The sequence below is a fragment of the Myotis yumanensis genome, unplaced genomic scaffold (assembly GCF_028538775.1).
Source record: "Myotis yumanensis isolate MYYU_CA2020_CCGP unplaced genomic scaffold, mMyoYum1.0.hap1 SCAF_6, whole genome shotgun sequence".
Taxonomy (NCBI): Eukaryota; Metazoa; Chordata; class Mammalia; order Chiroptera; family Vespertilionidae; genus Myotis; species Myotis yumanensis.
In genome coordinates, this window is record NW_027223757.1 from 58,331,334 (window position 1) to 58,607,069 (window position 275,736).

General features: G+C 39.8%; 1 protein-coding gene, 1 non-coding gene and 2 pseudogenes across 3 annotated transcripts; 2 read left to right on the forward strand and 2 right to left on the reverse strand.

Annotated features, from left to right (window-relative positions):
- Positions 1 to 29,772: 29,772 nt before the first annotated feature.
- BCKDHB (branched chain keto acid dehydrogenase E1 subunit beta) lies at positions 29,773 to 234,740 on the reverse strand. Of its 2 annotated transcripts, none has more exons than XM_070418189.1 (10): positions 234,534 to 234,740; positions 217,463 to 217,540; positions 213,631 to 213,699; positions 182,228 to 182,361; positions 181,843 to 181,998; positions 179,555 to 179,663; positions 154,338 to 154,435; positions 151,558 to 151,668; positions 89,923 to 90,009; positions 29,773 to 29,921 (listed from the first exon to the last, which is right to left on the reverse strand). In XM_070418189.1, exons 1-10 carry the CDS (start codon positions 234,727 to 234,729, stop codon positions 29,781 to 29,783), a joined length of 1,179 nt encoding a protein of 392 aa, XP_070274290.1. In that variant the 5' UTR covers positions 234,730 to 234,740; the 3' UTR covers positions 29,773 to 29,780. The 2 variants fall into 2 exon arrangements, with proteins under 2 accessions (XP_070274290.1, XP_070274291.1); XM_070418190.1 differs by lacking the exon at positions 29,773 to 29,921 and adding an exon at positions 59,998 to 60,083.
- On the forward strand, positions 30,012 to 31,398 carry LOC139012367 (adenylosuccinate synthetase isozyme 2-like; annotated as a pseudogene).
- On the reverse strand, positions 136,017 to 136,123 carry LOC139013438 (U6 spliceosomal RNA). The gene has a single exon (XR_011472071.1). It is a non-coding gene; the product is annotated as a U6 spliceosomal RNA (small nuclear RNA).
- A 12,249-nt stretch (positions 234,741 to 246,989) lies between the features above and the next one.
- Positions 246,990 to 248,519, forward strand: LOC139012859 (serine/threonine-protein kinase WNK2 pseudogene; annotated as a pseudogene).
- Positions 248,520 to 275,736: the final 27,217 nt, after the last annotated feature.

A 275,736-nucleotide genomic window follows, 5' to 3' on the forward strand; every position in this document is an offset into this window, starting at 1 on the left:
AAACTGCAATGTAGCCCAATGCCTGGCACAAACCAGACACTCAATAAACATTATAAAAATTTAAAAAGGAAGTCATGAATAAATTAAAAAATTAAATTAATGCATATTTTAAACAGAGCTATGAATCAGGTCTGGGTTGTCTGTTTCCATAGCCTGATTCTTTCTCATTACTCTATACTGGCTCCTATATCTAAACAATAAAATGACAAATACAAGTTGAGAAATGACATGACAAATTTTAGTAGAATCAGACTGTGCCCAGCTGGAGAGTCCTGTTGCTAGCCATGAGAGCTACATATAAACCAGTGACTTTAAAATATTGGGTAACAGCACAGGACCATGATCCCTGAGAGAAGAGGAATGCATGAGGAAAACTCTACAAGTGTTCTAAGTTGTTGCCCAGAAGTTTCCAGACTGCAATGCAAAATAGGGAAACCCAAATAGAACCTCCCCAAGTTTGAGATTAGAGTTCAAAAAGGCCAAGATAGTTGGAATTTGTAGAAAAGAGTGCTGGAGAGGAAAGAGCTGCATAGCAGAAAGCTCCAAAGATCTATAGAAAAATCCCCTGGTTGAGTACACATCTGTGAATGTGAAAGAAAATATCCAAAGCCAGAAAAAGAAACACTGAAAAGTGTAGGCTGAACAAGTTGTAAAGCTCAAATAGAGCTGAGAATAGTTCAAACTCCCACCAGCTAGAGTAGAGAGATTTTGTAATACACAGGAAAATGAATAGAGTACCCAGACGGGTATTGCCTTAGTGGTGGAGCTAAATTAGCTTGAGAAAATAGGCTTCTCGGGATGGAAGTCTGAGAAGAATCAAACTGGTTTCAAAAACCATACATGTACACCAGAACGAACCAACCCTCTAGAAAACCCAACAAAATAATCACAATATCAAACATCCAATAAAAAATCACCAGCACACAAGAATCAGAAAAATATTTACCCCATAATCAAATAAAAATCAATCAACAAAAACAGACACATATATGACAGAGGTAATGAAATTACAAAGACTTTAAAAGAGTTACTATGAATACGATAAGTATGTTGTATGTATTCAAGAATTAGAGAAAAACATTAAAATGATAAGAGAAAAATGAAAGACATAAAAGAGAGTCAAATGTAAGTTTGTGAGATGAATACAGCAATGTTTAAAATTGAAAATAGATATTGGATATAATTAAAAATAGATTTTTTTTCAGGTGCACACAAAACATTTACAAAATATATATATTCCAGGCCATAAAAATCTCAATAAATTTCCTAAAAATAGATTTCTTACAAAGTATGTTCTCTTGCCACAAGATTGGTAAACTAGAAATTAAAAACAGAAGGATATTTGAAAACTCTCCCAAATTTTTGAAAATTTAAAAACATGCTTCTAGATAACCCAAGGGTCAAAGAAGACATTCCATGAAAAATTTAAAAACATTTTGAACTTAATGAAAATTAAAATACAACATACTAAATGGTAGGAGGCAGCTAAAGCAGTGTTTAGAGGAAACTTTATAGCTTTATATGAATATATTACAAAAGAAGTTCTCAAATCAGTCATCTGAGCTTGCCCCTTAATAAGCTAAAAGAGCAAATTAAACACAAATTAAACAGAAGAAAGCAAGTAATAAAGGTAAGACCAGAGGAAAACAGAAAAACAATAGAGAAAATAATTGAAACTAAACTAGTTTTTAGAAATGATTTTGTCCATCCAAGGAGGCAAAATGGATTCAACAGATGATAGGAAGCAGTATCAAATCATCTCCCTATACAAATATTATCGCTAATTACAGGAAAAAACCTCAGCTCCCAGAAGACAACATTTACTGTTCCTCCTTGTTACTAAAAAGCATTTTTTTCTTCCTGTTCTCCAGAAAGTCTGGTATAGATATAAGTAGCCCTTTATCTTGCCTGGTATCAAAGTGGGGTGATTATACATGTAGGAGCTGCATTTAGAATACTACTCTGCTAAAGTATAACCTGGGAGAAAAATACCAGCCCGTACCAGACCCATGTCTGCAGTAAGTCTTTGCCAAGAAGATCTGAAGTGAAACAGAAAGTAGGTTTGTTTTTCTTAGATAAAAGTTGAAGAAAACATTCCCCTCAGCCTCTAAGTGTGCAAATCCTCTTCCTTTGGAAGCCACTTGCCTGTCACACTTGTCTCATTTGATTTTCAAACCAAGAGAAAGAGGTTTCAACTCACAACACGATCCCCCTTCCCATTTACAGTACACAGTGCTGTGGACATTCTTAAATTTTACTGGAAGTTGACCACCCGAGATGGTAGGAGTAAGATCTTGCAGAAGATCATGTTAAAATGATTAGCTTTCTTGGGTTTCATTGTCATCACTGCCGTGGTATCTAAGTGTCCAAAGCTACCGGTGCTTTCTTGGGAATAAACTAACCTATCTTCGTGCATGCTATTTTAAGTCTTTCCACTTAATACTGCTTTTGAAATGACTTACATTTTCACGCCAGATGTAATCCCTTCTCTGACCGCACAGTGGTTTATTTTGAAAAGGCTGTAAAGAGCAAATTCTTTGAATCCATAATTTCTCAGTTGACATGACCAAGCTGTTACAATCTCAGTGACATGTGACAGTTGCATCTGTAACAAGTCATAACCGAAGGAAACTCTGGCAGCTCGGTGGTTGCACAATTTATATTCCACCATTGGAGGAATTAAGTATTTGGGTCTTGAATCCCAGTGTGGCCTGAGGAATGTTAGCAGTCTCTTTTTCCAGAGCTGCGGTGTGCACACAACCCAGTTAAGTCCTTACACCGGGCTTAGTCATGATCCACTGTATACTGGGAGAATGTTTTGTGTGTGGCAAATAAATGTAAACTCATCCTTGTTTGGCTTCTTCCAAGCTGTAATCCATTAAATTCTCGATCAGTGAGTTGTTCCACTTTTTTAGTTTGGGAAAAGTCTTTTTCAGACAGCGATGTTGGCCATTCTTCTTTGCATAAGTACGATTTAATTAGTCATAAAACACCACAGAGAGGCCCATCCAGGCTCACTCAGAGGCTTCAAAGCCAGGAAAACACAAGCTTTCCTTGAGCTTCTTTTCGTTCTCCACTCCAGAGCCCAGAGCCCCCCCATGTTAGGGACCCAAAAACGACATCAAGTCCTGAGTCCTCCAGACAACCTGAGAACTTCCCCTAAACACACCCGTTACTAAAAATCCTAATTGCTTCCAATAGACCAAGATGTTTACTGGACTTACTAGAAATAATGCTGGCCAAGAGGCTACCAAACAAAGATACCTCCTGTCCCAGGAAACTGGTAGAAGTCGCAATGGAATTTCCAGAACTAGCCTTCCATAGCAACCATCAGTCACAAGATCACTTAGTACTTAAAATATAGTGTTCTGGTAAATACAACCAAGATTTATAGCTAATATATCTCTGTTACTCACTTGATGGCTGTATATAAATCCCTATCTTTCAGGGTCTCACATCTTTAAGATCTCTCTGGCTCTCAAAGTCTATGGTTCTAATGATATAAATATTCAAGGAGTAGGTTAAGGAGAGAATTTAATTATTTTCTACTTATTTTATTTTTAAATCAGTAAAATTTCATAAAATTTTCCACTTTATTTTAAGTGTACATTTCAAGTATTAAATACATCTGCATTATTGTGCAACCATCACCATCATTCACCTCCAGAACTTTTTTCATCTTCCAAAACTAAAACTGTATTCATTATACATTAACCCTTCATTTTTCTCTGCTACAGTTTCTTGCAAACACCATTCTATTTTCTGTCTCTATGAATTTAACTACACATCTAAGCAAAATAATACAGCATTTGTCCTTTTTTGACCAGTGTATTTTAGCATAATGTCTTCAAGGTTCATTCATGTTGTAGTATGCGTCAGAAACTTCTTCCTCTTTTAAAGCTGAATAATATCCTATGTATATATAAATACCACATTTTGTTTATCACTTGTTGATGGAAACTTAGGTTGTAAGAAAAAAATTATTGATTACTTGCTATAGTGTTAATTTCCTTTCAGATTAGGTTCTTAACTACATGTCAAAATCACCTAGGAGTTTTTAAAACTACAGAGTCCTGGGTTTACCCCTAGAATTGCTAGATCAAAATTTCCAGAGTGAGGCCTAGGAATCTGTGTCTTAAGAAAACCAAGGGACTAGGTTCTCATAAAAAAGTAACTGCAGGGCTGTCCCTCCTACAACGGAATTTTGTGTGGGGTGATATGAATATGGATCTCTATAGCACACCCAATATACTCTCAGCCAGTTGTAGTTACAACTTAAACATGAAACAAGTCAAGAAGAAATACATGTGTGGAGGTGATAAGTGACTCATTCTTCTACCCAGAGGACAAATGCTGGAGTTGCAGCAAAAAACAGAAAAACCCTGGCAGCAGTACATGATGGAAGACTGGCTTTTACTTCACTTGTTTGGTTCATGGTATTAAGGGACCAAATCGTGGAGGTAAAATAGAATTGCACTTTGATACATCAAAGCAGCTCCATATGGATGCTGACCAGATAATGAAAACCTTCCAATAACTGAGGATTCTAGAAAGAGATTCCTCCATAAAAGTAAGTGTAGAGTTAGCATAGCCAAGGGGAAAAAAATCACACAGCCTGTCTTTTGACATTATACATTTTAATGCATGAGTAAGAGACAAAAATTAACATGGAACTGATAAATATGACAACACAGGAGAATAACAACATCATATGAAGACAGACAATAGAGAGAATTAGAAAAAGCTGGCCATTCTCAAAAAGGATGTCAAAGATATGACTTACAAAAGAGAGGCAAAAAACTAGCGTAATGAGCAAATACCAGATAGGCTCTGAATATTAGTTAAGATAATACTTACTGCTCTGGCAAATAAAGATCCCACATTTCAGTGGATCAAAAAATTAGTTTATTTCTCTAGAATGTGAAGTCCCTGGTTAGCAGATGGCTCTTCTCCAATTGGCAATTCAGGGAACCAGGATCTTGCAACCATGTGGCTCCATCATCTTCAACACATGCTTTTAAGGTTGCCATGGAATGGGAAATAGCATGGAAGATTGCATGTGGAAGCTTTTATGGGCCAGATCTGGAAGTGGTTTAGATTGGTTCTTCATATATTCCCTCAGCAAAATTTGATGATAGAAACATACCTAACTTCCAGAGGGGCTGATGAATGTTATCTAGTGGATGCCAGGAGAAAGGCAAAGCAGGTTAGGTGACTAGCTAGTCAGTCTCTAGCACTGTGACTACAAAAAGCCTATACAATGAAATGCACTTTTAAGAACCCAAGGGGGAGCGAGTACTCGGTGAGATAAGGAAAGATCATGCGGAAATAACAGGGAGCAAAAACAGAAATGAAACCCGGTTCAGGAAGAAAAGAGCAAAACAGAAATGGCAGGGTATGGAACAAGCTTATGAAGCTTTCCCAGAACACGAAGAAAAGGAAAAGGATTTAAAAATACTAAGAGAATATGATAGATATGTGAAGAGTAAAGAAGTGAGAGCAGAAATTTTAATCTGAAGATACTCCAAAAGAAGAAACCAGAACAAAGAATAGATAGAAGCAACAGAGACATAACTGAAGAAAATTTTTAACACAAGAGACCCAGATATGCATCTATGAATAACCAACCATGGCCAGGTAAATGAAATGAAGAGCTATGCATGCCAAACTCATTGCTTTTATGATGTGTAAATATCTTCCAATTGACTAAGATAGTAAAATCACAAGTTTATGAATGAGAAAACAGTGATATAAAAGTATTGGCAAATAAAATATGATTTTTCTAAATTATTCCAAATCTATATTCTTTACAAGTAAATACAGAAAAAATAATTTTCAAGGTAGAATATGTATAAAAAAACATAATTCTCTCTACATGAACCCCATATTAACCTATAACTTTTGAATTTTGAACCAAATTAGTGTACTACCCATCCAAAAATCATTAGAATTTTTTTAAAAAAGACAATAGAGATGAATATTTTGAAAAAAGGATGCTAACATCACAAAGACAAATTTTAAGTGAGTTAAATAATTAAATGTAATATTTGAAACTATGAAACACTTGAAAGTTATTGGTAAATTAACTAATTTTATTATGCATAAGGGTATAAATATAATCATTTGTAGAATGAAGTATTTATATATAATTTATATAATTGATTATATAAAAATATTAAGTTTTATATGCATTTAATACCAAATTGCAATTGAAAGCAAACTAGGAAAATGCTTATAAAGATTATGGAATAAAATGCTAATATTCTTATTATATGCCAGGAACTCATAATAAATCAGTGAGAGAAATATCCTACATTCTTTTAGAAGAGTTAATAAAATAAAGAAATAATAATTCATTAAAGAAAAAAATGAACAGGAACCTATGCTAAATAGTGGACCACATTTTAAATTTAAGATGTGCCTAAGTAAAAAGATGCCGTTTTCAACCTGTCAGGCTAATGTAGGTTATAAAATGGGCAATCTTATAAACTGTTGGTGAGATCATAAAGCAATTTTTCAGTATCTGTTAGCATATTTTAAAGGGCAAGCTCAGGTTGCTGTTTTTAAGTAATAAGCACTATGCATCATTAGTTTAAGCAACAGAAATTTTTTTTCTTATACGGCCAGAATTCAAAGATGTGGTAGACTCTCAGTTGGGTGCATTCAATATCACAAACACAATATTAAGAACCCGATTTCTTTTCATCTCTCCATTGTTTTGTTCCCAGTGCGTCAAAGAGAGCTGAGCCTTTCCAAACATAAGAGCCACAGGGAGAAAGGGGATTGTTCTTCAGTAGGAGCCAGAAAATAATCTTCCCAATAAATGGCACTGAGACAAACGGATAACCATATGTACCAGTAAGAGAGTGAAGTTGAACTCTTCACACCATATACAAAAATTAACTCAAAATGGATCAGACTTAAATGTAAGAACTAAAACTGTAAAACTCTTGGAAGAAAACATAGGAGTAAATCTTTGTGACCTTGGATTTGTCAAATGATTATTAGATATGATACCAAAAGCATGAGCAACAAAAGAAAATATAAACTGGACTTCAAAATTAAAAATTTTTGTGCTACATAGTACATAATTAAAAAGTGAAGAAAAATCCACAAAATGGGAGAAATCTAATTTGCAAATCATATATCTGATAAAGGAATTCTATATATCTAGAATATGAAGAACTCCTCCAAATCAATATTTTAAAAAAACAACCCAATTAAAAATGGACAAAGGATCTAAACAGACCTTTCTTTTTTTATACTTTTTATTTTGTTTTTTTAAATTTCTTTATTGATTGAGGTATTACATATGTGTCCTTATCCCCCCATTGTAGACCTTTCTTATTTCCCTCCACCACTCCACTACCATTAAGAAATAATTTCTTGCCCTAACCGGTTTGGCTCAGTGGATAGAGCGTCGGCCTGCGGACTGAAGGGTCCCAGGTTCGATTCTAGTCAAGGGCATGTACCTTGGTTGCAGGCACATCCCTAGTAGGGAGTGTGCAGGAGGCCGCTGATTGATGTTTCTCTCTCATCAATGTTTCTAACTCTCTATCCCTCTCCCTTCCTCTCTGTAAAAAATCAATAAAATGTATTTTTTTTAAAGAAATAATTTCTTATTCTATCAAGACAAGTTACTCTTTCAAGTTTTCCTAAGTTCCTCCATAATCACACCTCAACTCTTCAATATGCCACATTGCTCAGTCTTTAGAAATGTCATGTCCTTTCACAACTAAAGAAATGCAAAATGCCAATGTTCAAAACCCATTAGCTATTTTGTTTTTCACAGGTCCTCTGAGGATGTCTTCTTTGGTCCTCAGCAATTTCCAGAGTGACAATTTAAGCCTCACTTTCTCCTCCCCAGAGGGGTCTAGTTTCTGACCATTTCCTTTAAGAGAACTATATGCTATATTGAACTGGCCTCTAATTATTCATATACCTATGTTAGTAACCTCAAAAAAATCATTTTTTGAAAGTAGGAGTTAGTTATTCATCTTATTACATCTTATTCATCTTATTAAAAATTCAATCAATGTTTTTTGATTGATTGATATTTTGCTTTATTGGCTCTGAAGTTGAAGAATGAAATGTCACAGAACTGTTAAGATTGTTTAAGGGAATAGTTTAAAATTATCCAGGTTATCTCCAAATTAAGTATTACTGTAATGCGCTATAAATCAATATAGCATAGAACAGCCTAGAAGTGTTATTTAAAATTTTATTTTCAAATTTCACAAATAACTAGCACTTTAATTTCCCCCAGAACACAGATTTTGAGGCTGATCTTTGATTCTAAGCTGGCTTCTTCTTTCTTGTGCCTAACAGCTCTGTGGGCCACTTTTGGAAGCCACATGTTATTTTGGCATTTCTCTGGATTCACTATACAAGTAACACATTATTTCCAGTTCCTGGGCCATCTGAAATAAGTAAAAATTCTACCTTGTTGCAGGCAGTTAATGACTGGATGAGCCCCAGTCAGGCAAAAAGGCAGTCTGGTCTCTCCACACGCCAAACCTAAAGCAAAGATGGCTAGAAACAGGCTTGAAGAGCCCCCAAAAACAGGAACTGACTTGAACCTCACTTAACTATAAACCAAATACCATAATGAGGTTTGAAATAATTCAAACCCCCATCTTTATTAGTTCTGTTTGTCTTTTTCTGCTGTTGGTGGTGGTGCTTTTAGTACCCTTGAACCTTTCCTGGGTTCTAGTCTGAACTGAAAGTGCCAGAAAAACAACAAAAATACTGTGATTGTATTTATGGCCTAACCAGAGTGGGAAGCACTGGAAATATCAAGACACCATAATTAAAATCCATCCAATTGCAATTCTTTCAACAAAAAAGAATTCAAATAACAAGACCATAGCCAATGTGGCTTTGAAAGGGACTAAGTCTGAGGCCCACTGACAGAGTTTTAAAAAAGTACATATATATATATATAAATCTGGAAATAGAAAAGAAGAAATGAAACTGCTTATTTGGGAACAATTGAAAGGCAAAGGTGTGAGCATATGTAAGTGAAATCTCCTCAAATCCCAGTATCCATTTTGACTTTTAATATCAATGCCTTGCTTAGTGCTAAGTGAAAATGGATGGTTATATTTATATTAATTCCTTGCTTCTGTACAATGTCTTGAAGATATATTATAAGAATAATTTTTAAAGGAAAAGAAATAAAGATATGGGTCAAATACAACCAGAACAACCAACTTCTGAATGACTGAGACAGAATCTTACAAAATTGTAACTGGAGGTAGATTTTCAATACGAGTAATAAATCCGTATATATGGGCAACTACCGTGTTCTCAGCCTTGTACAGACTGCAGACCGAGTGACTGAGAATTTTGGCTCCAGTAACTGAACCAGGGAAGAACAGCTTTAAGAGGAAAATGACGGATTCTAGCTTAGACATGTTACATGTTGAGGTATATGCAGCAGGCACTTGGATAATCAGAGCCTGGGGAAAAGCTGGGAGCTGGAAACAGGTGTTGAGTGATCTGTAAGGTGAATATAGTCTAGAAAGAGAAGAAGATGATGACAGAACTACATATGGCACTTAATGGGTAGACAAGATGAAACAGAGAAACCAAAGAGTCCAGGGCCAGCTTCATGGGTGTGTGACCCGGACAGTCTTATTCCATGCTCAGTGGTCTCCAAGCCTCATGAAATGTTCTACTTCTATAGTCTAACATTCTCCATCATTTTATCTCTGAACCTGTGATTTGTAACTGAAGTTGGATAGGACACCGGACATGTGTATGAGCAGAGGAAATGTGTGCACCATGCGTGTCCAACAGGCCTTGCCTCCCTGCGCACAGGCAGTGTCTGTGATGTCTCCTGAGCACAGACTTCCAGAGCCCACGATGTGCGGGGCTCAGCAAGTCTCAAAGTGAGTGCAGGTAAGCGTGTTCCATCTTCAACTCAGTCGGGGGAGTGGGGACGCCTGAAAGTCCCGAAAGGCCACGATTTCTGCTCAAACCAGAATTTGCTGTTTTGAAAGAAATCAATGGCATTCTAAGAAACATAAAATGAAAAAAAAAAACAAAAACAAAAACAAAAAAAACAAAATCCACCCTCTTCTGTCCTTTCTTCCCAGGAAGGAGAACACTTATACTAAAAATGATGACACAGAAGGAAATTTAAAAAAAGGAGCAACCCACATTTCCTTTTCCTTTCAATCCTGCCTTTTCATCTGTGGCCCATGGTTGAGAGTGGTGGCAGGATGTGTGCATGGAATTTTAAAAGTTTGTTTTATGTAGTGATTCCACGATTCAGGTAAGAATAAGATACATATGTGTATAAGCCACAAAATACTGATTATGTCATTTCAGTAAGTTTACATATAAACTAAATGCTCTTAAATGTGCACTTAAAATTAGTATTGTACAATGTAAAGTTCACACTAATAATTTAAATTTTAATTTTTCTTTACTTAGAATGACATTAAATAGCAAATAGATAAACAGCATCACAGTGAAGAGAAACTGCAAGAGAAATGAAAAACCTTTATGTGAGTATCTAGTGGTACTTTTTCCTGCGTTTTGAACAAGGGAACCCACACTTTCATTTTGCAGTGGGCCGTACCTGAGAGCATCATTAGGTTGAAGTGAAACCAGGATAATCAGAGTCAGGAAGACAAAGAAGTGTTTAGGAGAGAGGATGTTCGGTATTTGCTCAAACACAGCCCTGGAGCATCCCTCTTACTGGCAGGTGGGGAGGAGACAAGGCTCCCCATGTCTGCCCTCCCTGCTGACATAGGCCAGGGCTCCAGGGAGATGGCTCATCTCTGACATCTGCCTTCCTCCCCTCCTGTGCCCAGGCTGGGGATTGAGAATAGACATTGAACATGGAGGTTAACCTGGTAACCTTTGAGAGAGGAATATGGGGAGATTCCCTAGACTGAAAGTTAGATTTAAAAGGATTAAGGAGCCAGCAAAGAGAACATCATTGCAGCAAAGATAAGTTATACTTCAGAAGCATATAGGAAATCTAGATGGATAAATGGATGAGGAGTGGGTGGATGGAGAAATGGAAGGATAGATAAACTGACTTATGTACCTTCCCTTTTACTCTTTATAGATTAGGCAATATATTATGAGCTGGGAAAATGGGAGATGTTGGTAATAAGATATACGAAAACCAAGAACAACACTGAAAATATTGTGTAAAACATGCTATGCAGAACAAAATATACTTTTAGGTCAATACAGCACTTGGGTTAGAAGTCAAAAATGTGTTTTCATATACAGGTAACTTTATTTATTTTTTTAAATGTTTTGTCTCACCATTAAAGGAAAAGATGCTATGTCTATGAACAGGATGCTAGGGGTATTCTAGACATTAGGCCCTATTTGGCACTTTTTCCCCATTGATAAGTATGGGTTATAGTATGCTAAACATCTAAACTCTCTCCTCATGTGTCGCATGATAGGCATTAGCCTGGTGTTGCCTAGAGATGGGAATTCAATCTGTGCCTTTGAAAGATGTTTCTCTCAATATGAAGCCAACTGCCCCACATGGGACTTGGCTCTACAACTTCTGCCTCATTAACATCTAATGAGTAGAGTTCAATGCCAAAAGGAGAAATTCCTGCTTTGATTATTCCAGATCCAAGGGTATGGCATTGATCTAGGGAACGAAAATGACTCGCAGAAAATTGAAACACACCCTTCACTTATAAAAACACAAACTGCATATCACATAAGTCTGCTTTGTGTGATTATACCTAAAAGACTAATACCAGTTGTAGTGAGATCGTTTGCCTTTCAAGTATTTCCAAAAGTGTCATATTCTAGCCTCCTGCTCAGAACGAATTCCTGGCCCCAAGTGTGCTTTCAACAGGTTCAAGGATTGTACAGGGAAAGCCAAAGTAGGAGCAAATCTATCTTTCTATGAATTGCCAACACTTGTTCCTGTTATCACAAGCCTGTTTTTACAGTGTGAACAAGTTTGGGTTTTAATCTCAGCTGAGAGACGCAGAGCTTGAGGTTCACTCACTTGGGTGTAAGAGGCTGTAACAAAGGATCTTCAAGAAAACATGAGGGAAAAGAGGCTCTTCTATCCTCTGAAACAAATTGGAAAATGCAGTTTACTTGTAGAATAATACTCGTTTGAAAATTAATTTGAACAATCAGAGAGCAGGGCTTTCCTCTCATTTCATGGCTCAGGACCTCCCCACCCCACATCAAGACAGGAACAGACCCAGATCTCCTGTCTTCCACTATCCATCAAATACCTGCTTCAGACTCAATAGCAATGCCTAAGCCAATCATCTGTGCATGCCTTCTAGGTGCCAGCAGTCCCTTTCAGAGCCCTGATCATTTGTGGTGTGTCTTGAGGATGCTAGCTAACTGTTCTTTCTTTCCTGGGGTAATTGCATGTTTGAGTTCAGAGAAAAAATACAAATAGCTAAGTGACAAACATTCTCTAAGTCCACATGATTCACACACACACGATATTAGAAAGGAAGAAGCTACAGAATCTCACTGGAGGACTATTGTTAGTCATTCCAAATTTTATAAGGAAGAAAGGGTGTTGTGGGCTGGTTGGAAGTATCTGTGAATTATTTGTAACTTTTACTCACTGCCTCAAATATCTGTGAGTCAGTGGCATAAATAACAGGGATTCTGTTGTCTTCAGTGGTAGCCCAGAGCTCACTATGAAATTGTAAGACTATAAATAAGCTTAGGGTTGTCCAGATGTTAGTCACCTACAAACCACTCCACAACGGCCATAGATTAACATACTCTCTGTACTCTTAATCTCTTCATATTTTTTATGTAGACTTTCTTGGACTTTTAGAGAGTCAAGTTTATCTATTTTAAAGAAAAACTTTAAAAGACTGATATACTTCTGCTTAACTGGATTGTATGTTCTGAGGAGTATGAACTTGATCCTATATTTCTTCTGTAATCTCCTTGGCCCACAGCCCTGGGCTATGCTTATAATAACACAGTTCGTTTGACAATGCTGAAAAATGAGGTCAGCTTTTCTAACTTCAAGGAATTCAGCACATGAATAATTTTTCTACACACAAAGCATAGAAAATTCAAAATATTAATTTCCATGTGTGATGGAAAGGGAATGAAAAAAAATTACATACAAGACTCATAGGACTTCAGAGTTGACATTCTGTACGATCTTTTATTTGAAGAGACAAGAAAATAAATGTCTCCTAAAGATAGGCTCTTGAGAAAACAGTTTCTTGTAATCAAAAACATATTAGCCCTTGGAATTGCATGGTAGACTCAGCCATTTTAGAAAGGCTCATGTCAATATTCTCAATCAAATTCTCACTGATGAAAAGGATAGAGAAGTGGAGAAGGTGGGTCAAAAGCAGAAATAAAAGCCACTGCTTGTGCCCAGATTTGAAGAGCATTCACTATTTTCTTTGCTAAAAATTTTCTGAGTGTCATCAAACTGAGAACTTGGGCCATCTTGTCTGGTTTTGGGTAGAGAGTAATTACCATCTGTACCCTACAAATGTGGGCAAGCTTGCACTGAAATAAACCATCCAAATCTATGACGAACATCAAAATTGTAGACATAAGGAGCAAAGCGGAAAATTGTAGTATGACAAAATAGCTACATTTAATTATGTAAAATTACATAGAATTTTCTTCTTCTTTAGAGGTGCTTTATTTAAACTTACAACAAAAGGCACGTCTCTGGTTAATGCAGCTTTTATTTCAAGTCAGGGAGCTGACAGAACATTTATTAAGTTTGAAATTCAAGCAGGTTGCAATTTTTAAGGTTTTAAGCCCTTTTTTTAGCAAATTCTTTAAATCTATAAAGTCAAAAAAAATAAAGCAAAACTGTGAGCCCAATGTGATCTCTTTTTTCACATCAAATCTTGCATGTGCCCTTCTCTGTACAGGCTTCTCTGGTCTCTTCCACAGTATAAATACCCACTTTAGGTTCCAGACTCTACTACAAACTTTCTCTTCTAGGGAGCATCCCAAGACACTGTTCTTCCACACAAAGCTTGGCAGGTCCTGCAACAGTCCTCAGTGGCCTTATCCCCGCTCAGCCTGAGAAGGTGCAATAGTGACCCAGCGCTATGTAGCACCAGGAGGGGCACTCTGGGTAGCTTGCTGGATTGCTGGAGGAACAAAAAATCAATGTCAACCTCTGATTCCACTGGGAAGTCATTAGGCATCATCATGCCCATTATGTTCCCTGACCTTTACAGCTCCTTTCCTAGGTAAGCATCCATGCATCTTCTTAAAAAACAAAACAAAACAAAAAACAAAAAAACAACAACCACAACAGTTCTATCCTGGCTATAAGAAATTGATTGAACCAGGGACTGGGGGCTAAAGAGTTAAAGAGTTCACTCTGCATTAAATAGTAAGATCAGATTCCTGACCTAGGGCAGGGGTGGGGAACGTCTGGCATATGGGCCACATAAGGCCCCCAAAATCATTTGGTCTGGCCCTGCCAAGGCATTAGGGGTGAGTTAATTGTTTGACCAAATATAACTGGTTAATTTTTAAGTTGATAATTTTGTATGGCCTAAGAATTATGTTATAAATATCCAAATGGTCCTTGGCAGTAAAAAGGTTCCCTGCCCCTGGCCTAAGGGATTGAAAAAAAGAAAGGAAATTACCACGGAAGGCATGAAGCAAGGTGGGGCTGACCACATGAGGAAGAAATAGGAAGTCCATTTCCTTGTGTGGCTTCAGAGCCCAGATAGGTCCCAGTTGCAGCCCATGCCTATCCTTGCAATGGATCAGTATTTCCTGGAGACAGCCTGGCACACACTTGGCGTATATAATGACACAATACATAAATGCTCGCTTTAAATATGTAACTCTCAGGACCACTGTTTCCACACAAAAAGTGACCTTCAGTCCTTAAACAGTTTCTCTCAGAATTTGCCTTCTCCTTCAGTCCCTTTTCAACCTATAACGCATGACATCTGTGTGCAAAGACAACATTTAGAGAATCAAAGAAATAGGAAGTTGCCAATCCTCTCTCTGCATGTGGCTTCTTAGCCTTCATGCCACAAAGGCTCCATGTCCCCAAACCATGCACCGATTCCTTTACCAGCTGCCAGTGTCTGAATGGACACTCCAGAAATGTGGCTGAAGCAGAGGAAAGTATCATTTCCTGTGGGGGTGGGTGCTCCTACTTGATCACAGGAAGAGCAGCACCAGGAAGGACTTCCTGAGAGAATACCCGACCCCCAGGTGCTCCTCTGCCGCACAAAATCCTCTAAAGGAGAACATGTCCATTCACCTTTCACCTGCTAAGCTCTGGATAAGATACCTTCGTTATGAAGAAATAACAACAACAATAACCAACTCCTTCTGAGAGAGGGGCCTGCCCCGCACGTGCTGGTAGAGATGCCGTCTTTCCCCGCCCTATCCCAGCTGTGGACCGAGGGGACACCTGACTCCAGCCAGGCCAATCAGTCCCCCTTCTAGAAACTGGAGTTAGCACAAACAAATACTGAGTCTGTTAATTATGAAAAGCCAAGCTAGAGCCAGGTAGAGGCTGCCGTTTTAAGGCAGCCGAGCATAAGGTGGTGAGTGCCTTGACAAGGTCAGCAGGGAGAAGAGAATGAAGCTGGCACACAGCACAGAGGAGGCACCAAAAGGCCGCAGGGAGAGGTGGAGAGAGAGATGTGGACATTCAAAAACAAAACAAAACACAAAAAAGGTGTATGATAACTTTCTAATTATTGTAAGTCCTAGAATTCCCCCTGGGATCCATCCCACCTGGCATAAGCACAGATCAATGAGTAGACCTCTGGTCCTTGCAACAAATGGACATGCACCAGTGGGTTTCCTACACGAGAAATAGTGTCATTAAAATAGCAATCTGTGTACACAAGGCTCCTAGTTTTAGTCATAGCTAATTCTAAATTCTAACATCACTTTACATTTATCAATGTATTTTCTTCCATTTAAATCATTATTCCTATAACAGAAACGCCATATATTGTACAATTATTCATTGAGCTGCTTCGTGCATGGCGATGAATAAGGCAGGATTCTCCCTGCTGCGGGTCAAAGGTGCAAACAATGCCAATGGCTTGTGTGGAGCCTGGAGCAGAGGCGCAGACGGGTGCTCCAGGGCTCCAGAGACAGTAACTTACTTAATTTTCACCTACTTCAAAGAGGTTGTGAAAATTGATACTTTGCAAAGACAATCACACAAGACAGGTAAACATTAGTTTAATTTCAGTAATTTGCACTTGATGCCTGAGGAGGTAAAGTGTTGTTCTCTGGGCACAGAACTGGCATTTCATGAAGTGGGTCTCTGCATGTCCCATCATGCCTCACCTGCTCCCATCGCCACTTTAACGGTTAAAAACCAGGCACAAGAGAAGTCTGGGTACTTGGTGAACTTGTCTGAGAACACAGCTTGCTGTAGAGCTAACAACTGGGCAGCATTCTTTTCACCCTGAGGTAGTATTCCCCTGATAGGTTTTCAAAGAAAGTGTACAGGCCTCGGGTTAAACCCACATATTGAACAACAAATAGGTTTATATCCTCTCCTTCTTGAGATGGCATTAAGATAATTTTTAAAAAGTGTTTTTAAAGTACAAACCCTAATGACAAAGGCAACAGAAGAGGGGACATGAACACATTGTTGGAGGAATGAGGTAATGAGAGAAAGGAGCTGTGCAGAGGAGGGAGCCTGGACCATGACAGGTAGGTCAACGGAGGAAGAACCATCTACGGGAAGAGGCTGACTGGCTGCGCCAAGACCCCCGGAGGGTCTCGGTGTGGCTCACAGCAGGCCTGAGGCCAGGGGAGGAAAACTGGGGACTCCCCCACCACTCCCATGAGGAGAACCAGGCATCTACATGTACGTAGAGGTTTAGTCCCTGAACAAGTTGAGGAGAACCTTTGGGATCAGAAAAACCTGGTGCAGAGCAATAGATGATGCACACGGTGGGAAATGGAATTTAATTTTACATCCAGTTCCCAAAATCCAAGCAGAACTTGCCACCTTGAGGTGTGAGATTAGAACATTTTTCTTGGCAAAAGCCCCTGAGGAGGTCCTTTCTGTGCTAACAATGCTGGAGCCTCCCCAAGTGGCAGCTTCCTGACTGGTCACCCAGAAACGAAGGGCACTGCCTGTCATGCCAGACACACAGACACATCCTGGGTTCTCCCGCTCAGCTTTTAAAAAAAATAAGGTACTGAGGTGATATTCATATAATATAAAATTAACCGTTCTAAAGTGAACAACTCAGTGGCACTTAGTACATTCACAATGTTGTACAACTACCACCTCTGTCTAGTTCCAAAACACTCCCATCACTCAAAGTCAGACCCCTTACCCATTAAGCACTTCCTTCCCCTACTTCCCTCCCCCAGGCCCTGGCAGCCACCAATCTGCATCTGTCTCCATGGATTTATCTGTTCTGGATACATCACATACATGGAACCATGTAATATGTGACTTTTTGTATCTCACTTAGTATGCTGTTTTGGAGGTTCGTCACGTTACTACATACGTATATCAGGACTTCATTTATTTTTATGGTTGAATAATATTCCACTGTATGTATAAACCACAATCCAAATCAGCTGTTGATATCTCAATCTTGGGGGGAAAATTGGCAATCATCTTATAAAAGACCAAAAAAAAAAAAACCCCAACAACACTAAAATAAACAGAAAAATGGAAACAATATAATTCAGAAAGCACAATCAAATTTCTAAAAAAGCCATAGCTCTAATATATATCCTGAGAGATTAAGAAAAACACACATGGAAGATGGCGGCATAGGTAAACACTGGAGACTGCCGCCGTGGACAACCACTTCAAAAATACAACTAAAAGTCGGAGCGGACATCAACCAGAACCACGGGAAGGCTGGCTGAGGAGAGTCTCTTCAACTAGAAGCAAAAACAACAGCATTCCAACGCTCAGCGGAGGCGCAGTGTGGAAAATTTAAAGGTACGGCAGTGCAGTGGTGAGGGTGCGCGCGCAAAGCGGGCTGGCGGCTGAGGGCGCGATTGTCGTTTTCAATCAGGAGCGAGTCTCAGACTCTGGGCTACAGATCCGGGCGAGTCTCTAGGGACCCAGACTCAAACGGGAGAAGCGGGACTGTCTGGCTACGGCCCCTCCGAGGTTTGCAGCGATTGCTGGGACAGAGAGGCAGAGCCCCTGGGGAAGGACTGAGAGCAGCCATAGCTGCTCCCTCCCCCCGCCCTGTTGAGCCCGCCCCGCCCAAACCCTGCGCACAGCCATTTGCCGATCGCCTCAGGCAAGGGCTGGACTAGCGCCTCCCCTGAGGACTGAAGTTTTCCCACAGCTGATTTCCACAGCCAGTCGGCCTGGTGGTCAAATCCCTCTAGTGTTAACTACAACAATTAAGGCTTGGCTAGAACAAGACTGCGCACAGAGACCACAAGGGGGTGCACCAAGAAAGCATAAAAGATGTGGAGACAAAAAAACATGACAGAAATGGAGGATATGGAGCTAAGAATCGCAATTTTGAGGGCTTGCCATAAATTTGTGCAGAGCCTCACGAAAACTAATGAGACCCTCGATGCTACGATAAAGAAATTAGAAAGTAAGCATACACGGACTGAAATAAAGAATATTATACCCAATAGCAGACCAGAGGAGCACAAGAATCAAACCAAAGATTCGACAAAAAACACCCAATTGGAAAAGCAAAATGAAAAAAGAATCCGAAAGTGTGAAGATAGTGTAAGGAGCCTCTGGGACAGCTTTAAGCAGACTAATATCAGAGTCATTGGAGTGCCAGAAGATGAGAGACAGCAAGATATTGAAAACCTATTTCAAGAAATAATGGCAGAAAACTTCCCCCACCTGGAGAAAGAAATGGACTTACAGGTCCAAGAAGCGCAGAGAACCCCAAACAAAAGGAATCCAAAGAGGACCACACCAAGACACATCATCATTAAAATGCCAAGAGCAAAAGACAAAGAGAAAATCTTAAAAGCAGCAAGAGAAAGAGGCTCAATTACCTACAAGGGAATACCCATACAACTGTCAGCTGATTTCTCAACAGAAACTTTGCAGGCCAGAAGGGAATGGCAAGAAATATTCAAAGTGCTGAATACCAAGAACCTACAACCAAGATTACTTTATCCAGCAAAGCTATCATTCAGAATTGAAGGTCAGATAAAGAGCTTCACAGATAAGGAAAAGCTAAAGGAGTTCATCACCGCCAAACCAGTATTATATGAAATGCTGAAAGGTATCCTTTAAGAAGAGGAAGAAGAAGAAAAAGGTAAAGATACAAATTATGAACAACAAATATGCATCTATCAACAAATGAATCTAAGAATCAAGTGAATAAATAACCTGATGTACAGAATGAACTGGTGACTATAATGAATCAGGGACATAGAAAGGGAATGGACTGACTATTCTTGGGGGAAAAGGGGTGTGGGAGATGCGGGAAGTGACTGGACAAAAATCATGCACCTATGGATGAACTCAGTGGGTGGGGAGTGAGGGTGGAGGGTGGGGTGGGAGCTGGAAGGAGGGGAGTTATGGGGGAAAAAAAAGAGGAACAAATGTAATAATCTGAACAATAAAGATTTATAAAAAAAAAAAAAAAAAGAAAAACACACATATATATTTACGTGTGTGTGCATATATACATACACATATATACTTAATGACAGCCTTAAATTAAGAAAAGGATGATGTGAGAAAAATACAAAGATTAAAAAAAAAAAGTTGGCCAAAATAAAAATAACATATAAAAGGTTAAGAGATTAGGTTAAGGAAATATTCCAAGAAGTCTGATGAAGGGACAAATTCTGAGAGAAATAGTAAGAGACAAGTGTGAAAAGAAAAGTATGCAATGTCTTAACTATCCTGAGACAAAAATGCTTCTTAGCCTAAAATTTTACACTCAGCCAAACTATTAGTCACGGGTGAGAGTACGGCCATTTTCTGACATGAGAGGGCTCAGAAAATAAGTGTCCCATGAAGGCCCTCCAAGTAATCTCCTGGAGGATGTGCTCCAACAACACGAAAGACGAAAGGGAAAAGCGTGGACCCAGGAAAGAGAGGGAGCTGGCAAACAGCACAAAGAGCAGCCGCCGGGCCTGGGCACAGGCTGAGAGCACAGCCAGCCCAGAGTTCTGCAGGAAGACTGAGGACACACAAAGCATCGCTGCAAATACAGGGCATAGATGCTCTGCCGTAACTTTTCTTAAAAGGTACCTACACTTTTCATTGGCTTAAAAAATAGTAAGCTTGCAGTTAAACAAGTATCTCCCTGGTGGCCTACTATGACATGGGGCTCCTTGTGCTGGTTATTCTCCATTCGCCCTCTAAATCCATGCTCCACTCTTCTTTGCCCTGCTCTGTCTCGGGAGAGGCTGACTTCTAGGGACTGCCTCACCAGGCTACCTTGGCCTATGGGCTTGAAATAGAGTTTGGTCAATGGGCCACCTCCTCTCCCTCCTCATGCTGGTCCAGCCACTCTTCTGTTTCTCTGTGGCCACACCTGTCAGGCAGTCCCGCCTCCATGGCCACGGCTGTCCCCAGGCTTACACCTCCCCACCCTTGCTCCTTCAGGTGAGGGGTGGCTATGCATTCTCACAGTTGCCAGTTCCTCGGTGCTCCACCCTTCCTTCCCAGTTCTCTACATCTGCCCAGACCTTTGTAAATTGTTGCTTTGTTAAACTCCATTCAGTTAAAACCTTTAAATGTGACATCTTACTATTACTTTCTGCTGTGACCCTAATAAGTGTATGTCTTAATAGGAAGAGTCAAACTTTTACAAAGGCATTAGTACAGTGCTGCAGAAGATGAATTATTTCTTTTTAATCTCCCCTTCTGAGATTATCTAACAAATCATCCAGTGTGTGTGTGTGGGAGAGAGAGAGAGAGAGAGAGAGAGAGAGGAGGGGGAAGAATGTATGGGGAAGAGTTTAAGAGGGAGAAAGAAAAAAAACATTTTATTTCGGGTTCTTGCAGATATACAAAAAGATTCTTTACTGTTGGTGCTTAGGGGCTGTTTTAAAGAATAGGCAGGTTACGCAATGCTTAACACTTGCTAACAGTTAAGTATATATTCAGTTTTTTATTACTTTGCAAAAAAAACATGCTAAGGAAGACAATCTTTTATTATAACATGTCCTCTCTCTAACAGTGCTATCATGGTCTCTATTCCTATACAAGAAAAATCATAAGTAATAATAAACAGAAAAATGGAAACAATATAATTCAGAAAGCACAAACTTCTAAAAAAGCCGTAGCTCTAATATATATGTAATTATAGACATATAATTTTGCATCCTGATTTTTCCACTTAAAAGTATATAATGAGCATGTTGCTAAATATTTTTATATAATCATTACTTGCAAATTCTGCACTGTATCTAATCATATGGATGTACCATTAATCACAAACCACAGCTGTTCCATTTTCTCTAGGCAATTTTCCCTTAATCTATATGAAAATGTTTACTGTGCGCACAAAATAACATCAAAAAACCTGACAGCCATGAGGTCTTTCTTTAGAAGAGTAAACCAAGTTAGGACTAACATGTGCTTGCTGGGAGATGAGCCTGGCCTGCAGGATCGATCGGCGGGAGCTGGCCAGTGGTCTGTGTGCTGAGAAAGAGAGGAGCCTGTGGAGAAGCCATCTCCAGGAAGGTGGAGCGGGGTCCCTGGCTCAGCCCCAGGCAGGGACAGAGGTTCTGAGTACAACTGGTTGTCACTGTGGCCTGTTTCACCAGATATCCAGGAGATGCCGGGGGCACACAGCCATACTATTTGGGGATCCACAAATCTTAATAGCAGATAAAGGTTTCCTGCTTCCAGGGAGGACACAGGTCACAGTCACCGCTCCAGGGGCCCAAACACAAACAGCATCAATGGCATCCACACCTACACCTAGTCCCTGTGGGAGCAGAGGGCGTCAGGGCAGGTGCCTTCCAGAGCTGCTGGCAGCAGACACATCTACAGGGAGCTGGAGCTGCAGCCAAGCACCTTGGACTCCCTGTGGCTATTTAAATGACTGTTCAAAAATAACCAATGGACACAGACAGTAAGGGGGGTGAGGGCATGTGCTGAGAGGTGGGAGGGCTGGGGAGAGGTCAATGGGGGGAAAAGGAGACATATGTAATACTTTAAACAATAAAGAATTTAAATCAAAAAAGAAGCAACCCTCCAGTAATTCCCCCAAATAATTAGGGAAACCCTGGGAGGCTGTCTAGCAATTGGGACAGGATTTTTTCCGAAAACACTACTTGTTACTATTAATGGAGCTTTTCATTTTTCCTCTGGGTGAGGGTAGTCTAGGCAAGATAAATTGTGTATCACAATGTTCGTTAGGTACACAGACATTCATATTGTTCTCTAACTTCTTTGAAACCTATATATAAAAGCCTAAGCGACCATTCGACCATTCAACCAGTCACTATGTTGCACCCTGACCACCAGGGGGCAGCTGCTCAATGCAGGAGCTGCCCCCTGGTGGTCAGTGTGACCCCACAGCAGGAGCGCCACTCAGCTGACCAATGGGTGCCAGACACCGGGCTCACGGCTGGCAAGGACAGCTGCGGCAGCACAAGCCTCTCCCGCAGACACTCCCCCTGCACGCCTCTCTCCCATCCGGACCGGACCGGGACCGGACCGGGATCGGGGGTGGCATCAGGACTGACTGGGCGTGAGACTGTGGCCGCTTCTTGGTCATGGGCACACCGGTAGCACCCTAGGATGGGTGCACGGAGACCACAGTGGAGCGGCAGCGAGCCTACCAAGCGGTGGCAGGCGCAGCAGGGCCAGGATGAGCGGTAGCAGTGCCCCGGCCCGGGCTCAGGCTCCTCCCTGGCCACCTGCCGCTTCACGCACTACTACGTCCCTCGGGGGATGTTGCACTGCCAGTTTCGGCCTGATCCCCACAGGCCATGCAGAGGGACCCCACCGGTGCATGAATCCATGCACTGACCCTAGTAGTTCACATAAAGGATAAAATAAGGGTGAAAGTAAATATATGCTTCAACAGAAGGAGGGTAAATATGGGGAATTTACACAAAGTATTCTCTAGACTGAAAACAGGCATATTAAACTTCTTTGAGAAAGAAACTCCCAAGGGCTGCTGTTAAGCTACATGGAGAAGTTTAACAACAGTTGTAAGGTCTTAGGACTTCAGTAAAGAACTTTATAGGAACAAGCCCCCAAGAGGCACCTGGCTTCTAAAAAACAGATACTGTGGAACTGTTTGTTTTTCTGCCCTAGGAGGAGGTTGCCAGCATTCAACGTTCAGGCAGAAAGTCTGAATTCATTTTTTTGATGGCTAAGACAGTTGACATTAACCCAATATCTGTAGCTAATCTGCATATCATAGATAAGAAAAAAAATCAAGCATAATATATAGAACAATCTCAAAAGTGAAGGGTTTTCCTTGAGTATATTAAAAACAGGTGGATTTCTTCTTTCAAATTGAATATATTCGTAAGCATTTAGAATAATTGAATTACGATGCTTTGGGTTGCGACAGAAATCCAACTTGAACTAAGAAAAAAGGTAGTTTATTGGAAGGATCCTGGGGGAAGTTCCTCAGAGAATGAAGTGGAGAATGAACAGATGAGGTTTCCCGTGGCAGACCTGGAGCTGGTTTGTGGTGACTGACTCCAGAGACTGGAACCGGGACTGACTCCGTCCTGCACGTAAGTTATCCTCTCTTTCCTCGGTGCACTGGGTCTGTTCTTTTCCAGAAAAAGATGGCCTTCCTTAGTAGGACAGGTGGCTATAGCTCTCTCCACAATAGCATTTTTTAAAATCTATTTGTTTGAAAAATCCTGAAGAAGGATTCTGATTGAGCCAATTTTGGTAAACTTCCATCAACCAGTCATTGTGGCCAAGGGGATAGAGTCCTACCTCTGGCCCAGTCTTAAGTCTGCACATTCTACCAATTGGGGAAGTAGCACAGATAGGGCCACTAGGAGGTTACTTTGAGCCAGGCTGGCTCTCCATTGGTGACTAAGAACAGAGATTAGGAGGATAATGAGAAATGACCACCAATTGCATCAGCCTCAAATTAACAGTTTTGAATAAGCATTCTTGCTGGGTTTGTCCATTTGCATATACATACATATTAACATACAATATTGTCATAGAGCCACTTTAAAAAATACATGGTTTTGAAATCTATTTGAAGAAAGAGGCCTAAAAACACAAAAACAATGCTCATCTCTTGGGAATCCTAGCCCTACATAAAGGGCTGTTTCTGTTCCTGATATCAATTAGTATCAAAGCACCACTTTAAATATCTACAAAGTGGGCACTATCTACTTGCTTTTCTGGTACAAGGTCTGAGTTAAGTACAGGCCTGCATTTCCTTTCACCAACACAGAGAAAGTCTCTGTGGACCAGGCACTGTACCAGGCTCTGCAGAATTCATAGCAGACAAACAGACCAAAACCCCCTGCCTTTGTGGAATCAGTAAAACATTGTGGATGAAGGAAAAACAATTTCAGGATAGTAATAAGTATGCAGATGATCCAAGTGATCAATGTGACATTTTAAACCTCATTATTCTAATTCTTTAAAGTCACCAAATCTTATGAAAACTCATAGTAAGTAAAATATTTAGAGTAGCCAAGTAAGCCTCAGAAAGAAAACGTAGGATTTTTAGCAAAACGAGACCTTAATAATTATTTCTTAAAATGATGTAATAAAATATCCTAATAATAAAGACCTCTGCTTACCAATACTTGCAGTAAATGTTTAGGTTTTGTTAAATAACTTCCTCCCCTCAAACAAAGGGACCTTAATGGTATTAGCTGATGCCATCATTGAGGCATCAGCTAATATCACATAAAAGCATAGCTCCATCCTCACAGGACACAGGCATCCTATATAATAAAAGACTAATATGCAAATTGACCAAACGGTGAAACAACCAATCACTATGATACGCACTGACCACCAGGGGCAGACGCTCAGCGCAGGAGCTGCCCCCTGGTGGTCAGTGCACTCCCACAGGGGGAGCGCCACTCAGCCAGAAGCCGGGCTCATGGCTGGGAGCGCAGCCTCCATGGCTGCACTAAGGACATCCGACTGATGGCTTAGGCCCGCTCCCCTTAGATAAGTGGGCATAAGTTGTCAGTTGGACATCCCCCAAGGGATCCCAAACTGCAAGAGGGCGCAGGCCAGGCCGAGGGATGCCCCCCCCCCCCCATGCATGGATTTCATGCACCAGACCTCTAGCTATAAAATAAAAGTTTTCATTTTTATAAAAACATTGAGCTTATAGTGTTTTCTCATTTGGAACTTTCTGCTTTTAACTTTTTCTTTCTTCTTGTGCTTCCTCATCTTTATTCTTACATTCTTATATTTTCAGTTTTTATTTTTACAAGATTTAAAATCAAAGTCTATGAATTTACCTCTGAGGAAAACCCTGGCAAAGGCACATCAGTGATCTTATGTTCTAAATATTCTGTAATTGTTTTACATTTCCTCCGTGGCTCCACAGTTATGAAGCTGGGTGTTTTTTTACTTCGAAGTAGTTGAAATATTTGTCATTAATTTGGGATGTGGTCAGAAAACATGCCTTGTAATACTCTTTGAGGAATTTACTGGGTTTTTGGGGGGAGGGGGTTTTGGTGCCTTAGTATATGATCATTTTTCCTTAACTGCTCATGTATACTTTAAAATGTAATTATTCTATGTGCATGGAGGCACAAAGTTTAAAATACATTTCTATTGACCCAACCCTATTACTTATGATTGTCCACTTTGTCTAGCAAAGTGAAAGTAGGATGACAAAGCCTTGTACAACTTTTCTGTACATATCTTCTGTATTCATAAGTTTTGTTTACATTTTACTATTACACATTTACAATATAAAGATTTTAACTACATCATATTCCTTTGCCAAATGTGGAACATTTGTTACATAAAAGTGTATATATGGAATTTAATGAAGAAACTGAACTACCAAATAATAGAGACAGACTCAGAGAGCAGGCTGACAGCTCTGGTGGGTGGGGGGTAATTGGGGGAAGTAGAAGGAGAGGTAGAGAGGTTGAGCAAAAAAGAAAAAAAAGAGAACTCATGGACACAGATAACAGTGTGGTGATTGAGGGGTGGAGGGGAGCCGGGGGGAGGGGGGGAGGTGGAGGAGGGCATATAGAGGATAAATGCTGAAGGAAAAAATAAAAATAAATAAATAAATTTTCAAAAAGTGTATTTAAGGTAATTATTTAGATGTATCATTTTATTTAATCTGTTTCCATTCTTACCTCTGATCCTTTCCAGCTGTGATTTCCTCATCCTTGTTCTAATTTTATTTCTCATTTTCCAGGCAAATATCTTTAAATACCATATTCATGGAGGTATCAGATATCAGGGTTTCAAAAACTTTGCCCACATATGAATATTTTCTATTTATTTCCAAACTAGGTGGGCTAACGAAGCATTTAAGTCTCCAAACTTCACATCTCTCTGGAAATTCCGACATGTCAGCCTTGGGGTCATGTTCCTGACCCCAAAGCATTTCTGCTGTAGGTAATGCTGTGTGACTAGGTTAACACCTATCAGTTGTATTCTCAGGTGACCTTGGAACAGGTAGAAGTTTGAGGACCAGTCTTGTAGAATGCAGTGTTGTTGACAAGACTGAGGCTACATCTTGGGTCTGCACCGGCCACCTGACTTTCTATTCCGAGGTCCCCGCTGGAGCCTGGGCCAGGGCCATGCCTGTGGCCAATGCTGGTCGGCACTGGGGTTGGCAGCCCCTCCAGAGCCACATGTGGTGGGGAGAGGGGGTTCTCTAAACAAACGGCAGCGCTGTTACTAGAAGGTGGGGCAGGGATGCCAGGCAGCCAGAGACCACACGTGTCCACCACAGGCAAGCTGATGGGAAAGGGATTTCACTAAACCGAATGGAATGTCTACGGGATTCTCACCAAGACTTTGTAGATTATGTGACTTAACCCTGAGGGACTGGATTGAGGTCATTTCTGGACCTTGTGCATTTCTTTTGCTAATATACACAGGTCTGTTTACTCCGCGTGGATATCTATCAGTTGTACAGAATGTGAATGTTATATTTTTTCCAAACAAAACTGGGTAACTTTGAGCTACAGAAGATTATATTCACTTATGTATCCACGTTGTCACAGGGAGCAGACTTATTACTCAGCCAAGCATGGGGGATTCTGGCTTTGGCGTTCGTTTAACATCTCTGATGTGTCTTCTCTTCAGATCTAATTAGCAGGTTAACGATTAGTCTGTATGGGGGCTAAAAAAAATATTAATACTTTTCCTCTCATCTTATAAGTTCTTCTGGCTGGGCTAATAATCAAATGAACAGAAACAGATTAACAGGAGAAAAATCAAAGTTTTAATACACATGCCTGGGAAATTCACATAGGCATGAAGATTCCATGAAGATTTCAAAGACAGTGAGGCAGCATTGGGTATAAAACATTTCTGGACAAAGGGGAAAAGGGAGGAACTGGGTCTTAGATTTCAGAAGTGACAAAGGGCAACCTGCAGGTAGCTGAGGAAGTGGGGAATATACATGGCAGAAAAATCCTTGCTAGGCAACTCAGAAACAATGGGACACAGGGGTATCCAGCTAACGGGCACCTGCCTGAAGCCTTCTTGTTTACCACATTAATTCCTGTTAGGCTACGGGAACATCCCAAGGTCTTTCTGAAGCAGGTTTCTCTGTCTGAATCTCTTAGGCAGGAGGAAGGAGAATGGAGGGTCAAAGGCTCCCTGAGTCTTATTTCTAATAAACAGCTTAAAATCAATTTCTCAAAAGAGCACTTTCACGGTAGCAGAATTTTGGTTCCCTTCATCTGCAACAAAAATTCTTTTTACTCATGAAAAAAAAGACACACAACCTGAAGACCAATCTGATTTTGCTTTATTGACTACTTTCCCCACACTCGATATTTACAGATGTAATAAGTGGAATTAAAAGACTATCATACGAACATTTAAAAAAGTCCATCCGAAACACTCTTAATGGAAATCAATTCATGTGTGTCAATACAATAACTAATTTATAATTTTCAGCCAATATCCATCATGCTTCATTTCATAAAAATTCTATTTTCAAGGAGAGATAAATCTGAGAAAATATAAAAAAATTCAGAAAAATATTTCCGTATCTAGTCACAATCTTCCAGTTTTTCTGTAAAAGAAATCAATGACAATTATAGACATATGGGCCACTGTGAATTAAATAAAATTTTTTCTTAATTGCATAACTACTTTCTCTAATGCCATATTTAACTTTTAGTATAGAAAAACCTATGCATCTTTTATCATATTTTCATAATAGGCTAATATCTCTTGTTGTTTAAAAGGAAATACATATCCAATTTTAAAACCATCACCTAATATTACCTTCAAATTAGCTACAAGGTATATGGCCACATGTTATTACCTTGACTCTCCATTATGATGGTCCATAGGATGGAATAAGATGGACAACAAAATGAGGAAGTCCCCTAACCAGTCCTCATGCTACTTGCTCTAGAAGAGGGGTCCTCAAACTTTTTAAACAGGGGGCCAGTTCACTGTCCCTCAGACCATTGGAGGGCCGGACTATAGTTTAAAAAAAAACTATGAACAAATTCCTATGCACACTGCACATATCTTATTTTGAAGTAAAAAAACAAAACGGGAACAAATACAATATTTGTATTTGCATGTGGCCATGGGCCGTAGTTTGAGGACCCCTGCTCTAGAAGCCAGCTGCTCTCACAGACATTAAGAGGACATCAGAAATAAAGCATTTACCTCTGCATGTCTGAGAGATGCCAGGGCCATGTGGACTAATGGACCTAACTTAACAGTATTCTCAGAATAGAACTCCAAACACTCTGGTGTGGAGATGAGTGGGGAAGAAGGAGGGCATCATTTTCTCTATCTGCACAAATGAAGGTTTCTCTCGCTGGTTCAGGAGAGCTAGCTGGCTTTACTACCCATTCAAAGAATGCAGGAATATAGTGTCTCTTATCTTTAAAAAGTATGGCTGTGTTATTACAGCATTTAATTCCTTCCTACGCATTTTTGAATAATTTCAAAATTGCCAAAGACAAAATAAATCAGTGTGTCAGTGACAGCAACTTCTATAGTATTAAAACTCTAAAAACTCACTTAGCAGTGTTTCATGGTATTCCTTGTTGCTAGACTAACACGCTGAAGGGGCATATAAGCACAACTTAGGACATCATAGTGAATAAATATCGTTTACTATCCACAATGTAAAAACATCCACTTGCCAAAAAAATCCTTGTAATGGTGGTTGTGCTGGATATTTTATTGTTGTTTTTTTAAAGTAAAAATTTACTTTGTACACAATTCATAGGTTTCCTACTCAACAAAGTTATTTTTTTCAAGTAATATAAAGGCAAATTTCAGAATGTTATGTATGAGTCATCACAGAGTCAAAACCACTAGAGTCCAAATTGATGGTGCTTAAAGGGCAATTTTAAAATAACAAAAATTTCTCCTACTGGTGAAGAGTTTAAATAGCTGATAAAAATATAATAGAAATGTGGGTAAAAATTGGAACACAGGGTGTATTTGCAATTAAACCATGGAAGAAAACACCCTCATCTAGTGACTATTCAATGTTAACAAAGGCAAGCATCTGTTTTAGAGAAATCAGACAATACACATGCTTAGTATGTCTCTATTAAATGCAAATATACTATGAATTTAATTTTTTTTAAGTCCACATTTTGTTCTGGAACTTGCCATTTACCAAAACACAACACAATGATGGCCATTGTTCCTTGGGCAACAGAACATGCTAGCTTTCTCAAACTGCAGGGCCGACTTACCCGTGTGGTCAATAATTGATCATCTTTCGAAGGGCATCATAGCATTTCCATTTGTCTGGGATGTAGAATGGCTCAAAAATGTGAGGAAAGGGTGTGTCATACCCACATACTCTGGATATAGGAGCCTCCAGGTTCAGGAAGCATTCTTCCTGCAGATATGAATACAGGTGGTTAACTTCAAGAAGGTATCTTTCGAGTTCCTTTTGCACTCGCTGCTGTCCGCCTCTCCCCGGGGCTCTCCTCGCGTCACTGGAGCCATGGCGTTGGCTGAGACCCACCCGGCAGCATCCTCCCTGCCCAATGGCGACTGCAGCCGCCCCCGGGTGCGGCCCGGAGGGAACCGGTTGACAGTGGTGCTCGGCGCACAGTGGGACGATGAAGGCAAAGGGAAGGTGGTGGATCTGCTGGCACAGGACGCGGACATCGTGTGCCGCTGCAGGGAGGAAATAATGCCAGCCACACAGTTGTTATAGATTCCGTGGAGTATGATTTTCATCTTTTACCCAGTGGAATAATTCATCTAAATGTTACTGCATTCATTGGAAATGGTGTGGTAATTCATCTACCGGGATTATTTGAGGAAGCAGAAAAAAATGTTAAAAAAGGAAAAGGTCTGGAAGGCTGGGAAAAAAGGCTTATCATATCTGACAGAGCTCATCATGTGTTTGATTTTCATCAAGCAGCTGATGGCATCCAGGAACAGCAGAGACAAGAACAAGCAGGAAAGAATTTGGGTCCCACAAAAAAGGGCATCGGCCCAGTTTATTCTTCCAAAGCTGCTCGGAGTGGACTCAGGATGTGCGATCTGGTTTCTGATTTCAATGGCTTCTCTGAGAGGTTCAAAGTTCTGGCAAACCAGTACAAATCTATATACCCCACTTTGGAAATAGACATCGAAGGTGAATTATAAAACTCAAGGGTTATATGGAAAGAATTTAACCAATGGTGGGAGACGGAGTGTATTTTCTATATGAGGCCCTACATGGACCACCAAAGAAAATCTTGGTAGAAGGTGCAAATGCAGCACTTCTAGATATTGATTTTGGAACTTACCCTTTTGTAACTTCCTCAAACTGTACAGTTGGAGGTGTTTGTACTGGATTGGGTATGACCCCTCAGAATGTTGGGGAAGTGTGTGGGGTTGTGAAAGCTTACACAACTAGAGTTGGTATCGGTGCCTTTCCTACAGAGCAAGACAACGAAATTGGAGAATTATTACAGACAAGGGGTGGAGAGTTTGGTGTGACTACTGGAAGGAAAAGAAGATGTGGCTGGTTGGATCTCGTTTTGCTTAAACATGCTCATATGATTAATGGATTTACTGCGTTGCCACTTACCAAATTGGATATTTTGGACACGTTTACAGAAATTAAAGTTGGAGTTGCTTACAAGTTAGATGGTGAAATTATACCTCATTTCCCAGCAAACCAAGAGATCTTAAATAAAGTTTAAGTACAATATAAGACTCTTCCAGGATGGAACACAGACATATCAAATGCAAGGACGTTTAAAGAACTGCCAGTTAACGCACAAAATTACGTTCGATTTATTGAAGATGAGCTTCAGATTCCAGTTAAATGGATTGGTGTAAGGAAGACCAGAGAGTCCATGATTCAATTTTTCTAAAGATTTCCAGTGACATAAGAAACACTCCTTGAGAAGCAGGGAAGGACTTTCTTAACTATGTCATTATGATCTACAAATTTCAAGAATAAAGACATTGACGTGAGATGTAAGCCCTATAGTTGTTTCCAGTCTTTAAGATGGATGGCTGGTGTGAAGGTAAGCTTTGGCATATTCCAGTGTCAACTTCCTTGGCTGGCACAACTGCTGAAATCATCTGTTGCTCCTGCTGCTCATGGTGCCACATTTTTTTTAATGTTTAGTAATAGTATAATCCATGTTGTTTGAAACCCAAAATAGGATGATTTTCAATATAGTTTGTCTTTATTATCGTCCTTGTGTGTTTCTAGGTTTTACCTCTATTAAATGGTAAGAACAATTAATGCAGTTTTGCACAAATATTTTTACATTCTGACCTTTCAGTTCTGTCATTGTAATCTTTGCTGTTAGAAAAAATGATAAGAGAGGAATTCTGTAAACTTTTGTAATGCTATGAATTCTGTTTAAATTGTGAACTGTTGATTTTCTGCTGAGACCATTGCGAATTCGAGCTTTGGCGAGGGGAGGGCGATATATTCACGGGTCCTTTAATTTGTACAGAACACAAAACTTATTTCTCTATATAAATTATTTAATACATTGAGCAAATGTTCAAAGAGATAAGGTGTTCGCTAATACAATATTCTTAATGTTAAAAAATAGTCATTAAAAGATCTATTGTAAAAAAAAAGAAGATATCTTTCTTTTTCTCACAGAAATGAAACATTCCAACTTAAAATACAATTACATCCAAGGGCATTAAAATAAGTCTATTGTAATGTGAAAATAGCAGGTTAAAAAAATAGCAGGTCACAAACAGCATGTTTGGCATGATCCCAGTTTTACTTAAAATGTTTTCATATATGTATATGCATTTTATGCCTACATATGTATCTACTGTTCAAGCCAAACCCGGACTGTACCAAACATGCTGTTCTACAAATACAAATGTAAGGCATGACAATCAATAATATGTTCACAGTAAACTCCGTGGCTTGAAATTAGTGATAGTATGCTTTCTTGTTTCCTGTATTTTTCAAGTTTTATAGACAATAAACATATTATCATAATAAATGTTTATAATTACTCTATGCAGCCACACTGAACTTCTACCAGTTACTTGACTATGTTCCAGTCTCTCACCACCAGGCTTCTGCAGATCCCTTGACTCTTGGCCACTGACCTCCCAGGACCATTGCTCTTTGGCTAACTAATGAGCAAACATTCTCAGGCATCACTTAAGGAGCTGTATCTTCTGGGAAGTCTTTCTGACACCCCGTCCCCCTTGCCCCCCACCCCACCAGGTCCTGTACCACCACCAACAAAGAAAGGACTTCTGCCTGGACTACAGCGCTGCACTCAGCACAGTCCACTGTAGCTGCCTAACTATCTGTCTCCTCTGAGACACCATGGACTCTGTGAGGCTAGCAACCTGGTGAAAAACTACAGAATCTCAACTACAGAAAAATCCTGTAGTAAATTATCTTCAGGGGGAAAAACATGTTATAACATGTTAAATTTGAAAACATAATTTTTAGAGCATTAAAAAAATCAAAAAAAGAGAGAGATGTGATTAAAATATTCTTAGGAATACATCAATTTTCTCATTCACAGCTATTACCTGAAATAAAACCTTTGTTTTTTTTATATACTTGGTTTCTACATTGCTTTGCTTCACGAAGGATTTGAGGAGATCCACATTTTCTTACGTATTTTACCAACTGTATTTTCACATTAAATTTGAGGGGAAATTTTTACATGAAAGAATCCTGGTGCTTGATGCATAATCCCTACCCGTTGTGCATATTTCTTCTAGTGACAAGTATATCAGAACAGAAAGGACACAGAAACAGGGCAAATTAGCTCCAAAGGGCACCAACAGGCCATTTATACACACCTCCCCCGCCTCCAATAAGCACTATGACTTACAGTATCCAACACCAAATAAGTGTTAGTTTCTCCTAGCAACAGGAAATCTCAGTATCAACTTGAGAACCTTACATACATATGATTTAAAGAGTCACCTAAGAAATTCCACTACTAATAAGCTTAAAAGAAATGACAGATTGAGTGGATTGTTTCTTGATTTCAACAAGTAATTTTAAAGGAATTTAAATTGTCAATTTGGGATTAACTCAGTTTTATTATGTTAGTTGACACACGCTGATTTTCCATCATACACGAACTATCCATGGACACTGCAAAATACAGAAAATCAAGGGACTACTCCTAGAAGCTGGCTTATAACAAAATAATCTGTATTTGTGAAAATCACTCCTTTTAGCAAAATGACTAAAATCATCAAACCAAATTTTTTTTCAAATAGCAATGCTTCTAATTCCTCAAGAATGAGAATCACTTTTTACAAGGGTGCATCTATGATTGCATGGGCATAGAAAAACGTCTGTAAGGTCACACTTCAACTATAAACAGTGGTTACCCTTTGATACTGGGAATGGCAGGAGGTGAGAAAGGACTCCACTTCGTACTTTGTAAGTATTATTGGAGATTTTATGACACGGTATTATTTTTGTAATTAAAAGGACTGAAATAAAGGGAAAGAGTAAAGTGATGAGTTAGCTTTTTATGTGAATAATAGTTCCTATTTTATGTAATTAACAAACACACACTTGTTATTTTATATACAGCACTTCCTTAATTTGAAAACAATTAACTGTAAATTATATAGAGTTAAATGATTATAACATACTATATAGAAGTATATAAAATACACTGTAAAAGTTATGGAAGATAATTCAAGGACTTAGAAGACTGTGATTAATTTTATAAGGCTATTCCCTGAACAAAAGTTTGAAATTTTAACACTTTGCTAACTAAAATGTATTAAAGAGATTTAAATGTTTCCTTCCATGGACTTCTGTTAAACTTCCTTTAAAGCAATTGGAAATAAGATGTTTGGTCAGCAGCTGTACACAGTTACTTCCCAATGAACTGGTTCATGGACAAATGATTTATGTGTGGGTAGTCTTTCTTTGTTCTGCATCAGTTTTTGTCTTCATACAGAAGCTGTACACACAGGAAAACACACACACTTACACACTCTTAGAAAAGTATTGGATCTCATTGGCAGATCTGTAGATAAATGTACCCGATTAATCCTCCACAAAGTATCTCTCTCTCTTATTATACACCTCAGTATGACACCGTAACTATAGAAACCAAGTGCTCTATATTTTCCAAACAATTCAGATTAATTGTTCTTCTTTTCCATTAATCATACTCTTCTTTGTATTCCATAACACATTCATATTTTAAAAACTGCATTTGATGATTTTTGATTCAGACATAGTAACCCATAGAAAACTAGGAAGAAATAATTACCTAACCTACCAGTTACTGTGAGGATTACAGGTAGTATCCAGCACAGGAGTTAAGATGGGAATTATCAGTTGCTGGGTTCTCTCCTGGGGGAGCTTGACATGGAAAACACTGACAGATGTGACGGCGAGGTTCCAAAGCAGATCATAGTGTAACATGTAACTAGGGGCAACAGAAGAGAACCCAGACAGGTGCCGAGAGGAACTTCTCTCCCGCCACTTGTGGTTCAAAGTTTCACCCTGAATCCAGTTACAAGGACTGAAAGTGAACCCTAAACCAGTTATGTAGTAACACCTACGTGTATTTTGTTGTGGTGTATGTGCATGTAAATGCACCCATATGAGGGTTTCTGTGGGATCACTCAGGATCACTCAGCACTTAATCCCATTTCCCCATTGAAGTTTGAAGTACATCAACCCTAAATTCTCCTGTCACCACGTCACAGGAGTTACATCACTGAAATCAGTCTCAGGCATTCCACACTGTGGCTTCAGTCACTCTCAACAAATCTTTTTGTTTTTATGGCAGGGCTGATAATATGATTGATACAGCATGGGATTTGGAATTCTGTCTGAAGGGAATCTATGCTCTGCTGTCATTTAACCTCTCCTAGCCTCGGATTACTCAACATCAAAATAGAAGTATTACACATTCTGCTATAGTATCTTCCTACTGTTTTGTAACACTATTGTTCCCTTGCCTGTTTGCTTCCCTAGATTGTGAAGTAGCCTATGAGAAGTACCTAGTTTCATGCTTGACACATCACAGTGGCTCAATAACTGTGAGGTGTTGGTTTTCCTTCTAAGATTTTCCAAGTTATAATAAACACAAAGTATCTGAAATGATAGAAGAAATCATCATTAAAGACAAGATTCTGGTACACAGAAGAATCAACGGTGAGAAATAATATCCCATATAAGCACAGAGCCTGAACAGCTACCATTTACTGGACACTTACTAAGCCTTTTAAAAATGTAAGGAAATACCAAAACTAAATGTAAGTGCTGTATGAGGAAGGAGGGTGGTAATCACTGAGAGGGAGTCTGTGGGGCTGCTCTCAGGCCCAGTGCTGCTCCCTGGTGGGAAGCAGGGACCTAGACACTAAATGCCAGTTCCTAAGACTATAGTCAAGAGCTATGGAAACGGTTTTAAAATTTCCTCTAAAAAACATCATTTCCAAGCAGTGCTACTATAGAAAAGTAGCCTCTCAGTAAGCTACTGGAAGGTTACAAGTAAAAGTAGATAAATGAATGTAATTAAGACATACATACTTCAAAAAAACTGGGTCAAGAATAAAGACCATATACTATCACTTGGTTTATTTTAAAAGCAATCATTTCACTTTTGTTTTTTAATTCAAGGCAATTCTAGACTCATATTTCTTTCTAAGGACAATTTTGGAATAATTTTTATTCAGGTCTTCAATGACATAAAGTTGCATATAGCCCACTGGGCAAGAATACATGCATATGATCTTAAGTTGAAGTTATGAAGTTTAAAGTGAGATAAAAAAATTTAGGTCTTTTTTAAGTGTTCCTATTTTCTTAGAGATGATATTGGCTAATGAAACCTTTCCCTGAAAAAATATTGAATAAAATTTCCTAAACATTTAATGGAAAAGCAGAAAAGCAGGACACTGTAATGAGAAACACATCACAAGTCAAAATAGACATGCACTGCCTATGGGATTATTGGATAAATCAGGATTTTATGTTCCTCCTTGGATCAATGAGAAACATCAGTCCACAACTTATTCTTAAAGTAATAACTCAAAAACTGATTTTTAAATTACTTTTCAAACAAAAAGACCCAGGTTATACCACATAATTGTTATTATGCTACCATAAACTATGAGAATATATTTTTGTTTCCAAGAGGGGGGTATGGGAGGGTAAATTAAGCTGTAAATGTAATGAGCATTGAACAAGATACATAAATTATAAAGTTATTTCTTCTCTAGCAGAAAACATTAAGAGCTTTTAATTACTTGTGAAAGTGCTGAATTTTAAAATTAAATTCCAATACCGCTTGGTCCTTGTCTATTATTATTAATAATAAAACAATAGAGGCTTTGCTTCTAAATGTAATTAGATGTCCAGATGTCATAATGAGCACTGAAAGAGGTAAACTCTAAAACTATGAAAAAAACGAATATACCAAAATGATGTATATTTGATAGCTTTAAAGTCCATGAACTTAGAAACTTATTTTTGATTATAAGTTGGTTAGTCCTAATTATTTATGTAAGGTTAGACTTCCCCCAGCTTCCAAATATTATCAGAGAATATTTGTTTTAAATTGGTTTTAAATCTGTCATGAAAACTTGCACATAGCCTAAACATGAGTTGTAGCAGATGAGAAAAAATGATTCTGGTGTCTTAAATCATACTTTCTCAGCAAAGGAGTCAAAGAAACCTGGAAAGGCACTATGTCAGCAATTCCAAACTACTTTCATTTACTGAATTAAATAAATATAATTTTATTAATGTAAAATATTTTTCATTTAAGCAAATGATTTAAATATTATGTATCATATTTTGAAAAAGCTTAAAACATATATTAGTTCATACTGATTTTCTCTAGAGCACAAATTTATGAAATTAATTCTTCAGACAACAGAGTCCCTAATCTACCCCCAAACTAACAGAATGCTCCCCCAAACATTAGAAATATGTTTATTTTATTTTTCTAATACCACTTACATGAGATACCTCCAGCAAACACTTGTTGACATGAGGTATCTCACTTTTAAAACACAAATGAACCTATATAACCAAATAAAACAGTATGTGACTAATGTAATTTTATCCAGATTTATAAAACACCTGAAACATTACAGTCAAATCCAACTATTTCAGCAAAACTGCCATGTAAAATCCTAATCTTGACTAAATTAAAAGCTGAGATCTCTATTACTCAACTTCACTGGAATGTATTTAATGCCTGCTGATTTCTTTAAAAAAAAAATTCCATTTTTTCCTCTTCAATGCAAATTATTGACAAATTGGGTACAATTGTTTTCTAAGTTTTTTTCCAGCTACTTAAAGAATGGAACTGAATTCTAAATAGGATTTTCATTTAAATTCCAATTCCATTTTTAAAATGGAAGCTTATTTTCTGAAGTTAGAAATACTATTTCTGATCTAAACAGGTTTCCCTGGATACAGTCTAGCTATCTAAAACAAAGTTGGAATATGATATTAAAATATGCGTAGAAATGATTTGTGGTTCAAATTCAATCGTCATGTCAGAAGACAAGCATGTTAATGTAGACTTATCTATGAATCTCGATACATTAACTTCAAATTGAAGTAGAACAAATTTCGGTATCAAAATTTAACATTAAAATCAGTAATTTACTATATAATATAGATTGCTTTCTTTTCAAAATGATAGTTTTATAAATTTCATTATTTTTAAAATCAGAAATAAATGAAAGCAAATGATAAGTTTCTAGATTTTATCTTACCTAAAATCACTTAAAAATAATAGTGTTCATTATGGTCTAGGGATGATAGTAAATGTTTTATAAATATTAATTCATTTTAATTTTCATAAAAACTAAACTAGCAATCACAAAGGTAAAACCAGCACCCCATCCAAACCACTATGGTTTTCCAGGTAAACCTATAAAAGCTTGGTTCTGCTTTCAAAGGTCCCCCTAGCTACAGCCCTGAGCTATGATCCAAAGCTGCCTCACCATTTTCACCTGAAGAGCACAGTGAGAAACGTGGCTAAAATAATAATTTCTTCATTAAATCTTTCTACAACACATTCTGTTTATTTGCTGCAATCAGTCTCCAAAAATGTTCTGAGGTTTTAAAAGTTCGAAGTCTAAAGTTTATATTTTTTTGAGATATACCATGTGCAAATCTTGACATTTAAAATGTACTGTGGCTCCACTGCTTTTGTTAAAACAATTTATATTCAATAGAGTAGAAAAAAAGGGCAATGCTCTCAAATTTCCACAGACCCTGAAGCTTCTTAACTTTTCAGTTCAAAGTCTTCCTATAGAAACAGCATGAACGGCAGCAAAGCTCGAAAGTGAAATTGCTTTCGAATGTGGATGCATAACGATAAACATAAGCGACTTGCAGCCTTGAGTCATCGCATGAACAAATCGCTCTCTGTAAGGTAGGATTTTTTCTTGGCTTGGCACCAGGAAATTCAAAATACTCCGGCAGAGCAACATTTGAGGATCCTACAAAGCATTCACTTTTTCTGTTTTTTTCCACAAAATTCTTCATTTAGCATTCCAACACCACTACATGGTGCTCGGAAGGCAGAAATGAATCCTGGCTAAAGCAACCTGACGATTCCTTTGTCTCATGACATGGAAAATATATTCTCTTAGAATTTGGGAACTGAACCTGCACTAAACGTTTCTGTTAGGATTTGTCAGTTTCCCAATTTTGCAACCTGTTTTTAAGTTTCAAGTCTAATTGCAAAACGAAACTACTAGAATCGTGATTTCCCCCTATCGGGCACCATCTTTCTACAAAGTTTGAGAAGCTGAATTTAAAACATAATGCTAAAAATTTTCTATTTTAAAAATGATATGTTTTTGTTATAATATAGAAGGCTTTTTTATTGCTTTTTCCTTCTATTTAAGTGTTTGATTTCTAATTTGTCTTTTAGTTTATGTTTAAAAGAATGCTTGTTAAATAAGGGAAGAAAAGGGGGGAAATCAACTTAATGCCAAAAGAGATGTGTCAATGTTTTTACTGAAATTAAACATTTTTTTAAAGTTAATCTTGGGTGTCATAGCAACACAATCTTTAAGCTTGATTTTGCTGAGTAAATAAATCATATTAAGTTATTTTTCAGCAGTTTAATTCGGTCACTGGATCACTGCAATTTTACTAGGAAAAGCACAGCAGAAATAAATGTCCTAGGCTACCATCAATAATTGGAGATGTGGTCAAAACCTGTTAATTGAATCCCAGTAGTAGTTGCACTTCCAAAGTTTAATAATGGAACAAATTAACAATGCAAACAAGTTTCTGGCAGCAACCTGATATGAGTAAGGAAAGGCTTGTAAATGCTCTCATTATTTATATGAGGATGGCGTTTGCTAACATAATGAATTTGACCTATTCATTAAATCTTGCAATTGTAATTACTGTCTGTATCAAATTAAAATAAAATGCAGAAGCCCAAGTAAAATTTCCTCTTTACTATATTTACATATCTATGTTTCTACCTGCAAAGGTGGTTAATATTTCTTAAAAAGAATTTGTTCAGATTGAATGTCAATACATTTGCATACATACATTTTCATATTAGAATTTCAAGAATGGAGAGATATTTCAGAATTAGGGGGTTAAATATAGACGCCTCCCTTTTAGCTCCCAATATTGGGTACACTGTGTGCTAATCAGAGGAATCCAAGTCTCCACGTATTGAATGCTGGGTATGGACAAATTTCTAATAAGTCTGATAAAACCACAGATACACTTGTGAGGGGTCGTTAGGGGCTGGGGCCTAGCTCTGGATATTTTATAGTTAAGTGTAAAAATATAATATTAGAACTGCCCAAAAGAACTATTTATTAATAAATTTAGATGAACTAAATTTATAGTTCATATAAAATGGCAATGTTCACATAATTTATTTAGATGGACCAGAGCAGTGACTTACTATTCTTTATCTACTTATTTGAATCTGAACTATATCAATTCAATCAACTCCCACAATTAGGAATCAGAGGCTAACACACAGCCCTGACTCTCTGAAAGAGATCGCAGAAGTTTCCCTGTATCATATATCACACACAATGATGTGCATAACATACATGGACACAAACAAGCAATTCTGTGTTTAATCAACACATTCTGGCGAATATCCACATGGCGGCCTATAGGAAAAGAAATGTTTGTTCATATGCCTATGGGTTCAGAAAAAGGAGTATGGACATGCATACAAGAGAACAGAAAAGCCAGATTCACTAAATAGTAACCAAGGAGATGCTCTTACTTAGTAATAAACGAGTGTAATTATTTGTATAGTCTCACTTAATCCTTTCAACAACTCTGTGGTGGCACAAGTGAGGTGCTGAGGCTGGCCAAGTTTAAGGTGCTCCCAGTTTTGTTGGTATTTAAACCAGCTCTCCTCTTTAATCTCTAGTGTACTGAGAAAGATTTAAGATGAAATAGTGGAGCAAAGAGTATTTCTTGGACACGTGGTAATATTTGTATCTAGCATTATCATTATATCTGTGAAAGAAAAACTGGTTGTACTGTCTGCTTATATTTGTCAAGTCCAATCAAAACTTTAAAAAACTTTAATAAAAAGCTTTAAAAACCTTTGCTACATCGCTGGTTAGGCTGTGTGCTGTGTAGGCTAGACTGGAAATAGCTTATAGGCTATAAAAAAATGAGGGGTGGGCTAAATTTGGGACATGGCCAGAATTTGCTAACCCTTGCCTTTCAATAATCTCATAAAAGTATGACTTACTAGTCTCCTTTTTCAGAAGGCATGGACTAGGAGAATTAAAGTGAAAGTAACACAGCTTTAAATATATTTCTAGAATTTTTTCTCTTATTTCACAAGAGCCATGGAGCTCTCCCTTTCTCTGCTGTGTAGGTTTCCAGGAGGCACGGGGGGGGGGGGGGGGGGGGGGGGGGAGCTAAACAGTTCAGTGCCTCTTTCTTGGGGTGGGGCAGAGCACAGATGGGTCTTTTAAATTAGAATTACAGTAGGTTAGGCTCGGATTTATGTTTGCTCCTTTTAGGTACCTGCTGGGAGAAGATGTGCAAATGAGGGGAAGGATGGACACGAGTGGACTTGTTTCTGTTTTGTTACTAGCAGCTTGCCGGAGTGCAGGGCGTGAGCTGTCACTTTGAGTCCTGAAGCAGTGAAGTCTCAGGAAAACTGGTTGTTCAACCTATTGTGCGCTGTAAATTTAAATAAAAGAATCAAAGTGCTCCACCAGGAAATTTAATTTGCTCCCTTTCATTTATTTCTTTATCTATGATAGAAACTACATGACCTTAGACAGCGATGTAATCTGTTAAGAATGTGACACCTTTTTGAAAGATTAAAAAAATATTTTAAATGAACATAGGTTACAAATTTTATCCTAACCTTAACTTAAATGGGAATATGAAACTCAATCCTCTCCTCACAGCATGTTCTTATAGCTATTCCTATAGTTAACTCACTTTGTAGAAATCTGAAACTACAGAAGAAAATTTCTGAAGTATTTCAATAAATGTCTTTTAAGAATAAAATTCTTTTTATACAGTTAAAACAACAGATAAGATATTGCAATTAAATTAATCTTAAATTAAAATGTACATTTAAGTGCGGTATGGATTCCTGTCTCAGACTGTGCTTGCCAGCTTCGATTAGTGGTTATTGGCACAGTCTCCACAGCTGAACTGGGGTGTTTATTAATAGCTGTGGGCTCTCACATTATAAGTGCAAAGCTAGTTACACACATAGAAGTGCGGTCGTGGCTGTGCGTACATGAGCCCATCCCCCTGGACGGAAACAGATGGGTCCCAGTTGTTTGGACAAGCATTTCAGTCATCCCTGGGAAAGTATTGCTTTTAAAAGCGTGATTTTAAAAAATATGTAATATATCTGGGTTACGATGCATTAGAATTTCATCATTTTCAATTCCCGGTTCCCTAAATGAGCATGCATATATTTGCCATACAAATCACCAACCCACAAGGATTTTCCTTGGGTTCCCACATATACTAATTATGTAGCAAATCTAATAAGTACATTTGATTCACTTCAGCAGTAGGTGCTTCGGTTACCTCAGAATTGCCAAAAGGGATCTAAAGTGTCTACTAGTATTCTCCCTCCAAAACAATCATGCTGTGCGCCAGACTGATACCGTTCAACACAGCTGCAGAGCAAATGTGCAGTCTCGGTCCTGTAAACACAGTATTCGCGCATCAAGCCACCTGCGAGTAATTTAAAGTTCAGAACTACCGATGGCAGGTTTCTGTTACTGTTGTACCATTATTGTACATGAGTATTCAGTCACTCAGCATGGCCTGCGCACATTTCTTTCATGCCACGACTTCCCTCCACCTCAGAACACTTGCTGAACTCTGAAACCCCAAATATTGATAAATACATTTGATAGGCATCTTTTTGGTTTTCAAGTCTATAGATCACATGAGAAAGAGCAAAGGTTGTTTGAGTGTTTGCGAACATATTTATGAAATAATTAACATGCAATATATTTAACCTCATTCTTGAAGAGAACCAAATAGATTGTGTTTATTATAAATGCTTTTCTTTTCATTACAGAAGGTGATTGTGCAAAACAAACCTATGGACAAATCTTAGCTACAGAAATTTAACTACTTTTATTTCAGTAAATCAATTTCCATGGAAGGAAATTCTTTTCAGAGGGGCTTTCCAAACAGGGTGGGTTGCCGGATGCTTAAGGCCATGACCGCATTCCCTCGGAGACTATTCGATTACTATGGCAACTCCCTTTCCCTATCAATAAGCAACAGCTCTGAGCACTAATATTCGGGGGGAGGTGACCTTTTCTGTGGCAATAACAATATGAACTAGTTTCAAGACTAAAACATACCACTTTTTGTGCAAAACAAACAATATCTTTGCTAACTGAATTATTTCACTAGAATCCAGCTTTATAACAAATGCAAAATTAGTGAAATCAGCCATTGTACTCCAGTTTCAAAACAAGACAAAATGTGTGATGCAAGGAATCTAAGAATGTTACAGCCAGAGTAGGCTATGTGTGTAGGTCCAGGCAGAAGAAGAAAATCTATCTCCAGGGAGCAAATGACACATAAGAAGCAAAACTGACAAGAAAACAACATATGCTTCCACGCAGCTCTTGGAGTTTCTTAAAAGAAACATTTTCAATGGTTATATCTCTTATCTGTGGTTGTTTCCAGATATCTAAGTATTACTGTGCAGAGTAATAAAGAAATTGATTACATTTATTAACTTAAATACATCCCCCCCCCATTTAGGATGGCTTTTTTGCCAGCTTTGTCTTCACTGGCTCAAGTATCAATAGGCAAATCTTTGAGTTGTGTCTTAAGTTAGGTGTGCAAAACCAACATTGCAAAGTGTCATGTACACTGATTTTCACAGTCCACTGTGTTAGGGGTACAATGCCTGACACAGAGTAGGCATCAGTAAGCAATTGCTGACCAAATAACTCCAGTTTTGACTTCTGTTCTGATTCACTCTGGGGCATTAATGAGCTGAGTCACTGATGAGGCAAAAAATCAGCAAGACAGAAAGTGGGGTGTGGAGATTTTTACTACTTAACAATTACTGCACACTGTCTTATTCATCTACCAGACTCCACACTGTTACCATTGTGATCACTTCCCTCCCCTAGTTAGAAGTTTTTCCTGGCTCCCCAAAGCTTATTCTTTATTTATCCCTACTTCCCTCAGAACCCAGTACAGACATGCACAGGCCTACCTCCATTGCAAAGCTTACTATTTTATAACATAAGCCTCTCTTCTCAAACTCTGTTTTCCTATGCCCTGCTATCTTCACAGGGTCCACTTTTCAAATTCAGCTCAAATGCCCTTTTCCAGGAAGCCTTCAGACCTTAATATTGATTTTTCAAAATTCACTTATTCAATCATTTGCCAATCAAATATTTCAGAGCCCACAATGTCCCTACCGCCACAGAGTTCTATATTATAGTGGGGGAAATACATATGAGGAAGTCGTAGAAAGAACATCCACAGAGGTTTGCAGGAGACATAACAGCGAGCTCTAAGTAGTACAGAGTTCTCAGGGAAGGGTTTCCTTGAGAGGGTGGCTTGGCCAGGAGTTAAAATAAGTAGAAACACATGGAGGCAGAAAAGAGCCTGGTGTGATCTAGAGGTGGAGAGAAAGTCCTTGGACCTCAGCACAGACAGGAGGGGAGAGAGGACGACAAGGAGCAATGAAAGGAAGGAGGGACAGCCAAGTGGCCAAATAGCCAACAGACCAGCCTGACAGGGACAAATGGTTTTCATATTTTATATATCCGTATGTTACAGAGCACATGCAAAAGTGCCTACTACGAATTACAAGATTCTTCGGGTGAATCAGGTTCATTTACAGGAAGTCCGATATCTCATTAGAGATGAATACCAGGGTTGCTGAGGATCTCAGTGAGACGAGAAACAACGTGGGGATGAGGGTACTAAGTTACCAAGATGAGTGGATCACTTTTTTGTGTAATTTAGAGGAAATTATCATTGCATTCAGTACAAAACGTTTTAAGGGTCAACACCGAAATGCCCACCTCTGAGGAAGTTAGAAAAATAAAAATTGGCGCTTTAAAATTGGAAGTAGTTTACTATAGTTTGTAATTAACTGGAATCCTTTCTTGGCTAGTGTTCAAATGTCTTTCCTCTTTCAGTAATCTATTTATTACCATATCCAGTGTCTTAATGATAATAACAATTTCCCATATACTCAGACTACTGATTTCCTCTTCTGATTTCTTATCTCTGCATCTGAGTTTTTTTATGATTATGTATTGTAAAGAAAAAGGCTCAAAATTGAGTAACCTAGCAACGTGCACAAATATCCTATTTTTATAAATGGTATCTATTGTTTCTTTGGTAAGGAGTAGGAATTCACTGCAGACAGACAGAAACAGATTTTCATATGCTTTATCTAGGGGCAGTAGAGAAAAACCTCTCTCTCCCCCACCCTCAATATAGCAAATTCTGAGCTAGTCCCATAATAATCTCGCCACCCAGCAACTCGGGGTGATTGTCAGGGTAATCTAAAAATGAAGGCAAAATATAACTAGAAAATGTTCTAGGTACCCAGTTATACAAAGTGCAAATATTTATATTTGCTTAGCATTTATTATAATACATTTATTATTTATAATTTAAACTTTGGATTGTTTGACAATTCTATCATATGGAATCATTCATTGAAATCTCTACGTACAGACTAATTACTTAGAAAGTTTAAGTAAATTCCATTTAGTTATCTTTTCATGCTGTGAAAAAAATGTTTCCTTTGTGAAATAAAGAATGACAAAACATCTCAATTTGTTTGGTTTTCAGGCTCATGCTATACAGGAAAGTGGAGGATGTGGGTCCTTGCCTGACTCTGTTACCAGCAGGGTAAGTGACAGGACAGCATGGCTCTAGCTTCCATTCAATCACCCTCACTGCCAATGTGTGCTCAGCAGCATGATAACAAAGGAAATCAAACTCCAGTTGCTGAAAAAGTAAATGCCTCCTGACTCCTGAGAGCAGAAGTCATCGGAGCATACAATGTCTGGCACAGCAGTAAGTCTGAGGTTGACCTGAAAACTTCCAGTTTTCACTTATCTTCATATTTCTCAAGCTGGTAGGAAGGCAAGGGTTTAATAATCATAGCCCTTCATACTGATAACAGAAGCCAGCAGATTTTGAACAAAAAGATTTTACCTCTGAATTCCTGGCAAAGCTTGAACTCGGGCGGCTGTCAGCTGATCAATTTGACACACAAATGAAAAAAAAAAAGACTAAATATAGATGATCACAGAACCAAAACAAAATAAACTCACAATAACAACACAAAAACAAAAAGAGAGCGAAACAAAGAAACAAAAGAAAGCCAAGGACCTTAAGAAGTCACAAAATGCTTTTTGTTTAAGGTTGATTATGAATAAACTCAGGGCCCGATGCACGAAATTCATGCGGGGGGGGGGGGGGGGGGGGGGTGGTCCCTCAGCCCAGCCTGCCCCCTCTCACATACTGGGAGCCCTCAGGGGATGTCCTAGTGACGGTTTAGGCCTGCTCCCTGCTCCCCTTGGGGAGCGGGCATAAGCCGCAGTCTGGCCTCCCTTTGTGGGAGGCGACCAGGCTGATCAGGGGAAGGCACCAGCCCCATCACCTCGCTGCTTGCAGCCACTGCCAGTCACCACAGCCAGCAAGGTTTTTTCATCAACACGGACTCCAGACCCTTCATGAAAAATGACAACTTTCTTTAGGCATTTTCAAGATGTGTCTTTCATAGGATATGACATTTCTTTATTACTTTTTTTATCCTCACCTGAGGATATGTTTCCATTGATTTTTAGAGAATGTGGAAGAGAAAGGGAAAGACAGAGAGAAACATCAAAGTGAGAGGAACACTTTGATTGGTTGCCTCCTGCATGAGCCCTGACCTGGGCCCTGGCCAGGGAGGAGCCTGCAACCTAGGTACATGCCCTTGGTCAGAATTGAACCCAGACCCTGCGGTGGGCAGGCCGAAGCATTATCCACTGAGCCAGACCGGCTAGGGCAGGATATGACATTTCTTAGCCCTCCAGCAGTGGACCTTCGTTTTTTTCGCCAGGAATGTGGTGAAAAACCCTAGATCACCTTTTTGGATTCTTATTACCCAAGTCACTAAGAATATTACCAGTGGCATACAGGGAGCTTAGCCAATGAGCTGTCAGAAAAGGTGTTTCCTCTGTAGTTCACACCAATCACCGGCTCAGCCCCTGCCCAGGCCTGATGCCTCGGCCAGAGGCATCGACCCCCAACACCCTCCAATCGCCGGATCGGCCCCTCGCCCAGGCCTGACGCCTCGGCCAGAGGTGTCAGGCCTGGGCAGGAGACCCCTAGACCCCTCCAATCGCTGGCTCCGCCCCCCACCCAGGCCTAACACCTCTGCCAAGGCTTTAGGCTTGGGAAGGAGACCCCCGCAGCTCTGATGGCGGCTCCGCCCCTGCCTAGGAGCCCCCTGGCTCAGCCCCTTCCTGCACTGCCCAGGGCCCACACGGGGCCTACCTTGGAGTGACCTGGGTGCCGATGATGTTCCCGGGACCCAGGCCGCTGGGCGCCTATGTATGCAAATTAACCACCATCTTTGTTGGGTTAATTTGCATGCTCTCCTGATTGGCTGGTGAGTGTATCAGAGGGATGGTCAATTTACATGTTTGTCTATTATTAGGTAAGATATTGAAAGGGGTAACTTCATAGTAATGAGATTAAAAAGTACATGAGACTTTCAATTAAGATGGACACATAGGTAAATACGGTACTTGCCTCTTCCCACATCAAATACTTGATCCTCCCACAATCACATCAACGTTACAACTCAACTGCAGAACCACCATCATTCAGAACTGCATGAAATCGAACTGAGTGGAAGTCCTATAACTACAGAATTAAAGAAACCACATAGAGACTAGAAGAAGGGGCAGAGACTTGGAAAGGGCTGGTCCCACACACGTGTCAAGGATTAAAATCAGGAGAGATCTTGGCTGTGAAGGTCCCCCCTGAGGAGCAAAGGGTATAAGCCCCACACTAGACCTCCAATTTCAGGTGTACCAACATTCACATTATGGTAGTGCCAGGAAGAGAAGTCCCCCTAACTTCTGGTTATAAAACCCAGTGGAGATTGTGTCTGAGTGAATTGGAGGACTGCTGGAGTCCCAAGCAGTTCCTCTTAAAGGGCCCTCACATAAACTTACCCAGATGCACTCCCTCTGAGCTCCAGCGCTAGGGCAGCAGCTCAAAAGTCACCATGGACATATGAGGAGGAACTGAAGTGCCTGGTATCAAGAAGAGAGCTGGAGGGGCAACTTTCTACCAGATATAAGTGCTAGCAGATGCCATTATTCCTTTTATAAGAACTTTGCCCCACATAGCCGGGGGGGATGGGGGGGAGTGGCATCATATCCAAGTCTCCATCAACCTGGCTCACACTGTTCACCCCTCCCTGGTGATTCCTTGAGACCACACCCCACCAACTTGCAAGCCCACCCAAGCTGTTTCCAGTGGCTTTTCTATGTGAATGGCCTATCTTGACTCATTCTTTAGACTTTTCTAAAATCCTATATAATAAAAGCCTAGTATGCAAATAGCCCGAATGACAGAATGACTGGTGGAATGACCAGCCGCTATGATGCGCACTGACTACCAGGGGGCAGACACTCGTAGAGGGAGGCGACTGGTGGCGGCAGTGAGGGACAGGGCCGGCAAGCAGGTGGCACCAGGCCAGCCAAGGTGGGTGCGAGCAGGGGCCCCAATCACCCCACCGGTCACCCCACAGATCGGCCCTGATCGCCCACCAGGCCTAGGGACCCTACCCATGCATGAATTTCGTGCACCAGGCCTCTAGTCTCAAATAAGCAACATCTGGCCTCAGCAAGCCCCATACCTCTTGCTAAGTGGTCCCAGGCCCTGCATTAGGAGCCACTGGCTTTGGCTGGCAGCTTGGTCTCACCTGGGCACCTCCAAGTCTAGCACAAGTAGCAGCATCTACAGATAGTTTTGTAGCTCATGCTGGGTGGTCCAGAGCAGAACACAAGCAGTGAACTTGGTCTGCACCTCCCAGGAGGCCCCAGAGCCAGCATACCCAGTGGAGCACAAACGACAGAATGACCGAACATTGAAGAAACAACCAACCAGCTCCACAAGTGACACACTCAAGGGGTGGACTCAGCAGGCACCAGTGCCCCGCTGAAGTAAGTCCTGCTCTTGGGATGGGACCCTGAACAGGTGAACCTCCAGAGTGGTCCATGGTTGCAGCACTCCTTGTAGCTGATTGACCTGGGGGTAAATTCCTCCCATCAAGGTGCCATCAGCAATCGAGACTCAACTACAACATGAAGGTGTACACAGCCCACATGAGAATGATGGTGGTGGTGGTGGGGCACCTGGAGTGCCCAGCTTGGGTGATCAGAAAGGCTATACCACTGGACCATACAGAACACTTATACAGAAGGCCACTCTACCAAGCCCAAGAGGCATAGTAGCTCCACCTAATGTAGAGAAATAAAAAGAAAGGTTGTCAAAATGAGGAGACAAAGAAATGTCCCAAATCAAAGAACAGAACAAAACTCCAGAAAAAAAGCTTAACAAAATGGAGACAAGAAATCTACTAGATGCAGAGTTCAAAACACTGGTTATAAGGATGATCAATGAACTTAATGAGAACTTTCAACAGCATAAAAAAAGACATGGAAATCATAAACAAGAACCAGTCCAAAATAAAAGATACACTAACTGAAATCAAGAATAATTTACAGGGAATCAACAGTAGAGCAGATGGACCTGAGAATCAAATTGGTAATTTGGAATATAAGAAAGCAAAAAACAGCAGAAAGAAAGAAGAATCCAAAAAAGTGAAGGTAGTGTAGGGAGCCTCAGGGACAATTTCAAGTGTACCAACATTCACATTACAGGGGTGCCAAAAGGTGACCAGAGAGAGCAAGAAATTGAAAACCTACTTTAAAAAAATAACAGAAAATTTTCCTAACACAGTGAAGGAAATAGACATACAAGTTCAGAAAGCACAGAGAGTCCCAAACAAGATGAACACCAAAAGACCCACACCAAGACACATCATCACAATTAAAATGCAAAAGGTTAAAGATAAAGAAAGAATCTTAAAAGAGCATGAGAAAAGCTGTTACCTAAAGGGGGCTCCCATAAGACTATCAGTTAATTTCTCAACAGAAACTGTTCAGGCCAGAAGGGAGTGGCAAGAAATATTCATGTCCCTGCAACCAAGATTGCTCTACTGAGCAAAGCTATCATTCAGAGTTGAAGGACAGATAAAGAGCTTTCCAGACAAGAAAAAGCTAAAGGAGTTCATCACCAGCAAACCAGTATGACACGAAATGTTAAGAAAAAGATAAAACATATGAACAATAAAATGGCAATAAATTGAATCTAAAAACAAAGTAAATGAACAAGCAGAACAGAAATAGACTCATAGATACAGAGAACATTTTAAAAGTTGGAAAAAAAGTATGAGAGCTTGCCATATTGGTGAAAATAATCGAATTACCATAAACAAAATGAGTGGGAAAAGACATCCTCAAAAGGAAGTGTCAAAATCACTATAATAGAGAGTGAAGGTGGGAAAATACTATTTCTTTTGTAATAAGAATCCAGAAAGTTTGACCCTTGAGGTTAAAAGGTAAAGGGAAGATCAGAACCTCTAGGAAATGGCAAGTTTTACAGATTTAGTAAAGCCAGCAAAGGACAGACTGGAAGAAAATATTTGTAAACTACATATCTGACATATCATGAATCATAACATATGTAAACAATTCTTAAAACTCAACAGTTAAAAAAAAGAAATGATCTCATTTAGAAAAGTAGGAAAAGACTGAAACAGACATTTCACCAAAGAGAGGATAGATGACAAATAAGTACATGAAAAGATGTTCAACCCCATTAGCTATTAGGGAAATGAACATTAAAACCACAATGAGATATTACTACAAACCTACTGGAACAGAAAAATAATGATAGTGACAACACCAAGCTCAGGGAAAAGCATGGTGATCTCACATATATCACTGGAGGGAATGTAATATGGTACTGCCATTGTGGAAAATAACTTGGCAGTTTCTTATAAAACTAAACATGCATACACATACCATATGACCCAGCGATTTTACACTCTTGGGCATTTATCCCACAGAAATAAAAACTTATATCTACACAAAAATGTGCAAAAATACAGCAGCTTTTCATAATAGCAAAAACTGAAGACAACTCAAATGTTCTTCAATGGGAGAATGTTAAAAAATTGTGATTTATTCATACCTACCATGAAAACCTAATTAGCCATACAAAAAGAACAAACTATTGACATATACACAACCTGGATGGAGTTGAAGGGCATTATGCTTTGTTAAAAAAAAGTCTCAAAAAATAACATATTGTATGATTCCATATATGTAAATACTCTTGAAATGACAGAACTATGGCGATGGAGGAAAGATTAATGGTGGCCAGTGGACTGAGGATGGGGGAGGGTGCAAATATAAAGGTATTGTGAGGAAACAGTTCTATATCTTGATTGTGGTGTTGACTATTCAAATCTGGACATAATAAAATTGCATAAAATTACACACACATACACACAAATATATAGGTTAAACAAATGGTGAAAAGTGTTGTAGTGTAGTTAATAGTACTGTACCAATGTCAAATTCCTGGTTTGACATTGTACTAGAGCAGTGGTCGGCAAACTGTGGCTCGCGAGCCACGTGCAGCTCATTGGCCCCTTGAGTGTGGCTCTTCCACAAAATACCGACTTCTGCACATGGGCCACGAAGTTTCAATCACACTGTACATGTGCGCCTGCACGTGGTATTTTGTGGAAGAGCCACACTCAAGGGGCCAAAGAGCCGCATGTGGCTCGCGAGCCACAGTTTGCCAACCATTGTACTAGAGTTATGTAAGATGTCACCATGGAGAGAAGCTGGGTAAAGGGTACACAGGACTGTAATTAATATTTCTGAAACTTCATGAGTGCTTATAATTATTTCAAAAAGTTTAAAAATTAAAAAAGAAAACAGGTTAAAAACATCTTGATATGCATCTTCTCATGGAATTGATGTGATAACCAGGCTCTAGTGCACAGTCTGTTAGGAGGCATCTCCATGGTTCTGGGCAAGTTCATTTAGTCTTTTGTATCTCAATTTTCCTCAGTTTATCTCACAGCCTTCTAAAAATTGGAAGTGTTAATTTGAGAGAAATCCAGTACATGCCTGGCACATTGTAAATATTAGTTTCCTTGTTTCTTAACCTACATTCACTATAGTGAAACAGACATGGCAACAGAGTGTCAAACAGGAGGTCAAAGACTCAAAATAAGGGTGTAAAAAGGCCAGATCTAAGGAGCACTACAGAGAGAACCTTAAAGAACACAGGATTTCTGGCTTTAGTAGGCGTTAGCACAGAGGTTCTGCACCAGTTACTTTGTGGTAGAAACTCTTTTTTTTCTGCAAAATTTATTCGCAAATTTATAAAAATTCCTTTAAAGATAGTATTAGATTTATAGAAAAATTATGAAAACAATAGAGTTCTCATATATCCTATGCCAGTTTCCACTGTTATTAACATCTCACATTAGTATGATACATTTATCAAATTCACAAGCCAATCCTATATAATAAAAGCCTAATATGCTAAGTGTCCGGTCATCTGGTTGTCTGTTCAACCAATGAAAGTGTAATATACTAATGATATGCTAAGGCCGCTCAACTGCTCACTATGATGTGCACTGACCACCAGGGGCAGACAGTGACCAGTGACCAGGTTAGCTTGCTGCTGAGGTCCAGCTGATCGGGACTGAGTGAAATGGGCCGGACACACCCTAGGGCCCTCCCTCGGTCCCTCCCTGGCTGGCCAACCTCCGTTGTCCCTCCCCGGCCCTGATCATGCACCAGTGGGGTCCCTCTGCCTGGCCTGCGCCCTCTCACTATCTGGGACCCCTTGGGGGATGTCGGAGAGCCTGTTTCGGGCCGATCCCGCAGGCCAGGCCAAGGGACGCCACTGGTGCACAAATTTGTGCACTGGGCCTCTAGTAATGATATAATATCACTAACTAAAGTCCATCTTTTATTCACATTTCTTCAGTTTTCCCCAATGTCCTCTTTCCTTTCCAGAACTGCCCTTCAGGATCACACATTACATTTAGTCATCCTGTTTCCTTAGGATCGCCTTGGCTGTGACAGTTGCTTAGACTTGCATTGTTTTGTATGACCCTGACAGTTAAGGAGTACTGGTCAGGTATTCTGTAGACTATCCCTCTTTTGGGATTTGTCTAATGATTCTCTCATGATTAGATTCAAGTTATAGGGTTTTTTTCCTCAAGTATTTTTAATCCCAAACTTTAATTCTAAATTGAAGAGAGGAGACTGAAGTCTAACAATTTAAACTTCCAGAAACTAACAAGTAGTTTTCTATTCACTATCCTGTTAAAAAACTGTTCTGTTTCTTCTTATGGACATAATTATCACCATTAAGCAGTTCAACTCAAACATGTATCAATTATGACTATACACAAAATAGTCCTAAGACTGGTAGGAGCTTTCTCTTAGTCTTCAAACATCTTATGGACAACCTCCTTTAATTCCATTTTGCAGGTGTATTTGACAGTCCTTTAAAGATCTGATTAGCATTTGTTCCATTTTCTAGACAAAGAGTTTGCAGACTCTTAAAATGATACACCCAGTAACCACATTTTTCCATAAAACAGTAACCAGAAAAAGGACAGCTATGCATTTGCCTGATGATTTCCAGAAATACAATGACAGAAGGCCAGATTCTGCCACAAGACCAATGTTGTCAAGTAATAGGGTTTTCACAAAAAGAATCAGTAAGACATGATGCAGATTGCTATATGTTCAGTGTTTAAGTGAATAAATGATTTTGTTATATCAAATTGTTATTTGATATATATCACATGTTCTAATCACCACAGAAAGATTATTTTTTTCTGAGATATCTGATGCTCAGCAAAATACTATCACTATAGTAGTTTCCATATGCCATTCAAAATGCCCCCATAAAACAGTATCAATAATTTGCATATGTAAAATAATTCATTATACATGTGTGGCATCTATCCATGTAGTGAGCAGTACTGGCTATCTATCCAGCACTCATTCCCATCTTCTCCCTTCTAATATATTTAGATTTCCCTTTAGGTATCCACTCTTCTTCCTCTGCCTCTCTTCCAAGTATTTTAAGAGAAGCCAACACTTTCCCCAGTTCAAAGGTGGGCCTCCATTGACTTAGCAAATTGCATATTCCATTCCCTTGCCTTTAGTTACTAGCTCAGGATATAGGACCTTTATGGTCTAATGAAAGTGAATCTAGAATTCTTTCTTAGAAATGCAAAAGCCATATGGCCACCATGACGGAAGCCAGCTCTTGAGATTAAGCATATGATACCCAGCCCCCTCCCACCTGACTTAAGACAGAAAAGGACAGGTGACCACAGGAAAGGAAGGAGGATGGAATGAGAAAGATGGCCAGAGAAGGGAGGGTGGTAGGGAATGGACAAGTGTATCAAAATCACAAGTAATCGTTTTGGAACTGCAGGCTCACTGATTCACGACCATAAAGGAGTGGCTGAGAATTACTGCTACATTTGCTAAATATATATATATATATATATATATATATATATATATATATATATATATATACACTAGAGGCCCAGTGCACAAAAATTTGTGCACTGGGGGGGGGGGGGGGGGTCCCTTAGCCCGGCCTGTGCCCTCTCTTAGTCTGGCACCCCTCGGGGGATGTCCACCTGCTGGCTTAGGCCCACTCCCCAGGGGATCGGGTCTAAGCTGACAGTCAGACATCCCTCTGGCAGCCCGGGAGCCCTCGGGGGATGTCCACTTGCCAGCAGGGAGCAGGCCTAAGCTGCAGTAGGTCATCCTTAGCGCTGTTGAGGAGGCGGGAGAGGCTCCGGCCACCACCACTGTGCTGGCAGCCGTCAGCCTGGCTTGTGGCTGAGCAGAGCTCCCCCTGTGGGAGCGCACTGACCACCAGGGGGCATCTCCTGCATTGAGCGTCTGGAACCCTGGTGGTCAGTGTATGTCATATGACCAGTCATTCCCAGTCATTCTGCTGTTAGGGTCAATTTGCATATTACCCTTTTATTATATAGTATGCTAATATGTTGTTACTGATATGAGTATGTTCTATCTCCTGCTATAGTTCCTTAAATTATCATCCCATCTCTCTTCTTTCCTTCACCATGAAAACATATCAAATGGCAGTCTATATTTCCCATCTCAGTCCCCTCACTCTACCTTCATGTTCCCTGATGATTCCAACCTTAATACACTCTTAGTATACCTTAGTAGGGCTCACACTTGACTGCATAGTAAAATCATGAAAGAGCTTTAAAAACTGATGCCTTGGTCCTATGCAAAGGCTCTGACTTAATTATTCGAGGGTATGGTCAAGACATCAGGTTTCTTTAAAGCCCTAAGAGGTTCTAATGTACAGCAGGGTTGAGAACCAGTGCACTGGGGTACAGCTGCTACAAATGACCTTTGAATCACTGAAGTCAATGCATTTTTTTTCAGCTATCTCTATCTTAGGCTGAATTGGTGGGGAAAATAGTCACCCAAAAGAAAAATCCATTAAAGAAGAGTTTGGGACAGGGCTATGCACTAGAATATAAAACCATTTTATAAACTCTTATTGAGAGGGATCGTACTGCAACATAATAAACATCAATTTGTATTTTGTGTTCACAACACAATACTTCAAAAGGCATTATTAGCAGAAAAAAAATTAAGAAGGTGGGCTTCTGTAACTAAAATAACACTAATAATATTGTTATAAATAGGTAGATTACACCTACTGAGCATACTGGGAGCCAGTACTCAGCATTTGAGTCGCATCATCTTCCTAATGTAATTTAAACATTATAAATTATCTTGTAGGAAACTGACAGTTCCTAAACCTAAATTAAACACATTCCCTCAGCGGGCAGTTGTATCCTCATGGCTTCACCACATACCCAATTGTGCAATATAACCAGAAGACTACAAACTTCTTTCAACAACTAGAGGCAACTCCAGGACCCTAAATAAGAGAAAAGACAGTTGTAATCAAGACATTTGTTACATATAATGATAGCATAAAAGTGATGAGTAATTCGAGACAGATCATGATGATAAATGGTGACAGTGATACATCACGATATTATTAAATGTTTTCTGTATGCTGCACACCATTCTAAAAGTTTAACATTATTAGCTCATTCAAAAGTCTGGGATCTGGGTACCACCAATGGAAAAATTGAGGCTAGAGAGATAAGAAATGTGTGCAAGATCACACTCTTAGTGGGGTGTCAGCCAGTATTTCTGATTCCTATTGGTTCCTTTTAAAAGCAAGGAGTGAGAAAGAGAAGAAAAATGCAGACTGTGACATGTAATTCTTTTCCACATAAAAAAATTCCACAAGCACAGCTCTTTCCATACCAACTGAGTGAAAGCAGACAAGTTCTCAGGTTAGTACATTCATGCACTAGGCTGCCTAGCCCCAGTGCCCCTTGGATAACTTTCCCTGAACACTCAAAGAGACCTGAGGGTTCTCTTTCCTGCACTCTCATTATCACACACACACACACATACATATATAAACACTAGAGGCCCGGTGCACAAAATTCATGCACAGGGGGTGGGGAGGGGTGCCCTCAGCTCAGCTTGCACCCTCTACAATCTGGGACCCCTCGAGGGATGTCCAACTGACGGTTTAGACCCAATCCTGGCCTGAACCGCCAGTTGTACATCCCTCTCACAATCCAGGACCACTGGCTCCTAACTGCTCACCTGCCTGCCTGCCTGATCATCCCTAACTGCCCCCCCCTGCTGGCCTGGTCACCCCCTACTGCCCCCCGGCCAGCCTAGTCACCTCCAACTGCCCCCCCCCCCCCCCGTGGCCTGGTCCCCCCATGCAGCCTGCTGTTCGGTCATTTGGTCGCCTCTCACTAAGCCCCTGCCGGCCTGGTCGCCCCACACAGCCTGCTTGGTCGTCCGTTCGGTTGTGAAGGTTGCTTAGGCTTTTGTTATTATAGATAGCAATGATCATACTGCATGTTTCACTCCCTATTAGACTGTTAGCTTCTTGAGAACAAGGGGCCATATCTTTTTTTCTGATTATCCTTACACCTTATACATTTAAATGATTAACTAATTAAATTTGTCTGGTTTTTGGAGCCCCAAACTGAACTGTACAGAGAAAAGCTTCAATGGAAAGGGATAGAGGGTGACAGGGTGGTGGATTACTGCCCACACAACCACAACTGATGGGATTCGACTGTCATTTCTACAAAGTACAGTGTATGCCCTGTCATGGGGATGAGGAAAGTTGCAGGAAGGACACTGGCCAGCTGACTGAGGACTCAGTGTGTCAAACATCTCAAAACAAATCCCAGAGTTGCTGGAGGAAAGTAGAGGGAGAGATAGCCAAAAACCCAGTCTTATTAAATGGAAGGGGAACAATCAGGTTGAGAAGCCCTGGTCTGGAGTGAGAGGCACTGGGTTGTGTGCCTTTAAAATGACTATATCCTGGGCCCATTGTAATGAGGAAGAGGGATGGGTGGTCTCCTCCAAACCCTCAGAATAATAGAAAAAATCTCCACTCAAAAAAGAGGAAATTGTGGTAGAAAGAATACTTGCCCTGAAAAATGCCTATGTCCTAATTCCCAGAAACTGTGAATATGTTACCTTTAACGGCAAAGAGACTTTGCAAAGATGATTAAGATTACAAACCTTAAAATGGGAAAATTACCCAGGATTATCCAGGTGGGCCCAATCTAATTACATGAACCTTTAATTTGGAAGCTCCCAACTGTGGTCAGTAAAGGAGGCAGAGAGATGCAGTAGTGCTGGTTTTGAAGATGAAGGAGGTGCCATGAACCAAGGAATGTAGGCTGCCTCTAGAACAGGGGTGGGCAAACTTTTTGACTCGAGGGCCACAATGGGTTCTTAAACTGGACCGGAGGGCCAGAACAAAAGCATGGATGGAGTGTTTGTGTGAACTAATATAAATTCAAAGTAAACATCATTACATAAAAGGGTACGGTCTTTTTTTTTTTTTTTTAGTTTTATTCATTTCAAACGGGCCGGATCGGGCCCGCAGGCCGTAGTTTGCCCACGGCTGCTCTAGAAGCTAGAAAAGGCCAGGAAGATTCCCTGGAGAGTCCTCCAAAAAGGATCTCAGCCCTGGGACACCTTAGTATTAGCCCAGTGAGACATGTCAGACTCCAGACCTACAGAACTGTCAAATAATGAGTCTGTGCTGTGTTAAGCCACCAAGTTTGTGGTAACTTACTGAGGCAGCAATAGAAAATTAATACAGGAAAATTCAAATTCTAGGTCAATTCTTCCCCCTGGAGGGTGGAGGAAAAAAAACTGAAGAGGCACACTGTGTGTGTGTGTGTATGTGTGTGTTAAAAGCCCAGGCCGAGAGAAAGGTCAGCTCAAGGAAAGCTGAACGGAATGAAAAGACAACTTTTTAAAGAATTAGAGCAAGTCGAGAGAGAATGCCTAACATAAAAGGTTGATATGGTAAATCTTGTTTATCTTTGGAGGAACGCTGTTCTAATTCTAAACCTCACCCCAAGATTCTCTTCTGGGAAGCCTAATTTGAGCTAACTTAGAATGTCTAAAAGCAAACAGAATAACAGACACACTGTTCTGTGCTCCTAAATGGTGTCTGCCCTAGATTGCAAGCCAAGGTCACGAGTAGCCTGTGCTTGAGATAGGGAGGCAGTCTACAAAGCATTCTGCAACAAAGCTCCCAGCTGGGCTGCAGAGAAATGATAGCTAGCCACTGAGGGGTTAATAAGATCACTTTCCTCTCATTTCTGCCAGTACTTCTAGGCAAAGAAAGCAGAAATCACAAGACAACAGTTAGTGATACGAAGCACTGTATTTTAAGAACTCGTTGTGGGAAGTATCTTGATTTCATAACTTTCTCATTAATTAAAGAGTAAGTTAAAGGAAGAATGGACATCATAAACACATTAGCTTATGTTGTTACCCAGCCTATGGTCATGAGGTATAAGCCTGGCTGTTGTTTGGGAAGAAGAGTGCTGATGGAAAAGAATTAGAATAGTGACCAGGCAATGTGGAAACAGAGACTGATGCAGGATGAAAGAACAAACAAACAACAAAAAACAGTTTGTGTTCGTTTCACTGAATATTTTGTCACATAATGGTACAGAAATAAAATTACATTTTTACATATAAACTACAGGCCCAGCGCGCACGAAATCATGCGCAGTTAGGGCCCTAGGCCTAGAGTGGTCTCCGTCACATGGCCTCTGCCGCCCTGTGACACTACGTGAAGCTCCCCACCCCAGGACGCTCCACGAACCCCGCAACTGCTCCGCGAGGCTATCCCCCCCCCCCCCCCCAGAAGCTTGCCGCTGGACGCTCTGCGAAACTCCCCCCTTCCCCCACCCCACGACTGCTCCGAGAAACTCCCCTCGAATGCTTCGTGAAACTCCACTCGCTGCCGCCCGGGTGACTGCTCCGCTAAGCTCACAGCCACCCGGCGAAGCAGCCTGCCACCACTGCTCAACAGTCCCCAGTCCCACCCTGCCGCCACCCGCCCCGTCATGGTGAGCAGGTCGGGGGCGTGGGAGGGGGGAACCGAGAGGTGCTCCATGCACTTCATGGTGACCAGTTGCCCATTCGGTCATGACAGTACCTAGCTCTTTATATATATTAGGATTAAATCATTATGATTTGAGGAAAATCTAGGACAAATATAGCTTATGTTCTTAAAATGACTGAACTCAATTAAAATATAGTTCATTGAGATTTGTAAATGTTTTAACATCTGTTTTATAATTCAGCTGTCAAACTAAATTATCCTAAACTTGAGACTGTACTGGCTAACCAAGCAGACCAGTTATTTTTACTGTTTCAGAATCTTGAAATTGCAGAACGTGAATAAAACCTTAGAAGTCACCGTAGTCCAACAACTTGCCTGATGGGAGTGATATCCTTAAAACACACTTTCATTTTTCATTTCATTTTTCCTGATAGAATCTTCTACAGACCAGTTTATGCTCTAGTGCATAAGAAAGAGAGAGAGAGAGAGAGAGAAAGAGAGAGAGAATATGACGTGGTCATTTACTGTGTACCTACTTTATGTCAGATGTTGTGATAGGTGCTTTAGATATTTTTAAATAATTTACTCTTTATATCATCCCAGTAAAATACTATGAGCTACATTTTATAAATCCGAAAAAAGGCCAAAATAGAGAATACTACTACTTCTTCTCTAACTAAAATAACTAAAAGTCAATGTTATAGAACAAGTAAATATTTTAAAATATATATTTTAATAAAGGTAATGAGGCTAAAAATGTATGAGACAAAAACAGATTAAATGCATTCTTGCTATTCAAATTTACTGTCAATAATCTATATTTGAATAGTAGACCAAAAGAAATATTTTTAAAAATAATAAAATAATAGTAAGATAAATAATAGCAGGTTCACATTAAATTATCTTAATTCGGATAAAATTATGAAAGTCGTGTTGGTATATATATGTATATATGTGAATGGCAAGCTAAATTATAAAATCTACCTTTTTTCATTTAATTTAAATAGTACTCTTTAACATTAATATGTTAATATAATAATAACAGTACAATATAAAGGTCTAACTTTGATAGCAACAAGTATATTTAAATATATTCCATATTAAAAATCAATGTTAGTGAAGTTTGCCCTTTCATTTCTGCTGAGGCTTGAAGTAGTGAATACATAAACTAAATGGTCAACAACAGAAGAATATTTAAACTACTGGCATATGATGGCCATTGAACACTATTTCTTGAACATAATTAAGATATGAGACATGCTCATGACATAATTAATGCTAAATGAAAAAAAGTAGGAAACAAAAACACACATACAAAGCATAATTGCAAAAGTGTAAAAATAAAATGATACACATATACACTTAGGTACCCAGGGACAAATATGATAACAGCCAATGCTTTATACACTTTATAGTTTTAGTGTAACCTTTTTTTTTTTAATTTGGTTCATCTTATTCTACTTCATATTTGATTTAATTTGTGTATTTCTTTTATTTTATTTCTATTAGATTGTAAGATTTTTAGGGGCCAGGGACCATCCCTTATTTGCAATTATAGAGACCTTTGCTGTATTGGCTCTCAAAAATTTTTGCTAGACTAAATTGAATGAAGTGTAAGGTAGTCTATGATTTTACGTTGGGAATAGTTTCTATATTTTTTAAGTTTTTTTTGTTTGAAGTCACATTTACAGTGTTATGTAGTCTAAAATATATATGGAGTATCTCTGCCTTGAGTAAATTTCATCTTTAAATGGATCTACATCCTAATTTTTAAAAATTCTACTCCATTGTAAAATGTGTGCTTTAGCCCTAGCCAGTTTGGCTCAGTGGGTAGAGCGCTGGCCTGCAGAACGAAGGGTCCCAGATTCGATTCTGGTCAAGGGCATATACCTGGGTTGTCGACTCCATCCCCAGTAGAGGATGTGCAAGAAACAGCCAATCAATGATTCTCTCTCATCATTGATGTTTTTCTCTCTCTCTCTCCCCCTCTCCCTTCCTCTCTGAAATCAATAAAAATATATTAAAGAAAAAGTGTGTGCTTCACATTGCTAAAAGAATGAGAACTAACAAACATCAGCTTGGACATTTAGATCATGTTCTATATGAAAATAAAATATGCTTAATGTGAATATAAATAATTTATAAATTTTCTAAACTATATATATTATAGTTTTGTTACCTTTTCAAGTATGATATTGTTCATTATAAGTATTTTTGTAGTAGTCATTTAATGGACACATTTGGAGACAAGTTTCATTTTACTGAAAATTTAAAAAAGGCATGCTCCTTTTGTGATGTGTGTGGGAAAAAATGTAATGGAAAGTCATTAGCACAGAACACTACAGAAAGGGTATAGGGACATTTAATATTAATATAGTCCAATTTTAGAATATGGACAAAAATAAACTATTTGCTGCATTCCTATTATGTATATGGCAATGCACTGGGCACTTTGCATAATATCTTATGTAATCCTTTATGTTAGATTGCTGTCCCCATTTCACAGATAAGGAAAATATTAATAAAGGAGAATAATTTTCCTAAGTAAATATAGCTATTACATACTAGAGTCTAACCTCAGTCTGTCTAATTAAATAAAGCCTTTTTCTCCAAGGCCATTACGCCTCTTGGGAAAGAAAAGTTGGTGGTGAAGACTAGTTGAAGGACTGAGAAGCCAGTTTCAGGACAAGCTGCTAGTTATGTAATTTTAAGGTTCTGCTTCAAGGGCAGAGATGTTTTTTCATGAAAAGACCTCAGATGGGTGGAGCTTGGCCTGATGAGAAATGCTTCTGGAAAATGACCTTCACCTCACTCAGTCTCACAGTAAACACCATTCAGAAATGTGTTGTGTTCACCTGTACCAGCCACTCACTCTGATTAGCAGGTGGACCTGGGGCCAGTCTCCAGAAGGAGAATCTCCAGTTGGCATGGAGCCAGCTCCCAGGAGGAAGCTGGGTCAGGACAAAGAGAAGGGTCAGGACAAAGAGAGCACTCATGCCTGCAATCAGTCCCCAGCGGCATGACTCCATGGGAAAATGCAAAGCTCTACTTCCATGTGAGAGCATGCTGTGTCATCACCTGATTTATTTGTTTCCGTAAGTTCCTGTATCATTTCTATTAATTAAACTATATTCTTTATCTGTGTCGGATGGTGTCTTTCCATCATCACATATAACCAATAACTTCCACAACCAATAACTTCTTCTTATGAATGGAATTCCAGTCATATCAGCCCTGCTGGTGTATCTGCTTACATGCTGAAGACACTTTTACTCAGTCTTCAGACCTCAGAGAAAGCCCCACATTCTTCATGAGTCTTCCAGACTTGATTTTCTTAGAATCAGGTGCCTTTTCTCCATGCTTATATTATAGTGTGCACAAATTCCCATTGTACTGGTGTCTCAGTAATCATGTTTTCATTGATAAATGTCTCTTTCCACTAGAATGATACTTTTGACGTGACAGTTCTTTAAACTCCAGCCCATAGTACAGTAGGTGCAGTGTTCGTTTGTTAACTAAACCTGCTATTTGTTGGTTTTATCACGTAAGATATATATTGGTACCAGCAATTTTAACGTTGAATTAAACCTAATACAAAGTATTTTCAAAAGATGACACAGGGATGAAAGCATTTTTAGAAAAAGAGTAACAGAAACAGTAATAGCTAATACTTCCTAAGTACTGTGTGTCCTAGTTTTACAAGTATTAATTCATTTGATCTTCACCATAACATTTTGCAGAATGTACTACCATTTCCCCTATTTTCCAGGTGAGAAAACTGAAGCAGAGGAAGATTAAATAACCAACCAGATCATACAGCAACTAAGAGGTGGAGCTGGGATTCGAATCCAGGCATTCTGCCTCTAGAGTAGTTTCTCTTACCTACTGCCAGTCATAGCTCTTCCTGTGCTAGTGATTTCTTTTCATTCCAGGGGTGGAGAACATCCGGGCCCGTGGGCCATATCATTTGGTCTGGCCTTGCCAAGGCAACTGCAGGCAGGACTCAAAGTTCAATAAATCTGGAAGCTTTTTTCATAGCAACATCATTTTTAAGTTGATAATTTTGTATGGCCCGCAAATGATGTTATAAATGTGTAAATGGCCCTTGGCAGATAAAAGGTTCCCCACCCCTGACAGCAGTTCTTTAAGACAGAAGGAATATACTAGGAGGACAAGTTGAACTGACTTGGTCTGGTACCCTGGGCTCTGCAGGTGAGTGAGCAGCAGGGCAGGTGTGATCAGCGCTGTGTGTCTGAGTGCTCTGTGATAAGCACTAAGACAGAGACATGGATGCCAGCATTATCTACACTGGGCTGCTCCTACTACACCAACATGTAACACATTATCCCTCATCTAATCCTTCCTGATTGGAGTATTTTGAGCTCTTACTCTTCCACATTTTAGAATCAGCTTGTCAAATTTCAAGAAAAAAAAGCCTGCTTGGACTTTGTTTAAAGTTGGACTGAATCTACAGATCAGTTAGACAACAACTTGCTATTGTAGTGAATTTCCCTATCTATGAACACAGTCTTTTTAAAATAATCATTTGTTTTTTTCATGATTTTAGGTTTTGTCATTTTTCCATAAAGGTCTCAAATTGGCCTACAGTTTTCTGTTCTTGAATTGGTCTATAGTTTTCTGTTCTTGAATTGTCTTTGTCTGGTTTTGAAGTTGTAATAACTTCATAAAATGAGATGGGCCAGGTTCTCTCTTCTGTTTTACATAAGCATTTGTATATAAAATATTTAACTCCAGAAAAATTTGCCTATAAAATAAATTGGACCCAATGCTTCTTTAAAAGAAAATAAAGTTACTGGTTTAATTTCTTTCATATGAAACCATATTTAGTTTGGTTCCATTTTTTACTTGTTCCCCTTTAATTATTATTCCAACTTAAAGAAGATGTTAATCAAATTGCGTGAAACAATACACTAAGTAAAGTTTGGTTGTGCCTATCTTAACTGAAATTAAGCATTAGATTTTCATATATGTCAATCAGAAATAAAATTATAAATCTATAAGGTATGTGTCTGATATGCTTTAGTGCCAGCATTTCCTTGAAATTCTTGAAGAGAAGTGGGGTAGAGGAAATAGACCTTCACCTAAGACACGTGCATTAAAAAATTTTACACAGCATCACTCATGACATCTCCAATTAACTCCCTCCCCGCTCCAAGTCTCACACTAGAGAATTGATCTATTACTTTAACCATTTGTACGCCCTAAGCGTCTATAGACACAAGCAGCAGATCTTTTTTAAGTAAATTCAAAATATTGTGGCAGTTAACCGATTAAAGACTCATTTAGAATCTTGGAAGACAAAAATTACAGCTTGCTATGTTTTCACAATAGCTTTCTTTAAAACCAAGATCAATTAAGCCAGTGGTCACAATGTGCTCACAAACTTCTAAAGCAACTAAGAAGTCCCCAGAATGATACTTAACAATGGCCTATAAAATAATTACATTTTAAAGGCATATGGGAGAAAAGTCAATGTCTAGAAGGCTGCCGGTAAGGAAAGCATTGTTGAGAGAGATCGTGAATAGGGAGAAAAGAGGAAGAACAGTAAAAAAAAGAATATATGACTGAGTCTCAAAAGCATTCACAGATGGTGTTAAACTTCATCCAATTTTTCTTGAGCTGGAGGTCATGTCCAATTTTCTCACTTTGACATCTTAGATGTTCCTTCAACCTCCATCATCATGGTGTAGGTTGAAAAGGTTAGCTGATAACCCTAAATCATCAGCCAAGGCAAACAACCTAATCTAAGAACCACTATTTCCACACTTTCTTCTCTTCACTTGCACAATTAATAGAAAATATAAATATGGTACAATAACAAGAGAATTAGGGCAATGGGAAGCTAAAAATAAAGCTGAGAATAAAAAGGACCTGACGCAAGGAGCCAACTAGCTTCTTCCATGCCTAGAAGGAAATTTATCACTTCAGGCTGTAACAAGATCTTTTCCTTGAGAATCAAGTTATAAGCTCTCCCTGGGCCCACAAATCACCAACCCCAATGAATACAGTGCCCCAAATAAAGTGAGATGCAATTTTACTAAAGGTTTTATGACACTTCAAGTCAATTCAACAACTAATTCAAATAAAATGATCACTACTAAAACCTAAAACCAGACACATAATAGAAATCAGTTAGTGACTAGAAACTACTTGGCACAGAATAGACAGTTTGCTTTCGAAATGTTATTGTTACCGGGGTACTTTTAACTGAGTTAACAAAAGTAAAAAAAAAAAAAAAAAAAAAATTCTATATTCCTTTCCAAAGTGTGATCATCACAATGAATCTTATCTGTCTGGTAGTAGCTTTTGTTCATGGTTGTTGATAATGTAAAAACAATTTTTTAAAAAGTAGTAGTCAATTAACTTGCTACGTATTTCATCTTTATATTTAATGTTGATTTTAAATGTCTGCTTTTTCATTCTTCCAGAGCAAAGTAAAATAAAATTTTAAAGGATATTAAAATATAGAAAAGATTCCTTCAGTTATGTTTCTATTTTTTAAGTGAAGATCTGATTATCTTATAAGATAAGGTTATTATCCAATGCTGGGAAATGGCATTACAAGTTGAACATCAAACTAAAGATCAAAACTTTCACTCCTAAAGCTCACAACATATAGACATGTCATCTAACAATTAGTTATCTATATTCTTTGAAAAACTGTAAACTAAGAACTTACTTGCCAAATATTTTTATGAATAATATAGAAGTTTACTGGTATTTAAAAACTTACATTACAGACCTTTAAAAATTATTCTAGTTCTTAGAGAACAAAACAATGATATCACAAATATGATATTACAAATTATGCCTACTTATGTTTTAAAAACTGGCCAAAACTTATGATAAATAAAATATGGCACAATTTGATAATTGTATAAAGCTTGTAAAATTATTTTGCTGCTTAAAAACAAAAATAACAAAAATAAATGATTATTCAACTAGGGTTATTTAAGTATTTGTTTTTCTATCAGTAAAACTTGTATTAGTCATGCATTAAAACAAACTAAAAATAAATTTTAAGACTAATTCCAATGGTCCCTAAATATTCCCACAAATATTTTTAAACGTTTTTATTGACTTTTCTTTAGGAGAGAAAAAGAAAGAAACATCAATGAGAGAAAAACATTGATTGGCTGCCTCCTACATGCCCCCTACTGGGGATTGAACCTGAAACCCAGGCATGTGCCCTTGTTGGGAATTGAACCAGTGACCGCTCGGTAATTTGGGACAATGCTCAACTAACTGAGCTACAGCAGCCAGAACTCTCGCAAATATTTAATAGAAGTGTCTTAAACTTATTAGAGATACTTTATCTGTTTTTCTATCACAGACAAATGTTAGGAGAACTTAGTCTGGAAACAGATGGCCAAGGTTCAAATCTGCTACCTACTAACTGTGTGATATTAATCAAATTGCTAAACTTTTCTGTGTCTGTTTCTCCATCTGTAAAATGAAGACGACAGTGGTTCCTATTTTATAGTATCATTCTGTTAATAGTTTTGTGTTAATAGTAAATATTTATGTTAATATGTAAATATGTAAATTAAATAACCCAGGTAAAGATATTAAAATGCTGTCTGGCATAATAAATGTTGGCTCTGTGTCCTTTACCATATTTCCACTTTTTATATTCCCTATTTTCCCTAAACAAAACCAGTAACAAATAGTTAAAAAATGAGCAAAAGAAAAAAAATAAAACACTTTAGAAAAAAATGTATCTCTTTCAAATTAATTACCTAACTTAGACTTCAATGGCCCAATATTAGTTGTAATTTAATTCCTTGATTACTTAGCTACAACATTTTTAAAACTTGAAATGTATACCATTTTTTAAAAATTATTGAAAAACTTGAACATTCTTAGAACACTCCTTTTGGATAGGCTGCTCCTATTAATAATTTCTGGGAGACACACCTAAATGGACCTGTTATTTGTGTAATAAAAAGCAGAGACAAAATAGAGACACAGCCTTAAGAAGCTAAAACATCTTTGTGATAATGAAAAAATTGGCCCATGGCACCTTTTTATAAATTGGTGCAATTTCCTAAATAAAGGCAAAGGAAGGGGTGATGGACATCAGGTTGACTTATTAACAAAAACATTAAAACAAAAGCCAATTAACATCATCAATTGATAAGAATAAAAGAAGATGAGCAAAATTACAGAATGAAAGATGTGGATGTTTGAAGAGTTTCTATTTCCATTAAATAAGGGAGTGAAAGAGGAAAGTAGCAGAAGGGGAGAGGAGAGAGACAGCACTCTTACTGTTCTCATTCTATGGTGGACTAGTTCTTTGAAAAAGAGATCTTGGTACAGGCAGCCTTGACTCTAGAGTCTTTTCGTAACTTGCTCTAGGCCTTGCTGATCCTTATGTAAAAGCTGGTGTCTGTTCCATGGTAGGTTTATGTGGCACACTCAGTGGTATGCAAGACATCAGAACAGAGGAAGTAGGAAGTTGGATTGGACAGTCTCTAAGGTTTTTTTTTTATTATTTCAAATGCTTTGCCCTAATTCTTAGTTCCTTTTGTCTCTCTATCATCTATTTTTATCAGACTTATTCAGTTATAACTCATAAGTGGACTTAGCCAGTTTTGAAAATGCTTTCTTTTCTCCATCTGTCTGCTAGATTTATTACAGTAGCATTACCTCAATACTACAGGATCTTGACATAGGATTATGTAAATCACACTAACTGAAGCCATAAGATACAGCAGAACTCCCCTCTGAGTTTAGGTAATATCATGTGGAGACTTTTTCCCTGAATGACTTGTATTTCCTCCTTTTAATAAAATAAAGAGCTATCCACATTTCTTGCCATGCACACTAGAAATTCTGCCCTTTTAAGAGTGCCATCATCCCATTTACACTAACACTGTGAATCTCAAACATAAACAGTGCTGCCACCTAACAGATGGTTTTTCTAAAAAAGACTGCTTCGTTCCATATGTTCCCATTACAATCTTTGTTTCACAGCATAGCTCACATTTCACTTTATTCCAGAATTTTGTTCCAGCACAACTTCATGTATTTTCCGTTATTCCTTTACACTGTCACTGAAAACAGTAAATCTACGCTATAGTTTAAAGCTAGACAAATGTAAAAGCACAATTAATGATAGAACTAGTTATTTTTTCAAGGTCTGACTAGCTAGAAAATCCAAATAGGTTTACACTGACATATAACAGACAGGCCTATGCTAGCTAGCTGTGCATACTGTAGGAAAAAATGCTTCTATTACCTGCTTGGCAACATATGGCTTTGCCAGAAAAGTCAGCATGTCAAACATTTAGTCCTCAACATGCTTCGTGATGATTACATCATGATTACAGAACTAAACATTTTGCAAAATAAAAAGGTGTATAATACGTTTTTGGCATTTACAAGAGATCATTTACATAACTCCTTAGAAAAATTCTAGGATTTGTTCTCAAAAATAAGTCCACTCTGTCTTTATGACAAGCTTCCTTTTCAGGCACTAGGTAATGGGAATTGTTCAAAATGGAAATAACTTTTCTTAACAGTTGGACAAATAAAGTGGGTCTAACTTCCTACTCCCTATAGATCATTTCTCCTTAGCCTGACATGGAAGCTGAAACTCTATGGTCACTTACTATACATATCTGAATATTTCTCCTTTAGATAAATGTATTCTAAGATGTCAGCTCTATTTGCATACATATGACCAAAAGCTTCATGAAAACCAATGCAAATATGAAATCACACTTAAAATATGATCGTACTCTACCTCTATGACAGCAAAAGGCAAAAGGAACCTTCACTAATAAATAAGGACTTTAGATTTGATCTATGAAATCGTTATCAGTTTTAAAATATTATAGACAGTAGAAAGACTTGGTCTCATAGTTGTAAAGAAAAAGGCTTCCAACAAACAAACTAGCTTTCACCTGATAGGCCCACCACCTACCCTTTCCAATATCTCAAGAGAAGCGTCTCCATTTCTACAACATGAAATTCTATCCTCTTGGAAAACATTACTTTAGAGGCTGTGTCCCCCACCAAAAAACAAATTATTAGCTGGTAGCAAGTGAGCCAAGCTTTGATTCTTAAATAACCTATTTTAATAGAGGTAACACAATGCTGATGTTAGAAACAACTCTGTTTCAGACCATTAACTAAATGCTTCTTCATTGATGGGCAAATAATATTATGTTCCAATTTTTAGTAACAAAGAAAGTAGTAAGAAAAGTCATACAAAATAAACTTTTCAAGTACCTAGCAAGTTTCTTCAAATAGCATAACATTTCAAAATGGGATTTCTTTTTTTCTTTTTTAGGACATTTGTTCTGAAAGAAAAAATGAAAATTGGACTTATTCTTAGGGGAAATTATTTAAAGCTGTTTTATGGACCCCACTTGCTTTGCGTCTTCATTTCAGATTTGGAGAACGTCTTTTAATTATGTGTCATAATAATCCCCCTCTTTTCAATTTTAGCAAATTATCCTCTAACAGCACCATTAAAACCACAGTTAGCTATGATATTCCTGAAAGCAATTAACAGCATAGCAGAAGTTCCATGTGTAACACCTTATACTATTATGCCATTTCAAAAAACCATCAGTAAAAAAGTTAATTATTTCGAGGGAAACACAAACACACACACTTCATATTGATAAATAATACACTTTAAAAATGCTTTTCAAATGGTATTAAGTAATTCTATAAAACTTTTGATCAACCATGTGAAAAAGGAAATATTTGCCTATATCTAACCTCATTCCTTTACCTTCTTCCAGTATTACAGGGCACTTCTAATTCTTGCCTACTAGAATGGAGAAGGCTTTCATAAACACAGACTACCTAGAATAATGCTTAGTTTGTCCACGGTGAGAAGAATTATAGTTTTGTTGCCAAGATCCACATGTTTGCTGATGCTAGCATAGAGAAAACTGTTAAGAAAGGTGAAGAAAAAGAGGGAAGAAAGTGAAGAAGGAAAGGAGGAAAAACATACCTTAGTTCTCTGAAGCTAAAAAGGTATCCAAGCTGCATGCTCACTAATAGGAGGACTTAGCTTCATCTATTGCTACTGTGGCTCCCATGACTCCATAAAAACACAGGTTAGTCAAGGTCCCAGTTTTGTAAAATATATGGGTTTTATTAAAATAAATACTGAATTTAATTTAGCTGCATACATAATAAAACATTCCATTATATCAAAAGACTATTTTATCAACAATTATATAGAGTACTTCATTATTTTATTGTACCTGAACTATGTTTTTGGAACTGCCACAGGAAAGCTGGTTTTAATAAACTATAGGATTGTGTCATGTTGGAATATTATTCACAAAATACATTCATTTTGGTCTGCTATGCATACTTAGATAGAACTCTATGCCCAGAAAAGTTCCTGGTTAAAAAAATAATGCATAAATTTATTGTCAGGGTGCAGAGGCAGGATATTCTTCAGTGAGGAGCTATAAAGGTAAGAGTAAGTTTTGATTGACCTGCTAATATAGAGCTAAATATTGGTATTTTAAAAGACTTTTGGAGTAAAGGAAAAAATGGTGCTAGAACTTATAAAAATACAAGCCATCGCAGGGAAAACAGATTCTGTCTGACCGGTTCAGAAAGCACCACAGGATACAAGCATGGTGAGTATTTTATACTATTCATATTCTAAGATACAAATGTAAAATCAATCCAAGAAAGAAATACAGAAATGTAGCAATGAAAAGGCAAACTAATACTTTCAATAGATAGGAAATAATCAGGACTTGTTTTAAACAATGACACAACTATAACTGTGGATGATATAAATGTGGATTTTAAAATGTTAGTCATCCCAAAGCCCTTCTTGAAACATAAATATGTACTTAGATGCTCTTAAAAGAATAGTCATGAATTATACTTTTCACCTAATAGTTTTGATACAAATAGATTCTTAGTGCCATCAACAATAGAACTATCTTAATAAATACTATATGATACTCTTAAGGATTGAAACAGAGAAGTCTCTTCAAATGGACCAAGAATTAAAAATAAAGTGCCTTCTTCAGAGCACCACTCCCCACGGCCAGGCTGCTACCCGGAGGGGCCTGTGGGAGCCAGGCAGCCTTCGACTCAGGTCTCACACTGTGGAAAGGAGAGCTAATTATACTCCCGGGCAGCGGTTCTCAACCTGTGGGTCGCTACCCCTTTGGGGGTCAAACGACCCTTTCGCAGAGACTGCCTAAATACATCCTGCATAGAATTTTGGGAATATATATATATATATATATATATATAGAGAGAGAGAGAGAGAGAGAGAGAGAGTAATCTCATTGTATAAAGGGTTCAGGTTTTGGATCTTCGAATCCCTTGAGCCAGCAGTGCTACTTTGAATAAAGGTTTCTTTTTTCCCCTGAATCTTCTGAGTACCCCTTGTGTGTTTTCCCGTCGCCTGGTAAATTCTGCCACAGATTGGCCACTTCATGGACACAGGCTCTTTCATTTACAATATTTTAAATAACTTATTATAGTTTGAAAAACTTTAAGACAAGGTTATACATTTTTTAAAAATATTTTGAAATATTTCACACCAAATAAGAGAATGAAATATTTTAAACCAATTATACTAATTTTCTTTCAGGATACAACCAGATGTTCAAGAACTATTACTCTGAGAGAAAACTACAACTCTTCAGGGACTAAAATACAATTTAAAGTTATCAAATTATAGAAACCACTAACTTTTTAAAGAAAATGGTATTTTCCTTCATAGAAACCATTTTACTCATTCATTCTATGAAACTTCATTGGCAACTATATAAGTGTCTATGTCTCACTAGAGAATTATGAGGAGGGAAAAAGCAATAAACACTTTGAAAGAAATAACATTTTGTCAATGAAAGGGCGAGGACTACGCCCTCCATCTTGCCCCAGGGTGAGGGCTATGCCCTCCATCTTACCCTGGATCCTCCATTTTTGGGCAGCCATGTGCACGGCAAGGCTTCTTCCCGGAAGCCCAAGCCTCTGCTAGCCACACCCAGGACTTCTTTAAACTAACCAATGACAATCAAGGGAAGTGCGCACCATAGATATGACCACATCCTGTGTAACAAGACACCGACTTGCACCTGGCCAATCGGCAGGGCCCACAGTCCTTTCTCCTCCTCTTACTCCAACCCCCCTATAAAACCCCTCTCCACACAGAGTTCTCTCTCTCTGCCACTTGGCTTGCCGTTGCGTTGGTGAGTGTGGTCGGGGAGCCGAGCTAGCTCAAATAAAGACTCTTTGCTTTTGCATCGGACTCGGCTGGCTCCCTGGTGGGCTTTTGGGGATCTTGAAATCTGGGCATAACAGTCAAAATGTAAAGGATAACAGCAAATAATATCATTAACTTCACAAAGAAAATAAATCTTTTTATTTTTGGTAAACAAATTGAAGTGGTGGTGTATAAAGGGCAGCAATGCAACCTATCTGTCTTTACGACTAGAAACATCTATATACAACATAAACCAGCAAGAATATCACTCTCTTTCCAAGAAATGGCTAATAACAGTGATGTTTGGGGAGCAAACAATTCATATAAATTGCTCAGTGCCTGCTTAGTGCAAGGCATGATTCTGGGCCCCAGGAATGTAGGGATGCACAAGTCACACATGGTGTTCAAACTCATGAAGCTTGCCTTCTATTGAGGGAAGAAGGACATTTCAAGGGCTTGAGGGCAGTTGGACAGAGTCATATTAGGGAGGAAGGCTCTGGGCAGAGGAGTTACTGTAGACGGGGCATCAAGGAGAGCCTTTCTGAGGAGGTGCTATTTCAAAACAGGTTAGTGGAGAATCCACATTCTCCTGCCTCCCTTGTGATGAAGGACCACATTTTCCTAACATAAGCTTTTAGTTGAGCACATTTCCTTTCAAACATCCCAGCAGAATTCATCTTTCCCATCCAACTGGCAGACCAGTCAGTCGTAAGATGGACAGGAGTGGTCTTGGGACATCACCAAAGGGACGTAACAAAATGCTAACCAGAGGTTACAAAGAAAGGGAGAAAAATAGGGGGATGGGGTGAGTTAGTATGAATGCACCTCTGAATTCAATGGGGACTATATGTGATTAGAAAAATACCAAGGATTGTGTGAGAGAAACTGGGGCACTTTATCATTACCCAGACACATGAAATGTGGACAATTTTCTTTCTGACTGGCTTATGTCCAGGAGATTTCAGAAAGAGTGATGGCCATCCATCATAAAGCTAATACCAAAAGGAGGAAGGGAAAATAAGAAGGGATCCAATGTTCATATCATTACATGCTAGTATTATTAGTCTCAGCATCACTGACCAATTAACAGAGGAAAATTAAATAATCTGACTATCCCATATAATGCTGCTTTCACTTTTACAATGAGGGCAATGAATCAAATATACCATGGGTATAGGAGGCAGCACTAACCTACAGAATAACAAGATCTAATCATGGGGTTTCACTGCTTTTAAAACTATACCACATCACAAATCTGAGTAACTAATATCACTATGAATGACAATTCACAAAGCTCAAATGTACATGATTAAGAATTCATGTCAAAACGAAATATAAAATTTTTAAATAAACTTTATGAACAAAATGGGCTTTCATTTTTAAAACAATTTAGAAAAAACTATAAGATTTGTCATGCCATGTGGAAAGACATCTAATTATAATAAAACTTTTAATTATTATGCTGTATGTTCACAGAAAATACAGAAATAATTAGAAAGAAAATATAAATCAATAGAAGTCTTATTTTTCTAGACATAGGAAAAAAACCTCTATGTATATGGTTTATCTCTTTTCAAAAAATTGGGCAAGTAAAATACCTGTAGACTTACATAGTGACTTTTTCATTTAATAGTATATATATCCAAATGTGTCCACTATTCTTTTAATGTTTTTAGTGAATTCACAACATTCATAATTGTTCAACTATATTCCTATTGCCAGTAATACTGTTTCAAATATTTTCTTATCAAATGAACGGCACTGAGAAAATGTCCTTATACATTCTTGTGTGCAATGCCAAAGTGACAATTGCTAGAATTCCTGAATCAGAGGAAGTCTTGATACACATTTCTAAACTGGTTTCCTGAAAAAAGGAATCAATTTCTACATTCACTCTGCACCACCTCAACACTACATGTAATTAAGTTTTAAGTAGTACCACTCTTATGGGTAACAAATGATACTGACACCTCAATTTTAAAATGTGCATTTTTAGTCTTAAGAAATGGCATTTGGTTTCATGTTTACTGGTCATTAATAGTTCTAAAATTAATCTGACTCTGACCTTTTAAATAAAGGAGCTATTAATTTCCTTATCAATATTTAAGGATGTTTAATATAGTTCACATATTAATCTTTTGTCATGTGTTCCAACAATTTCCCAGTTGTCATTCTCCTATTAATTGTGCTTGTTTTGACCACTCTAAAGTTTCATTTTGTGAAAATATATTAATCTTTGACAATATGACTGATCCTGTTGCTTTCTTTATTTTTTGCTCAAAAATTTTTACCTATCTCAACATCAGTTATTTCCTACATTTTCTTTTAGATTGGGGGGTTGGGTTTTCTTTTCTTTTTTTTCTCTTTTTCCCCAATTCATTTAGAGTTTATTAGGAGAATGGAAGGCAAAGGACAGATTTGAGAGATATTTAAAACTCAACTGCTAGATGGGCTGGAAGTAGAAGGGAAAGGGCTAGGAGAGAGAGAAATTAAGGAGGTTCCCAAAAGGGGTTCATACTGAGAGAATGGCATTCCATGCTGAGTAAATAGCATTAAGAGCAGGAGTCCTCAAACTACGGCCCGAGGGCCACATGAGGCCCGCCGAAAACATTTATCCGGCCCGCCGGGTGTTTTTGCCGCCACTGTGTGCATAGGAATTTGTTCATAGTTTTTTTTTAAACTATAGTCCAGCCCTCCAATGGTCTGAGGGACAGTGAACTGGCCCCCTGTTTAAAAAGTTTGAGGACCCCTGATTAAGAGATTGAACCCATTTCTAACTACTTTATTTCTTTCCTTTCCTTAAAACTCATATTTCTTGAAACAGTAGTCTATATTCATTACAAATTTTCACCATTCATTAACTCACCAGCCCAAATAAAATGTGGCTCCCAATCTGGCTACTCCTCTGCTTTCATCAAAGCCACCAATGTCTTCCAGTTGCCATGTACAAGGTACAACCATCAGTATTTAGTCGACAAACTCTGGAAGCACATAATATTGTTGCCTGTATACTCCATGGTAAAACTCTCCCTACTTGTCTTCTGTAATGGCTCCCTCCTCCTTCCTGCCTACTCTCTGCCACTCCATCTCACTCTTCTTCACAGTTCTCCTTTCTCTCTTTCTCTTAAATGTTGGTATACCTAGGAACTTCTTCAGAAACAAACTTCTAAAGACTATCCTTTTCTGTGTGACCATCCCCATCGCCATGGCCTCAGCCATCACAAGATGATTCATTCCATAATCTTTTCCTATACCTTAGGTTCTCTCATGAGCTGCACGTTTTCATCCTCATTTCAAATCCTACAAGTCTAAAATGAAGTCATCATCTTCCATAAAAGATATGCTTAAACCTATTTTCCAATTACATGTCCCAGCTCAGTGAAACTGCACCTTCACTCAAAAATCATCTAACCTAAAACCAAGGTAAGCCTTATCCTGCATTTCTGCCTGCCTCTGTCACTCATTTCAGTCCCTGCCCTACTGTACCTAATCAGTCAGCAAGCCTTCCAGATTCTCCCTCCTAGTTTAAAACTCACCTTTCTCTCCAACCCCACTCCCATGTCCTCAGTTTAGGAGACACTTAAGTCTCTAACCTAAACTACTCAAATAGTTTCTTAACTAATCTCTAGAACTTCCTGCCTCTCCCCTCCCAATACATCCTCAACTTAGTGCCAGAGTACTTCTAAGCTGTAAATCTTTCAGGTTTATTCTCCAGCTTAAAATCTTTTAATTACACCCTTTTGCCTTAAATGATAAATATTGTGACCATTGTTTTTTGATTTTCTACTACTTCCTATTTGGCAAGAACTTTATAAGCTGTATTTTAAATGCATTATATGGAAGAACTGGATTTATTTCTTTGTGAGCTGATTCTACTTCTTCCATACAAAAACAAATTCCTCAGTATCCTATATAATAAAAGGGTAATATGCAAATAGACAAAGAGCAGAACAACTGAACAACCAATCAAAGTGTAATATGCTAATGATAGGCTAAGGCTGCTCAACTGCTCACTATGACATGCACTGACCACCAGGGGGCAGATGCTCCAACCGGTAGGTTAGCTTGCTGCTGGGGTCTGGCCGATCGGGACTGAGCAAGACAGGCTGGACATGCCCTGGAGCCCTCCCACAGTCCCTCCCTGGCCCTGATCGTGCATGGGTGGGGTCCCTCAGCCTGGCCTGCACCCTCTCACAATCCAGAACCCCTCGGGGGATGTCGGAGAGCCAGTTTCTGCCCAATCCCGCAGCCCACTCCCCGTGGGAGGGCGCCAGATGCAGGGCTCATGGCTAGTGAGCACTGCTGCGGCAGCACGAGTCTCTCCAGATAGGACTTATTGGGCACGAGCCCGCAGCAGGCACAGTGGGGCCGGGATAAGCAGGAGCAGCAGGAAGGGGCTGCAGGCAGTATTGGACTGCTGGTTTCGGCCCAACCCCTACAGGCCACCCACAGGGACCCCACCCATGCACAAATTTGTGCACCGGGCCTCTAGTTACATATAAGATTCTTAGGATTTAATTTTTACCTACTTGTTGATCCTTACCTTGTGCTACAAGCTTCACGTGCTGCTCTTCAATTTTACCAAAACCTCTTTAAAGCCTAGAATAGCAAATATTTTTCTTGCCTTTTTATTCGTATTGTTCCTTCCACCTGGAATCCCTACCCACCTTCCATCCCCACCCACAGAATCATATTTATCCTCCAAGTGTTAACTCAGCTGTCACACCTGTGTTAGATGATTAAGTAATTTATAATTACCCAGACTTCTGAATATTTCTCCATCCTGGCATAAGATTGCTATCTGCTTACCACAGTATCTATTTCTTCTATTAAATTTTTAAGTATGTCAAAACAAGGACTATTTCTTGAGTGAAATGCCCAAATTTAAGCCTGTGCCCAAAATACTCAATAAAGGATGACTGAAAGAATAAGTGGGGGCAGCATACTGGAGTCATAAAAGCATGTGAGAAATAACACTGGAAACCTTAGTTTGGGCAGATGAGGATCTTAAAGGTTAACATAAACATCTATTTCTACAGCCAAAGAAGATTTATTGAAGGTTTTCAAACATAGAATGGACAAGATTTGATGTATGTGTCTTTTTATTTTATTTTTTCCCCCTTGATTTTTATTATTTTTTTTACATGCAATAAACATTAGGATTTCAAGAAAAACATTCTAAGTATAATAACGTTACATGCAATAAACATTAATATTTCAAAGAAAACTTTTAAATATAATAATGTTACATGCAATAAACATTAACAGTTCAAAAAATGATTTTAAATATAAGATTACATGCAATAAAATATTTCAAGAAAAAACATTTTAAATATAATATTACCAAAATTGTACTAACATAGTATATCACAAAAGTTGTAGGAAATATTAAAAATCTGCAAATAACAGGATTACTTCTATTATATTCTAAAATACTTTTATCCTCTGGCTCTATTTTGGTCCATCAATTTATGTTGCTCATTATATTCCACAAATGAGTGAGATCATCTTATATTTATCTTTCTCTGACCAGCTTATTTTGCTTAGCATAATGCACTCCACGTCCATTGCAAATGGTAAGAATTCTTTCTTTTTTACAGCAGTGTATTATTCCCTTGTATAGATGTACCACAGTTTTTTAATCCACTCACCTGCTGATGGACACTTAAACTGTTTCCAAGTCTTAGCTATTGTAAATTGTGCTGATACGAACATAGGGGAGCATATATCCTTTCTGATTGGTGTTTCTGATTTCTTCGGTCATCTCTCTTTATTTCTTGATGAGTCTGGCTAACAGTTTATCAATTTTGTTTATCTTTTCAAAGAACCAGCTCTTGGTTTCACTGTTTTGTTTTGTTTTGGTGGTTTTTTTTTTTAAGTCTCTATGTTATTTATTTCTGCTCTGATCTTCATTATTTCCTTCCTTCTATTTATTCTGGGCTCTTCTTATTCTCTTTCTAGTTCTTTAAGTTGTAGGGTTAAATAACTTATTGCTGATTTTTCTTGGTTTTTGACGTATGCCTGTAGTGCTATGAACTTCCCTCTCAGGACTGCTTTTGGCTTGCTGTGTCCCAGAGATTTTGGGTTGTTGTGTGTTCACTTTCATTTGTTTCCAGGAAGTTTCTGATTTCTTTCTTGATCTTGTTGGTAAACCATTCATTGTTTAATAACATACTATTTAGCCTCCATGCGTTTGAATGTTTTTGGGTGCTTTTACTGTAGTTGATTTCTAATTTCATTCCACTGTGATTTAGAAGATGCATTATATGATTTCAATCTTCTTGAACTTGTAGAGACTTGCTTTTTGTCCTAATACATGGTCTATCTTTGTGAATGATTCATGTGCACTTGAGAAGAATGTATATCCTGCTGCATTGGGTGAAATGTTCTATAAATGTTAATTAAATCCATCTGATCCAGTGTGTCCTTTAGAATCTCTTTTTCCTTGTTAAGTTTTTGTCTGGAAGATCTATCCAGTGAAGTCAGAGTGATGTTAAAGTCTCCTACTATGACTGTATTGTTGTTGATCTCTCTGTTAAAGTACTCTAAAAATTTTAAAAATATATTTAGTTGCTCCTATTTTGGGTGCATATATGCCTAACAGGGTTATATCCACTTCTTGGATCTATCCCTTTAGTATTATGTAGTGATCTTTGTTGTCTCTTGTGATGGCCATCATTTTAAAATCTATTTTGTCGAATATGAGTATTGCTACTCCAGTTTTTTTTTTCTTTTCCATTTGCATGGAAAAATTTTTTACAATCCTTCACTCATCCTGTGTGTGTCTTTTGTTTTGAAGTGGGTCTCTTGTAGACAGCATATATTTGGGTCATGTTTTTATATTCTGCTACCTTATACCTTTTAATTGGAGCATTTAGTCCATTTACATTTAGGGTTATTATTGAGAGGTACTTATTTATTGCCATTATATTTCTGCATGGCTTGGTTTCTCTCTCTGTTTCTTCTTCTCATTACAGCAATCCTTTTAGCATTTCTTGCAATGCTGGCTTGGTGGTGATGTACTCCTTTAGCTTTTTTTTGTCTGGGAAGATCTTTATTTGACCATCTATTTTGAATGCTAGCCTTGCTGGATATAGTAATCTTGTTCTCAGATCCTTGCTTTCCATTATCTTGAAACTCTACAGGCCATTTTCTTCAAGCATTGTAGAGATTCTGATGAGAAAATTGGTGTCAGCCTTATGGGAACTCCTTTGTAGGTAACAGTTTCTTTTCTCTTGCTGCCTTTAAGATTTTCTCTTTGCTTTTAATTTTTGGCATTTTAATTATGATGTGTCTGGGCGTGGGTCTACTTGGGTTCTTCTTGTTTGGCGTTCTCTGTGCCTCCTGAACTTGTGTGACTTTTTCCTTTACCAAGTTAGGAAAGTTTTCTGCCATTATTTCTTCAAATACCTTCTCTATGCCTTTCTCCCTTTCTCCCTCTTCAGGCACACCTGCTATTCCAATATTGTTACAATTCACATTGTCCCACCGCTCCCTTAAGCTGTCCTCCTGTTTTTTAATTGCTTTTACTTTCTGGTTTTCTGATTGATATTTTCAACATTGTCTTCTAATTCACTGATTCGATCCTCAGTCCGCCCCCCTAGTCTGCTGTGCATTCCTTTCAATGTGTTCTTTATTCGTGTTGTGTCATTCTTTATCTCAGACTATTCTTTATTCGTACTTACTATATCTTTCTTCATGCTGTTGTGAGCATCTTTACCATCATTACTCTGAACTCTGTTTCAGATAAATTTTTTTTAATTAAATCTTTATTGTTCAGAATATTACAGTTGTTCCTCTTTTTTCCCCCGTAGCTCCCCTCCACCCAGTTCCCCTCCCACCCTCCGCCCTCACACCCCCATCACTGTCCTCAGTCATAGGTGCACGATTTTTGTTCAGTCTCTTCCCGCATTCCCCATACCCCTTTTCCCCCCCAAGAATAGTCAGTCCACTCCCTTTCTATGCCCCTGATTCTATTATAATCACCAGTTTATTCTGATCATCAGATTATTTATTCACTTGATTTTTAGATTCACTTGTTGATGGATGTGTATTTGTTGTTCATAATTTGTATCTTTACTTTTTTCTTCTTCTTCCTCTTCTTAAAAGATACCTTTCAGCATTTCATATAATACTGGATTGGTGGTGATGAACCCCTTTAGCTTTTCCTTATCTGTGAAGCTTTTTATCTGACCTTCAATTCTGAATGATAGCTTTGCTGGATAAAGTAATCTTGGTTGTAGGTTCTTGCTATTCATCACTCTGAATATTTCTTGCCACTCCCTTCTGGCCTGCAAAGTTTCTGTTGAGAAATCAGCTGACAGTCGTATGGGTACTCCCTTGTAGGTAATTGAGCCTCTTTCTCTTGCTGCTTTTAAGATTCTCTCTTTGTCTTTTGCTCGTGGCATCTTAATTATGATGTGTCTTGGTGTGGTCCTCTTTGGATTCCTTTTGTTTGGGGTTCTCTGCGCTTCCTGGACTTGTAAGTCTATTTCTTTCACCAGGTAGGGGAAGTTTTCTGTCATTATTTCTTCAAATAGGTTTTCAATATCTTGCTCTCTCTCTTCTTCTGGCACCCCCATAATTCAGATGTTGGTACGCTTGAAGCTGTCCCAGAGGCTCCTCACACTATCTTCGTATTTTTGGATTCTTTTTTCATTTTGCTTCCGGTTGGGTGTTTTTTGCTTCTTCGTATTTCAAATCTTTGACTTGATTCTTGCGATCCTCTGGTCTGCTGTTGGAACTCTGTATAATATTCTTTATTTCAGTCAGTGTATGCTTAATTTCTAGTTGGTCCTTTATCACAACATCGAGGGTCTCACTAGATTTCTTGAGGGTCTCATTAAGTTTATTGGCGGTTTCTTGAAAATTCTTGAAGAACCTTAAAAGTGTGGTTTTGCACTCTATAGCCAGTAGTTTGCTTTCCTCCATTTCTGTCATTTGTGTCCTGTTTCTTTGTCTCAGCATTTTTTATGCTTCGCTGTGTCGATAGAGTGGCTTTCTGTGCTAAGTGTCCTATAGGGCCCAGTGGCTCAGCCTCCCAATTACCTGAGGTGGACACTCTTGGTGCAACCTCTTGTGGGCTTTGTGTACAGTCTTGTTGTAGTTAAATCTTGATTGTTGTAGGTAACACTGGGAGGAATTGACCTCCAGGCCAATTGGCTGTGAGAATCAGCTATGTCTACGGTGGGAGAACTTCTGTGCTGAAGACACCCTTATGGGGCAAGACTTGCTTCAGTGGGGCTTTGGTGCTCACTGAGTCTGCCCCCTGAGTGTGTCCTTTATGGATCTGAGGAGTTGTAACTGGATAGTCCCACTCTGACCACTGGGTACACTGGCTCCTGTCTCTAAGGAGGTGCTAATTTAGCCTCTGCCTGAGGCCACCCAGCAGAAGCCAGCTGTAAAGCAATGCAAGTTACTATGGGGCCTTGGGCCAGCTGCAGTTTGTTAAGTAATTTTCAGATTACAAAGGGCTGGGCCTTTCATATGCAAAAGCCTCCATGCACGGCTTGGGCGGGGCGGGTCCCATGGGATCAACAGGGCCGGCGGAGCGAGCAGTATGGCTGCTCTCAGAGGCCCCGGCAATCGCAGCGAGCGCCTCCGAGAGAAAGCCGCCCTTGAGTTCCGACGGATGCCAGACAGTCCCGTTTCTCCCGTATGAGTCTGGGTCCCCAGAGACTCGCCCGGAACTGGAGCTCAGAGCTTGAGACTCCCTCCCAATTGAAAAAGACAATCGTGTCCTCAGCCGCCAGCCCTCTCCGCATGCACCTCCACACCTTTGTATTTTACTGCCGCACCGCACCTCCTCCGAGTCTTGGTATGCTTTTCTATTTCCTTCTAGTTGTAGAATTTCCACTCAGCCAGCCTTCCTGTGGTTCTGGATGATGTCCGTTCCGTCTTTTAGTTGTATTTTTGAAGTTGTGCGAGGCAGCAATCTCCAGTGTTTACCTATGCTGCCATCTTGGTTTCTCCAGATAAATTTCTTATCTCTGCTTCATTTATCTCTTCTTCTGGAGGATTCTCTAGTTCTTTCATTTGGGGGTTTTTTCGTTTTCTCCTCATTTTGGCTTTCTGTTTGGGTTTGTGACTATGTATTAGATAGAACCTCTACACTTCTTAATCTCTAGTGCAGGACAGTGTTAAAAGCTATTTCTGACTAATTAGATCAGGCATAGTCTCAAAGCCTCCAGAGAGAGCCTCTGCCTACAGACTGATAGGATTCAGACTTCAATTGCCCCCCCCCCAGGCAACTGTCCTCAAGTGTGGTGAGAGTTTTTTCAATAGGGTGGGGCAGTTACTACTGCCTGGAGGCTAATTGTTATTTTTAATATCTTAAGTGTCTTCAGAGTAAGGTGTTTTCCAATAGGGTGTGCCCACTGTCTTCCCCCCAGGCAAGGCAGATGCCTATGTGGGAAAGATGTCCTCAGCTGCATGAGACAATGACTCAGCCCAGGAAACTTGGGGTGTCTGCCTTCTAAGCTCTATCGCCCAAGTCCCCAGTCCTGTCTTCTGCCCTCACAGCTCCAGTCCACTTCATCCTCCCCCTGCCATAACACAAGGTGGCTGGCTCCACAGGGAATTTTGTGCATTGGCCCTTTAAGAGGGTGCCTGAATTTTCAGCTGTTACTCCCTGGCAGACAGCACCCCACTGCTTTTCATAACTAGATGTTATGTGGGTACCCTCCTCTGTTTCGTGCTCTCTGCTGGGGAGCCCAGCTTGGGGATTAGATCACAGAGTTTTCAGTGGCAACCCCCCACAGCTGAGATATCTCTCCAGGACTTCAGTTGCTGTCTATGGGCCAGCCCTTTCACACCTCCGCTCCTCCTACCAGTTTATATGTGGTCTCCACTTTCGGTCCTAAGGTGTCAGGATTCTCTCCTGTGAGTTTTCTGTTGATTATTCAGGAAGCTTTTCTATATTTCAGTTTTAATACCAGTTTGTTCCTGGGAGCATGTCCATGCAGCATCCACTTACTCTGCCACCATTTTTAATCCTCTCTTGATGTGTGTTTTAAGAAAACAATGCATAGTAATGTGATAAGATCTGAGAGACAAAAGAAGACAATTTAAAAGGTCCAGAAAAAGTTGAGAAATAGAGCTGGTCTTGATATAAACTGATTTCTACAAACTGGCAGACAGGCAAACCATGTGCTGATATCTACCTTTTTTCACTGTTTCATGTGAAAATCCTTCCTTCCATATAAAATATTTTATCATACCAAATTTCTTATCACTGCCAAACTTAGCATGAACTTGGCATTTTGAATCTAACACTCAAGAGCAAATTTTGAAAGTTTCGAATTTAAACGTTTCAAGAATAGCCATGCAGATGATTGAGCTTTCCCAAGAAAAAATGGGGAGAATTAAAGGGCTGGTGGTAGAACCTTGGCATTTATACTAATGAACAAAGAAGAAAGAGACATGGTGTGGTCAGGGCAAGTAGGAAGACCAAGAGAGTATAATATGGGTTGAACTACAGTGATATCAGCAGCCCCATCCATGATGCATCCCTGAAAGATTTTAGTCTATAGTTCAGATCTAGGGCTACAAACCCCATTTGTTTAATGAACATTCAACAGGCTTTAGGGCAAAATGCCATTTTAAAGGCCAATCTATATCTGAACATTCTGTGTTAAACTGCTTTTCTAATGCTCTGGCTCTGTCTAAATAGATTTTAGTACAGAAGCATACTTCTCCTGATTATTATAGCTGTTGTTGTCGGCAAATGCTTGCCATCACTAGTTAAAAAAATTTAACGTTACAAAATTGTAGTAAATTATTCATCAAATTACTACTCTGATAGTTTTCTCTTGATGACTCTTACTTTACCAACAGAGTAATTTTAATTAAACATATTTCCACAATGGTAAAAACTCAAGACTACTTAGGACCTTTTCCCTCTTTTTCAAATTGATGTTTTTAAGAATGCTTGTAAATTTGGTGGTAATATTAAATTCACTAGATAAAATCCTTCTGTATAATCCTATCTAACATGAAAGAGTAAGAAAAGTACAATTCCTTTACTTGAAATTATGAAAATTTGCTTTTCACAATGATTTATATAGACCCTAAAAAATCTTTTCAAACTATTAGAATATTATTTCCTTTAAAAATATATGTTGGTGTGTATAATTTCTGCATTCTTATTCTATGAAAAGAGACCGCACAGAAAGGATGAAACAATGGTATGGAAACTTACCATCCTCTCCAAATGGACTCTTTATTGCTTCCATGTGTTTAAAAAAAAGAAAGAAGGAAACCTTTAAGCCAATCCCAATCCCTAAAATTTTTGGCATTCTTATTAAGCATTGAATCCAGAAAAAACAGTTTTTTATTATCATAGCCTATCAGAGTCAAAATTTATTTCATTATGAGAATGTGTTAGAAATTAAAAATAAAGGTTGGGTTCTATATGGCTTAAAGAGAGTATACTATTTAAAGCTTAAACCTGTTAAAATATCACAAATAACTTGGTCTCAACATTTAAAGAAATAATGCCTATTTTGAATATTGCATTCTAGAACATATAAATTTATTTGGAGGAATATTAAAATAGATGACATTAACACTTTTTTAGCACAATAAAGATTTTTATTTTTTACAGCCGTGGTTACATAAAGCTGAGGAATACAAACACCACATAAAATTGATTCAGATACTTTTCTGAAACAATGAAATATTTGCTCAAACTATACACCGAGGTCAGTGAATTGCCTAAACTCTTGTCTTTGCACTTTTCCACAGATCAGGGTGCACAATGGGAATGCATAACTCCCTAAAAGAAGCACATCTCCAAGTTTTGTGTGTGGGTCAAATGTAAGAAGGAAAAAGTTCCCTCACCCCAAAATGAGAACAGATGGGAATGTAAAATTAGGTGGGAAGAGACAGTGAAGCTTTGGATGACCGACCAAGAAATCTCCCCTTGAGGGGAGCCAAATATACCAGACCTCAGCTTATTCTGCTTCCAGTTGACTTCCAAATTAAATCTAGTAGGAATGTAAAGCAGTTTGTAGATTCAATGTATTAGCTTTGATTTTTGTAAGCACATATTTTATAAATAAACTACTGATAAATATAAATAAAAATATTTTTATACTCAATATAAAGTAATCTCCTGATCACTTGTGAGTTTAACATACCTTCAAACTTAGAATGTTAACAATAACATTTTTTAAAATAATAAATGGCTTTATGAAAAACAGGCAACAGGCATGAACAAACTTAAGATGTTGATACTGAGCTCCTTGTACTATGGAAATGACATCTGCTGTAAGTTGAAAAACTATGTAAATAAAATATAAATATATTTTCACTTTTCATATTTTATCTGTATAACAAAATAATCTTAATAGTAATGCCAGCAATATTTCCTATACCTACCAAAAAAGCCCCTTTACTTGATATCCAATTTTATATAGCATGACAATTTTTCTATCTAAAAATACCAACTATAGCATTAAAAGAATACCCCCGATAGTGCTGCATTCGCCTCCAATTTTTTAATTTTTAATATGGGTAATAATTTAGAATTTTAGAAAAACAAAAAATCATGCTATCAGATTTTAATGCATATAAAAATAGTTTTATTATTAATAATTATATTATTAAACTATGATAAAATATTATTTATACTTTATTTGATAATAAAATAATAACCATTAAAATATAATTTTAAGAGCAACTTTCTAAGATTAGTCTTGAGCTTTTAAAGAGGTACCAAATATCGTCTACAAAATAGTGTTTATCAAAATTATTTTGTATATGCTCACTTTCATATGGAATTTACATGAGCTGATACAAGGAGAATAATTCAGGCTTTTACTCAATAGTGCTCAAATTTATAGATCATTCTCATCCATAATTTCAAAGTCCTTTTCCAAGACAACAGTTAAAAGTTCTCTGTGTACCTTTTCCCTGCCATCCCAGAAAATTGGCTTTCAATTTCTTAACCTTGTTTTATCTTTTTTAACCTTACTAAGTATACACAACAAAAAGAAATATAGAAATGACTCGTTCCAAGACATGAAAGCAACTGCACCTTACACTCAAGTGATTTCAGTTTAAATCCAAGGCACTGGTAATTTGACACAGGCTTCACTTTTCATTAGGTTTGAGGACTTCCATGAAGAAGATGCTTAATATAGTACATTGCAATTAGTTGACTATGTTCATGAAATAATTACTGAAAAGTAGATTTTTCTTATTCAGAATACTCTAACTTATATGAAATCATTATTACCAAAAAAGAAGAAAATCTCTCAAATTATCTAGCTTTCCTTCTTTTGTTTTCTCCCTTATCAATACATTAAAGCCAACAGGCAAACTTTTGGGGATACTATGTTGATTATATTTTATTAAAATTCATTTTCCATACTTTCCATTTGTGCAAATAAAATTTGAATTAAGCAACAACTGTAAACATTTTCAAAATCATTTGCATATTAATAAATCAAATTCTAATTCCCCAAAATATCAAATGCAGATCTCCCTATAAATTTTACATTATTGTCTTAATTCATTTTCCTGTTATTTGGTTGAATGATTTTAAAAGGGAAAACAGAACATTTTATAATGAATCCAAAACTGCTATCTTCCCCTAGGACAGTGATGGCGAACCTTTTGAGCTTAGTGTGTCAGCATTTTGAAAAACCCTAACTTAACTCTGGTGCCGTGTCACATATAGAAATTTTTTGATATTTGCAACCATAGTAAAACAAAGACTTATATTTTTGGTATTTATTTTATATATTTAAATGCCATTTAACAAAGAAAAATCAACCAAAAAAATGAGTTTGCGTGTCACCTCTGACACGCGTGTCATAGGTTCGCCATCACTGCCCTAGGAGGTGGGGGCTTTGAATAAAGAATGCACATGCATACACATAATATTTACTCAATATTCCTGTCCAACTCCCAGAGCTTCCACTGTCCTTTTAAACCAGGTAAGTCACAAGTACTCTGGATGACAAACACTTAACTATAAAAGGAACATGGTTGACTTAGGTTGTCAGGATTACTCTAAAACAACAGATACCTGAGGATCTCAGGGCATATTCTCAGGAGTGTAAGAGTATTACAAAGTGTCTTTTTTTGTTTTGTCTTCATATTATGATCCTACATAATAAAAGGCTAATATGCAAATTGTCCCCTCCACCGGGAGTTCAACGGGAGCCCAACCAGGGGGCAGAGCCCCACACACATGCATGAATTTGTGCACCGGGCCTCTAGTATAAATATAATTACATTCTGGGTAATCTCTTTCATAACCTTTAGCACCTATCAATATCACATAATTTCAGGATCTGATCTTGATAGTGTTATGATCTTGTTGGTGTTAACTTTTTATACTGACTGTGTCTAATTCACAATACAGTGTTTCTCAAACTGGAATTCATACATGTATTCTTGGGGCCTCTGAAACATTTTTCTGTTAACACAAGTCCACATATTATTCAAGACAAAGAAACACTAAATGAGATAATCTTCCTAATTCCTTCCCAGTTTAAAGAATACATTTCATTCTATTGCAGCTTACTAATAATTTATGGAGATCAAATTTAAGAAGTGCACAGAGAAAGGTAACTTCACAGGAGGAGTTGTACATGTGCTTTTGTTTTCCTTTTATATTCAAATGCAAATGAATTTTTTGAGCTAAGAATAAGATGGCATTCAGATAACAAAATAAAAGGAGGCTGTCAGATAAAGATTCTATGAGCAACAGTCACTATCATTTCAAATGGATTAGTGGACCACATGTTAACTAGGAATCAGAAAATCCCAGTTTCTTTTTTCAGTTTGTCTCTAACTTGAAATAACATCTTGATGTTGAAATAATTCCTCCCTGCAATCTTCATTTTTTACAAAGTTAGAACAGTATGCTATTCAATTAATAATATGCACAATAAATACGGGGTACTTGTGTTATATGATAAGCAGTATGTTTCAAATTTTAATTTATATAATAATAGGAAAACAACAAATCTATAAAACTCAATTTTCTTAAGTTTGTTACTATCTATATAACATGTAAAAATAACACATCTTTTGTTTCTGAATGTACTTATGGATTATTTTGATCTAGCTTTAAAATTTATGTTTAAATTTGCTTCATCTAATTTAAAAATATTTAGAGTGTTGTCAATTAGAACTTAAAGATATTTCATTGGTAGAAATCATTATTTACTAGTTAAATGTTTAAAAATAAAAACTTATCATTTCTCATATATCACAATCTTATTAACAATCAAGTTAGTAAACCATATACTCTTAAAGAAATTCTCAATTTGTATGTATTAACAACAAAATCATCTTAACACCCATAAAGTAAATTAAAATGTTTGCAAACTGCAAAGATATTCTAAATTTAAAAGGCATATATTTTACATTTAAAATATAGTTATATAATTTTTAATTTTAAAAATGAGGAAAAATGAAACTCATTTAAATCATCTTATTCATATCTATGATACAAATGGAAATAAAAGTTTTAAATAAAAATTTTCCATAAGTAGCTAGAAAGTTTTCCTGATATACAGCATTTTAAATAAACATTTTTAAAAGAGAAATACATTTTTTAACCATTTCTAAAGCATTACCAATAACATAACAAAAAATTACTAATGTAATAAATTAAATTATTGATTTTGAAGTTATTTATTGAATTTACATTATTACATTTTGAGAGGTGCATTTTTTGTTAGGTGAAGGCAGGAGAATCTAAAATCAATTTTATAACAACACATTTCATAATAAGCTTAAGTTTTATCAAGAAGGAAATGTCACATTCAAATTTAAAGTTCTGATATCCTAGCAAACATAAGTGACATTAGTTTATTAAACTCATTTGAAACTTACTTCTTCCTATAAAGGAATTTTCAGCTTTTATTATTTTAAGATTTCTTTTCTAGATGATGTAATTAGACCATTACTAAGAGAGGGAGGTAGAGTCAAATGAAAAATGTGCATTTCCAAAAAGTGCATATTTTTATATATTGTGACATGGGATTTTTTTCTTGGAATAGACATGTGCAATTGCACAATGTTAAAATCAATGCCAAGAAGTTACTGTACCTGAACTGTAGAGCTGATCTCCGACGCAAAGCCGCCCGTCAAGGGAGCTTCGTGACTGATTAGCAGTCGCCCTGTTTTGATCACAGACTGAAAAAGAAAAAGAAAACCTAATGTTGAACAGAATACATATTTTCAAGTATATGACTGCAGTTTTGATTAAGTAATAAAATAAATTATTTAATTTCAATAAATAAAAAATTAGTAATTTAATTCTATGTCAAATAAGTTACAGCACAAATCTTTCAACAAGACAGTCATTTGATTTTTACCCTGCTAAAGAATTTTCAATATAGTTTATAATCCTACTACACAATAAAAATGAGATTTGTAATTCTATGTATGTCATCAAAAATGCATTTCATTATAAAATATTCTTGTTATAAACTGAATTACTGTATTTCAAATTTTTATATCTCAATCTTTTATTTTTCAAATTACATTAAGAATAAAAGTATTTTTAACACTTGTTGAGGTATATTTGCATATAAACAGCCTTAAGAAATACTGTTTTGGAGAGAACAAAAACACAAAAATATCATGTAAACTCTGTAGCAAAGTAAAAGTTCATGGAGAGCTAGAAAGAAGAAATCACTGCAGAAGTAAAAGGTTTACAACCCTCTTTGACCATGTGCATTAAAATCTGGTTAAGAACCTCAACTCCATTTTAACGTAGAAAATGTCACAAATAATAAAGATGTATTCTCAATACTGGCTCAGCGTGGTTGTTCACAGAATATGCATGACATACTCTGTGCAATAATAAATCAAAACGTATAGCTATGACATCATAGCAGAATAACAACTTTGTTGAAAGGTAAAAAATATTAAAGTCAACAGCTGGTTATTACTTAAAATATGTTGAACAATTACCATATTATCAAAGAGAAGTGGTAATTCCTCCTCTACATGTCTAATAATGGATCGCGTTCCTTAAATTCTACATTACTATTTTACAAATATGAAATAAAATCTCCCAAGCAAAAATATGCATATAAATCAATTCTTTTCCTTCATTCTAGGCAATTAGAGTTGAGAATTTTAAAAATATGCAGTAGTTTAAACCAGCAGATATTAAACTCCAAGATATAGCCAGTAGCCACAACAAAAATAAATTACTACTATATCTATTAAATAAATAGTGACTAAAGAACATAAAAATTTTATGAAAACCATCCCCACCCCCAATGAAATGCTAACCATGGAATATTGATGTTTGAATTTTTAGAACTGTGATTAATTATGCTATTTATGATGGTCACAAATTAATTTTTTTTCCATGGCCGAAACCGGTTTGGCTCAGTGGATAGAGCGTCAGCCTGTGGACTGAAGGGTCCCGGGTTCGACTCCGGTTAAAGGGCATGTACCTGGGTTGCGGGCACATCCCCAGTAGGGGGTGTGCAAGAGGCAGCTGATCGATGTTTCTCTCTCATCGATGTTTCTGGCTCTCTATCTCTCTCCCTTCCTCTCTGTGAAAAATCAATAAAATATATTTAAAAAAAAAAAAAAATTTTTTTTCCATGAGTTCTTTTTTTTTCTTTTTTACTCAATTCCTCCACCCCCCATCAACAGCCTCCCCACCAGAAATATCACAAATTAAACTTTAATACACCTGGTTAGACATATAAAGAAACAAAAATATTCCACAATTGCAAGAAAACAAATGTATTCTCAAAAAAATTCTCCAAAAGATGCCATGATCTAAAGAATTCTTAATTTTTAAAAAATGATTGGACAGGTTTTCTTTATAGCTCAAAAGCCCAGACCTCTGTCAATATAGCAGTATCTAAAGATAACAGCTAACCCCCTCCCCCCGCCCAGTTACGCAATGCATCTTAAATTTTTAAGAGGTAAGAATGAGAAACTTCCATAAACTGCTACTGATACCTTAAAACTCCATACAACAGAATTGGTACTCTGAACTGAGGCCTATCCAAGATCAAATGACAACCTTTAGAATGACCCCTGAAGGCCAATAAGCAACCTAGGCTTCCTATAGCCTGCACAGTGTAGTTGGGAAACTAAGCACGGATGTATCCAGGACAAAAGCTTTCAACCTTGGAGTTCATACAACATGATGTGCAAGCAGATGGAATCCAGAGACCCTGAGTGTCTTTCCACAGGAGAGGGCTAAATAAACTGAGATATATCAATATAGTCAAGTATTACACAGACATGAAAAAGACTGAGAAGACTGAGGATATAAAATGATGCCCATATGTATGACAAAATGAGAAAATTACAGGACAATACAATCTCACTTTTGTGAAAAACAACAGTGGGGAAACAAAAAACACAACCATATATACACTGAGCCACAGGTGTAAATAGTCTGGAAGGATTCATTCCAAACTATCAAAACTTCTTTCTCCTGAAAAAATGACAGTATAGGAATTGAAGGGAAGGGACTTTTGTTTTTTCACTTTATATAAAAAATATTTTTATATTACTAAAAGTATTTTCAATAAGTCTAAAATAAATACAAATAAAAGTAATGCATTTGAATATATTTTATATTGCAGTCATAATTTCCTCAGAAAAACATATAATGTTTTTCTTATTATTATAGGACTAGTTTAAGATACAAGAGAACCCAAACTTCCACAGCAAATAAGCACATTAAAACGCAGGGAATCAGCCTTCCCATGCCAGTGTCTTTATTATCTGCTGCAGGTCAGGATCATATCCAGCTCATCTCTTGACCCACAAGCTCTTGGATCCTAGACAAATGAGAAATAAGCTATTGATATTAGAGAAAGTGAAGTTCTTTAACACATATGTGTGTGTTATGTAAACATGTGTGTTCTTGAACAAGAGTTATGTACTGACAGTTAAAGAAGTAATTCCAGAAATTTCTTAAACATCAAGAGCTAGAAGGTAGACACAATGAAAAGTAATAATACTGTGAGTTTATGGAAGGTATTCAAACCCGTGAGAGACTGTGGCAAGGAGACAGGAGTCAGAAATAACGATCATAATCATAAACTGATTGTCACAGGAATTGCTATATGCTAGGCTTTGAGTTCAGCGCTTTACATTGATCACTTCATTTAATTTGGAAAGTACCTAAGTTTTATTTTTGCTTCTTAAAATCAACTCTGATATCTGAAAAGTATTAAAATATATAAAACAAATTACATCAAAATTCTGAAAAATGCCAAAATTTAAAAGTAACACTGATATTTCAAAGTCACACCCTCAAATATAATTAACATATATCATTAAAAGGTTGAGTCTATGAATACAGTTCAATGATTTTGTAAGGTATAATATAAATTCAACTTGGTATATGCTTTTTATCCTTCACAACTTTAATTTACTAAAATTTCTGAAGATGGCTCCCTTACGATTTTGGAAATCATGAACACTTTGAGGATATTATAATGAGATTGTACAAATCTACAAGTTTGAAGAGAGTGTTAGTCTTTCTATTTTCTGTGATTAAATAAGATGTTTTTATTAAACTATATATTTTTGTCAACTGTAATAAGCAATTAACTTTTATACACTGAGGCACAATGATATATAACTGCTAGGAAATTTTTTAAGTAAAATTTAGCATTTTGATGTACTTAAATTAGTTTCCCAACATTAAAAATTAATATTGTGCCTTTCAATGGAGATGGCTGTTAAGTTTTCTTAAAAATAATAACTACAGTATAGATATAAATATATATAATACTTTAAAATTGATTTTACTAATTTTAAAGTTTCAAGTTTACTTTTGAGATAAATATATATCACAACTTGAAAAAATTTTAAGATTTAAACAACTTTTCAATATGAAAGCTGAACTTATCAAAAACAGGAAAGATCACATAAGCCTGGATTTTCCAGTATCTGCTTCTTCAACTTCATGCCACTAAAACCTGCTCCAAGGACCCTGGCCTTGGGCAGACGGAGCACCAGTAAGTTAGAAGGGACAGAAGTACCAGGGAAAGCTGTGCCAATAAAAGATTGGACTGTGAATAATTGTTCTCCATGTCCTCTACCACAAAATAAAAGGTCTTTGTTCCTTAGAATATCTCAAGAAAAAGTGCCAAGAAAACTTAAAAAAGCAGTTCTAAAGGGCAAGCAGTGAAACAGACTGTGGGCTGCTAAGTCAGTCAGTACTGGTCTGCCCTGCATTTGTCCCAAGGAATCTCATTCTTTCTCACTATTTCAGTTAGTCACTCCCTTCTCCAGGGCAGCAACAGAATAACAAGAGGAGCTATCAAAATCTCGATTTCGCCAAGAAGAGACAGATCAGAATACCTGTTCTGATAAAACCCTAAAGATACTTTGGTTCCTGGTTGGGCCACTTCACGACTGTTTGCCACTGTTCATCTTCTACCTAGATGCCATTACTAATAGCTGTAACTTCAAGTTATCCAGGCAAGATATCTAGCATAATGCTCAAAATATGGTAGACATTCAAGAAACTTAGTTTAAAATCTCTTAAAATAATTAAACTATATTAAGCAAGTTCTTGTTTAACTTACGAAACTATTGCTTTCTTAGAAAAATCCACTTTAAAATAGTGCAAAAGTATGGGTCAGCACATCCCAGAACAATTTAAATATGAACGAAACTCAAAGTTGGGGATATTTTAATGCAGCTCTAACAATAAGATATCTGTGATAATAGCAGAGTTGCTAAGTTATACTCCATTAAAAAGATTGCACAGATTTTGGCTGTCTAAACATTGGAAATATGTTTTAGTTAATATAGCATTTAAAGATTTTAATATAATCCAACAAGGAAAACTGTTAAACTGTCATTCCAGGAGAAAGTAAAACAGACAGACAGACCATTAAGCCTGCATATGCCTGAAAGTGCAACAGTGACATTCAAAAAGCAAATATATAGATATATATTACTTATTGCTTACTCAAAATCTATAGCAAGACTTTTTCCCCTACAGAGCCATTCAGTCTGACTAACACCAAGTTTGGCCACCTTTTTTGACTGCTGTAAGTAGAAAACTAACACTTTGGATAGGCAATTTATAGCTCTTTTAACATTTTCTGCTAAATATAAAGCTAATGAAAAGAAAAAAAAATCACAACTGACCTTTTCCTCTTCCTTTTAAAATCAAATCTGCTTATAAATACATATTAGCAGAATAGTAAAATCATACACTTGTGTTTCATTAATCAAATAAACTAATTAATATTTATTTATATAACTTACAATCATTAAAGACCTGATTTAAATTAGCTTCAAATATCATTGCAAATGAATTAAGTTTTTGAAATGGTCTCTTGTTTAGAAACCAAATTCATTAGAAAAATTAACCAGAAAAACCTCACAATCAATCCCAGGCTAACAATTAACATATTAATATTTGCTTAGTAATCATTATTAACCAGCATGATCTTCACACATAATCAGACCACAAGCTGATATTCTACTGGAGAGATCGCAATGCTAAAAGAGAAAGAACAGTCATGAATTCCAGAGAAAGTTCGGAAATGTCCATTTTGGCAAGGATATTAGTGATGGAGTTATGAATGTTTTGGTATTGTAGGAAAGTGATGTAAATTGAGAAAACCTAAATCCTGAGAGCTTTATCACCGTGCGGAAAAAGTAGGTAAGGGAGCAAACAGAGCATAAAGAGAACTGAATAAAGTCAACAGAAGAATGAGCAAATAATATTGAAAAGGCATGAAATGTTTGGGGAAATTTCAGACATCCTCACTGATTCATTATTGCCTGAATTATTTGTATGATCAGAGCTGAAACACTTTTGCAAAAATTAAAAGTGGACATATTTCTGAATGCTACATCCAAACATGTCAGATAAACATGTTCTGTCAATCAACGTTACCTTTCCAGCTTGTTTCCTCACTGTCTCTCCACACTCCAGTCATGTTAGGCTGCTCTGTGAATGTGACCCATGCTCTCTCTACTCTGACTTCCTTCCCCAAATTGGTAGGCCTTCATTCCCTTCCTCAATACCCACTTCATACAACCCCTTCTCCAAGGTCCCCCCAACTAGCTGGGCTTAAACCCCATGGTAACTTTTTCCTTCTTTTCTTTCCATGATTCTAGCAGCCATTTCCTGATAGAATTTGAGGTAGGTGACAATGCAGAGATTCTATGAAACCTAAAGCCAGGGTACAAGAGCAAGAGTCAAGTACTAGGATGAAGGCAGCACTCACTGCTATACCTCTGGTTAGGAACACTACTAATTTACCTCATGGACATCCCTGTGGACATCTGTCTTATTAACCCTTTCAACTACACTCAAAATCATAAATCTGAAGACAGGAACTCTGTGTTATTTATATCTGTATCTACTGCAGAATATAGCATATGACAAATATACATTAAGTTGAGCAAATTATGCTCATTTTATTATTGTGGAGCAAATTTACATATTATCTAAAATAATAATAAAAGCATAATATTAGACCGGTCAGCCAAACAACATTCTAGACGAAGCCAGGGCTGCAAGGACTGAGGCAAGCCGCCGAGGCTGTGAGGGCCGAGCCCCTTGAACAAATTTTATGCATCAGGCCTCTAGTTAAAATATAAACAGTTTGAAAAAGTTCCTATGTATCTCCTGTTTCTTTGTTTTGCAGGGTATTCTTTTTCGTAGGGTATGTGTGCATATGTCTATACTGTCTCCTCTAGCAAACTCTAAATCATAAGCACAAATTCAGAAAGTATCAAGTATTTAGTAGCTAATCACAATACCTAATACATGGTTGTCAATGCTCAACAAATGTTCCGACCATTATTTTTTAGAAAGCATATAGTGATTAAAATGAATCACTGACAAGCCTCCAATTTTCTGATGTGTTAAAGCTCTTAAGAAGGATTAATCCTATCTAATAATAGACAAACAGGGTAATTAACCATACCTCTGACACGCTTCCCATTGGCTAACCAGGGAAATATGCAAATTAACTGTCAACCAAGATGGCGGCCGGCAGCCAGGCAGCTGAAGCGAACAGAAGGCTTGCTTGCTCCAGTGATGGAGGAAGCCAAGGTTCCCTGCCTGCCACTGCCGGCCTCTGAGCTGCACTCTAAGAAACAATGTGGCAATTATAGAAGCTAAACAAACCCCAGAAACCTGCTTTCAGCCAGCCGGCCTCAGAGCTGGAGCTGCAACAGTGTTTCAATTATAGAAGCCAAACAAACCCAGATACCTGCTTTCAGCAGCCGAGGTCTCAGAGCTGGAGCCGAGCCTCAGAGCTAAAGCCAGCTCTTAGCTCCAGTGACAGTTATAGAAGGTAAATAAACCCCAGAATTTAAAAAAAAAAGGAAAAAAGGAGAGGTTGGGAGCTTCAGTCACCTGCCAGCCTGAAAACGGCCCTCAGCCCCTTACCCAGACTGGCCAGGCACCCCAGTGGGGACCCCCACCCTGAAGGGGGTGTGACCAGCTGCAAACAGCCATCAGCCCCTCATCCAGGCTGGCCAGGCATCCAAGCGGGACCCCCACCCTGATCCGGGACACCATTCAGGGCAAACCAGCCGGCCCCCACACGTGCACCAGGCCTCTATCCTATATAGTAAAAGGGTAATATGCAAACTGACCCTAACAGCAGAAAGACTGGGAATGACTGGTCACTATGACACACACTGACCACCAGAGGGCAGGCGCTCAATGCAGGAGCTGCCCTCTGGTGGTCAGGGCACTCTCACATGGGAGGAGCTCTGCTCAGCCACAAGCCAGGCTGATGGCTGCCAGTACAGCGGTGGTGGTGGGAGCCTCTCCTGACTCCTCAGCAGCACTAAGGATGTCCGATTGCAGCTTAGGTCTGCTCCCCACTGGCAAGTGGACATCCCCCGAGGGCTGCCGGGCTGCCAGAGGGATGTCTGATTGCCATCTTAGGCTCAATCCCCCAGGGAGCGGGCCTAAGCCAGCAGGTGGTCATCCCCTGAGGGGTCCCCGACTAAGAGAGGGCACAGGCCGGGCTGAGGGACCCCCCCCCCCCCCGTGCACAAATTTTTGTGCACCGGGCCTCTAGTAATGCTATGAAAGACATTAAAAGGGAAGTCCTAAAAACTAAGCTCTAATCATTGTTCTAATTCTAATAGAGAACTATCCTGGACCAACTCTTTTCACCTACATTTCCTACTCTAGATTGTTTTTAGAATAAGGAGTTAACAGTACAAAACACATCTCCATTTTTATGTACATATTTAAGTGCATGATTGCAAGGCACAAACACACAGAAAATGCTCTTCCCTTCCTACTGAGCATGAAGTTTCCTTTCCTATTGACAAACGGTCACGTCTCTGTGATGATAAAGGTATTGAACTGGCCTGGTGGGCATTTATTAGATATGTAGTGAAACATGACATGGGTAAGTATATAAATAAATCTGTCTTAAAAGATTTTTTTCCACATCCCCCATTAGTTTAAACATCATGCAAAGCATAACCATTTCTAGGAGTCAATATAATTTTTTGATTGCCAAAACAATTTTTTAAGGATTGAAATAGCCACTTTAAGTTGTTTTTGTATTTTCATTCTTATTACCACTCTATCATTTTTCAGCAGCACTTAAAATATTATCATAGTACCTGTATTCAATTTCTGCTTCAACTTTATCAATTTGTCTTTTTGTGTTTGACTTATTTCACTTAGCACAATGTCTTTAAGGGTCATCCTTGTAGGATGTGTCAAAATGTCTCTCCTTAAGATAATGGCTATTTGAATCTTTGAAAAATTGTTTTGGCACATAAAAAATTATACTGGCTCCTAAAAGTGGTTATGCTTTGCATAATATTCCATTGTATGTATATACAACATCTTTTTTATCCATTCATCTCTTGAATAAGTGGATTACTTCTACCTTTTGGCTATTGTGAATAATGATGCTATGAACTTATTCGAATCTCTACTTTCACTTCTACTGGGTATATATTCAAAAGTGGAATTGCTGAACACTTGGCAATACTATGTTTAATTTTTTTCAGAAATAGCCATACAATTTCCACAGCAGTTGCACCATTTTGTATTCCCACCACCAATACCTCAGGGGTTCCAATTTCCCTATGGTCTCAGCAACACTCGTTATTCATTCTCTCATTCTCTCTCTCTCTCTCTCTCTCTCTCTCTCTCTCTCTCTTCCTCTTTAATAGTAGACAACCTACTAATGGGTGTGGGTTATATCTTGTGGTTTTGATTTGCATTTCTCTAATGATTACTGATGTGTAATCACTAATCATTTTTCAATCTTTTTCTTCTCAATTTTTAATCAGGCTCTTTGAATTTTGTTCTTATACAAAGAGTGTTTTAAGAGTGCTAATGCATCTAATTTCTTAAATTGATCTCCTTGCATATCAGAATATGATATTCCATATGGAAAAACATATAATCAAACTCAGTGGTTCACCATGTCCTTCTTCCTGCAAAAAGCTTCACATCTGGTTTCCTCACCATTCTCCTTTCCAAAAAAGACACAAGGAAATTTCTCCTCTCCTGAGAAATCTTCAGTGGTAAATCAGCTAGCCAGAATCACAAAGATAACTTATAAACAGCAATAGTAGTGGTAGTCCACTGCCCAAGGAAACAACTGAGTCTAGTTACATACTACAGAACCTTCTGAGCCCTGTATCTTTGTTCCACACATACTCTGCCAACAATTAGGACAGAATAATGACAACGAAAAAAGTTTGGAACACTGGCACAAACCAGAAAATCACCTTCACCATCTTGAGTATTATATGCTATTTCACAATTAATTTTTAATGTTATAGGGGACTCTTTCCCCCTCCCCACATAGGAGTCTATACTTGCTCTTCAATAAATTTCCATCTTTGCTATAATCTTATATAAATTCCAAAGGTCATTGGTTCATATCAAAACCAGTATCGTGAGCCACTCACATGTGCCAATATTGGGGAAACAAAGATGATTTAACTAAGGTCCTTAAAAGCTTCTAATATGGGTTCCCACATATCCTAGGGCAGTTGGTCGGGAAACTCATTAGTCAACTGAGCCAAATATCAACAGTACAATGACTGAAATTTCTTTTGAGAGCCAAATTTTTTAAACTTAAACTATATAGGTAGGTACATTATTATTAACTTAATTAGGGTACTCCTAAGCTGGCCTTTGCTAAAAACGTCCTCAATCTGATTGAGGTACGTTTGCTGAGGTCGACCCCTTCCAACTCTCCCATCCACACTCGTCTTGTATACTTGTTTCGTCTATCTCCTTTCATTCATCCTCTCTATATGTCCAAACCATCTCAACATGCCTTTCTCAATCCTCGACACTACATCTTCTTTCACTCACCTCCACAATGTTCCCTAAAATTAACTAACCACTGCACAATGAGACTGCTGACTGACCGGCTCACTCAACTCCTGCATGAATCACGCGCGCCTGCTTGCGCCGCATCTCCAGTCGCCTGACCGATCGACACCCCCCACTTCTAACACCACTTCTTCAAAATAGACTCGGCCCAGGCCAAAAACCCACTTCTGTGCATAGGCCACGAAGTTTCAATCGCACTGTACGTGCGCGCCTGCATGTGGTATTTTGTGGAAGAGCCACACTCAAGGGGCCAAAGAGCCGCATGTGGCTCCTGAGCCGTGGTTTGCCAACCACTGTCCTAGGGCAAAGCATATTCAAACAGAAGAAAAGTACTAGGTGTACCGGTTAATAATGGTGGATTTGTAATCAAAGAAAACATGATAATTTCAAGAGAAACATCAAAAGTGCTTTATTCAAAGTAATATCCATCTCTAGCTACACATTTCCCCCTTCTTTCAGGTAATTTGTGGATACCGTCCCAATAGAACTTTTGAGGCAAACCATTCAGAGACCCAATTTTCCACTTCTTCGTATGTTTTGAAGTGCTGCTCAGAAAGTGCGTGTGCCATCGATCAGAACAAGTGGTAATCCAAAGGAGCAAGGTCTGGTGAATATAGCGGGTGGGTTAGTACTTCCCAGGCAAGATCTTTTAACGTGTCTTTAACTGGTTTTGAAGTGTGTGATGGTGCGTCATCATGAAGCAAACTTACTTTGCTGTGTCTTCTGGCCCATTCTGGTCATTTTATGATCAAAGCGTGGTTGAAATTGATTATTTGTTGTCGGTAGCGATCAGTATTAACGGTTTCACCTGGTTTTAGAAGCTCATAATACACCACACCTTCCTGATCCCACCAAACGCAGAGCATTATCTTCTTTCCAAAGCGATTTGGCCTTGCAGTCGATGTTGATGGGTGACCTGGATCAACCCACGATTTTGTGCACTTGGGATTCTCAAAATAAATCCACTTTTCGTCGCCAGTCACAATTCGATGCAAAAAAGACTTTCTTTCATGCCGGTGAAGCAATGTTTTACTGATGACTTTTCAATTTTCCATTTGTCCTTCGTTCAGTCGATGTGGCACCCATTTTCCCTCCTTTAAAATCTTTCCCATTGTTTTTAAACAATCGGAAATTGTTTCCTGAATAATGTTTAATCTTTCTGCAAGTTGTTTTTGAGTTTGACATACATCTTCATCCAATAATGCTTCTAATTGTTGCTCTTCAAACTTTTTCAGTTAACCTGGACATTCTTTGTCTTTCACATTGAAATCATCACCTTTAAAGCATTTAAACCAGCATTCACAAATATCTTGAGATGGAGCATGTTCACCATAAGCTTCCCGAAGTATACAATAACTTTTTTTCAAAATAAAGTAACGAATTAAAACTTCCCGCAAATGCTCTCTTTTTGGCACGAAATTCGACATTTTTAAGCGTAAAAATATCTATGATGTTAACACCTTCAGCAAATTTGACATATGAAGTTTTGAAGCTTGCTGTCAATACAACAAAATAGCATACATATCAAATTGCATATATATCAGCATATGTGTAACTCCATCTAATGAAAAAAATCCGCATTATTAACTGGTACACCTAGTAGTTTAAAGATTGTTAAGGCAGAATACTAGAATTAAAAATTAAGTTTCTCTCTCTCTCTCTCTCTCTCTCTCCTCTAAAATTGATTTTTAGGAAAAGTATTGAAAAACAAAAAAGCCCTGGCCAGTGTAGCTCAGTTGGAATACTGTCTTATACATCAAAAGGTGGCGGGTTCAATTCCTGGTCAGGGCACATACTCAGGTTGTGGATCCAATCCCAAGTCAGGGCGCTTGCAGGAAGCAACTAATCAATGTTTCTCTCTTAAACTGGTGTTTCTCTTTCTCTCTTCCTCTCTTTTCCACCCTCCCTCCTTCTCTCCCTCTCTCTAAAATCAATTTTTTAAAGTATTTAAAAAATCAAGTTATAATAATTAAAAACAATGTTTTTTAGAATTTTAAATTTCAACTCCTGAGGTCTTTTCCAAATAACATTGAAAAATGAATTTTTCTTTTCATAAATAATTACTAATATTTTCTCCTTTACCAATCGTGAGTCTCCATTTGGCAAATTTTTCTCAAGTGTTGACAACAGAGGGAAATGCTATGTCTGGCCATCATAAGAGTTCTAAAGGGTAGAAACTGACATCATCCCCTGTGCTTCCAACATACTGTGTAATAAGAAAGTGACTTTAACCAAAAACCAAGATTGTCAGCAGTTACATTTTACACTGCTGTTTTAAGCACATATCAAGGGTACAATTTTGCCTAAAGCCAGCTGGTTGTCTACCAAGGTAATTCCTCTCTAAGGAATGATCAAAAGTATAAACACTGCTACACTGCGGAATCACCATGGATAAAAGCTTTTATTTTCTAAAGCCTCGTCCAATTCTGTTGGAGTAAATGGATTTTTAGTGCATTATGAAACAAAAAAATCCTGTGTAGTTCATAATACATGGGCAAAGCTTAAAATCTTTTGGTTCTTTTTGGGGTATGACTCAAAAAAGTGGTATAGTAAAACTCAAAAGATGTTTCTGTAAAAGTTACACATATGTTTTTGAGTATATATAACTAAGGTAGTATGAAGAGAAAGTACATAACTTTCTTGCTCTTATTAAAACCATGATGATGAGGAGAAATTATTATATGATAAATGGTTTCAAGGGAAGAATTCCTTTAGCATAAAGGAATTTGTCTACAAAACATTCATTGATTATTTGATAGAGGCGGTGAGGGGCAGAGACTAGATCTCAGGGTCAAGAATTACTGTATCAAATTCATTACCAATGGAATAATAGTGATGAGTTAAGATGCAATAGTAGTAGTTGAACAGAAATATATTCAATATTTAAAAATCAATTTATATTTATAGTTAAGCCCCTTCTTTGTTTTCAGGGAAAAACTCTGAAATATTCTTTCCTTATAAACAACATCTCAGCGCCCAAAGTAATGTGAATAGTAGAGGCAGTAACAAGTGGCACGTAATGTGAACAACCAGGGAACACAGTCTCTCATGTAGGTGGTCAAACTCCTATTCTTTTTTTTTTTTTAAATCTGTGAAAGCCAAGACATGTATTCAGACTAGATTCTACTCAAGACTTTGCAACATATACTTTAAGGAAACATCTTTCTGGCAAAACAATGCATTTTTTTCAAATGTCAAGATGTACTTTCTGCCATGTTATCTTTACCCACAAAATTATACACTGAATACACAGCTTTCCATTCTGGCCTTCCCAAACATTTTGCGGATATTTACCAATATAAACATCCATTTTGCTGAACAGTACATTTAGCAGAGCAGACCCAGTTTCAAAAGAAAGATATTTGAGCCATTTCTTCACCACGTGTTTCAAAACCCCAGAAAAACAAAAAGCTATCCAAGATCGCTTTAAGTTCCCAGTAGTCCTGTTGTACTAGTATGTTCCAAAATGACATCATAAGTGGAAATTACAGCATTTGAAATTTTAAATGTACAGGAAGAAAAGTAGCCTACTGCTCTTGAATTCTGGCTCGAAGGCAATGGGCAACACTGCATTCCTGAGGTCTTCACAGTGCCCTTCAAGTCCAACCAGGAGGCCTCCAATATGTTATACGCTAGTGAAAGTGAAAATCAGCTTGCCAATTATTTTTAGTCCTTCATAGGAGAAATATGGTACCAAATTTCTCTGTTTTATTTCGTTTCAGTCAAATAAGGAAAAGGAAAAAGTCTGTAGCCCTGCTGGCTTGGCTCAGCTGTTGAGCATCGACCTATGAACCAGGAGGTCATGGTTCCATTCCTAGTCGGGGTTGCGAGCTTCATCCCCAGTGGGGGGCCAGGTAGGAGGCATCCAATCAATGATTCTCTCTCATCATTGATGTTTCTATCTCTCTCTCACCTTCCTTTCCTCTCTGAAATCAATCATATCCTATATAATAAAAGCATAATATTCTAAGTGTCCGGTCGACAGATTGGCCGTTCAACCAATCAAAGCGTAATATGCTAATGATATGCTAAGGGCACTCAACCACTCGCTATGATGTGCACTGACCACCGGGGGCAGTCAACCAGTCGAACAGTCGCTATGACATACACTGACCACCAGGGGGAAGACACTCCGACCGGTAGGTTAGCTTGCTGCTGGGGTCCCTCCCCAGCTGGCCAACCTCCCACGTCTTTCCCTGGCCTCGTGCACTGGTGGGGTCCCTCTGCCTGGCCTGTGCCCTCTCACAATCTGGGACCCCTCGGGGGATGTTGGAGAGCCAGTTTCGGTCCAATCCTCCAGGCCAGGCCAAGGGACCCCACTGGTGCATGAATTCGTGCACCGGGCCTCTAGAGTGTGTGTGTGTGTGTGTGTGTGTATATGTATATATGTATATGTATGTATATATGTGTGTGTGTGTGTGTGTGTGTGTATATATACATACATATATCTGTGTATGTGTGTGTGTGTATATATATATATATATATATATATATATATGTGTCTATAAACAAATTAATGTGGAAAATATACATATTATAGAGCCAGAACATTAAGTGGGACATTTGGAATACATAATAAGAAATATTTAAAGGCAGAATTCAAATTTTTAAAATGTTCATTATTGTTACATATAATTAATTCCCTGATTTGTAGTTTTTACCATAAAAACAGAAATATATGTTGTTACACCACACAAGATAGTTATAGTTACATTATATATATTATCTGCATATACATACATATATGTGTATAATATCATACGTATAATGTGCATGCATGTGTATGTATATTTTGGGGGTGGGTATACAGGTGTGTGTGGACAGAGGGAAAGAGATATTAAAGACAAGAGAAACTAGAATTTTAAACCAAAAGCAGTCATTCAGCCCATTGGAAAAATTTAAGCTCTAAGACAGGAGGCACTTTGTTTTTTCACTTCTGTACTTTGGTGCCTCAGGACATAGTAGTGCTCAATAAACTCATTTGCTGAAGGGCTGAACATTAAGATTTTTTTCCTTTTTAAAAGAGTCTCATAAATACTTTAAAGGAACTATAACACTAATGGGCAAATTTATTCTTTTCCCCCAGCTTTATTCAAACACTAGAGGCCGTGTGCACAAATTTGGGCACAATGAAAGGAAATTAAATTAGAAGGTGGCTGGCAGGGTGGGACTGGGAGAGACAAGCCAGACACACCCTGGAGCCAACCTCCCGAGGTCCGTCCCTGGCCAGCTGCACCTGAGGTGGTGACGGGGCTCAAAGGGATTCTGCGGAATGAGCACGGTCCCTCTGGCAGGTGGGGTCCCTTGGCCTGGCCTATGGCGACTGGGCCAAAACCGGCAATCCGATATCCCCCGAGGGGTCCCAGAGTACGAGAGGGCACTCTGCAAAGTTACTGTCGCTCAGCAGCTCCTGCATTGAGCATCTGCCCTCTGGTGGTTAGTGCACGTCATAGCTACCGGCCGGTCAGCCGGTCAGCCGGTCGGCCAGTCACTTAAGCTTTTATATATATAGATAATTGACATATAACATTGGATAAGTTTAAGGCATGTAAGGTAATGATTTGATACATGTATATGTGGTGATGACCAGAACAACCGGTCGCTATGACATGCACTGTAGCTAGCCAACCAGCCCACGTGGGGTCGGAGCCAGCCGGCCAACTCCTGTGCCGCCTCCCCCCAGGCCGGCTGGCCCCCATCAGCCAGTCCCCATCAGCCCCAATCAGGGCAGGCTGGCCAGACCCTATCCGTGCACAAATTCATGCACTGGGCCTCTAGTATATCCATAAATAAGTAACCATCTAAGATGATAGATATATATTGCCCTAGTTTTATGCAAAGTACATAGATTTATTTTGACTTCAATTCATTTGATGCTTTTAAAAAATAATTTAAATTTTTGCTCACTTTCTATTCAGAAAATTTGCTGAAATAACTTATGACCAATAACCTTGTCAAAATACAATTTTACAATTGAGATTGACAGTGAGTGGTAAATTAAAGTACTCAATTTGCCACTTCATTTGACTTAAACAGAAATAAATCCCAGTGTTTTACTGAAGGAAATTTAGGAAATTTTATTTTAAAATGCCACTTTAGCATGGCCTTTGGACTTGGGCCGCCTGATCAACCCCTAGCTCTGTTGTTCACTTGTATGAACATGGGCAAGTTTCTTTACCTGAGCCTCATTTCTTTGTCTATAAAATGGATGGAGTGATAACACCTGCCTAGGAGTATTGTTGGAGTGTTTAAATGAAACAGTGCATGTCAAGTTTTTTAACATAATGCTTAGCACCACAGTGAGCATTCTACTGTAACTATCATAGCATAAAATTTAGTTTTTGTTCTGTGTCAATTCATATTCTCAAATAGTTTTGAAATATTTATATTATGTCTCCACTCACTTTTATTTAGCAGCAGAGTCCAATAAGTTAATAACTCAATCAAAATTCTGTGCACAGCTTATGTTGAAAATATTTTGTAGGTTAGATTTGAGGGTTAGTAACTCCCTATCATTACCTTAAAAAATTATACATGAGAACACAAACCATCTGTTGATGTTGGTTGCTACAAACAATATAAACAAATAGAAATACATAACAGAAAAATATGGTCTTTAAGACACTAAGAGTAGTTTTCCATGAGAATAGAGAATGTGAGTGATGCTTGAGAACTGAGGCCTGGAGTGAGAGTTGTCTCTTAATTGTACATAATCTCCTTGGTTTATACAATAAACATATGGCAGAAAGAAAAAAATCTAAACACAGAAAGGACACATGATTCACCTCCCTACAGCAACAGATTGCTTGGAAATTATGAGCATTTGGTTACAAATATTATCTTAATAGAATTTTGCATTAGTCATATATCTTGGTGACAGGCCGGGTGTTCTGGAGACATTTTAAATAAGTTTAAACTATCCCTTAACCTTGAATAGAACTCATTAATACATAATTAACTTGCAAAACATCAATTAAGCTATTTGTTCTATTTGCACACACTTACCTGAAACTGGCAGGATTATTTGTAAAAGACTCACAGTTACCATGGCTATATAAATATAGCAGATGAGTCTAACTCAAATTAGTTGATAGATATATTTTTAACAAAAGGAGAGCTAGGTTTTTAAATAGAAAAATAAAATAGAATTTCAGAGCCTAGAAAATGAAAGACCATCAATTTCAATAGTTTTGAATACAAGGACTCCACAAAGTTAAATGACTTAACCAACAATACTACTTAGTTCGTGGTGAAACCAAAACAATTCTTATAATTTCCTCCTACAACAGCGGTTCTCAACCTGTGGGTCACGACCCCTTTGCCGGTCAACGACCCTTTCACAGGAATCGCCTAAGACCATCCTGCATATCAGATATTTACATTACGATTCATAACAGTAGCAACATTACAGTTATGAAGTAGCAATGAAAATAATTTTATGGTTGGGGTCACAACATGAGGAACTGTATTTAAAGGGCCAGAAGGTTGAGAACCACTATCGTACAACAACCAGGAAACAATTCTTAAATAGTTATCACATAATTCCTGAGCAAATAAACAGCCTATACATTCACTATTTAAAACTAAAAAATGCTGCTACAACTACTGCTACACAACGATCACATGAAATCCTCACAACTCTAAGTGGGCTTCATGGACGAGGGATCAGGAGCAGAGAGGTTAAGTCACCCAAGTACACACAGGGAGCCAGCACTTACTCTTGGATAAGCGCACTCTACACACTGCACCACAGACTCTTGTGGGGTGAGACTCAGAGTTGTCATATTGTATTCACTCCATTTTCCCTGTACTGTACATGACTAGATGAACCCAAATCCAATTCGGCTTCAGATGATAAAATATGGTCCCAAAGTGATCTTGTCATTCCAATCAAATAGCCGTAGTAAGTATACAGAAAAGGTCTCACCATTCTCACTGTCCAGGTACCACTGTCCCTGTCTTCAAGATGAAAAGCAGTATAATGACTTCCAAATTCTGCAATTCTCTCCCTTCCCCCCTTTCCTCCCACTTCCATCAATCAAGTGCTGTGATCAGATTTTGAGGAGGTAGGTATGGGCCTCTGAATAAAGGCTGAACACATGTTGTAAAGGCTAGAATCCTCCCTCCGCCCCCACTTTCCTTCACTGGTAGAACAAGATTAAGATAGGGACTGTAAGTCAATAGCCACAATTTTATGACAGCTGATAAAGAAATGCTGTAAGATCTGTGAGGACAGTTGATGCCACCATGGTCTAAAGTTTTAACCCCAGCTCTCTCCCCAAATGGAGTGTCAAGGATAATAGGCTGTGAGGAAGGGGACCAGTGGTCAGAAACAGAGCCAAACAAACAAGATGCTAAAATACCCACTGAGGTTGCTTCCTGAGCCACTCTCTGCACTACTGTGAACTGTAACATGGAAGTAAGCGGGAGGTGTGAAGAAAGAAAAGCTTAAAAAAAGAAGACGAAATGCCGGCCCTTACAGAATTTACACTCTAATAAAATAATTAATAGCATCAGTTCAGAGCAAGTGCTTGCAATTAACGTACCTTATAAATGTTTCTGTAAACTTGAGTAATTCTAGGAGGAGTGTTTCAAGCTATAAGTTAATTCAGCTACCACGGCAGGTAATTTATTCAGTTACTTTCTTATATTCTTTTTCTTTGGAACTATAAAAAGTGTAAGTTTAAAAATATTAAGTACTAGTTCTTGTGTGTTTGTTTTTTTAAATTACTATAACGAAGTTCATGTTTTCTTAACTTGAACCCCACTCTCTTACCTGCATCCCTAAGAGTATTCTACGGTAACTCTTTTGGATGTTCTGCCTTAAATGTTTGACACGTAAGGAACTGAAAGCCATTCTTGTGAAATGGCTGCCACAGGCCATTTCGTTATTTGGAGTAAAGCACCCCCTTCATTCACATATGATACACACACAGGAAACAAGATTTAATTTGAAATTAGCAGTTATCTGTGCTTTTATGTGCAGATGTTTTTAACTATAAAATTACTTAATCAATCCTCCCAAATGAATAAGCTGCAGAAGCAAGTGTGTGTGTGTGTATATATATATACTATTTTGGAACAAAAAAGCTAACATGGCTTCTCCCAAAATGCTTTACATAAACAGAGAAGAACTTGCTCTGGTGGCATTATCTAGCCCATGGGACACTTAGCAATGTCCGCAGACAGTTTTGGCTGTCACAACTAGGGTGGGAGAGGTAGGGAATGGAATGCTATCACTATCTGGTAGAGAGCAGAGATGCTGTAAACAATCTTTAATGCACAGGACAGCTTTTACAACAAAGAATTATCTATATATATAAAAGGCTAAGTGTCTGACCATTTGACCTGTAGCTATGACATACACTGACCACCAGGGGGCAGACGCTCAATGCACAGGCATGGAAATACGGAACAGACTGATAAATCTCTGAAAAGGGGAAGAGAGGAGGGTGGGAAGAGATTAACCAAAGATCTTATATGTATACTGGCCTGCGGGGATCAGGCCAAGTCCGTGTACCAGACCTCCAACATCCCCCCAGGGATCCCGGATTGCGAGAGGGCGCAGGCCAGGCTGAAGGAGCCCACCGGTGCACCGGGTATCTAGTCTGAAATAAAATTCAAATAGTGCCCGGGTTGAGACACTCTACTCTAAGAGTGTCACTGATTGTTAAACTGTAGGTTCCAGAAAGCCTATCAAGGACACTCAGCAAATAAATACCTTGACATCACCATAACTATTTGAATGGTCCTCCCCCACCAGGATATCCTATCTAAAAAAAGAGAAACATGGTAATTAGCCATACCTCCGCTACCCTTCCCATTGGCTAATCAGGGAGATATGCAAATTAACTGCCAACCAAGATGGCGGCCGGCAGCCAGGCAGCTTGAAGCGAACAGGGAGGCTTGCTTGCTTCAGTGACAGAGGAAGCCAAGCTTCCCCGCCTGCCTTGCCGGCCTCTGAGCTGCAACTCTAAGAAACATTGTAACAAATATAGAAGCTAAACCAAACCCCAGAAACCTGCTTTAGTCAGCCAGGCTTCAGCCAGCAGGACTGCAACATTGGTTCAAATACAGAAGGTAAACAAAGGCCAGAACCCTGCTTTCAGCACCCGAGGCCTCAGAGCTAAAGTTGGCCCAGAATAAAAAAAGAAAAAAGAAAAAAAGGAGCAGTTGGGAGCTTCAGTCACCCGCCAGCCTGAAAACGGCCCTCAGCCCCTCAGCCAGACTGGCCAGGCACCCCAGTGGGGACCCCCACCCTGATCCAGGACATCCTTCAGGGCAAACCAGCCAGGCCCCACCCGTGCACCAGGCCTCTATTCTATATAGTAAAAGGGTAATATGCTTCCCGGGACCGGGATCAGCGGAGCAGCGAGGCTCCCAGCACCGGGATCAGTGTGACAGGGGGCAGTGCCCAAACCCCCTGATCGCCCTGCGGCTCTGTGTGTGACAGGGTGCGGCGCCCCAACCCCCTGATCAGCCCTGCTCTGTGCCTAATAGGGGGGAGCTCCCCAACCCCCTGATCGCCCTGCGGCTCTGTGTGTGACAGGGTGCAGCGCCCCAACCCCCTGATCGGCCCTGCTCTGTGGGTGATAGAGGGCGGCGCCCCAACACCCCCCCACAGGCCCTGCTCTGTGTGTGACGGGGTAGAGCCATAACCTCCCCATTGGCCCTGCCCTGAGTGTGACAGTGGCAGCGCCCCAACCCCCTGATTGGCCCTGCTCTATGGGTGATTGAGGGTGGTGCCCCAACCCCCTGATCCGCCCTGCTCTGTGTGTGACAGGGTACGGAGCCCCAACCCCCCTGATGGGCCCTGCTCTGTGCATGACAGGGGGCAATGCCCCAACCCCCTGATTGGCCTTGCTGTGCGTGACAGGGGGTGGCACCGCAACTTCCCTATCGACCCTGCCTTGAGTGTGACAGGGGGCAGTGCCCCAACCCCCCAATCGGCCCTGCTCTGAGCCCGACCAGGGGCTGCACCTAGGGATTGGGCCTGCCCTCTGCCACCCGGGAGCAGGCCTAAGCCAGCAGGTCATTATCTCCTGAGGGGTCCCAGACTGTGAGAGGGCACAGGCCGGGCTGAGGGACCCCCCTCTCCCCACCCCGAGTGCACAAATTTTTGTGCACCGGGCCTCTAGTCTGTTTATAAAAGAATAACCAAACTCCCCAAAAGGGAATTTATCTCTCTTTTCTTTCATTCACTCCCTTCTTTCAATCACAGTCTTTAAGTTAATGACTCTCAGATCTGCCACTGGGAGTCAGAGCTCCTCCCAGGTATCACATCCTGGACACTTCCTGCTTTCCCCATATCCAAAGCTAGCAGCAATCTCTCATCACCCCAACTCTACCCCATCTCCCCTCCTTCTCCACTCCACCTCTTGTATTCCCAACCTTGGTGAATGCACCACCATTGAATGGTACTCAAACAGGAAGCCTGTGTACTGTGGGCTCATCACCCTCCCCAGTACTATCATTGTATTGTGCACATAATTGGCACTTGATCCAAATGTTAAATGAGTAAATTTTTTTCAAACCAATACATAATTGATAAACCCAGAGAAGACTAGAGTTAAAAAACAGAACAACAACAAAAACATACAGCAAAGAATGTAGCGCAGTATAAAATAGCAGCACATTTGGAAATGTATCCATGCTAAAAAAAAAAAAAAGAAAGAAAAAAAATCACAGGCTCCAAAAGAGCCAAAGCCCCAGGACAGTGAAAAAGATGCTGAGAGCCAGAACCGGTTTGGCTCAGTGGATAGAGCGTAGGCCTGCGGACTCAAGGGTCCCAGGTTCGATTCCGGTCAAGGGCATGTACCTTGGTTGTGGGCACATTCCCAGTGCAGGGCGTGCAGGAGGCAGCTGATCAATGTTTCTCTCTCATCGATGTTTCTAACTCTCTATCCCTCTCCCTTCCTCTCTGTAGAAAATCAATAAAACATAGTAAAAGAAAAAAAAAAAGATGCTGAGATAGACAGATAATACTGACCAGCTAGGGTGCTGACTCTAAGAAAAGATTACTTTCTTTAAAAATCAACCTTTACAGGCAAGGCTATCTCAAAGTACTAAAAATAAAATATATATATATATATATATACACAGAATGCAATGGGGACAGTTAGTAAAAATTAGCAATAACAGCCTAACACTTGCATTGAGTTGAAGTTTGCAATGTTCACATATTTTATCTAATTTTATTCTTTAAAAAACTTTGAGGCAAGTAGGTCTTATAATTTCTGGGCAATGATACTAGTACTTGAAACCCCACTGATAAAACACTGGAGTATTTAATAGCAATTTAAGAAGAGCAGTAGATCATTCTGAATGTTAAGTAGCAGAAAGCATCAAAACCACCCTGACATGACCAGTGTTCAAGTGGTCCTCATCACCCCAGACTTCCACTAACACAGCCGTGAGCAGCAATCCACAATGGTGATTATCCAAGGAGCTGCTATTTCGGGAACTGAACAGGGGTCACTTCAAGAACCATTTCTAGTCATTTTGCATGTTTAACAATAGAATTTGGTCATCTGCTGACATCCTTCCATGGAGATTTCAAAAGTACAGACAGTCTACTTTATTGTTATAAGTGAGTCACTGTCTGTTTGAGATAAGATTCCGGAAGGTTTAATAAATGTAAAGATATCCAAGGGAATCAGAGAGGAGTCAGTATGTAAATTTTGACCAACAGTTTCCCCTCTATATCTAATTAACATCAGCGTACCTATAACACACCTGTGACAAACTAACAATTCTGTTTATAAATATGCAAGGATATCAGCCTGACTCGTTACCACAGTTAGGGCTGTGAATGACTGAGTACTCCTCTCCTGTGGTGTAGCATCTCAGGTTTAGGCAATACAATTCATAAACAGAATTTCTGAAATATTATTTGATTTCATTCCTACTGAGACAGCTTCTGCTTTAGCAGACAGGCAGATACAACCAAGAACAAAGACTTTGTTGTTCAGTTCTAACTTTCCAAATAAAAGTTAGAATTTTTAAAATTAGATCAGTAGAAGCAATTGTTTTAAAACCCACTTTCTCTATTGCAAGAGTTTGAGAGAGAGATGGTATGTTTTGATGTTCCAAAAGCATTTGGCTTGGAACATTTAGAATTGAGAGTTTATACGCAAGTTACTTAGATTATGGAAATCTATATAATAAAAGCCTAAGTGACTGTTACGGTAGAACGACCAGTCGCTATGATGTGCACTGACCACCAGGGGGCAGAAACTCAACACAGGAGCTGCCCCCTCATGGTCAGTGAGCTTCCACAAAGGGAGCATCGCTCAGCCAGAAGCTGGGCTCACGGCTGGCAAGTGCAGCGTCAGTGGCGGGAGCCTCTCCTGCCTCTGTGGCAGTGCTAAGGAGCAGCAAGCCAAGTGCTAAGGAGACAGCAGGCGGTAAGGAGTGACGGATCCCAAATTAAAGGACGGATGTCCAACTGCCAGCTTAGGCCTGATCTCTGGGGATACTGAGCCTAAGCCAGCAGTCGGACATCCCCCGAGGGATTCCAGACTGCAAGAGGATGCAGGCCAGGCTGAGTGACCCTCCCACACACTCCAGTGCACGAATTTCGTGCACGGGGCCTCTAGTAACACAATATGATATTAGAGCAGTTTTCCTGGCTCTGGGAAAAGAGACGAATGTCTGATTTGCTGGTAGAAAGAGGTAAGGACAAAAGTGTCTAACTAGAGTTTAGACATTGTCTGGTCCTTGAAGGGGTGCAGTGCGCACAAATGCACAGGCGCGAGTGTGTGTCTGGAGTGGAATGAACAGGAGACAGGGTAACAAATTTAAATAGACTGAGGGTAGCCACAAATATTAGGGGCTTGTGCCTGTTTCCTATCTAAACCCTCTGGGAGAACCATGTTGATGGGTCCTCTAGTCAGTGCTGGGTAGATACAACACAGCAGCAATGGTGGGGAAGTTTGTCAGGCAGGATAGGATTGAAAGCTCCAAGCCTCCCTGTCTTCCTGGCTCCAGTGGGGTGTCAAGGGATCCGAAATAGTCCCATGGCCCCTCTCAGGGCAGTCTGATAAAGCTTTTCTTGCAGTAGTGCAGGTAGGGGATGGGCTGAGCAGGGAGAACTATGGGGCCAGTCGATGGATCAGCAAGCAGTCAACATTTTATCTTACTTCCCAAAATCACAATAAGATGCTTTAGCTTTTGATACAGCAATAGGGGGTAACATGAAGGCAAAGGCCAAAGCCCAAGGAGGATGACATACACAGGAAAGACCAGGAGGCCCAGGAACAATGGATTACATGGATGCCTCCCTTCTCAAAAAGTTCCCCTAAACTGAGACCCCATCTGGAGTATGTTGTGGTGGTAGTGAGGGTAGGGATGGAGAAAGAATGAGCACAACAACCCTAAGAAGGACTATGAATTTTGAAGACTGTTACAGCTTGCATTTGACTGAATATTTACCTCTAAATGCTAACAAAATGGTAACTTAAAGTAGCAATATATAACCCTAGAGGCCTGGCGCACGAATTCGTGCGTACGTACGGTCCCTAGACCTGGCCTGTGATCAGGGCCATCTTCCCCAGCTGCCCGCAGCCGGCCCTGCCCCCCGCTGCCACCTATCCCCGGTTCCCTATTCGCCATCAGAGCCTGCAGCTGGGGGGAGGGACCAAGATGTCGGCCATTCCACCCGCTCTCTGGCCCTGCCCCCCACTCCAGTTCCCCATTTTCCATTGGGCGATCAGAGCCTGCCGGCCAGGGAAAGGGACCTAGAGGTGGTCAGTGCGCCTCATAGTGACTGGCCAACTGAGGCTTGCCTGCGCCTCAGGCCAGCCCTGGGCAGCTCGGGGGCTGAGGGGACTAGGGGACTCAGGAGGCAGGTGCGCGGAGCGACCAGGCCCAGTGGGCCCGGCCTTGCCGTGCATCTGCCGCCCCAGTGGGGCTGAGGGGACTGGGCACCGCCATCTTTGAGGGCATGGCAGTCAATTAGCATATTCCCTCCTTATTGGCTGTGGGCACCGCCATCTTTGAGGGCAGGGCAGTCAATTAGCATATTCCCTCCTTATTGGCTGTGGACGCTGCCATCTTTGCGATGGCATGAGGGTCAATTAGCATATTACCCTTTTATTATATAGGATGTTTCCTCAGTATGAGCAGAAAAGGAGGTTCTAGGTTCAGTTACAAAGAAATAAAGTCACATTTCTGCACATATTGCTTAACAATGTACAGTTTTCACAGTTTAGAGAATCCCAACTTATTTTAATGTCAAAATTATCTTAAAGCATGATTCCCACATGCTTTATACTTGACGAGATATACTCACCTCTTTTCCTCTTCATTCATTACAACTGACAAAGAAGGGCCATGACATCCAAGTGCTGTTCCTTTTTCATGGCATTCTTCTAACCCAACCCAGAAACCAATACTTTGTCCAGAGTATGAAGAACTCTACACTAAGGAAAAGTCATCTACCATTCCAATTATTCCAATTCTATTAGACTCAGCTAGACTCTGTAATTAATAGTACAAATAAAGAGGGAATCAAAAGGTAAAATTATCTCCATCATGCTGTTACCAAATATCTAAGTGGTGATCACATGCAGTGGTAGACACTGCAAGAAAGGAAGCTCAAAATGCCACAAACGAGTGTGTCCCAGCCTCCGGCTTCATCTACATTTTGTTTACTGGACTTTCTGGAGGAATCTTTTCTCCTTTCCTACAGAAAACGATTCTTGATTTTACTCCAGAAAACTATCTCACTAAAATTGTTATTTATTCCACCTCTATGTCACCACAGCAACCTTTTTTAAAATATATTTTTATTGATTTCAGAGAGGAAGGGAGATGGAGAGAGAGAGAAATATCAATGATGAGAGAGAATCATTGATCGGCTGCCTCCTGCATGCCTCACATTAGGGATCAAGCTGATAACCTGGGCATGTGCCCTGATTGGGAATCGAACCATGACCTCCTGGTTCATAGGTCAACCACTGACCCATACCGGTCAGGCCCCACACAACCTTTTGATAAACATTTTCTTGGCATCATCAGTAAAATACTGAAACTATTGGGTCACTTGACTATTTCTCCCACCAAGACAGTGTTAGCATCTTTAAACTGCCAGACTCTAATTGGTTGACCTTCTATGTTAATATGGCAGGCAAGCATGGTTCTAAGTACTTTACATACATTATAATTCAGTTCATCCTGAAAATAATCAGAGGATAAGGACTATTATCATCTTTATTTCAGAAATGAGAATATGAATACACAGAGAGATAGAATAATAGAACTGAGAATCAGACTTGGGCTGTTTGAGTCCAGAGTAGATGCTCAATAAAGTTTGTTAAATTAAATTGAACCCAAGCTATAAAAAATTTGATTCAGAAATTCAAAGTTCCTTTCTTCCAGATACTGCCTTTGGTCAGCACATTTAGTAGTCCATGAGAATCCAATTAAAGGAACACTGTATCTTTTGTTTAAATAATTTATCTGTTGTAGTACAGATGTCTTTCTTCCATTGCCATACTCTTTCACTTTTTCCAAGATATCATTATTTTCTTGAGCCAAAAATCATAATGTAATGACTTTTGTCAGCTTCCACAAGGCTAGCTTTTTGGTAGAGAAAAAACTAATTCTTTCCATGAGCTGTTAAAAGACATTATCTGTTACTATTAGAGTCGATGCACACACATAAAGTACAAACCACACAAACAAAAGGCCTGTTATCCATTTATCCCTCAGAACAAAGACAAATCTGTTCTCTATTTAGATAGTAACAAAACAAAAAGATTTATGCCTAATTCTTTTAATGGTAATTTTACCAGAGCTATTTTTTTTAATAATTATGTTGGAGCCCTTCAGGGTTTGATTTATGAGCAACCCCTTTTAGAATCGCTATGGGGTATTACCTCAAAAGGAAGCTTAATTTTCAAACCATGTTTTTGAAACCACTCATTGCCTTGCTATTTCTTATCATAACATATACCATTAGTTATGCTATTTCATGGTTCAAGATATAAAATTACACACATGCCAAAATAACCTCAAAACTTGGTCCTTCCCTCTCTACATCTCTCCAGTCTCCACTTTCATCTGTCATCCAACACCTCAGTCTTCCCCAAATATCCATACTGCACATGTGTTTCCCAATTAGTTTCTCCAACATAAAAACCCAGTAGTTTCTATCATTTGATCGACTCAGGTTGACAGAAGCACTCATCAGAAAATAGTGTTCTTTTTTCATAGACACTTTGCTTATTATAGTTAGAGCTTATGACTTCTCTCTGTCACAGTATACTGAAAAAACTGAGTTGTTCATTCTTATACAAATTTATCAAAATAGGCAAATATAAACATACTAGAGGCCTGGTGCACAAAAATTTGTGCACTTGGGGGGGTCCCTCAGCCCAGCCTGTGCCCTCTCACAGTCTGGGACCCCTTGGGGGATGACCCCTGCTGGCTTAGGCCTGCTCCCTGGGGGACTGGGCCTAAGCTGGCAGTCAGACATCCCTCTGGCAGTCCGGGAGCCCTCGGGAGATGTTCACTTGTCAGCAGGGAGCAGGCCTAAGCTGAAGTCGGACATCCTTAGCATTGCTGAGGAGGCGGGAGAGGCTCCCACCACCACCGCTGTACTGGCAGCCATCAGCCTGGCTTGTGGCTGAGCAGAGCTCCCCCTGTGGGAGCGCACTGACCACCAGGGGGCAGCTCCTGCATTAAGCATCTGCCCCTTGGTGGTCAGTGTGTGTCATAGTGACCAGTCATTCCCAGTCTTTCTGCTGTTAGGGTAAATTTGCATATTACCCTTTTATTATATAGGAGTGCCTGGCCAGCCTGGGTGAGGGGCTAATGGCTGTTTGCAGGCTGGCCACAGCCCCTTCAGTGTGGGGGTCCCCCTGGGGTGCCTGGTCAGTCTGGGTGAGTGGCTGATGGCAGTTTGCAGGCTGGCCAAGCTCTCCAGCAGGGACCCTCACCCCATGAGGGTATGGCCATCCTGGGTGAGGGGCTGATGGCTGTTTGCAGGCTGGCCACAGCCCCCAGCCACCCAAGCTCCCAGTGGAGGCTGGCTGGAAGCAGGTATCTGGGATTTATTTGTCTTTTATAATTGAAACTTTGTTGCCATGAGTGGAGGCCACAGCCAGCTCAGGGCAGGCGGGAAGCTTGGCTTCCTCCATCACCTGGGCAACCAAGCCTCCTGCTTGCTCCAGCTCTGTGGCTGCCAGTTGCCATCTTGGTTGGGTTAATTTGCATATAGTCGCTCTGATTGGCTAGTGGGCGTGGCTTGGGGCGTAGCGAAGGTATGGTCAATTAGCATCTTTGTCTTTTATTAGTGTAGATGCTTCATAATTCTATTTCCCTATACTTACAATGAGATCCATTTAAAGTAGGATTTTTAAAAATATAGATACTTGAGAACTTGTCTCACTAATTGCTATCTACTGACAGGCAATGCTTAATTTAGCCTGTTGTTATCCAGACATGAGGTTAAACTATTCTTTCTATGCACCCTGAATCTTCCCATATCAGATATATACAGATATACAGATTCCCCTCCTACCACCTCATCAATGAGCAAAGTCTGTCATGAACCACGGACTCCAAATCCTTATCTCTTCACAGGTGGGATACTCGTATCTTTGGGGTTATATCCACTGACATTCCAGCCTTCATGTTCATGCTGAAGATCAAAACATAATAACTTTTGCCTGGTAATCAGCAGGCTCAGTATCACTCTAATATTCCTGTACTTTTAGTTGGGAGTCAGTGCTCAGTCATGCTTCCTTTTGCTTTGTCTCTTTGTAGCTATATTTTATCCTGTTATCCAGTCCTTTAGTAACTAGAACCTGTCTAGTTAGTCTGGTATATGGTATATGGAGTATATGGTATGAGAGCCCTCATGTACCATGACTGAGTCCTTTTCCCTTAACCCCTGATCAAGAGATAGAACGCTCTGCCTGTTAAAGAGATGCCAATCTTAGGCCTGGCTGAGTATCTCAGTTGGTGTGAGCATCGTTGCACGATATGCCAACATTGTGGATTCAATCCCTGGTCAGAGCACCTACAAGAATCAACCAATGAATGCATAAATAAGTGGAACAACAAATCAGTGTTTTCTCTCTCAAATCAATAAAATTTTTAAAAGATGCCGATCTCTATCACCTGCCAAACCATTCTCTACTGACCCTTAGCTGAATACTCAAGACTCCAGATCTGTCTTTATCCCTGTATGACTTGGGTCTCTGGACACCTACCCAAATGGCATACTTTTTGTGTCCTCTTCCTTTTAGTATGAGACCTCATTACCAGTGGACTATCTCTGGACATCACACAGGTTCTTTTTTTAAAATATTTTTTATTGATTTTAGAGAGGAAGGAAGAGTGGGAGAGAGATAGGAACATCAATGATGAGAGAGAATCATTGATCAGCTGCCTCCTGCACACCCCATACTGGGGATCGAGCTCACCACCCAGGCATGTGCCCTTGGCTGAAATTGAACCTGGGACCCTTCAGTCTGCAGGCAGATGCTCTATCCACTGAGCCAAACCAGCTAGGGTACACAGGTTTTCAAGTCTACAATTACTATACCTTAGGTCTACTAGAGGTGCTACTTACCCCTTAGCCTAGTTAGTTGATCATCACCACACATCACTCATAGTATCTGTTTTCAGAAAAAGCAGTCTCATTCTGTATGCCTGGGTGACTAATAAGCAGTGAAACCAAGTACTGTACTGTCCAAACTCAGTTTTGAGAAGGGGTTATTATTTGAGAAGCTGGTAAGTGGAAAATGGAGAAACAAATGGACATCAGCAAGAATTAAAACCAGCTTGACAAAGAGTCCTAAGACCTGGTTTGACTCCTCCCCAGACTCCCATTTGATCACGCAATGCTATCTGGACCACTACTGAGCTAGCTCTCCTGAATTCCAGTTTTTAGCATCAAAGTTGACTGAACAAAATGTAATCCTCAAATGAACTTTCAATTATCGTTCTTGAACACTTGCTCTAACGCACCCAATCCCATTTAACAGGACCATCATCTAATTATCATTGTGTTCTCAAGCCTCTTTTCCTTCATGTTACCTCACTTGCCTCAGTCACCAAATTCTGGGACCTGCCTCACACAGCTATAAAACCAGGCTCTCTTCTCCATTCTTACTGATGCTATTTAGTTCAGTCCCTCAGTATGGTCTCCCCATTTTAGGAGCCTCTGCCTTCCCCTTTCATTACTAATCCCTTCAAACTCTATATAACTCAGTATTCAATGATAATGTTCCTCTGGACCAGTAACAGCAAAAGAAAACATAGTAGGAAAATACAGGTCCTATTCATCACAGTAATTAAACTTTTAAGGTATCTGTGAATAAATCTAACCAAACATGAGCAAGGAGTTTATGGGGAAATATGCAAAAGATTATTAGAGAACAAAGGAAGGCTTGAATAAATGAAGAGATAAAACATATTCATAGAAAGAAGGAATCATATTGCCAAAATGTCAGATTCCCAAAATTATCTACAAACTAAATGTAATTCCCATCAAAATGTCAATAAGTTGTGTGTATTCATGTGTGTGTGTGTGTATAACTTGACAAGTTAATCATCAAATTCCTTTAGAAAATACAAAGGACAAAAAATAGCCAAGAAAATATGCAAAGAAGAGCAAGGTGGGAAAATGTGTCTTACCAGATAATAGACTTTTTATAAGGCTATATTGTTAAGACAGTAAAGTATTCGTGAAAGACGTTTAAGAGATGCAAAGAAGCAAAACAAAGAGCCCATAAACAAACCCATGCATACATGAAATTTAGATACTAACAGAAGGTTTATCACAAATCCCTGAAAAAGAACAGACTATTCAAAAAATAGTGCAGGGTCAAGAATAAAACAGGGTTCCCATTGTAAAACCCACTAAAAATATCAGATGTGATTAAAGGTGATCAGAAACCTAAGCATGAAAGGTAAAACTTTAAAACTGTTCAAAGAAATATAAAAAAAATATATTTAAACTTGTGATAGGAAGGATGTGAGACATAAGAATCACAAACTATTAAAAAAAAGTTGAATGAATCTGACCACAACAAAATTTAAAACTTTTGTACATTAAAAAAAACCATTAAAAATTTGAAAATTCAAGCCACAGACTGAGAAAAGATACTTGTAATATACATAACTTCTAAAGATTTCTTATCAAGAAAATATTCAGTTTCATCAGGACAGGACATTTCACATGCTGCTGGTGAGTGTGTAAATGGTACCACCATATTGCAGAACAATTTGAAAATATCTATTAAAGTTGAAAACACAGATAAAATATGACCAAGAAGATTCATTTCCAGGCATCTATAAGAAAGAAATAGTGCAAATATGAACAAGGAAACACAAACAAAAATATTCCCTGAAACACTGTACATAATAGAGAAAACTAGAAGACAACTTAAATATCCATTAATGAGAGAACAGATAAATCAATTTTGAGATATGCAAACAATAAAACACTAGTATTACAATAAATTAGAAAAGGTATATACATATATGTGAGCAAATTACTCAAAAGTGTACTCGTACTGGATCATTCCCATTAGCTCTTATTTATCAACCACCTCTTTAAAATAAAGAAAACAACATTCTCTTGAGCCTATTTCTGCCATCCTATATACTATTTATCTTCACCTCCGCTTTGCCAAAAAAAACTCGACAATCTTCTACACTAGCAAGTTTCAATTCTTCTCCTTTTATTTCCCTTCAACACACTCCAGTCAGGTTTTCTCCCTAACATTTCACTAAAATTTTTTTCAAATTCACCAATGGTCTCAGTACTCATCTACAGATCCTATCAGCATCATTTGGCACAGCTGACCACATGCTCTTCCTCATTTGGCTCCCAGGATTTCGTACTGCCTGGTGTATCCTACCTCACTGATCACTCCTCAGTCTCCTCTGCTGGTGCCTTCTCTTGCCCCCTAAAGGCTGGAGGGTTCCAAGGCTGCCTCTTCTATCTGATCTCTATATACACTCAATCCCTTGGTGATTGTATCCAGTCTCATGGATTATACCACCTATATGCTGATGACTCTCATCTCAAATGTATATTCCCAGCTCAGAACTCTTTCCCAAACTTCAGACTCATATAAGACATATGAAACACAACACAGTCAAAACTCAGTTCCTCATCTTCCCTCCACAAAGCATATCCTTGCAATCATCTCATTTCAGTTGGCAGCAACTCCATCCTCCAATAGCTCTGGTCAAAAAATTTGAGTCATCCTTGACTCTTCTTTCCCAATCCCTACAGCCAATCTGTCAGTAAATTATTGTCTCTGCTTTAAAAACCACCCAGAATCTGACCACTTCTCTCACCACCTCTACTCTTACCCACCATGGTCCAAGCCACCATCATGTCTCTTCCAAGTTGTCACAACAATCTCCAAATTGATCTCGCTGACTCTGTCTAGTGTATTCCAACACAGCAACATGATCAAGCCTTTTGCAATATTTCACTTCACAACAGCCCGCCTTTCACTCAGAGTAGAAGCCAAAGGACTAACACTCCACTCTCCAACCTCACCGCTGACTACACTTGCTGTCACTATCAATGCTCCAGCCACATGAACTTCTTTGGCGTTTCCTACGTACACCAGGCACAATTCCGCCTTACAGCGCTTGCACTGACTTTTCCTCTGTGTGGAACATTCTCCCTCCAGGAGTGACATTCTGAGATGTACACTGCCTCTACACCCTGACATCAACATCCAGGACTGCAGATTCACCACAGAGGAACCAATTTCATTTCTCAAAGGTGGACCATAATTACCTGTTGTTTACTGAATAATTTAGAGATAATCTGAACACCCATTTAGTATTTTTTAAAAGAGTTTATAAAAACATACCAACCAAAACAGAACTTTAAAAAATACACTTAAGTTTTATAATATACTTCATCTCAATACAAAAAAGGTTTCTAGCATATGCTTTCCTTTCCCCCATTTTTCTGTCTGAATTATTCCTTCCTTTCCTTACAGCAATCTCCTCCAATTGATGGAGATGATCCGAACCTTTTCTCTTGATATAAACAATTATAGACAACATATTCCAAGAACTTTAGCTTACTAATTACCTGGATTTTCAATTTCTGATCTGTGCTAGGAAGCTGAAAGGTTTCATTGTGGTTAAGCATATGACTTTAGACTATGAAAGCCTTAAGTTCAAGTCCTAAGGAAGCCAATTTACTGGCTTATGGGAACATGGGCAAATTATTTACCCTCTCAGCTATACACGGGGGACAGACAATATAGGTTTCCCCACATATCCAAAAGAAGAGTGTTCCTATGAAAAACCTTTTGTAAGCTGAAATGGTGTAAAACAAAGAAGCATTTAGCATTAATTTATATGAAAAAGTTTTCATGTTCCCAAAACCAAAGTATAACCTACCAAATCATACCAAATACCCTTAATTACATTCAGTTTTACCCTAATACCTTTATGAGCTCTCTTAAGCTTTTCTGATACCTCAGTATACATCTTGCTAACAACTGCACAAAATAAATCGAGATAAAGCACAGATGCGCACAAATTTCAAAGCTATGGTGGGTGGATGCTGAGTATGGTCCCGGGGAAGAAGCTTGGTGGGACACCCTGGCAGCTCAAGGTGCATACTGCCCCTATTACAGTTCACTGAAAAACACTCTGAACATTATTTTGGCTTTTCACTTCTTGTCAAAATAAAAAAAGCCTCTTCAGATTTCTTTTGGTTAGCAAAAACAGGTACTAATTTTGTAAAAGCGAAGTGGCATAATGCAAACTTTTGAAAAGCAGGGAATACCTGTAATAACCTGTAATAGTACTTACCCTAGAGGGTGACTGTGAAGAGTAAATAAGGTAATAAATATAAGGCGCTTAACAAAATTCCTGACACATAATAAACACTAAGGAAATATAAGCAACAATTATCACTAAATTTCATGAATGATTTTTCATGAGCTTGATACTATGAATAACTTTGTGACAGGCACTATTTTCTACAACCACTGGGATTAATAAGCAAGGGTTCACTAGAACTCACCTACACAGATCTTTTCCAGGTGACATGGTGTATAATAAGAGTAAATTTAATAGAATATCTTCTGTCCCAAATTGTTAGAATCACTAAATTGCAGGGCAAGTTTAGAAGGAACTTTACACCTGGTCACCTAGTTCAATTATTCAATCAGCCAAATACTTGATTACCTTTAGTAACAGTCCCGTTTCCAGCTGATCCTGAGCATTCTGGTATGAAGAAACTCATTATTTCCTTAGGTAGCCCATCTGTGCAGAAGATTCCTACTTACCCTGGGCAAAAACCTATTGCTCTAAATCCTCTACTAAGCATTCCTAGATTTATCTGCCCAAACTATAAAGAAAAAAAATTAACTTTCCACCAACTAAAATCTTCAAATATTTGTAAAAACATTTCAATTCCCTTATATAACATTCTCAAAATGAAATATCTACAATGCTTTACACAATAACATGGCTTGAATTTTTTCAATTTTCTGTTGGTTTTCTCCAAAACCCATTCCAATGCATCATAATTCCTCTTAGAGTAAATGTATATATATAAAAATATATATTTTATTCCATGTTAAATGTTGACCTTAGAGAAACATAGATTTGGCTGCAAAATATTATATATTTTCCAAGAAATGTTAATGACGTCCATTACAAACTGCCAAATAGAGAATATGTCTTTTAATCTTTCTCTTTCTAGATACAAACTCACAAACATGCATGCAATACATACAGATAAATGAAACAGCACAGATTCTGGAGCTGGACTAACTGGGTTCAAAGCCTGGCTCAATTTTTATGTGAGCTGGGCCAGTTATTTAATCTCTCTATACCTCAGTATTTTCACTATAGCTCCCTAATGCTGATGTGGTAAGGAATAAATGTAAAATGCTTGAAACAGTCATACAGAAGAGCTTTAGCTTTTTCTTCCCATATAAATAACAGAGAGCCTTGGGCTATATATGGAAATAAGAAAGACCAGGAGACCTAAAATTACATTTACATTCATAGATGAAATTATTTTTCCAGCTAAACTGAGACCTATAGTTTAAATTAAGTTTAAGTAAATGTATATTCTGAACAGTGGACTCTGATTTTACACTTCAAATCAGTTCAACACTAACTGATCACCTAAACGTCTGTCACCTGTTCAAGTACAAATTTGTATAAAACAGCCCTTCTTCCAAATACTTCTTGGTTAAGCTGGAAATATGCATGTAAACAAATCACTATAATATGAATAATGCATTAGTTGCATGGATAAAGTGCTGTAGGAACACAGCAACACAGCATTAGAGATATAAGGCAATAATTCACAGCCTAATTTTTATTTAAAACAACATCTAAATGGCTGGAGAACGACTGTTTTGAACATTTTTAATAAACTAGTATTAATAAGTTAGTTTGACATTTCACATCCGAACTGGAATGGCTGCAAAACCAGCCATTCCACATGGAGCACAGGTTAGTTGTCTGGCTAAGCAGCACAGTCTGATCTTACTCTCAACTGGACACTGATACCAGGTTACATGGCTAAGCAAAGCCATTCCATCTGCATGGCATGGCTGACCAGTGGTTCCCAATGCCAGTGCTCATGGAAGCATCAACTCCCAACACAGAATCACAATTAGTTTTTTAGTTGCAAGCAATGCCTACTTTTCTCTGTTTACAGATCAAAGTAACTAGTTAGTCACCATCCTAAATATCCTATATAATAAGAGAGGAATATGCTAATTAGCCTTTACGCCCTGAGGCGTAATGACCAAGCACATCACTACCAGATCACAGATCAGCAGGAGGGTGGGCCAGCAAGGTACAAGCGGGCTGCAGAGAGCTACAGGAGGGGGCAGGGCAGCAAGCTATGAGAAGGGGGGGAGGGATGCGGGGGGGGGAGCTACAGGAGGGCGGCAGCGACCTACTGGCCCATGGATTCATGCGCAGGGCTACTAGTTATGATATTAAAATCTCTGGTTGTTGCAAGGGTATAAATAACCTTTGCTGCTCATGTTAGTGTGTTATCAGTGTGGTAACTTAATAAAAAAAATATGCTTTTGAAATTCAGTAACAATTATGATTCTAGTTATATTTACTTTTAATTAAGTGCCTCAATATTTAGGTACATATTATAGATAAGGGCTGTGCTAGATTCTAGAAAAGATTTTATTTTTTTTCTTCCTGAGGTATAGATTCCAGAAAAATAGTCATGTCACTGATTTGCAATTAAATACAAATTTTAGTTGAACTAAATTAATGTTTACTTTGCATTACTCTGCAAGGTTTAAGATTCCTTAAGTGCCTGAAAATAGTTCAATAGTTTTTTCCCCATTATAAATTTACTTTTCTATGATATTTGTTTGCTTTGATTAATGACTCTTATTGGTCTATACTCTCTGTAAAGGCAAAAGTCATGTTTATTCTGCTTACCACAATACCCCCATTGGCCAGGTGCCTAGAACATAGCAGATCCACAATATATATGTGTTGACTAAACAAATGAGTAATTCATATTATATACTCAAACTGTAATATCTTAGATTATAAAGTTAATAAAGAGTATGGAATGTCCACAATTAGTATCATCTTCCTTCCACTTCTTAAGGATTGTCAGTTATTTGGAACACAACTGACTGTAGAAGAAAATATTGAATATATTAAAGCCAAAAGATATTGTAATGTCCATATTCTAAAGCTCGCTCACATTGCTCTTACAAAAGTCCTCTCCCATCAGGCCTATGGGATTTCAATTTGTATACAATACCAACTCCAGGTCTCTCTTTCCTAATTAGAAGCAGAGATACAAAGAGAAAGAAAGAAATATAGTGAGAAAAAGATATTGCTTGACAACAAAGGAGAAAACAGACCAGTATAAAAAGCATTTTACCCACACATCACTGAATTCCTGCACTTTGACATTCAGAGTACTAGGCAGAAATCACAGTGTCAACACACAGCCTATTCAGGATGCTTTGTTTTAATTAAGCTGTCATATTCCTCTAATCTGCACCAGTTCCAAACCAGCTGCTAGGTACCTTGGGATTGTGGGGAAGATAAATTGGTGGCATTGTAGATAAAACACCAAAGACATAATCCATGAAAGAAATAATTGATAAGCTGAACTTCATTAATATTTAAAACTTCTGCTCTGCAGCATAGTGTATCAAGAGAATGAGAAGACAAGCCACAAATGGAGAAAATATTTACAAAAGATACGTCTGATAAAAAGACAGTTATACAAACAACTCTTAAAACTCAACAATAAGAAACAATCCAATTAAAAATGGGTCAAAGATCTTAACAGACATCAAAAAAGATATGCAAATGCCAAATAAGCATATAAAAGATGTTCCACATCATGTCATCGGAGAAATGCAAACTAAAACAACAATAAGATACCACTACATACCTGTTAGAGTGACCAAAATCCAGAAACTGGCAATTAATGCTTGTGAAGACTTGGAGCAACAAGAACTCTTTCATTCGTTGCTGGTAGGAATGCAAAATGGTACAGCCACTTTGGTAGATGGCAGTTTCTTACAAAACTAAACCTCCTTATACAATCCAACACTCATGCTCCTTGGAATTGACCTAAAGGAGCTGAAAACATGCCCACAAGAAAACCTGCACACAGAGGTTTATAGCAGCTTTATTCTTAATGCCAAAATGTCTTTGATTATGCAAATGTATAAACAAAGTGTGGCACATCCAGACAATGGAATATTTGGTGCTCAAAAGAAATGAGCTATCTAGCCATGAAAAGAGGTAATGCATAGTATTACGTGAAAGCAGCCAATCTAAAAAGTTTACATAATATATTATTCTAACTTTATGACACTGTGGAAAAGACAAAACTATAGAAATGGTAAAATAGGTAAAAGTTCAGTGTTTGCCAGTGGTTGTGGGAGTGGGGAGAAGGGATGAATAAACTGAGCACAGAGTATTTTTAGGGCAGTGAAAATACTCTAGGGCAGTGAAAAATACTCTAGGGCAGTGAAAATACCCTATATCAGCTATTTTCACTGGTATGTCACAAAAATTTTTTAAACATGCAATATTACTGTAAGGAGCATTCACCTCTTTTCCCATAGATTGTCAAATAAGAAAATGACAATAGCCAACAAAATACTAGCCCTCTGGTGTGAATGAATCAAAATACCTTTTTTCTGCCGCAGAATTTTAGTAATTAGTTTATGTGTGCCATGAGATGAAAAAGGTTGAAAATTGTTGCTCTATATAATACTATTACGATGGATATATAACATTATATATTTGTCCAAATCCACAGAATGTACAATACCAAGAGTGACTCTTACAGTAAACTATAGACTTTGGGTGCTGTAATGTATCAATGTAGTTCATCCTTGATTTAAAAATTCTCTGAAAAAAATTCTCTGAAAACATTCTGGTATTTTAACCTAGAACAAGAATTTATGGTTTAATGACCTTGAGTTTTAAAAAAGAGATCAATATTGAAAGGTGTAGAAGAAGGCAGTGACATATATAGTGTGTTTTTAGAATGTCGTGCATCAAAATGGTGATTTTTAAAAAGTATGCTTTTATTAATTTTAGAGAAAGAGAGGAAGGGAGAGAAACATTGATTCGATGCCTCCTGCACAGCCCCCAGTGGGGATCAAGCCCGTAACCTGGGCATATGCCCTGACCCAGAATCTAACTGGCAACCTCTCAGCACTTGGAACAAAACTCAGCCTCCTGAGCCACACTAGCCAGAGCAAAATGTTGATTTTTAAGTGTAGAAATTTAATAGTTCAGCACCATATAAAAATATTTCAAAGGATATTTGCCCTATCATTCTATAAAACTGAAACCATCATAAACCAGTTTCTAACCTATGGATAGTTTCTCGCCCTGACCAGTGTGGCTCAGTTGGTTGAGCATTGTCCTGTGCACCAAAAGGTCACTGGTTTGATTCCTATTCAGGGTACATGCCTGGTTGCTAGTTCAATCCCAGTCAGGGAGTGGACAGGAGGCAATTGATCTGTCCCTCTCCCTTCCTCTCACTCCAAAAAAAATTTTTTTTTTAAATTAAACCTATGGATATAATTTAAACTATTTATTTTTAACAACGGCATAAATTATCCGATTATTTCCTATTTATGGGCCATTCAGTTTGTTTCCAGTTATTCTCAACTACAACCACTACTACAATAGCTGTCCTTTCACAACAATCCTTGCCTACTCATGCTTTTATTTCTACAGGGCAATAAACTAACATTTAATGAGCACATATGTGTGCTAAGCACTATAATACGTTATTTGTATTATCTGATTTATTCCTGCCAGCTACAGCATGAGGTGGGTACTATAATTATCCTGTTTTACAGGAGAACACAGATGCTGTGATGTCGAGCATCTTTTCCTATAGCCACTGGCTATTTGGTTTCTCTTTTCAAGAACTGTCCTTTTTGTCTTTTTTTCTACTGTGACAACTGTAGAGGTACTTTGCATGTTATGGATATTAGGCCTTTTTCTTTACATATGTCACAAACTGCCATTTTTATTTCTTTGTTGTCAAATTTTGTCTATAAGTTATCAATTCTGTAACTTTGCCATAAACAAAATTTCACATATATTTAGTCAAATATCTTTTTTCTTTATAGATTCTATATTTTCTCTCTTGTTTAAAACTATATCCTCCAGTCTTAGATTTTACAATATTCTCTTATATTTTCTTATATTTTATTGTTTCATTTTTATATTTAAATCTTTATATGCCAAGAAATAATTTTTATGTATTAGGTAGGAATGTAATGTTATTTTTTCAGATTAATTATACTTTGTCAGCACCTGTTATTAAATAAGTTGAATTTTCCAAGTAATGTGAAATATCACCTTTGTTGCATATTGTGTTATCTTTTTCTGAGCACTATTTTAGTATCTGTATCATTAATTGGCAAACCAGTTTAAAAAATAAATCCATCATATCCATATAGTTGCTTTCATGCCGTAGAGGTCAAGGCAAGAGACCATGTGGCCCACAAAGTTGAAAATATTTACTTACTATCAGACCCGTTACAGAAAAAGTTTGCTAGCCCCTAGCCTATATGTTAATTGTGAACCAGAGATTTTTCACATGACTTTGAAGTAAATTTTAATTTGACTAATAGAAAATCCCTTTCACTGTTCTTTCTTGGTTATTTTTGGACATTCATTTATTCTTTACACAGTGAAAAAGTTTAAAACTCTAGTAGGGTTGAAATTGGTATTGTATCAAATGGTGTTTATGTGATATTGCTTTGCCATCCAAGAACACAGTATGTTCAAGTCTTGTTTTAAGGCCTTCCATAAGATTTTATTATTTCCTGCGTACATTCATTATCTTTCCTGTAAAATGTATTCCTAAGTAATATATAGTTTACTAGAGGCCCTGTGCATATGCACCAGTGGGGTCCCTTGGCCTGGCCTGCAGGGATCGGGCCAAAACCGGCTCACTGACATTCCCCGAGGGATCCTGGATTGCAAGAGGGCACAGGCCAGGCAGAGGGACCCCACTGGTGCACGAATCCCTGCACCAGGCCTCTAGTATGCATATAAGATCTTTGGTTAATCTCTTCCCACCCTACCCCCTACCCCCTACACCCTCCCCTCTGAGATTCATCAGTCTGTTCCATGTTTCCATGCCTGTGTGTTGAGCACCTGCCCCCTGGTGATCAGTGTGTGTCATAGCTACTGGGCGAACAGTCAAACAGTCACTTAGGCTTTTATATATATACATACATACATACACACACACACACACACACACACACACACACACACACTTGTTTGGATAATGAATAGTGTCTTTTGGTTATTTTCCATTCCTGGCTATTTATCAATAATATAGGAAAAACTATTAATTTTTAAAAATATTCATTATATATCATTTCCTTTTTCAACTAGAGGCCTGATGCATGAAATTCATGCAAGAGTAGGCCTTCCTTCCCCCAGCTGCTGGCACCAGCTTCCCTCTGGCACCCAGGACCCGGGCTTCCCTCTGGCCGCCGGCACCCGAGACCCGAGACCCGGGCTTCCCTCACAGAGGGAAGCCCCGCCCACCCGCTGCAGCCCATCAGTCAGTGGCCTGGGCCTCCTTCTTTGGGGCGATCGTGGAGCCCCCCAATTAACTGCCCCACCGGCTGGTGGCCTGGGCCTCCCTCTGCGGGGTGATCATAGGGCGATGGCTGGACCCCTGACCAATCGCATCGCACCCACCTTGGCTGGCCTGGCACCAGTGGGTGTCAGAGTGTGGTCCCAGATGGTCATCCGGATGGTCATTCCACTGTTCGGCCATTTGGTCAATTTGCATATTATGCTTTTATTATATAGGATTCTTTTATTCTCAACTGTTTACTTAGTCTCCTGAGTTTCACTGTACAAAGATGTCATCTAAATTACAAGTAATTATTTTTCTTTTCTACATTTACAACAATTTTTTTAAATTTTTCTAGTCTTATATCATTATTTAACACTCCAGAAAAAGTGTTGATAAATAATGGTGAGAGCAGACATCCCTATTTTGTTCCTGACCTGGCTGCTGGTTAATTCAACAAACTCATCTTCTACAACCACACCTACCTTGTTCCTGTTACTCCATCAGGCCATGCATATTCCTGCCTTAGGCCTTTTGCACATGCTATTATTATCTTCCTCACCAGATACAGGCACACCTTGTTTTATTGCTCTTCTTTTTATTGTGCTTAACGTATGTTGCATTTTTTTAATATAAAGTGAAGGCAAATCCCCCCACCAGCAGAAAGATTAAGACTTGCTTTCTTGTTGTGGTATGGAACCAAACTTGCAATATCTCCAATGTATACCTATATTTACACAGATTTCTTCTTTAAGTCAAATATCTTCTTAAAAAAAGCCACCTGAGAGGTCATCCCTGTGTAACACAGTACCTCCCTTTACCTCACTATCCCTTTAAACTTCATAATTTTTCATAAAACTTATTGTGACCTGATATAGATATAGTGATATACAGATTTGCTGATTGTCTCCCCAGTAGAGGATAAAATATTGTCTGTTCTGTTTGCTGCTATGCCCTCCATTTCTAGCATAGCTATACAGTGCTAGAAGACGCTCAATGAATACTTGTACAAGAAATAAACTGAATGAATAGATAATTTTAACGAGCCTTTAGCACATCCTACTTTGACATGATGTGTTCCATAGTATTTTAGTGAAGAGTCTTGACATAGGATTACTGGGCAGGTGCCAGGCTCGCCTGAGGAGTTCTCAGGCTCTGGGGCAGCTCTGAGGTCCAGGTACTCACACTAGGTCTCTCCACTGCTGGAATTTTGCCCTCCCATCATCCAGAGAGAAGAATAAAGTTCTGAAGCCTTAAGAGCCCAGGCTGGTCACTACCTGAGTCAGAAGAGCACCTGAATCTCTCACACATGCCTGTTCTGGCTTGGGTCTGATCTGAAGAGAAGTGAGGCATCAGAAGCTGGCTATGACAGATGTACAGCGCCCTACCCTAATGGTGCACAAAGAAAACACCATTTCAGGGCAAGTCTGTAAGGTGTTCCCTACTTAACCCCCCAAGTTCCTTCTTCTAGGAATTCTGAAGTTGCTGTTTTAGGTGGTTGAATGGGATTTCTGAAGCACAGGTTTAGATGCCACCTACCCAGAATTCCCTTAGGAACTGGATTTCACTCCACTGTATGTAAAATACTATTTAACTTACAAAATTCGATCAGTTACTAAGAATTCTGGGAAAATAAGCCACACCAAAGTGCACGACCTGCTTATATGTTTTTGAATACTGGAAACAAAGACTCTATACTAGCTCAAATAGACTAGTAGTTCACTAAAGTTTTTTTTTAAATATATTTTATTGATTTTTTTTTTTTACAGAGAGAAAGGGAGAGGGATAGAGAGTTAGAAACATCGATCAGCTGCCTCTTGCACGCCCCCCACTGGGGATGTGCCTGCAACCAAGGTACATGCCCTTGACCGGAATCGAACCTGGGACCCTTCAGTCCACAGGCCGACGCTCTATCCACTGAGCCAGACTGGTTAGGGCTCACTAAAGTTTTTAGGTTTTATCAATCAATGCATTTTCTAATTAATTCCAGAAATCATGAAAACAAAATTTAAATGTATATTTAAATCATATATTCTTACCTGAAAATGGGAAAGGAGTCTGCTTATTTCTAACGGGAGTGCTTTCTTATCCATCTAGGCATTTCCCAAATTTTCCTGTAGGAGGTCATTTTACATTATTCCTCTACTAGTACACATTACATCTGGCGAGGGAAAATGTCTTACTTTCATTATTTATTGTACATTCCTTGGGATGCTGTTGCTGTTTGTTCAGAGAGTGCCCCATGTCATTCCAAAGAGCAGAACCACCACATGTGGTGGTTGGAAAAGCAACCACTGTGTCATCCACAATCAGAGGAAAGACTATTTCCAACCCCTACAGTGGGTTTCTTCAACTGCTCACGAGAATAAAAAGCAAGGAAAGCTACAACGGGTCACAGACTTATTCTTATTAGATAGCATTTCTACCATTAGTAGAGTGATTTATAATTTTTAAAACCCTTCTCACATTATACTTCAGCTTGTTACCCCAAGTACAACACTTTTTAGGTTCATAAACGGAAGATTTACTTCAAGGAGTTTTATGGTCATACAACTAAAACAAGGTTGCATTAATAACTGCAGAATAGAGTTCAGGTTACTGAAGTTTATATGTTTACTGGGCACCCAAATATGAGAAGAGTATTAATGAGCTAATAGGATTTTAAAAACATAATAGAAATAGACTTCTAGGATACAAAAACTGACGTTAAATTTATGTAAACTGAACACAAACACTTTTCCAAGGATGAGCTTACTAGTATATCATCCACTGGTTTGTTTGTGTGTTTGTTTGTTTGTTTAAGCAAAATTAAATTAAAAAGTGAGAACACTAAAGAGATCAAATAATCCTGATGCAATTTAAAATTTTGGTTAACTAGATGACTTTGAAGGGTCCACATGACCATCCACAAGGAGACTTCATGAAGGGACTTGAAGGATTTAAGTGACTAAACACTGCTGTATCTTGTGAAGTTCTTTAATGTTATAATACAATTTACATGGACAACATAAATAACTACATTGCCTTTCCTAAGAAATTAAAATTATTTATACAAACGAAACCAAACTTACATCTTTCATTTCACATAGACAATCTGGGATACATATTAAACACATTTGGAGCATTTTGTTTAATTTATTCTAGAAACCTGAAAAGTCATCCTATCTATCGTAACTAATGTATCCAGATAAGTGTTAATTCACTCAAGAAACTCCTATTACCTTTTCTGTAATTGTTGTGACCTTTTGTTTAAGACTAAGGACTAAGAGAAAGTCTCAATTTTATAAAGTTAGGAAAGAAAACAGAGAAGAGGTTGACTCACTTGCCCAAGGTTATCCAGCAACCAGTGGAAAACCCAGGCCTGAGATCCCTCCCTCTCCATGCCACCAAGTTCTGTGTACTAACAGACCAGGCAGTTGGCCTTACAGCCTGGGGCTACAAAAGCCAGGACAGAGCACTTCCTGGTAGCAAAATAAGGAAGGAGTATATCAGGTTATCCTTACAAAAGGCTAAAAGCAGGCGCCTGCTATAGGAAAAAACCAACAGCTCCAGCTGGAAGCCTTTCTCAACCATTCTCCAACACAAGTTAAGTGAGCCAAGCAAATTCAACTTCTTACTGTATATTTCTGGTGAGTGACTTTAGGGAGACAATTGGTAAAATCAAGAAAAGTAAACTAGTTATGACTCATGCCTACACATACTTGTCAAAAGACCTAACATACCATCCATGTACACCAACCATCTTCATTTTGATTACGGGGCCAAAAAGAGATTTAAATTGACTCTACTTGTGTAGCCCTGGCTTGATAAGATGGCTAGCGGCTTTGGTCCAACAAGATGATACATGTTCTTTCTCAAGATTAATAGTCATGGAAGTTTCACCAAGCCTCCCTTTCCCAAGGGTGGAACTGTTACAGACCACAATTTACTTGAGAGATTTTGGTTTTTAACATCCTTTCCTTGTAACACAAGAACCCTCTCATTGAATGTCTTTATATGCAACATATTATTGGACTAAATATCTCAGAGCAGCCACACATTTTAAAAATTACTTCATGGAAAAAAATAAATCAGATTATACAGTGGAATGTTGTTATCACAGTCACTAAAGAACTATTTGTCCTAAAACAGACTCCACAAAAATTGTCACTACCATAGGATCTGACAAAATCTACCAGCTACACAGCCTGAATTTATAGTAAGGTCAATATATATTTCAATAACTTAATATTTGGATTAAGAGTAAATAATACTCCATTTACAAAAACATCATTGATAAATGGCTGAGATAATCTAATGAAGCATAGTTAACATTATCCTAGCAAAGGAAATAGCTAAGTAGGTGGTAATGGATAAAACAATGCTAGTAACAATATTAAGGTGTGTTTTTTAAAGTATGTAACAACCTAGTTGTTTTGCCCCAAATGTTGACTCTATAAAGAATAATTAAACAATGTGGGCAAATATGGAGAACACTAAAGTGCTGTATGTTGATATGAAAGAGAAATGTTGAAATTTTTGTGAACTAAAAGTATTGACAAAAGATACAGTGTTTCACAGATGCAAAATATCCTCACAAGTTCATTTGGTGGTTGGTCAAAGGACAAAAGTATTTAAATGTTCTTCTAAGAGAAGAATATTCACTCAAGTATTATTCCCAATATTATGCATTCTACTACACCCTATATTGAATCGTTGGTTGTTCCATAAAGGTGTTTCTTTTTCTGGTTTATTTATTTATTTTTTTATATGGAATGCTTCACGAATTTGTGTGTCATCCTTGTGCAGAAGCCATGCTAATCTTCTCTGTATCATTCCAATTTTAGTATATGTGCTGCCAAAGCAAGCACTAACGGTGTTTTGTTTTGTTTTTTAAACAGCAATTTATTTTGTAAGGACACCACACACCCAATACCCTTTCTATTAGTTTTTATCTAAAACATCCATGACATATACATATAGCATCAGCTTAACATATCCAATGACATGAAAACTCACTACCTTTTCAGGTATTCCAGAACTGAAACATAAACAGATCATCATCTTCTAGGTCATGACAGAGTCATCCCTGAGGAGAAAACAAGTCCTACTGAGCATCTGACTAACGGACAATATCTCAAGTATCATTTCAAGTTATTTGAAGTTAAAAGAGTCATTGGCCAATGAGAGTATGTCCAGAGAATATCAGTATGATGAGGAATTTGGAAAGCAAAAGATTTAGTAGCAGTTGAAAAGATTGAATGGAATATTTAGCCTAGAGATGAGAAGACTACAATGAAGCTTGGAAGGTATCCAAATATTTGAAGACAAGTTTGTAGAAGTAGATACAAACAGTCTTTTAAAAGAATCAGAATCAAAAGGTGGAAGTTACAGAAAAGCAAATGTCAGCTAAAACCTTTCTAACAACTAGAACTGCACAACATGAGAACTGGCTGCCTTATTTCAGAGGAAGGCTCTACTGGGAGCTTGATGACTGTCTGTCAGGGTGTTACAACACAGTGCACAGGGAGCCAAACTCGGGGACTTCCAAAGTCTGTTCACTTTTGATTACTTCTCTTTTTCCCTATAGGATCTTGAGCAAAACAACCAATTTCTCTGCCTCTCAAGTTGTAAAACTGTGGTAATACAGCAGCATTATAATTTTACTAGAGGCCCAGTGCATGAAATTCGCGCATGGCAGGGGGAGGGTCCCTCAGCCCGGCCTGCACCCTCTTGCAATCTGGGACAGCTGGCTCCTAACCACTCTGCCTGCCTGCCTGATGCCCCAACCACTTGCCTGACTGCCTGATCTCCCTTAACTGCTCACCTGCCTGCCTGATTGCCCCTAACTGACTATGCCTGCCTGATTGCCCCTAACCACTGCCTACCTGATCGCCCTTAACCACTTGTCTGCCTGCCTGATCACCCCTAACCGCCTCTGCCTGCCTGCCTGATAGCCCCTAACCACTTGTATGCCTGCCTGATTGTCCCTAATTGCTCGCCTGCCTGCCTGATCACCCCTAACCAATTCTGCCTCAGCCCCCACTGCTGTGGCTTCATCTGGAAGGATGTCCAAAATGACGTCCAGGAAGTCGTTCAGCTGCCCAGTCTAATTAGCACATTATGCTTTTATTATTATAAACTAGAGGCCCGGTGCATGAAAATTCATGCACTGGGGGAGAGGGGTCCCTCAGCCTGGTCTGCCCCCTCTCATAGTCCAGGAGCCCTCAGGGGATGTCCTGATTGCTTAGGCCCGCTCCCTGCAGCAATCAGGGGAAGGCATCATCCCCATCACCCCCTCCCTGCTGCTGCCACTGGCCTCCCTCTGCGGGAGGCGACCTGGCAATCAGGAAGGCGATGCCCCCATCACTCCTCTGCTGCTGCCACTGCCAGCCATGCAGCTGCCTGAGCCTTGGCCCTCGCAGCACTGCAGTTTGCCTGAGCCTCAGCCCAGCCCTCGTTGCCTGAGCCTCGGGCCCTGGGCAGGGGCAGGCCTTATCTGTGGCTTGCCTGAGCCTTGGGCCGGCCCTGGGCAGCGGCAGCCGCCATCCGTGGCTTACCTGAGGCTCAGGCAGCCGCTGCGGCTTTGTCTGGAAGGATGCAGCATCAAGTTCCCGCCCATCTGCACGTGCCTTGCCGAGCACTCAGCCCCACCCACACGCATGCGCCTGTCACACACGCAGCCTCCTGCCGATAGGTTGTTATGGTGTGATGGCATGATGACAATTAGCATATTCGCTCTTTATTATATAGGATTGTGGTATAAGAGAAGAGGAAAATACCTTAGAGAGATAATGAAGCATTAAGCAGCCCTATGCCTGTGGCAGTTAGCAACTGATCTGATTAAAACACATATGAAACAGAATGGTACTGAAGAGCTTTATAATGTACATAAAGGTCCCCTGAGCAGCACCCTAAGGGAACCACTGTAACCTGAAAGGAGGGTTGCAGGTTACATATTATTCTAACTCCCAAAGAGCAGCTTAGCCACAGGAAAATCTGGCTCTAATTCCTGTTTGTGAAATCTTTTCAACTGCCAATGTTTTCAGTCACATGGGAAGTGAGCATGTCAGGCTTCCTTCAAATTCCATTCTTCAAAAATAATCCTCTCTTCCATAGAGAAACTAATTAAAAACAAAAATCCATATTTCCAACCATTTCCCTTTTGGTCAGAAACACCAATGAGATACTAGACTCTCAGATAAAAGGCTACTTAGCAGATTAGTCAAAATGCACCCCACCCTTTGGCACCACCAGCCCAACCTGCCCTAGAAGAGTGTAACCACACTGGAAGACAACAAACACGTCTCAAGTGATTCACACCAAGAAGATTAATGGTCCCAAGCCCCAGGACAGGGACTTCATATTGTCACTATACAATATGCCACACCTCAACGTCTCAATCTACAAAAATGTAGGATTAATCTCTCCCCATTTTTTCCTCCTGCCAATCCACTTACAGTTTGGAAAATGTCAGAGGGAGTTCATGCAAAATAGTATCAGTTCCATGATTAAAAGAACTAAAGAATAATAAGAGCCAAGAGAAAAGGATCATTTTATTAGTTTCCAAATATGACATGTGAATCAGAAATTAATAGAAAAATGCCCTAACAAAAAATTGCTACATATTATTAATGTGAATATAACCAAAGGAAAATTAATGATTAGAAGCAAAGCACTGGTACCCTGCAGCTTTTAGAGAGAAACTCAGCAAGAACTCATTTATTTAGCACTATAGGGGCTGAGTTATTCAACATATTTGAGAGTTCACCCCACTCATACCTTTAAGCAATAATATTGTATTTCAAACACAGTATTCAGAACAGAAATTAATCTATTCATGATGACAGGTAGAATTTGGAGCACCAATTATAATACCACTAGAGGCCCAGTGCATGAAATTCATGCACGGGAGGAGGGTCTCAGCCTGGCCTGCACCCTCTCACAATCTGGGACCCCTGCCTAAATGATCACCCCTAATCACCTCTGCTTGCTTGCCTGATCACCCCTGAAAACTTGCCTGCCTGCCTGATCACCCCTAACTGCCTCTGCCTGCCTGCCTAATCACCTCTATCCACTCGCCTGCCTGCCTGCCTGATCGCCCCTAACCACTCACCTGCCTGCCTGATCATCCCTAACCACTTGCCTGACTGCCTGATTGTCCCTAACCCTTCTGCTTACCTGCTCGATCGTCCCTAACTGCTCACCTGCCTGCTCGATCACCCCTAACTGCTCACCTGCCTGCCTGATCACCCCTAACCATTCTGCCTGCCTGCCTAATCATCCCTAACCACTCGCCTGCCTGCCTGATCGCCCCTAACCACTCACCTGCCTGCCTGATTTGCCCCTAACTGCCCCTGCCTGCCTGCCTGATCGCCCCTAACCACTCACCTGCCTGCCTGATTGCCCCTAACTGCCCCTGCCTGCCTGATCATCCCTAACCACTTGCCTGACTGCCTGATCGTCCCTAACCCCTCTGCCTACCTGCCCGATCGTCCCTAACTGCTCGCCTGCCTGCCTGATCACCCCTAACTGCTCGCCTGCCTGCCTGATCACCCCTAACTGCCTCTGCCTCGGCCCCCGCCACCAAGGTTTCGTCAGGAAGGACGTCCGGAATGTCGTTCAGCTGTCCGGTCTAATTAGCATATTACGCTTTTATTATTTTTTTTAATATATTTTATTGATTTTTTACAGAGAGGAAGGGAGAGAGATAGAGAATCAGAAACATCGATGAGAGAGAAACATCAATCAGCTGCCTCCTGCACATCTCCCACTGGGGATGTGCCCGCAACCCAGGTACATGCCTTTGACTGGAATCGAACCTGAGACCTTTCAGTCCGCAGGCCGACGCTCTATCCACTGAGCCAAACCAGTTTCGGCTACGCTTTTATTATTATAGATGGGATCAAGGTAGATGTCTACCTTGTTTCTACATTAAATGGCTAAAAACTGCTGTGATTTTTTAAAAAAATATTCTTATGCACTTTTTATTGTTTTTCTTTTCTCATAGAGTGCCTTTTTCTCAGGCTATCAATATATCAGCTTTAGTCTTACCAATATCCTTATCTCTGTCAACATAACTTTTCCCCATCTTCTAATGTGTTGCTTCTAAATCTAATAATGTGAGATATGGCACTAAGAAAAGAAGTTTGTTAGAATTCTATGCAAAGCAAAAGTTGAAGAGATATGATTAAGGGCCTCGTAGACACTCCTACAGAATTTGTGTTTGTGTACTTTTATATGTGGGTTTTACAGCAACCACCTCAGCTACTAAGAATCCGATTCTACCTGCTTCAATACTCAGCCACAACCTGGAAAAAAAATGAGACTCTAAGAAGCCTAATCTCTGATAAGTGAAAAGTTCATATGTTACAGCACAAGAAATAATTTTTTTTTTCATATCCACTTATATGCCGCTACACATTCTAGTAGTTGTGAAGATACAGATACAAAAGGCAGGGTCTACTGAGAGAACTAGACCAGGACATTAAGGACAACATGAAGGGAAACCTGCTCTGAGCGAGCTGGGTGTAAAGCACCTGCCCTGCAAACACTGAGAAAACAATGCCAGTTTGGAATTGCAGATTTGGAAGGCAGGTCAGAGAACGCTTCCTGGAGGGAAATACTATAAACTGTTGAAAGACTACACAGATCTTGGGTCCATCCAGGAAGAAGGGGCAGAGGAGCCAGCATGTGCCAAGGAAGTGCAGTAACAAAGAACAGGGTGTTTTCTGGGAACCACAAACAATTTTGTATGGCTAGACTATCACATATGTGTGGAGAAAATGGCAGAAAATGATGAGATAGTAGACACGGGTCAGGTAATGGAGGACCAAATATATAACAATAAGATTTTACATTTTGTCTTGAGGGCAATCCAAAACCATCGGCAGAACTGAACTGTAAGTGTAGGAATTCAGTTCTTCCATTTATTAAACGTTACTTTGGCAAGAAAGAAAGGCTTAAAAGGAGCAAGAGGACACTATGTCCTAAGTAATCACTATGGCTTGAATAGGCAATGAGAATGGAAAGGAACAAATGGCTCAAGAGGTTCTGCAGGTGGTCCAGTGTAAATCAAAATGGGTTTAAACCTCTGGGTGAGGGGACATTGTAGATAGTAGCAACTATGGAAAGTTAAAAAGGCATATGCCAGAGGTGTTATAAAAAAAAAAAAAGCCATAAAACTTGGCTAATGGATGTCTGTTCTACTCACAAAATTGGATCAATAATTTACCATTTGGAAAAGAAGATAAAGCTAGCAAAAGAGCCCTAGCTGGTGTGGCTCAGTGGGGACTGCGGACTGAAAGGTCCGATGATCCATTCCAGGCAAGAGCACATGCCCAGGTTGAGAGCTCGATTCCCAGTGTGGGGCGTGCAGGAAGCGGCTGATCAATGATTCTCTCTCATCACTGATGTTTCTATCTCTCTCTCCCTCTCCCTTCCTCTCTGAAATCAATAAAAAACATTAAAAAAAAAAAAGCTAGCAAAAGAAAAGTTTAAAGACACAAGCCATTTTACCAGAAATGTGAAAGATAAATCCTGTATAAAAATACATGGTAAATGAATAACTTCTTATAATATCTGTATTATTTTATTACAGTATTTAATTTAATACTTATTATACTCCAAAATATAAAGGATCGTTTTCCTTTATTTCACACAACCTTTGATGTAGAAGGCACTATGTAGGCTATCCTCCCCAATCCTTCTCTTAATATCTCTGCCAGGTGATCATTACATTTCTCCCGTTAATGAGGGTCTCATGACCACAAGAGGCCACTTATTTCATTTTTTGACAATCCCAACAGATATAAAGTCCCTTTATGGATACATCTGATATACAATCTTTTCTCTCTTTGACATAAAATCTCTTCTCTACAACTCTACCAAGTTTTCCAAATACTATACTCAGGACTTTCACATCATGAATCTGTTTTGATATCTACAAGGCGATTCTTAAAGCACCTTTAAAAAATAAAAATAAATCAAGGAGTTAATTTCTTCTACATGAAACCAATAACCAGATGTTTTTGTCCTTGCAACAACCCATAGTCAGTCAGGTGGGCTTTATTTATCACATGCAGGTATCTCTCCAGTGATGGCTGTTTCACTAGGTGCTCATTCACTTCAGGGTAGAAGATCCATTATAACTACCCCTAAGTGACTTGTTTTTCTTGATTTACTGTCAAGAAGTAAGATTAATTTTGCTGCCCAAAAATGATTTACTGGGTCATCTAAAATTTGATTAACTCTACTGAGAGAATTTATTATTTGACAAAGCTGACTTTCCCTTCTTTTCCATCTCCAATTCTGAATTGTGGTTATTTGGCATAAGAAGTATAACAGGCATTCAGGCCATAAGTGCCAAATCCACTCACTCAAAAACACTACCTGTGCAGGAAATTCTGATACTTTTCTCAATAAGCCAGAAACCCATATAATGTACTTTCCATTTTCTACTTAATAATTCAATAAGTTCAAGATGGTGCTTAAGAAATATCCCATTCAATGTCTATTATCATCCTGTCATTTAACATTGTTCAGTGGTTCTCACCAAATAAGAATATAGACTAAGAGATAAAATTGGTCTTACTTGACGAATAAGATTACCAATTTAGAAATCTGAGAAAATCAACTAAAAAACTATTGAAATAGATGAGATTTTGGTAAAATAACAATACATAGATGGAAATATACAAATCATCATGCTTTCTATTAAAAAATAAAAATATGTAATAGAGAAGTTTTCCAACTCAAAATGATGGACTGAACATATATGCTTTGTTTCCCTTGCTTTCCCAAGACAGAAAATTACTACAAAAGGGAAAAAACCCAGAACAGCCAAAACATCTTAAGCTGGGGAGAGGCAGTGATTATTAGACAAAAGAGACTAAAATAGGTCTCCTGTGAATGTGTGATAAAAATGTAGACCAAACAGAGGAAGCTAAAGCCCAGGCACATGAGGAGTGGGAAAGGGGGTGCACAGGGGAAGAGCAAGCTGATCTCCCCAGAGACCCAAGATGGGCTCAGCAGCAGGTGTGGAAAGTAGGTATAAGAACTGGGAATGAAAATTAAATAAAGCAGCTGTACCAACTGTCCCACTGTCTCCAACGAAATATCTATCTAACCCTGATCTCAGAGACAATACAGGCAAAGAAACTAGTTGCTGATAAAACCATTCAAATGGCCTACAAAGATAGGCCTATTGTGGTCGGCAAACTCATTAGTCAACAGAGCCAAATATCAACAGTACAACGATTGAAATTTCTTTTGAGAGCCAAATTTTTTAAACTTAAATTATATAGGTAGGTACATTGTTATTAACTTAATTAGGGTACTCCTAAGGCTTAGGAAGAGCCACACTCAAGGAGCCAAAGAGCCGCATGTGGCTCGTGAGCCACAGTCTGCCGACCACGGGCCTATACCATGAGGACTGATATCAAAGAGGCAAGCCTAGCTCATTTGCACATCTAGAGGCAACCCCTCCTGCCTACAGACAGACCTCTCTCTCATTTACTCACCCTAAAGCAAAGTCTCACCCATGTGCACAGGTCTACTCAATTTTTTCCATAATGGAGATGCCTACTTTACTGTAAAACTGCACCAGTCAGCTATCCAGAATAATCATAAAAAAGAAAAACTATTACAAAAGAAATAAACTATTGAAGAAACAGTGGTAATTTATAGAACAGAACTTTTTAAAATTATTGTTCTTTTATTTTATAATATATATAAGAATAATTTATATTATATTCACATACCCAGAATAACTGAAGAGAACACAACATAAAACAAACAGCATGTTACAAAAAGAATTAAGCATAAGAAAATAACATTTGTTTGCTGAAATTAAAATATTCAGAATAAGAATTAAAAGATAAAATAGAGAAAATGTTCCAAACATTGCAAGAACACAATTGGACAACAACTAGCACAGAAAAGATGTGAAACAAAGAATCAATCTAGGTCTATTATTCAACTAATATGAGTGTGTTTTTCTAAATATACAAAAGGGAAAGGATATAGTTATTTTTAAATCAGTAATACATTCCTAGAGGAAAGTCACACCTGTGGCATTTCACCATAAAAGGACCAAAATAATCATAAAAATTTCCAGGAAAACAAACAAAAATCACCTACAAAAGAATGAGAACCACACTGATAACAAATTTTTTTACTCCATGAAGATAATGAAGCATTATCTTCAAAATCCTAAGTGAAAGTTACTGTGAAACTAGAATTCTATATCCAGCCAAATATTAATCAAGTGTGACTGCAAAATAAATACATGTTCTCCAAATAAAAGTGTTGAAAGCCTCCCTCGTCTATACACGTTTTACTTGAAGAAGTTATGTACATCCCTCATCAAAATAAGGGAGAAAACCATGAAAGAGAAAGTCATAGGACCCAGAAAATGTCTTTAAGAGTGAAATGGAGAAACATCCTTGAAGACTGTTGTGCAGCAGATTTAGAGAATGGTAGTCAAGACTGGAACAGGGAGGGTTCCTGGGGGCTCAAAAAGAAGATTCCAGGTCATACATAGTATTAATCTTCAAGATAATGTTAACGACTGGTTGTGTTTTTTTCAAGGAGAAAAGGAAAGGTTATTAAAAACTCTAGAGAATCCAAAAGAATGCCATGCCCAAGTATGAAGCATCTGAAATGTGGCAAGATATTATGGAACTGACACACTATAAGAAAAGGCAAACCATTTGATCTAGATGCCAAGAACATCTCCTTTAAGGGGCTTATGGGCTGACACATTTGGCTTGCAATAAAAAATAAATGAAATTTTATCCCCCCAGGCCATCTCAGTGGTGAAAAGTATTTATTTTATCATAATAATATCAAGAGTGTCATTGATTTTTAACTTTTAGGATCAACCTATAGAAAAAAAGCTGGAGGATTTAAATGTGGTTACAGAACAAAATTTATTGTTATCAGTCTTGGCATTGTAAAAATAAATAACAGAAAATAGGAATGGGCAGGGGAAACGGGAAAGGAAGTGAAGACAGGGGTAGAGGGCATTAATGTCACTTTCTTACACCGTGAAAGGTTGAGACATACTGAGAAAAGTTAACAGAACAAGATAATCGAGTTTTAAATAATTAAAAATCAAAAGGCAATCCATTAAAGGAAGCGAAATAACATAACTCAAAATTGGGGAAATGATGAAGGAAAGTAACAGGTAATGTAAGCACATTTTGATACTTCATTATCAAAGTGGGAAATAAATGATGTTCAAATCTGATAAATGAAGATATATGTACAATGATACACAAACAGGTATCACATATGTGCGCTGAGCCTTGTATTCCTGAATAACCCAAAATTTTTTAAACATATTCTCCACATTTTCATAGTTACCCTAATTATTAATCCCACTTTCTCAAGGTAGAATGTAAAAAACTATGTTTTCCAGTCTCAATCATAGCTGAAATAAAGATGTGACCTAGGCTTTGTCAATCAAACCTAATTCAGCACTGAGTCACATGAATGAATGGACTGGGCAAGGGAAGTCCATTTTTTGGCACAAGTATAAAATGTTTTAGGGTCAAAGGAAGCAGCAACTGACTTAATCATATTGGCGTATATGCAATTTGTTCCAGCACATTAGTGTTTCATGTAACTAAGAAACAATAAAAGACAAGGCATAACTGCAGAGCTGAGAGTCTCAGAGAAATTCAGTTCCATACACTATGCCTTTTGCCTCAGGCTGGCCCATCTGCTCCATTTCAAACGTGTTTATTACATGGTTCTCCCCAACTTTTATGCATTTTGCTCTTAACTCTATAACTCAGCAGGTTCAATCCTTCCTGACTCTAATTGCAAACCCTTACAAAGTTGTATAACTGGTCCTCCCAACCTATTTTTTCCATAAACCCTGTTTGTTTTAATGAGTATTTCTGTAGAATGAAGGACATTGCAGAAATGAATAAATTGTGTTATAGCCAAAATAGCTGTACCAAGTTTTACTTAAAGATACGGAAATAGCCATCAGAAGAACAAAATAGAGAAATTGTTAAAAGTGACCATGTTTAGGGAGTGAACCCCTTAGGGACAGGGATGAAAAATGTTGCTTTGCATTATAAGCTAAACTGAACATGCGTCGACATGTTTACTCTAATTTTTAAAATCTCTTCTACTGCCACACATAGAAAGGAAAAAATAGGAGGTGGAGAACTATAATAACAATAATACTATTAACAGTAACAACAAAAATACATAAAATATTTAAAAAATAAACTTAAGATGTGGAACAGCTATGAAAGAAACTATATAACATAATCAAAGCTGTAAAATAAAAAAGATAAATAGAAAGAAAACCAAGTTCATGGAAAAAGCAGCAACAGAAGTGGCAGGGAGTGTAAAAGTTTGCAAAGGCTGATTATCCATGACTGATAAAAGTGCTGAAATTTTGGAGTACATAAATTACAGAGGTAAAATGGTATACTTCCTAATTTCATTTTTCAAAAACCTTTGTAGACCACAGTTTCAATAAATGTTTAAGTTAAGTTAAAATAGCTAGATACCACAAAACCACAGTATTATAGAAAAGACAAGAAAATATTAACAGTTATAGCAAAAACACTACAATTTTGTAAGTGTAAGTATCATTTAATGAGAAAGTAAGTTACATGACCATCAAAGTGAAGAACAGGAAGTCAACAAATGTAGATTTCTTACTTTACACTGAAAATGTTAAACTAGGAACACAATGTACCTATAATCTTTTTCATCATGAAATGAGGTAATGATTTCTTTCTTTTCACTGCTGTTGCTAATAGCAAAAGCACAAGTTTAAACAAAAGGAAAATCTTGAGTGAAACTCAAATAATTTAAGTGTATAAGGGGGCACATCAAAAAGAATTAGGAACAGAAAAACATAATTATATAATTTAATCTTGCTTTCTCCAGTTCCATGTGGAAGAAAAAAGAGCCAAATGAAATGAAATATGAGAGTATAATTTACAAGGTGTGTACAGTATTTAGGAATATTATATATTTTTTTAAAATGTTATACAGGTGGGCAAATGTGAAAGTAAATTCCTGAAATGTTATAAAATATGTTGCAAGCTCAAATTTAGAAGCATATCATCAGCAAAATTCACAATAATTATTAAGGCATGAAGTTAATTAACTGCAAAATAACTATTCTAATATGAGGCCCTGTTGTACTATGAAAATATCAGGGTTCAAGAATTTAAGATGTGAGATTGAACTGCAGTTCTGCCACATAGCTGAGGGACGTAAGACAAGTTCCTAATCTTTATGAGACTCGGTTTTTCTCATCTCTAAAACAGGAGCAATAATTCTTAGCACACAAGGCAACTGAAATGATTAAACCAGAACACATACAATTGTGACAGAAAGCCCTACCCAAAATAAACATGAACATAAAAAGTAGTACCCTTCCCCATAAATACATTCCTATTGCCAATATCTTTTTTACTTTCAAGTTATTTTCAAATCACATCACAAATCAGTTATTAAAAATCACATCTGAAAATTATTTACAAATTGTGTGCAAACTCTGCTTGAGAAGCTGCATGCTTCTCAATAAAAGCAATAAAATAAACAAGCAAAGGTTCTGGAGTCCAGCAATCTGGGTGGAGCCAGCTCTGTAAGCTGTGAGGCCTGGAACAATTACTCTACTTTCTCTGAACCTCAGTTTTCTCACCTATAATAAATGACATGGATGTCTAATTCAAAGAACGGCTATGAACACTAAACGAGATATGCATAAAACATGTCATTTAACTTTTTTTATTTACCATACACTATGCTAAGCATTGTTACATAAAATATATTACACAAAATTAGATGAGAACCCATTATTTTAATCTCCTTCGAGGCATATCTAAAACATAAGTCATAGCAAAAATAGACCAGGTAGCAGGAGTGACACACTCAGCTCAGTGTATTTTCTTTTCTACAGGAATTATCAGTTTCTCCTTTAATTTCTTTCACTGAAAAAACAAATTACTATTACATATTATTTTTGAAATTGAATAAGATCATTCAATAAATATTTATGAGCATCTTCTACATATCAGACATCTTCATGATTTTTCAAGATACCGCAATAAAAATATACAAATGCCCTGCCCTCATGGAATTCAGAGGAACTGGCCAAAGGTCACCACACAGAGCAATAGTGTAGTAGTCACATCCCAAATACAGCGTCTGAGAATTTAAAACTTGTTCCAATTAGTACAATTAAATAGTGTGGTCATGACAAAAATCCTATGGGAACAATGACTTGGCAAAAGTGGAACCAGGTTCCTAGCTGTCAGCTTTCCTCATTTGGGGCAGGACAACTGTCTATCAGACAGGACGACACTGCTCTGTCTGTCTGCCTGCTGTCTCAGCAAAGTCAACCTGTATCCAAAACAACCCCAAACTAAAAGAGGCTTATTTTCATTACTCCTAAAAAAAATAAATAAATAACAAATAAAAGTGTTTTACTTTACCCCAGATATAATATTAAGTCTAAAAGGAATTTTGACTCATTTTTTTAAATAGGTTTTCATTATTAGAAGCTTATTATAATCATGAGTGAAGTACACAATTTTTAACATACAATTTAAAGTAATTCTACTTTTAGTTTACCATAAAACTATAAACTATTCTCAACAATTAAACACATGTTAAATCAGTAATTTCAAAACCAAATATACTTGTATAGTCAAAGAGACATAATTTTCACCTAGCCATATTCTTTGACTACATATTTGTACTAAAAGCTTATTTAGAGAAGGAGGACAGACAGCAGAGATTTCCAATTTGTTTTCAGTCCAATAGGTAATCAGTTATTCTGATATATACATTAAATAAAACATTTAGGTTATATTATAATATATGCTCTAGAACAAAAATACTTTCATACTACTTCAGAACTATAACATAAAAAATGCTTAATTTACAATGACACAGCCAGACCCCACTATGGAAAACTGGTGATATTAGCCTTGAAACTTGGCTTAAGAGAGGCCTCTAGTGGTTGTCTGTAGTTATTAACTCCCCTTCCCAACACCAACCTCCACCTTCTGATAAAGCTCTTGTTCTCATTCTTTCAGTCATTCTCCTCTCCCTCACCAATTAAAAACCTCAAGCAAAATAGCTAGTATTTTATCACTGAATGTATATAACTGGTGGCATTAAACCATATGGGTTTTCTAAAGGTAAATTCTCCAACTTTCCCATAAAACCAATTTAGAGAATACAGTAAAATACAGACCCTAAACATTACCTTCCTAGTGTTAGCAATCTTAATAAAAATGAAATCTATGGTAGTCTAAAAAAACACACACAAAAAAAAAACCATGAAAATAAAAAACACACTCAAAGTCTACAAATTAGAATCAAGACATAAAATATAACATGATATTTTTATGTTTACCTTCAGTGGTACTACGGATCTTCTAAACATGTTTTGCACTATTCACAAATACTTAACACTAACATTAGATGCAAATCCAAGTCTAAACTTGGTTCTCTCTATATAAATGATTACCCACATTCAGATGACTATGATATAACTCCTTTCCAGTTCCACTCCTACAATATCCCTTTCCTTTATTTTTGAAGGCCACTCAGCTTCCAGAACCACCACACACCCACCCCACCCTGCTAGCCTTAGGAACTGCCTTATTTTTATCCAGGGCCCCAGTGAAGTCTTTGGAAGCAAGAATGGAAACAGGCTGGGTGCAAGGGTAGAAGGATGTTAAATCTAGGAATGCTGAACCCTCACTCCCAACTATCTTCACTCCCTCATGCCACAGTGAATCACTCCCAGCCTTGACCCACACTGAGCTATTGCTGAGAACTTGTCCTGCTCCAGTGATAGCCTACCCCACAAATACTCTGAGGCAACGGATACCTCAATATGTAGCCAAAGAACCATTTGCATCTATGGGCACAGCATCTTTTGCAACATAACGTAGGTTTAAAAGAGAAAGAAGGGAAACAAGAGGACAAGGTGGAGAGAAGGGTGGAGGGAGTAGAGAGAAGATCCTTTCCATGACATTTCCTAACTTTGTTTAAAAATTGAAAAGAGAAAAAAAACACCTCCCAAGTACCTCAAAAGAAATAGATTACTCATTGGTAAGGAGCTTTGAGACAGTATCTTGTACCACAGATATTGAAACAGATAAAAATCCTGATAAGAACCACTACATAATAGTGACGGATGAAAAAGTCACAGGTCACTCCTGGGACCAACAAGAAGGCCAAAAGGAACAGGCCCAGGCTGACCTCTTCCAGCTCTAAATTCCATGACAATGGCCCACCTGCATTGCAGACAAGGAAATGAGAGGAGAAAGGTTCTGGAAAGCCCAAATTGTTATCTTAGGTTTGAAGGGTAAAGCCTTTGTTCTTGATTCATAAGAAAATATTACAGGCCCTCGTTGGCCAATGTAGGTGTCTCAGTTATAAAGGCTGGCCATCTAGATTCCATGCACAGCTGGCAAGAAGGTGACAGCAAGAACTAAGGTAAAATTTAAATTTAAAAATGCTTAAAACCACAAAAATTATGCACAGAAATGTACCAAAGAAGTAAATGTAAATGTCTTACTACAGTATAACAATCCATGTTCGGTTGGATAAAAATAAGGCAGTTCCTAAGGCTAGCAGGGTGGGGTGGGTGTGTGGTGGTTCTGGAAGCTGAGTGGCCTTCAAAAATAAAGGAAAGGGATATTGTAGGAGTGGAACTGGAAAGGAGTTATATCATAGTCATCTGAATGTGGGTAATCATTTATATAGAGAGAACCAAGAGGAAGCTTAGATAATAGAAAACTATAGATTAGAGCAGCCAGAATACCACAACATAACATTCAAACTGTGATCCATAGTATTAAGGCTATATAAAGAGTTAGTTTTTTTAAATAATCCATCTCCATTTCTTTTAGAGAAGAGACAAAAGACAATTTAGCCAAGCTATTTCTGACTATATTAACCTAGCTTATTAAATTATTACTAACCAGAAGTTAAAAACTCAGATGACCTTCCTGTGTTTATTTACTCCATTACTCACACAATTCAACCCAAGCTGGCCTTATGAAGGACACAGTTATACAGTATTTTCAAATCAACATAGAGAACTATTGGAAGAAAAACACCTAAGTGATTTGTTTTCTTGAGTGTTTGGCTTATTATATAGCATACATTTCTTTCATGGTATAAATTTTTAAAATTTAAAATCAGTCCAAAATGCTCACAATGCTCAAAATTTCAAAACAATTCTTTGCAAATATTCAACAAATTTTGCCCAAGATTTTAAGGAAATGACTTTCTATAGTCTCACCTTGCAAACTGTATCCACATCCCAAGGTAGTATAGTCCTCAGATCAATGACTTCACAAGACACTCCAAGCTTTTCTTGAGCCATGGAAGCTACCTCTCGGATCACATGAACCTGAAATAAGGAGAAAAATATGTAGAGAATGAATACAGAAATTCAGGCCTAAAACATTAGTTGAGTTCTGACATCATTAATAGAAGTACTATTTAAAGTCGGAGGAATTGCCGAAACCGATTTGGCTCAGTGGATAGAGCGTCGGCCTGCGGACTGAAAGGTCCCAGGTTCAATTCCGGTCAAGGGCATGTATCTTGGTTGCGGGCACATCCCCAGTGGGAGATGTGCAGGAGGCAGCTGATCGATGTTTCTAACTCTCTATCTCTCTCCCTTCCTCTCTGTAAAAAATCAATAAAATATATTTTAAAAAATAAAATAAAATAAAATAAATAAAGTCGGAGGAATTGATCTTCACGGAGAATTAATAAATTTGTTCTAGACATGTTGAACTTGATATTCCACCAAAATAATAAAGTACAAATGTCTAGAAAACAAGGGGAAAGAGGTTCCTAGAGAAAGTGAGAGAAGTCATTACTAGAGATACCAGTTCCAAAGACATCAGCCACAGAGGTCAAGTCACAGGAGTAAGTGGAGTTTCTAGGGAAAGCATTTAAAGGGAAGAGTCAAAAACAGAATCATGGAATCCTGCAGATGACCAACAACTAAAGGGAAAACAGATGAAAGGAGCTCAAAAACAACAACAAAACAAAACAAAGAAAGAAACAGAAGAAAACAAGGAGACTGTGTATTCCAGAAGCTAAATAAGAGAGTAGCAAGTGCCATATACCATAGAAATATGGGATAGAGTTAGATTTAACAATTCGAAGGTTAGTAATGTTAGCAGAAATAGTTTTAGTGATTTAGTGGGAACAGAATTCATAAGGTGCAAAATCATAAGGAAGTTAACAAGTAAAATACTTGGGGAGAAATTGTTCAAGATTAGTAATCAAAGAAAAGAGGAAGCTATACTAGTATTGAAAAGAAAAATAGGATGAAAAAATGTATTTTTTAGATAATGAAGAGATACACACCTTTTTAATAAAATGGACATGGAAAGAAGAAACTGAAGATGAGGAGAGAGAGGGACCAATTGATCTATCACAGTACTAAAAAAAAAAAAAGGAATATAATCTGAAACAGCTTTGGAGAAGTAGCTATGACAGATACCCCTCCCCCCCTTTAAAGACAAAGAAAACAGGAAAGGACTGAAAGAAGTGATAGGTGTAAAGGGAAAACAAGTAAGGGAAGTTACTATCTAATACATCCTAATTTCCCTATTTAAAAGGGAGGCAAGACCTGGCAGGTGTGGCTCAGTGGTTGAGCATCAAACCGTGAACCAGGAGATCATGGTTTGATTCCAGGTCAGAGCACATGCCCAGATTGGAGGCTCGATCCCCAGAAGAGGGCATGCAGGAGGCAGCCAATCAATGATTCTCTGTCATCATTGATGTTTCTATCCTTCTCTCTTTTTCCCTTCTCTCTGAAATCAATAAAAAATGTATTTTTTTTAAAAAGAGAGAGATAGAGAGAGAAGGACACATGTTGAGAGTGACAGGGATGTGGATAATAAGGGTTCCCACTGGAGGCAAGAAACCATGAGGACTGTAGCTATCAAAGCCAAAAATCAAATGAAGAAAGGAGGAGGTTGTGATACTACAAATGATTTGCATTATCTTCTTTATACTACCATATTAAAGTCTAAAACAAACTTTTTTCCTTTAACAGAAAAAAAGAAAAACTGAGCACTCCTATAAACCGTGATTAAGAAGTGTACGAGAGAGATGTCTATAACCAGAGAAAGAGCTCTGAGCTTAAATGCTTGGAGATAAAGCAATGAGACAACAAGCACTGGGGAAAGTGGGTACAGATTATGGTGAGGTTTACTGGAAAAGAGAACAATATGGAATTCTGAGGCTGGACCAGTCAAATGGTCCACATGGTCAGCAAAGTAACCATGATAAATGGCAGCAGATGAGATGAAAAAGAAAATAGTAAAGTGTAACAACAAGTAGTGAATAGGTAAAATGTACTTCAAAAGAAACAAGTGTTTTAATTAATACATTTTTATAAACTCAACCTATTTTTAATGGCTTCACAATCCTATGTAATAAAAGCCTAATATGCTAAGTGTCTGGTCATCCGTTCAACCAATCAAAGTGTAATATGCTAATGATATGCTAAGGCCGCTCAACCACTATGACATGCACTGACCACCAGTGGGCAGACAGTCAACTGGTCAACCAGTCGCTATGATGTGCACTGACCACCAGAGGGCAGATGTTCCGACCGGTAGGTTAGCTTGCTGCTGAGGTCTGGCTGATCAGGACTGAGCCAGACGGGCTGGACACACCTGGAGCCCTCCCGTGGTCCTTCTCCAGCTGGCCAACCTCCCCCGTCTCTCCCTGGCCGTTATCATGCTCCGGTGGAGTCCCTCTGCCTGGCATGAACCCTCTTGCAATCTAGGACCCCTCGGAAGAGCCGGTTTCGGCCCGATCCCGCAGGCCAGGTCAAGGGACCCCACTGGTGCATGAATTCATGCACCAGGCCTCTAGTATGCATATATATTTTAATGACTGAATAAGCACCTGACCTTCCATCAAAAATCAGTACCAGCAACAAGTCAAATTTGACATAAGGAAAGCATTGTTTTTAATTCTTCTTAGTATCAGGATTAAAAGTAAGCACTTCCAAGCACATGAACCTTACCAGTTGGTATAAATATTACTCACCTGAGTGCCCCAGGCAACTAGAGTAACATCACTCCCTTCCTGTATGACCTCGGCCTGGGACAGGGGGATGTTGTATGGTTCCACAGGAACTTGTTCCACTGAATATGAAACGGGGGAAAATGAAAGGTTAATTAGTTTCTCTTGTGTGACATTTGTACATGAAAGAATATAAGAAACTCATTGTGGCAAAGCTTTATTTATTCTTCCATAAATGTCAGGTTACTTATAACAGAAATGGCATTTACCATACAGCTTCATGATATGACTATACAGATGAAAAATACAATATAAATGTATGAAATATATCAGCTATCCTGGAACAGAAAAAGCACGTTAGGTAAAAACTAAGACAATAAAGTGTAGGCTTTACACAATAATAATGTATCAAACTGTAACACACTAATGTAAGATGTTAGTATCATGGAAAACTGGGTGTACTACCTTCATACTTTTTTTTATAAATCTAAAACTGTTCTGAACAATAAAGCTAAATTTTTTTTTAATATATCTGCTAAAACTTTATTGGGCTCAATTAAGTTCCCAAACACGTTTTCTATCAAGGAGCAAATTTATAAAAGTTTGGGGAAAGGGATAAAACCACATAGCAGGGCCCAATATTTTATTTTTACACTTTGCAATTATGAACACTTTGTCAACCTGACAACACCTTAATTTTCAAGACTGAATCCTGTGGTACTCAAAGAGAGAAACTGAATCAGCTCTACCAGGCCAAAATGAATAGCCACTGGCATCGCAGAGAAAACCATTTAATGATTTCTCTGCCCAACCAAGAACAAGCAATAGAGAGCTGACTAAATTCGTGAGGAAATCATAAGGCAAATTTCTTAAAATTAAATTAAGTAATAAGTTAACAGAATTACCCAATTATATTTGGAGGCCTTCCTGAATTCCTATGTGAGAGCATTACAGTGGAACTTGCGGGGGGGGGGGGGGGGGGGGGGGAGTGGAAAAAGCTCTCTTTTGTTCATTTTTCCCCATGGTTATATTATCACTGCTACATAAATTTTTTTTATTCAAGGAGCACTACAGAATAAAGTAAAAAGTTCTCTCTGCAACCCAGTTAGCCCTTCCAAATCCATTGTAAAAGTAATCAATGCCAACAATTTCCTGGATGTCTGCAGTGGACAGCTTTTTCTCTGTGGCATTCAGGTTTCTTAATCCTATTGCTACAATTTGGGAAATGCCCCATCTTATGAGGTAGGACCCTTTCTCCACGACAAAAGTGAAGTCCACGTATTCAGTTTCTCAGCTTCTCTTGTGGCTAGGGCACAAAACAGGCTCTGCCAATCAAATGCACCCATGCCAAACTCTGAACTGGAAACTGATAACACACAGGAACAGCAAGTGTCCAGAATCTATTCCAGAGTACTAGTAACAGTGGAGGCAGACCTGTTATCCAGGCTCAGAGGTATTCATGATTCAGACTGCAGTTCCATGCCCACTGACAATTGCTGGGGAATATTTGCAGAGCCAATTATGCAGTGGAATCAGGGGCATTGCTTCTAGATACATATACAGCCTCTAAGCCAGGTTCTCAGGCACATATAAAGACATATGTAATGTTTTTCTTTTCACAGAATCACATCATACATGCTGTTAAGAACTCTTCTACATGTTAAGAACCTTTCTATAATCTCCCTTTTTTCCCCACTTAGCAATATAACTTGAACATGTTTTCAGGTCAAAAATAAGGGTGTTTTTTGTTTTTTTATCATATTTATAAGTAAAAGCTATCCAATTCAATGGTGCTGTTATCAGTGATGTGGCAGAAAATTTTATTCCTTGTATTTTTGTATATTTTCAATCCAATGACATTTCTATAACCAATGCTAGAGAGAGACCATATTTTTTCAATCACCAATATCCTATATAATAAAAGGCTAATATGCAAATAGACCAAAAGGGGGAACAACCAAACAACCAGACAACCAGTCGCTATGATGTACACTGACCACCAGGGGACACGCAGAACATGTTAAGCATCGGCAGCAGGTGGCAGAGTGTGGAACATGGCGGGCGTTGGCTGCGGCAGGAAGGTGAAGCAGGTGAGCGAGGGCACCAGACCAAGGCAGGGCAACAGTCGCTGTCATCGGGATGAGCCTCTGGTGGTTACTAAAAATTCTTTGCTCCCGCGTATCGTGGTCCCGCCCAGCATTCACACCTGCTGCTGGTGCCAGCCCCGCTTGCACCCACAGCCAGCGCGGAGCTGCCACTCACACCCGCTGCCGGCACCTGGCAGCGGCCCCAAACACTAGGCACCATCAGCGGGTGCGTACGGTAGCTGCCAGGCCCAATAGCCCCTGAGGGCTTCTCCACCTCCCCCTGCTCCAGAGGGGTGATCAGGGCAGCAGCCGCCGCTCGCACCCGCTGACAGCACCAGCCCCACTCGCACCTGCTGCTGGCACTGGCCCCAATCACTCCACACTGTCAGCGGGTGCGAGCGGGGCCAGCACCATCAGCATGTGGGAGTGGTGGCAGTGGCGGCGGGAGTGGAGCTGCTGGCAGATAGGGGACCAGGGGCCGCGACAGGAAGGGTCAAGCAGAGGCGCGAAGGATGGGCCAAAACCTGCCCCTATGCCCACCGCAACCTCATGGCCCACAGTTCCTTTCAAAGTGCACGAATTCATGCACTAGGCCCCTAGTCTATATATATAAAAGCCTAAGTGAACGTTCGACTGGCCAACTGGTGGTCAGGGCGCTCCCACAGCAGGAGTGCCGCTCAGCTGACCGATGGGTGCCAGATGCCGGGCTCATGGCTGGCGAGCACCACTGTGGCGGCGCGAGCCTCTCCCACGAACACTCCCCCTGCACACCTCCCCCCACACCCCATCTAGATCAGGACTGGCATTGGGACTGACTGGGCGCAAGCCACTTGTCGGTCATGGGCGTACAAGTATCACCCAGGACAGGCATGCAGAGACTGTAGCAGAGCGGCAGCAAGCCTACCAAGTGGCAGCGGCAGGCGCAGTGGGGCCAGGATGAGCAGGAGCGGTAGGCGGCATTGGATTGCTGGTTTGGGCCCTATCCCCACAGGCCACGCCAAGGGACCCCGCTGGTGCACGAATCCGTGCACCGGGCCTCTAGTGTTTAAATAAAATAACAAAATGGTAAAACCTATAAAACTACTTTTGTAAGTAAACCTCAAAATAGATGACAGTTAAGCTAACCTATGTTAGAAAAGTATAAGCATTAAAGGCATATTTTAAAGTTTTTGTATAGCACACAAATTATGCTAAGTCAGATACTTCCACTCTCTACACCAGTGGTGGGCATCCCATAGCATGTAATTTTTTGTAAACAATGTTTTCTAATAAAACACAGCCATACACATTTATTTACATATTGTCTATGGCTGTTTGTCCTACAACAGCAGAGCTGAGCAGTTGCAAGAGATGGCATAGCCTGCAAGCCTAAAATATTACTGTCTATCCCTTTACAGGAAAGGTTTGCCAACCTCAATTCTAAGCAATGCTTTCAGAGGTTAATTCCAGCCTGTACTTCCAGTCCATACATTGACAGCTTAAATACCGTATTAGATGGATAGATAGACCGATGGCTATATGGATGGCTGGATAATGAATGCGTGGATGACTGGATGAATAGACAGACAAAAGAAGAGACAAACAGGAAGACAGATGTATTCAACTGTAGTATATTCTACATGGAGTTCTCAGTGGCTAAATCAAAGTGAGGGTCAAGAACAACACGATGACATTTGGCAAAGATGCCAAAGGTAGCACATAGGCTCTTTGACAACATCAAAGATGCCAAAGGTAGCATATAGGCTCTTTGACAACATCAAGTCTTTCCCAGCAGCAAGATCTGCATGTCAATAGACAAGGCTTGAAGCCAGTACACACTCTGTCTTACTGGTGAGTCAGTGGCCACCATTCAGGAGTTCCTGTCTTTCCTGCCTTATAAGTCAGTCGCCAGCTGGGGATTAGCAATCCCTGAAACACACAACTCTAAAGGCTGGCACACCGAAAAAGTTGTGTGTGCACCTCCTTTGGAAAGTTCCAATGATAGGCTGTTTCAAAGTATCAAATTACCCAAAATAGTAAGACCTCATTACTTTATCAATTAATTAAGGAACAAAATGGCAAGCAAAGTTTAATCCTCCATCAAGAAAATATCATGCAGAGAATTAGATTCAAGAAGAATCTTCTATAAAAAAAACAACCCAAAAATCTCTTAAATTTTGCATACATTTAATCCTGAGAGGAGAGAATTTTAATGTGTTCATTTATTTAAAACTTCACAAACAGGCAACCTAGAGAGCAAGCTATAATTCACAGGTACTTTTTAGTTACATTAATTTAAAAGATGTTCATTCTAAAAGAAAGTTATTATTTTAATTCAACCTTCTTGCATTCCTATCCTATGGCAATGTGCTTTTTGAAAGAGAGCAGGTAAGAGGAGTTAGAGCATAAAACTTCAGGAAGTGAGGAGCACCCCATACAATCATATTACAGACTCCTGTCTTCACAGCAGTGGTACAGAGACCTCTCCTTTTTACCACATACTGATTATATTTTGATCCATGAGCTAATGAGTGGTCCACAGAGAAATCCTTCAGCATCAAGTATATGTTGACAAAAATGTAACTTAGAAAATAAGAAATTGAGCACTGGCCAGGTAGCTCGGCTGATTAGAGCACCATCCCAATATACCAGTTGTAGGTTCTATCCCCAGTCAGGCTACACACAAAGAATCAACCAATGAATGCATAACTAAGCGGGACAACAAAATGATGTCTCTGTCTCTCTCTCTAATAAAAATTCTTTCCAAGGCCAAAATAAAAGAGATGCAATTTTTTGCTCAACTATCAGACAAGATAGCTTTCCACGTATTTTGTAAGTTCCATATATATGCTCCTTCTGTAACTGCAAATGCACTTATATTCATATTAGTTATATACTTATATACTCATGGCATTAGTTAGTTAATGCCTAGTCCCATTTTATTTACCATCCTCCTCCTTTTTCCTTCTATTTTCTTCTAAATTATTGTATTGCTTTTGACATCTTAAACACATTTTTAAAATAAGGGAGAGTGTATAAATATAAATACTATTATATACATTTATTCATTTAATAGTTATTGCATACCAATATATGCAGACATAATGCAAGATGCTAGACTATGAAATTGTAAGAGGCAGTCTCTGTCCTTGACAAACACACACTCAAGTGGGAGTAAACAGGATGGAAAGAGATGATCAGGAAACAAACAAGAACATGAGATATAGGAGTAAAGACACAGGGCTCTAGGAATACAGAGGGAAGCAACAACCTGGTTAAAAGGATCAAGGAGGCTTTGCCACCAAGGAGGGCACAAGCACTAGGGGTCTTAGAGATAAAGAGAAAATAAAAAAGGTATTCCATGTAGAAACAAAAGACGTATACAAAGACACGGCAGTGTGAAATTGTGTGTGTGTATGTGTGTGTGCACACATCTACAAACACATGTAAACACAGATTTGCATGATGTTTCAAGTAAAGCTCAATACTCCCAAGTTCCTAAAAAAAACTTTCCAATTCCTTCTGACTTCATGTATTAACAACTCATGTAGAAAGCATCTGCAAGAGAACAATTCCTTCTTAATGCTGTAAGTTCCCTTGTGAGGCACAATCTTACCATTACAGAGGTAATAGGGTCATTTTTCTGCCCTGGCACTAATCTACCATTAATGTTCATGAATGTGAAACTCGGTAGGGCTTTGTTCATGTTGCATTATACATGATGCGGTGATCAAACATAAATGTTCTTTTTAAAGAGAGTATATTTCTAAAATATACATTACTTCATGCTGCATGATTATGAACAGCACAGTCCAAGTCTCCATACCTGAGAAAGCCTATCTTACTCATCAGAATTTACAGTGCAATGGGAGAGCCCAGTCCTGTCTCTGCCTCTGTATCTCTGTATCTAATTAACTTCATGATCTCTGACAAAGCATTATATTGCTTTTGCGCCCCAGTATCTCACCTGTAAACAGTGAAAGCAGCATGTGTCTATCTGCCACACCATAGGAACAAAACGAGAACATATTAAGTTAACTGATGTAGATATCTTTCCATTCTTAGAAGTCCAGCTTCATAAGTTAAAATAATTCAATGGTACAGTCATTAAGACTCTAAAAGAAAGTTTTCATTCTAGAAACAATTATTCTGACTCCTATTACCATTTGCTGTATAAAACTAATATTTAACCTATATTAGTTGTTATTTTTCTGAATAATCTCCTTTCAGATTTGAGGTTATTAATCATGGTCATAACTTTTTTATAATTCTCACTTCTATACCAAAAATTACTTTTAACACTGATGTTTAAAAGTATACAAACAGCCCTAGCTGGTTTGGCTCAATGGATAGAGTGTTGGCGTGTGGACTCAAGAGTCCTGGGTTCAATTCTAGTCAAAGGCACATGCCTGGGTTGCGGGCTCAATCCCCAATTGGGTGTGTGTAGGTAGCATTCGATCAATGATTCTCTCTCATCATTGATGTTTCTATTCTCTCTCCCTCTCCCTTCCTCTCTGAAATCAATAAAAATATATGAAAAAAAGTATATAAACAAAAAAACTAAGTGCAATTTCTTCTAATAATTAATTTTAAATTATTCCTCAAATATAGCTGTACTCAATCCTCCCCTCATTTCTTTGCCTCAAATTACTAAAAATTCAAAGATTGACAGTATAGGCCTAGACAGTTTGGCTCATTGGACAGAGAGTCAGCCTGCAGACTGAAGAATCATGGGTTCGATTCTACTCAAGGGTACGTACCTCAGTGGAGGCTCAATACCTGGCCCTAGATTGGGCGAGTGCGAGAGGCAACCAATCGATGTGTCTTTCTCACATTGATGTTTCACTCTCTCTGTCTCTGTCCCTCCCTCCCACTCTCTCTAAAAATCAATGGAAAAATATCCTCAGGTGAGGGTTAAAAAAAAAGATTGACAGTCTATTTTAGAAAAATTGTATCAACATACTGTTAACAATATTATATATATATTTATCTATATCTGTCATTATAATAGTTACTAGAGGCCTGGTGCACAAAAATTTGTGCACTCAGGGCAGGGGGGTCCCTCAGCCTGACCTGTGCCCTCTCTCAGTCTGGGACCCCTCGGAGGATGTCCACCTGCTGGCTTAGGCCCACTCCCTGGGGGATCGGGCCTGTACTGGCAGCCGGCAGCCTGGCTTGTGGCTGAGCAGAGCTCCCCCTGTGGGAGTGCACTGACCACCAGGGGGCAGCTCCTGCATTGAGCGTCTGCCCCCTGGTGGTCAGTGTGTGTCATAGTGACCAGTCATTCCCAGTCTTTCTGCTGTTAGGGTCAGTTTGCATATTACCCTTTTATTATATAGGATAGAGGCCTTGTGCACGGGTGGGGGCGGCTGGTTTGCCCTGAAGGGTGTCCCGGATCAGGGTGGGGGTCCCACTGGGGTGCCTGGCCAGTCTGGGTGAGGGGCTGATGGCTGTTTGCAGGCTGGTCAAGCCCCCGCCCCCCAGTGGGGACCCTCACCCCATGGAGGTTTGGCCAGCCTGGGTGAGGGGCTGATGGCTGTTTTCAGGCTTCCCGCACCCCCTTCAGGGTGGGGGTCCCCACTGAGGTGCCTGGCCAGTCTGGGTGAGGGGCTGAGGGCCGTTTTCAGGCTGGCCAAGCCCCCCGGCGATGGAAGCTCCCAGCCTCTCCTTTTTTTCTTTTTTCTTTTTTATTCTGGGATTTATTTACCTTCTATAATTGAAACTTTGTTGCCTTCAGTGGAGCTCAGAGCCAGCTCCTGCTCACTCCAGCTCCGTGGCCACGGCCGGCTGAAAGCAGGTATCTGGGGTTTATTTATCTTCTATAATTGAAACTTTGTTGCTTTGAGTGGAGCTCAGAGCCGGCCAGGAAGCTTGGCTTCCTCCATCACTGGAGAAACCAAGCCTCCTGCTCGCTTCAGCTCTGTGGCTGCCAGCTGCCATCTTGTTTGGGTTAATTTGCATATAGTCACTCTGATTGGCTGGTGGGCGTGACTTAAGGCAGAGCAAAGGTATGGTCAATTTGCATGTTTGTCTTTTATTAGATTAGATCATACTGACATCACTGTCTAATTAGAAGATAAAATTAACTTTCAATAAATAAGAATAATTAAGTGTTAAACTTTGATACTACTTAGCTCATGGTAAATACTGGAAACAAGGGTAGACAGCATAATTAGATATATTAGGTCTAGACCTAGAACTCTGTTTATTAAATATAAGTCAATCAATCGTTAACTTTCAGACATCTAATTTTACACATCTTGAGGAAAAACATTAGGAACTGCCTGTAATCAAAAAGAAGACTGGCTTGACTTATGACACAATGCACACCTGAATATGCTAGACTATGTTGTAAATCTTAAATAATGTTTGTAAGAGTCCCTGATAGACTAAAAATACCCCACAATGGCCCTCCATCCTACCATAGACCAGCAACTTTTCCTCCTCTCTTTCCTGCTAAATCTGAATTGCACAAACAACAGATACTATTCTTCCCTCTTCTGAAAATCGACTATTCCTGAAGCTGGCTGAATGTTGACTGACCTTTCTTGCTAAAGCTCTATAAAATCCTTACTCCTCCATCTCTCCTGGATTAGAACACTCTTTTGAATCATGCTCAGAGCCTAACATTCTGAATAAAGATTCATGCTGAAGGGTGTGATTATTAAAAGAAATAACTAAAGATTTTTAAATAATAGAAACAGTTAAATACACTACTTATACTTACTGAGCATTTATTATGTATCAAGCACCAATTAAATATTTTATATATATAAACATATTTAATCAAATGATACTATGGAAAAAAATTTTATACGACTAAATTTGCAAATCAGGAAAAATATGATATTATACAAAGATATAAGTGACCAACATTTACTCAATAATAGGTTGTAGATCAACAACCAAAAAATATTAAAAAGAAAGTCAAAGATTTTTCCCAAAAGGCACCAGAACCAGGCAATTTTATAAGCAAAAAACTTATCAACAGATAATTCTTAGTTACCCAAACAGGTCTAGAGCATAGAAAAAATAAATTAGCCCAGTTCATTCTATAAGACTAGCATAGCTTGGCCCGTGTGGCTCAGAGATTAAACGTCAACCTATGATGGTTGATTCCCAGGTTTCGAGCTCGATCCCCAGTGGGAGGCAGCCAATCAATGATTCTCTCATCATTAATGTTTCTATCTTTCTCTCCCTTCTTCTCTGAAATCAATAAAAATATATTTAAAAAAACAAGCAAAAAGATAGCATAATTCTGGGTCTCATACCTAACCAGGATGGTGAAGAAAGGATAAACTATAGACCAATTGTATATATAAATACATATACATGTAAAGAGATAACCATAGTCCAATTTTATTTATGAACATAAATGTCCTTTTAAAAATCTTCTAATTGAATCCAGCAAAATGCTGAAAGAATAAAACATCATGATCAAGTAGAATTTACCCCAGGTATAAAAGAATTACTCATTATGATATTAGAAAATATGTTAATGAAATTCACCTCATCAAGAGATCAAAGAAGAAAAATCATATAATCATCTCACCAGATACCTAAAAACAATTTGATAAAATTCAACATCTTGGGAGAGGTGGGAGTAAAGAGTCTTCTACTAAGTTAAAAATAAAGATAATTTCCTTAACTTGATAAAAACTACTGATCAGGGTCCAAGTTAAGAAAAGATGAGATATTCCTAACAAAGGGAAAAAATTAAAATATCTCATCAACTCTTGGGGAAAAAATGAATTATAACTATCACTAGCTATAGAGGGTAAGAACATCTAAAATAATTAACTGAAATATTATTAGAGAATTGCATTAGATATCCAAGTGATTAACATACAAAATTAAAAGCTGTGGGTGGGAAGAGATCAACCAAAGAACTTGTATGCATATATGCATAACCCATAGACACAGACAAGAGGGTGGTGAAGGCCTGGGGAAGGGGTCAATGGGGGGAAAAAGGGGGCATATGTAATACTTTCAACAATAAAGATTTTAAAAAATAAAAAATAAATTTAAAGCTTTTCTGTAAACCAGTGATAACCATTTAGAAAACAGTAAGAAAAAATATCCTAAATAAATAGAAAAAAAAAAAACAATGAAACATCTAGTAATAACCTTAACAACAAATGTATCAAACCTAATGGAAATACCTACACAAGTTATTCATGGACATAAAGAAGTCTGAATAAATGGAGATAGCCATGATCTTGGAAATGAAGAATCATTACAGTGAAGATGAAAAATAGGGAGGAAAAAACTTTAAAAACTATGTTTGTGTGTCTGTGTATTTATATTTATATTTATATTTATATTTATATTTATATTTATATTTATACAAATAGGTTGAACGCTGTTCTCAATGACAACCAGTACATGGGCATAGATATAATTGTGACATTTTCAGAAGGCAGCATTAAATTGTTGGGATCTAGTTGTTTCAAGGTGGACTTCTATTAAACATACTAATGAAGAACTTTATGACAAAATTCAGGAAAAAAAATGTTTGCAAAATTCAACAACAGGCAAAATTCTGATATACAAGAAAATGAAAATGCAAGGCTTTTTATGCTTAGTATTCCCAAGTGGCATGTGTTACAAACATTTCCAGCTTTCCTTTTTAGCTTGTAGACTATAAATACTTACGTATTGGGTCTTGTCTCTGCCTAGTAACTGCGTCAATAATACCCTATCCTTCCAGTTTTTCACTAACTGCTATTTAGAGACTTGCAGTGTTTGGCTTCATCAATCATTTATTGTGCAGGGTTTAATCAAAGAACAGGAGGAAACAAGGATGGAATTAAAATATATAGGTTTATAGTTTTACTGTAAGAAACAGTGATCTATAATTTTCTCCTTCCACATGCCCAAATATATATATAAAAACATGGATATTTACTCCAACATAGTTTAGAATAGGCAGAATTTAGAAGCAATTCAAAATTCCATAATAGGGGAAAGGATAAATTATGGTACAGCCCTCAAAACTGTATGAGCTAAAAATTAGCTAAATCTTTGTGTACTGAATTAAAATATGTCCAAAATGAATCGGTAAGAAAAGCAAGTTACAAAACAGTGTTTACAGTATGATTTTATATAACTCAGTTTATATGTAAATGTGTTCTATACATTCACATACGTATATCAATGCAAATGCAGGGAACAGGTCTAGGGACAGGAGTAGAATAGAGAAAAGGAACTTTCACTTTTCATTTTACAGTTCTATGATACTTGAAGCTTTTACAAAGAGTGCATATGATTCATGACATTAAATTTTATTAAAAAATAAATCACTCTTTTCCATGTAGTATAAACTTAGTCATTGAAAATGCATCCAGTTAAATTAAGACAACGATCAAAAATAGACATCAGACTAATGCCCCTAATTAGTCTGAATGTGCATGTGAATAATATAAGGAATATGCCAGAAGCACACAAAAATTCTACTGTGTCATATTCCACAAATATTTCAGTCTATCAGGTCAATCACAGAAGATACATGAACAAATTCAAAGGCAATTCTGCACTTCAAGTTAATTGAAAACCTTCTGATTCTTCTTGCTACTAGATCAGGCCTTTTCATCACAAAATAGAACAATAATCTGCATCCCCTGCCTGTTTTAGGTTTACAATAAATGCCACTCAACAAGGTTAAGACGGAAGACAACATGTACAATGTAAACGTAGAAGTGAAAGGACTAGTATGAAAAAAACATAAACTGTAAAAAGTCTGTAATCAAATAAATGAAAACAAATAAATTGACAGTAATGACATGTTTAAAAATATAGGTAAAAGTCTGGTAGTATATACAACAAAAAGTCAATAGTAGCTAGGGGATAGATTTATGAGCTCTTTTTGTCTTCTTTTGTGCTTTGCAAGAGTTCAACAAGCATACATAAAAGACTGAAAAACAGCCATAATCTTTTAAACCTTCCTTGTATCCACAATCTTTGACAATGCGACTTGCCCATCCGTTGAAGTTGGGCTGACCTGTGACTTGCTTTGGCCAACACTCTATTAACAAGTGACGCGTGCTAGTTTCTAGCCTGTGCTTCAAGAACCTTGGATGCTGCTACTTGCCCCTGTGAAACCTCTGCTCCCACCATGTGAACAAGACCAAGCTAGCCTGCTGGAGGATTAGAGACAAGCAGGCTACAGTTTTACCAGCCACAGCCCCAGATATTTGAGACAGCCCAGCTGAGACCAACAAATCCAACCCACATGACCTGCAATTGATAACTGATCTATGAGGAGCCTAGATGAAATCTGAGCTGGCCAGCGGAGCTCAGCCTAAACTGCAGGCCTGCACGTGAGCTATATAAAAAAGTTGTTGCCAAAACCGGTTTGGCTCAGTGGATAGAGCGTCGGCCTGTGAACTGAAAGGTCCCAGGTTCGATTCCGGTCAAGGGCATGTACCTGGGTTGCGGGCACATCCCCAGTAGGAGATGTGCAGGAGGCAGCTGGTCGATGTTTCTCTCTCATCGATGTTTCTAACTCTCTATCTCTCTCCTTTCCTCTCTGTAAAAAATCAATAAAATATATTAAAAAAAAAAAAAGGTGTTTATTTAATCCAGTAAATGTTAGGGGTGGCTTGTTTAGCATCAATAGCTTGCTGATAGAATATGACTTTTACAAGAAAAATAAGTGTGTTTAAAAAACAAAAGGCATTGTTAATTTCTAATTATAACATTGTTTACTCCACAATATTAAAATGTCATATTTTCAGGTGTATATCTTTTTCTTTTCTTTATTTAAAATAACATTTTATTTTATTTTATTTCTTTTAATTAAATGTATTGGGGTGACATTGGTTAGTAAGATTATGTAGGTTTCAAGTGTACATTTCTATGATACATGACCTGTGTATATTGCATTGTGAGCCCACCACCCAAAGTCAAATCACCATATATTTGACCCCATTAACCCTTTACTACCCTTCAACCCCGTTCCCTCTGGTAACCACCATACTGCTGTGTCTATGAGTTTCAGTTTTTTCTTGTTTTTAATCATCATGTTGTCTTGTTAACATGTGTTTTGTGTGTGTGTGTGTGTGTGTGTGTGTTTCTTCTTTATTAAGGTATTACATATGTGTCCTTATCCCCCCACTGCTCACCCCACTTGTGCCCTCAACCCCTGGTGTCTGTGTCCATTGGTTAGGCTTATATGCATGCATACAAGTCCTTTGGTTGATCTCTCCCCCTTCCCCCACCCTCCCCTGCCTTCTCTCTGAGATTTGACAGTCTGATCGATGCTTCTCTGTCTCTGGATCTGTTTTTGTTCATCAGTTTATGTTGTTCATTATATTCCACAAATGAGTGAGGTCATATGTTTATCTTTCTCTGACTGACTTATTTCTCTTAGCATAATGCTCTCCAGGTCCATCCATGATGTTGCAAATGGTAGGAGTTCCTTCCTTTTTACAGCGGCGTAGTATTCCATTGTGTAGATGTACCACAGAAACATTAAATTATCTCAATAGTGCAATGGAACTACTTTATATTGAAGAATCCAAGTTCACATTTAGCAAACCTTTTCACTCCATCTATATATATAAAAGGTTAAGCGACTGTCCAATCAGAAGCTATGATGCGCAATGACCACCAGGGGGCAAACGCTCAACACAGGAGCTGCTGAGCTGCAGTGACTTGGCAGCGGCGGTTCTCAGGTGATGCACCTCGGAACCAAAGAGGAGGGAGCCTAATTCTGGGGTGCGTCACCCAAGAACCCCCTCTCGCAACCTGGGACCCCTCAGGGGATGTCAGAGAGCCAGTTTTGGCCAATCCCTGCAGACCAGGCCGAGGGACCCTACCTGCCAGAGGGACCCTGCTCACTCTTCAGACACCCTTTGAGCTGCAGCGCCGCCCCAGGTGCAGCCGACCGGGGAGGGACCATGGGAGGTTGGATCCAGGGCATGTCCAGCCCGTCTCACCCAGTCCCACTCTGCTGGCTACCTTATAATTAATTTCCTTTCAATGTGCACAAATCTATGCACCGGGGCACTAGTCCTACTAACAAGTTAAGCACCCAGCATGTTTTGTCTTCCAGACAGAAAGTATAGTGTCAGTCACCTGTGACTGACTGGGCACTTAATGTGTTAATAAAAGTGTATGTGGTTGTCATGCCCTCAAGCTGTGATGACCTCACACCACAATGAGCGATCCCCAGGAGGCTGTGTGCACAGTGGGCGCGAGTGGGTGGGTGGGGCTACGTGCGAGCGCTGGTGGGCTGGGACTTGACGTTGCATACACAGCACGGAGGCAGGGCCCACGGCTCTGCGCGGCGAAGCCTGGGGGGTCCCGCGGCTCCACGCAGTGCGGAGGTAGGACCCCCAGCTCCAGCCTACCTCTTTGGGGCAATCCATTGCAGGGCTCCTGCACTGTGAGAGGGCACAGACCAGGCTGGGGGACCCCCCGACAAGTACATGAATTTCATGCACCGGGCCTCTAGTATATAGATAAAAGAACTGGTGTGTGACAAGATTTGTTTTAATTACCTATCAAAGATTAATGATAGAACTAACTTAGCCCTGGAAAGAACAGTCACCTCAAGCACCAAAGGCATTAAGAAATTTCTCTGTGCCAGGTTGGATACTCAGTGCCTTTAAATCTACTCATTCATCCATTTCATCTTTAAATCAATTTGATGAGCTAAGTATTGTCATTGTCCTGGTGGTACAGGTGTGAAAACTAAAGCATAAAAAGGTTAAGTTGCTTGCCAAAGTCATCTAGCTAGTAACTAATAGAGCAGTCTTTCAAATTCAGGCAATCAGGATCCAGAACCTATGTTCTTAATCATGTTATTAGACTGAGGGCATAGGGATGAAGATGAGGAAAAGAGCTGACTGGCTACTTGATGTGTCCAAACATTATGAAAATAGATCATCTTAAGGAAATTAGGAACCATGTGAAATTAAGCAAATAAAAACAGAGAAAAATGCATTGTATTCAGAGAAAACAATTGCATACCAAAGGGGAGATGAAAAAATGCTTTATTTATTTATTTTGTTGTGAATCATACTGTTATTGTAACAGCAATGTAAACACTAAATAATGGTCTGAAAAATTTACACTGTACCTATATAAAGATATTAGAGAAAATTTGCATATGTTGAGACAAGGATAGCAGCTGCTGGGGAAAAGGTGAGACAAAATAACTAATAGGAAGATAAAATGTTATCAAGCAGTTTAAGCATATTATTTACAAATATGATAATAACTTACTAAAAGAATTGAAAAGGCTTGCCTATGAGGAAGAAGCATGCATTTGTTACAAGATATATTACTTGGCTGTTTAAAATCTGTAAAAGTATTATTTCAATTTAAAAACTAATTAAAAATATAACATAAACTAAATTCCCTCTCATTACTGGATCAAACAATTCTCATCATGAGTGTACCTACTATTAATGTACCAGCCTGCATAAAAATAATCAGCTTAATGATGCCAACCAAAACAAATTTAAATGTGAAATACTAATTCCTCGCTTTTGTGTATACTGCTATTGGGCAAAAATACCTTCAAAGTCATCTACAATTTATACATAATTAGTGTATCTGCTAATAAGAAAAAAGGAATCAGCATCATTATGACCTATTTTTGCCTGAAAGGATAATTTAAATTCTGGAAATAAAGCAGCAAGAGGCTTTTAGTCTTACTTTTTTTCTCTCTAGAATAACCATGGATAAAAACCATGGTTACTTCAATATCACAGGTGTCATCAATCATTCAATTAAATAACCAAAGAGTTCAAGACATGCAAGAACAGCTTCTCCACAAGATGCCGATATCTGATAATGTCTCACTGACTCACTCTTTTTGAATCATAACTATTTTGTACATTTTGACACTGTCTTCCTTATCTATCTTTACTAAGCATCCCGCTGCCATTTTTAAGTTTATTTGTATTTAAATGCCATAAACATAAATAATCCAGAAATATAAGCTATAGTCTGTATAAATTTAGAAGATAAATTTTATATCTATGATATATTCAAAATAAGTAGAAGAAAATAGCTGCATTACCTATTTTCACTTCATCTTTATAGTTTATAAAGTTAGTGGCTGAACTAAAAGAAGTTATTTCAATGTGTTGTAGACCAGACCTGTGAGTCACCACAGCACAGATGTTTGAATATAGAACACTATATGGAGACCAGGTCCAAAAATGAGAGAGTCAGAGAGGCCTGGAACAGCTGCAATGGGCAGTACTGCCCATTCACCAGTTTTATCCCTCTCCCCAAAATGCAGGAAGGCTACATTTCTCAGCTACCTTTGCTTCTAGATGGGGACATGTGACTAGGCCCCAAAAAGCAGCATGGAGCAGACATTCCCAAACCCCATCTGTGACTGCACTGGACTTGTGGCATGTATAGTTTTTATAACTCTCGAAGAAGCGAATTAATCCTATGCCTATACACTGTAATATAAGGGATATACTACCTTAATGAAGAGCTACTGGTAGTATATATTTTCATTCAATTAAAAAGTAAATCATTTTAATTGTGGGAGAATAGCACAGGTCTTGGCATGAAACTAGACCACTGGAAGAATTTGTTTCACTTATTCCCTCCACTCAATAAATGTTTAAATACGTTGCAACATATTGTAATGTTAGAAAGAGAGCAGCTTTGGGTCAGAACATATTCATTTAACCCCAACTCTATCACTTAGTTCTCTACGAGCAAGTTTCTTAAGCTCTCTGAACTTCAGTTTCAGGGTCCCACCACCTCATGGGGCTTTTGTGAAGATTAAATGGAACCATTTTCACCATACGTGCCCAATACCTGGGTTTGAAAATGGGCTTTGAGCAAGTTGCTTAACTTTCCTAATGCTCAGGTTCCTATGGCAGTGACAGAATTTTTCTGATGAGGTTGTTGTGAGAATTAATTGAAATAGTCTAATTGTCTACACAACATAGCACTGTGTCTAGTACATAAGTGTCCAAGCAGTGCTTAAAGATGAGGCAGATACACACATGGTTTATCTCAAGCCCCTCAACAATATTGTGAGTACCATTATGTACTAGTAAGTACTATCTACACTAATAAAAGAGAAACATGGTAATTGGCGTATGACCACTACCCTTTTCATTGGCTAATCAGTGAGTATATGCAAATTAACTGTCAGCCAAGATGGCGGACGGCAGCCAGGCACTGAAGCGAGCATGAGGCTTGCTTGCTGCGGACTCCAACGTTCCCCACCTCACTTGCTGGCCTCTCAGTTGCAACTCTAAGCAACTATGTACTATGTTGCAAATAAGAAGCTAAACAAAACCCAAGAAACCAGCCAGACTGAAACCCAGCCGGACCGAAACTTTGTATCCATGTTTTCAGCAGCGAGGCCTCAGAGCTAAAGCTGGCCCAGAATAAAAAAAAAAAAGAAAACAAGGAGCGGTTGGGAGCTCCAGTCACTCGCCACCCGGAAAACAGCCCTCAGCCCCTCACCCAGACTGGCCAGGCACCCCAGTGGGGACCCCCACCCTGACCCAGGACACCCTTCAGGGCAAACCAGCCAGCCCCTACCCATGCACCAGGCCTCTATCCTATATAGTAAAAGGGTAATATGCCTCCCAGCACCGGGATCAGCGGAGCAGCGAGGCTCCCGGCACCGGGATCAGCGTGACAGGGGACAGCGCCCAAACCCCCTGATCACACTGCGGCTCTGTGTGTGACAGGGGGCGGGGCCACAACCTCCCTATCCGCCCTGCTCTGTTTGTGACAGGGAAAGGCGCCCCAACCCCCTGATCAGCCCTGTTCTGTGCCTGATAGGGGGGAGCTCCCCAATCCCGATTGCCCTGGGACTCTGTGTTTGACAGGGTGCGGTGCCCCAACCCCCCCCCCCCCCCATGGGCCCTGCTCTGTGCCTGATAGGGGGGAGCTCCCCAATCCCCTGATCGGCCCTGCTCTGTGTGTGACAGGGTGCGGCGCCCCAACCCCACCCTCGCCCCCACGGGCCCTGCTCTGTGTGTGACATGGTAGAGCCATAACCTCTCCATCGGCCCTGCCCCAAGTATGACAGCAGTGGCGCCCCATCCCCCTGATCGGCCCTGCTCTGTGGGTGATAGAGGGTGGCGCCCCAACCCCCCTCCACGGGCCTTGCTCTATGTGTGACAGGGTAGAGCCATAACCTCCCCATTGGCCCTGCCCTGAGTGTAACAGGGTGCAGCACCCCAACCCCTTGATCCGCCCTGCTCTGTGCATGACAGGGGGCGGCGCCCCAACTCCCCAATCGGCCCTGGTCTGAGCCTGATCAGGAGTTGCACTTAGGGATTGGGCCTGCCCTCTGCCACCCGGGAGCAGGCCTAAGCCAGCAGGTCGTTAACTCCTGAGGGGTCCCAGACTGTGAGAGGGCACAGGCCGGGCTGGGGGACCCCTCTCCCCCCGCCCCCGAGTGCACAAATTTTTGTGCACCAGGCCTCTAGTCCTATATAATAAAAGGCTAATATGCAAGTAGACTGAACAGCAGAACAACTGAACACCTGGTCATTATGACGTGCACTGACCACCAGGGAGCGCACGGAACATGGCGGGTGTCGGCTGAGGCGGGATGGTGGAGCAGGTGAGTGAGGGGGAGGGGGCAGACCAAAGGGGGCAGCGCCAGTTGCTGTCATCAGGGCGAGCCTCTGGTGGTTACTGAAAATTCTTTGCTCCCATGCGCTGCAGTCCTGCCCAGCACTTGCACCTGCTGCCGGCCCCGCTCGTACCCACTGCTGGCACCAGAGCTGCCACTTGCAACCGGCGCCAGGCACAGGCCCCAATTGCCCCTGAGGGCTTCTCCACCTCCCTTGCTCCTGAGGGGCAATCGGGGCAGCAGCCACCACTTGCACCCACTGCTGGTGCCAGCTGTCAGAGGGTGTGAGCGGGACTGGCAACATCAGTGCGTGGGAGCAGCGGTGGTGGGATTGGGGCTGCCGGCAGATAGGGGACTGGGAGCAGTGGCGGGAGGGGCCGGGCGGAGGCACGGAGGATGGACCGAGACCCGTCCCTGTGCCCACCACAGCCTTTCAAGGTGCATGAATTTGTGCACTGGGCCCCTAGTTAAGTATAAATAGATGGAGCTCCGAATGCAGCTATTAGGACAAACGTAGCATTTATATTATGTTTATAAAAGACTGCCATTTATTGTGCTAGTCAAACTGGAGATATTTTCATCTTAAGAGAGAAGCATCTTTGCTCTAACCAAGATTATGTATTATATTAGTCAAGATTATTAAATTTAGTAAAGTCTACAGGGGACTGAAACTCAAAGGAACTTGAACCTAAAATGTGATTAATAAGTTTCCCCCAGAATCTTCCATTTATCAAAGGAAGATTAAAGGAATAAGAATAACAAGGAACTTTAAGAACTAATCTAATGAAATGGTGAAAATTTTCACTTTTGATTTCTATTTCTCTCCTTCCCTCCCATCTTCAATAAACATATCTGCTTGGCCTCACAATCTTCCACTAGCGACTCTCATTAAGTGACAGGGGACTTGGCTTCAGTCTCACATTATCCCAGGCAAACCACACATAGAAAGGACAGCTCTATGTACGGAATAAGAATAACAAGGAACTTTAAGAACTAATCTAATGAAATGGTGAAAATTTTCACTTTTGATTTCTATTTCTCTCCTTCCCTCCCATCTTCAATAAACATATCTGCTTGGCCTCACAATCTTCCACTAGCGACTCTCATTAAGTGACAGGGGACTTGGCTTCAGTCTCACATTATCCCAGGCAAACCACACATAGAAAGGACAGCTCTATGTACATGTATAAAATCCCAAAGAAGTCATAAAGCTGGGCTTGAGTCACATGTCCATTACATAACATCATACAGGATGACTAGCAGCCCCTTAAAGACCACATGGAGAGGGGTAAGAGTAGTGGCCATGGGAAAAATATGTCCTACAAGGAAAATAATGGACCAATAGATGCCAAAAGATGAACTAATGAGAGAAAGATGTGCACTACAACTATAAGCTAAAGCCTTGAATAACTATAATGGAATCAATGTTGAACAGTATTTACTGACATAAATTATATAGACATAGATAAAAAATATACATTAGAGGAAAATTCTTTGAGTTAGCAAGTTAACTTTTATGGATGCCTTATACTTTAGCTTCCTAAGGAACTCTTTATCTAATATCCTATTTACTTCAGGAATTATGTATAGAATCGACTCTAGACTTGGGAAAATCACATCTTACCTAATGATGCTGGAGAGAAAAGCAGTTAATAGTTGATACTTTCTTAAAATATTTCCTACTTTATCACTCTAGTCCTGATGAAGCAGAATGGCAAACATATGACAGAGAATTACTTTTCTGTCCACAAAATTCTGTTAATGAACATTAGAAAATGCACTCATCTCTGTTCCTTAAGTATATTTACTCACTCCCCTCCATACTCAACATCTTTCATATTTTCCTTCTCTAAACTATATTCTGGTCATTTCTTTGGCTTTATCTTCCAGTGTACTAATTCTCCCCTTATCTGTTTAAAATGTCTGGTTAAACTACCAGAGATTATGCCGAAACCGGTTTGGCTCAGTGGATAGAGCATCGGCCTGCGGACTGAAAGGTCCCAGGTTCGATTCCGGTCAAGGGCATGTACCTGGGTGGCGGGTACATCCCCAGTGGGAGATGTGCAGGAGGCAGCTGATCGATGTTTCTCTCTCATCAATGTTTCTAACTCTCTATCTCTCTCCCTTCCTCTCTGTAAAAAATTAATAAAATATATTTAAAAAATAAATAAATAAATAAAATAAACTACCAGAGATTATCTTTTCCTTTCACTTATATTTTTCTTTTAATAGACAGAAGAGTCCTGGTACTCTGACAACTGAGGAGCCACCGCCTCAGCCATGGACTGGCAATCTAGATATTTATGTAAGAGAAATAAAATGTCCATTTAATTTACAGCCTTATTATGGGGTAAGCCTAACTAATATATCTAATTGTTTTGGGATTGCCTAATTCATGAATATTTCTATATCATCCCACAAATAAAATGTAAGGGCTTATGTGCATCAATTTTATAAACATTGCCTTGAACTACTCAAAAGTTATCTTTACTTATACTCAACTACTTTCCATTTAGTTAACATTACTGAATAATTAACCTAACTGAGCTATTATGTAATGAACACCACTCCCAATTATTTTCACAAAGAATTATCAGCTTGGTATTTATAATATAATATAATATACATCTACATTTATTATTCTATGAGCCTTCACAATATGAACCCTTTTTTCAAAAATCTAAATGTAAACACCCGTATCTTTAGTCCCAAAGATTTTAACTATTTCCAAGTGTATGTTGGAAATTCAAGAAGAAAGACTGTAAGAAAAAAGTCCATTAAATGATTATTTACAGACTAGAGGCCTGGACCATGAGGGCGCAGACCAGGCTAGGGGGTCCCCTCAGCCCGGTCTGCACTCTCTCACAGTCCGAGAGCCCTTGGGGGATGTCCGGCTGACGGCCATCCTTAGCTGCCACAGAAGGGGGAGAAGCTCCCCGCAGCTGTGAGCCAAGAGCCCGGCTTCTGGCTGAGCGGCGCTCCCCCTTTGGGAGTACACTGACAACCAGGGAGCAGCTTCTGCATTGAGCGTCTGCCCCTGGTGGTCAGTGCACATCATAGCAACTGGTTGTTTCGCCATTCAGTCGATTTGCATATTACCCTTTTATTATATAGGATACCAAAAGTTCTCCTATTGCTACTACTTAGAAATCATCAAACTACTCTGGTCTTTGAAATTAAAGCACCTTCTTTTATAGATCCATTTGATTGTCAATACAGACATGTCTTCCATGAGGCACCTCAGATACCTGAATCACAATGCTCCATTTCTTTTCATATCATTCCAAACAAGTGGAAGTTTGGCATTTACTTCACTGTGAAGCAGACCTGAGAGATTAGCTCACACAGGTAAAGAAGAGCTGGCTGCATGTAGACAGCAATTGAAGAATCAATGTCAGACCAGTCAGAGCTCCCTTCCACCACAGCCTACCCCAATAAAAGCAAAAACCAGAATATGGTCAGCTGCAAGATACTGATTCAAACCAGAGGACAACTCAAAGAAAACCATGGGTTAAAAGCATCCCCACAGATTGGCCCTGATCGCTGGCCAGGTCTAGGGACCCTACCCAGCCACAAATTTCAGGCACCAGGTCTCTAGTCTATATATATAAAAGCCTAAGCGACTGTTCGATCATTTGACCATTCAACCGGTAGGTGTGATGCACACTGACCACCAGGAATAGACACTCGGACCAGTAGGTTACCTTGCTGCTGGGGTCCAGCCGATTAGGACTGGGCAAGATGGGCCAGACCCACCATGGAGCCCTCCCATGGTCCCTCCCCAGCCCTGATCATGCACCAGTAGGGTCCTTCAGCCTGGCTTGCACCCTCTCGCAATCCGGACTCCAGGCCTCTTGTAATAAAATAAAGTAAATGTAGATATAAGCAACTGACCTTAACCAGTGGTTCTCAAAATTTAGTATGAGTCAGAATCATCAGGAGAACTACTAAGATAGAGACAGCTGGGCCTCACTCTCAGAGTCTCTAATTCAGTAGGTCATGAAGGAAGACTGACGATTTGCATTTCTAATAAACTCTCAGGAATCTTATGCTGCTGGCCCTGGGATCAACTTTGATCACCACCTAGAGAACATTCATATGAAGACTTTGGTGGGTAACATTTTTTTTTCCTTTCTCTGCAGAGAAGCTCTCTAGTTGTGAAAAAACTAGAGCCTTTGTGGTCTCTACTGAGCCACTGGGGGTCAAGAAAACATTCAGAGTGAGTGTCCTTGAAATAGCACATAATCATGGGGAAACTTCTGAAAAACTTCTGATCCATGATCCTCATCAGAGATTTTCATAATCTCCCTCAGGACCAAACCTACAACAAATTTCTCAAGCTCATTCACTTAACTGGAATCTTATAGCATTAAACATTTCCCTAACCAATCCTGATTTCAAAATTTCAGCAAAGTGAATTACTTTTTCAAATGTTTCTTTTGCAGTTTCCATTTATGAAATACTGAAAACAAATCTTCATTAATTGATTAGCTATAACTGGTTGGCCTTACAAATATAATTCCCATAAAGGTATCCAAATTATTACAAATCAAATAGTTACTCTGTGTATACCATCAATTTCCTATTCACCTAAAGATTTTAAATTCTTACATTAATTATTTTTTATCCCATAATAGGATATTGATGATAATACAGTTTCTAAAAATTAGAGATTCAATTTAAAATATGTTTAACTTAAGACCAAGTTATGTTTAACTTAGAACTCTGATAAATTTCTAATGGAAGTATAAAATGGCACAATCACTTTGAAAAACTCTCTTAGACCAGTTCTTCAAAGCTAAATTTACATCTACCTTATGACACAATGACTCTATTCCTGGATGTTTATTACCCAAAAGAAATTGTAAAATGTTCACAAAAACATATGTACAGCCCTAGCCAGTTGATTCAGTGGATAGAGCATTGGCCCTATCCACTGAGGGTTCTGGATCTGATTCCAGTCAAAGGCACATACCTTGGTGGCAGGCTTGATCCCTGGCCCAGTAGGGGCAAGTGAGAGAGGTAACCAATCGATGTATCTATCTCACATCAACATTTCTGTCTCTCCCCCTCCTTTCCACTCTCTCTAAAAATCAATGGAAAAATATCCTCAGGTGAGGATTAACAAAACAAAACAAAAAAATCATATGTACAGGAATGTCCCTAGCTTAACTCAAGTTCTGAGGCAGGCTACACACACACACACACACACACACACACACACACTCACACTCACACAAAAAGTCCTTGTACAAAATAGTCAAAAACTAAGAAAGTATGATCTATTCATACTTAGCAATGAAAAAGGAATAAACTACTGATATAAGCACCAATATGAATGAATCTCAAAAGCATTAAGTTGAACAAAGGAAGTCAAACACAAAAGAACATATATAGCACTGTGTGATTTCATTTATATAAAGCCCCAAATGTGCAACAACCTATGGTAATAGCAAGCAGAAAGTGGCTAAGTTTGGGATAGGGATAATGGACTGGCAGGAAAGATGAATTAATTCATTATTTCTGAAATGATGGAAATACTCTATGTCAGTGGTTCTCAACCTTCCTAATGCTGCGACCTTTTAATACAGTTCCTCATGTTGTGGTGACCCTCAACCATAAAATTATTTTCGTTGCTACTTCATAACTGTAATTTTGCTACTGTTATGAATCGTAATGTAAATATCTGATATGCAGGATGTATTTTCATTGTTACAAGTTGAACATAATTAAAGCATAGTGATTAATCACAAAAACAATATGTAATTATATATGTGTTTTCCAATGGTCTTAGGCGACCCCTGTGAAAGGGTAGTTCGACCCCCAAAGGGGTCACAACCCACAGGTTGAGAACCGCTTCTCTATGTCATATTTTGCACAGTGATAACATTGATGTGTAAGATTGTCAAAAAATCTATCAAATTGAACACTTAATATCTATGCATTTTATTATATGTAAATCACAGTGCACTAGAACAAAATACTTTTAAGCTAAACTACTCAAAGAAAAGAATGATTTGCCGAAGCAATGTTTCCTGGACTCAAAATATACATTAAACAGAACAAATCATTTGATGTTAAAATTTCTAGTCACAGATGAGTGTTTACAGAATCATAATTTTAAGCTAAAAGGAGCATGACTGTACACCAGTTTTCCTTAGACAGTCATCCCAATGTAGTCCTGATGTCACAGCATTAATAGTGCCTCCTTCACCTTCAAAGTATTCTAATTTAGATTAACACCTATATAGACACTTCAGCTATAAGGGCATTTAATGTTATTTAGTATAATAAGCTCATTCACTTTTTCATTCAACCCACATTTACTAAGCAACTATGTAGATGACCATAGTCCCTATGTTCTCAAATAATTCACATTGCTTCTTTTTCCACAATCAAAATATAAAATGGCTAGATAGATTTCCCCTAAACTTAACATAAAATATACAACTGAGAAAAAACTAAATATGGAACAAATCAGAATTTTTCTACAAGGTAAGTATAAACCAAATTTACAAGGAAAAATAATTTTTTTGAACTGTAAGAAACAAAAAATATGAAGATATTCACAAATATAAAATAAAGAAAACCTTTACCTGCTGCCCTGTAAAGTATTTTAGGTTCAAAAAATATACAAGGATTTTTATCCTCTATGCATGACAAAAGAAGTCCCTTGGCCTGGAAAGGGCTTCTGGGTACAACCACCTGCAAAAACAGATTTTTTTAAAGACAATTTCAGTAAAAATGTATCCCAGCAAATTCATTATAAGAAGAGTTGACATTTAAATAACCAATTGTTACTAATTAAAAATAGAAATCTGGCATTTTTAGCCTAATTATAATTTTTAATAAAAATGTACATTCTGTCCCAAAATAGCCCACATGTTCAACATTTTTTAAATGCCCATCATATTCTGGTGATTAAAAATGCTCTTCTCCTAATGAGCTAAACTTGCATATACATAAAAAATAAAAGGATTCTACAAAAAGCATTCATCAAAACAAAAAAGTAAAGTTGTCAGTATCTTTCTGTATTTATCTATAAATAAATAAATATTTTCTACTAATACTCTACAGCTAATTCCAAAGGGTATGCAACTCTCTTCTCCAATTTTAAATATCAAAATCTCCTCTTCCATGAAAAACATGGTCTGCATTTCCTACAGGAAAGAGTAATCCACGGAACTTTACAATCAAGCACTATAACATTGTTAATGCAAAGCTAAAGAAATATGTGGATACTGCACACTTCCAGCTAACAGGAAAAGATTCCAGAACCTTCCTGGGAATGAGGTTGATAATGAAGAAAATGGTAATGACAGGAGGTAGCACAAGTGTTAACTGGGTCAAGAACACTATGTGGACTAATTCATCTACTGTTCACAGCAACTCGCCAAGGTAGCTATTATTATTTTCCCCAATTTAGAAATGCAGACTAAAGCTTAAAGAGAGGTCAAATAGCTTGCCCAAGGTTATATCGCTTGCTACACCAGGAATTCTCACCCAGTTCTAACTGATACACAGCTCAAGTTTGTACACCATTTTACCTCAAATCATAAACTTGCATCTAATTTTCAATGATTACTAAATAACTGCATAAAGACAAGAGTTACATAAAAAAAGTTACCATTAAAATAAACCTGAATTTATCACAAAGGCTTAAATAAGGTTCCTTGAAGCAAGGTATATTTGGCTTTCAAAAATCATTGTCATACCATTTTTATTGAAGGACACTATTCCATTTTCTGTAAACTAACTCCTGGACACAGTGCTTACCACAACACAATGTCTTTATCTTATGTTCCCACTTTATTTTTTCTTCTTCTGCTTTCTACATGTGTTTATTTTTAACATTTTGTACTATATGTACAATTTTCATTTGGGATTAAAGAAAGAGAAAGGGGGAGAGGGTAGAGAAAGTAGAGGATTGAGAGAAAAGATGTGTTCTTAAAAATACTGGGTAACGTCATAAACATTAAATGTGAATCAATGTTCAGCTCAAGCACAAAAATAACTATTTCCTCAACTGTGGCTTCTGTCCCAACTTACCACTTCCAGCTTACATCGAACAGTTATGCAACCTGTACTCTACTGAGAAAACTTTATGACTTTGCTTTAGGAGGAAAAAAAACAAATAAAAAAAACATAAACACATGTGCACAACCAGTTCATGTTATCAAAAAACAGACACACAGCCGTGGGTGAACATATCTATGAGTTTTTATAATGATTCTCAAGGAAGCTCTCTAGTAAATAGAACTAGAAAAGAAGATCATGTAAAAAATGAAAAGAAAATATGCAAAATGTTTTTATTAAAAGACCCAAGTTATTATAGAAATTGAAGACTGTTGTAGAAGACAAAGAAAGATGCTTCAACTTTCACTGTTAGAGCAAATATTACCTCCCCTGGAGTGAAAAGCACACCTGGGTAAGAGAGGCCTCTGTCAGTCTGTTTAAAAACATACAGACTAAAAGCAAAAGTCTATCCCTCTGACTAGGAATTAAAGAGTAGATTTATTAATTTACCCCAGAAAAAGATTTATTAATTTAAATGAAAAAGACCTATTAGAAGGAAACAGAGCTTTGAAACAGAGGAAGATAAACCAACTATGTTCTCAGTCTTATTCTTTGAAGCCTAAAATTAATATCGGGTACTATTAATATCAAGCCAGGTACTATTTCAAAAAGAATACTCTATAAATCTGAGCAATGGATTAATGAATATAAAAAACAAAACAAAACTATGCCCTCTTTTTAAAAGGTTTACATGAATTCCCAAAATCCTGTTTGCTTTCCTCTGATAAGCATTTTAGTTAATATTAATAGAATGAACCAAAATGAAAACCTCAACTGGAGATCAAATAAAGTACATAAATGAGTATACCTTAATTCCTGGGCAGTGGGCAAAAAAAGCTTCAGGACTCTGAGAATGGTAGAGAGCCCCATGGCCAACACAGCCCCAAGGGGAACGGATGGTGAGGCTTCCACAATTAAAAAGATCCCCAGAGCGATATCGATACTTGGCGGCTTCATTAACAATCTGAGAAGGGAGAAGAGAAGGGACATGTCACAGGGAGTCCTTCATTCCCATCCATTTTCTTCGACCTTTTATTAGATCTTTACATATATGCCATAACAACATACCTTGTAATGCACTAGCTCAAAGGTAGCACAAAGTTCTTAAGATAGGGAGGGTAGAGGCAAAACTTTAATACTTCATGGACTTAACCTTAGAAATGACCAATTATAGTAAACTGCAATCTTCCTACCTGATCAAAAGCTGGGTAAATATAATCTGCAAACTGAATTTCTGCAATGGCAGTAGCACCAGTGACTGCAATTCCAATCCCAAATCCAACAATTCCTTGTTCACACAATGGGGTATTAAAAACTCTATCTTTTCCTAAAATAAAAAAATAAAATCATTTTATTATGACAAATGAGAGTAATGTAATGCACAATACAACTGAAAAGTCAATGAGTTGGTAATGGTGAGATGGAGAAAAAAAGCAAAGGACAAGTGAAGGAAACAGAAAATAACTAGTATGATAGCTGTTTTAAATGCAAACATAGTAATTATATTAACTAAGTAATTGAAATGTTACAATTAAAAGACAGGGTGTCACACTGAAATTTAAAAAAAGCAAAATCCAACTACTTAAAATAAAACAAATAATAAAGATATCAGAAAGTTATAAATAAAAAGAAAAATATATATACAATAAAAAAAACACAAAGAAAATTGCTACATTAATAGGAGACAAAGTAGACTTTAAAGGAAAAGGCATTACCAGAGATAAAGAGGGAAAATTCATTCTTTAAAAGAGTTCAAGTCACAAGGAGGACATAATTCTAAATTTAAACTCTTATGACAACATGGGCTCCAAATAAATAAATAAACAAACAAGCAAACAGAACTGAAAAAAGAAATGGATAAATTCCCAAGATAGTGGGAAATTTTAACATACCAGTCTCAGTAACTAATAGATAAAGCATACCAAAATAAAAGTAAAAACTATATAAGATTTGAACACCATCAACAAACATGATTTAACTGATAAAGACACTCTACACCTAACAGAGAACACTGGTATTAATTAACCATATACTGGGTTATAAATCTAATCTCAACAAGTTTCAAAGAATTAAAGTAATATAGAATATATTCTCTGACCATTATGGAATTAAGCTAGAAATTATTAACAAAAAGATAATTAGAAAATCCTTATGTTAGACAAAGTTTTAAACATATGTCTAAGTATCTCATGACTCAAAGATTTAGTTATAATGAAAATGAGAAAGTATTTTGACCGGAATGATAATGAGAACTCTATGTATCCCAAGTTATTGAGGTTCCAGTTTCAATAATGGCAGAGTAAACCTCACACATCTAATGAGTAAAATATACAAACAACTACTTACAGGCACTGGAGAGGCAAAAAAAAAAAAAAAGGCCTAAACTTAAAGAGATTGGATCCTTAGAAGAACTGAATTGCAGTGGATGAGCATGACATATATAAGGCATATCCCTTGAGGTGATTCCCCAGTTTCTGAGACATGAGACAGCTAGAATTCAGACAGACAGTCTTATCGGCATGGGGTGTCAAAGAATGGAGTCTGGAACTGCTAGTGGCTGGAAATTGAGGCACTAGTCCCTAAAAGAAGGGCACTACACGAGGGCACCCCAAAATGTATGCATTAAATCTTCTTAAATCCTCGGTTGACCCCTGTGCCTACAAGAGACTCCAAAAGCACAGCAGGTAACTGGAAGCTCAAAGAGCTGAGCATAGATTTCAGCTATGCCCACTAAAAAGGAGGCAGAATTTGGAGTTTGAGATTCTTTCAAAGTAAAGGAGCTTGACAAACAAACACCTTAGGCTTTCCACTGAAACTAGAAGGTATAATGTTACTAGCATACACAACTCATTTCTCATCTGAAATTTTACCACCTCTCAAACCATATTAGCATTTCATAAAAAATTCCAATTTCAGGAACTTGGATGGATAGACACAAGCAATAGCCACAGTCTGAAAGTTTGGGAACAGATCTATGATTCATATTTCAGTTCCATAATACAGGGATACCAGTTCTTCTTGGCACATAGAATTAACTTTCAGCTCAATCAGTTCTTTTGAATATGAACCATAAATAGAGCAGGTGCTAGAAAATGCCAACTAGACACATCCTACAGTTTGCACTCTAAAAGCAGCTGCAAAAACTTAAAGCATGATTCTTACTCATCCCCGATCTGTGACTACCTTCTGACTGTGACCTCTATCCCTCATCAGTTCCCTATTTGACTGTGAGCTGCTTGATAATTTCTGAAAATTTATGATTCCATTGAATTAAGAACAATTCACTGGCAGAAAATGAACACAGATTCCAGCTGCCACCTGTAGGAATCCACACCTGTGGAATACCTGAACCATCTGAATCAGAGGAACAGTGTTATTATTTATTCCTTACTACTTCTGGTTCCCTGGATTCAGATATTTTTCATCTCAGTAAATATAGCCCGTTTTGCTCCTAGAAGGCAGAAAAGTTGAGTTTATCAGAATTCTTACTTCAAAAGATGCTTAATTTGAGGAAATAGCTTAACTCTCTTCATGTTTCTATGATCTAGAAAAAAAAAAAAAACCCTGCTTCAACATGAATTAAATGTTAAAAATCTGTTTCTATTTTCTCCCAAACAGGTAATGATTGAGGGAAGAGCACACATAAAATGTAAAATACTGATGACTTTCTGTGTTATAATGCAATTAACCTGATATAAAATTCATACACACAGTGTCCCAATGGGTAAATTAATAATACATACAGTGATTACACCATTAGCCAAGACAGCTGTGGGTTTAAGTGTCATCTCCACAAATTACTAACTCCTAAGGCTGAATTTCTATTTGTACCAGAAGAACCATAATACTGAAGACTAAAAATTCACACGTATTCAAACATTTACAAAGTACCTAATACTATATACACACTATTCTAGATGCAGAAGATACAGCAGGAAAATAATTCTATCCTTATGGAATTTATATTCCTATCAAGAAAAGGACAAAAACAAAATAAATGAGTAAAATATATAGTGTGTTAAATGATAACAAGTGCTATGGAGAATAGTAAAGTAGGAAGTAGGTGACTGGGGGAGCAGGTGGACCTACTATGATTTTAAATAGGATGATGGGGAAAGACCCACTGAGATGTGATATTTAAAGGAAGAGATGAAGGGTGAGGAAGTATACCATGCATACACACAAGGGAATATATGTTCCAGACAGGGGGATCAGCTAGTGCAAAGGTCCTGAGGTATAAGCATGTTTTAGCACATCAGGGGAAAGACAAAAAGTTCAGAATGGTCTGGAGTAAGAAATAGTGAGAGAAGACAAAGTTGAAGAGTTAATAGAAAGGTATGGGAAGATGGCACAGAGAGAGGGCCTTGTAAGTCACTGTAAACTTTAACTATGAGAATGAGTCAAGTAGGTAAGCTTGACAGGAAGCCAGTGAGCAAAATCATGGCATTCTCTGAAATGACATTTCAACAGGATCCCTCTGGCTGATATTTGGTGAATTGCCTATAAATAGGCAAGGATGGACACAGCAAAATTGATTACAGGATATCACAATAATCCCAGTAAGAATGATGAATCATAACAGCAGAAAAGGTATGAGGTTTTGGATATAGTCTAAAGATAGAGTCTAAAAGATTTCCTGATGAAATGGATGTGGAGTATGAGTCAGAGAAATGCTAAAGATGATTCAAAGGCTTTTGCCCTGAGCAGCTTGAAGAGAGTTGCCATTAACTAAAAAAGGGGAAACCACAAAGAAGCATGTTAAGATATCAGAAGTTCAGTTTTGGAGATATTATGTTTGAAATAGCTTCAGATATTAAGATAAAGCTATTAATTTGACTGTTGGATATATGAAAGTCTTACGCATAAAAATAGCATTAAAGAAAACACAGAACTAGATGAGATTACCAAGTAAATTTAATGAACACATAGAGAGAAAAAATTCAATGTTACAAAGGCAAGAGGTAAAAAATAAATCAGAAAAATTGAGAAGGAAAAAAAAAAAAGCCAAAGAGTTTGCATGAAAACTAGAAGAATGTGCTGGCCTAAAAGAAAGTGCTTCTAAGAGAGTGTAATCAACTTATGCTATATTCTACCAGAAGGTAAGATGAGGCTGAAAATGTTATAACTGGTGACCTCAACATAATAGTGTCTGCAAGTAGGAAGGAGGGAGAAAACAAAAGCCCATTTCAAGAGGGAATAGAAGAGAAATTGAAGACCATGAGTAATGGCAATTATTTGCAGAAATTTTGCTGTAAAGCGCGGGGGGTGGGGGGGGAGCAACAACCAGTAGAGAAGGGAAAATTGATGATTTTGAGAAAAAATAATGAAATAGAGAGAGAAAAAAAGGATGACTAGAAAGAACCATGTCTTTTAAAAGGTGACAAAAAAGGAAGGAGTCTAAGTGTGGAGATGTTGACAGGAACCCTTACTTTCATTCAAACAAGAATAAAGAATGCAAGCACTGATGCTGGAACATGTATATACTGCATACAGTGGTGAGAGCTGATCAAAGTTCTATTAGTTGCCTCTATGTTCTTAATAAAATATGAAATTAGAGTATTATCAAGAGTAAGAATAGAGAAGACAGTGCGAGAGGAAATAAAAGTATAAAAGAGAGAACAGCCCAGAACATGCAGCATGATGGTAGACAGCATGAGCCGGCCTTGGAGAATACTAGTCTTGAAATTAAAGTGATATCAGTTGACAAGATGACATGTGTTGCTCCAACAATGTTCAGCTCAGGGATTTAAGATTTAGACAGAGAGATAGACTGAATTAGAATTGGATTTTGCCAAGCAAATAATAACATGAAATATAAACTAGGTATAAAGGGAAGAGAGGCCATCAGGGGAGTAAGAAACTGTGACAGGTCAGTAGATTTCATGAATTTTAAGAATCAATATGGTCAAAGGATTGGTGGGATGGAGATACTAGAAGCAATTAGCTGGAGAGGTTTGAAATGGAGGTCAGAGTTGGGGATGCTTATAAGCAACTGCAGTTACTGGCAATGACAAAGTCAGGGGTATGACTACGAGTGAGAAGATGAGGTAGGATGGAGGACAAGAGAGAAGCCAGAAATAAAACACTGAGAAGCCAGAATATTGAGAAGACCATCCATGTGGGTACTGAAAGGAGTAGTAAAGACACTGCCAGTGAGCCAGCCTAGGAACAGAGGACTGGCCTGGGATCAACAGATGACAAGGAAGGATATTGTGGCAATTGTTGAAAAGCCCGACCATTAGGAACCAAAAGTTAAAAAAAATTACATGATTAATTGGAAAAGAAAGTATCATGGGGTAAATTGACCTTCCATTTAAATAAAGATTTCTAAATTAAAGAGAATATAGGGGCACTCCAAATTGTATCAATTGGGGGGTGGGGAGGGAAACTCAAAGTTATACCAGAAGGTATACAAAAGGGATAAAAATATGTTCTTTATATAAATCAAAAGGAAAAATTAAGTAGGGAATCCATGAGATAATGATCATGTAAAACTTACAGCTGGGTATGAAAAATTAATTACAGAATTAAAAAACCCTAGTACTACTGCAGAGCTGACCATCAGACCCCCAAATAGGGAAACCAAGTCTTGATTTAAGTGACTTACTCAAAGTCAACAGCCAGTAACTGACAGCCCTGGTACTCTAATCAAGGCTTGCTCCATTGTACTAGAGGAATTTCTTTCCTAAATTGGCTGTTGCAAACTACTCAACTCATAAGTGTTAAAATATATCAAATTAGACCTAAATTATCTGGCACCACAGCCAAAGATGAAAAAAAAAAATAGTTCTGAACATTTAATCTGAATATAGTAAGTCTTTATGGACAATTCCTAAAATCCCCTCAAATGACACATGGAGGAGACTGGCTAGTGCCCAAGGGATAGGGGTGGGGATGACTGGGTAAGAAGGTGAAGGAATCAGCTAAAAAACACATATGCATACCCCATGGACACAGACAATAGTTTGATGAAGGCCAAGGGAGGGGGAAGTCGCAGTGGGTGGTGGTGAGCAAATGGGGGGAGGAGGGGGAGAAGGGAACACCTGCAATAATGTCAACATTAACAATTTTTCATTAAAAAAACACTTAATCAAATAAGAAAGTTGGGCTAAATGTTCACAGAACATGGCCTAGTTACCAACACTTAAATAAAATAAAAAGCATCTCTAAAACATGATATAAAAAAATTGGACAATACTTGAGAATTTTTTAAAAGAACTTTTAAAAGGGCTGCTTCAAACATTGATTAAATAATTAATTGCATAGCAAGATAGCACTATCCTATCCTATCTAATAAAAGAGAAACATGCAAATTGACCATAACCCCGACACCCTTCCCACTGGCTAATCAGCAGGATATGCAAATTAACTGCCAACCAAGATGGCAGCCGGCAGCCTGGCAGCTGAAGCGAACAGGAGGCTTGCTTGCTCCAGTGAAGGAGGAAGCCAATGTTCCTGGCCTGCCGGCCTGCTCTAACCTACACTCTAAGAAACAATGTTTCAATTATAGAAGTTACACAAGCTCCAGAGACCTGCTTTCAGCCAGCTTCGGCCTCAGAGATTAGAGCTGCAGTGATGGCAACAGAGTTCAATTATAGAAGCCAAACAGACCCAGAAACCTTCTTTCAGCCCTCAGAGCTGGAGCCAGCTCTCAGCTCCAGTGACAGCTATAGAAGGTAAATAAATCCCAGAGTAAAAAAAAAGAAAAAAAGGAGAGGCTGAGAGCTTCAGTTGCCCTCCAGCCTGAAAACGGCTCTCAGGCCCTCACCCAGACTGGCCAGGCAACCCAGTGGGGACCCCCACCCTGAAGGGGGTGTGACCAGCTGCAAACAGCCATCAGCCCGCCATCCAGGCTGGCCAGGCACCCAAGCGGGACCCCCACCCTGATCCGGGAAACCCTTCAGGGCAAACCAGCTGGCCCCCACCCGTGCACCAGGCCTCTATCCTATACTACAGGCAGGGCGGGACAGCGAGAGCTACCATCCAGGCCCCATGTGCAGCCCTGGGCAGCGGGGCATAAGCCCCGCCCCCAGCAGGGACCCCTGTGTGCCACCTGAGCCCCCAGCCGGGACCCCCGTGCCACCTAAGCCCCGCACTGCTAAGCCCCGCCCCCAGCCGGGACCCTATGACTATTGGAGAGCAGGAAAGTGCCACTGGGCCCTGGGTCACTGTGGTGATCCGGCCATCGGTAAGTAGAAAAGTGTAGCCTGCAGGCAGCCCCCAGCTGCGCCTGATCCAGAAGCAGGAAAGCCTGGCCTGCGGGCAGCCCCAAACTTTCCCTGTTCCCCAGTTGCCATGGTGATCTGGGAGCAGGAAAGCAACCCCGGCCTGCGGGCAGTCCCCAGCTGCGTCTTCTCCCCAGTCGCCATGAGGATCCAGGAGCAGGAAAGCAAGCCTGGCCTGCGGGCAGCCCCAAGCTGGGTCTGATCTGGGAGCAGGAAAGCCTGGCCTGTGGGCAGCCCCCAGCTGGGCCTGATCCGGGAGCAGGAAAGCCCGGCCTGTGGGCAGCCCCCAGCGGGGCCTGCTCCCTAGTCGCCATGGGGATCCGGGGGCAGGAGAGCAAGCCCGGCCTGCGGGCAGCTCCAAGCTGGGCCTGCTCCCCAGTTGCCATGGAGACCTGGGAGCAGGAAAGCCCAGCCTGTGGGCAGCCCCCAGCTGGGCCTGCTCCCCGGTTGCCATGGCGATCTGGGAGCAGGAAAGCTCGGCTTGCAAGCAGCACCCCCATCCTGGCCATAGCTCAAGGGAGAGTACAACATGCAGTGGAGGCCAGGAACCTGAGAGATCAACACAGAGGGGCTCCTGCTCCAAGCCTCCATGGTGTGGCTGGGGGCAGGCCCCTAGCAGACACACACACACACACACACACACACACACACACACACATACACACACATAGTGCCTGCTCTGAGCCTCCAATGTGGCTGGGGGCAGACCCCCCAGTGGGGACACACACACACACACACACACACACGACGCCTGCTCCGAGCCTCTGCTGCCAGACTGTGGCCATCAGTAGGACATCCACTGAGGGCTCCCGGACTGTGAGAGGGGCAGGCTGGGCTGAGGGAACCCCACCCCCCAGTGCACGAATTTCGTGCACTGGGCCTCTAGTATATAATAAAAGTCTAATATGCTACGTGTCTGGTCATCCAGTCGGCCATTCAACCAATCAAAGCGTAATATGCTAATGATATGCTAAGGCCACTCAACTGCTTGCTCTGATATGCACTGACAACCAGGGGGCAGATGCTCCTACCGGTAGGTAAGCTTGCTGCTGGGGTCCGGCTGATCAGGATTGAGTGAGATGGGGTAGACATGCCCTGGAGCCCTCCTGTGGTGCCTCCCAAGTTGGCCAGCCTCCCATGTCCCTCCCCAGCCCCAATCGTGCACTGGTGGGGTCCCTCAGCCTGGCCTGTGCTCTCTTGCAATCCAGGACCCCTCAGAGGATGTCAGAGAGCTGGTTTCGGCCTGATCCCGCAGGCCAGGCCAAGGGACCCCCCATTAGTGCATGAATTCATGCACTGGGCCTCTAGTTGCTCTATATAAGTATATACATGTTCCTATTTCGAAAAGGTAGTATAAAACTGCCAAACCTGTGCATAAAACTAAGTTGTCACTGGTACTGAAGTGACATAGTTCTCACACTGTCCACTCTTATGGAAAAGGGGGTGAAAGAAAAAAGAAGCAATTAAATATATATGAGGTAAAATCCTCATATCAATTCGGATTCAAGTATCTCCAACTGACTATATCAATTTCACAGATCAGATGATCTTAATTATTATCAAGTTATTCAAAAAAATTTTAATTACATTCAACATTTCTTTCTTGCTATGCTCTTAAAGTTAGGCAAAAACTTTAAATAGATTTTTACTTTGTAATGAATTACAAAGAGATCTTGAAGGGTAAAATAAAAATTATTTTGGTACTAAAAGTAAGATCTTCTTTTGTTTGCCAAGAAATTCAATTACTACTAGCAAATACCACATTAGAGACTGCTAAAAATATGAAATATTGGAATGAAATTATTTTCATATGAACAAAGTACTCAATTTGTCACAACTTAGATGAGATCTTTAACGAATACATTATATCCTAAGAGGTAGAGCAAACTGAGGACATGATGAGAAAGATGCCTCAGATATATCTTCCTAAGCTCATTGGATAGATGTGGCAAAGGATATTATTGAACCTTCCCATTCCCTTTTGACACCATCAGAGGTTTTAATTCTGACCTACCAAAAATATAACTTGATATTATTTGTTTTCAACCAATGCAATAGTTATGTACTTGACCACCTACAAGGCACTGTAGTTGGATGCTACAAATGATATAAAGGTGAGATACCATTTAAACAACTTTAAACATTCAAACAACTTACATGATAAGGAGGTAAGTCAAATATAAATAACTATAACACAAGAAAGTGTCATAAAAATAAAAGGCAGTTAGAGAAGAGGAGATTATTTCAGGCTTGGAGGAATCCTGAAAAGTTTCATGGAAGAGAAGGCACTGGAATTGAGCACTAAAGAATGGGCAGAATTTTGACACTCCAGTTGTTTCCATGTCTTGGCTACCCTGAGTAATGCTATAATGATATAGGGGTGCATATATCTTTGCAAATAAATGTTTTCAAATTCTTCAGGTAGATACCAAGGAGAAGTTTGCAACATGGATGAATCTTGATAATATCACCTCAGTGAAATGTCAGACAAAGAAAGTTAAGAGCCACATGATTTCACTCATTATGGGATATAAAACTGAGAGGAACCAATGAAAAAATAAGAAAAAGAAACAAACAAAAACTCATAGACACAGACAATACTATGATGATTATCAGAGAGAAGAGGGTGGATGGGTTGTAATGAGTAATGGGGGTCAAATATGTGGTGATAGGAGAAGTCTGGACTTTGGGTGGTGGACACACAATGCAATGTATCACAGAATTATACACTTGAAACCTATATAATCTTATTAACCAACTAGAGGCCCCGGTGGGGTCCCTCTGGGTAGCCTGCAGGGATAGAGCCGAAACCCGCAATCCAACACCGCCTGCAACTCCTACCTGCCACTCCCACTCATCTGGGCCCACTGTGCCTGCAGTGGGCTCTCACCCAATTAGTCCCTATCGGGAGAGGCTCGAGCTGCAGCCATGATCCCTGCGTCTGGCACCCTCCCAAGTGGAGTGGCCTGCAGGATCAGGCTGAAACCAGCTCTCCGACATCCCCCAAGAGATCCCAGATTGCGAGAGGGCACAGGCCAGACCGAGGGACCCCACTGGTGCATGATCGGGGCCAGAGAGGGACATGGATGGCTGGCCAGCCGGGGAGGGACCGCGGGAGGGTTCCAGGGCAATTTCGGCCCATCTCTCTCAGTCCCGATCTGCCAGACCCCAGCAGCAAGCTAACCTACTGGATGGAGCGTTTGCCCCTGGTGGTCATTGCACATCATAGCGAGCGGTTGAGCAGCCTTAGCATATCATTAGCATATTACGCTTTGATTGGTTGCTCAGTTGTTCTGCCATTCGGTCTATTTGCATATTACCCTTTTATTATATAGGACAGGGGTGGGCAACCCCTGGCACGTGTGCCAAACATGGCACGCCAATAACTTTTGCTGGCACGTGAAACCCTCTCTTACAATTTTCCATTTACAATTTTTTGTGAACATTTGAATGACTTAAATGTTAAATTACAAGGAACTGGCAAGACACTTGATGTTATGTTTGGTTACATAAAGGCTTTTAAAAAGAAACTGGAAGTCTTTAAGAGGGATGTGGATGATGAGAGATTTAGATATTTCCCAAACCTTAAGAGGCACATCAAAGACCTCCCAAAAGATGACAGAACAGACAGTCAAAGCCTTCAAAAGCTGTTTTTAAACATCATCGAGTCAACTATTGAGCACTTCTTCTCAAGATTTGCGAAATTCAGAGAACTGGAAGAGACACCAAAATTCATGAAATTTCCAGACAGCATGAAACTGGAGGAACTAAACTTACAAATGTTTTCATGGATAGACATGACTGACTTTGAAATGCAGTTGATTGAATTTCAGAGTAGCTCAATTTGGAAGCAGAAATTTATTGACCTTAGAGTTGACTTGGAAAACATTGAAAAAAAGCGATTAGAGATAGCACCAGAGAGAAGTGTCGAAAACGAACTATTGAGGATTTGGAATGCCATTCCAGAAAATTTTTTTCTGTTTAAAAAACTGCAACAGCGTTACTCTCCATGTTTTCATCCACATACACTTGTGAATCTTTGTTCTCAGTGATGAATTTTGTTAAGTCTCATAATAGGAGTAGCCTGACGAATGAAAGTAGTAGCTCGTGCATATCTCCGAAGGTCACGAAATATAAACCTGATGTAAAATCTCTGTCATCAGTGATGCAGCAGCAAAAGTCCCACTGATAATATCAAACGGAGTCATAAAGTTTTCTGTCGGACTGTCAGTGTACATGTATACATTAAAAAATAAATGTATTTTTCATCATCATATACTGTGTTTTTGTCGCTCGAATGAATTTTATTATTTCTTCAAGGTTCTTCACATATGTACACCTTAAGAGATATCAAGTAGGCATAACATGTTCTCAAAAAATTAGGGTTGGCACGTGGAAGAATTTTGAGTCAGATATTTTGCTGGTTTTGGCACGCACTCACAAAAAGGTTGCCCACCCCTGATATAGGATGTCACCCCAATTAATTCAATTTTAAAAAGCAGAATGGGCAGACTTTTGAAAGGCACATGTGGAAATGGGAATAATAAATATGACCAAAGGCACAGAGGCAGGAAATGAAGTGCAAATTCAAGTTGGGAACTGAACCAAGGAAGCTGAAGCATAAAGGGATTAGAAACAAGTGGGATATAAAGGCAAGAAGGTCAGTGTCTATATGCAAGTTAGCATAGTGGTTAAAAGTCTGGGCTCTGGAGTCAGAACACCTGGATTTAAATGTAGTTCCTCCACTTTGGGTGTGTGGTCTTGGATCATGCTTCAGTTTTTACATTCACAAAATTAGGATAAAAATAACTAACCTGCTTACCAACCAGGATTGACCTGCGGCTGTCAAATAAGATAATGCATGTATAATTTTGTAAAGCATAAAGCATTATAGAAAGTAAAGAATTATTATCAGGATAGTGATAAGAAAAATAAAATGGAGAAAGGGTTTGAAAAACACTACAGAATTAAAGAGACTGAAGAGTTGTTAGCTGACAGGCACATGAAAGCAGAGAATGCCCTGAGGGTTGGCACTGAGAGGTACTGAGGCCCACATGTGGTCTTTGAGAATCCTATTGGCTGGAGAAGCCCACTCAGAGGGTGTACCCTGCCCACCCTCTCCCTCAGTCCACCTCAGCTAGAAGGTGTCAATGCCATTTTGACACTCTGCAAGAAGTTCTCTCTCCATCTGGGGTGAAGGGTGGTGTAGGAAAGGCAAATCAGTCATGGTGGCAGGATTGTGACAAGCAGATCTAAACTATGAATCAAAATCTTGTTCCAAATAGCAAGAATATTTAAGAGGCAGAGCAGGAAGCTAGCATGCACGTTTACACAAAGATCCTGAGGTTTACCACTGAGCAGAGCACAGCTATAAACTGGAGGCCCAGCCACTGCTAACCTGCAAGCGATATCCCCCAAGTGAGAATGAAGAGTTGATGACCTAGAGCAGCAGTTCTCAACCTGTGGGTCGCGACCCCTTTGGTGGTCGAACGACCCTTTCACAGGGGTCGCCTAAAACCATCCTGCATATTAGATATTTACATTACGATTCATAACAGTAGCAACATTACAGTTATGAAGTAGCAACGAAAATAATTTTATGGTTGGGTTACAACATGAGGAACTGTATTTAAAAGGCCAGAATGTTGAGAACCACTGACCTAGAGCAACTCCTAGCTTAAGGAGCAAATGCTTGAGGCCTGAAGATTGTACAGGCTAAGGGCTAAACATAGGGAGCCCAAACCTTTCCAATGTACTCCTTGGAAAGGAGGGTGATTTGATCCAAATAGACTACATTTCTATTCAAGCCATGGCTCTAACACTACTCCCCCGATCCCAAGGGTACCTGAACAAACCAATGCCTGGTCCCTGAACTATTTGCAGTGTGCTGTTCACCAGACACTTGAGTAAGGCCTTTATGACGTGATGATCCACAAAGGCATGATCCTGGCGGTACGGAACCAATTCAGCATTCCCAGAGCCCAGACATGTTCAAGAATTGCCCAGCACTGGCTTTGAGGAGGGCTATGGGCCCAGAGAAGACATTATAAGTAGTAATAAAAGCAACCACTACTGTTTTGACACTTGTACGCAAACTGAAATTTTATTTCTGAGCATGATCAATGTGATTTAAGGAAATAAAATTCCCACTTATGAAACCACCTTATCTAGAATGAAATGGAATTTAAACAAGTGTAATCTGAATGTTTGGGTCCCAGGGAACATGTACCATATAATGACTTAAGTTAGACTCTTCTTTAAGTGGCACTCGGAAATTAAAAAAAAAAAAAAAAAAAAAAAAAAAAAAAAAAAAAAAAAAAAAAAAAACCCAGAAACCCATTTCAATCAAATTGATATTTACTATGTCTTTTAAATAGAGAACCACAGTTTTCTCATGGAAGATGAACTCTTGGGCTCTTCTTTCATTAAAATCAAATTGACAAGGTTATTGACATGTCTGTAAAACTTTCTAGAGTGTAGATATCTATAAAACTAATTAAGAGATTAAAGTTGGAGTTTAGCCGAAACCGGTTTGGCTCAGTGGATAGAGCGTCGGCCTGCGGACTGAGAGGTCCCGGGTTCGATTCCGGTCAAGGGCATGTGCCTGGGTTGCGGGCACATCCCCGGTGGGGGATGTGCAGGAGGCAGCTGATCGGTGTTTCTCTCTCATCGATGTTTCTAACTCTCTCTATCTCTCTCCCTTCCTCTCTGTGAAAAATCAATAAAATATATAAAAAAAAAAAAAAAAAAAAAAAAAAAAAGTTGGAGTTTAGAGAAATGTACACTGAAAATGTAATTTTTTAAATAAATGTACACATGACTGATACTAAAAAATGATTCAAAAAATGAACACAAAAGTATTTCTGAATAAACCTGTAATGACTTCACTTTGCTTGAACATAACCAAAGCTGTTTTTCCAGAAAGTCAAAAGAAATATTTTCATCATCCTTTGTGATACCAGCTGGAATTTAAGGGCAAGCCTTCTAAATTCTTTTTTAATCTTCCTTCATTTATATGGAAATGAGATGTTTCCTAAATCATATCTGTACCAACTACCTACGTCAACACCAAAGCCCAAAGCACACAAATTCCTCCAGCTAATTCCTAACTATAAGTGAAAACAGCACGCTAACATCATCTAAAACCCATGTGCGTCATTCACCAAGGAGGACATTACCACGCTGTCAACTTAAATTAACCTGCCTCGCTTTATAAATAGCCTAAATTTCCCTATCTAAATAGGTTGTTGCCCTTTTCTCAGAAGCAAAGGAACAACATGACAAAGTATGAAAAATAAATGAGCTTTCCCCTTTGCAAACAGGAGAAAGTTGACATTAAACTAATCCTAAATCCAAATTGAAGAGCTATTAATAAAATAAAGCTCAAAAGAATAAAAAAACAATTTTGACCGAAAATAAACAACATTCACTAACTATCTGCTTTTTAAAATATCTATGAGTTTCACTGGTTTTTGAACAAATTCACGGCCCACGTAGAAGCAGAGCTAAACACAAATGCCATAAATCTGATCCTTAATATGGTCCCAAAAGTTACAGAGTCTAAATGTCCCAAGTTATTGATGCTCGGTCAAAAAGAAAACACGTTTTAAAAAAATTAGTTTTGAAAATTCAATTGTATCATTCTATGCCAAGTCTGAAATGTTTTATAATTTTTATAACTTATAGCACTATAAATTTTAGAGGAAGATGTTTCTTCCTCTAAAATCAATTATAACCAACTAATCCTACACATCACTTCTACAGTCTGACTACTGGCACTTTTCCAGTTCACACTCCAATTAGTAACCAAAAGCAAAATTGGAAAATACATCAACAGAATTTATCAAAAGGCAGAAAATAACTGCTACAGATCATTGATCTGACTAGTGAAGCCATTCATAACACCTAACTAATAACCATTGTGTGGGAAAACACAGTTGTCCACCATATTAATCTCAGGTAAAATATGTGTGAATCCATGTCTGTGTGTATATGTGCACTTGTACACACACATCATCTAAGTGGTGCTTAACAAGCTTGCCATAAACATCATAATATAATACTTCAGAATAAGGACAATATTCAGGCCACAATCAAATACAAAGAAGTTAAAAATAAAAAGATTTCTGACCCAGCTGGTGTGGCTCAATGGTTGAGCATCAACCTATGAACCAGGAGGTCAGGATTCAATTCCCGGTCAGGACACATGCCCAGATTGTGGGCTCGATCTCCAGTAGGAGGCATGCAGAAATCATTGATGTCTCTATCTCTCCCTCTCCCTGCCTCTCTGAAATCAATAAAAATATACATATATATCCAAAAAAAGATTTATAAACAATCAAATGATATATGACAAAGCTAATAGACTATACTTAGAAGAGGTCTCTTAAACACTCACAGCAGCATTAGAAAATTCCAATAGAAGTCATTCACTGATACACAATACTCTAACTGTGTCAGTTAAATGAATCATCACTTTATTTGCACTAAATCATGAGCACTAGCTTCCCATTCTTGCATTCATTCAACCAATTTCTGTGTTTGGGATTATTATGGGCATCATCGGAGATATGAAGATGAATTTTATATTTTAGTAAAATATGGGGACAAAATAAGTATAATGAGTTATAGATGTAGTGCCAGATGGAAACTGACAAGAACAATTGGGAGAAAAGAAAGGAAATTCTGAGAGGCAGAAGCTGTAAGGAAAGCAGAAGGGCAGGGAAGCTTTGGTGCAATTGCTGAGTAGTGTGGACTCAGTGCAGAAGATGGGGTTAAAAACTAAAGTCAGAAAGAAAAGTGAAAGCCAGTTCACTTAAGATCTCAAATGTTAAGCTAAGAAAACTGGACTTTACTATTAAGCATGGGAAAGGTTTTAAACAAGTAAGTATTGTGATAGGAGCTGTATTCTGGGAAAATTAATCTCACAGATATATATAATGTGAACTAGAGTCGGAAAGAGTGAGAATACTCTTATCACGAATACATAATCATTCAGGTCAAAAAACTGAGGGCATGAATTATGATAGTGACAATAGGACAGCAGTGAGAGAAACCACAAGGTCAGTCCAACAGAACTTGACAACTCTGAGGTTTTTAATGACTTCTCTTGAGCATTCATAAGCAGGATCAACAGGCAGACAAAGCTTGAAAGCCACTGTGCACAACAAAATGCAAGGAAAACGGTTGCTACATGGATGTAAAACTAATGCATATATGCAGAAGGATGAATTTCACTTGAAATAAACTGGATATAGAAACTTTTTAAAATGTCAGATCCAGCTGCCTCCTTAGCGCAGTAGGCAGCGCGTCAGTCTCATAAAATGTCATATCCATTTTTAAACAAATGATCGGGGAAAGCCAGAAAGTATCATGATGCATAACATGATGGAACCCTTTAGTCTGGTCCAATGCACATAGCCAGCTAAAATGAGCAATGGTACAGGGTATAATCTAGTGCTTCAAAGTAAAGAAATCCATATTTATATGCTACTATAGGATAATCAGATTCCCTCAAAGATTTAGTCATCTAATCTATTTCTGACCCCACTTATCTAAGAAAATTGCTTCTGTTTAGGTCAGCAAGTCACCAATGGCCTCCTAATTACATACCTATTTTTCAGTCTATCTTTCACTCAATATTTAACTCCTGACAATTGCCCTAGATCCTTTCCTCTCCATTTGTCTCAACTTCCAAAGAATCACAAGTCCTCCAAATTCTCCATGATTGACTCTCTATTGACCCTTTCCTGACTCCACCTTCCCTCCACTGCCATAGTTTAGATTCTCATAACCTTTCAGATAGATGCAATGGTTCTGAAACTGTGGTCCTTGGACCATCAGCAGCAACGACACCTGAAAACTTGCTAGAAGTAAAAGTTCTTGGGCCTCACCTCAGACCTACTAAATCAGAAACTCTGGGGATAGAGCCCAGCAATCTCTGATAGGGCAAGTCTTCCAGGTAATTCTGATGGGTGCTCAAGTTTAACAATTATCTCGATCCTGTGGTCAGAGTTATGTTCTAAGTCACCAATTTAATTATGTCATTCACCACCTTCTACAAGAGTATTCAAAATACTATACGTACTCATTTTAAACAGAAAAAAAATTAATACACTTCAAATGTTAAGCTATTTGTATTGTTACTTAAATTTGTACAAATGAAATTGTTTTTATAAAACTGGCAATAATTCCTTATATTTATCAAGCATATGTATCAGTATAATCATTTTTTTCCAAAGAGAACACAAATCCAACGCATTAGACAACTTTAATTAGAAATCAGGTTTTTCTGAAACTTAATCATAATGTCAGTTTTAATCAGAGAAAGATAGGGTCTTGGGCCTGGTTCTGGTATGAAACTTTAAAGAAGTTATTTATCTGCCTCACTTTCTACATCTGAAAAATGGGATAACAGAACCAATGTCACAGGACTGTGAGGGTTAGGTGAGGTTATACACATAAAGTTTCTAGAAGAGTGCTGGGCAAGTAGAAAGCACTACAAGAGTTTGCTGCTACTATTGTCATTACCATTATTATTGTCATTAATGTTATTATACTAATGTAGCAAATGCCTGTATATGTAAGCATAAGTACTGACTGCTAATTATCCCCCATTATTCATTCTCTCTTGTACAGTAACAGAACCCAAAAGTTTTAGCTGAGCACATATCCACACAAAATAAAGACTATATTTCCCAGCCATCCCCCCCACCCCCACCCTCACCCCCGCCCCTTACCTCTAGATGGGTTAATATCTGCCCTCTCCATGAAGAATTAACCTCAGGATTCTTTCAGACCAGTGGTCAGCAAACTGTGGCCCCTTGAGTGTGGCTTTTCCACAAAATAGCACGTGTGGGCGCGCACGTACAGTGTGATTGAAACTTCGTGGCCACATTCAAGGGGCCAAAGAGCCGCATGTGGCTCGCAAGCCGCAGTTTGCTGACCACTGTTCCAGACGATAGAAAAAAAGTTGGAGATCTGAGGGCTTCTTAAAAAGACTTTCAACCTATTCTCCTTAATCTGAAGCGAACCCTCTTCACAGCTATTCCCAGAGGTACTTGGTGTTGCCAAATCCTGAGCCTTTGGGTTATTCTGTGACATAAACCAGACTGGTTCTTGGCTGCCCCACTGCCCATTCCAGGTTCTGATTTTCCAAGCCTAAGCCCTTTGCCCTCCAACTTCCAGCACTTTGTTCATATTGTCGCCAGTCCCAGTCTCCCATCCTTGTGGATTTAGGACTTTACAAAAGAAGATCCCTGGACATTTTAGTGGAGAGTTTTTGGAGAAAAGTGTTCAATTGTTTCTTTTTCCGCAAGTCTCAGATGTCGTTTCCTATCAAAACTGTCAGCACACAATTTAGTTCACCCTCTGTCATTTAAATTCTGGCCTAAATAAAAGCAGCAAAGTTTTGGGCACTTCTTACATTGTTTTCATGTTATTTCATTCTTACACTTTTATTTTACTTACCATGCATGTAATTACTATACTTTGGCCTATCGAGTGTATTGGGATTTCCTTGAAGGCAGGGTCCACATCAATTTCTAGTAACTTCTAGAGCAATTCTCAAAACTTGGCTGTGTATTTGAATCACCTAGGGACATTTTAAAACTCCAACATCTAGCCATGCCCCAGACCAGTAACTTAGAACCTCTGAGGAGAGACCTAAGCATCTGTACTGCAACATGCAGGCAAGGGTGAGAAGCAGTGCTATGAAGTGAATCCTGGTGTCACTGGCTGGAGACCGATTTCAAACTCATCCCACCTATGTATACACACAACTGAAAAGCATCTTCCTCAGACAGCATCTCCACAAGCACCCACGCCTAGTAAGTTGGTCTCCGTAACCTGAAAAATAACCTGAGTAATCCCAGGACATATTAAAGAAGTGCCTTAACCCACGATCAAATTCAGGGACATTTTTTCTGCTTGTCAGATGACACTTTAATATTAATCACCTACTTCCTTGTGTCCACTGGTCAATGTGGCAATGGTTACAGTCAATGCCAGCCTTTCTCTATTGAGAGCACTTCAACCTATCACTGCCTTCATATTCATCATTACTTGCAGCAGTTGGCCTACAAGTCATATCACATGCTTGAATGGACCCGGGACTATTTTGAGTGGCAACCTTCCAGTTCTGCAGAAACTAAAAAATGACCCAAACAGAAAATGATGGAGTTGCCAAGCAGCAGAAACTCCAGAATATCTATCTATGTAGGAGGAACTTAGGAGAAGCATTCTAGTTGGAGATTAAAGTCAGATGGCTTGTCTTAATCTTACATTTTCATAGCAAGACCATTGTTTTGATTTAGAAATTCGTGTACTAGGCAGGGGGTTTCCCTCAGCTGGGCCTGCACCCTCTCACAGTCCGCAAACCCTCAGGGGATGTCCACCTGCCGGCTTAGGCCCGATCCCCAAGGGGATCGGGCCTAAGCCGGCAGGTGGACATCCCTCTTACAGTCCGGGATCCCTCACTCCTTACCCCTCCACTCGCTGCTCCTTAGCGGCAGGCTCCTTAGCGGCAGGCTCCTTACCACTCGGCTCACTGCTCCTTAGCGTTGCCACAGAGGTGGGAGAGGCTCCCACCACGGCTGCTACACTCACCAGCTTCTGGCTGAGCAGCACTCCTGCTGTAGGAGCGCACTGACCACCAGGGACAGCTCCTGCATTGAACGTCTGCCCCCTGGTGGTCAGTGCACGTCATAGCAACCGGTCATTCCGCTGTTCGGTCGATTGGCATATTAGGGTTTTATTATATAGGATTATGTACACATGAGGTGGTTTGGGGAATTAATGGAAATTAAAGTCATCTTGAGCACCTGATACCACAATGTTAGCAAAGGAAGGGTTCATAGATCCTTATGTTGTTGCACCATCCAAAAGGCCTCTTGATATCTCTCTCTCTCTCTCTCTCTCTGCCTATTCTCTAGAGGATAGACACTATACCACTTAAGGATGCATACACAGTGAAGGCAAGAAGAAGACAGGCAAGGAGAAACAGGAAAAAATTGTTAAAGACTCCACAAAAGAGACCCACAAGGGCAAAATAGTATCGTGTGGTCCAGAAGGGAGAAAATACATCAAATGCTAACTACTGGACTTAATCTTTTAGCAGTCCACCAGAAATTAGGGAGAAAAGGCTCAAGCTGTTGAACAAAACCCCAATAGAGACCAAATAGAAAATACTACCAGAAGGTACCTATGAAAATAAAACTTAGCAGGAAATCCTGATATGTTAGACTCTTCTCCCCTTGAAAGTCGTGGACCTATCTATAACTCTTACAAAGAACAATGTCTTTCCTCTGATCTTGTAATTCCTGGCAACACAGAGATTATTCTGAGAGAAATGGGTAGAGTGGAAATAAGTGCAGCAGTACTATACAGATACAAGAAAATTTAAACAGTGAAAGATAGTGCAGTAACTTGCCTATTGCTTCCTGAGTAAAATAAACATTGACAGCCAAGAATCACCTAGCCTAGGAAACACATTTTACTGAAATTGCACTTTAGTGAAATTTTTAGGTGAAATGGGTGCTAAAGCTGAGTGGTCAGCTGCCCCAGGCCTGAAGAAATAGCATGCTTTCAACAATAAAGATAATTTTTTTTAAAAAAATAAGAAAATAAAAAAATAGAAAGATAATAGCATAAATTAGATATGAGAGCAAATAAAGGTAATTTGGCAAGAACTGAATGAGGGAGACACTTCATGGAGACTATCTGGCTCAAATTCCACTTACAAGTATCTGAGAGAAATCAAGAGAGACTGGGTAGACTAGAGGCACACAATGGATCCTGGTTCCCCACCTGATTCACTTTCAATAGATTCTTGGGTGAATGAAGCCATTTAAGAGAACACAATTTGTGCAATAATTGTAATCCATGATATATAACTTTTCTCTTTTTATATAGCGTTAAACATTATGACCACGCTATAAACATAAAACCATATACACACAGAATAACTAAAAGCTAAATGGCTAAATGATCCATGGGCATAAAATCCACAGACTCTGTACTTAACAAAAGAAAAGGTGCCTTCGCCCAGCTGGTATAGGGTCACGGGTTTGATTCCCGTCAGGGTACATGCCCAGGTTGAGGGCTCGATCCCCTGTAGGGAGCATGCAAGAGCCAATCGATGTTTCTCTCTCATTGATGTTTCTATCTCTCTATCCCTCTCCCTTCCTCTCTCTCTAAAACCAATAAAAACAAATTTTAAAAAAAAAAAAAAAAAAGAAAAGAAAAGGTGCCTTCTTCAGCAAAGGATCCAGGTGACCTACTGGACTAAGGAATTTGTGAAAATGTTGTGGAACTTTTTAATGTCTATCCTATCACTGTTTAATTTAGATTTGAATAGATATATAATGGGTTTATGCCATTTAATATGTTCTTTCTTCCTTTAAGAATTAACATGTTCCTAAAGTGATGTAAAAGTTTCCTTTTGAGTTTTGAGGAACCTCCACTTTTTAAGAACGAAATGCTCAAATTCACCGTCAACAGGATCTTGATTAATTAAGAATGTAATACTGTGTTTGTGTGTTTCCTTTTGGCTTAGAAATAAGTATCTTTGTTTGTGCTGGACTCCAAGCTGGCAGACACGAGAAGGGAAAAAGAAGAGGGTTAAATGAACAGCCTGCCCAGAGACTGCGATGAGGAGAAATCCTTTATTACCAATGATGCTTGAGTGTCTGGGAGCCAAAACTACAGAAAAAGAATCTTTTGAGTAATTTAAGGTTGGCCAGATGCCACCACTTCTGGCTGATGGCCAGAGGACCTGGGGGGGGGGGGGGGGGGGGGGGGGGAATGGCAGGGTGCCACTGGAGAAGGTCACGCGCTTCATTGCTAAAGCTGCCTTTGGGTGTAGCTGCTCACTAAGAAACTGAAAACTTTTTGTCCAACAAACTTCCCAAGTGATTCCTTAGCACATGATATTTGCCAACCTTTACCTAACTCACCCCTCATCCCCTCTGCCAATCAAAACAACTGAGAACCTCATCAAAGCTAAACAGGGACAGAAAACAAAAGCACTGTGCTTCAATGCTCTAAGACTTTACATGGGTCTTGCTCAACAAATATCTGGCAAATGGCATGAATGCTGTCGTCCATGCAGGACTGTTTTTACTGGCTACTCCCAATTTGACTGGAAAAGTCATTTTTCCTGGTGAATTTAATTATTATGTGACTTTAAAACTGTATTGAAGGTGTTACCCAATGGAATTCCAAGTTAGAATTAAAGCACAGAATGTCTAGCTTGTAATAACCTATGCATTTAGATTTAAATCTCTTGCGACAGGTACGTGATTTCAGGTAAGTGACAACATCAGTTCAATACCTGAGCACAATGTCAACATAAAGCTACTAGTAAGCTGCCACAGACATCAGGCATGTAACTTCTAGAAGGAACAGCATCCTTAGCTGTAATTTAACGAACTGTGTGATGTTTCCACAAGATGAACAAAATAGGATGGGTGAATCCAGGGATTCAGATACTGAGCAATCTCAATTGTCTATATAAAAATTGTTATACTGATCTCCTTTCAGCCCTGATAATTTCTGGGATCTAAAAAGAAAAGCCTCTTAATTCAAAATTATATTTGAATCAAATAAGCAACTGTAAATACAGAAAAAGTATTTTTTAAAAAAGAAAGAAATCACTGGCTTCAATGTATAAAAATTATAAAATGAGCTGTCCAAAATACAGCTAAATATGTCTAATGCATTCTAAGTCAAGAAATACTAAATACTGAAGAAAAAAACACGTGTTTTTTCCTCTGTTAAAAGTGCCATTCTGGCCCTGGCCAGTGTGGCTCAGTTGGTTGGGTGTTCTTCCGTGCACCAAAGGTGGCTGGTTCGATCCCCCTGGTTCGGTCAGGCACATGCCCAGGTTGTAGGCTCGATCCCCCGTGGGGAGTGTGCAGATGGCAGCCAATCGATGTTTTGTTCTCACATCTATGTTTCTCTCTCCTTCCTCTCTTTCTCTTTCTCTCTCTCTCTCTCTCTCTCTCTCTCTCCCTTCCTCTCTTTCTAAATGTCAATTAAAAAATAATAATAAAGTACCAGTCTGAAAGAGAATTTTCGTATGATTCAGCACCGGATTTGGGAAGCTAACTTAGCATTATCATACCTAATAGTAAATGGACATATGATATATGTCACAATTGACAATGAAAATATAACACAAAAAGATCTTTTAGACTCTCTCTATATTTTCTTAATAAAATATAATTTTATTTTTCTAATTCTTAATTGTGATGTTTAAAAAGATAAACCAGTTTTATACTTTCTGACAATAATGATCTATAGTCCCATTTTCCCCAGTCCAGTAGTCCTAGCCTATCTCCTAAGCACCTGTGTACACATTTAATAATTCTAAAAGCCTGCCATTGTCGAATAAGGTTGAGAAAAACTGGCTTGAGGACATTACATTGATGCTTAAAATGTCAGGGAGATCGCCTGTGGACAGCTCTAACATTCATTGTTTAACCAACTAAGGAAAAAATATTGTCAAAGCAGCAGCTGCCACCCCAAAACAACTTAATACACTAATCAAAACACTTGTTCACAAAAGAATCACAGAAAGAGAATTTTTTACAACTTTAACATGGGTTACCAGCTTCTTTTCATTCCATGAATAATCAAAACCCTTGAGCTTTGTTTATTAAAATTCTTTATATATTCCTTATATAGCTAATTTTTTGTATAAATGAGTTGTTCACTTATAGATAAGAAGGAAAATCAATGTAGTTCAAAAAACTCAGAACTGTGCTGTAGGAAGCTTGAGCTCAGGATCTGGCTCACCCACTTGCCAGTGGGTGAACTGGTAATATTTCACCTCTCAGAACTTCAGTTTCCACATCCCACGGAGAGGGACTAGATCAAGGTTTCTCAACCGGACACTGTTGGCATTTTGGGTCATATAATTCTTTGGTGGGAGAGGGCTGCCCTGTGCATCATGGGTCAGTATTCCTGACCTGCACCCACTAGATGTCAATTGGCAAGCCCCAGTTATGACAACCAAAAACGTCTCTAGACATGGCCAGATGTCCCCAAGAGGGCAAAATCACCCCAGCTGAGATCCACAGGACTAGATATATCCTCAATATTCTCTCCTGTTCTGATATTCTACAAAATATAGTAAATATCTTTTTTTTCTTAAATGTTATTTGTTAAGCTACAATGTTTAGAGGAATTGAAATACAGTGACCACTTATACCAATTCTAATTTTAGTAGATTCTAAAATCTTTTTCTGGAATGAAAATTCACAAAAGGACATCAAAGCAATACACAAGGGAAACTAACATAGCTCATGCGGTGCATGTCAATGTTTTTATCCCATTTTCTAGGGTAACTCTTTCAACTGGATAAAAAAGAAGAGAGAAAAAGAAGGGCACATTAAACATGTTCTTTAATTCTACCACATGTGTACTTTTAGAAAACAAAGGGGCCTTGTACTATTAGGAGCAATTTAAAGTGCCTGACTTTGGGGAAGTAAAAAAACACTTAAAGCTACCAGCAATTCAATGATTCTCTCTCATCATTGATGTTTCTCTCTCTCTCTCTCCCTCTCTCTTCCTCTCTGAAATCAATAAAAATATATTTTTTTTAAAAGTGGTTATATTCATTTTCCCAAGTTGCTTTGAGAGCTCACAGCTGGTGTAAAGGAATGAATACAATAATGGAAACACCTCAGATCTCATAAAAAGTCAGATGTTTAGGCCTGGAGACTAATTCAGTAAGTCCTTTGCTGTTCATTTTCTCACCTAAGTCTCCTCCAATGAGTGGACCAAAATACAGCCTTAGGAATCACAGCCCAGTTGTGTTCATATCAGCACAGAATCCAATAATAAAAGTGTAATATGCAAATTGACCGAATGGTGGAAAGACCAGTTGGTAGGGGGCTGGCGAGCAGGCAGCGCAAGGCCAGCCAAGGTGCATGCCAGTGGACGGAAGGAGGGGAGGGCAATGAGGGGGAGAGAGGAAGGCAGCAGAGACCAGAATCAGCAGAGGGGTGATGGGGGAGGTGGGGTGATGGGGGGGTGGGGCCATGCCAGTAGGCACCATCCCTTGATCAGCAGCCCGGTCGCCTCCCGCAGAGGGAGGCCAGTGGTGGCAGCAGCAGCAGCAGCAGGGTGATGGGGGCAGTGCCTTCCCCTAATTGGCCTGGTTGCCTCCTGCAGAGGGAGGCCAGCGGCAGGGTGATGGGGGCGGTGCAGTCCCCTGATCGCCCGCCTGCCTGGTCACCTCCTGCAGAGGGAGGCTGGCTGTGGCAGGGCAGCAGCAGCGGGGTGATGGGGGGGGCACCATCCCCTGACCACCTGCCCGGTCGCCTCCTGCAGAGGAAGGCCAGACTGCGGCTTAGGCCATCAGTAGTACATCCCCTGAGGGCTCCCGGACAGTGAGAGGGCGCAGACAGGGCTAAGGGACAACCCCGCCCCCCCAAGTGCACGAAAATTCGTGCCTCCAGTGTGTAAAATAAAAACACACCCTGAACCTGACATACCAAAGTCTTATTTGACTAAAGCACACGCACGCTCTATCGAGGACAAATTTTGCATATGGCATGTGGAATCTGTCTCAAGCATAAATGAAAGAATGTGTGGTACTCAACATAAAAATCACACACACCCTAAAATCAACTACCTTTAATTGCCCTCTTCTACTCAATGCTTCCCTAGAATTCTCCAAATTCCAACTTTTGCTCCTGATCAAGGGATCTCCTTGCCTAAAGAGTTTAAAATTGCTATTTGGTATGGAATGTGTTGATGAAGTTATACTAGTCAATTTTAAGTCTTCAAAGCACTCCTATTATTTTGTTCTATCAAAGGACAAGGAAGGAGAAAAGCAGTTTAATAGTACTAAACCCACACTCACCTGGATTATCTGGAATACAATAGAATTCTATCTACCGCTTTTATAGCATTGTCCTTACTCATACAATTTCTTTTTATATTAAGTAGTATTCAGCTTTACAGTATTATGTCAGTAACCCCCAATACTTCAAATTCTCCCTCTTGATGGAATTTAAAACGCTTCTCCACAGTTCCAGAACATTGGTAAAATGCCAACACGGACAGTCTCATTTCAAAGTGTAGGCTGCCACCTATTGACTGACTGTGATTCGTTCCCACTCCACACTCCACCTTCCCCAGAGAGCTAGTCAATCCCTCATAAAACATTGTCTTTGCTGTCATTTAATGCTGTCTTTGTTATGTCATTTCATACAATGCATTCAATATATCAATATAATATTTTAATTAACTAACTTTGGGGAAAAACCACTAAGCAGACATGTTTCCATATAAATGAAAATTCCCACTCAAAAGGGCAGAGGAGTATTTTTAAAAGGCAAGTGATACTTTTTAATATGCAGAAAGCATTTTTAATAACTATTTCTCTTCTTAATTTTCTTTATTCTTCACTTCCGACACTGAAGCTCACCTCCTCTCATTAGAGACGGTAGTTGTGACTTAATCGTTCCTATTAATCAACCTGGAATCATAGTCCTAAAGCTGTTATGAAAATTCACAGCAGTTGTTGACAATAAAACTAAGAGAGCCATTCATTAGCTCAGCCCCTTGTCATATAAACATAAATCTGCTGTGCCCTCTAAAAGCAGTGGACTTAGTTTCTCCTTTTTTTAACCAATTTTTTAAGAAAAAGAATCAGACCAACAAAAAATCATTAAAGGAAGATAAACAAATCCCCTTTTTGAGGCCATAGGCCACTGTCTCAATATTCACCAACACTATGTTAAGAGCTAGGAATACACAAACAATTTAAATACCTGTTGCCTTTAAGAAATTGTCTGGTGCACAGATTTGGTGAAAAGACAATTACAACATAACTTGCAAGATGTAAAATCTGAGCAGTGATTAAGTAGTGTCTTGGTCTTCTTGAGGGTCAGAGGACCCATCTCAACATGAAATAGAATTTACCAGGTAATCAGATGAGAGAGAGGAATTCAAATGGCATTCGAAAAGGAAGAGAGATGAAAAGAAACAGGGGCTTAGGGAATATTAGTAATATTAACTGCATCTGCGGTCAGGTAGGTAGGTAGGGGGCAGATCACAAAGTCTTTTATATATCCCACCAAGAAATGTATGTTTCAGAATGATCACATTGGCAAGAAGGTAGGGGATTAGAGAGAGCGTAATTACTAAGAAAAATGAAACTGTCCAAGCAGAAATGATTAAGAATCTAAAGTGAGACTCCAGGGCAGTGAGAATGGAAAAAAAGAGACTATTTTCAAGACAAACTATGAAGATAAAAGTGTAGGTGGGACTTGACTGGAGTAGGGAATGCGAAAAAAGGAAGAGACTAGGATCTCCCTGGTTTCTGGCTCAGCTAACCAAATAGATGGTGGTAGATTCACTGACATAGAAAATGTACTTGGAGGCATGAGTCTGCTGGTTGGAGACAATAAATTCAACTAAATTTGAAAATATGAGTTTGAAAATGCTGAATTGGAAGTGACTGGAACACTGAGGTGATGATGTGCAGTGATACATAAAGTATTGAATATACAGATCTGAAGTGAAGCTCAGGCTAGAGGTCTAGACTAGAGATGGAAATTCGGAAGTTGCTAGTGCATGACCTGAAGGTGGCATGGATGAAATGCCCCAGACAGAATGGATACAGTAAGAAGAGGAGCCGCAAGGATGAAAACCTGGGCAGAGAGCCACGAGAAGACTTATCAGCTTGAACAAGCATATGACAGGCTACCACACATGGGCTCAGGGAAAATGGAACAGTGAAGGCTAGAAATTGCTCAGCAATATAACTACACAGATACAGACAAGACAATAATTCTGAGAAAAATAAGAAGTAACAGAAAAAAGACAAATATGAAGCCATGGGCATGAGTCTACAAGAACTGAGCAGGGCTGCTGAGGACTGGACATTGTGGGCCTCACTCGTTCACAGGGTCACCAGAAGTTACAGAAATGTTTTTCAACTTCTGGTTCTCAGTTCCACATGCAAGAAGCTCAGAAGTTGACACTTTGTCCTAACAAGAAGGTAAACAGACTGAAAAATCTTCTTAGACCCATGAGAGGGGAGGACACAGAGCAGACCACTGCCCCCAAGATGAGAGTGACAGACACTTGAATACAGGGAATCTCAACTTACAAAAGCAGAGACCCAGGAGCTGAAACCACCGCAGGAACCAGTGCCCGAGAAGGAAAATCTGAACTCTAACTGCCTAATTGTTGGAGGCTCAGTGTAGACAAGTCTGAGAGTTAAAAACGCCAAGAGACTCCATCAATGGGGAGGCCCCACTGTGAGGTTTACCTCCAGGAGCTGGACTAGGTTCCCACAGTAAATACTGGAGAAAAAAATCCCCTACTGGAAGCAGACAAGGAACAATTTTGAAACACACTAGACTACAGCAGTTCTCAACCTGTGGGTCACGACCCCTTTGGCGGTTGAACGACCCTTTCACAGGGGTCGCCTAAGACCATCCTGCATATCAGATATTTACATTACAATTCATAACAGTAGCAACATTACAGTTATGAAGTAGCAACGAAAATAATTTTATGATTGGGTCACAACATGAGGAACTGTATTTAAAGGGCCAGAAGGTTGAGAACCACTGCACTAGAGCACTCCCTTCTTTTTTTTTAACCTCATCAGAGGAGGATATGTTTTTATTGATTTTTAGAGAGAGAAGGAAGAGAGAAACATCGGTGTAAGGGAGAAACATAGATCAGTTGCCTCCCCTATGTGCCCTGACCAGGGCTCGAACCAGAAACCTTCTGGTGTATGGGATGACACTTCAACCAACTAAGCCACCCAGCCAGGGCCAAAGCACTACCTTCTTAAGAAGGTCTGCCTTCAGGTGAAACTAGTTAACCAGAGCCTCGGCTGCTGGATTATCAGAGCTAACTGACCTGGGGGAAGGAAAATAACCAACTCTAACCCACTCTAGCCATCCTGTCTCACCTGCGAGGGGGAAAAATTAAGAAACACTTGTAAAGTTCATAGTCCACAGGCACAGGTTCACCAAAAGAGTGAGGACCTACTCATAAGACTATAGCAGTGGTCACCAACCGGTGGTCCGCGGACCACTGATGATATGTGAGGTCCGAAAGGTTGGCGACCGCTGGACTATAGTATGCTTCCCCTCCCTGCCCCATTTCTTCACCACATCCTTAAAGGCCTACTTACAATAGTTCCTTTTACCCAGTAAATCGCCTTGCTATATATCAAGAAAAATTATGAGGCATAACAAAAGGCAAAAATGAAACAATTAGAAGAGACAGAGCAAGCATCAGAACTAGACACTGTAGGGATATTGGAATTATCAGACCAGAATTTAAAACAACTATGGTTAATTTAATATGCTAAAGGCTCTAAAAGATAAAACAGACAGCATACAAAACAGACAGGCAATGTAAGCAGAGATGAAGATCCTAAGAAAAAAAACAAAAGTGTAATTGGGTGTTTTAAATATTAGTTAATACATGCAAATATATTTAAATACAGTCTAGAAGTGTACAAACTAAGCTATGTACAGTGGTTTTCTCGAGGTTGTCTCTTTCCATCTTCTTTATACTTTTCTATATTTCCCAAATTGTCTACAATGCATATGCATTACTTTTTTAAGTCAAATGTATAAAGGCTTTTACTTTTTTTAAGATCTAAAGTTTATAGGTGTCTAAATTAGCTGGAACTAACTGAAATAGTTTGAGATAGTTGAGACTGGCCCAACCATGTCAAACTCTAAACAGCTGGTAGAAATAGACAACTAGGCAAAAGCAGAGGGACAGGACCCAGGAAGTCAACCTGCTATTAAAGAGAAGAGAGAAGAACAACTGGTAAGTGATGTGGAATAAGCTATGGTTTCTTGAATTCAGAGAAGAATGGGATAAGAAGAAACAACAATTAGAAAAAAATATCTTAGAGACCCTCACCCTTTACTCTGCTAGCACACAGGAGCCTTACAGGGCATTGTCAATGGAAAGAAGAAAGATAGATGTCAATGCCCCCACCCCATCTTAACTGCTTTGCCAGATTAGATAAAACCAAGAGAGGAAATAAACGGTCAAAGGCATCCCTCACAGTAGGTGCAGGTGAAACATTCCTCACTTAAAAAGTCAGGAGTTGGGAAGGCTGGGATGGGCCACAATGCATTCTGAGAGTCTGAGTCAAATGAAATGAATGAAAGCAAGAGGCAGAAATCAATCACATGCTAACAAAAGACACCCATCAGCTGGGATGAAAGGTAATGTAATGGTTCATTTTATGTATCCACTTGGTTAGGCAATGGTGCCCAGTTGTTTGATCAAATGCCAGTCTATATATTGCTGTGAAGGTATTTTTTAGATGTGATTAACATTTAAGTCAGAATTTAAGTAAAGAGGATTACCCTTCATAATGTGGCTGGACCTCATCCAATCACTTGAAGGCCTTAGGAGAAAAGACTGCAAATTTCCCACAGAAGAAGAAATTTGGCCTGGAGACTGCAATATAGAAACTATGCCTGGGTTTCCAGCCTGTTGGCTTGCCCTACAGATTTCAGACTTGCCAGTCCCCACAATTGTGTGTAAATCTCTCTATTACTCATTCTCTCTCTCTCTCTCTCTCTCTCGATACATAGATCTATCTATCCATATAGAAAGATAGATACACAAATACATATATAGATATATAGATATGTATCTATATATATATATATATATATATATATACACACATATACACACAGAAATATAGACATATCCTAATACTTCTATTTCCTGAAGAACCCTGACTAACACAGGTAATAAAAGATGAACTCTAGCCCTAACCGGTTTGGCTCAGTAGATAGAGCATTGGCCTGCGGACTGAAAGGTCCCAGGTTCAATTCCGGTCAAGGGCATGTACCTTGGTTGCAGGCACATCCCCAGTAGGGGGTGTGCAGGAGGCAGCTGATCGAAGTTTCTCTCTCATCAGTGTTTCTAACTCTCTATCCCTCTCCCTTCCTCTCTATAAAAAATCAATAAAAATATATTTAAAAAAAAAAAAAAAAGATGAACTCTGTTAACAGAGACTAATAGGGCAGAATCTTAAACTAGAGGCAATGGAACTGAAATTGGCTAAGACAGGCAACAATAATATCAAAGATTCCTGGACATATGAATGAGGTGATAAGCAATACATTTAATGAAGATTATTTTGAAATCTATAATATGTGTAACATAAACCAGATCAAAGGGATGCTACATTTGGAGAAATCTAGGCCAAAGTATTCTATGGGTGGCTATGGAAATGAAAAAGAAACCCATTCATATAAATAAGGATATAGCAATAATATAACAGGTATATTTTATATTCTCAAGATCTTTAAGTTCTACAGGAATACTGTTTATATATAAAGATATTAACTTACCATACTTGTCTCGCAAGCCAACGGTACATCTAAAGACTCCACCAAAGGCAACATCTTCACCAAATATTACTGAAAAACAATGTTTAAAGAACACGTTTTATTTAATAATCCCTAAGTAATAGTAACCATGATAAATAAGTAATATAAACAGAAAACAAGACAATAAATTAAAAAAAAAACAAAAAAAAAAAAACAGGAAACAGATCTGGACCATAGACCCAAGTCAAAGTTTCTCAATTATGACATTATGGACATTTTGGACTGGATAATTCTTTTGCTGTAGCAGCCTGCTCTGTGCATTGTAGACATACAGAAGTATCATATTTCTGATCTCTACCCAGTGGATGACAGTTGCCCCCAAACACACAGCTGTAATAGCCAAAATCTCTCTAGGCAATGTTACATATAAGAGGAGGAAGGGGGGTCAAAATCTCTCCAGTTATGAAAGAACCACTGATCTAAAATCTCATCTTGTTTTACCATGAAGAAATTGAGGCCATACAAGTAGTAAAGTAACTTGTTAAGTCAGAAAGCAAGAGGCAGAACCATGATTCACACTCCAGGCTCCTGAATCCCTGGCCAGTGGTTTTTTATACATGTTACTACAGGCCCGGTGCACAAAATTCATGCATGGGAGGGGGAGCTCCCTCAGCCTGGCCTGCATCCTCTCGCAAACCTTACCGGGGATGTCCAACTGCCGGTTTAGGCCCCATCCCGCTATGGATGGGGCCTAAACCGACAGTTGGACATCCCTCTCACAATCCAGGAACACTGGCTCCTAATTGCTCGCCTGCCTGCCTGATGGCCCCTAACCACTCGCCTGCCTGCCTAATCGCCCCTAACCGCCTCTGCCTGTCTGCATGATCGCCTCTAACCACTCACCTGTCTGCCTGATGGCCCCTAACCACTCACCTGCCTGCCTTCCTGATCACCCCTAACCACCTCTGCCTGCCTGCCCGATCACCCTAACCACTTGCCTGCTTGCCTGATCGCTCCAAACTGCTCCAGGGGGCGGGCCAGCCTGGGTGAGGGGCCGTGGTGTTCTGCACTTTCCAACCAGGAATGTTTTAATAGGCAGTCTCCAAAAACTTGAACTGAAAAACCTAAAAGTAGAGTGCTCAGATTTCAGGCATCAGGTGCTATTAGCAGGATTTCTATCCCAATTAAACTCCAATTCTGAGCTCTCAACAGTCTGGACAAACTGCCCTTCACTATCTCCAAAGTTTCTTATTCGTCACTAACCCATTTTCCTACACTTCAAACCAAGGTAACAAACGAAACCTTTAATTTTGATCTTCCTCCCGCAAGGGAACAGCAAACCTCAATTGAAATAATTTCCCACCAGAAGTCACGTCCAAATACTGCGAGACTGAGGACTATAGGGCTGACTATGTACATGCGCAGTAACAGGCTCATGTTCTAGCGGTAGGCGCCCAGGCGTCCTCCACAATCCCACGATCCTCTGGTTGCATACTTCTGGTTTTTCTAGCTCCTCCTCAAGGGGTGTTTCCTTCACTCGCATTACAACATCCAGGGCCTCTGGTTGGAAAGGATTTTTCTGTTCTTTGACATTGATAGCTGTTTACTATTTGGAATCAGTAAACAGCTGATGGAGTACTGCCACTGCCATGAACATGTGGGTCTTAAGCACACTCATGAAAGAAGTACCCATTCAGTCCACAGCTGGCACTGTCCTGGTTCTCAATGAGAAAGGTACTATGCTGAGCCATTTTCCAATTGGAACTTCCTCTTCCTTCCCCAGCACACTCCAAACCTACACCAGGCCAACAACCCCAACCCTGCAGACCCTTAAGACCTTCCCCCCATTTCTTCGACTTTCCCCCATCAAACTCACACCCTATCACGTTGCCTAGGGGCACCCCTAACCACTCCCTGGGGGGCGGGACCAGCCTGGGCGAGGGCCATGATGTTCTGGTCTCTGGTCGTTCTGGTCATTCCACCGTTTCAGTCGCTGGGCTTTTATTATATAGGATATTATACAATGAAAGCACTGATCAAAAGAGCTGAAAGCAAAGCATTCTAACTGACAAAACAGTCATTTATGTGACTGTGACTTAGACTGTATGAAACAGAAAGGAGACAAGTACAGTGGGACATACTGAGCAAGAAAAAAAATAATATAGGTACAAATTGAGAGGAGCTTGAGTAAGTCAAAGAAAATAATGAGAATTGATAGAGCTAACTTCTGGTCATATTAATGCACCTAACCATACTTGTGGACCTCAGGAAAATAACACCTTTCTCTACTCATTTAGATTAATTGTCCTCAGACAGCATTCAAAACAAAATAAGATCCATCAATGGAAAAATATCCTTGGGTGAATATTAACAAAACAAAACAAAACAAAAAAAGATCCAACAATCTAACTCTTACTTCCTCCTAAAAAATAACATGTTTTTCATGTGATCTTAAAACTAGGGATTCTCAAGTAGATGTCCAAGGTATAAGGTACAGCCAATCAAATTTAGAAAACATACAGCAGGAGGACAACTTTTTTATATTAACAATTTAACTTGATAAGATTACTTTTAAAGTTATTCCTCACCCTAACTGGTTTGGCTCAGTGGATAGAGTATTGGCCTGCGGACTGAAGGGTCCCAGGTTCGATTCCAGTCAAGGGCATGTACCTTGGTTGCGGCACATCCCCAGTAGAGGGTGTGCAGGAGGCAGCCGATCGATGTTTCTCTCTCATCAATGTTTCTAACTCTCTATCCCTCTCCCTTCCTCTCTATAAAAAAAATAAATAAAATATATTTTAAAAAATAAATAAATAAAGTTATTCCTCAAAAAAAAAAATCTTGGCCCAGCCAGCATGGTTCAGTGATGAACCAGGAGGTCAAGGTTCGATTCCCGGTCAGGGGACATGCCTGGGTCAATCCCCAGTGGGGGTGGGGGGATGCAGGAGGCAGCCAATTGGTGATTCTCTCTCATCATTGATGTTTCTGTCTCTGTTTCCCTCTCCTTCCCTCTTGAAATCAATAAAAATATATTTTTAAAAAATCTTGAATGAAAATGTAACCTAAAGGAAAGCACAAAATCAAATCTTGATTTTATAAATAGACTAGAGACCCGGTGCACAAATCCGTGCATCAGTGGGGTCCCTCGGCCTGGCCTGCGGGATCGGGCTTAAACTGGCTCTCCAACATCCCCCAAGGGGTCCCGGATTGCGAGAGGGTGCACACCAGGCCGAGGGACCCCACCGGTGCATGATCAGGGACGGGGAGGGACGCGGGTGGTTGGCCATCCAGGTAAGGGACCAGAGGAGGACTCCAGAGCGTGTCCAGCCCATCTCACTCAGTCCCAATCTGCCCGACCCCAGCAACAAGCTAACCTACCGTTAGGAGCATCTGCCTCCTGGTGGTCAGTGCACGTCAGAGCAAGCAGTTGAGCGGCCTTAGCATATCATTAGCATATTACGCTTTGACTGGCTGACCAGACACTTAGCATATTAGGTTTATTATATAGGAAGGATAGCTGAACAAAGTGGTACTTTCCATTTTTTCTATACGCTAGAGAAACAGGAGTGCACAGTAGGTATTAATCCAGGTGTTAGTATAGTATAGGAACCATACATACTGTGAGAGAAAGTTAATTTGATGATGTTAGAGATAAATGAGAACTAATCCATAATGAATAGATTACAATGGGTTAACATCATGATTAGACTATTGAACCTTAACCATTTGGTCAGGTGTTTTACAAATTTCAGGTACATATAATGTTAACCATTGACCTCCAGACAAATATTTCCAGTAAATCTTCAATTCTGAAGTAACACAGCAACCACAAGCAAACACAAAGGAAGTTTACCTGCAGTAGGATCTTTGGCCAATGAGTTATCCAAAGCACTTGTTATTGCCTGGAAAAGGTTCATTTTCTGAGTTTGTCCTGTAAAAATAAAAATTTTAAATTACATTTCATACATAGTAAAATATATAAAAATAACTCATTTCTTAATAGTTGATTACAACTTGATTAAAATCAAGGTAGAAAAGAAGGTAGAAAACACATTACATTAATTTATTGGATTATTTAAAATGATGGTACCTCTATAGAAGATAAAAAAGCAACACAGACTTCAAGGGGGCTGTTGAAGAGGCAAAATTTACGCATATTAAACAATTAAAAAACAAGTATAAAAAAAGGAAGAAGGCATATAATCAAGTGACCAAATGTGTGTAGAAAATAAATAAAGGCTAAGCAAAGTCAGGAAAGTTTATCAGCCAGAGTGAGAGTGGCCTGGGAAGAAGCCCTAAGGGGTGTTGGGAACATAAGCCATAGGAATGCACATGCCCACAGTGGCATGTGTTAATTATGCCAATGAAAGCAAATGGTCATGGGCCATTAAAAAAATAAGGAACACTAACAAAAATCTTTAGTACCCAGAACTGCTGGTGTTTGGAGAATATAGAATCCCAGGCCTAAACAAACCACACTTGGTTCTTCCTTTTATCTTATTGCTCCAGTCAGAATCTCTGCAAGCCAACCTCCATCTCCCTAAATGGGTTAAATGGATCAGTACATGTAAAGCACAAAGAACAATACCTGACACAGTGAGTGCTGAATAAATATTAGTTATTTATTATTAGATTCTGGACTTTGTCCATGTCCTTCATCTTGGCCTGGGCATTATTCTGAAGGGTACAAAGCTTTATTTGATAAAGTTCCAAATGTTGAAATTCAAAAACATTATGACTTCAGAGCTATGATTTAAGCCTTGATGCTGCCCAGTGACCATAGTCATCCTATCTTTGGGTCCACTCCTCTCCAAAACCACTATTCAGAGCAGAGAATGGCTTCTGCCTAAATCTTCTCTGATCCACAGGCCCAGTCTTCATTTTAGTGCCCATCTATGCACTGGTGCTCACTTTAGCCCATAGCCATGCTGATATCAAATCCCTTCAACACCTGTTGCCTACCCTGACTACTGCCCCATCTAATCTCTGTGCTCCTCAGTAGCCTGGTGTGTTCCAAAATCCAGGTTCTAATTCCCACATTGGGACACAATGGCTACTGCTATTGCCTTCAGTCCTCTAGGCACTGATCACTCATTTTTTTTTTCTAGAAAAAAATTTTTCCATGGCAGGCTCTCATCTATGACATCTTGAATCTTCCATTATCTACTGACACACGGCCTACTGTTTCTCTATCTAATCTAACCCCATCAACACCGCTACATGCAGGTCTTGTAGATCCCCAATCAGATCTTCCCTGCTGCCCTCCTGGCCAGAATAAAGGCCTGTTTCTACTCTTATTTTTGATAGCGATAACAGGAATTTATTAAAGAAAATATTGTTATATCAACTATGTCAAAGAAAAAACAATCACACCTCATGTCCATAATTTATTTTTCTTCAGGCTAAGGCTATATCATTTAATAGATACTTTCCTTAAAGTATCTATTAGTGCAGGACACTAATAATAAAGTACTTATTAGGACACTAATAAGTACTTTATTATTAGTGTCCTGCACCAGATAATAATAGTTTAGGTTAAATTTTTTTCCCAACCACCATGGCATTCCCACTCTTTCTCCTATTTCATACATTTCCTAAAGCAAAATTTTTATTTGTCAATTAGGATTTTCATAGGTAATACCTAGGAAGATGAAAAATGCCTAAACATCTACGCTGCTATTTATTTCAAGTCCGCTAACCATTAAAATTAATATTGAATGTTTCATTGCTGCTCAGCAAATTTCCAGTGGGAAGAAAGCAAAGATTTTAATAGTAAAAATCATACCAAGGAAATTTAGAAAGTATTGCTTGATAGCCACAAAGAATTTACTCATCTTATATGAGTAAATTTACAAGGTTATTTAAAGGTTATATTTCCATGTAAGCACATAAACTTTCACTCCTAAATACTTTTTTCAAATAAATTCAAAATTTTAGGGTTTTGGATTAACTGCTATTCTACCAGAAGCTTTTAAAAGTTTTAAATGTCAATATTTTACTGATTTTTGAGAGCGAGAGAGAGATTTGTTGTTCCACTTATTTATGCATTCACTGGTTGATCCTTGTATGTGCCCTGACTGAGGATTGAATCCACAACCTTGGAGTATTGGGACATTCTAAACACAGAGCTACCTGGCCAGGGCAGACAATTTTTAAAAAAAATTTAAATAACTTATTTTTACAGTTGTACAATATTATATTAGTTTCAGGTGTTCAACCCAGTGATTAAACATCTATATAACTGAAGAGTGATCACCCCAATATTTCTAGTACCCATCTGGCACCATACATCGTTATTAAAATATTATTGACTATATGTTACATCCCCATGACTATTTTATAGCAACCAATTTGAACTTCTTAATCCCTTCATCTTTTCCACCCATCTGCTCCAACATCCCTCCCACCTGGCAACTATCAACATGTTACTAAATGACAATTTTTAATATAGCAACATCTACTTTCAATTCTTTTTAAAGTTGTAGTATGTTTTGTGGATGGGTCAGGAAGAAATGACAAGTTATTCACAGGTAAGATCATTTTAAATATCTAATTTCCTTATAACTACTTATTCTCCTACTGGTGGCCCAGTGCATGATTTGTGCACATTGAAAGGAAAATAATTAGAAGAAATATTTTAATATTGCTATTTGCCCTTTCTCTGTAATGGACACTGGTTAACACCTGCGGGGTGATCGGCGGGGCAATCATCAGGCTCCCATCTGGCTCCCTCAGCGCCTGGGAGTCGGGCAACGCCCCCCCCGCCCCCCCTCCCCCGCTGGTTGCTGTCTGTGGGGCGATCGGTGGGATGATCGGGCCCCACTTGCACACTCCTTGGCCTAGCGCTGCCTGCTTACCTGCTCCACCATCCCGCCACAGTCCCACTCTCATTGGGGCCCATTAGGGCCGGCAGCGCCTCCACTGCCACCTGCTGCCAGCGCCTCATCGCCGACGCCCGCCATGTTCTGTGCCACCCCCTGGTGTTCAGCGCACATCATAGCGAGCGGTCAAACTCCCAGTTGAACTCCCGGTCAAAGGGACAATTTGCATATTAGGCTTTTATTATATAGGATAGGTTATATCAAAGACCATTGATAAAATATGCCTGTGTTCCCCCATAATAATATAAATGCACCTGTAGCACATCTAACCAAAGTTGTGCCACTGGCAAGACATTTCAAAAGAAAAAAGGCCTGGCTGGCATAGCTTAGTGAATGAGCGTCATCCTATGAACCAGGAGATCACAGTTGGATTCTCGGTCAAAGCACATGCCCAGGTTGTGGGCTCATTCCCTAGTGTGGACCATGCAGGTGGCAACCGATCAGTGATTCTCTCTCATCACTGATGTTTCTATCTCTGTCTCCCTCTTCCTTCCTCTCTGAAATAAATTTAAAAAAAAGAAAGGTGGTCTATGAACACCACTAAAACTGTTATTCACAGCATCATGAATAATGATCATCACTGCTACAAAGATAAGTGGCATGTGGGCGGAATAGAAGGGACACAATAGAACACAAGCTCTAAGAGGTCAGGGATTCTTATCTGCCTTTGACCAGAGCTATATGCTGTGTTTACAATAATGTCTGACATGTAGTCGATGACTGAACAAATAAATACAAGCAGCTATTTCCATAAAGACAAAATATACACAAAGCAAATTGTTAAACAACCACTTAAAGAGGTGGGAATGAAGTAGGGGAAAAAATCTACCAAAGTCACAATTCAAAGACTGCAGGAAAGGCCGAAACCGGTTTGGCTCAGTGGATAGAGCGTCAGCCTGCAGACTGAAAGGCCCCGGGTTCAATTCCGGTCAAGGGCATGTACTTGGGTTGCGGGCACATTCCCAATAGGAGATGTGCAGGAGGCAGCTGATCAATGTTTCTCTCTCATCGATGTTTCTAACTCTCTAACTCTCTCCCTTCCTCTCTGTAAAAAATCATTAAAATATATTTTAAAAAAGAAGACTGCAGGAAAGTTGGGGAGAAGGGATATTGCTATAACAGGATGGAGTATTCAATTATTTTGAACTAGAAGCCCAGTGCATGAAATTTGTGCACGGGGGGAGGTGTGTGTGTCCCTCAGCTCAGCCTGCACCCTCTCCAATTTGGGACCCCTCGAGGGATGTCCAACTGCCCTCTCACAATCTAGGACTACTGGCTCCCAACCACTCACCTGCCTGCCTGCCTAATTTCCCCTAACCGCTTCTGCCTGCCAACCTGATCACCCCCTAACCATTCCCCTGCCAGCCTGATTGACGCCGGACCTCTGCCCTGCCGGCCCGATTGCCCCTAACTGCCCTACCCTGCCAGCTTGATCACCCCTAACTGCCCTCCCCTGCCGGCCTGGTCCTCCCCAACTGCCCCCTCCTGCAGACCTGGTTCCCCCCAACTGCCCTCCCCTGCTGGTCTGGTCCCTCCCAACTGCCCTCCCCTGCTGGCCTGATCCCCCCCAACTGCCCTCCCCTGCCAGCCATCTTGTGGCAGCCATCTTGGACCACATGGGGGCGGTCATCTTGTGTGTTGGAGTGATGGTTAATTTGCATATTATCTTTTTATTAGATAGGATACCTTCAGTAGGCAGTAGTGTTGAAGGGAGAGAGAAGCCTTCCACAGAGCCAGACCACTTAAGACAAAAGAGGCAAATGGGTTCCAAGGAGCAGTCTTCAGAAATAAATAAGGTCAAGTGAACAGTAAGTATATTTGTAGTTAGACCCTGAACAAATAAAAATACACAGCTATGATATGGAAAATTAGGGTCTACTTTCAGAAAAATGAGGGTTCTGCCAACACTCTGAGCTGCTTAGTCCTTGCTGGAGATCTGTATATTTTAACACTGCCTCACCATATTCCTTAGAAATCTCAGCATTTAGCACAGTGCCTACCACATACATGACAATCAGCATATGATTGTGAAGCATGATGAATGACTATTTCAGTGGCTTACAGTGGCACTAACCACAGTGTGAAATGGGAAGATGCCTAAGAAACTACCTATTTTTCCCCAACAAAAACTCTTCCACCTCTCTGGATACCCTACTGTCCAGGAATCCCTTTCTATGTGCTAGGTATGTACTCTACCCCATTCTAAGCTCTACTGAGGGGTGTTGCAGTCTCTACCCCATATACTAGTAGTAAGTTTCAGAGAGAGTCCAATATCAGGGACAAAACATTTAATATTAAAATGTAAATAAAGGATCTATAAACACAGATGTCTTTTTAAGGTGCCAGTGTATATTGCATAACCAATAAAAGGAAGAAAGTAAACAATACTGGGGGTGGCAAGAAGGAGAGTGAGGGGGTAATCAAAATAGGGAGGCCCTAAGTTTCTTAAAGTTGAAGAGTCTGTGACTAGAGTCCCTAAGTTGCCCCTCTCAGGACTCCTGGTAACTTCAGTCATGATATGACAAGCGATGACACTTCCTTTGTTTTGCTGGCTCCTTCTCTATTCAACTTCTAAATGGTTTCTAAGCCCATCTACATGCTGCTGACTCCCAAACGGATATCTACAATCCAGATCTCTCCTCTGAGCTCCTGATTTTATATCTGTGAACGAATAAAAGAGGTTCTTTGGAAAGGTGATCTCATCATAAATTTCTAACTGGGAAGGTGATGGTGGGTAGTCACAGCCCAGGCATATAACTTCTTTACTAAAAGGCTTATTTGGGCTTTAAGCAAGTCCTGTCTGTTGTTTTTGTGCACCTAGATTCATATGCCTTTGAAATGCCCTTTAGACCCCTCCTTCTAATACCACCCTTTCAAACCCCTCCTTCCAAAGCAGCAATTTTCAACTGATGTGTCTCAAGACCTTTCAAAACATGCAATACCTGACTAATCAAAACATGCATTGACCTTTTTCCCTTAGATTGTCAAATTAAAAAATGACAACAGCCAACACAATGATAGCCAGCCAGTGTGAATGAATCAAAATTATACCTATTTTGTCAGATTGACAAAAAATATAACACATTTTTCAGTGTGCCGTAGAATTTTAGTAATTAGTTTATGTGTGCCATGAGATGAAAAAGGTTGAAAATCGCTGTTCTAAAGCATGCAAGAGAGCACATATTCTTAACTCTCCTGTAATTCCCATCATGTTGCTTTCTCCCACCTTTATGTAATATTCCTTAGTTCCCTCTTTAATCTCAAATGCAGAAAAGGAACTGCAAACTATTATTCTCCAAAGCATTCATCTGTCTGTTGATATCTTGCTTCCAGGCGTATCTTTTGTGGATCAAATTTTTATAAAAATTATCTACAGGTTTGGATGTGCTTACATCAACATATCCAACAGCAGTTCTCCACTTGGGTATCTTGGGCTTTTGTTTGTTTGGTTTTTTTGTGGGGTTTTTTTTTTTTTTTGGTTTTTTTGTTGTTGTTGTTGTTAAACCTCACCCCAGGATATTTTCCATTGATTTTAGATATAGTAGGGAGGAAGGGAGGGAGGGAGGGAGGAAGGGAGGGAGGGAGGGAGGAAGGGAGGGAGGGGAGAGAGAAAGAAACATCAATATTGGGGGGGGGGGAAGGGACATATGTAATACTTTCAACAACAAAGAATTTAAATTTTAAAAAAACAAACAAACAAAAAACAACAAAAAAAGAAACATCAATGTGAGAGAGACACATCTATCAGTTGCCCGAATGCCCCCAACCAGGGCCAAGGATTGAACCTGAGACCCTTCTGTGTGCTGGCCAATGCTCTAACTATTTAACAACACCAGCCAAAGCATCTTGGGCTTTTTTAACTCAATAAGCACAAAATTTAACTCTTGATGTCTATGCCCAAGATGCTACTTTCACATTTTAGCAAAAAGCACTACCCTCCCCAGGTGCCCAAACCAGAAACCAAGGAGGCATCCTTGAATGTCGTCCTTTGATACATTACTGGCATCCAACCCATCAAATCCTACTTCCAGATACATTACTTCCAAAACATAGCTTGAAATGTGGCACTACAGTGTTATATTTCCAGAACCTATCATCTCTTTACTATTCCAGAAAACCACCTCCTAACTGCTTTCTTTAGCTCTGGCTACTATAACAAAATACCCTAGATTGGGTGGCTTAAACAACAGAAATATATTTCTCGCAGTTATGGAGGTTGGGGAGGCTGGGAAGTCCAAACCAAGGTGAGTTCCTGGTGAGGGTCTTCACATGGTGGAGAAAGAGATACTCTCTCTTCTTTTAAGGGCTCTAATCCCATTCATGAAGACTCCACCCTCATGACCAAATTACATCCCAGTGGCCCCATCTCCAAATACAATTACATCAGGGATTAGGGTTACAACATATGAACAGGGAGGGGGTTGGGGCACAAATATTCAGTCCATAGTACTGCTTCCTCACTTGTACCTTTTCATCACTCCAAATCATTCATGAAAAAGCTGCTATAACCAGAGTCCTAAAAAGCAACGCAGGTCATATTACCCTGCTCAAAATCCTTCAAAGCCTTTGACTGTACCTGAAAAGAAGCCCATTTCTCACCACTTCCACAAGGCCATGCCTGATCTCATGGCTGCCCACCTCAATAGTTCCATTTTGCACCACTGTTCCCCGGGCTCTCCCCTCAAGTCTTTTCTCAGTACTGAACCAAGTTCCCTGCCACCTCAGGACCTTCATGCTTGAATACTCCTTTCTGGATCCCTTAGACCTTGGTTAAGTGTTACTGCCTCTTAGGGCCTGCAAGGTCTCTATTATTATTTGTCCTAGCAACTGAACATTTCACTACTGTAACTAGGAATGGTTTAAGTAGGTATCTGCTTGCTACTTTTTGTCCGTCTCCTCCACTAGACAGGCTCATCTCCATATCCCTAAGCACCTAGCACAGTTTTGTGTCCAGGAGAAAATTTAAATGTATAGAATGAGTAAAACAAACCTACACATGCACACAACGCCTGAAATCAGGGGCAGCAAAAGGCCTGGATGTGCTGTTCCTGGGGAGCAACCTAGGATGATGGAGGGAGCAAACACACTGATGGAGCCTGTGATGCCATTTACACCCTGTGTGACTTTGGGAAAGATACTTAACCACTGACATTCAGCTTCCTCCTCTATAAAACAGAGATAATATCTAATTTATAGAGCTACTGTGAGAATTCAGTGAGGTGATTACTATCAAATGTCCAATATTCATGAAGCATCTATTCTGTGCTGGTTACCTTGAATTTTTCCCTAGTTAGGGAGACTGACTAGTACAACATGTGCCAGGCACTGGTAATTACATGGATTATCGCACTGAGTCCCCACAGCAACAACTGAGCAGTACAGATGAGGAAAACAGAGCTTATGAAGACTAATAAACTTGGGCAATGTCACAATGCTAAGTTGAAAAGTGGGACTCAGATTTTGGCATGTCCAGCTCAAGAACCTCAGCTCTAAGCTTCTTTGCAATATTGCCTCTAGAGTGCTGCAATATTCCACAATGATAGCAAAAATGGGGTGGAAAACTATGAATCAAGTTCCCAGATGACAAGTAAATAGGGAAGAAACTTGAAGGTGGGTAAATTACAATGAAAGAGAAGGCTGGCAGTCTCTGCTCAAATGAGATGTAAAAGAAGCGGCATATTTGGGGAAAGCCAGGATTGAGGTAGAGTTAAGAGGGAACCAAGTGGTAGGTGAAGAAACTTAAGGATGTGCAAAAAAAATGCAAGACAACAAAGCAAAGTGCCTAGGAGCATGGCCTCTTAGAGCCACACTGAGCCAAACTACTTAAAAATGGAGCCTGGCTCCACCTCTTACAAGGGGTATGACTGGAAAAGTTAAAAAATAAAAAAGTAGAAGTTTAACCTCTTTGTGTCTTGGTTACTTCATTCATAAAATGTGGATCATAATAGGATCTCTATCATAGCACTGTTATATGAGGATTATATACATTGGTACATGCAAGGCACTCAGAATAGTGTCTGGGACACGGCGAGCACTGATAAAACACCTGCTACCATCACTGTTATCATTCTGTGGGGTACCGTGGAAAGGTTTGTATGACAAATAATAAAGTGAGTCAGAACACAGAAGCAGAGTAGGGAAAGAGGAAGGACACACATTTGGAGTTAAGTCTGAAGAAAATGCGGAAAGGTGCCATGGAGAGAATTATCTATTCTCAAGGGTTCCCAACTCTGACATAGTAGTTTTGGTGTCACTCTACGAAAACTAGATTGCCTCATAGCAATATACTCTACCAACACTTCCAATGCTATAGGTGGAATGCTTGTGGTCCCCATTCACCCCAATTTCATGTTGAAACCTAATCCCTAATATGATGGTGATAGGAGGTGGGACATTTGGGAGTTGAAAGGTCATGAGAGTAGAACCCTCATGAATGGGATTTAGTGCCCTTATAAAAGTGACTTCAGAGAGAGCTCGCTCTCTCTCTCTCTCTCTCTCTCTCTCTCTCTCTCTCTCTCACACACACACACACACACACACACACTCACACACACACACACACACACACACACACACACATCTAGCTTCCCTGGCTGCTCCCAAATAAATACCAGTAGTGTCTCCCCTCCTGAGACAACCAAAAATACCTGCACAAGTTTCCAAATTGCTCCCTAAAAGGTTTTGCTGCCATCATTAAGAACCACTACTCAGCTATTCTAGAAAACAAAATGTTTGGGTTTTCTTTTATTTTTAAATCTTTATTGTTAAAAGTATTACAGATGTCCCCTTTTCCACTCTGTGAGGACACAGTGAGAAGACTACAGTCTATGATCCCCCAGGAAAGGAGCTCTCACAAACAATTCTGACACCAATTTCAATGTGTGTGTGTGTGTGTGTGTGTGTGTGTGTGTGTGTGTGTGTGTGTTAACATACCACCAAGCAATTCTGTGACACCAGCTAGGTGTCCTATAATTCAACCCAATTCTAACACAATCTACCTGGAGGTAGCACTGAGACATGCTAGTAAGCCAGGACAAGCAAAACAGGGAAACTGAGACAGTTAGTTAACACATTGCACACCAGTAGTTTTACTGCTAGCTTTACCCAGTGGCCAGATAAGTTTCTATTGAATGAGTACAAAAAATGTTTTACGAAGTATCATACTTTAAAAAGATATTAGCTTGTAAGAACATGTAATAAGTAACTTCAAAATGCAACAGGTATTTAATTTTAAGGTGTGCCTTTAACATTTATGTAAAATACCATGTAATATGAAAACATGAGAATGCTCGTGATCTGCATGCAATATGTTAACCAGCCAAGCAGTTTATAGCCATCTCGTAAACTGCAAAATCCTATCCTATATAATAAAAGGCTAATATGCAAATCGACAGAATGGTGGACGACAGGTCACTATGATGCACACTGACCACCAGGAAGTAGATACTCAACGCAGGAGCTGCCCCTTGGTGGTCAGTGCGTTCCCACAGGGGGAGCACTTCTCAGCCAGAAACCCTGAGCCGGGCTCTCAGCTGGCAGCACTAAGGATGTCTGACTGACGGCTTAGTCGGACATCTCCTGAAGGCTCCCAGACTGCGAGAGGGTGAAGGCCGGGCTGAGGAACCCCCCTCCCCCAGTGCAAGAATTTTGTGCATCGGACCTCTAGTATTCTAAAACCAAGGACACTTAAAAGTAAATGGTTTACACTTCTTACCACCCAGAGAGTAAATAGCTTATAGCAGAAATTCAATTAATGCCATTTACCAACCACACCCAAGAACAGATGAAGGGAATAAATCTCATGTTGGCACATCAACATAAAACTGATGAGTATTCTAGTGAGATCCTTCCCTTAAGACCTTCCATAACCTCCCAGCTGTAGAGAGCGCCTGGGAAGGCACATTGAGCATTTCTTTAATTATTGTCAGCTGTCCAGTGGCATTGGCAGAGCCACGTCCTGGAAATGCACCATGCCAGAGGCAGGTACGTTGTCAGCCTGACCCTTAGCTCAGGTGCCAGGGGGTGGGCTTCATTATCTAAGTTCAGCCAGGCGCAAAGAACAGATGCAATTATCCGAGCTTAGCCAGGAGTGACTATTACAAAGAAGCCACAAGAATGAAATATTACAGCTTGATCTTTAACCATGACTATAGATTGATCTTTAACCATGATTTCACATAATTTCCTTTGTTTTAAACTCTAGTAAAACTTCCTGGAATTATACTGTATAAAATAAATGCGCTACACCAGCTCTGGGTCACTGTCTCTCCATTAGAGGACAGCTGTCCCACGCGGTCCCTGCTTTCCCTACTGTTTCTGCATCTGTCTTTCATTTTCTCAATCCCCCGTTGCCCCTACTCAGGACTCGTGTCTGCTCTCTAGCCGTGCTGGTCATGGTCCAAGAGAGAAATAATAATACCCAGCCTTTAAAAACCCTCAAAACAAAAGTCCCAGCATGCTCTCTCCCTCCAAGGAGCAGGCTGGCCTCTTTCCCTTCCCCCTCTTCTTCCCCCACAGGCATGCATCTCCTAAACTCTAAGGGACTTACAACCAGGAAGCAATGGCAGTGGCAGCTCGTCCCAGGCTAACCCCCTGAATTGGTCCCTAAGGCCCCCTGTTCTCTGACTTCTTAGTGAGCCTAAGCAGCCCAGCTCATTTCCCCACCTAGTCTTTCTCATGTCTCTCTTCTTCTATCCTAAGCCCTTCCTTGTTTCGCTGTCCCCAGTTTTAATAAACATTCTCTAAAAATCATCTGGATATGCCTGGCCTATGTGGCTCAATGACTCAATGTCAATCCATCAACAAGGAGGTCATGGTTCGATTCCCAGTCAGGGTACATGCCTGAGTTTGGGGTTCCATCCCCTTAGGGGGCATGCAGGAGGCAGCCGGTAGATTGATTCTCTCCCATCATTGATGTTTCTCTCTCTCTCTCTCTCCTTTTCCCTTCCTCTCTCTGAAATCAATAAAAACATATTTTTTTTAAAAATCACCTGGACTCATGTTGTAAAATCTTCCTGCATGAAATCAAGAACCAACAGACTGCAAAGTGGCAGCAGAGTAGGAGGATGCTGCAAGGACATGTTCCCAGGAACAAGATGGACTTACAATTGAAATACGGAAAGGCTTCCTGAATAATCAATGGAAAACTCACAGGAGAGAACCCTGATACCCAAGGACCGAAGGTGGAGACTGGTAGGAGGGGCTGGCTGGACACCCACAGACAGCAACTGAAGTCCCAGAGAGATATCTCAGCTATGGGAGGTTGCCACTGAGAACTCTGAGATCTAATCCCCAAGCTGGGCTCCCCAGCAGAGAGCACCAAACTGAGGAGGGAACCCACATAACATCTAGCTGTGAAAAGCAGTGGGGTGCTCTCTGCCAGGGAGTGGCAGCTGAAAGTTCGGGCACCCTCTTAAAGGGCCAGCACACAAAAATTCCCTGTGGAGCCACCCACCTTGTGCTCTGGCAGAGGGAGGGTGAAGTGGATTAGAGCTGTGAGAGCAGAACCCAGGACTGGGGACTTTGGGGATAGAGCTCAGAAGGCAGACACCCCAAGTTTCCTGGGCTGAGTCATCCCCTCACACAGTGGAGAACATCTTTCCAACATAGACATCTGCCTTGCCTGGGGGGAAGACAGTGGACACAGCCTATTGGAAAAAGCCTTGCCCTGAGGCCACTTAAGAGATTAAAATTAACAATTAGCCTCCAGGCAGAAGCAATTGCCCCACCCTGTTGAAAAAACTCTGGCAACACCTGAGGACGATTGCCTGGGGTCTGTAGACAGAGGCAGTTTCTGGAGGCTTTGAGTCTTTGCCTGATCCAATTAGTCAGAAACAGCCTTTAACACTGTCCTGCACTAGATTGAGAGGTATAGAGGATCTACCTAAAACATAGTCACAAACCCAAACAGACGACCAAAATGAGGAAACAAAGAAACAACCCCCAAATGAAAGAACTAGAGAATTCTCCAGAAGAAGAGATAAATGAAGCAGAGATAAAAAATTTATCTGAAAAAGAGTTCAGAGTAATGATGTTAAAAACGCTCAATTGTATGTAAAAAAACATAGTAATTATGAAAAAAGAACAGTCTGAGATAAAGAATGACATAACACAAATAAAGAACACATTGGAAGGAATATACAGCAGTTAGGGGAAGCTGAGGATCGAATTAGTGAATTAGAAGACAGAGTTGAAAATATCTCTCAATTAGAGAACCAAAAAGAAAAAACAATGAAAAAACAGGAGGACAGCTTAAGGGAGCTGTGGGACAATGTGAAACGTAACAATATTAGAATAGTAGGTGTGCCAGAAGAGGCAAAAAGGGAGAAAGGAATAAAGAAGGTGTTTGAAGAAATAATGGTAGAAAACTTCCCTAACCTGGTAAAGGAAAAAGTCACACAAGTTCAGGAGGCACAGAGAAACCCAAACAAAAGAACCCAAACAGACCCACGCCCAGACACATAATTAAAATGCCAAAAATTAAAGGCAAAGAGAGAATCTTAAAGGCAGCAAGAGAAAAGAAAACTGTTACCTACAAAGGAGTTCCCATAAGACTGACACCTGATTTCTCATCAGAAACTCTACAGGCCAGATGGGAATGGCATGAAGTACTCAAGATAATAGAAAGCAAGGATCTGAGACTAAGATTACTATATCCAGCAAGGCTATCATTCAAAATAGACAGTCAAATAAAGAGCTTCCCAGACAAAAAAAAAAAAGGCTAAAGGAGTTCATCACCCCCAAGCCTGAATTACAACAAATGCTAAAAGGATTGCTGTAAGGGAATGCTGAGAAGAAACAGAGAGAGAAACCTAGCCATACAGAATTAAAATAGCTATAAATAAGTACCTCTCAATAATAACCCTAAATGTAAATGGATTAAATGCTCCAATCAAAAGGTGTAGAGTAGCTGAATGGATGCAAAAACATGACCCAACTCTATGCTGTCTACAAGAGACCCACCACAAAACAAAAGACACACACAGGATGAAAGTGAAGGGATGGAAAAAATTTCTTCCATGCAAATGAAAAGAAAAAAAAGCTGGAGTAGCAATACTCATATCAGACAAAATAGACTTTAAAAGCATCATGCTACTCAAAATAAGCAAGTTGGAGAAAGATAAGTATCAAATGATCTCACTCATTTGTGGAATATAATGAATAACATAAACTGATGAACAAAAATAGAGCCAGAGGAGGGAAAAATATTCTAGAATATAATAGAAGTAATCCTGTTATTTGCAGATTTTTAATATTTCCTACAACTTTTGTGCTATCATACTATGTTAGTACAGTTTTGGTAATATTATTATACTTAAAATCTTTTATTCTTCAAATATTAATGTTTATTACATGTAATATTTTTATATGTAAGATCATTTTTCTTAAATAATTGGTGTCTATTGCATGTAACATCATATTTAAAATTGTTTTTGTTGAGATATTAATGTTTATTGCATGTAACATTATTATATTTAAGATCATTTTTCCTGAAATATTAAGGTTCACCGCATGTAACATTATTATATTTAAAGTCATTTTTCTTGAAACTGAAAAAATAAATAAATAAACAGACTACTGGCTGGCCCTAGGGCAGTGATGGTGAACCTTTTGAGCTTGGCGTGTCAGCATTTTGAAAAACCCTAACTTAACTCTGGTGCCGTGTCACACATAGAAATTTTTTGATATTTGCAACCATAGTAAAACAGACTTATATTTTTGATATTTATTTTATATATTTAAATGCCATTAAATAAAGAAAAATCAACCAAAAAAATGAGTTTGCATGTCACCTCTGACACACGTGTCATAGGTTCGCCATCACTGCGCTAGGGCCTAGGCAGACACACTCAGGGCCAGGTCCCCTTTCCAATAACAGCATCAAATTCCACAGCCTAAGGGCTCAGTCCTATAAGACTATCCCCATTGGCCAATTCAGATGCCAATGGCAAATCCAGGTTGTTTCCTATGCTTCTTCTGACTGACCCGATAAAGATTGGAGGTTCAAACAAACAAACTTCTTTAGTTCAATTAATTTGTTAAAGCAGCTCACAGGACTCAGAAAAACAGTTTACTTACTAGATTGCCGGTTTATTATAACAGGATATAACTCAAGAACAGCCAGATGAAAGAGATGCATAGGGCAATGTATATAGGAAGAGGCAAGGAGCTTCCAGTCTCCCTGAGCGCACCCTCTCCCCAAATCTCCACCTATTCGCCAACCTAGAAGCTCTCTGAACCCTGTCCTTTTGGGTTCCTATGGAGGCTTCATTACATAGGCATAATTGATTAAATCATGGGCCTCTGCCAATTCATTCTATCTCTAGTCCCTCTCCCTCCCCAGAGGTCAGGTGGGTGGGAGTGAAAATTCCAGCTCTCTAATCACATGGTTGGTTCCTCTAGTGACCAGCTCCCATTCTTAACAGATTTAGGGGCTTTGCAAAAGTCAACATTAACATAACAAGACACTTTTATTGCTCCCATCACAAGAAATTCCAAGGGTTTAAGGAGCTCAGTGCCAGGAATGGAACAAAGACTGAATATGTAGCCTTTATTATAACTCACAATATCAAAGTACACCTGTGATTTCAGCATGATACCCAACACTCACCCTCATACATACAAATGGGAGTATAAAATGGAAATCTGAGCTATGCATTAAAGTGTTCATTTCTTCAAGTCAGAAATATCCTCCCTGGGACTTTATCCTAAAGAAATAATGTCACGTAAATGACACATGAAATGTTCCTATCTGCATTATTTATAACACTGCAAAAGTGTAATATCTAAAGCATAACGGTAATTATTTAAAGTGTCCATTTATTGCTGAGTGTAGTCGGAGACTGTGTCAAGTATACCATACACATCATCTTTACTTAGTCCTCATAACAAAATCCTCTGAAGTAGGCATTATTATTACTTGTTACTTATAAAGAAACTGAGGCTTATGGAGGGTAAGTGATGAGTCCAAAGTTACAGGTATCAGGACCTAAACAGAACCTAGGACAATCTGATTCTAGGACCAAGATTTTAACCATTCAATCAGTGTTTCTACTCCAGAGGACATGTCTTCTAAAGAAGGTCACAAAAACTCTATAACAACATGGGAGATGCTTTTGATTAAATGATGCAGATTATATTTGTGTTGAAACTACAATTATGAAGAGATTTAATCCCACTAATGTGTCTGTGTAACCTTGGGCAAACTATCTCAAGCCCTCCAATAACCTAACTGAAAATGGGAATTTCAACATGACCAGCCTCTTTAAGGTTGTCCTAAGCATCAAAGGAGTGCCTGCCCCTGGTAAGCCCTCAATAAGAGTTCATTCTTACTTATTCACAAGTAAACACACACACACTTCAGCTCTAGCCCCGGAGAAGTTTTTAGACAAGGAAAAGGCAACCGTTTTGTTCCCGATGTTCTGATGACAGACACTGGACGTTTGAAGATTACACAGAACTTGCAGAAGAAATCGTAAAAGTCCTGCCCTAGTGTGAGGTGAGCTCTATGTCCTTCCCACCTCGGGCAGCACTGGAGGCCGTCCTCCTCCCCTCACCTGCAGCCTAGCCCAGCACAGGCTCGGTACTAGGCTTAGCCAGGAGCCTGGATCTCTCCCGTCTCTAGAAAGAACCTACTCTGTGACCTTGGGAAAATCAAATCAATTACTTCCTCTGTTTTCTCTAATCTGCCAAAGGAAAAAATAAAAATAAATAAAGAACCTTCCTTGTAAACACCGCAGCCTGTGGTGAGTGGCCCGGGCCCGGGCAAGCTGAACAATATCTAAGCCCAGGGAAGGGAAAGCCGGGATGGGGAGCGGAGAAAGGGGGTGAACCCTCGGCGACACCCTTCACCCTCAGGCCCTTCCAGACTCCCACCCGTGTCGAGGGTGCAGAAGGGCTGCCTCCCAAGAGTGAAGCTGTCACCAAAACAGAGCCAGGAGGAGACCACCGTCGGCCCCAAAGGCGGGACGAGGCTCCCGGGAGCGGGGCTCGGGTTAACACGCGTGGGTGGCAGCGGAGCGCCCAGGGCAGCCCCCAGCTCACCGTACTCCTGGGGCTCCGGGTCGGGCTGGAAGGTGAAGTGAGCCACCTGCCGCCTCGGGGCCGCGTCCCCGCCGGCCGAGGCGGGCTGCAGGAAGCCCCGCAGCGGCCCCGCGCCACACAGCCGACGCCAGTGTCCCTCGGCCCCGGCCGCACGCAGCCTCCACAGGCGGCCCGCACTCGCCGCTACGGCAGCCATCCCCGCACGCCGCCGGGTTTGCGAGCTGCGCCGCCGCACCCCGGCCGCAGGAGGGCGGGGCCCCAGGGCAGCTTCCACATTGGTGCGGCCGAAGGGGCGGTTCCGTGGAACAAGCCAATCGGAGCTCGGAGCTCGGAGGTGGGAAAGGCAAGGAGCAAAGCCAAGCGGCGTCCGCCCGCGGTGCGCACGCGGAAGAGGGTCTGGGCGTGTGCTAGTGGCTTGATGCGCGCCAATGAACTTGTCCCTGAAGGTGGAGGCAAACTCCACCCAAAGTCAGCTCAGCGGGCCGGACCCGGACGCGCTTCTGCTGTGTGCCACCCTATCCCTGGATTTGTTCTTTTCCAATGTCATTTACTTTGTCAGTTTCCATGGCTTTTTCATTTTAACATTTATCCTTCCTTTCTGAAATGTAGCCCTTGTTTATTCTCTCCTATTCTTTACCTCTGTATCCTATAAGTAAGGGCTGATTGGCATTATTTACTGGTTTTGAGTTTCAAACCCTCCTTGAATGTTTGATAATTCTCTATAGGATATTGATTATTTTATTTAGGTGACAGTTTAAAGAGATATACTTGGATTGCATTCTGAAAATCCAGTTAATAGAGATATTCGATGCATTTTTGCCCAGGTGCAGGGAAAATGACTGGTTTATTCTAATTAGCTTAAAAACCTGAAGAATTTGAGTCATTAATTTACATTTAAAATAATCAGTTTTGTAAATTTTCTTTTTCAAAATCCAGATGTTTCAAAGGATACTTTCTCTGTCCATGAATTTACAAGTCATAGTAAAATATGACTGAAACAAGAGTGAAAGTGTTTCCATCAGATAAAGATAGGAGGGTGGGAAAGGACAGGCCCAAATTTTTTAAAATATATATTTTATTGATTTTTTTACAGAGAGGAAGGGAGAGGGATAAAGAGTTAGAAACATCGATGGGCAAGAAACATTGATCAACTGCCTCCTGCACACCCCCCACTGGGGATGTGCCCACAACCAAGGTACATGCCCTTGACCGGAATCAAACCTGGGACCCTTCAGTCCGAAGGCCAATGCTCTCTCCATTGAGCCAAACCGGTTAGGTCAGGCCCAAATTTTTGAAGGTCTTCATATACTGGTTAAGAAGTTGCATGTCCAACTATGTGCAATCAAGAACAGCAAGGAGCCCTAGCGGGTTTGGCTCAGTGGATAGAGCGTCAGCTTGCGGACTGAAGGGTCCCAGGTTTGATTCTGACCAGGGGCATATGCCTGGGTTGCGGGCTTGATTCCCCCTCACCCCCCGGTAGGGGGCACGCAGAAGGCAGCTGGTCGGTGATTCTTTCTCATCACTGATGTTTCTATCTCTCTACCTCTATTTCTCTCCCTTCCTCTCTGAAATCAATAAAAAAAATTTTAAAGAACAGCAAGGAGAGCACCAACAGATTTGTCTGCCTGACAAATCACTTTAAAAAAAAAATTCGCAATCTCCACCACACCATCTGTCTAGTACTATGGAAATGTATAAAATTAAAGTACGACCCACCCTGGCCACATTTCATTGATATTAGGTTAGGGAACTGTCATTTTCAGGGAATTTGGAAGTATAGTTTAGAAAGGTAGGCAAAGTTGCTGTTCATTCTTCAGAATAACTCTTGGCTCACTTTCTGTCACTGAGCTTCACTACCTGTGCAACCTGTACCTGTTTAGACTCAGCTTTTGGACACCCCTCTCATCTAGCAGCATAATACCTTGTAATATCTTATCCTTATATCCTGTTATCTGCTCCCATTCAAACTCAAGCAGAGACATCAGGAGACAAGTAACAAAGGAGTCAGATTCTTGCTTTTGAATTACAAAATAGATCTTTAAGCCAATGGCAGAGACAATTTTTGGAGAAAAGAGTTTGGCCTTTAAAGACTGGTCTCTGAGTACTAAACCTCAAGAACCTGAATGACTTAGGGTACAAAATGTGTGAGTTAAACAAAAGTTTATGAAGAGCATGCTAATTTAAGAGCCAGTTTTTCCTACCTTCCATAAAAGTAGAGCCATCAAACATAAAGAACTGTAGGTACCTTTATTTGTAGATGGGCCTGGAAGAATATCACAGGTCCCCCAACTCATGACCATAGCATGGCATTTGGAATAGAAAAATGCTTCTCTCATATGCCAAGGGAGATGCAGATATGGTATCAAGGTTTAGGAAAAATGCCCTAAAAATAAAGTCCATTATTTTAAATGGGCAAAGATTTTGAATAGACAAAGAAAATATACAAGTGGCCAATAAAAACATGAAAATATGTTCAACATTATTAGAGAAATGCAAATCAAAACCACAATGAGATGCCACTTCACATTCACTAAGATAGCCAAAATAAGACATCTATAACAAGTGTTGGTTAGGATAAGGAGCAATTGGAACCCTTGTACATTGCTGATGGGAATATAAAATAGTGCAGCTGCAATGGAAAATCGCTTATCACTTCCCTAGATGTTAAACAGATTTATCATATGACCCAGAAATTCCACTCCTAAGTACACACCCAAGAGAAATGAAAACTATGTACACACAAAAACCTGTACACAAATGTTCATAGCAGCATTGTTTATAGTAGCCGAAAGATGGAAACAATTCAAATGTCCATCTACGGATGTGGATGAACAAAATATAATATATCACTATGATGAAATATTACTTAATAATAAAATTAATGGAGTAATGTTACATCAATGAACCTTGAAAACATTATACTAAGTAAAAGAAGCCAGTCACAGGAGACCACTTATTTTACAATTCCATTTATGCAAAATGTCCAGAAAAGTCAAATCAATGGAAACAGAAAGTCAATTAGTGGTTGCCAGGGACTGGGGTAAAGATGTAATGGGGAGTGACTGTTACTGGGTATGGAATTCTTTGGGGGAGTGAGGAAAATGTACTAAAATTAAATCATGGTAATGGTTACACAACTTTGTAAAAATGATATATAAAGTAAAAACATGAAAAGTGTGAATTTAATGCCATAAAAATTATATCTCAGCAAAGCTGCTGTTTAAAAATCAAGTTATGGAATTTAAAAAGTTACATTTGTACACCTAAATATGTGGGTTAGAAGATTTATCCCCTACAGCATGTGTTTGACAGCATGAATGTTAGTTCACAGATTCTGTTTGAAACTGGTTTCAGTTCAGAACTGGGAATATTTAGATAGAAGAACTCCATGATTTTCCTTGCTTCGTTGATTACTATATGGAATGATCCTTCTGAAAAGAAAGTCCAAAATATAGTCAAAGCCAGCGTATTAGTTTCATTGGGCGGCAGTAACAAAGTACCTCTAGGTACAGAAATATATTGTCCCATAATTCTGGAGACTAGATGTCCAAAATGAAAGTATTGGCAAAGTCATGCTCCCCCTTAAACCTGTGGAGGAATTCTTCCCTACCTCTTCCTACCTACTGCTGGTTAGTGGGCAATCTTTGGTATTTTTTGGCCTTCAGCTGCCTTGATTCAGTCTCTCCCTTTGTCATCACATGATGTTCTTACTCTGCTTTCTTTCTTGTCTCTGGTATCTTCTTATAAGGACATCGGTCTCGTTGAATTAGGAGCCCAGCCTGCTCCTGTATGATCTCATCCTAACTTAACTAATTACACACACAACTCTATTTCCCAATAAGGTCACATTCTGAGGCACTAGGTGTCAGTGGCTGGGATTAGAGTTAACATATCTTTTGAGGGATGGATACAACTCAACCCACAACAGCCAAAGACTCAGTGGCAGAACACAACTGGATGCCTTTATGAACTTTCTGGAGATGCTTGCATTATTCAAGAGTTTTTATATACTGTCTAATAGATTTCTTTCAATAGGATATTCTAAGATTTTGGGAAGAGTTACATAAACAAGATACTTGGTCTACAAATCTATATATATAAAAGCCTAAGCAACCAGAACAACTTGAACGACCGGTCACTATGATGCGCACTGACCACCAGGGGGCAGATGCTCAATGCAGAAGCTGCCCCCTGGTGGTCAGTGTGCTCCCACAGCCAACCTCCCCCGGCTGGCCAACCTCCTGTGGTCCCTCTCCCCTCCCCAGCCGGCAGGCCCCGATCATCCAATCAGGCCTGGCACCAGGGCTGGGACAGGGAACTGGGACTGGGTGGCAGCAGACAGGGCCCCTTTCTCAGGGAGGCCAAGGGCCAGCTCCCTCCTCAGGGCCAGCAGCCAACCTCCCATGCTCTGTCCCTCTCCCTAGCCGGCAGGCCCCAATTGGCCCACCACCCACCCACTGCAGTGGCGGCACAGCAGTGAAGAAAGGAGGAGGGGGGGAGGCGGGGAACTGCACGGTGGTGGGGTGCCAATGATGGCAGTGTCGGCGTCTGGCGTCTGTTCCTTCTTTGTCTGGCCAGGTGACTGTCACCTCCTCTCCGGCCTGGTCTGGCCCTGATTGGCCTGGCCCTGATCAGCCCTGATAGCTTGCCAGGCCTAGGGACTCCACCTGTGCATGAATTTCATGCACCAGGCCTCTAGTCTAATATATTAGATTTTTAAAGTAATATGTTAGTTCTCTTTAAATGCTTGATGGGCACTCTTGTGGAAAAGAATTAAATTTGCTGTTTGGTTCCAGAGGGAAGAACAAGAAGCAGAAAAAGCAAATTCCAACTCAGTATAAACAACTTCTTACTAAGTTGACTGTCTTGGTAAATAATGAATTCTTTGTCATTGGAGATAGTCAAGTACAAGGTGGATGAACACTATTGAAGGAGCTTCTTGAGAGGATGTATGCTTCATTTAGGAGTTGTTTAGGATCTTTCTAATTTTAAGACTCTGATTCTACTGTTCACTAGTGTGTATTGAGAGCCTTGCGTGAGCAAGGCACTATGTTTTAATGAACATTGTTTTAAGCCAATCCATGGATCTGTCACCTGTACCATTCAGCATGTGAATTATCCCTCTTTCTCTACTTCCTGAGCATCCAGGCAACTTCTCTCCAGACTCTCATCTCCTGCAAAGGCTTGAGGTACCCTGTGATCAGCCTTTAGGAACCTGAGCCATCCTACGTGGACAGAAAACCTGTGAGCTGTCACTGCAGACAGGGCATCCTTCGAAGTGATGTTATCTGGCATTTGTATACAGCCTGGTGGAAGGGTTACATACAATTGATGGCTCAGAACTCTGCTCCGAATATTGATATCTGCCCGTATGTATAATGTTTCAGAAAGAGCCTCTTATCTGTAAACAAAAATACATGCCAGTCTGGCAGTAGTGATTTTTTTCTTTATTCCCAAGATAATCTATGAGTATTTCCAGGTTTCGAAAAGCCTAATTAACATTGTGGCTTACATAATCATGAGTATTGGGACAAAAAGAAATTTTTGAGAATTATATGTTAACTCACCTCCATTTCTTTTCTGTTGTGACTTTTATTCGTTTATCTCATTTCAAAATCTTGAACAACTGGCATTCCTGAAGGCATCCAGAGACTTTGTGAGGATACTGGGAATGCTTGAAGATGGCCAGGGTGGAAAAAGACGTAAGAGAACAGCCCAGCTGGTGTTGCTCAGTGGCTGAGCATCAACCTATGAACCAGGAGGAGACAGTTGGATTCCCAGTCAGGGCACATGCCCAGGATCCCCAGTAGGGGGCGTGCAGGAGGTAGCAGATCAACAATTCTCTCTCATTGATGTTTCTATCTCTCTCTGTCACTCCCTTCCTCCCTGAAATCAATAAAAAAATATATTTAAAAAAAATGAGGTAAGAGAACAGGGGCAAGAAGTCATCAACAATGACCCATGACCATTGGTTCTCTGCACCATGTAAAGCCACCCCAAGGCACAGGAAAAACAGAAATCCGCCTGTGTCATATCATGCACACACTTAACCTCCACAAATTAATATGAGACTTGAAGGAGAGCAGGTCATTCTTCCCCCTCCTCCATTGAAAAATGTAAACCCTAGACCAGTGATGTGCAACCTTGGCTTCACATTAGAATCACCAATGACATCCAGGCCCCATGTGGTAAACATTAGCGACACTCACAAGTATTTCCATTCCTTCTGCTTCTGAGATCTCAGGAAGATTGCTCGTCCCCAGCCACCTGGAATTAGGCATGGCAATGTGATTTGCTTTGTCAATGAATTTGAGCACAAATTTAGACGGCTACTACTGGGTGGTAGAATTTAAGAACTGCTGGCCAGTTCTTTATGTGTCTTGCTCGGCTTCATCGACTAGCGGCATTCCAGACAGTAGAGCAGTCATCAGCCTGTTCCTGGAGTGACACTATCCCCCATCCACTCTTGTTTGACATAGAGCATGAGAATGTACAGTGTTTTTTAAATTTTTTTAATAGAACATGACTTCTAAGCACAAGCTAGTTACATCACATGGTGTTCAGCTATTCTAACCTGTTCTAACTCATCAGGGAAATTATCAGTTGTATGCTTACTGAAAGACAGTATATTTATCCACAACATGATGCATAAATGTGGCCAAATGTTATTATTGTCTATTAAATTATTTTCAATCACAGTTTTGGCTATTCATAAATTTTACCTTAGACATACTAGATTTTGGAATCTAAACACCTACAAATGATGCAACTGTTCTCTATTGAGGCAACATGAAAATTCTTTATATACATATTTACTATTTCAAAAGTTTCATGAATAAGTTCTTACTATCCTCGTTTTGTGGATGAGAAAATAGGATCAGAGAAGGTACATGACTAATCTCAGTTTAAATATCTTAAATCATTCTGATACACATTTTTAAAATTTAAGAACCTATGCCATTATACCATGTTTCTCAAATGTATTTTGTAAAATAATCCCTGAGAAATGTGTTCAAATATCAGATTTCCTAGACCCTACACTGAGAAATTCTTATTCTTTAGGCCTAGGGTAGAGCATCTGCTCTTTTAATAAGCTCCCCAACCCAGTGTCTTTGATAAAATGGTCTACATAGCATATAGACAAACCTTATAAATACTATAGAGCCTTTCTGAACACTATGTTCTGTCTAGAGAAGAACTGCCACCCCCTCAACCCACTCACATTTTTATCAGTTAGAGTTACTTAGTTACAAGCTACTAAAATCACCTCTGGTTAATTTAGGCAGATCTCTGATTACTTTAGAAGACATGGGATGGCCCACAGAAATTGAAGAAACAAACAGCTCAGAAACAGCAAAACCAGAGCAGACCCAGCAACCCAGGGAATTTAGAGACTTATAGGGATATTTAAACCCCTGGGATAAATTGACTCCAATAATTTTATCTGTTTTTTTAATAATTTTGTTCAGGATTCAGTTCCTGAGAAAGAGAATCTGGTTAGCCTAGCTTAGTTCTTTGCTATCTTATTTTATACATATACTAGAGGCCCAGTGCATGAATTCGTGCGTGGATGGGGTCACTCAGCCTGGCCAGGAATCGGGGCCAATCGGGGCTGTGGAAGGTTGGCTGGCTGGCTGGGGGGGGGGGGGGGGGGCGAGGGAGGTTCTGCTCAGGGCCATCAGGGCCAGCTGGCCGGGGGGTTGGGAGGGTGAGGGAAGGGACTGTGGGAGTTGGCCAGACACCTGATCAGGGCCATCAGGGCTGACTGGCTGGGGGGAGGGACCATGGGAGGTTGGTTGACAACAGGAGGTTGGCTGTGGGAGCGCACTGACCACCAGGAGGCAGCTCCTACATTGAGCATCTGCCCCCTGGTGGTCAGTGCACATCATAGCGACTGGTTGACCAGTCGTTCAGTGGTTCAGTCGTTCAGTCTCTTAGGCTTTTATATATATAGACTAGTAGCCCAGTGCACGAAATTTGTGCACATTAAAAGGGAATTAATTAGCGGAGATATTTTAATATTGCTATTTGCCCTTTCTCTATAATAGGAATGTGAGAGATGAAAGGAAATTAGTAAAATGTATATGAAAATAATATATAAATTTATTAATAAATAAACAGTAACAAAAGGATATAATAACAACAGAGGCATGATATAAAAATGACAAAAACATGATATAAAAACAAGAGTGATGCAAACAATGACTGATAAAGTGATTAAACTTATTCTAATATCTCCCCGTACACCACATTAAGAGTGAAAACACTTTCAGAGTGCTTGACTAATTTCCCTTGTGATGAAATATTTAGAATTTTAACTGTAACATCACATGCTCTTCAAACTCAAGAGAAAGCAACATATAACTGACCATGTGCGAAAACGGGTTCAGGTAGGAATATGCCTACTCTGTCTAGAGTTTATCCTTGTGATTTATTAATAGTCATCACAAATGCTGGCATCACAGGAAACCATCATCGAATCAATTTAAATGGGAGGCCAGTATCAGATGGGGACAAATTAATTCTTGGAATCAGAATAACCTCTCCCTCTGCAGATCCTGTTAATACTTCAGCTTCGATAATGTTAGGTGATAATCTTTTGATAATAAATCTGGTACCATCACAAAGACCCCATTTACTATTGAGATTTCTCAATAGCATGATGATTGCACCCACTTTCAATTTTAATTTGACACGGCATTCCCGAAAGAGTAATACTATTAAGAAATTCTATGGCAAAATGTTCCTTTTCAGCATCATCTGTGGAATCAATGGAATCATCACTCAAATATGTGTGAAAATCTCCATCAAGTATATCCAAAATTTCTTCATTTAATTTTTGAACATGCTCATTTTTTGGACAAAGAATTTCACATTTAGAAATATTTTTAATATTATCTATAGATATAGTATTTCCAAAGGTAGCTTCAATAATAGATCCATTACAAATCATTTCACAAGGGATTTCAATAATATCCATTCCTAAATGAAAACTGCTATCAAGTTTGCCATCTCCAAGTTTTACTAACCATCCACTATAAGCAGAATCCTCTGATCTCATATTTGTTGTAAGAGACAACTTTCTGAAACATCCCCAAACATTGCAGTACTTTAAACTTGTTTGTACTATGGCCAATCACATAGCATGTGGTACAATGCTGAGACACTGTTGAAAATCCCCTCCAAGAGGGAGAACTTTTCCTACCAAATACAACATTCAGACTCATAATTTCTCTTAGTAATCTGTCTATGGCGTTTATAGCATGACTGGATGCCATGGTGCATTCATCAATAATGAGAAGTTGGGCCTTTTTAATAGTTTTAGCAACTTCACTCTTTATATTGAGTCTAGAAATAGAAGTTTCATTTAATGGAATCGGTAATTTATAATGGGAATGAACGGTGCTTCCACTGAGAAGTTAATTTGCAGCAATTCCTGTAGATGCTGTGGGTAAAACAGTACCACCACGACCTCTAATATAATGTATTAAAACTTTATACAGATATGCAGGTGAATAGGCTTCCTAGCTGGCAGGCCCCTGACAGCAAGCTGGCCACCTATCGGTTCCATGAGGATTGGGGCTCCCTCCTCCCTCCTGTCAGGGTCTGGGGTGCAGGTGAATTGGGTTCCTGGCTGGCAGGCCACTGACAGCAAGCTATCCAACAGCAGATTCTGTGAGGAATGGGGCTGCCTCCTCCCTACTGTCAGGGTCTGGTTTAAAGGCCGGACTCAGTACTTCCATGCTCTGCTCCAAGGGCGGGGTTCCTGCCTGAAACCTCGCCCTCCGGGGAAACAGCTGAGGGAGGGCGCAGCAGTTTCCAAGACGACCCCTGCAGGACTGACTTCCTTCCAGTTGGCTGAGCTTCTGGATGTGATGTTACACCCAGGGTTTTTATATAAATAGATAGAGATAGAGATAGAGATAGAGATAGAGATAGAGATAGAGATAGAGATATATGATATATATTTTTATTGATTTTAGAGAGGAAGAGAGAGGGAGGGAGAGATAGAAACATCAATGATGAGAGAGAATCATTGACTGGCTGCCTCTTGCACACCCCCTACTGGGGATCAAGCCAGCAACCCAGGCATGTGCCCTTGACCGGAATCTAACCTGGGACTCTTCAGTCCACAGGCCAACGGTTTATCCACCGAGCTAAACCAGCGAGGGCTCATTGCTATCTCTTGACTAAGAAAGAAAGGGGTATCATATAAACCACAACTATATGCAAAGTAAAAGAGATTACTCAAACATAAATCAAGGAGCTGCTACCAACCAAAGGGGGGATTGGTGCTTGAAAGCCAAAAGAATACCTAATGACCATACAGTCATCCTGCCTGGGAGGTGCATGTCTGGTCCCTCCAGTCACAAAAATGTCACCATGAAAGTCCTTTCTTGGGCTTCTAACAGACATCGATGGTCTCTCCCCCTGACAACACAGCAGACTATGCATTCTTCTCAAGTGCATGTGGAACATTCACCAGGATACACCATGTATTAGGCCACAACATATACTTCAACACATTCAAAAGACTAGAAATAATACAAAGTATAGAATGAAAATATAAATCAATAACAAGGAAATTTGGGACACTCATAAGTATGTGAAATTAAATAACATACTCCCAACTAACCAATGGGTAAAAAAAAATCAAAAGGAAAATTATAAAGTACTTAAAGATGAAAATGAAAATACAATATATCAAATTTATGGGATATAGCTAGAGCAGTGGTTTTAGAAAAATTCATATCTTATAAATGCCTATTTTAAAAAAGAAGAACAGTCTGATCAACTACCAGTCTCCCATTTTAAAACACTGAAATTAGAGAGCAAACTAAACCTAAAGCAAGCAGGAAGAAGGAAATAATAAAGATAGAATAGAAATTAATGAAAAAGAGGTTAAAAATATAAAAAACCCATAAAACCAAAAGCTGTGTTTTTTTAAAGATCAAGAAAATTAACAAACCTTTAGCCACAATGGCCAAGAAAAAAAGAGTGAAGAATCAAATTACTAGGACAGAAATTAAAGAAAGAAAATGCAGATAGAAGGAATGAAGAGGATTAAAAAAAAAAGCAATGGTAAATAGGTGAGTAAATACAAATGCTATTATACTTTTTCATTTCTTAATTCCATCAAAAGACAAATGATTATTTAAAGTAAAAAATTATAACATTGTATTGTGGACTGTATGATATGTTAAGATGTCAAATATATGACAACAATAGTCCAAAGGATGGGGGTGAAATGGGATTATAATGCTCAAGAATCTTGCATAAATAGTGTGATAGTAACCTAAGTATTTGGTGATAAAAAATTGATTGATAAAGTTGTTATTTTGGAAGCACCTTCATCATCATCCTGTAAAAGAAAAATGGCTACATAAATAAATTAGAGTAGATTAACTATTATATACTATACAGGCAGTGAGAGAAATTGACTTAAATTTATCAGTTCCTCTATCTCTGGCTGTATGTCTGACCTTGGGTGTATCACAATGTCTCTGAGACTCATGGGGAGAACATCAAAATTCACCTAGAGGAATTTCATGATGATAAAATCACATAATACATAAAAATTACTGGGACATAGAAGTTGCTCAATTAATATTTGTTTAATTAATTAGATAATTAGCACATATAAACGGTTTAACACAGTGCATGGCTCAGAAAAAAATCTAATAAATATAAACTCTGATTTAAAAAGATAATTTACAATACATAAAATCAATGAAACCAAGAGCTGGTTCTTTGAAAGGATAAACAAGATTGATGAACCTCTAGCCAGGCTCACCAAGAAGCAAAGAGAGAGGACCCAAGTAGTTTGTCTTTTCACTTTGTTAATGGTTTCCTTTGGTGTGCAAAAACTCTTCAGTTTGATATAGTCTCATTTGTTTATACTTCCTTTTGTTTTCCTTGCCCGGGGAGATATATCAGAAAAAAATATTGTTATGAGAAATGTCAGAAATTTTACTGTCTATATTTGCTTCTAGGCTTTTTATGGTTTCAAGTCTAACATTTACGTCTTTGATCTATTTTGAGTTTATTCTTTTGTGTGGTGCAAGAAGGTGGTCTAGTTTCATTATTTTGCACATGTCTGTCCAATTTAACAGAACCATTTATAATAGGACTATCTTTAGTCCATTGTATGTTTTTTGTCTCCTTTGTCAAATATTAATTGACTATAAAGGCATAGATTTATTTAAAAAAAAAAAGAAAGCTAGAAAGCAAAGGACAATTCAATGAAATCAGTAAAAGAATACATTTAAAAATGAGTAGTTTATGGACATTTACTTTTATTCAGTTTCTTCTTAAGGTGAAGAAAACTCTAAAAAAATGAGTAGTTTAACAAAGATAGAAATCATAAAAAAGAATCAAAAAAAATTCTGGAGCCTAAGAACACTATGAATAAATTAAAAAAAAAAAAAGGCGGCAATAGAGAGCATTAACAACAAAATGGATCCAGCAGAAAAAAGCATCTGTGAGTTAGAAGACAGAAATTTTGAAATATTCCAGTTGGAAGAGAACAAAGAAAAAAGAAAGCCTATGTGATCTACGGAATACTAACAAAAAGAACAATTTGCAAATTGTTGCAGGTTCAGAAGGAGAAGAGAGAAAGAAAGGGGCAGACACTTATTTAAATAAATATTAACTGGGAACTCCCCAAGTCAGGGGAGAGATTTGGACAGCCAAAACCTTGGGCCGGTTCTCCGTGGTCAGCACCCAGGACGAGTGGACTCTGGCCTCCTCCCACAGCATGTGGTACTTGGCCCCGCCCGACGTGTACCTGGAGGAGGTGCCCCACAGCCCCGACGTGAAGCTGGCCCTGCGGCAGGCGCAGACGGCCTCCTCCCTCGAGGTCTGCCAGGAGCCCTTGTCCAGCGACTCTGGGGACGAGCGTGTCCCCGGGAGGCCTCCGGCGCTGAGGCCGGGGTCCCTGCCCCGCAGCAGTGGCAGCTCGGCTGGCGACTTGGTGAGGAAGGCCGCTGCCCTCCTGCACAGGTTGGCGGGGGCTGGCCCCCCGGGGCCCGAGGCCCCCCGCAGGGCGGGCGTGAAGGTCACCACCATCAGTGTGACCTCCTTCCACTCCCAGTCGTCCTACATAAGCAGTGACAATGACTCGGAGCCCGAGGATGCAGACATCAGGAAGGAGCTGCAGAGTCTGCGAGAGAAGCACCTGCGGGAGATCTCAGAGCTGCAGAGCCAGCAGAAGCGAGAGATCGAAGCCCTGTACTGACACCTGGGCATGACGCTGCCCCCTAACCTGGGGCTCTTGCACACGGCCCCCCCTGCCGGCCGCCGGAGGAAGGCCAGCAGGAGCAAGCTGAAGGCTGGGAGGCTGCTGACTCCACTGGTGCAGCAGCTCAAGGTCGTGGCCTCCAGCACAGGTCACTCGTCAGACTGCAGCCGCGCCCCTCTTGCCCAGGACCCCGCCAGGGCCGGGGCAGGGCCCGCCGCAGCGGCAGACTCCTGTGGGAAGGCAGTGCAGACCCAGCAGCCTTGCTCCGTGCGGGCCTCCTTGTCTGCAGACATCTGCTCCGGCTTAGCCAGTGACGGGGGCGGAGCGCACGGCCCAGGGTCCTCCACCAGCAGCCTGGCCCCAGGCCCCGAGCCGGGCCCTCCCGCTGCCCTGCACACCCAAGCGCAGGTGAACAACAGCAACAACAAGAAGGGCACGTTCACGGATGACCGGCACAGACTGGTGGACCAGTGGGCCAGCCAGACAGACGGCGGGGGCTCCGCAGCTGAAGCAGTCACTCAACCAGCTGAAGCAGAAGCTGCACGACATGGAGGCGACAGCTGGCTGGCCCCCGGCCTCCGGCGAGATTCGGTCTATGAACACACCTCGAGCAGCAGTGGGGACACCATGTTTGGCCCTGGCGTCCGGCCCTCTACCCACCACGGTCATTCCTGGAACTGCCCTGGCCCTGCCCGTGCCCATTCCAGATTCTGAGAGTGAGAAGCCCAGCTGAGCCCAGGCAGGCTGACCCGTCGTCTCATGCAGAGAAGGCGAGTGCGCCTCGTGTCGGCTCACACTGTTTTGTAATCACTTTCTAAGCATTTTTTTTTTATTCACAATTGGAAACACAAATGTAATGCAAGAATAAAGAATATTTTGGGGGGAAAAGGAAAAAAAATAAAAGAATCCAACAAGGGCTCGGCTGACTGGAAACACACAGACATCATTAAGGGCACAGCCCCAGGCATCAGAGAGGCCACCTGGCACTGCTGGGGGCTGCGGTCACTTGGCGGGCCCCAGAGCCTGCGGTTGGAGCTGGCCTCTGTCTGCAGGCCTGGTTCAGGAGGGTTGGGAAGCCGTTCCTTCTCCACTTGTGGCTTCACTGGTCCTTTGGGATTTCCTCTCCTGGCATCGCCTCATTAACCCTTGCAGGGAGCCAAGGAGGAGGCAAGAATGTGTGCGCCTTCACCGGCACCTGGTTCTCCCTCCAGGGTGAAAGCGGGCCATGCCTCCCAGACAGCACACCCAGTTCCACAGGGTGTGAGGCTCACCACAGGCTGAAGGAAGGAGATTGTCCCTGCCCCAGGAGCGCTCGCACCCAGCCTCAGAGTGCTCATGCTGGACAGTTTGCCTGACAGGGTTAAGTGAGGCAGGGAGGCTCAGCCACAAGGGAGCATTGAAGTCTGTGGGAAGCCTTCCATGTGAGCTGGAGTTAGAGCAGTGCTTGCATCTGCCCTCCCCAGGCCCACCGTGGCTGGGACCGAACCTACCCACGTGGTCTCCAACAATAGCCCACACCCCTCATTCTACTGGGATTCATTTCCAGAATCAGGGTAAATTACCTTATTTACTAAACCCTGTGCCTCCCCCGGCGCCCTTCATCTTTATCTTGTTCTGATTGGAAGAGACCCCACCAACCAAGAACCAACCCCCAGAGGTAAAGACCAAGCCAGATACTCCCTCCCCTTTGATTCCAAGAGAAAATTCACTGAAAAAAACACAAAAAAACAAACAAAAAAACCTTGTTTATACAAAGAAGACAGAACTCAGCGGGAAAATGGGGCTCTTTTATCCACCAAAGCAGCTTCTGAAGCAGAAAGCAGCAAAGCTCTTGGTGTTTCTTGCTGCCTTATTTATATTAACGGAAGAATTAAATTCTTGCAAGGAGTTAAAAAAAAAAAAGGCCCACCTCCAGCTCCCACCCGGCCCACCTCCAGCTCGCAGGCTCTCTGGGCTGGCTATGGTTAAATACTCGTGGGTTGATTGATTACTCTCGGGGTGTGATTAAGTAATTAAGCTGAGGGTCCACTCGAGCTGCCAGGTGCCCACCCTTTAGGTTTTAGCAGAACCAGCTGGGCCAGATCCTCTGCTCCTTCCCAGGGATGAAGCTGGCAGCCTGGGCTCCTCGAAGGCCCCCCAGGGGATAAAACCCCTTAACTAAGTGCCTTGCGTGTAGTTAATCACTTTAACTAAGAACAATCGCGCTTAAGCTACATAATCTTTACTCCCTGGAATGGAGATAAGAAATAACGCCCTAACCTGTGCAATAGAAATTGACAGGATTAAAATCAACTGGTATAAATACAGATGTAACAAGACAATAAAAACCAAAAGAACTTGGCTGGAGATCCTAACAAGAACTTCGCTGGAGATCCTGACCAGAACTTGGCTGGAGTTCCTGGCTAGAGATCCTGGCTAGGCTGCTGATCAACTGAACGCTGTCTCCGTGTCATTCCTTCTTCGCCGACTCTGTCCACACCTTTGGGGACACCTGGACCTGTTGGGGTTGGACCCCAACACACCCCCCCCTGCCTCTGTGCCGCCAGGCTGCTGTTGCTTCCATGACCAGGGCACAGCACCGGCCATGCCTCACCTGAGTTCAATCCCTGTTGGCTGTGATGCCGTTGCCCCAATTTGCTTCCATTAAAAATGTCTGTGTTTTTCCAGAAAAAAAAAAAAAACATAAAGGGGAGGGAATAAAAGGGAAGTTATTGTATAAAATCAAAGTTATAGTCAGTGTAAAATGGACTTTTATATCTAGATGAAGTTTTATATAAGCTCCAGTAACCACACAGCAAAAAACCTACAATAGATTCACAAGAGAGGAGAAGGAAGATGCAAGGAAGAAAGACTTCTACCCAGAATCTCAGAGGGTGATGGCCCTTATGATACCTTGATATAGGACTGTGATGCAATAAATTTCTGTTCTCTTAAAAAAAAAATACCACCTATGTATAACTAACCCATATGTATTAATAATGCATATATATAAATAAGAAACCCATATGTATAAGAAACCCATTTGTATAAATAGCCCATATGTATAAGTATCCCATATGTATAAATAACCACTTTTTTAGCAGGAAGCTAAGCATATCCGGCACGGTGCATATCAGGCTCTTCCCCAGATCACACTTGTTCCAGTGACCCACAGCTATAGAAAAAAATAAAAATTAAAAAATAAAATAAAAATAAAAAGACAATTTACAAAAATCAATTTACAGTTATGGTTTGTAGTAACTTGGTCAAGACACCAGGTGGCATGAGACAATAAAAATTATTGTCACTTTGTCATGCTCTTCAGAATGCAATTGTACAATGATTTGCATACTGCATGTGTTCATGGAAGGTTGAGATTCAGATTTCTAAAGCAACCAACTAATTTCAAAATGAATTTATTAGTTCATCTTTTGGCAGCAATTTCGGCATTTCAGTGTATCCGCCTTTGCTTCTTAGAGTAATAACAGGCCAAGCTCCAAATATTGCAGACATTATTTTATTTTATCCTCAGCTGTCCTAGGAAGCAGGTATAAACTCTAATTTCTAAATGAGAAATCAAGGGTGAAAATGAGGTTCAAATCAAGGCTTGATGCAAATAGCTTTATATCCCTCTAAAGAAGTATGAATTAAGTAATAGCTAAAGTAACTCTTTTTAAAAAAATATAAGAAGTAATCTCAAAGCTTATTATGCTTTATAAGCTTGCATGTAGATATACAGTATTTATATTAGAAGGCATCTGTAAAGAAATTTTAAGCAAAAATATGAATACAAATGTTTATATAATGCCCATATCCAGAAGTCTTAAAACACTCCATTGTTTAAAAAATTAATACACACTAGACAGGCATCACAATACTCTATTTACAAATAAAAGAATACAGCACATATGGGGGTAAGTCATTTAATCAAAATCATTTCCTTCAAACTCATTTTGGAATTGGTTTTGAAGTTCTCATATGCCTGGTTTACCAGACCAAAGTCACATTTATTTATTTTGTCTTTCATTTAACAACTATTTATTGAATACTGTGTGGGACTAATATATAATCCAGACACAAATCATCTCCTTAAAAGTCTTAATCTCTGAAGTAAATAAATCATGTTGTAGAATAATTTCTGGACTGGCTCGCCGAACCTCAAGACCATCCACCATCCCACTGGCACTATGGCTAATTCCTATTTAGATGATACCATAACCCAACTGTGTGGCTCCAGAGTTGTGACCAGTGTCTGTCAGCCTGAGGGAGAAGCATTCCTGGACCTTGATAAGGTCCTGTCCTGGGTCCATGGAATGAGAAGTTAGGGAGATGGATAGTTACTGCTACTTCCTTTTCTGTATGTGGTTCACCAACCAACATAAACCTCCTTTCCAATTAAAAAACCCTTGGTGTACAGAAATGTCCATTCATTGGAAACGTATAAGCTAGGACAGCTATAGATAAGCCATTCCAAAGACCATTATGCAACCCAGGTGGTATGTAATACAAACTAGAAAGAAAGCACACCCTTAAAAATATGGCAATGTTTCTCAATGTGGTCCCTGAGTAGTGCATCATTATCAACTGGAATGCAAGTCGGAATGCCAGCCTCTACTCGACACCTACCAAATCAGTTGTTCCTCCTGGGATAGGGCCTGGGAATTCACATTTCATCTTTAACAGGCTCGTTAGGTGACTGTGGTGTAAAGGATGAAAATTAAATATTGATTATTTATTTTAGCCAAGGGTCAAGGAGAGATAAATGAAGGTAGTGGGATGGAAACAAGGCCTTGAGTAGAGAGAGAGAACTGTCCATTGGTTTATTGTCCATTCTCACAGTTCTCGCAAGCTTTAATAAACTCACAGCAGGGAATTCTTTTGTTGAAAAGAATCATAAAATATTAGAGGAAAAAAGACATTATCAAGTATGGTAATCTGCAAAGTTCTGCTAACTCTGGTGGCATATAGAAGGCCAGTCAAATGGGGATCTGGGTCCCCCACCCTGTTTAACCAGTTTAGCCTGTGGTTTGAAAAAACTGCTTTAAATATGCTAGACTCCAAAGGGGTAGGGGGCCCACAGGTTCTGAATAAAAGAGATGGGATCTTTAACTGTTTCTTTAGTAGGTGACCCTATAAATATCTTTGTCATGGAAAAACTCTTCTACACGTGATCCCAATGACACTTTTGTAGACTGTGTCTCACATTACACATCTCAACAGATTTTTAGCTTTGCCTAAAATTTCATTGCACAAAGGAAATTCAGCCACAGCAAAGGATTCTCCAGCCTCGTTGACCCCCTCAGTGCAGTTAACTCGCAAGAAAAACTGCACATGCAATGGTGAGAGTGTGCATGAGGGCTGGTCAGTTACCACCCAAAGACACTGCAGTGTCAGCCCACCTTTAGGTTGACTGATGGAGAGGATCTCTTTTTCTTCAGAGTGATAAACATAGTGCTCAACAGAGAAAAGTAGGCAAAGAAACTCATTCTGGCAAAAGTGGTGAGGTGGTAGAAGTGACCTCACATTCAGAGCTAGGTTGGAGTCCTAGTTGTTATATAGCCATCTGGTTCAGAGAAACATACTGCCCACTGACTGGGCAAGCCTCACTCCCACTCTCTTTACAGCACAGTGGAGCCTTGTAACTAGTTTTAGACAATGGACTGATGTATAGAAGGGACACATCCTATTTCTGAGCCAAATGACCCTTCAGTTTTCTCCTCTCTTCAGGTGACAAGTTGACAACTATGTGTTTAGATGTCCATTTCACAAGACCTTGTGACATGGAGGACAGCTTGATTAAGCAAGTAAGATTTGTTACCATAGCATAGCCCAGCCTGCTCTAATATAGCAATTGATAGAAGGCTGAGGGTCACATAACCAACTGCTCTTCCTTTAACTGTACACAGAGATATCAATAGTATCTTGGGAGTGGATTACCAATATTTATTATACCTGTCTATAATTAATTATAATGAGAATGCTTATCCTATATAATAAAAGCCTAATATGCAAATCAACAACACAGCAGAACAACCAGTGGAACAACCGGTCGCTATGTCATGCACTGACCACCAGGGGCCAGACGCTCAATGCAGGAGCTGCCCCCAGCCCACAGGTCCCAGGCTAGCCAAGGTGGGTGCCAGCGGGGGCCCCCCAGACTTCCCCCCTCCATTGTCCCACAGAGGGAGGCAACCAGCGGTGGCAGGGGGTGGGGCCAGCGAGCAGGCGGCACCACGCCAGCCAAGGTGGGTACCAGTGGGGGTCCCTTAATCGCCCTGCCAGTCGCCCCACAGATCAGCCCTGATCACCAGCCTGGCCTAGAAACCCTACCCGTGAACAAAAATTGTGCACTGCAAGAGGGTCCCTCAGTCCAGCTTGTGCCCTCTCGCAGTCTGGGACCTCTCGAGGGATGTGTGCCTGCTGGCTTAGGCCTGATCCCCGGGGATCAGGCCTAAGCCGGCAGGCAGACATCCCTCTCACAGTCCGGGGATCTCACAGTCCGGGACCCTTTGTCCTTAGTACTTGCCTGCAGCAGAGGTGGGAGAGGTTCCCACCACTGCCACTGCCACTGCACTCACCAGCAGTGAGCCCAGCTTCTGGCTGAGCAGTGCTCCCTCTGTGGGAGCACCCTGACCACCAGGGGGCAGCTCCTGCATTGAGTGTCTGCCCCCTGATGGTCAGTGCTTGTCATAGTGACCATTCCCTAGGCTTTTATATATAGATAGATTATCTATTATGTCACTGTTTATTATATTGCTTATAATAAATACCAAAGCATTTCTTATATATTTAAAATTTTTATCTAAAAATCAGCTCTTTATCTAATGCTTAAGATATAATTGAACATCTGTTTTAAGCAATAGGGCAGAAACCTAAATGAGAGTTCCAATCTTTTAGGACTTGTACCCCTTCTCATTGCTTGTTGGATTTCATGAGATTTTGGCCACTTCCTAAAAACTGAAGTGACTTAATAACAAGTGATGAATTAAAACTGAGGCTCAGAGAGTTTAGATAACCTACCTCATTCACACAGGCACAAGGTGCTCTAGTGCCTTCAGTAAAGTAACTGGGGAGTGGGGAGAGCATATTTTGGCCTTCTCTACACATCTTCCAGAATCACCCCTTCTCACTGTGCTCCTCTGAGGAAGCAGACGTGTGTGGCTGGAGTAATACGTTGATAATCTGCTTGGGGCCTAGACGCAGTGATGGTGAACCTTTTGAGCTCGGCGTGTCAGCATTTTGAAAAACCCTAACTTAACTCTGGTGCCGTGTCACATATAGAAATTTTTTGATATTTGCAACCATAGTAAAACAAAGACATATTTTTGATATTTATTTTATATATTTAAACGCCATTTAACAAAGAAAAATCAACCAAAAAAAATGAGTTCGCGTGTCACCTCTGACACGGGTGTCATAGGTTCGCCATCACTGGCCTAGAGTAAGACTCCAAGGGGCATGTGTGAATAGCAAAAGATGAGTAATTCCTCAACCACCTTTTGGGGTGGTTGTCCAATTTGCTGCTGGCCGCTGCCTTTGCCATGTGCCTGTGGAGTGTACATTTGGGGCCGCGGAGCTAAACTGCTTAGTACCTAGAGGAAAGGCCAGGCCATGCCTCCAAAAGCCCTCTTCTCAGCTCTTCCTCCACTTACCCCTGGACCTCTCTTTGAAGTGCATGTGGAATAAATATGAGTTTGAATGAGGGGCAAATTATGACCCTGTCTAGGGCACCCATATATTTCTGTATATCTCCGAGGATTCCAGTTTTAGTTCCTTTTACTGTGTAATCTCAGGCACTTCTCCTTTATTCCCTCTGCTCAGTTCAGGAGCCAGCCTTCAAGAGAAAATTCCCCTTTGCCAACCCAGAAATGCCCTTACCAATCCTTGAATCCCACACAACTGCACCAGCTGCCTACACCCCTGGGGTCCTAGTACTCACTCTTGTTAAAGCCAACGGATGCCTTTGGGCCCTTACAAGTTCTCTCTGGCAGCATGAGATTCTGTGACCAGTCCCTCCACTGAAACACTCTCTTTCCCTTGTTCAATAAAAGTATCTCTTGATTCTCAAAAAAAAAAAAAAAGGAAGGAAGGAAGGAGGGAAGGAAGGAAGGAAGGAAGGAAGGAAGGAAGGAAGGAAGGAAGGAAGGAAGGAAAGAAAGAAGGAAGGAAAAGAAAGAAAGAAAGAAAGAAAGAAAGAAAGAAAGAAAGAAAGAAAGAAAGAAAGAAAGAAAGAAGGAAGGAAGGAAGGAAGGAAGGAAGGAAGGAAGGAAGGAAAGAAAGAAGGAAGGAAAAGAAAGAAAGAAAGAAAGAAAGAAAGAAAGAAAGAAAGAAAGAAAGAAAGAAAGAAGGAAGGAAGGAAGGAAGGAAGGAAGGAAGGAAGGAAGGAAGGAAAGAAAGAAAGAAAGAAAGAAAGAAAGAAAGAAAGAAAGAAAGAAAGAAAGGCCCTTTTTATTTTCTTCTAAATTGTTATTATAAAAAATTTTAAGACTACGCTTAAAAGTACTGGAGCTCATGGTCCAATGAACACCCATTTATCCATGACCTAGATTCAACAGTTATCAAGATCTTACCCACCTGCTTCATTCATTTTTAAAAAACATTCATATTTTCTTACATAACCACATTATGATTATCACACAATGAAATTTTCAGTTCCTGCACTAATTTTTTTAAAAAATCTCAATTAACAGGAAAAATTAATCTTGTTAAGAAAATTTTCTGAACTGGCACATAGTAACCCCAGGCAGTGGGTAGAATATGCTTCTAAGGACTTCACCAGGATTTTTGGTGATCCAATTTTGGAGTAGGTGTGACTTCTGTCCCCCCCCCCCCCCCTTTTTTTCCTATCCCTGATCATAAAACTTCAGAGGGCTGAACTTAGTCCCAGGTCAGCCATGCAGCATCATCATGAGAAGGAAGCGAGTGGCATTGGGATGAGAACTTCATTTCTACTCAGGAGAGCTTTTCCTTGAGCTTGCTGCCTAAGATAGGCCTAAGTGCCAGTCCTGAGACATCATGGTGAAGTTTCCAGTGCAAACTAAAAGTGAAAAGTTGCACAGAGGAAAAATAAATGTGCCTTTCCGTATTTATTTAAAAAACATAATTACTTTTAAACTTGTATGGGATTAGAAATTGCTGAAGTTATGTGCTTACATAAAATGGATAAATCACTAAACAATTTCCCCCCTGGGGAGGGGGGTGGGGGGTGGGGACTGTGATGGCTTAATAAGGCTTGGGGTAGTAGAAAAAAGAACTTAAAATAAGTGTCTCTTTTTTTTGCCATCTATAGGGAAAGGTGAGAGAGGAGAGCAGTCATCAGTTATCAAGAGGTACACAGGGAATGGAGTGTACTCGAGGCTGAAAACTTTTCCCACTCCTGAATCCAACCAGGCCCAGCTTGACCTGTGGCCCAAGAGCACTTTTTTTGGGCCTTATGAGGGAAGACACCAGCTGGCCGTCTGGGGATTTTACTACGATCAAGCAGAATAATAGTAACAATAAGAACAAATAATAGAGAAGACTTAGAAGCCAGTCAAGTACTGTTTGCCCATGAAAGCTCCTCACAGGCAGTGTCTCTTGACAAGGAGTTGTAGTTGGGAGGCCAATTGGTTGACAATGAGTTTTTTCCCCCTCTAAATTGAGAGAGAATGCCTCTTGCACTTTATTCCATCTGGGTAGAAGTTGAAATCAGTCTCCCTAACCGCCCCCCGCCACCTCTCCCACCCCCAGATCGCAGCATGTTCTGTAATGTTGAGGATTAATGGAATTTTCCTCATGATTCAGGGAGCAATTCAGTTTCATGTAGCTTCTCTAGTCATTCATAGCCCAGCACTTTGCTAAAACATCTTTAATCTGATTACCTGTGCAATATTAAGCTTATGAAAGACAAAAAAAGCGGGGGGGGGGGGGGGATATTTTTAACATTTTATTTCAAAATCATTTTAGACATACACAAAGTTGCAAAATTCATACAAGGAATTTCCATATGCCCTCCATTTGTCTTTTAAGACCTTAACATTTTTGAAAGAGTATAGGCCTATGGTTTGAAGGATATCCCTCAGTTTGGGTTTGATTGATGTTTACTCATGATTAAATTCAGATTGTGCATTTTTTTGGTGAGGGTTATCAGAAGGCACATAGTATCAATTTGTCCCTGTAATGTTGAGGCTAACTGTGGTCCCTTGGTTAAAGTGGTTCCTGCCAAATTTTTGTACTGTAATATTACTATTTTTCTCTTTGTAACTAATAATTATCTTGTGGGAAGATACTATGAGACTATGTAAATACTGTCATGTGTTAATTTTGGCATCCATTGATGATTCTTGCCTAAAACAATTATTATTGTGGTTTTTGCCAAATAAGATTTTTCTATTTCCATTATTCTTTCCATATTTATTACTTAGATTCTACTTTAATAAATATCTGTTTCTTATCCTTCTTTTAATTATCTATCCAGTGATTTACATCAGCACGGACCTATGGATTCTTACTTTATTCATTGGCTATAGTTCATTACTATCAACATTAATTGTGTTGAGTCAGTTGTACCAGAGTTAGCCAATGGGAGCCCCTTCGAGTTGGCTCTTTTGTCAATACGGCATGTCCCCATCATATTTTGAGGCTTCAGAATTTACATACTGGTTACTCACTTTCTACTTCCCTAATTACAGGGATTCGAGAAATATGGACCACTTTTAGCTGTGCATAAATAAAAAATAAAAGAGAAACATGCTTAAGGAAAATCAACACAAGGTAAACTCAGCTTTTTAAGTATGTCTGTGAAAGGTTATCTTCCCAACGTTTTAAATTCATGATTCACTTGTAACTGGAGCAAAGATTTACATTTGAACTGATCTCCCAAGTGTATGAGAAGATAATCTAGGGGCTGCCAAGAGGTCATCATCACTAATGCCAGAATTCAACAAGTATAACTCCATCTCCTTAATAACAAACTAGAATGTCCTTTCAAAACTTCCATTATAGACTAGAGTTTTCACACCCCATACTGGTTACAGATACAACAGACCTAGATTTTCCTGTCCTGACATCTTTGGAATTAATGTATATGTTCTGCAAAACAAATCGTCATTATTCAGAGAGGTTGGTAAAACGTGGATTCAGAAAAAAGAGATCATGCCTTTCCATCTTTGTGAGTTAATCCTGACATTCCTGAAGGCAGAATTAATTTCCAGCCAAGTCTGCAGGGAGTAAGTGGGGTATGAGCTTCAGGTCCACCGTGATGCAAGACGCCACTCCAGCTGCTTTGGATTGCTACAGAAAGCTCACCTGAAGCTGTCAAACACCTACTTCTGTTATGATTGTGTTATGGGTTACAGGTTAGAAAGCATGAGTGACAAAACACAGCAGAGGTAGGCAGGACCACATAACCAAATCCTTATCATTAACGCAATTGGAATTTTTGGCAATAACTGTTTGACTTAGTTATGTATTTATGAGCACCTACTGGGTTTAAGGCCAGAGCTAGGTCCTAGTGGGACACCAGGTTGTACAAGACACTTTAAAAGGATCATTTTTGAGGCCTAAATATTTTTTAAAGAAAAGAAAATGCAATAAAAGGCTAAATAATGGAACACACAAACATACACACACATAAATAAGAAATTGCTTGCCCTAACCGGTTTGGCTCAGTGGATAGAGCAATCAGCCTGCGGACTCAAGGGTCCCAGGTTCGATTCCAGTCAAGGGCATGTACCTTGGTTGTGGGCACATCCCCAGTAGGAGGTGTGCAGGAGGCAGCTGATCGATGTTTCTCTCTCATTGATGTTTCTAACTCTCTATCCCTCTCCCTTCCTCTCTGTAAAAAAAATCAATGAAATATATTTAAAAAAAAGAAATTGCTAAGGCAATTAAGAGATGCCTCTCTATTGGGTGATAGTCTTATGGTAATTCAGTGAACAAATAATTTATTCAGAAGATTTTCCTTTTTAAAATATATTTTTATTGATTTCAGAGAAGAAGGGAGAGGGAGAGAGAAAGAAACATCAATAATGAGAGAGAATCATTGATTGGCTGCCTCCTGCACGCCCCCTACTGGGGATCGAGCCTGCAACCCAGGCATGTGCCCTTGACCGAAATTAAACCTGGGACCCTTCAGTCCACAGGCCAACGCTCTATCCACTGATCCAAACCGACTAGGGCGATTTAGAAAAGCTCAAACTATTAAAAATAAAATTACATTTTAAAATCAATTATTAATGACACACAACATGATTCCATTTATATAAAGTTCTAGAAATGGCAAAATTAATAGTGGAGCGTAGACACTGGAGACAAACTGCCTGGGTTCAACAAATCCCATTCCTGCCACCATTTATTTAGTCATTGTTTCACTTTGTCTGTGTTATTTGCCTCCGTATGTCTCATTTTCTTATATGTAAAATGGGTTTCACTAATAGAATGTCAGAGGATCATCATCAGGCTTAAATAAGCTCCTACTTGTAAAATGTTCAGCACAATGCCCAGCATTACAGATATATTTAAAATAAATTCTAAGGAATTCCTGCTATGCTGCTTCAAGTGGTGAGTAAAGAGCCATGATACATAAATAAAATTTCACAGAGAGCACACACAAATAGAATTCACTGTTCTAATCACAAAAAGCAACCAAGTTAACTTGATATATAGAGATTATTATGCTGCGTAATCATATACCATTTTTCCTTAAAACTATAAGCATTTCACACAAGTGATTATACTTAGAATTCCTTCATATACTGAACCTACTTTACAATTTTGCTCAGCCTATTTCAATTATATTCTGATAGCCCATGTTTGTCATCATCTTCATTACAAACACACAGTTTAAACACCACCTTGCCTACACCCTAACAGCTAGAATTCCCAAGCTTTTGACACTTTCCCCACCTTCCTCTTAATTTAAATTCCCCTGGATATTTCTATATCTTTGGATGCACTCTCTTCAGGATCCTGGAACATTTGTCCTTTACTCTGCCTCCTCTTGACAGAGAATAGGAGGTTCTGAGAATAGGAGGGCAAGGAGGCACCCAGACAGCACTAGAAACAAGAAAAGCCCTTGATCATGTAAGAGATTCCTTGATTCTAGACCTTCAGGAGTCAATCTACCTGTGCCCATTCAATTTTGCCCTGAAATTTCCTTAAAATTTCAGTAAGGAGAAATGGGATCTTCGTGTATTGTGTTTTCAATCCTTTACGACTCTTGTTGAGTCTATGTCTTAAGGCCCAGAGGAGCCTATCTTGGCCTGTAGTTGCAATGCATAAAGGAGGGTCAAGGGCATGGAAAGAATGGAGTGGGAAGCGTGGGTAAAGAAGTGGAATACTGTAGAGAGGCAATTGAGTGTGTCCAGTCCATTCAGAACCTCTTCCCTTAAGAGCCTTAAAGATTCAAGTACTATTCCACGCATAAGGGCACGCCTACCCTTACAAAATCACCTAACACACCTGCCCAAATTCCTTGAAATGTCTTTCAGAATTGAGAATAAAGGGCTTAAAACCCACACTCGGAGGATTCACCTGTTAATACAAATGAGTTTTGAAACATAAATGATCACAGATCTTTGATTGAATTGAAGGGGAGCCTCAGAAACTAGAAAGACCAAGAAAGCTGGGGGCAGGGGGCGAGGGGGGGGCTCTTCAATTAAACACTGAAGAATAGTAAATACAAAGCAAAGGCTCCAAAGCAACATTTCCTGGCATTTCACCAGGACTCGGTTCACCTTTATCTGTAGAGTCAGATCAAGCTATGGTGCAAGAGACACCAACTGGCAGGTGCTCAGGTCCAAGGTATTACCCAGTACTAAGAGGTTTCCCAGGACGTGGCACCTCCAGTGCTAAAACCAGGTCTTTGGCAAACCAAGACCATTGGTCACCCTAACTATATGTATTTCATGCCCAGGGTGGTTCCAGGGAGGTCTGGTTAGCCTGAAATTATTTCAGAGTAAGGGCCTGAGGGCATGCTGCAGCATCCGAAGGCATGATTTACGGGCTATCTATCTTAGTTTATTGGAGCTCCAGCCTGAACTTCCTGGTTCTCACCATGAATCAGTAACAGGCAATAGATCCACAATCTTTATAAGTAATACTTTAACCTTCAGTGAAAGACAAACTAATCCCCAAATGGACAAATATTAAGTAAACTGGTTGTAATTAAAGCTGGGGTTTGATTAATGATCCTGGAATGATAAAACAGATCTTGGAGTTTTTATAAATAACATAGTTCTGTCACAAGCTATACTTACTACCTACTCGCTGCTTCTTGCCCAACATATGCTGAGTTTTCCTTTTCTTGAATTTTTTGGCTTTTGCATTTTTAGTAGGTGTCATATTTATTACAATGAGTATAATAGTTAAGGATCTGGTCTCAGTCTGTACTAGCTTGAACCACTTACTAGCAAATGGCCTTGGGTAAATTTGTGATTCAGTTTCCTTAACTGCAAAATGGTCATAGTATACAGTAGTTTTTACCTCCATGAGATGTTGTGACAATTAATGTGCTCAACACATTTTAGCTATTACTATTGACAGGAGAAAAATTCTGATAGGTTCTTATATTGCAGCAGCTGGAGAGTGAGAAAGACAAGAATAATTAACTAGTTAATAGCTATGTACCAATTAACAAAAGGCTGCCACATTCTTGAATATATGCTGCAGCTTTAAATCAATCTCCAGGCTTCTATTAGCCAATCACTAGACTTAACATCGCCTGCATATGTATGACCTTGCAGGGCTGTTGCCCTTCACCAATCAATAGTAAATATTTCTTTGTTACAGACTGTGCTCCTATCATAGAACTGTCCCTGCTTCACCTTCTCCCACCCTCCTTATCTGTAGCCAATGAAAATTCTTTCAAAACAACTTACATCTTTCTCCTCCAAAACATCTACACCAATAAAAGGGTAATATGCTAATTAGACCAGGAGACCTTCCAAGAGACCTTCTGGATGTCCTTTCGGACAAAGCCATGGTGGCGGGGCCAAGGCAGAGGTGGTTAGGGACGATCAGACTGGCAGGGGGGCAGTTGGGGATGAGCAGTTGGGTGCTAGCAGACCAGCAGCAGGGGGCAGTTGGGGGCGATCAGGCTGCCAGGCAGAGTAGTTAGGGACAATCAGGCAGGAAGGCAGGTGAGCAGTTAGGAGCCAGCGGTCCCAGATTGCAAGAGGGATATCTGATTGCCGGTTTAGGCCCGATCCCACAGGGGGTCCCAGGGGTCCTAGATTGGAGAGGGTGCAGGCCAAGCTGAGGACAACCCCCCTGTGCACAAATTTCATGCACCAGGCCACTAGTAATGTGTAAAGCACTTGACAACTTCAGGATGGTGGATATCCTGCCTGCTCCATGTAGCCTTGCTGCTGGTGGTTTAGACCTCATGCCGAAGGATCTAGCCCTTTTCTGGCTAGCATGTGGTTTAATAAAGTCTTTCTTTAAAGAGTTTTTCAGCCTGGCTGGTGTGGCTCAGTGGTTGAGCATTAACCCAGGCACCAAGAGGCTGCTGGTTCAATTCCCTGTCAGGGCATATGCCCCAGATTGCCAGCCATGGTGGGAGGCATGCAGCCAATCAATGTTGAAGTTTCTCTCTCGTTGATATTTCTATCACTCTCTCCCTCTCCCTTCCTCTCTCTCTAAAATCAATAAAAACATTTTTTTTATAAAGCTCACTTATAAAAAGGTTTTCAGCCATAGAAGTTATGCTTTTTGTTTAACATTTTCTTTTGTATTGGTCATTCATATGCTCTGATTCAACTTGGATTTTTTGTGTGACCTACATTTGCAAAATGGTTGATCAGAAATAGGAATTCGGGATTTAAAACATTGAACTTGACAAAATAAATCAACTGGCCAGTGATGTTTTCAGTAGTTTTGTGTATTACCAGTCCCAGGTGATCGCTATCTTGACGGTAACCAGCACAGACACCAAAGTAGCACAGCACACTGCCATTCAGAACGGCTGGACCCAAGCTCGGCAGCCCCAGCTTCCAACTCAAGCAATGTAGCTGTGTCCAAGGACCTAAGTGTGAAAATCATAGCCTGACCAAAGAAACATGATCCATTTTCCTGCTGCCCAATTAGAAGTACAGTTTAAAGTAGTGTTTTCAGGATCTTGACTTTAAATAATCGTAAAACTGACTTCAACTTTCAAACATAGTCTAGGAACCATGCCAGAGTTGCCGGATCAAGGCAATTCAGAGTGTGAAAGGCCTTGTTCTTAATATGCCAGATGGCCAAGGCCACTCTGAACATGGGAATCTTAATCAGAATGTTCAAGGCTAAGATACCATAAGCAGGTTCAAGGACAACAATCTCACGGTACCCTGTGCACAAGCACCTTTCTGTAGCCAAATGATTGATGTCACTGTTGGCTACTGGCCTCTTTGGTCTAAGTCATCTAATGCACAATACTGACAAGCCAGTGTACCTGTGCTGCTCTGATGTGAAGCAAAGAGTGCAGGAAAGGCTGAGGAGAAAAGGCAGGCCCAGAGGATGTAGCTACTATGTGTGCAGGAGAGGCTGGAAAGGCTGGAGAAGCTACTAAGGCAGAGAGCTCAGGTGCCACTGCTATGTGAGGCTGTGAGTACAGAGGCAGCATGCAACTGCTCAGATAACAGCTGTGGGTACAGAGACTACTACTGCTTTATAGGAAAGATGTATTGGTTTTTCAGCCGGTGTGTGGCTACCTAATGGGACTTTGCTATGAAGAACTATTTTGTCTGATGGCTATATGGTTTCTACAATAAAGACTTTCTTATATACACCCACAACTTCTCATGGCTTCTCTGTCCACCACCTGGCAGAAGGTCCAGCCCCTGGCAGAGCGGTTCAGACCCTACAGTTAGTGCAATGGGTGAGGTTTGAGAAGGAACCTGCCCTGACAGTTGGCGTGGTCAAGCAGAATTCAGAAGAATATATGGACTCAGAGCAGCTGTGCTCTGGCTGTTTCTGACACACAGCTATTCCCAAGAGGTAGTTACTTTTACATCTGGCTCCTTAGTTCATGCTGATCTTCTGTGTTCCTTATTCCTGTAAATCCTGCCCAAGCTGGGAACCTACAATTGCCCTTTTCCTTTTCCACCTTCCCCAATGAAAGTAATCATTTTATTGATTTACCTCTTAGCTATTGAATCCATTCTCTGCATCCCTAGTCCACTGTCATAGTTTAAGCCCTCACTATACCACACCTAGCCTTTAACAATAACCTATTTGCTTGTGTCCCCACTATTCCATTTCTCTCAAAGAATGAAAAAGATATTTTAAGAAGGAGAGAGAAAAAGAGAGAGAGAGAGAGAGAGGAAATAGTGTCTCTATCCTCTTTAAAGCCTTCATGATTCCCAGCTGGTGGTAGAAAAAGAACCAGCTCCTTAGCATGATGTGCACAGTCCTGCCCATCCAGCCCTTCCTCCCCACTCCTGCTTCAGCTCCTGCTGTGCCCCGACCAGCTTGTCAGGGACAGGAACTGTCTCATTTATTTTTGCATTCCAGCACTTACCCCACTTCTGGATTTGATAAATGTGTGCACAATGAAGGATGCCTACATGCATAATAACAAGCATGAACTTTACTTTTTAAAAGTTTTAAGCTTTAGGTTTTCTATGAACGGTTCAAATTTATTTCAGATTGTGAGAGTGAAACTTCAACATCCATTCAAAGCTCAATTTGGACACTTAGGAACTGAACATAGAAACCATCCTATCCAATAAAGAGGGAATATGCTAATTGACCCTCACACTGTCGCAAAGATGGTGATGCCATAGCCAATAAGGAGGGGATATGCTAATTGACTGCCATGCCCTCAAAGATGGCGGCGCCCACAGCCACAGGATGGCAACATCCAGTCTCTGCAACCTCACCGGGGCAGCAGGCACGTGGCAAGGCTGGGCCCACCCCAAGGCGGGACAGACTGCTGTGCGCACCTGCCTCCAGAGTTCCCCAGTCCCCTCAGGCCCCCAGCCACCCAGGACCGGTCTGAGGCGCAGGCAAGCCTCGGATGGCAGCCGCCCAGCCACCCAGTGCCTCCCGAGGCTCAGGTAACCAGGGCTGGCCGAGGCCTGTGCTGCTGGCAGTGGCAGCAGCAGAGGTGTGATGGGGGCGTTGCCTTCCCCTGATCGCTGGGTCACCTTCTGCCCCTGAGGGCTCCCGGACTGTGAGAGGGGGCAGGCCGGGATGAGGGACCCCCCATCCAGTGCATGAATTTTCATGCACCAGGCCTCTAGTACTTTATAATACATGTGTATACTAATATCGGTACACATATACCTGAATATACATGTGAGCATGTACACACACAGACATATTCCACAAAATATGAATATGTTTTTTTAAAAAATATAAATATTTTAGTATGATAAATATGTTGATATCCACATCTTTTTGTCAGATTTTTTAAAAGGTAAGTTTTTTATTAAATGGTGGCAATTAAATGAACTTTTAAAGCAGGCATCTAGGCTTTGAGATCAGATAAGTTTCATCATTAGGAAAATTGAGAATAAAGAGATCCAACGTCAGATAAAAAAGAAAGGCAAGGAGCTGTTGCAATTGGCAGCCCAAAGAATAGGGATCAGGCCAAAAGATGTCATACATGATCAAGGTGTGGCTGTGACCTGGTGTAATGTCTTGTTGACCTATGCATGTGGCAACATATTGGACATCATTTCAACCAGCTACACTGATTTTCAAAGCTAAACTGAGTACCTACCATGTGCCAAGCACTGTTCTAGGCCACAGGAAGGCCTAGATAACCATGAACTAGATCTTGACTTAAGGAATTACCAATCTAGCAGGACAGACAAATACATAAGCCATTATTACGATGTGGAGGCATCCTCAAAATGCTATGAAACATTGGGAAGAAGCTTCCGATTGAGTGATGGGACCAACAAAGAGCCCAAATCAAGGGAAGTTTTTTAAGAGAGGTGACATAGACTGGACCTTTAAGGAGAAATAGTAAGGGAGGGGGAATCCATCGGAGGACCCAGTGTGAGTATCAGCAAGAGAGTTTGTGACTGGTAGCATATAAGGTGCCAGGTGAGAAGTGGGGGTAATGAGGAAATGAAGCTGGAGAAGTAAGTTGAGGACAGATGATCCAATGTGAAGGGCAATCTAAATAATGACTGGAGGACAGAAGTCACAAATATAAATGCTACTGTGCTCCAGAGTTTATTCTGTTTCTTCACTGCTCTGGAGATCTCTGCATGGTGGCCCATGGACATTCAGTCTATATCACTGATAGCACTTCTGGCACTTACTTCCCCATTTCCCCTTGCTGGACACCCAGATTGCCTCCAATTTCTTGCTCATAAATGTGTTGTCATAAACATTCTTAAATGTTACTCTGTGAATGTTTAGTCTCATAAGCCTTAGCATTAGTAATTATAATTATCAAGGAAAAATTTAAGTGAGAAATTCTCCATAACAAAATAGATGGACGATGACCTTTACTATCTAAGATAGGAAGAAAGAGTAAAGAAAAAGTCAAAATTGTACGCCTGAAACCTATGTAATTTTAGTAACCAGTGTCACCCCAATAAATTCAATGAAAAAGTTTTTAAAAAGGAAGATAATAGAAGAATTATCAATATACATGTGTGTCTGGATAGTATAAGACAGGAAAGGGTATGGGGGAAAGTACCTGAATTATAGGAATACCCATTTTTTTTCATATTTCTGAGGTATAGATAGTGGGAAGTAAGGAAAATGAAAGATTGGCAAGATCCATGGTTGACTTCTGAAACTGATTTCTTAACTAAAGTATAAACCCGGTTTTATTTTATCATATACTTGGCTCACCTACATCATTGGGTATCACAACTCACTCATACAGCAATGACAGCCTTTCCTTTTCTCTTGCAACTAAGTATGTCAACAGGCAAGACTCCTACTTCTGCTCTGGGAACCCAGGACCTACTGGGCTTCCTTCCCCACTCTAGCAATGATTGGCCTCATGATATAATGTTCATGTCCTGATTTCTGAGTTTAGGAACATATTCAGTCTCCTCAAAAAGGGACATCTAACTGTGCTAAATATGAGGCAAATTAACACAACTAAAATATAATCATTACTTCCTCTGCATATCCATTTACACTTTGATTGAAAAAGAGCAGTGATTGCTCTTCTGAGCAAATTTCAATAGTTTGATGAATTTGAGCAAGTTGAGAGTCCTGTGGGATGCTGGTGTTTGGTTTAAGGTTTAGTGGTGACCAAGGCATTTCACACTTATTTTTCTTGCTTCCACGATTCCTCTTCCATTTATTGTGATTTTTCAAATAACAAGGAGAAAGTATGATTTAGAGAGCAAAGCCATTTACAGACGAGGAAAATAAGATGAGTCAAATTGTTGAGGTTATAACATCTACCCTACTGTCAAAAGTAGAATAGAGATGCTCCTCATTTCCCTAAGTCTTCGCTTTGGTTAATAGTTTACATTCCCAGTGTTCATGTTGTGTCTCTCAAGTACGATGATGTGAAACTTTTTTGTAGATCCCCCTGGCAGGTACTCTCTTACCCAATTTTACTTGGGTTGATCTTGAAAGTATTTCATATTGACATCTCCCTCTTTGTCACCTGATTCAAATCTCAGTGCAAGCAGAAGGAAAAAAGTAGGGGAATAGATGTATCCTAATCATTGAAATGACATATTCTGGGGTGAGAAGCTCACTTGTGTACATAAAAGTGCATCAAAGAGCAGTAAAACTTTGGGTGAATCTTAGAATATTTCTGGGCTCCCGTTTACTCATTTGTACAATGAAAATATCAGTGAGATGTGTTTTTCAGATGGTGTGCAATAAATTGGGAGTGTCTTGCAGAGAGAGAGAGAGAGAGAGAGAGAGAGAGAGAACGAACCAAAAATAAGTGAATAAAATAATTCTTCTAAGTTGGGACTTTCTGGCCAGCTTCACAGAGGTAGTAGAACTGAAGGTAGGAGGTCTAGAGAAATGTCTTTCTCTAATTAGAATGAGGGTTTTTATATTATTTAGAATGCTTCCAACTACATATAAGACATGAGATGACATACAACTCAGCTTGGCTTAAATACAGGAGTGGGCAGAAAGTAGGTTTTCAGTTTTGAGCACGTGAAACACAGAGTTTATTCTTGTATTATTTACTATATTATTTATTTGTATTACAACTGTAAATCTACTTTTGCCCACCTCTGTATTAAGGGAATCTCATGATCTCATATAACAAGAATTCCCAAGGTAAGATGGCTTCAGGATTAACCTCATGCCATCACCAAGGACCCATGGTTATTTCGTCTCTACTGTCTGCCCTCCTAATCCTAGTTTACCTCATGGCTGCAGGAAAGCAGTTGCAGTTGATGACATTAAATGCAGACATGACCATACCCAGAAGAACAGGCACTGATTTTCCCCATGAATTTATTTTTAAGAACAAGGATACATTTCCTAGAGGTCCCCAGCAGAGTTCCCTTCATGTTTCATTTGCCAGAATGAAGATGTGTGCCCAGGCCTAACCCAATCACTGGCAGACAATGAGAACACCAAGTTGGGCTTTGGCCAGTCAGGATTGATGCCCAGAGCTGGGAATGCAGCCCTTCTTTTCTGGGTTCCTTGGAGGAGGTGTGCACACCTTTGTAAAACCAGAGCCCTGCCATGAGGCAGAACTGGGGAAGGGTTGTGAGCAGAGCAAGCAGTTAGTGTGGCTGCAGTGCACACAAAGATAGGGAGGTGGAAATGCTCCACAAACTTGACACAGAGAGAGTACTAACGCGAGTAGGATGGGATCAGTAGGTACATACACCAAATTGAGAATTTTGAGAAGTAATTGTTGAAAATACAGAAGGTAGAAAGGAACAAATAAAAGAACTTATCTTTGGCAAACAGAAAGATATATTATTGGCTATATTATTATATATTTTTTATACCAAGGAAATTGGGCTAATTTCAAGGGATTTTAGCATAGTTTCTATTTTGTCTAGAATTAACTCATTTTTTAATATCTCCTAAAATTTCCTCTAGTTTTTTTTTTCAGACTTACTCTAAACATCTAACATATTGCCAGCATTCTTATTGTTCCTTTACTATTGATCATTTCTTTCATGCATAATTGGTTAATTTCTGATTATTGGGCAAAGGGCTCTTCCAACCCTAAGAAGAAGAAAGGAAGAGATGAAATGACATATTTGGAGGTATAGGCCAATAAAAATACACAGAAATAGACAAAAAGGAAAGTTCAGCCTTAGCCAGAGAAAAGGACCTTCTCTTCAAAATCAGAAAAATCTCAAGGTCAATAAGTACAGAAATATTTATATTAATATGTTAAGCTACTATTTATTGAGTATTTATGCTGTGCCATGCACTGTTACCAAACACTTTTCATGTATAAACCCATTCATTCCCCACAATGACCCTGCAAATCAGGTAGAGCATCTTCATCTATCATACAGGAGTAAGAACTGAAGCATGGAACAGTTCAATAACATTTCCAAGGCCACACAAGTAGTTAAGTGCTGGGTCCAAGATTCAAACTCCAGCAGTTGGCTCAGATACCACTCTCTTTTCATTACTACCCCTTTAGGAGAGGGGGCAGATCAGACTAAATCAATAATAAAAATAGCAAAATCACTAAGTACTTACTAAATGTCGGGCATTGTGCTAAACACTTTCAAACACAGGTATGTTAACTCTTCAGAATAATCATGCAAAGTATTATTCTTCCCATTTTATAGGTAGAGCAACCAAGGCTTTAGAGAGATTAAACAATTATGAACAAAATCACATAGTGCATGGCAGAGCCAACATTCAAATTCAGATCTGAATAACTCCAAAGTCAATACACTTAATTATGCAACAATGAAAATTGATGAACTTTCAGGTGAGGATCTGAATTATAATTCAAAGACTAGAAGAATAGACAGGCATGAAAGGCCAGTCACTGTGACAGTTGCTTTTACATCATTATTTCAGTTTATCTCAGTTATTAATATTTTTTTAAGGATTAGATCTCACTTCTGAAAATTTTGTATCAAATTAGGTATTATTCTTGTCTAGGAAAAATGAGACTTAGTGACTCTTAAAAATCAATACAATTATTTTTAAAAAGAGGCCTAGGATGATTGAGTCAGAAGGCCTACATCCTAGTTTCCACTCTGAAAATAAAAAGCAATACATTATTGGTCAAGTTGTTTACTTTCTGGGCTCAGTTTTTTCATCTATAAAGTGACACAGATTGGCCTGAATGATATTCTAAAAAAGATCACTTTCTTGGCGATTCCTGGTATGTATGGTTCAAGGGGAAAGCAATTCCTGGCTTCTGGTGGTTCACAAATGTCAAAATCACTCAGCTCACAGAGTGAGACACCATAAAAGGAACTTTTGTTTGTTTTTTATCATTATCTCCCTTTTATTTTTACTCACATGCCCACATTCCCACTTGGAGTCCTACTCACCAGCTGGCACTGGGGTGGCACACTCCTCCCAAGAGAAGCAGGGTGTCATTTAAATCCGGCTGTTCAGTCCTGACCATGTGGCTCCGTTGATTGAGCATCGCCCAATGCCTGAAAGGTTGCTGGTTCAATTCCTGGTCAGAGCACATGGCCAGGTTGGACTCCATCCCTGGTCGGGGTGTGTGCAGGAGGCAGCTGATCAATGTTTCCCCCTCTCTTTCCTTCTCCCTCCCTCTCTATAAAAGAATAAAACCATATTTTTATAAATAAACAAACATATTTTTATAAATAAATAAATAGATCAGACTGTCCACTGGCACTGTTTTCCAGACTTTCCCCTTCCCCCTTGCTCGTATCTGACCCCCATTCGCCTTCCTTGATTGTTCCTCCCGTTTCCTCTGTAGATTCAGGCATTCAGCAAGTACTTATGTGCTCACAGGGTGTGTCTAACAAAGGCTCTTCCTTTCCAGTTTGTTTCTTTTAATCAATGAACAAAATAAACAAACAAATTGAAATGGACTCACAGACACAGAAAGCAAACTGGTGGTTGCCAGAAGGGAGGGGGTTTGAGGGACTGAGTGAAAGAGGTGAAGGGATTAAGAATTACAAATTGATAGTTGCAGAATAGTTCTGGGATGTAAAGTACAGCATAGGGAATATAGTCAATAATATTGCGATAACTATGTATGGTGCCAGGTGGGTACTAAAAATATTAGGGGGAACACTTTGTAAAGTATATGATTATCTAACCACTATGCTGTACACCTGAAACCAATACAAAAGAATATTGAAAATAAGTTATAATTGCAAAAGAAAAAAATGCAATAAAAGTCATGTTTAAACATTTATTCAATCTATGGGTCCTCAGGACTCTCCCCTGTTTTCCACTCCAGAAGGTCTATGGTGAGGCTTTGAGAATCCTTTTGTTTTGTTTTCACAAATGCAATAGTGTTCTTATTACCAGGCCATTTTTGGAAAGACTGGTGTAAAGCGTATATAAAAAAATCAGGCATTGTGAATATGAGGCCAGGAGGTTTAATATTATAAAACCTTAAGAAGCTTATAATCTATTTGGGGAAACTGGATCCATGTATGTAAAATAATGGTTGTCAATACAAGGTGGGATAAATAAGTGCTAAATGAGCGCATTGGATGATGTAAGTGCACAAGAACAGAATAAGTTTAGGAAGAAGCAGCTCTGGGCAGGCTCAGAAGTAAGACTTGGATTATGCTGCTGAAGACACAAAGGAGCTGAGTACGTGTGGAGAGCGTGGAGAGGGGGGTGGCATGGAATGGCAAAAATGTCAGGGAACAGGGCGTCCAACTGGAGCAAAGGAAATGCAGAACAGAAGTTGATGAGATCAAACCAATCTTGTCGGAATGGGGAGCCATTCAAGGTGTCTGAGCTGAAGAAGCCACTGATGAAACAATGTTTTTAGCTGGTGAATTGGTTTATGACGTTCATCAGAGGCTCAGAGGTTCTCACCTGAGGCCTTGTTGAACTAAAACTGTTGGGCCCCACCTGGGAAGTTTCTAGTCCAGGAGATCTGGGAAGAAGCTGGAGAATCTGCATTTCTAACCAGTTCCCAATTGATGCTGATACTGCTGGTCCAGGAACCCTATGTTGAGAGCCACTGCTGGACATGATGAATTGAACACAACAGAGTGAGGTGGGGATGGCTGAGGGCCACGGCGATGGTTTAAAAATAGGAGTGAAAGAATAGGCAGGAATCATGAAAGCAATTGCTGTGTAGTTGGAATATGTATGGGAAAAGAAGAAAAAAAGGGAGACAAAATTGGAGTTCAAATCTGTGGACTGAAATGGCAAAAAGGGGGAAAAAAGGAGCATGTCGCATGTAGAGCCATCTTAATTATAGGAAGGCCAAAATCTCAGTCTTCATCCTTATGAGTTGCTGCCTGAGTTAAATCATTCTTGCTTTGTTCCACGTTGCCTCTAGTCCTAGGAGGTCAAGCAGTAAGGACAAGCTGGTGAAGACAAATGAATGCAGAGATTTACAGCAGTTCGAGGAAAGTGCTCTAAGCACTCGCCGGGCAGATTGGGTAAGTAGTGATGCACAGTGTCTTTCAACCTGACCTGACCCATTTAAGCAAGCCTGTTCCTGGCTGAGCCCCGTAGCTTTTTCAAGTCAGTCATTTCTACAGACAGACACCCAAACCAGAAATTCCTGCTTAAAAAACTGGAACCAGTTTTGTCCCTGGCACTCTACACACAGCTGGAGGCAGTGAACCTTCACTCACTAGGCCTCCAGCTGTCAAGCTTCTGGGACAGGCAGCACCCTCAGTACTTCTCCCCCTTACCACCAGGGGGCCCCTTACAGACCTCAGGAGAATTTGGGCCAGTATGAGAGTGTGGGGGGGGGGGGTCTCCAGCCTGGGATGGGAAGAATATGTGGTTATGACAGAGTCAGCCCTTGGGAAATCCCTGCCAGAGAAAGGAGCCAGCAGAGACAGCAACAGAGTGGGGAAGACAGCACTCCTTGCATCCCACCTTCACTGCCTCCCAAAGCTGTGGGCATGCACAGGCGCAATTTGCACTTGTCCCTCCTGTCTTGTCAACACTTCCATGCATTTGCTCTACCATGCATGGTATCAGCAAGAACTAGAAAGTCAATGCCAGGACATCTGGGCTAGCGCCAAGAATATGAAACTTCCCCCTCATAACATAGGAAGAGAAAAAACAGAAATAAGCACCAGGAGGGCAGGGGCTTCCATTTACTTCCTTTACTTGAACACAGAAATACTTCTAGGACCTTGTATCATGTTATGCCTCTGTACAAAGGCAAAGCCCTCATTCTATATGTAACCCTCCCTGTCAGTCAAGAGCATGTCTGGAAAAGGTCTGCCTCTGTGAACACCCTCTATTCCTAAAATCCCAGTGCTGCAAGCTAGGTCACTTAAAACGGTGATACCCGTAACAGACTTCTCGTTTTGTCTAGCACTCTATGGGTTACATCAGTCTGCCGGGCTAGCACAGTTTGTTAATATGGCTAATATTGTTTCTTTGTAAGAAATACTTTATAATGCTCTCTTTCCAGCAAAAAATAAGCACATTTTATTCATGTATTCAAGTGCTAACTATAAACTAGACATTATATTAGGCACTGGGAATAGTGAGCAAAACCCATAAAAAGGTTTCCATTCTGGCAACTGGTAGTAAAACATAAAGTACAGAGACTGTTATAAGGATAAATCCTATAAAAATAAACCAAAGGAGAGTATGGAGTACAGGGAGTAGTGGGAATATGATTTTAAATATGCTAAGGAAGGCCTCATTAGGAAAATGACATTTGAACAAACACAAGGAGATGAGGAAACAAGCCTAATGACTATTCGGAAAAAGGATTCTAGAAGAGGGAATGGTAAGCCCAAGGGCCATAAGGCAGGAGTGTGCCTAACATGTGCAGGAGATGGCAGCATTCAGCAGGAAAGGCCCATCGGCAGGGACTTGAGCATTTACTCTCCATCTGATGGGACTCAGTTGGAAGGCATTGAGCAGAGGAGCAAAGTGCTTCTGAGATTCTTCTCCAGGGTAAAGCCAACTAGTCCACCATTGCTCCATGAACAATTATTACCCATATACTTTTAAAAAAAAGGATATTATATCCTTGGACTAAGTGGAGACTCTGCAACAGAGTTTGAGCTGGATCCTCTGTTCCACATAATTGAATGCCAACTGTGTTCCTGCCTCACTTCATTCTTGCAGTGAGAATGTAAACAACCATCTACCATCTCCTACTCCTTACCTCACCTGTGCCTACTGGGACCTTTCTGACCTAATTGTCAAATATGCTAATTTAACATATTTCTAATAACATAGCATGCAAAATAATTCCATATATATATATATATATATATATCTCCTATCTAATAGACAACATGGCAATTGACCATACCTCCGCTACACTTCCCATTGGCTAATCAGCAGGATATGCAAATTAACTGCCAACAAATATGGCGGCCGGCAGCCACGCAGCTGAAGCAAACAAGAGGCTTGCTTGCTCCAGTGATGGAGGAAGCCAAGGTTCCCCGCCTGCCGCAGACCAGCTCTGAGCTCCGGATGCAACAATGTTGCAATTATAGAAGCTAAACAAACCCAGATACCTGCTTTCAGCCAGCCACTGCCTCAGAGCTGGAGCCGGCTCTCAGCTCCAGTGACAGCTATAGAAGGTAAATAAATGCCAGAAAAAAAAATGAAAAGAAAAAAAAGAGGCTGGGAGCTTCAGTCAATCGCCAGCCTGAAAACGGCCCTCAGCCCCTCACCCAGACTGGCCAGGCACCCCAGTGGGGACCCCCACCCTGAAGGGGGTGTGACCAGCTGCAAACAGCCCTTAGCCCGTCATCCAGGCTGGCCAGCACCCAAGCGGGACCCCCACCCTGATCCAGGACACCCTTCAGGGCAAACCAGCCGGCCCCCACTCATGCAACAGGCCTCTATCCTATATAGTAAAAGGGTAATATGCAAATTGACCCTAACAGCAGAAGGACTGGGAATGACTGGTTACTGTGACACACACTGACCACCAGGGGGCAGTCGCTCAATGCAGGTGCTACCCTCTGGCGGTCAGTGCGC

Excerpts from the sequence above, each read along its gene's own strand:
- BCKDHB (XM_070418189.1), bottom strand. The coding sequence starts at position 234,729 with ATGGCTGCCGTAGCGGCGAGTGCGGGCCGCCTGTGGAGGCTGCGTGCG. Across the intron at positions 182,362-213,630 it reads TGGCTTGCGAGACAAGTATG|GAAAAGATAGAGTTTTTAAT; the intron begins GTAAGTTAATAT and ends TTTTTATTTTAG. Across the intron at positions 181,999-182,227 it reads TTTACCCAGCTTTTGATCAG|ATTGTTAATGAAGCCGCCAA; the intron begins GTAGGAAGATTG and ends CTCCCTTCTCAG.